Below are 288358 nucleotides of genomic sequence, written 5' to 3'. Positions count from 1 at the left end.
ATCCCCAATGCATCAATGTCCAGAGTGGGGCTTCGGGGTAGCAATGGGATCAAGAGGACTCTGATCTTATCAATGGTTAAATCCATTGATGGGTTCATAATTGGGAGGAGGAAGAAATGGTAGGAGGTGGGGCCTAATTGAAGGAAGTAGGTCAGTGGGTGGGGGACACCCTGGAAGGGTCTATCTTGTCTCTGACTCCTTCCTCTCTCTCTCTCTCTGATTCTGGCTGTCATGACATGAGCCATTTTGCTTTGCTACACCTTCCTTGTCATGATGTTCTGCCTCACCACAGGCCCAGAATCAATGGAGCCAAGTGACTATGGCCTGAAATCTCTGAAACTGTGTGAGCCAAAATAAATCTTTTCTTCTCTCAGTTGATTTTCTCAGGTATTTTGTCACAGCAATGGAAAGCAGACTAAGTATCTTAAAAATAAGTTAACTTAAAACAGAAACCATTTACTTTGAAGTCGTGAAACCAGACAACTGAAAAAAATTGTGGTAATACTGATCCCAGATGCAGTCCCCTTGTGACTTGCCTGTCTCTGTTATTTGTGCTACCATTTTTTGGTATTTCAGAGAAGAAATCTCAGTTATCTTTGGGCCTTTCTCCTTTATTTTCCAAATACAATCTATTTCCTAGGCCTGAAGATTCTTTTTCATATTATTTTTTTATTTGGTCTTTCATAATCCCTTCGAATATCCCTTGTTATTCCTCATCTGTTCTATTGTGATAGTCTCCCAACCTGTCCCCTGCCTCAACTTACCTTCTTCTACCATGATAGTTAACTTTGTGTCACTGTGACCAAAATACCTGACAAGAACAACCGAGAAGAGGAAAAGTTTATTTTGGCTCACAGTGTCAGAAGTTTGGTCCATGTTGGGCTGACTCCATTGCTCTGGGTCCAAGGTAAGGCAAGACATAATGACTGAAGGGTGTTACAGAGGAACACTGCTTACCTCATGGTGGCCAGGAAGAGGAGAGGGGCTGCAGGGAAAATGCACCCTTTCAGGGCATGCCCCATAGTGACCCATACCTCTAGCCATACCCCAATTACCTACAGTTACCACCCACACTTAGTCCATTCAACTAGGATGGACTGATTAGGCCCATTAGGCCTCACAATCCAAAACTTCACCTCTAAATATGTCTGCCTTAACACAGGAGCTTTTGGGGACATCTCATATCCAAACCATAACATCTACCATTCTATCAATTAGATTTCCTCTGGCTCGTAAATAATATCCTCACTCCTTAGCCTCACTCATAAGCCTCTCTTCAATCTGGTGCCAATTCACATTCTCAACATTATTCCATGCCAATCCCTGATGCCAGTCTAACTATTTTGTCAATTCCTGAATGAGTCTTGGACCTTCCTTTTTGTTTTTCTTTTTGTTATGTATGCTCTTTCCATCCTTACTGTGTGTTGGGAATCCCCTCATCCTTTAAGGAAATTCTCCAATGGCCATTCTTCATCCTTTCATCCATCCCTCTGTCCATTAATTCAACAAATATTTAGTGCCAGACACTGCTCAGATGTCCAAGGATAAGCCTTTCCCTACAGATACCCATAGTCCCATTAGAGGGAGAAAACGGTAATACAAGTCATGCCAAAATACATACATGTATATGGTACTAAGGGAAGAAAAGGAGCAGATCATCTAACTCTTCTGAAGGGAACAGAGTGGGGAGGGATAATGAGAGAGGCTCATTTGTGCTCCATAACTGTATCAGTCCAAGGTGACCTCTTAACTCTCCATTTATCTTTGGTGTGACATAAGCATCACAACCACTATGCAATTCATTGTGCCAGGCACATTGTCATCTTTTGTAAAAAACATTTAAGGAATAAATACATTTCTACCAGATTCTACATCCCTGAAAAACAGGGGCAGTAGCTGTCTGAATCCTATGCTGTAAGGTGCCCACTCAGTAATCCTTTAATTAGGTCCATCTGTTAAATTCCATTGATTGTAATCAACCTTTTCAGATGGGCACATCTGAATGCAGTGAAAAGCTTATTTCAGGATTTAAGAAATATTTGCATCACTTTTAAGGAGCTTATTAAATTCTAAAAAGAGCCAATTTAAAAGCTTTTTTATTGAACCAAGAGTGAAAGTAATGAAAACCAATTTTGCAAAGTTAAGAAAAAACAGTAAGACCCTTAATAATAATTGTTTTTGAACTCCCTATTGCTTAACTCAATACATTTTGTTTCTGAGTGCAAACTTTTCTGTCCTCTTGGGAGCTCCCTAACCAATCCCAAAGTTATGCAATAATTGAAATTGCTAACTGCTCTGCCAAATGCAGATCATTTGCCTGGGAGTTTGAATCACTTTTAAATGCTCACTAATATTGCTTGTGGTGAAGAAATGTTCATGAACAGTTCAGAAAATTCTTGCAGATTCTCTTCAGTTCTATTCTCAAGTTAAATTAAAGTATTATTAAATTTCATATGTTCTAATAGATATAGTATGTCTAGTCCAATTCTATTTTTATGAAATTATTTTAGGGTGTCTGGGTTATTATATTCTCTGTAATCCTTCATTGGATCTGTTGACATTGGCTAGTTCCAAGTGGTGGGACTCTCTTTTGGGGATTTGTAGATTGTTTCTTTGTGCTTTGATGTCTCCCTTGCTTTAAAAAAAAAGCATTTCTCATTTTTATAAAATCAATATGTCATTATTTGATTTAAAATTTTACTCTGTGTGTTTCAGATTCATTTCAGATAATAAATGCCTGTTGGTTGATCTTCTGTGATATACTAAGATGCAGTACTAAAAAATATGGGGTCTCTTCCCTTAAACTGTGGTTGCTATTGCTCACCACAAGCTTCATTGGGGTTATTGCTGAAAAATCTGCTGGGCACAGTCAGTATGGAAACATACTTGAGAAATGTCCAAACACCAGCTCAATAAGGTGTTCCCAAAGACTGGGGATGTAGCTCTTAACTAGCATGTTTGAGGTCATGGCTTTGATCCCCAGTGCCATGAAGGAAAAAAAAAAGTCTTCCTTGATACTCCAAGCCAGTAAGGTCACACTAGGGGGCTTAGTAGGAAAGGAGGTACCATGGAAGTGTTGCAAAAGAGAAATGACTATTAGCCACTAGGCAGGTATTTTCAGGATTAAACCCTTAGGAGCTCATGGGAAGGTCAGAGGAGCTGTCACCCCTTTAAATTACTCTTTTTTTAATGTATTGGGCATTGAACCCAGGGTCTTACATGTGCTAGGCAGGTACTTTACCACTAAGCTACATCCCCTAAATGACACATGATGCAGCTTCAAAATTGGTTTTTGTTTTTTTTTCCGTATCAGGGATTGAACTCAGTAGCACTCAACCACTGAGCCCTATCCCCAGCCCTATTTTGTATTTTATTTAGAGACAGGGTCTCACTGAGTTGCTTAGGGCCTCACCATTGCTGAGGCTGGCTTTGAACTCGAGATCCTCCTGCCTCAGCTTCCCCAGATGCTGGGATTACAGGCATACACCACTGCCACCATGCCCAGCAATTTGATTGTTTTTGTTGTTTGTTTTTAGATAAGGGCCTTCAGAGAAAATGACAAGGAATCAGCCCAAATTGACCAATTACTCTGACTCATTCTTTTTAGGTGACCTAAAGTCAACTTTGCTCCTTATCATACTAAATTCTCTGCTCAGAGCCATTTGTGTCCACCATTTTTTTTAAACATGTGATGAAAAGCCCCATGCTTTCTTCATTCAGAGAGAATAATACTTTGAGAATTGTCTATAGTTCTCTCCTTACTTGCTGCTCTACCTACTCTTTTGTCTCCTGGCTAGGCTTGTTGGTTTTGCAGTTACAGAGGAGCAAACTCATTGTGTTCCATTACATGACCAGGTCAGGTTTGCAATTGAGGTATATTACCCAGATGGCCCCCAGAAGCAAGACTAGCCAGATTCTTCTAGTTTCTCTGGCTAGAGTTCTATATATGAGGCTGAAAAAAGACAGCAACAAAGAGAAAAATTAAAGAAGTTCATATAAGTTTTACATGACACAGGAGCCCTGTGTCATGTAAGAAAATGAAGCCCTGAAGAAACACTGAAACCTGAGCGTTTTTAAACTAGGTTTGATGAAGCATGGGGAATCATAAACTTTGATAGGAGAAAGGACTATGGACTAAGCATAGTAAATTGGAGGACAACTGGCAAGGCTATTCATTCAGATTCCTTGTGGTGTCCTTCCATCTTGGAAGATAAGGATGCTCTGGTCCTCTGGATCTAGGGAGGTGCTCTCACATGAGGTTCTTAGGATCTGCTGCAGGGGAAGCTCAGAAAGCCCTTCCTTTACCATCGTTCCTTGAAGTTTAAACTATTTACTATATTTTGGGACAGCATGTCAATTCTAAAATTCAATTCTAAAGCTCAGGAGACAATTCTGGGCTAGGGCATTGATTCAGAAGTACCTATAGTTAAATCCATGTGGTCAGGTAAAATTGATCAAAAAATCATGTGAAGAGTTACAAAGATGAGAACCAGATGGATTGAGAGAGAAACAGGACATGAAGACGAGAAAAATATCCAAGGACATGAGAAGAGGACCCACAGAGTACAGGCCATTGAAGCTGGATCACTAGACACTTTCAAGGAGGAGCTAGTGGACCACAGTGTCAGATGCCTCAGGACAATGCAAAAAAAAAATGAATGAAGGTGGGAAAGTATCCATTGGGTTTGGCAATATAGGGATTATTTTTAAACTTTGTCAGAACAGTTGATGTGCAAGGGGTGACTTGATATTTGAACCCTGACCTGTGTGAGGGGAAGTCAATCATATTTCTTTGTATCTCCATTCCTGGCAAGAGATTGGCTTCTAGTCTGCCATTTTACTGACAGTGTAGCCCCTGGAGGAACCCAGTCTTTCTTTGCCTGAGGTTTCTCTCTCCTGACCCTGTAAGCCTACAGACTTAAGTAATCTCCTAGTTAGTGAGGTTAAGAAACAATCTAACCTGGGATAGTGCAGTCATCATTGGGGTAGGTAATCATTATTGCCTGATTACCACTGTGGTTTGATGCATCCTCTACAGTTTCGGACCTTGGCAATTTCCTTACTTCCTTTTAATACAGCTATATACTTAAAGGGAGGGCTCCGATGCTAGGGATTGAACCTAGGACTTTAAATATACTAGGCAAATACTTTGTTACCAAGCTACATCCTCAACCCTTTTTGAAAATTTTATTTTGAGATGGGGGTCTTACTAAGTTATGCAGACTAGCCCCTTGTATTTTTTTATTGATTATATGACAGTGGAATGCATTACAATTCTTATTACACATACAGAGAACAATTTTTCATATCTCTGTTTGTATATAAAGTATGTTCACACCAATTCATGTCTTCATACATGTACTTTGGATGATGATGTCTATCACATTCCACCATCATTGCTAACCCCCTGCCCCCCCTCCCTTCCACTCCCACCCCTCTGCCCTATCTAGAATTCTTCTATTCTTCCCATGCTCCCCCTCCCTACCCCATTATGGGTCATGGCTCCTTGTATTTTTATCAGGGAGGTGTGCATGTGTGTGTGTGTGTGGTGCGGGGCAAGAGAGGATTTAGAAGATATCTTCTGTGTTGCCAGAAGTGGAAAAACAGGTCTTGTTTAAATACATCACATGTACATAGCATTTTTCCTTAGCCTACATCTGTCTTATTATGTTGCTTTATCACCTTGCCTTGAGCCCATCTTTTATTAACTTCTTCTAAAGCCTGAAAATACTCTTTGGAGAGTTTCCCCTTATTTCTTGTCATGATGTATCATTCAGTATGTTGCTAGATTCTAATTTTCTAACATTTTATTTAAGATTTTTGGATCTATGCTCATAAGTGAGATCAATCCATGGTTTTGGGGTTTGTTGGCTGCCCCCCCCCAACCTTTCTCTTACTCTCTCCCTTCCTTTCCTCATTCCATTTTTTTCTCCAGCCAATTCCCCCTCCTCATGCTGGGGAAGGAACCCAGAGCCTGGTTCATGCTAGGCAAAGCCTCTGCCACTGAGCTATATCCCAACCCCCTTCTGTCTTTCTTAACACTCTTTTTGTCTGGTATCTTTATTAGGGTTATGCTAGTTAGCATCATAGAGAGTTGGAAACCATATATTTGTGAGTACTTTAGCATATAACAACAGAAAACATCTGTTCTTTAAAGAGCTAGGAAACATTTCCCATTAAACTTTTTGGGCCTGATGGCTTTTTAACTGTAGATCTTGAATTACTTTTTACATATCTTCAATAGTAGTAATTTATTTAGGTTTTCCACTTTTCTTTTATTGGTACTGGGGATAGAACCCAGGGGAGCTTTACCACTAAACTACATCCCTTAGTCCTTTTTATTTTAAGACAGGATCTTGCTAAGTTGCTGAGAGTGGCCTCCAACTAGTGATCATCCTGCCTCAGCCTCCTGAGTCTTGGGGATTACAGGCAGGCACCACCATATCTGACCTGGGTTTTCCACTTTTACTTTTTTTTTTTAAATAACATGTTGTTATATTTTAAATTTATTTTAGTTTTTGGTGGTGCTGTAAATCAAACCCAGGGCCTCACACAGTCTAGGCAAGTTATAACCACTGAGTTGCAGCCTGAGCCCTCCATTTTTATTTTAAAAATTATAGTCAAAGAAACCAAAATTTCAGTTAGACAGCAGGAATAAATTTAAGAGATGTATTGTATAATATAGTGACTGTAGTTAATAACAATGTATTATGTACTTGAAAATTGATAAAAGACTAGATTTTAAGTACTCTCATCCCAAATAAATAGGTGAGGTAGTGCATATGTTAATTAGCTCAATTTAGCCATTCTATAATGCATATATGTTTCAAAACACCATGATATATACCATAAATATATACAATTTTCATCAATTAAAAAGAGGGAAAAATGAAAGCCCTTTGAGTTGTACACTTTATTTTTTAAAAATTTTTTATTTGTTTTAATTAGTTACACATGACAGTACAATGACCTCGACATATCATACATTTGAATCAGATGGGATGAGTTGTACACTTTAAATGAGTGAGTTGTTAATCATGTATTTTAATAAATCTATTAACCAAAAACGTTATCATTTAGTAAAATAGGGGTTTTTTTGTGTGTGATGTACAGTTTTATTTTTTAAAAAAATTCAAGATTATGTTGCCTAGGTTTTCTTGAACTCCTGGCCTCAAGTGATCCTCCTACCTCAGCCTCCTGAGTAGTTGGGACTACACACATGTGGCACTGTGCCTGGATGGTTCTGTGTTACCTCCTCCACAATCAGCATATAGAACCATTGCCCCCACTTCTAGCCCCTGGCAACACAAATCTTTCCTCCATTATTATAGTTTTGTATTTTAAAGAATATCATAGGAGCTGGGGATATAGCTCAGTGGTAGAGCACTTGCCTTGCATGAATAAGGCCCTGAATTCCATTCCCAGTGCCGTGAAAAAATAAACAAATAAATAAATGAAATGGTTCAGTATGGAATCTTAAGCTGGGCTTCCTTCACTTAGAAAAATGCATTTGAGATTTATCCATGGTGTTGTATTCACTGTATGTTTCTTATAGCTGAATGGTATTCAATTTTATGTATATACTAGTGGGTTTATGCTTTTTTTCATTGAAAGATATTTATGTTGTTTCAGGTTTTGTTGATTATAGATCATGTTGTTATGAATGTATGCTCACAGGTTTTCATGCATTTAAGTTTTTATATCTGTAGGATAAATACCCAGGAGTGAAATATCTTGGTCATATGATAAGTATATGCTTAGCTTTATAAGAAATCGCAAAACAATTTTCCAAAGCAACTATAGCATTTTGCATTCCCACCAGCAATACATGACAATCACAGCCTCAATGTTTTTTTTTTTTTTGTGGTCATGAGGATTGAACCCAGGGCCTCATGCATGCTAGGCAACTGCTCTACCGCTGTACCACATCCTAAGCCCAGTCTCATTTATTTTTATCCATTTGACTTGTCTTTGTTTCTCTGCAATGTTTATGGTGATTTGTTGCTGCACATATTTACGTTTTCTTTGCGAGCTTTTATGGCTGAAATTTATTTTCAGTTTTGGGATTATGATCTATTGTTTTTCTTGTAATTGAGGATACATGTCTTTCAACCATTCTGGAAAATCTTTGTTCATTTAAGTATTGAAGTTTGCTTTTTCTATGTTCTAATTTCTCTTTTTGGAACTCTGTTAAGTATATGTTGGATTATTTCATGTTTTTCTATATGCCTTTTTATTTTTCATTAACATTTTCCAGCTCTTAATATCTTTTTGCCATATTCTGACAAATTTCCTGACATATGTCTTCCAAGTCACAAATTTTCTTTTCAAATGTAATTTTTAAAATTTTAGTGATTGCATTTGTCATTTCTAGAAGTCCTAGTTCAATTATTCCTCATCTTTTTAGGTGATATATCATCCTCTCAAATTTTTATTTTTTAAAACTATTTTTAGCATTTATTTTGCAATCTTTTTTTTCTAATTTAAATCTTAGATTTTCTCTGAATCCTTGCTTTGTTACTATTATGGTTCTTTCACTAAAAAGAAAAAAAGAAAGAGCACTTCTACTTAGAAGGCAAATAGATCAAAGTAATAAGTAAAGTGATGTTTAATTTGGTAACTGGAAGGCAAAGAAGAGGATTAACTTGCTAGTCTGTTCCCTATCATAATCTCTAATGAAGTCTGCCAGTAAATACAGATGGAATAGTTTTTAAAATTACATATCCTAAACCTTGTTATTTTTGTTTTGTTTTTGTTTTTCAGATTATGCCAAAATTAGCAGAGCACAGGAAATTGAAAACTTATAAATATTATATTCCATATAATCATATGCTTTGAATAGTTCCTCTAATGGAGAGCTTTTATTTTAAAAAATCTTAAGAAAAACCTTTTTTTAGTGTTTTCTATTTATTTATTTTGCAGTGCTGAGGATTGAACCCAGAGCGCTATATATCCAAGCAAACACTCTACCACTGAGCTGCATCTCTAGCCCCATTTCTTTAGTTTTAACACATACAATTATGTGTGTAAATACAACCTTCTCAGTCTCTGATCTTCTTGTTTCTAATCCAACATTTAAAAACAAAGTGACGTTTATTGAGTGTGTATTATGCGCTTGCCATAATGCTAAGTGCTTTACATTTATTTTTCATGTAATCCTCACCACCATCTATTTTATAGATTTAAAAACTGTGGCTGGGGCTATGGCTCAACAGTTGTGCACTGGCCTGGTATGTGTGAGGCCCTGGGTTCAATTCTCACCACCACATATAAATAAATAAAATAAAGGCCTATCAAAACTAATATATATATATATATATAAACAAAACAAAACCAAAAAAACCTAGAGCACAGAGAGGTTAGATGGTTTTCCGAAGATCACCCAGCTAGTAAGCAGGGAATTGAACACATGTCTTTCTAATTTTGTCTGTTCTATATAGTCATTTGACTTTGGTAAGGAATAGTGGTAGTAAAAGGAGCTGTTTTCCAAGGTTTATTCTCTGGTACTTCTATGGTTTGCATCTTTTATAATTTTCTCCAAGAGAACTCATTTTCAGTTTTGACAGTCATCTATGTGTAGTTTATTGCCAAGTATTCTGTCTTCTGTTCTAACATTTCCTTTTCTCAGAAAATAGGAGAAAACAAACTCTGTTTCTCCTATACTCTCATTCAACAATCAACACAGAAAAATTTTTGTGACCAAATGTATGGGGAATCTTCCCACCTGCTAAGCAAGCAAACAATCCTCTAGCAGACACCAAACGGGCAAGCTCTAATTCAATCCAATTCTGATGCTATCTTCCTGAAGATAACCTCCAATCCACAAGTTAAGAAAGAACTGAGTCCCTAAGACTGCCCAGCTTCAGATGCCAATCACAAGCCCTGGGTGTGCTTCTGAGCCATGGACTGCAAATTAAGGTGCCCACAACCTTCTCTGTGGATTAGATTATTTTGCTAAAAGTGGCTCACAGAACACAGGAAACATTTATGCTTTACAATGGGTGCTGAGGAACACAAGAGATACAAGACAAGAGATACATAGGGCAAGGAGTCAGGGAAAGGGCGTAGAAGTTCCATGCCATCTTTGGGGAGACCAACCTCCAGGATCCTCTGTATATTCAGCTACCCGGAAGCCCTCTTAACTATATATTCCTTGTGGTTTTATGGAGGCTTCACTACATAGTTATGATTGATTATATCATTGATCATTGGTGATCCATTTAAACCTTCAGCAATTCTCCCCCCTGCAAAGGTTGGGGGTGGGGCAAAAGTTCCAGTCCTCTAATCCTGCCTTGGTTTTTAGGGTGATAAGCTTCATCCTGAAGCTACCTAGGGGCTGCCAGCCATCAGTAGATCATTAATGTACAACAGACATTATCACTTCACAGATTCCAAGGATTTCAGGAAATGGGAAAGAAGATCAAGTACATATTTTCTAATATTACACCTTTAAACTCCCTTGAACACTAATATCAAACTTGTGGAACTAGATGTTGCCTAAACTGATATAGAATAGAGAAAATGAAAGACTGCCAAACTTTTCAGGATGTGGTAGCACAGGTTGGTAATCCCAGGTAACTCAGGAGACTGAGGCAGGAGGGTCACAAGTTCCAAGCCAGCCTCAGCAACTTAGCGAGGCCCTTTATCAGAATAAAAAATTAAAAGGCCTGAGGATGTAGCTCAGTGGTAGAGCAGCCTTGAGTTTGTTTGATCTCCAGTACTGCAAAATAAATAAATAAGTAAGAAGAAAAAGAACATTATTGTTATTTTTGAGTTTCTGTCCCCTCTTCCTCAATTGTAACCTTTATCAGTTATTTCCATTTATGGTTTTATTAGTTTGCATATGCTTATGTAACGAAGAATCTTTTGCTGGCTTTTGTGTGTTTTTGAAATTTATATAAATATGCCATTTATATAAATATGCATTATACATTATATGTCATTATATGCACATTATATACATTATATATTATATATATACATTTGTTTAAATGAATGTATTTATTTTATTCCTTATGTTTATATAAATATTATAAATATGTTTACATTTATATGTATTTATGTAAATGTATCTTTCTATGTGCTTTTTTCCCCCTCTCTAGATGATTTCCCTTTTGGGGTATCACTGGAATGACATTGAGAAGAAATGATATCTTCACAATTTTAAATCTTCCAATCCATGAACATAATGACTATCTCCATTTATTTATTTATATTTATTTATGGTCCTGGGGATTGAACTCAGGGCCTTGTGCATGCTCAGGTAAGTGCTCTACCACTGAGCCACAACCCCAGCCCCCTAGCCTGTCCTTTCTTGAGTTTATTCCTAGATACAAATTATTTCTTGATGTTATTCTAAATGATCTTTTAGAAGTTATTTTCTAAATGTTTGTTTTTGCTAAATAGAAATGTAATTGAATTTGTGTGACTGCATAAAACCATTCATTTCAAGACGAGAAAAAGGAAAACAACACATTTGTTGTTCTTTGGATAAATAACAGCTGTAGTGAAATTTTACAAAGTTGGCTAGGAAAGATGGACACAAACTTCAGGACAGTGTTATTTGGAGAGAGAGAGAGGGAATGGGATCAAGGAGAGGCACAAAAAGTGCATTAATAATATGCATAGCATTTTCTTTTCTTTTTTTTTGAAGCACATATGGCAACATGTTAAGATTTCTTAAGGCTACATAGTAAGTACATGAGCGATATTCTTTGAACTTTTTTGAAATTGGTTGTGATTTTAAAAATAAAAAGCACAGTCGGGTGCCATGGTGCATGCCTATAATCCCAGCCACTTGGGAGGCTGAGGTAGGAGGATCACTAGTTCAAAGCCAGCCTCTGCAATTTAGCAAGGCACTAAGCATCTCAGTGAGACCCTGTCTCTAAATAAAATACAAAATAAGGGCTGGGGATTAGTTAAGTGCCCCCTGGGTTCAATCCTCAGTACCCTCCCCCCAAAAATGCATAATGATAACTATATGCTCAAGATAAGTCTTGTGATAGATGGTCTCAGAATCCATTAATTCTAAATTGGATATTACAAAGTAGGGGCTGTGTGTGGAATCCAAACTCCATGTGTAATTACTTTTTTGTGCCTTGTGATTTAAAACTGGATCATCAAACACCAAACAGTATACATTAGTATAATTCTGAATTCTTTTTAAAAAAATTAGGAAATCTGACAACATTATTTCCATGTGGTAATGGTTTATTAGATATGAGTAATTAGTGGTTTGGTTTTTGACTGTTTATTTTGACAACTTTCTAACATTTTCTAAAACAGAAGAGGATGCTAAGCCCTCAGATACCCATCAGTGAAATTCAGCAATTATTGATTCATAGGCAATTTTTAAATTGTTTTAAAATTTTATTTATTCACTTGTTTTGTTGCTGGGCATTGAACCAGGGCCTTACTCATACTAAGCATTTGAATCACCACTGAGCTATATCCCCAGCCCTTTTATTTTTTATTTTCAGACAGGGTCTCATTTTGTTGCCCAGGCTGGCCTTGAATTTGTGATCTTCTTCCCTCAGCCTCCAGAATAGGTGGGATTATAGGCCTGAAGCCAACGTATTTTGTAATTTGTATACACCATCAAATTGCCAAATTGAGCTAATTAACATATTTGTTATCTCATATACTAACCATTTTTTTCTCAGCAATTTTCAAGAATACATCATTATTAATTATTATTATCATGTTGTATGATAGCGTCTTGAACTTATTCCTCCTAAGTGAAATTTTGTATTCTTTGACCAACTCTCCCACCCTTTTCCCTCTCTCCCAAGCCCTTGTTAATTACCATTTTACTCTTTTTTTCTATGGGTTCAACATTTTTGGATTTCACATAAGATCACGTGGTATGTGTCTTTCATATCATGTGGTATGTGGCTTATTTCACTTAACATAATATCCCCTAGGTTCACCCACCTAGTTTCAAATGACAGAATTTCATTGTTTTTTTTTTTTTTAAGGCCAAGAGTATTCAATGGTGCACCTATACCACATTTTCTTTATCCATTCATCCATGATAACACGGCTAAGTTTTGAATATAAGGTGTCCCCCCAAAGCTCCTGTGTTAATGTAGAACTATTCAGAGGTGAAGTAATTGGACTGTGAGAGCTGTAACCTAATCATTGGATTAATTCATTTGCTTGGTTAAGATTTGAATGGACTGACTGGGTGGTAACTGTAGGCAGGTGGGTGTGTCTAGAGGAGGTGGGTCACTGGGGATGTGCCCTGGAAGGGTACATCTTTCTTGTGGGTTCTTCCCCTGGCTGTCCTGAGCAGAGCAGTTTTTCTCTGCTGTACCCTTTGGCCATGATGTTCTACCTCACCTTCAACCCAGAGCAATGGAGTCAACTGACCATGGTACCTTTGAAACAGGGATCCAAAATAAACTTTTCTTCCTCTAAGTGATTCTTGTTAGGTATTTTGGTCACAGCAATGATAAGCTGAGTTATGCAGACACATAGTTTATTCCATATTTTAGCCATTGTGAATTATTCTGCATTGATCAGGCAAATATAGTTATCTCTTTGACATACTGATTTCATTTCCTTTGGGTATATACTCAGAAGTTGGATTGCTGGATCATATGGTAGTTTTATTTCTGAAGAAATTTTGTACTGTTTTCCATAATGGCTGTTCTTTAATTTTTTTTTTAGTTGTAGATGAACACAATACTTTTATTTTATTTGTTTATTTTTGTGTGGTGCTGATGATTGAACCCAGTCCTCACACATGCCAGGAAAGCTCTCTACCAATGAGCTACAACCCCAGCCCCCCATAATGGCTATTCTAACTTACACTACAACCAACAACATACGAGAGTTCCCTTTTCTACACATCCTAGATGTTACTTTTTATCATTTTGATGATAAACTATATTTTTGATAATAGCCATTCTAACAGGTGAAAAGTGATATCTCGTTGTGGTTTTAATTTGCTTTTCCTTAATAATGCTGAGCATGTTTTCATATACTTATTGGCCATTTGTATATCTTCTTTATTACGTTTTTATTAGTGCATTGTAGATATACATAATAGTGGGGTTCATTTTAACATAATCATACATGCATGGAATATAATTTCTTCCATTTCAGTGCTTAATACTTCCTCTTTCCCTCCCCCTATTCCACTTCCTCTATTCTACAAGTGTTCCTTCTGTTAATTTATTATTATTTTTTTTAAACTGAGCTTTGTAAGATATACATAAAGGTGAAATTCACTGTGGTACATTCATATATGCACGTAGCATAATTTGGTCAATTTCATTCTGCAGTTACCCCCTTTTCTTGTCCCTACTCTCTCCCCCTCTATCCCGTTCCTCTACTCCATTGATCTCCCTTCTATTTTTATAGGATCCCTCCACTTTTCCACTTATTTTGCTCTAGCTTCTGCATATGAAGGAAAACATTCATCCCTTGACTTTCTGAGTCTGGCTTACTTCACTTAGCATAATGTTCTCCAGTTCCACCCATTAACCAGCAAATGCCATAATTTCATCCATTGATGAGCACCTGGGCTATTTTTATCCATTCATCCACTGAGGGACACCTGGACTGGTCCTATAACTTGGCTCTTGTGAATTGTGCTGCTATAAACATTGATGTGCCTGTATCACTGTAGTATACTGATTTTAGTTCTTTTGGATAAATACCAAGGAGTGATATAGCTGGGTCATATGGTGGTTCCATTCCTAGTCTTTTGAGGAATCTCCATATTGTTTTCCAGAGTGGTTGTACTAATTTGCAGTCCTAACAACAATGTATGAATGTGTATTTTCCCCTACATTCTCAGCATTAATTATTATTTGTATTATTGATTATTGCCATGTAATTTCAATGTGGCTCTGATTTGCATTTCCCTGATTGCTAGAGACATTGAATATATTTTCATATATTTATTGGCCATTTATACTTATTCTTTTGAAAAGTGTCTGCTTAGTTCTTTTGCCCATTTACTGATTGGCTTATTTGGTTTTAAATTTTTTGAGTTCTTTAAATGTTCAGGATGTTAATTCCCTGTCAGAGAAGTAGCTGACAAGGATTTTCTCCCAATCTGTAGGCTCTCTCTTCATATCTTGTTTCCTTTTATTGTAGAGGCTTTTTAATTTGATGCCATCCTACTTATTTTTTCTTGATTTTATTTTTTGTGTTTTAGGAGTCTTGTTAAGGAAGTTGGTTCCTGTGCTGACATGCTGGAGTATTGGACCTACATTTTCTTCTAGCACTTGCAGAGTTTCAGCCTAATTCCTAGGTCTTTGATCCAATTTGAGTCAAATTTTGTGCAGAGTGAAGGATGGGGTTCAGGTTTCTTTTTTTTAATATTATTTTTTAGTTGTAGTTAGACACAATACCTTTATTTATTTATTTTTATGTGGTGCTGAGGATCGAACCCAGGGCCTCACATGTGCTAGGCAAGCACTCTACCACTGAGCCACAACCCCAGCCCCTAAGTTTTATTTTTCTACATATGGATATCCAGTTGTCCCAGCACTCTTTATTAAAAAGGCTGTCTTATCAACAATGTTTATTTGGCACCTTTGTCTCTTATCGGATAACTATATTTATATGAATTTGTCTCTGTGTCTTCTATTTTATTCCATTGGTCTTTATTTCTGTTTTGGTGCCAGTACCATGCTGTTTTTGTTACTATAGCTCTGTAGTATAATTTGAGGTCTGGTATTATGATGCCTCCAGCTTCACTCTTCTCACTAAGGATTGCTTTGGCTATTCTGAGTCTCTTGTTTTTCCAAATGAATTTCAGCATTGCTTTTTCTAGTTTTATGAAAAATGTCATTGGTATTTTGATGGGAATTGCATTGAAACTGTGTATCATTTTTGGTAGTATGACCATTTTAATAATATCAATTCTGACTATCCAAGAACATGTTCCATCTTCTAAGGTCTTCTTCAATTGCCCTCTGTAGGGTTCAATAGCTTTGTAATGGTCCTTCACCTCTTTGTTAGATTGATTCCCAAGGGTTTTTTGTTTGTTTGTTTGTTTAGGTTATTGTGAATGGGAATTTTTCTTATTTTCTTTTTCAACAGATTTATTATTTGAGTATAGGAAAGTTATTGATTTATGAGTGTTGATCTTATATCCTGCTACTTTACCAAGTTTGTTTATTAGCTCTAGAAGCCTTCTGGTGGAATTTTTTGGTTCTTCTAAATATAGGATCATGTCATCAGCAAACAGAGATAATTTGATTTCTTCATTTCCTATTTGTATCCTGTTAGTTTGCTTTTCTTTTTTGATTACTCTCACTAGAGTTGAAGACTATGTTGAATAGGAGTGATGAGAGTGGACATCCTTGTCTTGTTCCTCTTTTTAGAGGAAATGCTTTCAGTTTTTCTCTGTTCAGTATGATGTTGTCATATATAGCTTTTACAATGTTGAGGTATGTTCCTACTATCTGTACTTTCTCTAGTGTTTTAAACACGAATGGATGCTGTACTTCATCAAATGACCTATTGATATAATCATGTGATTCTCATCTTTAACTCTGTTTATATGGTGAATTACATTTATTGATTTGTCATGTTGAACAAAACTTGCATTCCTGGGATGAAACCCACTTGACCATGGTTCACTGTCTTTTTAATGTTTTTGTATATAATTTGCCAGTATTTTATTAAGAATATTTGCATCTATGTTCATCAAGGGTATTGGTTTGAAGTTTTCTTTCCTTGATGTGTTTTTGGTTTTGGTATCAGGATATACTGGATTCATAGAATGTACTTGCAAGTGTTCCCACTATTTCTTTTTCTTGGAATAACTTGAGGAGGATAAGTGTTAGTTATTCTTTAAAGTTCTGGTGGAACTCAGCAGTGAATCCTTATGGTCCTAGGCTTTTCTTTGTTGGAAGCCTTTTGATAGCTGCTTTGATTTCATTACTTGATATTGATCTGTTTAAGTTGTCTAAATCCTCATGGTTAATATGGGTAGGTCATATGTCTCTAGAAGTTTGTCAGAATCTTCAATATTTTCTAGCTAATTGGAGGATAGATTTTCAAAATAGTTTCTAATGATCCTCTGGATTTAAGTAGTGTCTATGGTGATAGTTCCTTTTTATCTCTAATTTTGTTAATTTGGGATGGTGTGGTGTTACATACCTGTAATCCCAGCAACTGAGGAGGCTGAGTTAAGAGGATCACAAGTTCAAAGCTAGACTCAGCAACAAAGTGAGGTCCTAAGCAAGTTAGTGAGACCCTGACTCAAAATAAAACATAAAAAAACATAAAAAGGTCTGGGGATGTGGCTTAGTGGTAAAGGGCCTCTGGGTTCAATTCCCAGTACCCCCCCCCCAAAAAAAAATTGTTTTAAATTAATTTGGTTAGTTTGGCTAAGGGTTTATCTATTTTGTTTATCCTTTCAAAAATCAAACTCCTTGTTTCACTAAGCCTTTGTATTGTTTATTTTATTCTCAATTTCATTTATTTAGGCTCTTATTTTAATAATTTCCTGTCCTCTGCAGATATGTTGGTGGGGGGGCGTACCAGGGATTGAACTCAGGAGCACTCAACCACTGAGCCACATCCCCAGGTCTTTTTTGTATTTTATTTAGAGACAGGGTCTCACTGAGTTGCTTAGGGCCTCAGTAAATTGCTGAGGCTGGCTTTGAACTTGTGATCCTCTTGTTCAGTCTCTCAAGCCACTGGGATTATAGGTGTGTGCCACAGCACCTGGCTCTTCTGCAGATTTTGGTTCTTCTTTTTCTTGGGCCTTGAAGTGTAATGTTAGATTATTTATTTGGTTATCTTTGGTATTTTTTTAAAGGTACAAACTCTGGGCTGTAAACTTTAGTCTTAGAACTGCCTTCATACTATCTCAGAGATTTTGATATGTCATATCACTATTCTCATTTGTTTCTAAGCATTTTTTAATTTCTCCCCTGATTTCTTCTGCTATCCATTTATCATTCAAAAGTGTTTTATTTAATCTCCAAGTGTTAAAGTGGTTTTGGGTTTTTATCTTGCCATTGATTTCCAATATTTCACTATTCACTGTGATATTAGTTATGTTTTTTCATAATTTCCATAATTGGGTTGAGGAAGTCCCTTTTTGGAGGGGGAGGGGTGGAGGGTGGATCAAACCCAGGGCCTTATACATGCTAAGCATATACTCTACCATTAAGCTGTACCCCTGGCCTCAGAAATTTCCTTTTATTCCTGCTTTGTTGACTGCTTTTATAGAAAAAAAAAATGTTGCATTTAGTTAAATGTTTTTCTGTGTGTATTGAGGTGAACAGGTATTTTTTTCCTTTATTCTATTATTATGGTATATTACATCGATTGCTTCTCAGATGCTAAACCAAGTTTGCATTCTTAGAATAAATACCATATGGTCTGTGTCTATAATCCTTTTTATATATTGCTGGATCTGGCTTGCTAGTATTTTTTTTTTTGAGGATTTCTGTTTCTTTATTGATAAGAGATATTGGTCTGTAGTTTTGTTTTCTAATGAGGACTCTGTCTGGTCTTGGTGTCTCTTCTATTTTTTTAAGAGTTTTATGAAGAAGTAGAGCTAATTTCTCTTTAAATGCACAAGATCAGGACTTAAGATGTGGCTATAACCCAAGTAAGCACAAAATAATGAAGAAGAATGTCAGCTTTCAGGAGCTGAGAAGAATGGGGCAGTGATATTTCTGAGTATATCAAAACATGGGAGAACTGATAGGCTAGATTTCACTGGAGGAGAAAAGGAAGTTTGAACAAAAATACCGTCAAAGGTACTCCCTCCTGCTGCATCTTGTGGAAAGGCTCCAGATTGCAGGATGACCTCATTCCTCAAAAGAAATCCTCCAACTGGGCAAATATTTCCTTGCTCCTAGGCCAGTATGAGCTTGCTTAGAAGCGGTAGCTCTTTTGGCCTCCCCTGTGCTTTCTTGATCTATGGGTGTGTAACACAGACTCTGAACATCAATAACAGTGCTTCCCAGCACTGGTCTTGACATGCCCCAAGGTGTCTTCAGTTATTTCAGGGGTGTCTTGCAATTCTCAGAACTAATTGACTTTAAATTTATTTTCAAAAGGAGTTATATGCCATTTCAGATGTTCCTTTTGTGCTAGATGTGACAGGGGAGGCAGAATGGGAAGATATGTGTCATGGAAGGAAAAGAAAGCAAGAAGTTACAGGTTTCAATTTACAAAAGACTGATTATCTGGAATCTGGGGTGTTTAGAAGTGTCACTGTAATCTGGTAGAGCACTTACAGAGCCTGCACAAGGCCCTGGGTTTGATCCCCCAACTGGGTGGGGTGGGGAGTCTCTCTCTATTCTAATCACTGATTTATTCCAGTGTTTGAAAAAGGTCCTGGCACATCAGAATAGGTACTCAATAAATGTTGGTTAAATGAAAAACAATTAGATCAATGAATCTAAGATTCTATGAGGCTTGAAGCCCTCATTTAGATTTGTTGTCAGTTAAATTTGTTTGTGGTGTCTTACCCCTTCTTGTGTGTTTAATTGTTGGTCTTAGTCTCTTTATAGGTCAGAATCAGCCACTGGACATTTGTCTTATACACTCCTTGAGTGTTTTCTGTCTAACTTCCAGGAGTTCTCCAAGAAAGCAGCTGATTATGGAGCCCCATGCTCCCTCAGTAGATTCTGTGAGCTAGACTCACTCACGTTTGAGGTCAGATGGCCCCCAGAAGGCACCACCAACCTCCTGACTGCCTACATAGTTCAAAGAGCCATTTTTGAGTGGCCTGGCCAACCAAATCAAATCCCATGCATACAGGTTTGGATCAAGATCCTCCTAGAGGAACCAAAGTGGTTGAGATCTTGTCTTTCAGGTAAAGCTAAGAAGGATAAAACTATTCTGCTAACAAAACCTTCTCTCCAGAAGAAACAGGTCTTGCTGGAGAGTTTCGAGGATCAGGACCTTGCCCCTCCATATCTATCTGCCCCACAGGTGTCACCTCCTCCTCCTCTACCGGAGGCTGCCTCTCTCTCTCCTGAGGCTGCCTCTTCTCATCCTCAAGGTGCCTCTTCCCCTCCTATGAGGCCCCCTCACACTTGAAGCGGTTCTAACTATCATCCTTCTGCCCCTGCTCCAACTGTGCCTGACTCCTCCACTTTGCTGGTTCCTACACTTCCCCTCAGAATTCAGGCTCCCTCTGCCCTGGGAACAGAAGGTGCTGGACAGAACCCCTTCAGGGTATATGTTCCTTTCTCCACTAGTGACCTCTATAAGTGGAAAATTCAAGATCCATCATTCTCTGAAAAACCCCAAGGTCTTATTTCCCTTTTGGAGTCTATTTTCTATACCCATCAGCTAACCTGGGATGATTACCAGCAACTCCTTCAGACTCTTTTCACTTCAGAAGAACACGATCGAATCCAGAGAGAGGCCTGGAAAACTGTTCTTGGCCTTAATGGCCAACCCAGTGATGATCCAACTCACATGGAACTCATTTTCTCTTCAGTTCATCCCGATTGGACAGGAAAGGAGGCGATTGATCAGTACTGCCAGGCTCCACTAGGAGAGATCAAAGCAGCTGCTGGAAAAACCCATCAATTTGGCAAAGGTAAGTGAGACAATTCAAGGACCAGAGGAGCCCACAGCTGCTTTCCTGGAGCGCCTTCTTGAGACTTATCGGGTGTATGCACTGATGGACCCAAAGGCCCCAGAGAATAAAAGTGCTCTTAATATGGCTTTTGTGACTCAATCGCCCCAGATATTAGGAGAAAGTTACAGAGACAGGAAGGATTTAAGGGAAAAATGCTGTCAAAATTGGTGGAAATAGGGGCTGGGGATGTGGCTCAAGCGGTAGCGCGCTCACCTGGCATACGTGCGGCCCGGGTTCGATCCTCAGCATCACATACAAAGATGTTGTGTCCGCCAAGAATTAAATAAATAAATAAATAAATATTAAAATTTTAAAAAATTGGTGGAAATAGCCCAAAGGGTCTACAATAGTAGAGACCCCCCTGAAGAAAAAAAACAAATTAAAAGGTTGACAAGAGTCATGGTGATAGCTATGTCAGAGTCTCAAGTCACCTGAAGGCCTCAAATTCCTAGACAACAACCCCCAAGGGCTCTACTCCCTAAACAACAATAGCCCCCAGGAACAGAAACTAAAGGGTCAATATCTAATGAGAACTAACTTTAAAAAGGGACAATAACTCACTTGTTATTTGTAATGCCAGAATGCTCCTATCCCTTATTGGGCAGAAACTTGCCGCAAAAATTGCAAGCCTCCATTTCTTTCCAAAAAGGCACAGCCAACCTGTCATTTAAAGGGCCAAAAGCTATTATATATACTTGTCCCATTGGGGAGAAATACCTGCTCTTAGCAGAAGACACCCGGACCCCACCTTCTGATCTCCTCATAAGATTCCAAAAAGAAATCCCAGGGGTCTGGGCAGAAACTAATCCTCCTGGCCTCACTGCACATCGGCCACCTATTATAGTGCAGCTCCCCAGCACTGCACCCCTGTACAAGCCTGACAGTATCTTATCAGACCGGAAGCTAAAAAAAGGCATATTCACATCCACAGGTTACAAGAAGCTGGCATGCTGATTCCTTGCCAATCAACCTGGAACACGCCATTGCTGCCTGTCCAGAAACCTGGGACAAAAGACTACTGACTGGTACAGGACCTAAGAGAAGTCAACAAAAGAGTGGAAACCATTCATCCCATGGTACCAAATCCCTACACACTTCTCAATTCATTGTCTTCCTCTCACCAAGTGTACATCAAAGATGCCTTCTTCAGTTTGCCATTAGCTAAGGTAATCCAACCAATTTTTACTTCTAAATGGTCAGATCCAGAAGGGAGATTTTCAGGACAATTGACTTGGACACAGTTGTCACAGGGATTTAAAAACTCTCCAACTCTATTTGATGAGGCCCTAAGCCGGGCCTCACGGCTTACAGGCAGCAACACCCTGAGACTGTACTTTTACAATATGTAGATGATCTAATAACAACCAAAACTATGACTAAATGTAAACAGGCCACCAGAGACTTGTTAAAAACCTTAGAAACCTTGGGGTACCAGAGGTCAACTAAGAAGGCCCAATTATGCACCTCAACAGTCACCTACTTGGGCTACAATCTAAAAAAGAAAAAAAAAAGGACTGTGTTGTGGGACAGAATTAAGTCAATCATGCAGATTCCTCACCCTAAGACTAAGCATCAGGTGTGAGAGTTCCTCGGGGCCATTGGGTATTGCAGCCTTTGGATCCTTGATTTTGCTGAACTAGCCCAGCCCCTGTATGTTAGTAAGCGGGGAAAGAGGACTCTTTGATTTGGACTGAGAAAGAATAAGAGGCATTTGACAAACTGAAACAAGGCCTAGTCACTGCACCTGCATTGGCCCTCCCAGATATTCTAAAGCCATTCCAACTGTTTGTACATTGTCGCGACCCCTTGCCCGCAAGGAAGACGCAACTCAGGAATCTTCTCTCAGCAGTTTATTCAGGTCCCTTGATATTTATTATTCTTTCTTCTTCTCCTCTTCTCTCTCCCCCGGATGCCCTCCCAGCCTTAATAAAGCATCCCAAGCCCCAATACAAAGCTGCCGCGTGGAGCTTTCTCACAGGGTGGTGAAAATCATGTGCCAACTCTCTCAGATAAGGAGTTGTTTGTCACATACCACAGCGGAGCCAGCGCCATCTCGTAATGGCGACCATAGTCTGCAGAAACGGCAGAAGCGGCTCACCACAGTACATGAAGTCAGGGGAATAGCAAAAGGGGTGCTAACTCAGACTTTGGGGCCATGGAAACGCCCGGTGGCATATCTATCTAAAAGACTGGACTATGTTGTGGCTGGATGGCCAAACTGCCTCCAAGCCATCGCTGCCACAGCAATCCTAGTTAAGGAAGCAGATAAGCTTACTTTGGAGCAAGATTTACAGGTGGTAGCCCCACATGCTATGGAAACCTTACTTTGGAGACCTCCAGGGTGCTGGCTCTCCAATGCTACTACCACCCAATACCAGGCCCTTCTTCTAGACCAGCCCAGAATAAAATTCCTAAAAACCTCAGCTTTAAACCCAGCCACTCTTCTTCCTGACGATGATCCCTCCAAACTGCTGCACAATTGCCAGGAAATCTTGGGGTCACTCCAGAATGACTGGCTGGAGCTGATGGACACACCCTGGCCAGACCCAGGCAAGACACTCTACACTGATGGCAGCAGTTATGTCCAAAATGGAATCAGGTATGTGGGTGTGGCTATAGTTACTTTAAATAAAATTATCTGGGCTCAAGCTCTGCGACATGGAACTTCTGCACAAAAAGCAGAACTAATTGCACTTACCCAGGGTCTCAGGTATGGCAAAGGAAAGACTGTTAATATCTACTGAGAGTAGGTATGCCTTTGCTACTCTTCTTGTACATGGAGCTCTCTATAAGGAGAGAGGACTATTAACTTCAGGAGGAAAAGATATCAAACATGCAGAAGAAATTCTAGTTTTGTTAAAAGCCCTCTGGTTGCCAGAGAAAGTGGCTGTTATACACTGCACAGGCCACCAGAACACAGAGACACCAGAGGCAAGAGGAAACACCTTTGCTGATAAAACAGCCAAAGAGATGGCTTTAAAACCTGTAGAGACTTTACAGATTTTGCCTGTGTTACCTAACGGTGTTCTATCCACTTCCCCCATGTATATGGAACAAGAGAAAATTCTAGGAAAAATCTTAAAAACAACTGAGGATCAAAACGGATGGAAGATTCTACTGGACAAAAGAATTCTGATGCCAAAGACATTGGGGAAATTGTTAATTAAGCAATTACATCAAGGAACCCATATGGGTAGTACAAAAATGGCTGAATTGTTACAAAAAGACTTTTACATTCCAAAGTTAACTCAATTAACAAGACAAGTTTCTTCCAGGTGCCAGACATGTGCTCAAGTAAATCCTAACCCAAAGGTAAGCCAATTTACAGGAACCAGACTACAAAGAGAAACACCAAAAAAAGATGAGAAGTAAACTTTGCCTAAGTAAAATCTGGACAATAAGTATTTGCTGATACTCATGGACACTTATTCTGGACAAATTGAGATATTTCCTACCAAAAACAAAGACAGAAACTATTATAGCTAAGAAACTTATTCAAGAGATACTTCCCAGATTTGGCCTCCCAATAGCCATGGGGTCCCATAACAGCCCAGCTTTTATAGCTCAGATAACTCAAAATTTATCTAAAATTTTTAAAATTAATTCAGACTTATATTATATATAGGCCTTCAAATTATAAAAAAAGATAAATAAAACTCTAAAAAAGACCCTTACATGTGGAGCCTAACAAGGACTGGGTCAACCTCCTTCCTTTTATACACCCTTTGTCTTAAAGGTTTATAATATTTAAAAGACCACCCCAGCTGGTTCCCAGACTGAAAGATAAAAAACTAAAATAAGTAACCACTCACTTCTTAAGTCCTTACAGGCTTTCTAGCAAGCCTCCCAACAGACTCAGGCTTTAACAAAGATAGTCCAACAGCCAGTTGCAGGAGAGACCTTCACTCACCCATTCCAGCCAAGCCATCATCCATCTACTTTAGAGCTTTGCTGGCACGGACCCTTTCCAGTCATCCTGACCACCCCAACTGCTGTAAAAGTCACCAGAAAACAACACTGGATTCATCACTCCCAAATCAAGAAGACAGCTGCAACAGAAGATACACTCAGTACTCTTGATTTTTACTTTCTGTTCTGTTTCACTTTCAGACATGCACCCTGAACACAGCTCTATTCTGAAACTCTTGAGGCCAGAAAAAGATGGGACGCCTGATTCTAAAAGATAGTCACTGACTCAATGACTATCAAGCTGCTGGTCTTTAAAAAATATAATTATGACATGGTAAACATAGATAAAAACTAAACTTAAATAAATTAATGATTTGATTTAGTCACATAAAACCAGTGGGGAATGTTGTGGTGTAAACTAATCAATAAAATCAGTAAGAGTATAAATCATAGGTTATAGATTAATAAAAATATAGATTATCGATATAAGATTTTGATAAGTGAGATAAAACAATTATAAATCAAGAACTGTCATACACAGGCCCAAGACTTCATTTTGCTGCCTTCTATAAAAATAACAGTTGCATGACCCATTTCTGAGAACCAGAAATGAAAGCTGTCTTCTTGTAAGAAATTGTTTTTCTGTACTTCATACCCCACAGGATGTACACAGCTCAGGATATGGTGGTGGTCGTGGTGAGCTACATCCTGGGTTTGAGTACATTTATGGGTCTACATGACTTTGAAATAGATTATCGCCCCCGCTCAGCTGAAACTCAGGATAAGGTTGTCTAAAACTTGCTTGGACCCGAGATACAGTTAACTAAGTTGTAAGCTAACTTCTTTTCTTAGCTTCTGTAACTTGCTTGCTTGCATGACGCTGAGAAAAGCCCCTGAGTTGTGGTTTTTGTCCTTAAATTACCAAGACACAGGTCAGGAAATTGCTGTTTTCCCACAGAGCAGCAGTCTTTATGGGTGGGTGACGGTCCCGACCAGGTAATTAAAGCTCTCTTTTGTTTGAATTTGGACTTAGCGTGTTTTCTGAGGTGGCTCCCCAGGACAATGCCTCATGAACATAAGAGATTAGAATTCATGATTAATGACTAAGAGTTGACACTCCATATCTCTGGATTCAATCAACTATGGATTGAAAATATTTTTTAAAAATTGTGTTTATAGGGCTGGAGTTGTAGCTCAATGGTAGAGAACTTGCCTAGCATGTGTGAGGCACTGGGTTCAATTCTCAGTACCACATATAAATAAGTAAATAAAATAAAGGTTTATCAACAACTAAAAAATATTAGGAAAAAAATTGCATTTATACTGAACATGTACAGACTTTTTTTCCTTCTCATTATTCCCTAAGCAAAACAGTATAACTATTTACCAACTTCATTTTTAAGTGACATATTTAATAATTGACATTTTAATAATTATTATAGATATTTATGGCCTACATTGTGACATTTCAATACATGTATACTATGTACAATGTGTCACAATCCTATCAGTGTAATTGGCATGTCCATTACCTCAGACATGTATCTCTTCTTTGTGTTGGAATAGTTAAGACTCCTCTCTACTAGCTGCCCTTACCCCTGGCACTGGGGGTTAAACTCAGGGGTGCTCTACCTCTGAACAACAGCTCCAGTCATTTTTTTGTTTTTTATTTTAAGCCTCGCCAAATTGCCCAGGCTGGCCTTTAACTTATGATCCTCTGGCCTCTGCCTCCAGGGTCACTGGGATTACAGGCTTGGACCACCATACTGGGCTCTACTAGCTTTTTTGAAATATATAGTTAATTATTGTCAACCATAATTATTCTACTGTACTATTGAATATTAGAAGAGTATAATAATTATTTTTCTATCATTTACTTTTTGTTAAGTATTATAGGTCATCTATAGGTGATTTAAAGGATTCAGAAGAATGCAGGTAGGACACATGAAAACACTATGCATTTTAAATAAGGAAGTTCAGCATCATAGGATGGGGTATTCCTGGGGGGGTCCTGAAACCAATTCCCCATAAATATGGGGGGAAGAATATATGTTTTAAAATGATCAAAGAGATAAAGTAAGGAACAGGGGTATAATTCAGTGGTAGAGTATGTGCTTAGCACACACAAGGCCTTAGGTTTGATACCCAATACCAAAGAAAGAGAGAGAGAATAAGCAAAGGAAATTGCAAGAAAAGATTCAGGTCCTATTTAAGAGAAAAAACATATTGATTTTAAAAGAACAAATGAGACTTATAGAAATAAAAATATACTTATTAAAATTAAATTTCACCAGGCATGGTGGCATGCACCTGTAATCCCAGTGGCTCAGGAGTCTGAGACAGAAGGATTGCAAGTTCAAAGCCAGCCTCAACAATTTAGTGAGACCCTATCTCAAAATCAAAAATAAAAAAGGACTGGGATGTGTCTTAGTGGCTAAGTGCCCCTGGGTTCAATCCCCAGTACCAAAATAAATAAATAGATAAATAAATAAAGTTTAATGTATCACCTATAAACACTTTAAAAAGAATTTGATATTATTTGGTAAAATTGAGAATGTTTATACCTTATCTCAAAAAAAATTGTAAGTAAAAAGCTAAACACTAGGACAGAAATATAAGCCTTCATAAATACTCAGATAAATTTAGGAATTATAATAGCAAAGAAAACATATTTAAAAAAAGAAACAGGGCTGGGATTGTGATTTGGCAGTAGAGTGCTCGCCTAGCACGGGCGGGACCCGGGTTTGATCCTCAGCACCACATAAAAATAAAGGCATTGTGTTGTGTCCATCTACACCTAAAAAAATAAATATTTTAAAAAAGAAAAAACAGTAAATAAATACATGCAAAACATGGTGACTACAACTTAAAATAATATTGAAGTTGAGACAAAATATTAGTCTTGGTAATAAATGAATGGACTTAGCTCATCTACTGAAAGAAAAATATCTTCAGTGTGGCTTGCAAAGCAAGATCCAAGTAGGAGATACATATAGCCAAAGTAATTCAAACAGGCTAAAAATAAAGGTATGTACAAAGATGTACCAGGTAAATGAAAATAATAAATGGGAGGTCTGGGAATATAGCTCAGCTCTAAAGTGCTTGCCTAGCATGTTCAAAGCCCTGAGTTCCATCCCCAGCACCACAAAATAAATAAATAAAATAAAACATGGCAAATAGATATTTTCAAAAAGTATGTAAATGGAGTTGCAATTCTGATTTTGAACAAAGTAGAATTTAGACAAACGAATAACTAAGTGTGCCCCAAAACACAATAATGTTAAAAGCCAATCTCACACTGAAAGTGTAGGCATGAAATAGCCATCTTTATTTATTTTGTGGTTCTAGAGATCAAATCCAGGACCTGGCACATGCTAGGCAAGTGCTCTACCACTGGACTACATCCCTAGCCTCTTAACCATCTTTAAAAAGAAGAGACTATGGATAAAAGGAGATAAAGGTAGAAATACCTCACATAGCTAATAGAAGACTTTTAGTGCAAAGAAGATCAAGTGGCAGAAATATAAGTAAAAAATATAGAAAATATAAGCAACATAATGAATAAAATAGATCTTAATGATCTACACTGAACTTTAGAACCTAATAGAGAATATGCTTTTCTTCTCAACTGCACATGGAATAGTTACAAAAATTGATCAGATATTAGATCACAAAGAAAGTTTAATGTCTGCAACTTACTCTACAATGGAAAAAACTGTATATATGGAGAGAATAATAAAACAAATGTGGTAAGGATTGAGGAATTGATGAATCTGGATGAAAAGTATATGAGAGTTATTTGGACTATTCTTAGAACTTTTCTATTAGTTCAAAATATTCTAATTTAGAAAGTAACAGAAAATGAACTTTTAAAAATGCTTGTAAAAGAACTTTTAGGAGAATAACTTTGTTCTTTGAAAGTAGTAAAAGATTTTGTATTCACATACAAAACAAACTATAATGGCAAGAATGATACATTTGAATAGGATAAAATGACAAATTTATGTACAATAAGGAACATTTGCTGGGCATGGTAGTGCATGCTTTTAATCCCAGCAGCTCTGGAGCCCGAGGCAGGAGGATTGCAGAGTTCAAAGCCAGCCTCAGCAATTTAAGAGGCTCTAAGTAAATCCTGGAGACCCTGTCTCTAAATAAAATACAAAAATGGCTGGGATATGGCTCAGTATTTTAGTGCCCCTGGGTTCAAACCTTGGTACAAAAAGAAAACGAACAAACAGCCCCCCCCCCAACACACTATATCTGGAGTTAAAAGACAAACCACAATGAGAAGACACTTGTTACACCAGCAAATATAAATAAATAAATACTACAAATGATTAAATAGAAAAATTACCAAAAAATATGAATAGATGAGTCACAGAAGAAGGTAACTAAAGCTTGGGGAAAAGGAGATCAACTGCATTAGGAACTAGGTAGAAACAAATATAAATGGCAATGGTATAGCACTTATTTATTCAGGTGTCTGTCCAAAATTATAAAACTTGATGATACCCATTGATACCCAAAATTATAATACTTGATGATGGAGGGGGAAAGAGGACTAATTCTAATTGGTCCTTGAATCTAGGGATCCTTTAGCAAAATCTAGTCAAGTTGAAGTCATGCACTCCTGTATGTGAGTAATTCCACCTTTAAGTAGTCTCCAAAGGAGCATGATGTTCATTGCACCGTTGTTAACTAGTGAACAATTGGAAACAACCTAATTGTCATCAATAGATGACAGCAGATGAATAAGTGATTTAAAATGACTGACTTCTTATCTACGCGTGCCAATATATAGAAACCTCAAAAACAGATCCTAGGGGAAAAAAGGAGGCAGTAGGAGCTGGGAGTATAGTGCAGTAGCAGAGTGCAGTGCTTTGAGTTCAGTTCCTAGCACCAAAACAAAACAAGGTAGCAGAAACTTATACTGTGAATGTGTAAAATTTATAAACACAGAAAAACAATTATGGTATTGTTGATGAATCCAAAGGTCTAGAAGAACTTACAGGCATTTAAAGAAACATGGAATAAACACAGAATTGCAATATAGTGCAATGAAAGTCTGAATTACAATAGACACCTAATACAGATGGAGGAGGGAGCAGGAAGAACGTAAAGGGGCATTTCCTTAAGATAGCAAAAACTTCCATGTCTCTCTCTCACACTGAAAGACAAGAAGGGCTTACTCAGGTGGAATATAGGAGGAAGAGTGTTTCTAGAAGATGGTGTCATTTGCACAATGCAGGAGGGAAGAAACAGAGCCTGCTTTGGAACCAGCCAGAGGTTTCTCAGAGCTGGATCAGAGGAAGGGGCAAGGAAGGGATGGAGCGTGTTGGTAGGCATCCCCTTGACAAAGGGAGTTTACCTCTCTGAAGATGGCTGGAAAGCTAGATTCTTGAAGTAGAAGAGCAATGGTTGCATTATGAATTACAAAAAGGATGGTTCTGAAGGCAAGATCAATGAGATCTTGTTTTTCTATTTTAAAGAAGGGAACTAAGCAAGAATAATGCAATGGGGGGAGGGAGATCAACAGAAATAGAGGAGTGACTGACAGCACTGTGTCCAAGCTGTAGGACTCAGGGAGCAACTAGGGTGGAGGAATTGAGGAGGTCGCTGGCCTGGGCATCTTAGGTATATGATGGAGTGACAGAGGTTGCATTTTGTGCCACCTGACCCCGCTCCTGGCCACCGCTGATTGGACCTTACAAGCGTTCAGTTCAAATATAAAAATGCACAGAGGAGGAACTGAAGGCGGCGGTTACCACTGGAATGGGTTTTCGTGTGGGTGTGTGTAGTTTTACATTATCTGGAATGTTTTAATTACAAAATAAAAGCTGATGTAAATGCAACATAGAAAAGCATTAACTTGTGTGACAGCTCAGTGGGTTCACAGGTGTCATATTATTTTCTGAACTTTTCTGTGCATTTGCACTAAATTTAATAGTCAAATGACAAAAAAAAAAAAAAAAAAGTGGCAATAATGGGAGGAACTGAAATGCATGGAAGGCTTTGAGCTCTATATGGAAAAGATTAAGCCAGAAAGCGGCGAGGGCGGGGAATGGTGAGTTTGTCTTGGTCTACGTTGGAGATGTGACCTGGGAGACCTGCGGTCGGCCATTTGTGGGGGTGGGAGGGGGAGGGGTACGCGGGGCTGGTTTCCGCCCCGCCCGGAGCCCCGGCCCCTCCCGGAGACCCTGGCCAGCCCCAGCCCCTCCTCCTTCCATGACGCCTCCTCCCGTCTCCAGGCAACATGGGGATTAAACAAGGCCGCCACGGCGGCCGCTGCCTGCCGACCCCTGCCTGTCGGACCCTAGAAACTGGGAAGTTGAGAGCTATGGCTCTACCGCTGCTGCCGGGCAACAGCTTCAAACGCGATGTGAGTAGCCAGGGCGTCCCAGGTCAGAGGTCCCGATCAGAGCCCGGGGTTTAGGCTGGGATGGGGCGATGACACCTCCCCGGACCTAAGGGAGGCCTCCTGGCATTGGGTTGGGTGCAACTGAGACCAAACTTTCTGCATCTGGATGCTTTCCTTACTTTAGATACCTTATATAGTAGGGTCCTTCCTTATAGGTGGCAGAACCTCCAAAAGTAGCCGGTGATGGTGATCATGAAAAACAACACTGAGTAGTTAACATGTGCCAGCGCTGTGCATTAATCAATTTACATGGCTCCTAATGGTCCTTTGGATTAGAGAGTTACTATTTTATTCCCATTTTACAGTTTAAAAAACTGAGGCACAGAGCTACAATCTCAGTGGTGAAACTGGTTTTCTTTCAGGCAACCTTTCTTCATAGCCCAGAAGCCTAATTGTTATCCTCAGTACCCTGCTTGGAAGAATTAATTATAGTTTGTTATTAAATTGAAGAAACCTGGCACAATAAAGGGGAGTAGGTGACAGGTGAAAGAGTTCTACCAATCTGTAAAGTTTAGTACCAAAATTTATAGAGACACACACCCAACCTTGGAGGGCAAGATGAAGATATAAAACAAAACAACAGAAAAAAAATAAAAACGCTGAGCATTGAAGAATTCTTGGCAATAAATAGCACCTTATTTAAACAACACTGTGAAAATGCTACAGGCTTTTGTTTGCATGGAGTTACTATTTCTTTACTTGGGTTTGCCAGTTGGGTCTACAGGAGAAGATAAGTAATAAATCATATCCCACTGATGGGAGGGATATTAGATGAAGCCACTCGAGGTATTTGTGTAAACCTCTGGTAAGTTTACAAAGCAGCGGGAAGATTGAAGTTTTCTGACTATGAATTCTGAACAGTGTCTGTATCTAACTTGCTGGCCCTAAAGTCCCAGTTTTATTTGTAGCTTCGGGCCACTGAATTCTGATCTGGATCCCCACATATGGGTTGATCCGTCCAATCTTGAACACTGGATTGTGCATTTCTTGGCTAATGGTTAGAGGTTGGCCTCCCAAGCATTGCATTGCTCTTTGATAAGATGAAGCCAGCCATGCCAATAAGAAAAGCTCCCAAGAAGCAGGATACGAAAGAAGATTCCAGAAATAAAGAAGCATGCTGTGTAAACATGACTTTTAATTAAAAAAATGAAAATAGAGCCTACAGCTTTTAGCCTAGCAACACTTCTGATTATAGGTGCCCACCACCTGCAGAATTATCACAGCTCTCACATGTTGATTAAGGGTGGGAAGGAAACACAGTGGTTGGATGAGATATTTAAAAATCTGCCACATTGTACTAAGTGTACTTTTGCTTGGTTTTTAAACTTTTATTATTGTGAAGAATAGCACATATACATGAAAATGTAGAATGGATGATCACAGAATGAACATCAACAGAATATTACCAGTACTCAAAAAGTACCCCACCTTGACCAGGGTTGCCAGATTTAGCAAATAAAAATACATGAATACTGCTGGGTGTGGTGGCACATACCTGTAATCCTAGCAGCTCCAGAGGCTGAGACAAGAGGATCTTGAGTCAAAAGCCAGCCTCAGCAAAAGCGAGGCGCTAAGCAACTCAGTGAGACCCTGTCTCTAAACAAAATACAAAATAGGGCTGGGGATATGGCTCAGTGGTCAAGTGCCCCTGAGTTAATCCCTGCTACCCCCGCCCCACAAAATACATGATTATTGCATGGGACCTATTTATGTTTATCTGAAATTCAAATTTAATTGAGCATTTTGTGTTTTATATGGTAACTCTACCTATGATCCTGTTTTTTATTCGTTCCCTACTCTCCAAATGTTACCACTGTCCTGGCTTCTATCATTATAATTAGATTTTGCTTGCTTTTGAAGTTTTTATCCATAGAAATGTCTTGTTAGGTTTGTCTACAAATCCGTGGCTGTCTTTAGAGGTAATCTGTACATTTTCATGGCTTTTTTTGTACATTCATCCACTCTCTTTTTCTTTGATGGGGGGTACCAGGAATTGAACCCAGAGGCACTGGATCACGGAGTCACATTCCCCAGCCCTATTTTGTATTTTATTTAGAGACAGAGTCTCACTGAGTTGCTTAGTGCCTTCCTGAATTGCTGAGGCTGGCTTTGAACTTGCAATCTTCCTGCGCCACTGGGATTACAGGTGTGTGGCACCGCACCTGGCTCTTTTCACTCTCTTAATGGTAGATTTCGTTTTTCTTTTTCTTTCCTTTTTTGGGGTGGGGTAATTTCAGTTTGCATTTTATTTTATTTGCAATGCTGGGGGTCAAATCTAGGGTTTCACATATGCTAGGCAATAAACCATACCACTAAGCTACACCCCCAGCCCCATAATGATGTTTCTGATGATGTTATTTCCTTTATTATACTTCCTTTTGTTTTCTATTTGAGAAATAATTACACCAAGATCATGAATATATTTGTCATGTTATTGGCTAGAAACCTTTCATATTTAGATCTACAATCTAACTAGAATACATTTGTGTGTGTGTGTGTGTGTGTGTGCGAGCGCACATGTGTGAAAAGAGGTAGGGGTCAGGTTGTATTTTTTTCCCATATGGATATTCAGTTGATCCAGGACTATTTTTGGAAAAGGTTCCTGTTTCTCCACTCCTCTGCTGAGCCAGCTCTGCCACAAATCAAGTATGTGTATATGGGTAAATGTGTTTCTAGACTCATAAGTATATTTAAAACAATATTTATTAAACTCATTTTATTATTATTTGTGTATTTACTTACTTTGTGCCTGAGACCAATGGAGATGTGTGTGAACTAGAGAATAACAGTACACTTATTAGATACCTTGGGCTGTCATTCAACAAATCATTATTTTTTGTGTTACCTAGTATGTTCCCAAATCAGGTGGCTGCATTTTAGAAATCATTGTATTACATGTGCTATGTGTTGCCAAAGATTAATATAATTTTATAGACTTGTAAATAGTCATAAGATTGGATACTTTCTGGTATAGAATGGTCAGAAATCAGTAAAGCCATATTTGGCCTTTAATCTCCTCACCCCCAAGCTTGCTGAATTAAATTATGAAATGAAAAAACTTGGCTTCCTATAGATAGCATAATTACTTGACGGTTTGGGGTTTAAAATTCCAACATGAGCTAGCTGGTACTGCTTTTTCATAGAAATCAAAAAGGAACTTGTTTTTCTCCTTACTTAGCTACATCAGTCATGAGTAATAGATCGATTTTTCTCTGCAGCTGGGGGATGCACAACCTCTGTTTCAGTCTTTGAAATATAAAAAGTATTGTGCTTTCTAAAATACAAGCATTTGTACCATGTGTGACATTAAAATTATTATTATTTTTTGTTGTTTTTGTGGTGCTGGGGATTGAACCCAGGACCTTGTGCATGCAAGACAAGTACTCTACCAACTGAACTACATCCCCAGCCCTAAAATCATTTTGATATGAATTAATTAAAAACCTTAGGGAAAAATTGCAACTACACTGTAGAGTCTTCCTAACTTTGTTTTTTTTTTTTTTTTTTTGCCTTTTCTAACAGTCTACGTGTTGGATTTGTATTCCACTAAGAGAATCTCAGGTATATTGTCAAAATGATAGGATATTAAAGTTAAAAAGGGATCTTTCTAGCCAAACCTGAAAAAAATCTTTTCTATAGCACTTTGGGCAGATGGTTATATAGCCGGTCCTGATATGCCTCTAATGAGTAAGGAGCTGCTCACTCTTCCCTCTGCTTATTTATTTATTTATTTACTGTGTGTGTGTGTGTGGTACTGGGAAAGGAACACAGGGCCTCCAGTATGGTGGGCAAATACTCCATAGTGAGCCACATCCCCAGCCCTCATTATCTAATTTATAGTGAAGTAAATGCTCCTTTAAGAAGAAAGAACATTATTGAAATTCACAATAGTAAAATAAAATAGAAATTTAATGATTCATGACCTTCATTTTTTTTTAAAAGGAGAAACAGGTAGAAAGGAAGAAAAAAAAGAGTAAATAGAACACAATCAGAGTGTATTGTACTTGGGAAGAGTAAGTATTGTTTCATGAATTGTTTCTTTCTTTCATGTGCATGTGCACCTCTGCATGTGGGTGTATGTGAACTGGGCTGCACTAAAACATAGCTGTTATTGTGTTGCAGTGTTTGGAAAAAAATCCTGTTAGAGCCACCTCTACTAGTTCTTGCCTCAGTGTTGTTTTTTTTTTTTTTTTCTTGGTACTGGGGACTAAACTCAGAGGCACTCAACCACTGAGCCACATCCCCAGGTCTATTTTGTATTTTATTTAGAGATAGTTGCTTAGTACCTCGCCATTGCTGAGGCTGGCTTTGAACTCGTGATCCCCCTGCCTCAGCCTCCTGAGCCGCTGGGATTAGAGCCGCTGGGATTAGAGCCGCTGGGATTACTGGTGTGCACCACCACACAGGCTTGCCTTGGTGTTTAAATTCAGGTCTTCAACTTTTTTAAAAAATGTTTTTCTCCTTGTTATACTGGGGATTGAACCCAGGGGTACACTACCACTGAGGTAGTCCCAGCCCTGTTTATTTTTTATTTTATTTTGAGACAGGGTCTCACTAAATTGCCAGGGCTGGCCATAAATTTGTAATTCTCCTGTCTCAACCTCCTGAATAGTTGGGATTAAAGGTATGCACCATCGTACCACTTGGATCTCCACCTTCTTTCAAGGCCATGTCTAGTCTCTGTCCTTCTAGAACCCTTGACAGAGCTCAACCAGACTTTCTTCATGTTTTAAAAATTTTGAGATTTCTAAAATTTTTTGAGGTACAGTTTGCATAACAAAATTAACCATTACCACTTAAAAATATACAGTTCAATGGTGCTTAGTACATTCACAGTCTTGGACAACTATCACCTTTGTTTATGGTACTGGGGATTGAACCCAGGGGTACTATACCACTGAGCCACATCCCCAGCCCTTTTTATTTTTAATTTTGAGGCAGGGTCTCAATAAAATGTCCAGGCTGGTCTTCAACTTGGGAGCTTCCTGCCACAGTCTCTCGAGTAGTTGGGATTATAGGCAACATGTGCCACTGTGCCTCCAAGAAGTTGTCATCACTCCAAATCTCAACTGTTATTTTCTTAATTCTGCAGGAGTTGGGTTTTTTTTTTAAATCCTGAAATGATTTTTAAGCTTCAGGGAATTTCTTCATAGAAATTATATCTATAGGGATGGGAGATGTAGCTTAGTGGTAGAGCTCTTGCCGAGCATTTGCAAGTCCCTGGGTTCCATCCTCAGCACCACACACTTCCACGGGGTGTGTGTGTGTGTGTATACACACACACTTAATTATATAATATAAAACTATATAAAATGATATATACATATATAATTATATAAAGTATAAATATAATTTATTTTCTATAACTCATGGTACATTAGCATGATCAGTGCTAATTACTATTATTAACAGTAATTGTAATAATAGTAATTGTCTCTGAGTCAAGAATGAGAGTTTTCTGTGGATCTGTTCACTTCACTGTGACTTATTCAACTACACTTACCCTTTCCCACAAAAGGCATCAACTCTAAAGCAAGTGTGAGTATACTAGAGGAAATGTCAGGTTGTTTCTTCTTATCCTAAAATTTCCTACTTAATTTTTTACCTTAACCACGTAGACCTAAATGTCCTCTCTAGTTTATAGTTTAGGATTGCTAATGAGGAATGATAAATGGCATATGGTATGAGCAAGAGCAATTTTCTCTCCTGCTTAAAATGAAAAATGACTTTTACCCAGTATTTGAGAAGCAGCAAAACAGGTAGTAAGGCTTAGTTTATACTTTTTTCCTTTTCATACATTTTTTTTAAAAACCTCATAAATCAGCATAATTCATTCCTGGTAAATAAACTAAGATTATTATTTCTGTTTTAATCCATGGTAGGATCTATTTTTTCAAGAAGTGGGTTCACTTGAAGTAATTTAAATAAAGGTTGTAAATTCATTTTAGTCAAGCTACTTACAGTATGAAAACATGTTGGCAGGCTGGAAACAAGGAGTATGCTATATTGCCAGATGTGGTGGCACACATCTATAATCACAGCAGCTAGGGAGGCTAAGGCAGGAGGATCGTGAGTTCAAAGCCAGCCTCAGCAACCGTGAGGCCCTAAGCAACTCAGTGAAACCCTGTCTCTAAATAAAATACAAAATAGGGTTGGGAATGTGGCTCAGTAGTCGAGTGCCCCTGAGTTCAATCCCTGATACCCATGGGGAAAAAAAAAAAGAAATATGCTGTATTGGGAACCTGGGCTTTACACATAGGGATTCAAATCCTACCTCAGCCATGTATGGTGGCCCACACCTATAATTCCAGTTACTCCGCATACTGAGGCAGGAGGATGGCAAGTTCAAGGCCAGCCTGGGCAATTTAGTAAGACCCTGTCTCAAAATAAGAAATAAGGGGCGCTGGGGCTGTAGCTCTGTGGTAGAGCACTTGTCTCACAGGTGTGAGGCCCTGGGTTCGATCCTCAGCACCACATAAAGCAAATAAATAAATAAAGGTATTGTGTCCATCTACAACTAAAAAAAAAAGAAGAAGAAATAAAAAAGGGCTCAATGATAGAACACCCCTGGTTTCAATCCTTAGTACTAGAAAAAGAAAGAAAAAAGTTGGCAATGATAAATAACAAAGCTACTAAAATCATTTGAGAAAGTAATATGAATAAAAATATAATCTAAGACAGTTTTATACAGGACATAAAAATTAAAAGTTTTTAAAATCTGACTGATGTGATTCGGCTCAATACAGGCAGTTACAAAATTATAATCTTGATTTCTTTATAGGCATACATACCTAAGAGTGCTATTTTTCAAGAAACTGAAAGAATAATATTTACCTTTCCAATGTGAAATTTATGCATATATTTTGCCACATAAATAGTCAATTCCGGATCAGACTTGTGATAAGTGCATATGAATTTTATTTTCAATTGAAATGAAATTTCTGGCTTTTTTCTCCATACCTGTTAAACAAGGAAAGCTTTGCTTACACATATAAGAAGTTGAAAACTTCAGCAAAATGATCATTGCTTTCTTAGGAATGTCAGGCTACTTGACTTTCATATAAAGTCAGAACTGGCCATATGGTGGATGTTTGTTTAACTTTATAAGAAATCCTCTAGCTATCTTCCAGTTTGCATTCCCATCAGCAATGAATGAGTTCCTGTTGTTCTGAATCCTTGTAAGCAATTGATATTGTCAATATTTTAGATTTTAGCTGTTGTAATAGACGTGTAGTGTATCTCGATTTTAATTTTTATTTCTCTAATAGTTATCATGTTGCACTGCTTTTTATGGACTTCTTTGCCTTTGATATATTTCCTTTGGTAAAATATCTAATGTCTTCTACATATTTTTAATTGGGTTATTTCCTTACTATTGAGTTTTGATGGTTTTAAAAAATATATTCTGGGGGCCTGGGGATGTAACTCAGTGCTAGGGCACTTGCCTAGCAGGTGTGAGTGCAAGACCCTGAGTTCAATCTCCCTTATCTCAAAAAAAAAAAAAAAAAATCAAAAAACTGTGGGCTAGGGGTATAGCTCAGTTGGTAGAGCACTTGCCTAGCATGCACAAGGCCCTGGGTTCAATCCCCAGCACCTCCAAAATAAAATTTGCACAAAAGTCCATTGTTGAATATGTGGGCTGCAAATATTTTCTCCTAGTCTGTGGCTTGCATTTTCATTCATTTAAATAGAGACTAGAAAAAAATATAAATATATATTTTGGGGGGGTGGTGGTGGCAGGGATTGAACTCAGGGATACTCAACCACTGAGCCACATCCCCAGCCCTATTTTGAATTTTATTTAGAGACAGGGTCTCACTGAGTGGCTTAGTGCCTCACTTTTGCTGAGGCTGGCTTTGAACTTGTGTTCCTCCTGCCTCAGACTCCCTAGCTGCTGGGATTACAGGTATGTGCTGCTGTTCCCAGCCTGAAAATATATATATATATATATTTTCAATGATAAAATATAACATGAGTTCAAACATATTTCCAATGCAAATTAAGGATTATAGGATTTTTATTTAACTTCTTTGATTTAATATTTATCTTTTATTTGCATTGAAAATGTTGATTCACAAGGATGAGAACATAATTATTCATTGTTCCATCTTACCATAAATAAAAAAATATATGCATATGATAGTTTCTGACTAATAATAATGACATTAGGGGCTGGAGTTTGGCTCAGCCGCAGAGCGCTCACCTGGCTCAGGTGAGGCCCTGGGTTCGATCCTTAGCACCACATAAAAATAAAGTAAAGGTATTGTGTCCAACTACAACTAAAACAAAATATTTAAAAAATAATAATAATGACATTATTAGCAATTTGAGTTTTAAAAATAGTTTAAGATTTCTTTGTAGTTCTTTCTGTTTTTACAGTATATCCCACTACTAATGTACTGTCAAATTGCTGGGTTTTAATTTCATTTAACTGATTGCTGGGAGTGTAGTTTCATTTCATTGTGCTTTTGATTCTTAATTAAATTATTTTTTTGGTTCAAAGTCAAATTTAGAAAGTAAGATGCTTTCAGAGAGATCTAGCTTTTATCCATGTCCTGGACACCTTACCACTTTGTTTCCCTCCCTCTATAAGTTACTTAAAAAAATTATTTAGCTTTGGGCTACTGCTCTCCTGTCTCCTTTCTCACTTGGTTTTTACATCAGCAAATTCTTAAATATGTTTACATGCTTCCCCTTTATTATAGAAATGGTGGCATACTCTGCACATTCTCTGGCATATTCCTTTTTCATTTTAAGAGTATATCTTAGAGATCACTTCATAGAAGTAGAGAGAGCTATTTTTCTTATTTCTTTTCACAGCTATAGGGCTACTCCATTGTATGAACTTACAATAGTTTATTCAACTCATCCCCTTTTGATGTATAGTTATATTATTTCCACTCTTGTGCTATTACAAATAATGCTGCAATAAATTGTCAAAGTTAATGCTTCAAAAGACACCATCTAAAAAATGAAAAGGCAGCCAGTCCATAGTATGGGAGAAAATATTTGCAAAGTGTATATGTAATGAGGGACTTATTTTGGGAATATATAAAGAACTCCCTAAACTCAACAATAAAAAGATAATAATCCAAACAAAAAAGGAGGCTGGGTGCAGTTGTGCATGCCTATAATCCCAGCTACTTGGGAGTCCAAGGTAGAATGATCACAAGTTCAAGGCCAGTCTGGGCAATTTAGTGAGATCTTGTTTCAAAATTTAAAGAAGAAATAAATAAAAGGGCTGGGGTGTAGCTCAGTGGTAGAATGACTCTGAGTTCAACCCCATGTACCAAAAAAAGGGAAAAGGGGTGGGGGGGCCAAAGGATTTGAACAGACATTTGTCCAGAGAAAATGTATAAAGAGCCAATATGCACAATAAAAGATGTTTAACATCTGTATTCATTACAGGCATGCAAACTAAAATTAAAATAAGATATTATTTCATACCTATTAGGATGACTATAACAAAACAGATAATCCAAGTTGGGAGGATGTAGAGAAATTAGAACCTTCACGAATTGATGGTAAGAATGTAGTATTGCTGTTATGAAAAATAGTCTGGTCATTCCTCAAATGGTTGAACACAGAGTTAATACTTTATGGCACAAAACTCCTAGGTATATATGTAAGAGAAAAGAAGACATATGCTCACACACAAAAATGTGCACATTAATGTTTATAACAACATTGTGCATAATTTTTATCATATCTTTTTAAAAAATTGGGTAGTGGAGATTGGCCCCAGGGCCTTGTGCATACTGTACCACTGAGCTATCTTTCTAGCTCAGCATTCTTCATAATTTCCCCCAAATGGAATCAACCCAAATGTCTTTCAGCTGATAGGTAGATAAATAAGATGTGGCTTATACATACAATGGATTGTTCATCCATAAAAAGTAATGAAGTGGGGCTGGGGATGTGGCTCAAGCAGTAGCGTACTCGCCTAGCATGCGCGGGGCGCTGGGTTCCATCCTCAGACCACATAAAATAAAATAAAGATGTTGTGTCCACCGAAAACTGAAAAATAAATATTAAAAAAATTTTTTTTTTCTCTCTCTCTCTCTTAAAAAAAGAAAAAGTAATGAAGTGCTGGGCATGGTGGCACACACCTGTAATCCCATGTTCAAAGCCAGCCTCAGCAACTTAGTGAGGCCCTAAGGAACTTAGCGAGAACTTGTCTCAAAAATAATAATAATAATAATAATAATAATAATAGTAGTAGTAGTAGTAGTAGTAGTAGTAGTAGTAAAAGGGAAAAAGAAGGGCTGGTAATGTGGCTCAGTGGTTGAGCACCCCTGGATTCAATTCCCAGTACCAATAAATAAATAAATAAGTAGAAAAAAAATGAAGTACCAATACATCAATACATGGTTGAACCTCCAAACCATTATGTTAAAAACAATATGCAAAAGGTCAAATATTATATGATCCCTTTTTTGTGAAATGTACAGAATAGACTATAGGGAAAGAAAGTACATTAGTGGTTGGTTGTCCAGGACTGTGTAAGGGAGGAGAGAAAATGAGGAATGGCTACCAAAGAGTATGGGATATCTTTGGGGGGATGAAGAAAATATTCTAATGTTAGATTATTGTGATGATCACACAACTCCAATACTAAACTCCATTGAATTTTGAAGTTTACATTTTGAATGGGTAAATTTTATGATACATAAGTTACATTTCAAAAAAGTTTCTGCTATGGTTTGGATTTGTGTCCTCCAAAAGATTGTAAGTTCAAGGCTTGGTTTCTAGCCCATGGTGCTATTGGGAGGTGTTAGAACCTTTAGAGGTGGAGCCTAGTGGGAGGTGTTCTGGCCATTAGGATTGTGCCGGAAGGGAATATTAGGACCCCAGCCCCTTCTTTGGGCCACCATGAGGTGAGCAGCTTGCTCTAACATAGACTTCCTGCCACGATGTGTAGCCTAACTATAAGCCCCAAAATAACAGGGTCAATCAATCATGGTTGAAACCTCCAAATCTGAGTCAAAGTAAACCTTTTGTCTTATATGCTGACTATCTCAGTGTTTGTTACAGTAACAGGAAGCTGATTAACTCATAGATTTAATGGTGGTGGGGGTTGCTAGGCAGACAAAACCACAGGTGTCCACTATACCATATCACAGGATTGTTTTGATTTATTCCCACTAACTATTGAAATATCCTTGAAATTACATTATTTCAAACTGGGTCACCTCTGGAAGCAGCCATTCATCCTTTGGAAATGGCATAATATTCTGATATTAATTTGGATTCAGAAATTAGAGTGGCCTACACTGTGATTTACATATCAAACACTTATCTGGTCACTTTAAATTGTGTACTGAACTTTATAGCTCTGTCACAAAGAATACATTTGGCTGTAAGTATCAGAATACCTGATAAATAGTTATTTAAGCCAAATAAATTCTCTCATGTCATAAGAATGCTAGAAGTATAGCACTTTCAGGTTTAGGAAGTGGCTGATGAATGTCATTAAAGGACTCAGGCTCTTTTTATCTTTCCATTCTGCCATCTTCAGAGTATTGGCTTTTCTTTCTTAGATTTGTGACCTCATGGTTACAAATAACTTCTCATAATCATGTTTAAGATAAACAGGAAGGAGATGGAGGGGAAAATGATTCTTATGTAGGAAAACAAAATATTTCCCAAATAGGTTCCTTTCTTCCATTTTATATGCTAAAATGTTTCACATGGCTATCCTTTGCTACCAGGGGTGCTGAGAAGTTATTTTGATTTTTTACCATCTATTTTTGGAGGTGGGAAAGGGAAAAGGACTCTCTTTATGGGCTATTGGAACCAACAAGCTTCCATACCAGCCACAGACTTAATACTTGTGAATCTGGATGTTTTCCTTGACCTTAACATTCCTTTCCTTAATTTTTTGTTTGTATTTTAAAATTATACAAGTAACACATGAGTGTAACATTATTGGAAAAATCCCAACAATATTGTTCTTTTTAACTTATCCTTTTTTCCTTTGTGGAAAACAAGCCTAACACTCCAATTAAACCAGCTGGCTCACCGTGTGTCCTTTGAATATATTTTGGACTTCTCCATTCAATTATTAGTTCATCTGTCCCCTCACTTGCCTGGTGCCTCTTCCTCTTCCCATCTAGACCCTTGGTCTTCCCTCCCAACTCGTTTCTAATACCCCCTTGTCATTAAACCATTTCCTGTTCATCTCAGCAAGAAACATGGTCTTAGTCCATTTTCTGTTGTTATAATTGAATATCTGATGCTGTGTAATTTATTAAAAAAAGAAATTGATTTCTTATAGTTCCAGAGTCTAGATAGTCCAAGAGCCTGGTGTGGCATCTGCTTGGCATCTGGTGAGAGCTTTCTTGCTGCATTATAACAAGGCAGAGGCATCACATGGTGAGACAGATCAAACATAATAACATAATAGCTCAGGTCTCTCTTCTTCTTTTTTTAAAATTTTGGTACTGGGGTTTGAACCCAGGGGCTCTTAGCCACTGAGCCACATCCCCAGCCCAATTTTGTATTTTATTTAGAGACAGGGTCTCACTGAATTGCTTACCACCTTGCTTTTGCTAAGGCTGGCTTTGAACTCATGATCCTGTGGCCTCACCTCTGGAGCAGAGCCACTGGGATTATAGGCATGTGCCACCACACCCAGCTCTCTTCCTCTTTTTATGAAGTCACTGATGCTATCTTGGGAACCCCATCCTTTTGACCTCATCTAATCCTAATTACACTCCAAAAGCCCACCTCCAAATACCATTAACATATGACTTTGGGGATTAAGTTTCCACGTGTGAATTTTTGGAGGACACATTCAAATCATAATACCCTCTGTTTACATAATCCTAAAGGCTCATATTGTCCACATCATTCATTGCTTTATTTCCTTTGTTGTGATTTGTGTTCTTTAGGTGTGATTATAGCAATCCTTAGCTGAACTAGAAACTGATTGTTTTGTTGGTTGTGGTTTGGATGTAAGGTATCCCCCAAAAGCTCATGTGTGACACAATGTAAGAAGATTTAGAGGTGAAATTATTGGGTTGTGAGAGTCTTAACACAATCAGTGAATTAATCCCTGATGGAATGAACTGAGTGGTAACTGAAGGGAGGTGGGGTGTGGCTGGAGGAGGTGGGCATTGGGGGCCTGACTTTGGGGTATATACTTCATATCTGGAGCATGGAATCTCTGTCTGCTTTCTGATCGTCTTGTGAGCTGCTTCCCTCTGCCACACTCATGTCCCATGATTTCAGCCTCACTGTAACACTGGTCCCTTCACCTTCTGAATATAGCCCTCATTGCTCTAAGGCTTATTTTTTTTTTTAAATTTTTCCTCTCTTTCCCCTTCTCCCCCTCCCCAACAAGATTAGGGAGACAGTGCTATCTTTTCTTCCCCTAGTTAACTGCCCTTGAACACACACACTACAGAAAGGAGAGGCCTGCTGAGGATCTGGGAAGTGAATATCTCTCAAATTAACAAGGGAATCCTAACACACCATCAGTGGGCCCTGGGGGCCCCCTACCAGAGCACACCTGGAACTTAACTCTTGAAGAATTCCTTTAAAACCCCCCTGTCCCTCCTGATTGGGAGAGTCAGGGGAGTCCCCTGTGTTTTTCCTTTTCTAGTAAAGCAATAAAACTTCTTTTTTCTTTTTCTCAAAACTGTGTCCTCATTATTAGATTGGCATGGGGACAGGGACAGGTGATTACATCACCCCAAGCCCCAAGGAATGGTTGTAGAGTCTGTGTCAAAGGAACCACTGACCTAGAGCCAGTCCAAGCCCCAAGGAATGGAATCCGCTGTCTATGGACTGAGATCTCTGAAACCATGAGCCCTCAAGTAAATTTTTTCTCCTCTATAATTGTTCTGGTTGGGTTTTTTTTAGTCACAGCAGCAAAAACCCTGACTAAAGAGTCACCCTCCAGGTGCTCAGCACCTTCCTTATACAAGACAGGCCCTGAATAGGAGATTGTCAGGTGTCCCTCTCTACCTGTGGCAACCCTGGTTAAAACCTAGATAAGGACAAACACAGCTTGGGAAAAATCATCTCTGGAATTAGGGTCTCCCTGCTGTCTTCCACTGCTGCTATGGAACAAAACAATAATTATTTTAGCAGCAGTGAATATAAAGAAGAAAGAAAATAATTTGCTTTTGTGGCTTCAACAAGGTTTAAGGCTTTTAGGATGCTTGGTTCATACAAGGTATCCAGGGAAGAATGAAGAATTTCCTAGGCAAGTTGTGACTGGAAGCTTCTCTGTAGCTTGTTGTGCCATGCCAAAGGGCATTTCTCTCTTCCTTGTTGGCATCCTATTTGGCTTTTTCGGGAAGTAACAGATTTTTCTATGTATATTCTTCAGTTCAGGAATCCTTAGGAGGCCAAGTCTTCCAACAATAGGACTACAAATATATTAATAGCATGAATGTGAAGGAATTTTTAAAGCCATTTCCTGGGGAGTTTATCCACAGTTGCTGAAATAGCAGAGCCACTTTTTTTTTTTTTTTTTTTAAGGGAAGGAGGATTCCCCAGAGCGAAAAATAAAATAAAAAGTGGACATTTTTCATTTTTATTCCCCCCTCTTTTTAGTACTAGGGATTGAACACAGGGGCATTTAACCACTGAGCCACATCCCTAGCCCCTTTTATTTAGAGACAGGGTCTCACTAAGTTGCTTAGGGCTTCACTAAGTTGCTGAGGCTGGCCTCAAACTTGCAATCCTCCTGCCTCAGCCTCCTGAGCCACCAGGTGTGTGTCACCATGCCCCACTTTATTCCCTCTTTACCCAGGTCTCAATTTCATCTGGCAACTGCACTATGACAAAGTATCCAGCGTGACCAGTCAAAGGCCAGATTCTTTGTTTTCCTCATTATGTTGGGTATGGTTAAAAGAGATTTTTAGGGAGAGGTTAGGCCCATCACATGGTTTAATCTTAGTTTAGACTATCCTTTCTTCTCTATTACTTTTTAGTAATTAAAATGTGTTGCCCTGCCAAATTGAAGCAGAAATATTTGCTTTACCATTTATGGGACTATTTCCATATAATTTTGGTAAGAATTTAATCATTTATTGCTCAGCTGCATTAATGTTCATAACTAATACTTTATAAAAGGTACCTGGGTGGACCCTCAGAACAACACCTGGAGAATTGAAATGTTAATATCCCCAAGGCCTGTCCTGTCCTAAAGAACTATTAATGAAATAGCTCCCAGCAAAACAGGGAGATGCTAATCAAACCACCTTAGGCCATTCCTGCCCAGATCTCTCCTCCCCACACCCTTGGTCCACCCGTTTCTCACCTTTTGGCATTCCCACCTGTATCCCCCATCACTGCAGGATAGAGGGAAATAAAGGACAGGAATGTGGGAGGACAAAAGAAGACCTTAGATATAAAAGGGAGAAGATCTCAGTTTGAACTCCATTTTCTTTATGGGCTCCGTTTTCTTTATTGGACTTGATATTAGACCTGATTTATCTAACTACACTACCTATCTTTAAATCTGGCTTCACCATCACAGTGAACAGTTCTGTCACCACAAGGATTCCTTCTATTGCCTATTATGACCACACCCACTTCCTTCCTATCAATTTCCCCACCCCTGCACAATTCCTGACCCCAGCAACTATTAATTTGTTCTCCATTTCTAAAAATTGTTATTTCAAAAATGTTAAATAGACTGGCCTAGGCGCAGTGATGTTTACAAGTAATGACTAGAACCAGTTGTAGATATTTCTGTTCCACTCCCACAGCTTTACTTGACCTAGTCTTTAAAGAAGATGTTACAGAGCTGGGATTGTGGCTCAGTGTTAGAGCACTTGCCTAGCACTGGGTTCAATTCTCAGCACCACATACAAAAAATAAATAAAATAAAGGCATTCTGCCCATCTACAACTACAAAAATTTTTTTTTAAAAAAGATGTTACATAAATGGAATAAAAATTTTTAGGTAACTATTGGAATATTTTCCCCCAACTTGACATATTCCATGGGGATTAAACAAGTTGTTTTATGTATTAATTGTTCATTCATTTTTATTGTTGAGTAGCATTCCATGTATGTACCCATTTCTCTAAGCATTTTTTTGTTGAAGGGCATCTGAGTTATTTCTAGTTTTTGGCTATCATGAGTAAAGCTGCAATGAATATTATTATTTGTGTGAACATAGGTTTTCATTTCTTTGAGATAAAGACCCAAGAGTATAACAGTGGTGTCTGGGGTTGTGGCTCAGTGGTAGAGCACTTGCCTAGCATGTATGAGGCACTGGGTTCGATTCTCAACACTGTGTATAAATCAATAAAAGTAAAGGTCTATCGACAACTACAAAAAGTATTTTTTTAAAAAAGAGTGTAACAGTGGCCCATTTTATGCTTTGAATATAGCCCTTGCTGCTGTGCCACTGCAACTGATTTTTAAAATGGATGTGTTTCTTTCTGTTCCTTTCTCCCTGCTCCCCCTCCCTAATCCTAGGCAGAGTTATCCATCTAAGAGAAAGAGGGTTTACTGTAACACAGTTATCAGAGTACATAACCATCACAGGAATGAAGTAATCCAGACTTTGGGCATGGTACCAGAAGATCTCAGAAATGACTGTCTCCCAAATTAACAAGTGAATTATATCTCCAACAGAGAACTCCTGGAATGCAGCCTTTGAGTTACCTCTTTAAAAGCCCCCTGTTCCTGCGATGGGCAGAATCACACCCTCTGGGACAGGAGTGCCAGTTTCTCCTTTGCTAGCAAAGCAATAAACCTTAATTTTCGTTTCTCTCAAAACCATGTCCTTATTATTGGAATGGCATCAGGGACAAGGACTGAACTTTGAGCAACAAGAGTATAATTGCTGTGTCATATGATAACTGCATGTTTAATTTTATTAAGACTATCAAATCATTTTTGAGAGCAAATTACCTTGTTATATTCTCAGCAGCAGTGTGTGTGTATGTGTGTGTGTGTGTGTGTGTGTGTATCTATATAGTTCTCCTGCACTCTGGTTAGCATTTAGTGTCATCACTATTTTTATTTTAGCTTTCTGATAGGTGAGTAGTGATATCTCTCTTGTTGTGGGCTTAATTGGATTTTTTTTCTAGGATTAAAAAAAAGGGGGAGGGTGGAATCTCATGAAAATAGAAGGGAGATCAGTAGAGCAGAGGAAGAGGATTGAGGAGGGAGAGAAGAGGAACATAAAAAGTGAGAAACTACAAAATGAAATTGGCCAAATCATGCTTTGTATATATGTGAATATACCATAGTGAATTCCACCTTTATGTATATCTGTAAAGCACTAATTATGAAACCAATAAATAGGGCTGGGGTTGTGGCTCAGGGGTAGAGCACTCACCTAGTACATGAGAGGCCCTGGTTTTGATCCTCAGCACCAATATAAATAAATAAACTAAAGGTGTTGTGTCCATCTACAACTAAAAATAAATATATATAAAAAAACAATAAATAAACAGAAGGAAGACCAGTAAAGCAGAAAAGGGGAAACAGGAGGAGTGAGGAAGGGAGGAAAAGTAGAAGTACTGGAGACTGAAATGGAGCAAATTATATTGAATACATGTGTGATATGTCAGCCTGAACCCCACTACCATGTAAAATTATAATGCACTAATAGAAGCAATTTAAAAATTAGCATTTCTTTGATGGTTAATGAGTTGAACATCTATCTTTTCAACTTATTTTCCATCTGTATATATACCTTGGTGGAAAGTCTGTTTTTTGTCCATTTCAAATTGAATTGCTTTTTTACTGTTGAATTTTCAAAATTATTTTTTAATTTATTTTATTTTTTTAGTTGTTGATGGAGCTTTATTTATTTATATGCAGTGTTGAGAATTGAACCCACAGCCTCACACATGCCAGGCAAGTGTGAGCCACACTGAGCCACAGCCCCAGCCCTTGAAAACTCTTTGAGATGTGGTTTACACATATTTTCTCCCAGTTTGTAGCTTCTCTTTGCATCCTGTTAACAGGATCTTTTGTGGAGTTGTTACTCAAAGCTTGGTTCTTGTCCCTAATGCAATCCAATAATGAGGATAAGGTTTTGAGAAAAAGGAGAAAGAAGTTTTATCACTTTGCTAATAAAGGAGAAACATGGGGGTGGGGTGGGGGTGGGGGCTGGGAGATAGGGGTTGGGGTTAAGGGGTGGGATTAGGGGGTGGGGCTAGGGGGGTGGAGGGTGGGGTGGTGGTGGTGGTGGTGAATCCTGTGCCAAAGGCTGTGATTTTGCCCATCAGGGGGAACAGAGGGTTTTTAATGAGGTGACTCAAGGGCTTCATTCCATGTGTGTCCTGATGGGGGTTATAATTCACTTGATAATTTGGAAAATTTTTTAGATCTCCTGGAGCCATCCTACAAGTAATTTGCTAATAAAGAACAAACATGGGTGGGGGTTGGGGGTGGGGTTAAAATTACTTCTTTGCTATGGTGACTATGTGCTCAAGGACCAATAACTTGGCCTAGGACAGAGAAGAAGGGTAATCCTGTTTCCCCTGAAATTAGGAGGGGAGATTAGGGAGAAAGAGACATGAGGGAGGTGGAGAGGAAGAGAAAGAAGCTCCTCCATTTAAAAATGAAGTTCAAGTGGCAGAGCAGCCAGGGCTATATTCAAAGCATCAAGTGGACTACTATTCCAGAGTAAGTTTCTAATTTTGATGATGTCCAATCTATCAACTTTTCCTTTTATATATTATGCTTATTGTGTTAAATCTGCCTATTCCCAAATCCTAAAAACTTTCATGTTGCTTTATTCTTTCTAAAAATTTTATAGTTATCTTGGTGGCCTGCAATCCCAGTGGCTCAGGAGGCTGAGGCAGGAGGATCTCAAGTTCAAAGCCAGCCTCAGCAATTTAGCCCTAAGCAACTCAGTGAGATCCTGTCTCTAAATAAAATACTAAATAGGGCTTAGGATGTGCCTCAGTGGTCAAGTGTCCTTGAATTCAATCCCTGGTAGAAAAAAAATTATAATACTGGGTTTTGAACCAAGGAAGAGCCTTATGCATGATAGAAAAGCACTCTACCACTGAGCTACACCACCAGCCTTTTTTATTTTTTATTATGAGACAGGGTCTCACTAAGTCGCTAAGGCTGGCCTCCAACTTAGGATCCTCCTACCCCAGCCTCCCTGAGTTGCTGGGGTTACAGGCATATGCCACTGCTTCTGTCTTAGTTTTATAGTTTGTATTTAAATCTGTGAATAATTTTCAATTAATTTTTTTCTAAGGTGTGATTTAGGTCATGAACTTTTTTGGCCTATGGATGCCCATTGTTCCAGCACAGTTTGTTGAAAAGGCTATCCTTCCATTGATTGCTTTTGTATCTTTGTAAAAAAGTATATTTGTGGGATTTCCTTACAGGTTCTCTATTCTTTTCTTTTAATATTTATTTTTTTAGTTTTAGGTGGACACAATATCTTTATTTTATTTTTATGTGGTGCTGAGGATCAAACCCAGTACCTCATGCATAGTAGGGGAGTGCTATACCTCTGTGCCACAACCCCAGCCCAACAGGTTCTCTCTCTCTCTCTTTTTTTTTTTTAAAGGAGAGAGAGAGACAGAAGAGAATTTTTTAATATTTAATTTTTAGTTTTCGGTGGACACGACATCTTTATTTATTTTTATGTGGTGCTGAGGATCGAACCCAGCGCCCCACGCATGCCAGGCGAGCGCGCGACCACTTGAGCCACATCCCCAGCCCCATCCCAATAGGTTCTCTATTCTGTTCTATTGATGCAATGTCTGTCCCTCTGCCAGTGCCACACTATTTTTATTACTGTAGCTATAAACCTTAAGATCAAGGTTAGTAATTTCTCCAACTTTATTTTTCTTTGTCAAGGTTCTTTTTACTTGGCGTGGTGGTACATACCTGTAATCCCATCTATTTGAGGGTTGATGCAGGAGGAATACGTGTGGGCAATTTAGCAAGACCCTGTCTCAAAAAATAAAGAGTCTTTAGAATTCTCTTTATTGATTGTAGCTCAGTGGTAGAGTGCCTCTGGGTCATTCCCTATTACTGCAAAACAAAAAAAAAATTGTTTTTCTTTGTCTTCCTTATGTTTCCCAATGAATAAAGAAAATTATCCTTTATATCACATAGTAATTTTATTCTTTTAACATAATCAAGGGCTTGTTTGCAGCCCAGTGATAGAGCATTTGCCTAGCATATTCAAGGCCCTGGGTTCCTTCCATTCCCTGCACTGCAAATAAATAAATAAAGACACTTTTAGAGACTGCATGCATTGATTTATAATGCTTCCTACTGTGAGTAGTGGAATACCTGATCAACAGTGTTAAACAAGTAGAAATTTTTACTAGTAGGAAATCTAGAGGTAAGTGGTTGCTGGCATATATTCAGAGGCTCAACTTTGTCTCAGCATCTCTGCAATCCTCCCCACATTCTTACTAGTGATCCTAAGGTGGCTGCTGCAGCTCCAGGCATCATGTATACCTCTCAATGCAAGTAGAGGTGAATGAGGGGCTCTGGGTTGTATCTGTCCCTGGGCTCAAGAGAGCAAAAACCTTTTTTAGAATTTGAAAATAGACTTCTGAAAGGAGGCTAAGGAAAGAAGTGTAGCATTTAGCTTTTTTTCTGGAGGTTTTAAGTAGAGACTGACAAGGGAGAAGGAATTGGGGGATGAATGTAGTAATCAACTACATTGAGTTAGTGATTTTAACTGACTCTGAGGGAAGTCTTTAGAATTCTCTTTATTGATTTGTGCCTTGAGTTGGATTATTTAGAGGGGAGAAAAGGAAGGTGCTGTACTTTTATCTAAATGTTAGTGATTTAAATTTTATTTTCCACTCTACTGATTGAAATACGTTATTAAACATATCAAATCAGTCTTATTGTTACATTAACTCAATAGTTAAGAGTCAAAAGCACAACATTTTTCCAAGCTAGGTTTGGAAAATGGAAAATTAATTTGAAGATATTTGAGGTTTTCTTTGACATGCTTTTTTATTTGCCTACTTGGGCTTATTTTTGGAGTGATTTAGCTTTATTAATAAGTAATGATAGCTTTCACGCTCTTATGGTCTTGAGCTCTAAGATCCCACTTTACCTGAGGCAATTTTGTTGTTATTTTCTCTTGGAGGTTCACAGCATCTGCTGAATGACTTCTTTTTTCTCCATAAAAGTACAGAAAAGAAGAAAAGAAAAAATGAATTTCTAAAATAAATAAGATATGAAGGGAGAAAAAAAAACCCACACTATTCATGGAAGAGAAACAAACTAGTTCCAGAACTAGATCAGGCAGGCATATCAAAAAATGATGGTTTTAGATGATTCTGTATTTAATTTTCCATTAACCTAAAAAAGTAGTGAGAAAAATTAGTGTTGTTAATGCTTACTGAAATATTGATTTTCCTTTTTGGTGGTACTGGGGATAGAACCCAGAGCCTCACATATGCCAGGCAAATGCTGTTCCACCAAACTACAGCCCCAGCCCCTAACTACATATTAACTGCTTGTCTTCAAGCCCCAATTTCCATCAACTGCTGGTTGCTGTAGAGGGGTTTCTACAGCACTATCTGCTCATACCTGCCCTGCTTTTAAGGGATTGAATGTAGAGCCAATTACCTGATCAGTTTCTTCCCATCTAGGTCAGGGTAGTTATTTTTGCTATTAACGCTTGTCAAATGCAAAAAATAACAATTCAACCCTGATGACTTAAATAAGGGGAGATCTATTTTCTCCTAGAGAGCACAAAGAATGTGAGGCCTAATGCTAAGGGCTCAGGTATTGGGTGTGCATCCTGAGTTCAATACATACTACTTGAGTAATCTTGGGCAATTACTTAAAACTCTCTGTGCCTCAAAATCCCCATCTATAAAATGGGTATAATGATAGAAGGGACACAGAGATTTTCTCTGAGAATTCAGAGTTTCATGCTTCTAAAGTACTTCGAGCAGTGCTACAGTGATTAGCTATTAAGGCAACAGAAATGATATTTGCAACTGCAAAGATAGGCTTCTAGCTTCTGGTGGTCCTAGTGAGCTGTCAAGTTCATATAATGCTCCTTGCTCTTCCTGCGTTTGCCAGGAGCCTGTCATGTTAAACATCTGGGCTTTGGAGTACAGACTAGAAAGAAACAAGGCTGTTGTGCTGGAGCTCTTGCAAGAGAGATTGCAAATGGATCAAATGGATCCCCAACTCCTTGTTGTTGTTTTTTTCTTTTTGGGAGGTGGTACCTGGCATTGAACTCAGGGGTACTGAACTACTGAGCCATATTCTCAGTGGTTTAGCACCTTGCCATTGTTGAGGCTGGCTTTGAACTTGCGATCCTCCTGTGTCAGGTTCCCCAGCTGCTGGGATTATAGGTGTGCCCCACCTACCATGCCTGGCTGGATCCCCAACTCCTAATGTTGATGACAGTAGCCTACTCTTAGGTTTGGGTTTATGGTTTCTGTAGGGGCCCTGACAACTTACTGATGATTCCTTTATCAATCCAAGCATGTGATAAAATTGCTCTTCTAATCTTTAGCAACAAGAAAGGGGTGGTGGTATCAGTTATGAATTCGATGTGAAGCAGGGTCTCATTTGGCTTCTGCCTTTCCAAAAGTAGTGTCATAAGTGGGATGGGGACCAGAGAGTTGAGATACTGAGGAGCACTGATCTGGAGATAGCATGTTCCTGACTTTATCATTTGTTAAGACATTTGCCTAATTACCTTGAAATGAGAGAGAGCATGAGTTCACTTAAAAGGCAGGTTGCTATGTAATGCTAAGAAGTTATGATGTACAATGGAAATCTCAAGTATGTGTGGAAGAGGGTGTTAAACATTTGAAATAGGTGCATTATGGTGTGTTACTGCATACTAAACAAGTCCCCACGGAGTTAATTTCTAAGGTACAGGATTCTGAATTAAAATTTCAAGTTGATATTCTAATAGTGCAAGAGTGGAATTTTTCATGCTGTGCTGATTAGAATAAAATAGAAATTGGTATTATCTAACTTTTAAAAAGCGACTTTTTTTTTTTGTTGTTGTTGTTTTGAGTCTGAATGTGTGAATTGACAAGCCAAGAATTTTGGAAAGGTTTCAATAATGGTTCCTTTCATGCTAAAAGTATTCTTTGAAAGGATCGGGCCTGGCTTATTTCATTTAGAAAGAGAATTGTAAATATCTAATAAGTATCTGGATAATACTCTTCGGGTTGAGAATTTGTTCCTAAGTTTAGCAAGGACTTGATTGAACAATATTCTGAATTTCATAGATTTTGGGTATTCCTGAATTTTCTGAGCATTGGTGAATTTTAGTGTTTAAAATAAAAAGACCCTGTCATGTGGTGTTCTTAGCCATTGTAACACGCTGGACAAAAATGTACTGACAAGGTGTGTTTGTGTGTGTGTGTGTGTGTGTGTGTGTGTAAGTGTGTATGGAGTTGCAGTAGGTTGCTGCTCTTTAAAGCAGCAGATATACTTTTTACCCTTGTTCCTTCCATCCCCCTTTTTACCTCTGGCTGCTATGGTGGTGACCAGGACAGGAAGGGCTAGCCTTATTGAAGGCTCCTCATGTATAATCCACTGCTTCGGCCTTCTTTAGAAATTGCAGAAATGAGCCTCATCTCCCATAAGATGTAATTGAAGCATCTGATTTTGCCATTTAAGGCTCTCTGTGGATTGATTTCCATATTAACTTTTCAAATTTTATTTCCTGCTACTGTAGGAAATGACCCTGAATCTAGCTGAATCTGGTCCCTGTCCTTCAACATGCCCCAGCACCTTTTCTCTTATTCTGTTAGACAAATGCACTAAACGTTTCAAAGTTCATTTTAAGACTCAAATTCTCCACGAATTTGTCTCTAGCTTCTACTACTCGATACTGTAATCCCTTGAATTCCTGTAGCCTCAATCTATATGCATGGGGTCCACTGTTTGCTACAGTTGGTTGCCAAAGAAAATAAATCTTAAAAATGGAAAGTATATTAAGTTCACCAATTATTGACTGTATCTCTGTTGGGCCTTTTTTAGATGCTGAATGAGAAATAAGATAGACTGTGGCTCTGCTTTCATGGAACTAAGAAGGATAGTGTTAAAACTGTGACTCTCATTGAGCAGGGACTGAAAATTGGATGATTCATACTTGTTCATGAAACAAATTTAATATGACCAATAATGTCATGAAAGTAGAGATAAATCTATAAAATTGTTGAATCAAATGTAGAAAATTAAGTTCTAAGTCATGTAAAAGGTCATTATGTATTATTCATAAAAATGTTTTTTTTATAGGGCTGGAGGTGTGGCTCAGTGGCAGAGCACTTGCCTTGTTCTTGTGAGGCACTGGGTTCCATCCTCAGCACCACATAAAAAAATAAAGTTCAAAAATGTTTTATAAAATCTATTTGTAAAAAAGAAAATATGAGCACTCAGGTTGGTTACTTAGGGAATAATACTTGGTCTGTTTTCCACTGGAGCTCTAACTCAGTTTTTGCTAAAAGTCAGTACCAAATCTTTACCCTTGAGAAAATGAAAAATATTAACAGGCAGGCACAATCACAGATATCTTCTCACTTAGTCCTAACTGCTGTTCCATCAAACAGGTTTTATTATTTTCACTTTAGAGAATGGCAAAGCCAGAGGTCTCTAGAGAAATAAAGTGACAGTTCCAGAATCCCAGGGCCATATGTGGTAAAGCTGAAATGTGAATATTAGGGCCTCCAAAGCCAGATCTCCTGCTCTAGCCCTTATGTCGATGTGATGTGTTTACACTTTTCCTCCCTGGCTTTGTTCTTGATTTCCCAGAATTCCAAATGTTTACATAAGATTTAAGGAGGTCTAAGCCAGGCAATGGAGTCAAGGAAATATTAGGTGAGATTATTTGAAACTAAATGGCAGTTTATGTTCTCTTCACTCAACAGATATTTATTGAGTTCCTACTATATGCCAGGCCCTATAGTCCTCATTCTCAGAAAGTGCAAAGTCTAGTGTCAAACATAAGCACATGAATAGAGAACTAGAATATAATATTCTAAGTACAGTGATAGCTGCATGGGAATTATGGATAGGCAGATGGGGACTCATTTGTTCAATGGGTGAATCAAGATCAAACCTTGTGAGATTCTTTGTTTCTGTCTGCACCACTGCTTCTCTTTCAAGGGCCTTACCTGTTATTTGTTTGTTTGTTTTAAAAAAAAAAAAAACATTGTCCCGTGTTCTATGTACTATATCTTGTGCTGGTATACAACTAGGGGACAATGGGCAACCTTCTGGGTGATTTTCAAGATTTTATTAGAAGATCTGTACAGGGACATAATGTTCTGCCTTTAGCAGCCAGGGAAAACTTCAAGAGGAGATGACGTTTAGATCTTTTATTTATTTCTTACATTTTTCTGAGCTTGGGTTATTTTAAGGGAATTATAAATACTAGAAACTCAAGTTCTGATTTGCAATACCTTACTAGAGCTATGCAAAAAGCCATATGGTTCAGAAGATATTTCTGTCCCTGTGACTCTACCAAACACCATTCTCATCAAGGTCATGACCATCTCCTTGTTGCCCAATCACCGTCAAGTCTCAAGCCGCATCTTAATTTGACTTATCAGTAGCATTTGATGCAGTTAATCATGCCCTCCTCTTCAAATGCTTTCTTTACAGTTTCCATGACACTAAACTCTCCTAGTTTTCTTCCTGTCTCACCAGCTACTCCTTGTTCATCTTCTTTGCTATAGTTATACCCCATCTCCCTGATTTATTTCTCTCTCTCTCTCTCTCTCTTTGTGGTGCTGGGGATTGAACCCAGGGCCTTGTGCATGCGAGGCAAGTACTCTACTGAGCTATATCCCTAGCCCTGATTTCTTAACACTGGGATGTTTTAAGGTTCAGTCTTGGCCACCTTTTCTGCACTGTCATCATTCAATCCAGGACTTAAATACTAGCCATCAACTGGTGTATGTCAAGTTTTTATACCCAGCCTTCACCTGTTTGCTGAACTTCAGACTCACATATCCACCTGCTAATCAACACTTCTACTTGCTTGTCTGAGTGGTATCTCAAACTCAACATGTACAAGGTAGAATCCTGCACTTCTCTGTCTCCTACCTCCAGATCTCTCACCTGAATTTTCTCCCACTGTTTCATATGCCAGGATAAAACTCCATCCTTCTAGTTGCTCAGTATCTAATCTATCAGTAAACCTTTTTGTTCTACCTTCAAAATATATGCAGCATTTGATCACTTTCACTATTTCTACTTCTATCACTCTGATCTGGGACACCATCGTTTTCTTGCCTGGACTATTGCAATATAACCAATTCTTTGTATTGTAACCATAGTGATCTTTTCTATCCCCTGCTCAAAACAAAATCCCAGCATCCTTTAAGCCTCTATGGCCAGCCCCTGTTTAATCTCTTTACCTTGTGTCTCAAGTTAGGGGTCCTCTAGACCTGTCTCAAGCTAGAATAGTGTGGTGTTCTTCTTCAAGAACACCTAGATAGCATGGCAGTCTAAAGTGCAGGAGGGAATGAAAGGAGAAAGGACTGTCAGTGACAGCAGACTACTATTTTGTGGAATATGAAGGTGGAGGATGGGAAGAAGTGAAGACATTAATAGAAGCAGGACTCATGGATGAAGGAGGCCTTCTTCCTCTACAAAGTAAAGGATTTGAGTGTCTCAATGTGTCTATGGAGAGTAGCCCAGGGGAGGGAGGGGTTAAAGCTATTGGTTATGGGACCAGAGACACAGCAAACCAGTACTGGGAAGAGAGGCACTTAGGACTCTGGTGTGGTTTTCCTCCACTTCACCCCCTCTTTTGGTCAGAGCCTTCTCAGTATCTTCAGTCCACTGTCTCTAGCCCTTTCTCCTTGATTTCCAGTGCCTGCACCTTCTTTCTTGTCTGCTCCTGGTCTCCTGAACGTTGTGGAGGGATCTGACACAGGTTCTGAGAGCCACATTGCTTCCTGGATGTCCCCCCCCAACCTCAATCCCCAGTTCCTGTCCTCCTGGATGCTTAAACTTCCCTACTGTGGAAGCTGATCCAGGAGGTCAGGAGGTGCTACCTTTTTAAAAAATATTTATTTATTTATTTTTTTAGCTCTCGGTGGACACAACATCTTTGTTTGTATGTGGTGCTGAGGATCGAACCCGGGCCGCACGCATGCCAGGCGAGCGCGCTACCGCTTGAGCCACATCCCCAGCCCTAGGAGGTGCTACCTTAAGATTTTTAAAACCTGTTTTCAGTTCCAAAGATCCATTATGTATTTGATATCTCTCTGCAGATTGAATCACCTAAACACTAAAATGTATCTCCAGGCACAATAATAATAATCAAATAATCAAAAGTGAGAGGATACTGAAGCATAAACTTTGCAATCCCCTCTGTTATCACCTAGGGTACCATACTTGGCTATTGTGGCCCAAATGTTTATGTACAGGGATTTATGTTTTCTTGTTCCATGCTGGGGATGGAACCCAGGGTCTTCTGTATGCTCAGCAAGTGATCTACCACTGGGTCACACCTAGCTTCAGTAGGCATGCTATGATTTAATCAGCTTCTTTAAGCTCTTTGGGTTAACATGTGGCAGTTGCCTTAGCTGACTTCAGTGCCGCATGCCTGTAATCCCAGTGGCTCCGGAGGCTGAGGCAGGAGAATCTCAAGTTCAAAGCCAGCCTCTGCAATTTAGTGAGGCACTTAGCGACTCAGTGAGACCATGTCTCTAAATAAATTATTAAAAATAGCTGGGGTTGTGGCTCAGTGGTTAAGCACTCCTAGGTTCAATCCTCAGTAACTCCCCCCACCCAAAAAAAGAATAAACAAACAAAAAACAATTCTTTTGCCTTTAGATCACCCTCCTCTGAATCCTCCCTATGCACATCTGTCTTCAAATGTGCTGCCTCACTCTTCTTCTGTATCCCTTGGAAAACTTTAATGGCTCCTTGTTGACTGTTTGATGCAGACCACAATTTTCAACTTGGCAACCATTTAATGTGTCATTCAAGTTTTATGGACTTCCTGTATTTGCAACAATGTGTTAGATGGTGAGGGGACATGTAAAAAGGAAGAATACACATGATCATCCCAGAGTTTAAACAATGTGATATGCAGTGGTGCATGCCTGTGGTCTTAGCTGTTTGGGAGGCTGGGGTAGGAAGAATGCTTGAGTCCAGGAGTTTAAGGCCACCCTGGGAAAAATGAATATGAGTGCACATACAGATTGTGGTATATATACATGACAAAGGGCTTGTGGTCAGTAAGGGCCTCACCATTCTGCCTGTCCCTAAAAGGTCATCATGTGGCATATGAATCTTATACTGGCTGTTTTTCTTTAATTATGGTAAAACACATAAAAATGTTCATTTTAACCATTCTAAATGTTTCAATAAAAATTTTATTACTCCAAAGGAAAACCTATACCCAGTAAGCAGTTGCTTCTCAGTCCCTGGAAGCCACTTAATTTACTTCTTGTGTCTATGGATTTGTCTATTTTAGATAGTTCTTGTAAGTACAATCATATATTATATGACTTTTTGCATCTGGCTTCATTCATTTAGTAGCATCATGCTTTTAAAGTTCATCTATATTATAGCATGTGACAGGAATTCATTCCCTTTGATGACTGAGTAATATTCCATTGTATGGATAGACCACATTTTATTTATCAGCTTATGAACTTGGGGTTGTTTTACCTTTTGGCTATTGTTAATAATGTTGCCATGTACATTTTTGTTTTGTTTTTGCTGTGAACATTTGTGTATAAGTCTTCTGTGGACACGTGTTTTCATTTCTCTTGAGTGTATACCCAGGAGTGAAATTGCTGGATTATATGCTAATTCTGTGTTTATCTGAATGAGGAACTGCCAAACTATTTCCCCTAGTGGCCAGACTATTTTACATCCCTGCCAGCAATGTATGAAGGTTCCAACATCTTCATATCCTCACCAACACCTGTCATTCTCCTTTTGTTTGATTATGGCCACCCTAGTGGCTACGAAGTGACATCTCATTGTAGTTTTTTCTTTCTTTTTTTTGTACTAGAGATTGAACTCAGGGGAATTCTACCACTGAGCCCCATCCCCAGCCTTATTTTGTATTTTATTTAGAGACAGGGTCTCACTGAGTTGCTTAGCGCTCTATGTTGCTGAACTTGGCTTTGAACTTGTGATTCTCCTGTCTCAGCCTCTGGAGCTTCTGGGATTATAGGTGTGTGCCACCACACCCTGCTCTCATTGTAATTTTAACTTGCATTTCCCTAAAGACTAATAGTACTGAGAATCTTTTCATGTTGGTTGGCCCTCCGAATATCTTCTTGGGAAAAAATGCCTATTCAAGGTCTTCGCCCATTTATAATTGGTTGTTTGTTTTTGCTGAGTTATGAAATTTCTTTAGATATTTTAGATTCTAGACACGTGATTTTCAAATATTTTCTTCCATTGTGTGCGTTGTATTTTTATTTTACTCTCTTGATAGTAGTATACTTTGATGCATATTTTAAGATTTAACGAAGTCCAACTTTTTATTTTTCTTTTCTTGCTTGTGCTTATCTAAGAAACCATTGCCAAATCCAGGGCCATAGTGCTGGCTTCTATTCCATGATTGGGAGCTGTGGTTTGCCTGAGGCAGTGTCCCCAGAGTCCACATAACTCAGCACCCTATGGATGCTCACCATGTATTTGGCAGGGACTACTGTGTAGTGGGACAGGAGCTGACCCTTGGGGACAGGAAGTCTTGTGTGTGGGTCCAGCTTGACCAGGGACATGATTGAATAAACATCAAGTTGTCTTTTAAGCTGTGAGATATGGTCTGACCATAGAGGAGGATACAATTAGACACATTTTGGAGCTTTGTCAGGTTCAGGTAGCTGAGTGAGGCCTTCAGCAATGGTAAGGGCTTTTTGGTTGTGATGATGGAAACTGGGATCCACGGAACAGACTTATAAGTAGTAGAGACTGGCTGGTAACTTAATAATCTTTATATTGTTCCCTGGAAATAGGGACTAGCTTAGTAAATATTTCTGGCAGCTTGATGAAGAGACTGTTTAAGGTATTCCATTACATAGACCTCCTGATGTATTGTACTCTATCTCACCTTTCTTCCAAACTTGCACTTGTCCTTTTTAGTAGACTTGCCTCCCTATTACCCTCACACTAGTCAGTTCCTCTGCTTTGCATCCTCATAACCCTGCCCAGAACATCCTTGCCTCTCATCTCCTATTTAATTCATCCCATTCCTCCAGGCCCAAGGTAGTATCCAGTTATCCACACAACCTCAGTACTACCACTCCAGGCAGAGGTGTTCAGATAAATTTACCAAAGTTTAGTATCACATGAACTTAGATTCAGATGTAGGTGCCACTAGCTACTATGTAGCCTTGGGTGTGCTTGCCTGCCTTCCTTTGCCTTGTTTCCTCATTACTACTATTTTTACCAATGAGGAAACAAGGCAAAGAAAGGCATAAATAGTAGTAATAATGAGATCAAATGGTTTTTGTGGCAGTGAAATGAAATAAAATATGTAAAATTCTTAGTAAGAAATCCCGCTCATAGTAAGTGGTCAAAAATGGTAGCTGTACTGTTTTCTGTATCTAAATCTTACTTCATTGGCAAGATTGTATGTTTCTTCTTCAAGGCAGGACTGAGTCTTGTGCTTATTTTAACTAGTATATGTGGTTCAAAGCCAGTACTATAATAAGTGCTTAAGAAACATTTGTTGCTTTGAGGTGAGTTTGTGATTACCCAAAATTACTTGCCTTATTTTTATAAAATTTTATACTATTCCACCATTCATTTTGACAAACCAAACTTTTGCTTTGCTCTCTGGTGATTTAGGACTGACAGTGATAACCTGATTGAATGTGTGAGTGTGTATATGTTTGGGGATAGGATGGGTAGGGATGGTGGAGGTATTAGCAATTGATTCTCCAAGGAGCAGAGCCAGGCAATAGCTTACCATCCTGAACATTGCTTCTAGCTTTCCTCCCCCAGCCTTAGAGTTGGGCTGTTACCTGCCCAGGGCAGCTGTTATAAGTCTGGCTGCCCTGGACAGGGCTGCCCAGACCCTCCTCCATTTATTCCAGTCATCTTCACTGCAAAAGGAAATGAAATATTTTTGATTCTCCTGTCAGACTGTCCTGCCAAAGCATCATGCTTTGCAAGAGGTTCTTGCCCTGGTTATACACAATCCTGGCAGCAAATTCTGGATAAACATTACCTCCTGGAGAGAGAGGCAGGGTCATGAACTCAGAGGGGGCTTCAGTTGTATCTGAAATGCTTATTTCTTATGCATGGCTATGTGGCACATTCATTCTATGATATCATATGTGATTATATTGTATCTCATATATTATCAAGTATATTATATAATCTTGAATTTGCTGTTTACCATTTCCATGCATGTGTAGGCCATAAGTATAATACTTTGTATATGTGGAATTATCAATTATATGTTCCCTTGTACCACTTAATTTTTCCTGGACATATTTTGGGATTTGTCTATATTGATATATGTAATTTTAGACCTCTGTGTAAATATTCTGTTTTATAAGGAGAACACAATTGGGATATCTCTTCTTCCATCTGCAGAAATTTGGGTTTTTTTTTTTTTGTTTGTTTGTTTGTTTGTTTATCCCCCTTGCAAACACTGCTGCAACAAATTCATCTGATATCCAGTTCCTTATGCTCAGGGGCAAGCGACTTTTAGGAGTAGACTTGCCAGGCCATGGGACATATACACAATTCTCCTTGCTAGAAGGTGCCATCCCTGTCTTTTGAGTTCCCAAGCAGCAGTACATGAGAGGTGATATTGGTTCGTATACCCTTGCCAACCGTTGGTGATATTGTCTGTGCTGTTTTTCTATCCACATCACCAAAAGAGCTGGGAGGCAAAGCTTTACAATTAGAAGAATGTCAGCTTTGAGGATTTTCTTGTTACATTTCTTCTAACGAGGACAAGATTTTGTTTTCTGTTTTGGTGAAAATAATGTTTAGACTTCTGTGGAAAATAGTTACATTTCTACTCTGAAGTAGAGGGTATTTTTTCTCTTTCTTTTCTTCTGTTTGCATTCTTGGCAAATAAGTAGGAAAAACCAATTAGCAATGTTCTAAATGCTTGCTTGTGGTAATTGTTATTTTGAAATGTTTTAAATAGCATGGCGCATTAGGTTTATTCTTATTGCTTTTCAAAGTTTTGAATTCGTTAAAATGAATTGAATTTAAAATGTGACACAACTTTAGGGATAAAGATTGATCATAATTATTTACCACTCTGTGCATTTTGGGATGGGAAAAATAAATGAGATAGCAGTAAGAGTAACTCTGACCATTTTATGTTTTCTCTTGTCCTCTCAGGTGGGAAAGGAGAAGTTCCATAAATCCCAACATTGGGGCTTTTGCAACAATGTAAGGATGCTAGTAAGTGATGAGAAACCTGGAATAGGTGGAGTACCACTTATTGGGCAAAAGATAAAGCCTAAATATGGTGCATATCCTAAAGGAGAAGGAATTGATGTGCCATCCTGGGTAGCTTTTGATAAACAGGTAAGTCCCATGGCATTGGGAAAAATGTAATCTTAAAGTTTTACATGTTGATTTGAGAAAATAAGAGTCTTCAATATAAATGTTAAGCCTAATTCTTTGTTTTATTTTTGGCTTTTATACATATGATTTCCTTTACTTTGGGTGTTTCTCTTTTAATTTTTTAATTGACATGTAAAAATTGTACACAGTGAGGCCGGGGTTGTGGCTCAGTGGTAGAGCACTTGCCTAACATGCATGAGGCACTGGGTTCGATCCCCAGAACCACATAAAAAAACTAAATAAACAAAGTAAAGGTATTTTGTCCATCTACAACTAAAAAAAATTGTATACAGTTAGCCCTCTGTGTGCACAGTTTCCATATCTGTGGATGCCAACCTATGATTGAAGATATTCAGAAAAATATTACTTCTATACTGAACATGCATAGACATTTTTCTTGTAATTATTCTCTAAACAATACCATATAACAACTATTTACATAGCATTTACATTTTATTAGGTATTATAAGCTATCTAGAGATGATTTAAAGTATATGAGAGGATGTGTGAAGGTTATATGCAAATACACCCCATTTCATATAAGGGACTTGAACATCCTTGGATTTTGGTATCCATGGGGGTCCTGGAACAAATTCTCCACCAACACTGACGGATGACTATGTATGGAGTACAATATGTTGTTTTGAAATATGTATATATTGTGGAATGGCAAAATCAAGCTAATTAGCATATGCATTACCTTACATACTTATCTTTTTTTTTGTGGTGAGAACACTTATAATCTACTCTCTTAGCAATTTTCAACTTGCTACTAATGGCTGTCACCATGCTTTAGAATGGATCTTTTGAACTTATTCCTCGTGTCTAGCTGAAATTTTGAATCCTTTATGACCACAGCTATTTCTTGGCTATCTCTAGGCAAAAAGACAAATTCAAGAGAAAAATACCCTAAACAAAGATTAATTATCCTTGCTCTGCTGTTTCTGATCAGGCACATGGGTTGCAGAATGCCTGGCTAGTGCTTCTCGACCATATTCTCCTCTTTTTCTCTGTACAGGATAATCTGTCTTTCTGTAGACTAAGTCTGGTCACCCTGTTATTATTTTTGCTTAGTGAGTTGCCATTAGCTAAGTAAATCTGCTTCATTCTGAATGTGGAATTAAATAGGAAGATAAATTTACCTTATCTTCTTTCCTCTGTACTAATTATGATTCCCTAAGGACTAAAGGGTGACTTGGCAAGGGTGACATGGCAAGAATTGTAGAAGTGAAGGGAAGAACTGCCATTATTAGATGAGAGTCTGAAAATACACACACACACACACAGAACACACACACAAACACAGAGTTAAAAAAGGAAATGCATTTGATGCATTTGAGTGTCTACTTTTTTGTGGTACTAGGGATTGAACCCAGGGCCTTGAGCATTCTAGGCAATGCTCTACCACTGAGCTACACCCCCAGCTCTTGAGTCTCTTGAAGAGGGTCTAAGATCAAAGGAAAAGAAACCCAAGCTAACCAGTTTTTTCCCAGAAGGCAGCTATATGGATATGCTGTGTTTAGCAGAAAACCTTGTATCAGAACCCCATGTTCTATTCTCCAAAAAAGAACCTGTTATTAGATTATTTTAGACCCTATAATTAAAAATAATTCAGGACTAGATGAAGCATTCAAATCATAGTATGCCTAGTTTACCAGGTGGTTTTTTAGCAGTCTTTAACGTGGATTGGTTGGCAATCCTTTGATTCTAATTACAATGTCCTCAAATATGGTTGAAGTGACACATTCAATTTCATCTGATAGGGTACATCAATTAGAGCACACACATAATTTTTTTCAAAGCCCAGTTCTGATGCTTAATAGAGATCTAACAGGGCACAGGGAGCCTTTTTTCCTAGGAAATCATCTACTTCCAACATGGGCCAATACTTCTTCTTCTTCTTCTTCTTCTTCTTCTTCTTCTTATTATTATTATTATTATTATTTTCAGTTCCTGGTTCAGGGCAGGACCTAGAGCTAAAAAACAGATTTTGGACTGATTGACTTGGGGTGATTAGGCCTGGGTTTCTGTTAGTCTCAATCTTATAGGATATTGAATTTGCAAGGGTCAAAGAAAAAAAATCTATTTTTATCTTACATTGAAAAGAGGATATTGACATTATTTTTAACTAATCCACTACTGAATAAGTAATGTAGACCACAATGTATTAAACCATTCTCCTGCATTTAAAGTTGAAATTTCATGTTTTTCTCAATATTTAATATGTGCCTTTCAAGCCTATTTTGCAGCTCTTTAATTACTTATAAAATTATGTAGAATATTTCATGAAGTTGAAATGATTTTAGCTTCAGACTACTTGATAAAATGAAGAGCTTGTTCATTTCAGATCTGACTAAATGCAACATAATTCTTTTGGTTATTTTGTTGGTCAACTTCAATTAAATATTCATCGAGCTTTAAACGAGACCCTAAGACTATGAAATATTTACATGCCCTGATGGGATTGTGAGCTACAGACTAGATCCTAGTTAATACCCGGAGCAAATTATAAAGTGCTTTCTCCATTAGTGGGTTCAACAAAACAAGTCAACACCTGTTAATCATTTTTTTCTTAAAAATGAGACACTTTCAACTTGTTGCCAGTTTTTCCAATAGCTCTTAATCCTAGCAATATTTCTAGGCTGTGCTCTCAAACAATACAAAATGAAAATAAAGGCAATTCTTTGGAGAGTGTATTAAAATTAATATTTGTAGTTTGTGCTCTTGGTGCTACCCAGATCTGCATGGGGGCTGGGCACTACTCCCATCCCCCAGCTGCAGCAGATGCTTTGATAAGCAGCTTGCACCTGTAATCCTCTCTAGAGACTTGCTCTTGACAGATGGGAGTTTCAGCTCCTAGAGACACCTGGGAAGTTACACTGGCTTTTTTTTACCCCAAAGTGGGCAACCAATGACTGACTGATTCCTTGCCTGAAAATGTGACTGTGCTGTGATTCAGGTCCATGCCCCCTCGTGCATTAGCCAAGACTTAACTTGATCTACGAATGCATCCTTGCTTGGTTCGTTTCCCTCTCCTTTCCTGTTTACCTCACTCCCTAACAGGTTTCTCTCCAAAGTGTGCCCTTAGGAAATTGCATGTGCCTAATCGGTTTTAGGTTCAGCTTTTATGGAACCCAATCTAGGATAACATTCCATTTTTTAATCCATAATTCTGAAAGTGACCATAAGAATGCCTTGCTCAGAGAAAGAACACCCAAAAGAGAAAATGCTGTTTGCAATCACCAGAAAGAGCCAGTATTTGTTACTTTGCATGATTGATCCTCATGGTGGATGCTTCTTGCTCTTTATCCTTCATTAATTCACCCTTCATTCTTACAGACAGTTTTATGCAGGCTGGAAATGTGCCCGCTTAAAAGTGTTCACCTTTCCAGAATCCTTGTGGCTAGGGCTAGCCATGTGAGTCACTTCTGGCCAAAGATATATTTGTTAAGGTTTATTGAGTAAGGCTTTGGGGACAGTTACTGTTTTACTAATGAAAAGAGTTAGGCTCTGCTGGTATGATTTTTTCTGCCTTTACCCTTCATTTATTTTCTCCTCTGAAATTAGGGCATAACTCTTTGGATCTGGCAGCCATCTTGTAAGGACAGCAGAGATAAATAGAACATAGACCCCTGTTGGCATCATGGAGCCACCATTTCAGACTCAGGCTGCCTATCTCTGGGCTTGTTATATGAGAAAAATCAACCCCTATTTCAGAGGTTCTCAACCTGGGGAGGCATTTTGAAATGTATGGAAGTGTTCTGGGTTGTCACAATGACTAGGAGCAGGGCTCAGTTAGGGTAAAGCATGTGAGTTTGCTTTGGGTGCACCATTTCAGGGATGTCCTGGAACTTAACAATCAAGTTAGGTATTTGAGTGTAGCACATGAAAAATTAATGCAGAAAATTCATGGTGAACAAAATACCTATATTTTATGTAAAGACAGGATCAGCAACTGTGCCAGGTAAGCCATATTGGAGCCTGAGGCTAAAGGAAAAATCAGTCACACTGATCCCATCTTTATTTAACATTTTTGGTATTTTGAGATTTTGTTCATTATAATTTTTTTGCATTAATTTTGATATTTTAAACCACATCATCCTGGGGATAGCCCTTATTAGAAGGTGCTGCTGGGGGCCAAGTGTGTATTGCACATCCTGCAATGTGAGAACAGTGACCCAACACTTGGAAGAACTGTTCTACCTGTAATGCCAATATGGTTCCCATTGAGAAACATGGGAACCTGCTTAAAACCCCTAGCACTGGAGTGGAGGGGGACAGTGTACAAACAACTAAAATAATTTTGCTTGATATTGTGCCCACCTGGAAAGGGTGAGTGATGTCATTGAATTCACTCGAATTAAAGAAGGCCATGATATATCATGGTATGAACAAAACCACTCCATATCAGGTTAGAACACAGTCAGAACACAGACATTGTCCAAGCACAAAATGCATCATTCACACCAACTGTTCCTGGTTATCATTCCAGTACTCCCACAAGGAAGAAGCAAGTCTAGACACTTGTCCTCACTGTATAAATGAGGAATCGTTTGCAAGGATAAGTGGAGCAGAGGTCAGAGTCTGCGTTTAGATGTTGGAGCCACTGGTTCTGATCATGACCTGCCATTAAATAGCTATGTGATTGTGGCTTAGTCCCTTTATCTTTCTGAGCCACAGTTTCCTTCACTTTTTATAACACAAGGTTTGGCTAGTTAATCTCTAAGGACTTTTTACCTCTAGTAGTCTATGACTAAAACTTGTCTAAAGTCAAGTTTATCTAATTCATTCTAGAACTGAGCCCAGACCCTGGATCTCTTGGCTTGGGGCTCTTTAGAATTACATCAGGCACCAGCTACTTCATCATTAATTGAAATTTGGCATTCAGCAGTTTATAACATGCTGTGGTTTCTATCACAAATGATCCTGTGGTTATCTACTTTTATAAAAACTCAAAATATTTAGAAATACACAAATGCCTAAATGTTTTTATGACTTTTATCTGGATGTTAAGCACCATTTACATAGACTGCAATTATATTCTCATTTCTTTTCATTTGTCAATGGCAGCTAGTTAGGCTAATTTGTTTGCTATTTCACAAATGATCCTATTATAGTGAGTGCCAGGATAAAGGTTGATCTTATGGGAATACGCATGTGTTTAAAAATATTTCATTTTCTCCCTGTCTTGTAAACATGATAATTATACTCAAAACTACTGACCATAGAATTAGAATTTTAATAACTTTGTACTAATTGACATTGAGTTTGTAGTGAGCTGATTATTTATGTAGTACTATATGAATCTCTGCTTTGAACAATATAAAAATAATTTGGTCTTTTCAGTCACCTTGATTTTTTTTTAATTGAACAAGTGGGTTTATCACTCTTTGCAGTGTGGGAAAACACACACCCTGAGCAACTGTGTGATGTGTAAGGAAGCAGGTGCTAGAGAAGACTTGTGATAGGATGTGGACTTGTGTTGGGTAATTTTAAGGTGGGTTTAAGGAAGTGGGGTTTTGTTCTGGATTGGGTGCTACCAGGAAGCAAGAAAATTTCTGATTGGGTATCTTAACAAATCTCTTTTACAGAAAGAGTAGACTAGAGTGAGCCTACCACTGGAATTGGGGAAAAAAAAGTAGTTGTCATGCTTATTTACCAGGAGAGGGGGACATTTGGTATTTTGTGGCTTGGGCAGCATTCATTTTCTGTTTGTTTTCAGACAGGTGGTCTTGATTTTGTCTTTATATATCAAGTCACAGAGTGGTCTTGTCTGATGTTGGTGATCTCTTGACTGTTCTTGTACAACAGAACAGCAAGGTCAGCTGTGGGTGCCAAGCTGGCTCCCAGGTATCAGGGGTTGTTTTTCTCTTTCTTATCCAGTATCAGCCAGAATTTGAAATTTGTCTGCAGAGGGATTAAGAAATAATCAGATATTGGGCTGGGAATGTAGCTCAGTAATAGAGTGCTTGCCTACCTAGCATGCATGAGGCCCTGAGTTTAATCCCTAGTGCGCTCATGCACACACACACACACACACACACACACACACAGGTATAGTATATTGGAATTTTAGAATTTCACATGGCTAACAAAGAACAATACATAACTACAGATTTTTGAAGTTTTGCCTAAAGCTAATTAGGAGTGTTATAAAATATAATCAGTTTTAAATATAATTGAACTTCTAAGAACAAGTGGAAAATGTGTCAGATATTATGCCTTTAAACCATATCTCAAGTTTCAAATGGAAACTTTTCCCTAGGATTATGTGATTTTCAGATTATCTGACTACTGTTCAAATCATTTAATAAAAGACACCAATATGGCTGGGAGTGGTGGTGAATGCCAGTAATCCCAGTGGCTTAGGAGGCTGAGGCAGGAGGATCATGAGTTCAAAGCCAGCCTCAGCAAAGGCAAGGCACTAAGCCACTCAGTGATACCCTGTCTCTAAATAAAGTACCAAATAGGGCTGGGGCTGGGGCTCAGTGGTCAAGTGCCCCTGAGTTCAATCCCCAGTACCAATAAATAAGTAAGTAAGTAAATAAATAAATAAATAAATAGAAGTCATTTAAAAATTTTAAAAAAGACACCAATGTGCATAATCATAATACAGTGTGACTGAAGTACACTACTATTTCAATCCCATGTTAACATCACAAAAATTATATAAATTGTTAGCTGTTTAGTTTTAGAGAGGAAATCAGAACGTTTGCCTAAAATCAAACATGTCAAGCTTCAAATTCTCAACTATATATTCTGCCTTTATCACAAGAGTAAAACACCAAATTGCAGTCTTCAAATTTATGTTAAAGTGATAAAGTTTCTAATTTCATTACACAATGTGGGTTTCTTTAATCTTCTTTTGAAATTCAAAAGGCGTTTAAACTAAAAAATCCCCAAATCTGGAATAAATGTTTTTAGAATAAAAGAATGAGATTCAGAATGAATCTTTTACTAAAGAAGAGAGAGAGTCCATCCTCTCCCCTTTTCTGAAACCTAGAATTTAACAACTAGACAAAATTTTAAGGCCCTCACTGTAGGCCTAAACATTTTTTTTTTAAGTCAGTGAGCCTATGGCTTATTCTCATTAGCCACAGTTAATCTTTTTGAGCTGTACTGATAAAAAGTAGTACACCCCTGTTAGAATGGCTATAATTGATGAGGACTAACTACACCAAGTTCTGGCAAGGATGTGAAACAACTAGAACCTTCATATGTTCCTGCTAGGAATATGAAATGGTACCACCATTTTGAAAGATAGTTTGGCAGTTTCTTAAATAATTAAACATATACTTACAACATGACCCAGTAATTCCACTCTTACATATTTATCTAATAGAAATTAAAAGATATGTTCACACGAAAACATGCATGTGAATTTTTTTTGAGTGGGGGGTACTTGGGGATTGAACTGAAGGGTACTTGACCACTGGGGCACATCCCCAGCCCTACTTTGTATTTTATTTAGAGACAGGGTCTCACTGAATTGCTTACTGCCTCGCTGTTGCTGAAGCTGGCTTTGAATTCATGATCCTCCTGCCTCAGCTTCTGGAGCTGCTGGGATTACAGGCCTATGCCACCCCACCTCCCCCGCATGTGAATTTTTATAGCAGAATTTGTCATAATATCTCAACTAGAGTATAACCCAAATGTCCATTCATTGATAATGGATAAATAAAATATTATGTATCCAATACAGTGAAAACTATTCAGCAATAAAAATAAACTACTAATGTATGTTAAAACATAGATGAACCTTAAAAACATCATACTAGATGAAAGAAATCAGGCACAGAAGACTTTTATATTGTATGATTCAATCTACATGAAATCCTAGAAAGGCAAAGTATAAGAAAAAGTAGTAGTTGTTGGGGGCCAGCAATGGGAAAAGAGAACCAGTCTTCCTTCCTCCTTCCCTCCAGATAGAACTCAGGAGCACCTTGCCTCTGAGCTACATCCCCAGCCCTTTTTCATTTTTTGAGACAGTTTCACTAAGTTGCCCAAGTTGGCCTTGAACTTGTGACCTTCCTCCTCAGCCTCATGAGTAGCTGAGATTCTAGGTATGCACCACTGCACTAGCTAAGAGAAGGAACTTTTGAAGGACAATAGAAATGTTCTAAACTAGATTGTGGTGATCATTACACAGCTCTATACATTTACAAAAAGCTACCAAATTCTGTATACACTCAGAACTAGTAAATTTTATGACATTTAAATTGCAGCTTAACAAATTTTATGACATTTAAATCATAGCTTAACATATTAATTTGTAATATTTTACCCTAACAGTATGCTACAGACTGGGTGGCCTAAACAACAAAAATTTATTTTCTTACATTTCTAGAGGTTGGAAGTCCAAGGTTAAAGTGCCTGCAGGGTTGGTTTCTCCTGAGGCCTATCTCCTTGGCTGGCAGATGACTACCTTCTTGCTGCTTCTTTATATTGTCATTATCTATGCACACTTATTTTTCTTTTTATGAACATAAATCCTTGTCATTTGTAACATTTTAGTTCACAAGTTAGGGTCTAATAGTCATTGAAAGGACAAATCACAAAGTCCACGCCAAGTCCAAGGACCACACCACATAACGGAATCCCACTCAAGAGATTTATTGTTAGAGCATGGAGCAAACTGACAAGGCTGTCCCTCTGAGGAGAGCAGCAGCCTGTGGGCACTCAGAGGGCAGCTTTATAGCCCACGAGGTAAGCTTAGGGGTTACACCATGGGCTGGGGAGGGGTCCACCCTTTAGCAGGAACATGTTCTTAGGGGAGGCCAAGCAGCAGTGCCTCAGAATGTCTAGATAAAATGGCTCTTAATAAAAACTTAGGAGTCCCTAGATAAAATGGCTCCCAACCTAAAATGGCGGATCTTATGCCAATATTGATCTGATGCTAATAGTCATTATTTCATTTGTTGATTTAAATTTTAAGCTGATTCATTTATTTTTATAAATGTTTGATCTATAATGAGCATTGTTATGTATGTACTTTCCCCCTCTGAATTTAGGCCAGCTGCAGGTTTTTTTAAAAACATTTTTAAAAGTTACTTACCTTTTTAAATTTTATATTTATTTGCAGGATTCTGCCCTGTGGTAAGTTTACCCCTTTGTAATACTTTGATAATACAAATACTGACCATAAAATCTAACTGCATTTTTTCTATATATATATATATTTAGTTGTAGATGGACACAATACCTTTATTTTATTTATCTTTTTTACATGGTGCTGAGGATTGAACCCAGGGCGCCTTACACAAGCTAGGGAAGAGCTCCATCACTAAGCCACAACTCCAGACCTGTATTTTTTCTTTAAAAAAATATTTTAACCAGGTGTGGTGGCTCACACCTGTAATCCCAACAGCTCAGGAAGCTGAGGCAGGAGGATAGTGAGTTCAAAGCCAGCCTCAGCAAGGGAGAGGTGCTAAGCAACTCAGTGAGACCCTGTCTCTAAATAAAATACAAAATAGGACTAGGGATGTGGCTCAGTGGTCAAGTGTCCCTGACTTCAATCCCTGGTACAAAAAAAAAAGAAAAAAGAAAAAAGAAAAAAAGAAAAAGAAAAAAAATTTGAAGTAATTGTGGACTCATCAGAAGTCATGAACATAGTACAGAATTCTTGTGTACCCTTTCTTCAGCTTTCCCTAATAATAAAATCTTATATAACCATAGTATATTATCAAAACCAGGAAATCAACACTGGTATAGTACTATTAATTAAGCTGCAAGGCTTGTATGGATTTCATCAATTTTTACATGCATTCAGTTTTTCATGTTATAGTTTTATGAAATTTTATCACATGTATAGATCCATGTAATAACCACAGTAATCGGGACACAGAGTAAGTATTTCTTTATGATTTTCTTGTTTGACTCTTTTCATCAACATTATTGTGGTAAATCTTATTTTAATTTTAAAAATCAACTTTATTATAAGGTATAAATAAAATATAAAGTATAAACGATATATAATAAAATATACCAATTTTAAACATACAGAACATACAGTTAAGCATGTTGTGACAAATGTATGCATCTCTGTGTTGACCACCATTCCCAGATCATACAGAACATCTCTATCACCTCAGAAAATTCCCTCATGCCCCCTTCACTTGTCCATCCCCTATTGTTCTGATGTTTCTCACTATGTTTAGTTTTGCCTTTTCTTGCATTTCATATGAATGGAACCTTACACTATGTCCTTCCTGGTGTCTGGCTTACTGTTTGGGATTCAAGATTTGAGGTACAGCTTTGAGAATATGTACAGAAACCAAGTGCAGCAAATTCACATAATAGTGCACCATGGAAGATTTCTGGGTATTTATGTAGTTGCCTTTCATTCTCTGGATTGAAAATCCTGCTGGGTGTAGTGGCGCACGCCTGTAATCCCAGCAGTTTGGGAGGCTGAGGCAGGGGGATTGCGAATTCAAAGCCAGTCTCAGCAATTTAGTGAGACCCTGTCTCTAAATAAAATATAAAAGGGTTGGGGACATGACTCAGTGGTTAAGCACCCATGGGTTCAATCCCTGGTACAAAAAAAAAAAAAATCCTGCTTTATTTTTAAACATGTTACATTTTTTTTCAAATAAATTAATCTTCCAACCTTCAGAGGTTTTAAAACACAGTAAGATATTAAAATTGACCGTATACTTTGATCTATTTTAATTACACTCCTTTATTTGAATTCCTGTTCTGACTAGCATATTCATTGTGCTATTTAGTATACTCATAGTTCTTTTCATAAAGAGGATTCTCCAGGGACACATGCTACTTTTATCAGAGGTATTAATAATTGAGGGGGCAAGGTTATTCATTGTAAGACAACAGGAATCGGGTGATGGTGGGCAGGGGGGATAGCTGCCATATTACTCAGAGGTAAACAGAAGTGCTTATCTTCATTCCAATCCCTTGTGTTTCATCCCATTTCTCTCAACCTTGTCCTTTCCATCTTTCAACCTTTTTTCCATTTCTTTTTTTCTTTTATTGTACTTTTCTCTCTATCCTCATTCTGTTTACTTTCATCCCATTTCTTTTCATCCCCACTGTGAGTACCCTATTTAATGTTTTTCCCTTTCCCTACTTCATCTTCCTGCTTCAGGCCTTGCAATTGTTGACTTTGCTTCTTAGGAGAATATCATCATCATCATCATCATCATCACTGATATTATTACCATCAATGATATTATTACCATGGATAGTGTTTTCCTGTTCCTTTACCCCTAGGGTTGGACCTAGAGTGCATATACCTCCCTAAATGGTCTTACATTAACTCCGTGCACAGTGGCTAGGGTATCATAGGAACATGGTTTCCTGTTAAGTAACAATAAGTATTGGCCTTCCCCTTAATGGGAAGGTCTTTGGTGTAGTGGAAAGAACAAGGCTTTTCAGTCAGTCAGATTCTGGGGTTTAGAACCTAAGTTTACCATTTATTACCTATTTCATCTTGGCCATATGCTTAACTTCTGTTAGTCTCAGTTCCCTCATCTGTCAAGTGGAAGTAACAAAACCTACCTTAGAGTTGCCATGAGCGTTGTATGGGCAACACATGTTAAATGCCCAGCCCTGAGTAGATAGTCATGAAGAATTAATTCTCATCCCTTGACTTAGGCTTTTCTTAATTCCTTACCCGAACCCTATGTTGTCTTTTATTTAGAGACAGGGTCTCACTGAGTTGCTTAGTGCCTCGCTGTCGTTGAGGCTGGCTTTGAACTCCGGATCCTCCTGCCTCAGCCTCCTGAGCTACTGGATTTACAGACATGTGCCACCACGCCCAGCTCCTCTGTGTACTATTTTTCATTCTTTTGAACTAACAGTAATCAGTAATAGACTATGACAGTTTTGTTCACATTCCTTTTATTGAGAACTGTACTCACAGATTTTACAGCATAATCATCTCAAGAAACTTTGTTCAGGTACTTTTTATGTTTAATCAAAATTCTACTTACTTTGCAATCTATCCTAGTCTTTCCTTCCTGTGTGGCTGGATTAAAAACTGAAACCTGTTTTGAGGGTATTTTATTCTATTTTTGTTTCTGCTTGTTGGTTTTTTTCCCACTTGGTATTCTAGGGCATTTATTTTGGCATTTATGGACCAACAGTAAATCACAACCATATTTTCAATTCTGGTCTAGTTGGCTTTTGCAGTCAGTTTTATTAATTAAAGCTTCACTTCTCACGGATATGCAATGAAGATATTACTAATGTGCATTTCCAGCTTTCTCCTTTGGCCATGCCCTGTCTGAACAAAAATTTGTCTGCTCATTTCACTTTCTCCCCTTCTCTATCCTCAAAGGATTCTTCTGAATTTTCCAGCTGGATTCTTAGACTTTAGGGGATGTAGGAAATGAAGAAGGGGGGAGGGGAGAGGGAGAGATCAAACAGCTCTTGGTGATGAAATGAGACATTTTTGTGGAAGAAGTGTAGATGTGGAGCATAAATTGGATAACCTTTAGATTGTTTTTCAGAAGCCCAAGAAAAGGTGAGACAGCCTTTTCATTGAATATACTACCATACTGAGACTGGAGCATACTGGCTTATTATTTGAGTTATATCTAAGTGTTAACTCATTAAATTAGATGTCTGTTGTTTATACAAATAGGAGAACCACTATTACCCCTTCCTTGTCACTGATCAGTGAGCAAGTCCTCTCTCTTCTCTGAAGTTTCCTTTCGTTAGTATTCTTCTTTCCAAGGCCAATACTTCTATCCTAGTTATCATCTTTCACTTGGGAGTGGCCTCTTCAGTGGCATCCTTACCTTCAATCTGATTCCCTTTCTCAGCTACCCACTCTGCTATAATCAACTTTCTAAAATGTTTAGAATCCTTTCAAATCCTTCATAGATAGGCCTAGGGACCGCCTATCTTTTAGCTCTTGCACTTTTCTATTGTCCTGTTTTCTGCTACTCAGCTGTTAGCCACATAGAATGGCTTGCAATACCCCAAGTGCTGAACACTCCCATATTCCTGTAACTTTGCACATGCTGTTCCCTCTACAGAGAATGCCCTTCCCTACTTGTACTTCCTTGCCCTTTCCATCTATAGAAGGTCCATTTTGTCTCTCTTTTTTTTTTTTTTTTTTTTTGATATTGGGGATTGAACTCAGGGGCACTGGACCACTGAGCCACATCCACAGGACTATGTTGCATTTTATTTAGACACAGGATCTCACTGAGTTGGTTAGTGCTTCACTGTTGCTGAGGCTGGCTTTGAACTCCTCATGTCTCAGCCTCCTGAGCCACTGGGATTACAGGATTGCACCACCGCACATGGCTGAAGGCTCATTTTAGATGTCACCTGTGATGCCTTCTTCTTGATGGTTTCTGATAGTTTGGCAATCCTCCTTCCTTTTGGAGCATTTTCATAAATCGCTATTATTTGTCTCAGTGTTCTCCACAGAGCAAAAGTGAGTGAAGATTTTCTGGCAGTTCAGGGGATGTGGCTAAGCATCTGGGGCTTGGCAGCTTGAGTTCTAATCCCAGCTTCACCATTCTGTTACCCTGAGACATTGGATAAATTACTTAGCCTCTTTTTTTTTTTTTTTTTGGTACCAGGGATGAGACCCAGGTGGCACTTAACCACTGAGCCACATCCCCAGCCCTTTTTAATGTTTTGTTTAGAGACAGGGTCTTGCTGAGTTGCCTAGGATCTCACGAAGTTGCTGAGGCTGGCTTTGAACTCCTGATTCTCCTGCCTCAGCCTCCCAAGCAGCTGGGATTACAGGAGTGTAATCCCAGTTCAAACCTTAACTAATATAAACCAAAGTTCACAATATTACCTACTTTATAGGAGGAATAAATGAGATGGCATAAAAGCACTTAACACACTGTCTGATCCATTCTAAGTACTTAGTATTGGTTATTTTTACTTAGCTTTGAATTCTTGGAGCCTAAAACAGTGCCTGACACATGGCAGGCATTCAACAGTAAGTATTCAGTGGATTTTTTTTCTTAAAAAAAAGAGCTTTTCCTAATGTCTTTTAGCTTATGTCCACTGCACTGTAATTATTTGAAGGCATCATACCCCATCTTGCAGTTATTTGCCCCTCATGTGACTGTACAGTCCTTACAGCTGGAGAGACTGTGTTATTGAGTGTTGTGTCCACCACAAAGAGCTTTGAATTTAGCAGATATTCTGTAACTGGGTTGGTTTGCACTATTTTGTAAAGGAGCTTTTCAGCACCAAATAGTCATTGTGTAACCTCGGCTGTTGATGCATTTGTGGGCAGTGAATAATGTAGTTTGGAACCTATAGAATAATGTACTGGGGAAGGGGAGGCAGTCCAGTTTTTAATTTCTAGAATTAAGGAATAAATTATTTGGAGAATATAAAGGATATTATATCTAAGCATTATTCTTCTTGCTCTTTTGCGTGGAACCCAGCCTTTTAAAAATCATATCTCAAAATGATGGCATCAAGCAGCATTTTTGCCTTGGTTCTCAAATCTTTCCCTGTGAGGAAAAAATACATATATACACACATATATACACAAAACTACAACAAATAAAGGAAAATTATGTCTATAACACATAAATAAAATCTATCTTTTATATGGTCGATGCTATTTCTTTTGTATATTCCATGTTGAACATACAGTTTTCTTTATTCAATTTTTCAAACACCATAATTAGCAATGTGATTTCTGTTGGATAGGGTGGACCCTTCTTCTCGTCCTAGTATCATTTTTTCCAGGAAGTCTGATTTTAAACAGTGGGTTTGAACCTCTTCTCTTAGTAATATCAAGTGTTTTTTAATTGCCTTGCTGAATAGACTCCATAAGGATGTGAAAAGACTATTTTAGATATGGTTTTGACAGTATTTTTAAGCTTCCAGCTTTGCATCCTACACTGATTTTATATATTATTCAGTATTTTTATACATTCATCTTCTCTCCAAAACTGTTATATATACATAATTTTCTTAATCCTTTAAATAGTGCTGCAGTATCCTGTGGTTAGCAAGTGTTGATTTTCTAATTTTTGCTGAAAGGTTAACCAGTGAACAAAGAGTTTAAGTGGTCTGTACCAGTTTATAGTTAATTTGTGATAAAGCTACAAGAATAATATTCTAGCATTTTAGCCACTTCCCTTTCCCCTTTTAAGCATTACAAAATCATATCTTAAGAAGCAGCACACAAATAAAAATAATTTAATGAATGCTTATGCCACCCATACAGGTACATTTCATCTTAAACTGTAGATTTAATCATGATATGTTGAGCATAAATTATAAATAGATTTATGATATTTTTATAACAAAAAAATCCTGTGGAAATCATCCTTCTATAATTTGTCCTTTTTGTCATTCATTTATTCAGCTTACCTTTATTGACCATCTCTTAGTTAAACAAGCTAAATGAGATTCAGGTTTGTATGAGTTGAATTTTCTTAAAATAAGATATGCCTATTTAAACACAGTATCCATAGGAACATAAATTTATCAAAAATGAAGTGAGAGGAAAAAAAGAGAATTTGGAGTGAGATTATAACTTGAGCATTGGTATTTAGATGTACTCCCACCTCACAATTCCAATGGAAATGACTGCAAAATTTTAGAACATGGAGAAACTATATTAATATTGAAGGCTAGGGAAGGGGTTTCATCTTCATGCTGCAAACTTTGAAGAATTTCTACCTGACACAGTGCAGATGGGGTTATCCTGAAGGAATATGCCAAAACCAACTTGAAATTTTTACTTCCTGAGAGAGCAAAAAGAATTGAACGGGGGTCAGGATAACCTGCAAGGGCTTTTAGCTTGTTTACTCCCACAACCTGTTGATATCTTATGAGTGCCAGTAGGAGACCCAGGAATAGTCACACTGAGGTTAATGCAGGCCCTGCATTGGGGTTTTTCTCTTGACACAGCAGGCAATGGCACACAAAGAACTGGACAGTCTGTTCTTGGAATGGAGGTCAGGTCAATTTATGAAGTGTTTCTATGGAAAAATTTAAAGTTTTTCCTACGGGAGACTATCCATGGCTTCAGTTCCTCCTACTTTCTCTTCATATGCTGTATATGAATTTATATCAACCAGTCAGTCTCCCACTGAGATGAGGAATCTAAAAACATTAGGATGAACAGTAAAAGGAGTAAAAGAGACCTCATGCACCCTAATTGGAGAAGATCAGCCTGGATAGACTGCTCTTTGTTCAAGAATGAACAAAGAATGAACAAAGAACCCCAACATAAGGTTTTTGAAAAGACTTTGCCACATAAATGGAGAACACGGTATTCAAGAGGCAAAGGAAGAAAAACACTTATTTCAAAATTATGTTTTCTCTAGGAAATGAATATTTTTTATAACAATGTGCTTTGTGTTTTCTGTTGAATAAAAAGAAGTATGTAATACAAAGTAAGCAGTGAAAGTAAACCTTGTGAAGTGAGAGCTGGAAGGAGAAAACAGAACAAGAGAATAAATTTAAAATATTGCTGAGTGAGCCTGTAGTCAAAAAGGCAGAGAGGGAGTTTGCTGAAGAAGGAAGAAATGTGAGGAAACCAAAAAATGGAGAAAAAAATTATATGGAGAAAAAAATTACAACAGGGGAGATGATTACAAATGGGGTGAATGATAAGAAAGTCAAACTTTAGAAAATCTCCCCAAATGCATAATAAAAAGTAAGATGTAAGAGGAACAAGACAATGAAAGTCTGAGCACAGCATGGAATGCTAACATGAAGATAATTTTTTCTAAAATATTACAGGCTAGATTACAAACAGCCAAACTGATTAAATATACCATAAGAAAACATTAAAAACAAAATTCTCTGTATTAGAAAAGATGTAGATGTGGCACATGTGTGGTGGTTCATGCTTATAATCCTAGTGACTCCAGAGGATGAGGCAGGAGGATCACAGTTGGAGGCCAGTCTCAGAAGTTTAGTGAGACCCTCATCTCAAAATTAAAAAATAAGTAAAAAGGGCTGTGGATGTAGCTCAGTGGTAGAGTATTTCTGGGTTCAATCCCCAGTACCATCATAAATAAATAAATTAAGATATAAATCTGTAAAGTGTGTACTTTCCTCTTGGCAAACTTTAATTTCAAGGGTAAAGCCAATAAATTATTAAACATTCTTGTTCAAAAAAGTAAAACCCCAAAGAAGATGCTTCAATATTAAATACCAGAAGAGAGTGAAGCAATGTATATAACTTTTAGGCATAAGTTTGTGACCCAGAAATCCTAGAGAAATGTCATACATTTTTTTCTGTTCATCTTTTCTTTCCAGTGTGTTATTCATTAGTGAAAGCAGCAGAATGATGACCTCAGTTATGTAATCTATCATACACATGCCATCCATGTACTTTTCCTGAGAAAGTTGTTTGATGGTATATGCCAGCCAATTTAAGATATAGCAAATTAAACAATTCGATCACGAGGAAGTCATGAAATAAAATGATTAGTAGTGAGCAGTGGAATGAAAAATAATTGATAATCATGAAATATAAATAAAGTTCAAAACAATCTAAACATTCAAAGCATTTATTGAAAGATAGAATAATAATGAAATGGGCACCAAATTCAAGATAGGGACACAGAAAAAACAAGTTACTTTTCTTATTTCATCGAGTTTTAGTAGATATTAATTTTTGGAATTAATACTTGAACTGACATTTTAAAAGTTACAATGAATAGAGTTAAACTCTTTATCAGGAGGAGGAAAAAAACCCTCAAACTTATCTGTATATCATCATTCTTGATTTAACTCTGTTTAATGAACATACATATTTTGTATTTTTAACTATGTCTTTTAAAAAGACCATAAGTAAAAATCCATCAGAACATTACCATTTTATATTGCTTTGCGATGAGACTTTTGTGGCATATAAATTCTTAGTTATGTATAGGCACAAGTTACTTTTATAATCAATTTAAAAGAATATTCAATTTAACATAGCTATATGATCAAAAGTATGTAAAGGAAAAGAGCAACTGGGTTCTAGGTAAGAGAAATGTTACACTTTTTTTTTTCTGTTCATCTTTCCTTTCATATTGTAGTGTACATATATATTAATTTTTATAGGAATAAAAGTGAACTATCAAAATGAAAAAAACCCTATGTATACAACAGTTATAATTACAAACATATTTATGCTATTGAATGCTTTGTTCTTTCCCAAATCAAAAATAAATTAAGATTTAGCTAAAGACCTTAGGAAAAGCATAAATCAGACATTAGAAAGCAGAAAGAAAAAAAAAGTTAATGAACTTAAAAGCTCAATTTTATAAAGTGGTAAACAGATTTGAATAAACATAAGCATCAAAAAGTTGACTGGTTAAAACAACAGAATTAACAAACCTCTTGATTGTTTGCTTATGAAAACAAAAGTACAGAGAATAGTGTATTTTTAATCATAAATTCAGGGGAAGTAAAACATATAGCTTATGCTAATTATGAATACTATAATAAATATTAACTAGCAAAATTGACCCAAGGAATACAATACTAGAATTGGCCAAAAAGTATAGAAATATTCAGGAAAATTGCCAAAGAGTTACTCCAAATGTTGATGTGATTGTTTCTAAGTGGTAGGGTTATTGGCTATTTTTCCCCTCTTAGTCCTATTTAGGAGTCTCAAAAATTCTACAGTAAGCAGGCATGAATTTGAAAGTTAGATATGAATAAAACAAACTGTGAAAACAAAATCACTCTGTCTTTTAAGATAAAGTTTGCTCCTTTTGAGCTTTAAAGGTAGAACTAGCTGCCTTTACCAAAAAAAAAAAAAAAAAAAATGTTTTTAGTGCTGAAACCCAGGGCCTTTTTCATGCTAAGCCTGCAGTCTATCACTGAGCCATACCACCAGCCCTGCCGTGCCAAAACTTAGGTGAAGCGGAATATTGCGATGTACCCTAAAAAGACTGCCAAGGTTCAAAGAGCCTGTTAATGGGCCTGAGAGGCCCTGTGACTCTGGCACAAACAATGGCCTAGGGACCATAAATTGAATTTCTAGATTACTGGCTGCCTTCTTGTGCTCTGATATATCTGGAACAGAAGAATAAACACACCAAGTACCATACACACAGATAAATACTAAATAATAATTCTTTGAGGTGCAATAGAACACCATTTACAAAGTGTAAATCTCTCTCACATTTGGATCATAAACTTTTTTTTTTTTGCTAGTAACATGAATAGATTCTTTTGCCCATTCATGTAGAATAGATAAATGAAATGAAGATTGGGCCTCTTGTTTTTTGGGGGGCCAGGGATTGAACTCAGGGGCACTTAACCACCGAGCCACATCCCCAGCCCTATTTATTTATTTTTTATTTAGAGACAGGGTCTCAGTGAGTTGCTTAGTGCCTCACTTTTGCTGAGGTTCGTTTTGAATTTGCGATCCTCCTGCCTCAGCCTCCCAAGCAGCTGGGATTACAGGTGTGCGCTACCACGCCCGGCTACAGATTGTGACTTTTGATTTAGGCCAGTTAGACAGGACTGCACTGCTTACTCCCATTCCTGAAGATATAAGTTGAATAGTGGTGAGGCACTCTTCTCTGTGTTAGGAACACTGCAAAGTACAGTATATGCATCTGCCACAAAATGTAGAGAGAGCTGGACATGGTGGCACATGCCTCTAATCTCAGTGACTTGGGACATTGAGGCAGAAAAATCATGTTTGAGGCCAGTGTCTATAATTTAATGAGACCCTGTCCAAAAAAAAATGGTGCTGGGGGTTTAGCTCAGTGATAGAATGTCCCTGAGTTCATCTCCAGTACTGGTTAGAGAAAAAGCCCATAAACAAATGTAGAGAGAAAAGCAGGTTCAAAAAGTACTTTTACCATGTAAAAAAATCTTTTTTTTTTTTTTTGGAAAGGAAAATTACTTTCTTTATAACCTGTACATCCTGTTTATTTTGTTGAATATATACTTATAAATGCAAGTGGTTTGTTTTGTTGTTTCATTTTTTGTGGTGCTGGGGATTGAACCCAGGGCCTTATGCATGCTAAGCAAGTGCTGTACCACTAAGTCACATCCCCAGCCCTAAGTGTAATTTACACTCATCTTTGAAATGTCCACTTGGTAGACTCAGTTAAATGACATTTTGCTCTCTCATAGAACTTGCATAACATAAAGGTAAACGATAAAGGATATTGGAGCTGGGCATGGTGGCACATGCCTGTAATCCCAGTAACTTGGGAGGCTGAGGCTGGAGAATCTTAAATTCATGGCCATCCTCTGCAAATTAGCGAGATCCTAAGCAATTCAGTGAGACCCTGTCTCAAAAATAAAATAAAACATAATAAAAGGCTGGTGATATAGCTCAGTAAGCTCAGTAGTAAAGTGACTCTGGGTTTAATCCCCATTGCCAAAAAAAAAAAAAAAAAAAAAGATACTGTAATGTGAGAATGTGGTGACTAGATATGCACAAAATGTGATAAGGGCATGTAACCAGGAGTATGTGACTGAAGTGGCATTTCTCAAGCAGGTGTTCCTAGAGAACTTGAGCTTGCTGAGTTATACCTCATACTAATATATCAATAATTGAGAAATGCCATCTTGAGTACTTATGTTGCCTACTAGTATATCAAAGGACACGTGAAATCCTAAAATTAAAAAAAAAAAAGCAAAACCAGACTCTGAAACTTTGTACAACTCAGTATTTTACCAAAACATGTGACCATAGAACCCTGTTTTCTGCTAGTCTTTAAAAACAAGCTTAAGCCCTCTGTGGGACAGACTTTGAGCAATGTCTATTTAAAGTACACATTAAATAGAAGAAAAGCTTCTTAGCTCAAAATACTGGTGGCTTAGATTTTTAAGGCTCTGTCTTGAAAGTATAATCAAGTCATACATTTCACATTGCATTAACTTCTTTTGTTTTAGTAAAAGAAAATGAAATGCTACAACTTATTTTTTACACTTAAACTTTCTTTTTCTCTGAAGACTGGATTCTCAACAAAGGAGAAATCCAAGATACATTCTGTTTTTTTTTTATAGGAAATATGAACTGTCATATTTCCTGGTAAGGCTGGATTTTCTTTTTGTAACATGAATCTCATCTATCAGTGGGCTATAGATTCCCTTTAATCTTTGACTTGGCTTTTAAATTAGAGAGGAGTATTGGAAATATGATGGTTTATTTCTCTATTCTCTTCATAATATCACCCTTCTCCCAAATATTTTCACTAATCTTCCCCAGTGTTAATGAAGTCAGTTACTTATTTATCCATGAATTCAAAAATCTTTGCTTAGTGTCTGCTCTGTTCCAGGTGCTAACATCAAGAATTCAGTACTGAACAAGACTTATAAACTTATAACCTACTGAGGGAAGATAACCCATGAACATACAGATAAATTAACAGGCTCTCAGATATAAGTGCTATGATTAAATTAAAACAGGATGAACTATTTTTTTCTCTCTCCTGAACTGGTGGTCAGGGAGGACTTCTTTGTAGAAGTGACTTTTCAGCTGAGAACTAAATGATGAGCCAGCTGATTTTTCTGGATCTGATAAATGAATATAAAACAAACTAGGAAAGTCTGAAATACTCTTGAGTCTGTTTTCACTGCTTCAATTTTCAAGGAAAAAAAAAAAAGACTTTCCATCTTTAAAATGGCATGCACGCCTATCCAGTAATGGGATTCCTGGATTTAGGTGTGTGATTTGGCTCACAAAGTTAAGTTTCATAACTCAAATATTTTCCCTAGAATGTGAGTTCATTTTAATTTCTCAGGGAGGACTGCTATTTGCCAAGTGGGCAGCTGAAGCTCTTCTGTTGGTGCTTTTGAAGTCTTTCTGAAGAACAGTATTTCTAAATCATATACATTTGTACTTTGTTAAAAATCAGGGCAATTTAAATGAACAGCTATTATTATTATATATTGGTCATCAGAAGAGCTTTAAAGTTATACAACTGTTAGGAATTTAGTTTAGATTCAAGACTCATCTCTTCAGTGGCTAAGACTCAATTGTATTTGGCTTTCGTCACTCTTAAGCACCTCCATAGCCCCCTTGACATGTCATGACTATTGTTTCCTTTAAGACAAAAATGCTAGTTTGGTTTATCTTTAGAAATAAGAAGTCTCAAGTTAACAGCCATTGAATTTATGAATGTAACAACAATCTATAGATTATAGAATTTCTGTAATAATGTACATTTTAACAATTCAACGTTACTTTTTTTTAGACAAGTAGAAATGTGACTGTTCACCAACTGCTTAAAAACAGGTTGTAGAGAACTCTTTTCTTTACCGACCAGCATTTTGCCTGGGAAGAAAATCCAAAATAACATTAAGGGCAGTTTCTTTAGCCCTTCTCTCATCCAAATGTACCCCACCCTACCAGTCAGAAGGTTTTGAGGAAGACAACTTCTCTTTTCTTGGTTTCAATAGACTTGATCTAGGAGATAGGCAGAGTTCAAATCCAGTTCATGTTTTGTCAGGCTGCTGGTTTTCCTTTTCTGGAAGAATCTTGACTGTATCCTTTCTACTTAAAGACTGTAGAGGCGACTGGTATTCTCATGCAAGGTGGCCAAGACATGGAAAAGAGGCTCATTTTTGATTCTGGCAATCTCTCGCACTGTGTGAAAGGCCAGGCCCGGGTGGGCATATGGGCAGAAACTTTTGGGAACCCGGCGAGGGAGAAAGTAGGGAGCATCAGTTTCGACAAGAATTCTTTCCAGTGGGATCTTTTTCAGAGCTTCTCGGGCCTCCCAGGCAGAAGAGTAAGTCAGGACTGCTGTGAAGCCTACAAACATATTGGGAAAGTGCTTCAGCAAGGGCTCAATGACTGGGTAGCTGCTGGTGAAGCAATGCCTATGGATCTTGTAGTCAGAGGGCACAAATTTTTTCATGATGCCTAGCAGATCTTCATCAGCCTCTCGGCAGTGGATCACCAAGGGCATTCTAAGGGACACAGCCAGCTGCAGCTGTCTCTCAAATATCTTGAACTGCTCTGGGACAGGTGTGGTGCACTTATAGGAGTAATACAAGCCCATTTCTCCAAATGCTACAGCCTTGGGATGCCGCAAGGCATGCAAGAGATTTCTTTCTTGATGCTTATTGTAGTAACGTGCAAAATGAGGGTGACAGCCAAAGGCGCCCCAAATCAGGTCTTCTTTCAATAGTTCCTCCCACAGGCTGTAAGGGTAAAAGAAATTGAAGTTAAAGTGTAAAAGTTAAAGTATAAAAGACCGGGCATTGTAAAGTTTCTAAGCTGCAAGGCCTGAGTTAAAATGTAAAGGACTAGGTATTGTTAAGTTCCTATGCTACATGCAAAACCTGAAATTCCTGTAGCTATTAAGACAATGCTTGGAACCACCCAGTAAATATTTCCCCTGACCGCCTGGTTGTTTAATAACTTAAGGGCTCTGTGTGGTCTTGCACGTAGGCATCGCAGGGCCTAAACCAATCAGTTTGAATGTGTACCCCGCTTTAGAACTGACCTATCACCCCCGCCCGACCTGTTCCCGCCAATGTATGTACTAATCAAGTCTAAGAATTGTTGTTTGATTTTCCCGCGGTGTATGATGATTTGTTAAAGGAGACTGTGATGTATGTAAAGTCCCCGCCCTCCCCAAGAAGTGTACTTAAGCAGTGCTCAGCCCCTGCTCTGGGCTCTGGGCTGTTCTCCCTTCTTGAGTGAGCACGGAGCCCCAGCATGCTGGAATCTCAATAAACCCCACTTGCTGTTGCGGTCCCTTGGTGGTCTCTTCCTCCGACGCTTCGCCGGACCCTTACAAGGCCATCCCTTAGAGTATGAGGATCGCAGAAGTCAGAGATACAGCCCTGAAATTCCTTAGGGAAGGAGTTGCTATAAATTTTTCTGAACTTGGTAAAGGTCCCTTTGAAAGACAGCTTGGAATAGAGCATGTCCAAGTGACAGTGGGTATCAATGAAACCATCTACTAGGCATGGTTGCCAGGGGCTCCTTGGCTGCAAGTTAAATACATGTGCTCCATAAGGACTTAGCAGCTCTTCATCTTGATAGGTTTTCCCCTTTATGTCTGCTGTTGAATTTCTGGAGAAATGGAATGAACAAAGATTCTGGGATCTGCCTTCTGTCATTTGCAGACTCTTGTAAGTATCTTGGGAGCTCATTGGATGGTAGGAATAATCACAACCCAGGAAGTTCTGTCTGCCTCTACCAGCCTGGAATGTGGTAGTGGTACTACTGCTGTCTGTGGAAGGATAACGTGAAATCTTTGTATTGCTGATCCAACAGCTGGTGTAATCATTCCAAGGACTGTAATACAAATTGGGCTGGTGTATGCCACAACCCCTCTTGAAGGATGGAGGGTCTGAAACTACTGGTAAACTAAATGAGAATAGCTCCTTCTGAGAGAATCTGATAGTGGAGTTCTCATCCACATCAGACCATTCACTTTCTGAAGAGGGGTAGTTGATTACCACCTTCTTTTCCTTAGGCTTTTGAATTACTGAGAAGGAATTATTGGCACCCTGAATTTCTAAGGGGAGAGAATTTTTTTCAAAAATGACTGTCCTTTGGTCACCAAGAGGCTTCTCACTTAATTTCTTACAAGGAGTTATAATCACTCTCCTATCACTGATGCTGTTAATTTTGGGGACTGACTCTTTTTTTTTCTGAGAAGCAAAGAAGGTAACACTCCTGCCTGGTTTTCCTCCAGAGTTGGGACGCTGTAGTACCCTTGGTTTTGTACTAGGGGAAGCTTCTCCCTTTTCTTTTGGTGTTGCTTTTATTGTGATACCATAGATAGCCTTTCGGTAAATCACTGAAGAGCCTCGTTCTTGAGCTGTACCCATCCCTTTCTGGAAATTATTTGGTTCCTGCATCTTATTTTGCTGCTGAACTCTACTTGTCCCTTTCTGGAACTTATTTGGTTGCTCTATCTTATTTTGCTCTATAACTCTATCCATCCCTTTCTGAATCTTATTTGGTTCCTCTATCTTATTTTGCTCCTGAACTCTATCCATCTCTTTCTGGAAATTATTTGGTTCCTCCATCTTATTTTGCTCCTGAACTCTATCCATCCCTTCCTGGAATTTATTCGGTTCCTCCATCTTATTTTGCTCTTGAATTCTGCCTGTCTCTTTCTGGAACTTGCTTGGCTCCTCCATCTTATTTTGGTCCTGAATGCTATCTATCCCTTTCTGGAAATTATTTGGTTCCTCCATCTTATTTTGCCCCTCAACTCTATCTATCCCTTTCTGGAAATTATTTGGCTCCTCGATCTTATTTTGCTCCTGAACTCTGCCTGTCTCTTTCTCAAACTTGTTTGGCTCCTCCATCTTATTTTGCTCCTGAACTTTGCCTGTCTCTTTCTGAAACTTGTTTGGATCCTCTATCTTATTTTGCTCTTGAACTCTGCCTGTCCCTTTCTGGAACTTATTTGGTTCCTCCATCTTATTTTGGTCCTGAATTCTATCCATCCCTTTCTGGAACTCATTTGATTCCTCTATCTTATTTTGTTCCTGAATTCTATCCATCCCTTTCTGAATCTTATTTGGTTCCTCCATCTTATTTTGCTCCTCAACTATACCCATCCCTTTCTGAATCTTATTTGGTTCCTCCATCTTATTTTGCCTCTCAACTCTATCCATCCCTTTCTGGAAATTATTTGGCTTCTCCATCTTATTTTGCTCCTGAACTCTGCCTGCCTCTTTCTGAAACTTGTTTGGATCCTCTATCTTATTTTGCTCCTGAATTCTGCTTGTCCCTTTCTGGAAATTATTCAGTTCCTGCATCTTATTTTGCTCTTGAACTCTGCCTGTCCCTTTCTGGAACTTATTTGGTTCCTGCATCTTATTTTGCTCCTCAACTCTATCCATCCATTTCTGGAAATTATTTGTTTCCTCTATCTTATTTTGCTCCTGAACTCTACTTATCTCTTTCTGGAGCTTATTTGGTTCCTCTATCTTATTTTGCTCCTGAACTCTGACTGTCCCTTTCTGGAAATTGTTTGTTCCCTCCATCTCATTTTGCTCTTGAGCTCTATCCATCCCTTTTTGGAATTTATTCATTTCCTCCATCTTATTTTGCTCCTCAACTCTATCCATCCCTTTCTGAATCTTATTTGGTTCCTCCATCTTATTTTGCTCCTGAACTCTATCCATCCCTTTCTGGAAATTATTTGGTTCTTCTATCTTATTTTGCTCCTGAACTCTATCCATCCCTTTCTGGAACTCATTTGATTCCTCTATCTTATTTTGTTCCTGAACTCTGCCCATCCCTTTCTGAATCTTATTTGATCCCTCTGTCTTATTTTTCTCCTGAACTCTATCCATCCCTTTCTGAAACTTATTTGGTTCTCCCATCTTATTTTGCTCCTGAACTCTGCTTGCTCCTTTCTGGAACTTACTTGGCTCCTGCATCTTATTTTGCTCCTGAACTCTGCCTGTCCATTTCTGAATCTTATTTGGTTCCTGCAATGAATTTTGCTCCTGAACTCTGCCTGTCCCTTTCCAGAACTTATTTGGTTCCTGCATCTTATTTTGCTCCTGAACTCTGCCCATCCCTTTCTGGAACTTGTTTGGTTCCTCCATCTTATTTCGTTTTTGAACTTTATATGTCCCCTTATGGAACTTGTTTGGTTCCTGCATCTTATTTTGCGCCTGAATTCTGCCCGCCCCTTCCTGGAAATTGTTTTGTTCTTCCATCTTATTTTGCTCCTGAACTCTGCCGGTCCCTTTCTGGAACTTGTTTGGTTCCTGAACCTTATTTTGCTCCTGAAATCTGCCTGTCCCTTTCTGGAACTTATTTGGTTCCTGTATCTTATTTTGCTCTTGAACTCTGCCCATCCCTTCCTGGAAATTGTTTGGTTCTTCCAGCTTATTTTGCTCCTGAACTCTCCCCATCCCTTTCTGGAACTTGTTTGGTTCCTCTATCTTATTTTGCTCCTGAACTCTGCCCATCCCTTCCTGGAAATTGTTTGGTTCTTCCATCTTATTTTGCTCCTGAACTCTGCCCGTCCCTTTCTGGAACTTATTTGGTTCCTCTATCTTATTTTGCTCTTGAACTCTGCCCATCCCTTCCTGGAAATTGTTTGGTTCTTCCAGCTTATTTTGCTCCTGAACTCTCCCCATCCTTTTCTGGAACTTGTTTGGTTCCTCTGTCTTATTTTGCTCCTGAACTCTACCCATCCCATTCTGGAACTTGTTGGGTTTCTCAATCTTCTTTTGTTCCTCAGCTTCAGCAGCAAGGTCAGAGTTCATGGAGTTACGGGATCTTGGGTTAGAATGAAGGATATAGGCTTCCTCTAGAGAAGCCATTTCTTTTAGAAATGGGCCCACGGACAGAGTGCACAGGGGATCCCACACACTAAAAGCCTTTCAGGCCCTGAATCAAGCAGTTTTGGGGAGGCGTTTCCACCCACACCTGCACCTGAGAAGGGATAGGAAGAATTTCTGCAGCGTGATCAGCCCCAGGAAAACCTCTAAGTACAATTCACACAGTTCTTCTCCTGGGCTTTTCAGGCCCTTGGGGACCCTGGCCACCCTCCTGGGGGCCCTCCGAACCACCTCACTGAGTTCCCCGAGGTAGCTGTTTGCTAGGGTCTCCTACCTAAGGACCACTCCTGTGGTACTGTAATTTTTGTGGTTCTGACACCTTAGTACACGTTTCTCCTTTTTTCAACAGTTTTCAGTGTACCAAGATGCCAAAGTCCTTTCACCGTGATTCCAAAGCGCTGTGGAGAAACCACAGCGATCTAGGATTCACGAAAAACCCAGCTTGGCGTTGGAGCCCACAACGTGCTTCCCAGATTGCCATGCGCTTTTGATGACGATTTGGATGACACAATTTCCTGTCAAAGCACTTCCGGTACATCAAAAGTGTAACATTGAGTTCCTATTACAAGAAACTTCTGAGATGCCCAAGTCCTTAAATGACCACAAGGAATTTTTAGGAACAACACATAGGGGGTTCCTGTGTTGGACTACTGGCCCAGAGGCTCTGTTCGCCAAGAGCAATCAGGAAGACAAGGCTGAACCAGTTTGGAAGCAGAACCAGACAGCCGGCCCCAATCATCCCTCCATCTGACCTGCTAGGTCGGAAACTCCCCTCAGGCAGTACCCTCTCCACCTGCCCCTTCCCTACTTCCATTACTTTCCACTTCCTGTCTTTTCTGTCTGCGGCTCTTGGAATCCCACCTTCCCGGCAGAACTCCACCTGAACTGGTATCACTGCCACCGTTTCTGGCATTTCCACACCTACAGTCTTTTTAAAAACCTTAGTTATAGTTTTTAAAGCATAGCATACATACTTTAAAAAACATAAATGTGATATATAACTATATTTTAGCTCTGTTATTTTCATTTAGCATTAGTGCATATCTTCAGTATTATTGCCGCGTGGCTCTCAAAAACATCAAACTAGTGCTTTTATGTTTTAGGGGTCCTTGCAGGTGCCATAAATTAACCAAACCCTTCCTTTTTTGTTAATGCTTCAGGTCCTCTCATTCTAAGTCTTTTCTATAAAAGTGTGAAAAAAATGTCGCAAAGAACATCTTTGCGCATTTAAGTTTTACCAGTTTGGCTTATTTCTTTGGGCTACATGCCCAGAAATGGAGTTCCTGAGAGGAAGTGTAGGAATTTTTAAATGGTTCCTCATAGCACCACAGTGCCCCAGAAGGATTGCAGTAATTTAAAATTCCATCTGAAGCTGAGCATGGTGTGGTGCTGAAGCAGGAAAATTGCTTGAACCCAAGGAGTACAAGGCCAGCCAAGGTAACAGTGAGATGCCTGTCTCAAAAAAGAAACACCAAAGAAAGGGGTGGGGAGAGAGCTTCTCCATGACAAATAGTCCATTTAATGGGAGAAATCCAAACTTGATGCTTCATTGTACTTTTAATTTGTACTTACCTGATAACTTCTTAGAGTGAACATTTTGTTGACCCTCTCTTGAGTTTTGTTTATGCTCATTTCTTTTCTTTTTTTTTTTTTAAATTATAAACCAGGTAACCAGGTGCTGTGAGGCATACCTATAATTCCAGTGACTCAGGAGTCTGTGACAGGAGGGCCACCAATTCCAGGCCAGCCTGGGTAACTTAGTGAGATCCTGCCTCAAAATAAAAAGGGCTGTAGCTGTAGCTTAGTGGTAAAGTACCCATGGGTTCAGTTCCCAGTACAAAACAAATAAAACCCCAAACAACAACAAAACCCACTTTATAAAATAACTGGGCACTGTGGTACAGGCCTTCAATCCCAGCCACTCTGGAAGTTGATGCAGGAAGATGGCAAGTTCAAGGCCAGCCTGTGCAATTCAGCAAGATCTAGTCTCAAAATAAAAAGGGCTGGAGATGTAGCTCAGTGATAGAGTGCCCTGGGTTCAGTCAGTACCACATGTACAAATTATAAAAGAAACTTTTGTCATATTTTCCAATTTTTTGTTCTTATGTTTTTTTTTATATTTTAATATGGTGAAGTTCCAACTTTTTTTTTTTAACTTGAATTTTAGTTTTTCTTTCTTGTTTTTCTCTTTCTCCTAAACCTAGAATATTCTTTTGGGAAGTGAAAGTAGATGATTTGTTACATTGAAGCTGATAACCCACCTGCTACTTTGTTTTGGGTTGTAATTTAGTTGGGGATCTCTATATATGTTTTTCCAAGTTAATACTTTTTTGCTTACTGATATGTGATTTATTTTTGAATGTGTGTTAAATTCTTGTACTTTTCTATTCCAGACTAGTGTGTCTCTTGTTACAATGGCATTGAATTATTTTAATAATTCAAGTATTATGCTAAGGTAAAAAATCTTAAGTAGCTAGGTCTACTTCATTTCCCTTAATTTAAATAATATTAGTAATTATTATTATTTTGTGGTGCTGGGGATTGAACCCAGGGCTTTGTGCATGCAAGGCAAGCATTCTACCAGCTGAGCTATATCCCTAGCCCTAATGGTTATTTTTAATAGGCTGACTTGTTGATGTTTATTGGGTGGACTTAGTTTTAAGTCCCTTGAAAACACATGTTGAGAGCCACAGCCTAAGGGGCCCCAGCAAACTTCCAGCTGCCAGCAATCCAGCTGCCGGCTGATGATTGGCTCACAGCGGCCCCAGCAACATCTAGCTGATTGGCTCCTCGGCCCCAGCAACATCTAGCTGATTGGCTCCTCTGCGGTGATGCTCATTGGACTGTTTCCCTGCCCTTTCAGACCACGGAGCTGCTCATTGGGGGACTTTTTGGCTCTGCCCACGTGACCCAGCCAATCGGCCTCAAGAGCAGGAGGATTGTGGGAGGTGGAAAGAAGCTTGTGGGGGGAGAGACAGGCTTGTGAAAAGCCAGTGGTGGCAGTTGAGGCTCTGAGGATTTTTCCTGAGAGGCTGTTTTGTTTGGCGTGTTTGGTTCTAAAAATAAAGTTAGTTTCTTTTGACAAGTGGCTTCTGATTGTGCCCAGCCAGACTGCGGCAAACACCAGTGATATATCAATTTGAATTTTTTTTAGTCTGCTTATCCAGAATATACTTCACTTATATTTTTAGTCAAGTTCTTTTATGTCTTCTAAATATATATATATATATGTGTGTGTGTATATATATATATATATATATATATATATATATATATATTTATCTGGGTCACAAAATTTTAATTAAAACTACTTTTAAGTGGTTTCATATTTTTTTTATTCTATTATAAAAATACAATGGGGAAAGTATCCCTCCACCCATTGCATTTTCTAACTGTCTAGTACATAAGAATATTTTTGACTTAGTTGTGGTTACACTGACATCTTTTCATTTATTAATTTTTTAGTGTTTGCATGTGCCATTATTTTATCTGCCTATAATGATAATTTTTGTCTATTTCTTGCCAATATTTTTATTTTGTATCTTTTTACATTGTCCAGAACTTCTAAAAAGAGTATTAAGTATTGATGATTGTAGGGGCTTTATTGTTCTGTCCCTGATTATGGTAGAGGCATAATTTGATTAAATATAATGTTGGTTTTTAAAGATGTTGTTTTAAAGCAGATGCTTTGTAATCTTGTTCAAGAGTTACCCTTGCATTTTAAAATGTGATAGGAAATGGTATGAGATCATTACGTATTTGCTCTTATTTCCTAACTTGGAAACATCATTACATATATGAGGAAAATGCTACTTTTTGTGTAGGTGGTTTATAACTCTTGTGGTCTATTAAATTCTGCTTGCTTGTATTTTTGTTAGGTTCTTCTATAAAATCACAAGTAGTGAAATTGCTCTGTAGCAGTAGTTCTGAACCTTGGCTTGCACTTGGTGATCACCTGGGGAGCTATAAAAAATCACTGATACCGACCGAAGCCACCCAGAGAGATTCTGACTTGATTGTGTGTGTGTGTGTGTGTGTGTGTGTGTGTGTGTGTGTACCTGGGTGTGGCCCAAGCATTAGGATTAAAAAAAAATTCTACAGGTGGTTTTAATGTACAGCCAATGTGAGAACTGCTGCTATAGAGTTTATTTTTTTTACGGCACATCTATTAGGCATTAGAATTCACCTTTGTGGCTTTCTTTTTTGGTATCCAGGGGGAATTATATAATGTGGTGATTTTTTTTCCTTAAAAGTTTGAAAGAATCCATTAGCAAATTATCCCAGCTGGAGCATTTGTTAGAGTAGTTCTTTGATAATTTTTTCAATCTTCCTTCATTATTAGCTTATTCATTGTTTTTGATGAGTCATAATTATTATAGAAAATTACTTATTTGTGAATTTAAAATTTACTTTCAGGTTTAATTTAAGATAATTTCTCTAATTTATTATATGTGTCACAAACTGTTTCATTTATGATTTTATTTATCTTCTTTCTTGAATAGCTTTGCTGGAATCTTAGCTAATTTATTTTAAAATATCCTGGATTTGTTTATTGTAGTTGTTTTTCTCCTTTCAAATTCATCTGTGCTTTTTTGCTTTCCACTTGTTTTCTTTTCCTTTTTTTTTTTTTTTTTTTTTTTTTGTTATGGGGGATAGAACTCAGGGGCACTTGGTCACTGAGCCACATCCCCATCCCTATTTTGTATTTTATTTAGAGACAGAGTCTTACTGAGTTGTTTAGCGCCTTGCAGTTGTTGAGGCTGGCTTTGAACTAGCGATCCTCTTGCCTTAACCTCCAGAGCTGCTGGGTCCACTTGTTATCTTTATGACAAATTTTTGCATATTCAAAAGTTTTTCTTTGAACTATTGGTTCTGAACTCTGGCTTCTCTTCAGAATTACCTGGGGAGCATGGTTGAGAAAAAAATTGTATCTTTTCCTTATCCGTGCATGGTTCATGGCTGAGAAATCTCTAACAAAAGACAGATTAAAAAGAGAAACCATGCAATCTAGTTAATAAAATTTCATCTGACATGGGAGCCTTCAGATGAAGACCCAAAGAAATGAGAGAATTATTTTTTTATGGACAGTCATGCAGAAGTATGATTGGGAGCAAAAGGTATAAACTAATGGTAATAAATTGAGGGGGACCTAGCAGGACCTGTTTGTTCAGAATCTTTTCTGTATCCCTGTGTGGCATTCTTTTCTGGGTATAGGGAGGACTCCTGTGGCATGAGGGTCTTCAGGAAAAGAGGGAGGGAAAAGGTCAGAAAGGGACCTTCCTAGATTTTATGACCTGCTTCTTGGGAGAACAGCAGGGAAGGTCAGGAAACAATCCTGTTTCTTCTGACTTCTCAAATGTCAAGGTGTCATATTTTGGGGCAGCATGTCCTGAGCCCCATCAGTAGCTTTTAAAAATATACTAATTCCTTCCTCTCCTCAATGATTCTGATTTAATTTAATTAGGCTTAGGTCTGGTCTTTTTATTTTAATTGCTAATGTGCAGCCAAAGCTAAGAAACAAGGTTAGCAATTTTTCCTCTCTCAAGCTGTAAATTCTCTTGTATAATAATATAAATTCATTAATTTATCCCCAGATTACAGGCTTGCCTATATCCTATAAGTTTATATAATTTTAAATTTTATTAGATTTTGTACTTTTTGAGGTTTTAAATTTATCTTCACTTGCAGTTATTAGAAGTGACAAGTTTTGTTAACAGTTACATTATACATTTCTAATTGTATTACTTTGTGACCAGTGACAATTTATATAATTTCTGTTTTTTAAAATTTCTTGTTTTTGTGAATTGATGTAGTAAATTTCTATAAATCAACCATTGCCGTGTATAAAGGAGCCATCTTCTATATGTAACAACATTTATTATCATTTATTTCCTTGATTCTAAGATGTTTATAGTTGTGAGAGAAACCATTGATTTAATGATAGCTTTTTTCAGGAAGAATAAATAACACTGAATTAAATGTACACAAAATTTTTTATCTACTAACCTAGAAGAGCATGCATTTATTCTCACTGTTACATATCTTTTCTAAGAGTGCTTCATAATTTAAGTCTGAGCCCCTTTTTTTTTTTTTACAGAGAGCCTAAACTGTTTGTTTGTTTGTTTATTGTGGTACTGAGATCAAATCCAGGGTTTCTTGCATGCTAGGCAAGCACTCTGACAAGTAGTCTACCACTGAGCTACTTCCCCAACCCTTGTTTCTTTTCCCTTCTTCTTCTTCCCTCCCCCTCCCCCTCCCCCTCCCCCTCCCCCTCCTTCTCCCCCTCCTTCTCCTTCTCCTTCTCCTTCTCCTTCTCCTTCTCCTTCTTCTTCTTCTTCAGTCTCAACTCCTGGGCTCAAGAGATCCTCCTGCTTCAGCCTCATGAACAGCTGGGACTATAGCCACAGGAACAGGCCTACGTCACTGAACTTGGCTTCGAAAACATTTTAAACAAGATTTGTGATGTTGAACTCTTTGTAAATTGTCAATACTCATTTAACGTTACTGATGTTTCATCCTCTTTCCTAACAACTTTGCTGAAAATACAGCTGTGAGTTTTTGACACTTACATGTTTGGTTTCTGAGTAATAGTCTTTATCATTCATGCATTGGTCACACCAACCTCCCCATCTTTAAAAATTGTGTGATGTATTCTGAGACATTAGGCTTTTGCTTTAGCCTTATGATTGCGTGGACTAGCCTGTAACAGAAAACTTTCTACACACAGTTATTATTTTTTGCTATTGTTGTTAGTGCCACACTGGACAAGAATCTTTTTACAACATTTTAAATAAAAACCAGGAATCTAAATTAATGTTAAAATCCAGCTATTTGGGATATGCAGTGCAAAGCAAATGATTGACATGAAAATATGATTAATTCTTTCTCTGCAAAGCTAAATTTGTACCATACATTAAGTTGTAACTACTTGCCCATCAAAATGCACTCCTGACTGCTTTGAGTTTCTTTTTGGTTTAATTGTAAAAATACTCTGAATTCAGAAATATGTATGTGAAAATGTTTTCCCCTTTATAATGAGGAAACCATGTACCTATTATTGAAAGCTAACTAATTTCATATTTTATGTCCTCTAGGCTAAGATCAAAATTCCAAATGCGTTGGGGATCAGGCAGGTAACCTTTTCTAATAAATACTGTAAGGCCTGTGGAGGCCTGTGGAGAACTGAAGATCACACACCCTGCCAAAGAGCATTGACATTCTGTTTTTACGAAAATTGCAGCCAATTATATCTTCTAGAACCTTTCTTATCTAGTCTCTGCTTGACTTATAAATTATGATAAAACCTTGTATTGTAATTATGTTTCTATAAATTTTCATTTCTAACAGTTTTTATTTTAGGTTCTTTTTCTGGATTCTTTGCAGGTTTCATTGCAATTAGGTCATTTATCTTTGTGAGATCACTTTAAATCTATTTGGTGTCTTCTCTCACCTTCTACTTTGCCACATTTTACAATTTCCTTTCCCTCTTCCTTTTTTATCTCCATCATTCTCAGATTTGTTCTCTCTCTTTCATGTTGGAGTTTGGCAGCCCTGTATTCTCATGGTACCAGGAAATGAAATACCAGTGTGTTCATCTTCTGGGCATATTGAAGCCCAGTCTTTCTCTCTTTATTTCCCCCTTAAATATCTTCTCTTTTTATGCATCATTTCATCGGTAAATATTTTAATGATTATGTACTTGATAATTGTTGTCAACTGGCCTATGCCTATTTAGTCATTCACAAATTTATACCAGTAGCATTCAATATGTAGGGGTGGATGAGAGCTAAGAATATTCTCTTCACACTTTCCTACCTGATTACAAAGAAAAAAAAAAGGTTTCAAATTGAATACTTACTGTGCTGAAATTTCAATGAAGCTCCAGATCTCTTTTTAGGTGTTCCAAATATAATTCAGATAATATAAAATGTCCAACACAATTCAATGTCTAACATTGTTTTTGTAATTAAGGTAAAATTTACATAACATAAAATTAACCATTAGCCAAATTAAAGTGTGCAATTAGTGACATTTAGTCCATTTACAGTGTTGAACAGCCATCAACTCTAATTCCAAAATGTTCATTACCCCAGAACAAAAAAATCCTATACCCATCAAATAGCATCTTACCTGAACTTCTCTCTCAATACAAATGTGATACCCTGATAGCACTGGGTTTTTGCTAAACTAATTATAATCAGGCCAGATGAATTCCCCAAGAAAGCCACTGAATATAGGACCATTTGAATGAAGTTGTAGGACCCCTGGGTTCTCCAGATCCTTAGATTCTTAGAACCTGTTCCTATAAGGACAGGCTTGGTCAACACTGGTAACTGATCTGTGTGTTGTGAATATGATCAGTTTACTAACTAAACTCATTTCTAACATGGTGACTAACAAAGCTTCTTGTGGTGATCAGGCATTTTGTTAGCTACTTCTGAAGTATGGGCTTCTGATAGAAATTTGCTAACTACTCCTGGAATGTTTATTCTTATTTAGGATAGCTGAGTGCCCCTAGAAAGTAAATTAATATACATATTGTCTATGTTGAATAACCTTAGAGTTATATGCATAATTAACTTTTACAACTTCAATGATAAAATTTGAACAAAAGTGAGAGGCAAAGGGAATATTTTTAAAAATATTTTTAGTTGTAGACGGACACAATACCTTTAATTTAATTATTTATTTTTATGTGGCACTGAGAATTAAACCCAGTGCCTCACACAAGCTAGGTAAGCACTCTATTACTGAGCCATGACCCCAGCCCCACAATGGGAATATTTAAATGGAGCACAGACTCCTTGAGAGTTCCAGGTTAAACTTGAAATGATAGTGTAAATAATACTGTTCCCACAAGTGTCCTTGATTTCCATGTCCTCCTCAATGTGTGAGCAGGTCGCCCTGTTGGGGGTGATTCCAAAGGTTAAAGATACATATTTATACCACATGGCATCTAAGCATAAAGACTTTTTCACCTGATCTTGAAGAAAAGGCAGACAGATATCTGCTTCAACAGGAGAGAAAAGGACTGTTTCACTTGCAGAAAGGCACAGTTTTCCAGGGTATTCCAGATATTTTTTACTATCTTTTGATTTTTGCCATAAGAGCATTAGAATCCACCTGCCCCCAGTCATACAATGTAAGATGAGATGAGTCTGGATCCAGCATTGAACTAGGCTCTTTGAGGCTCCTGGAAAAGTGTGAGGTGAAGTCTCCTTGCTTTGGAAGAATTTAGGATCTGCCTGTTTGAATTACCTCAGGATAAACAGTCAGTAGGAGCAAGAGTCAGGATAATTTTAGCCCAGAACCAAAGTAGCTTTGTGTTATTTTTGATGGGAAAAATCACAAAACTTATATTCATCATGTGAGAAAGAATATTTTGTCTAACACATAGATTTAGAATCCCACTGTGAAATTCCAAAGACAAACTCTAGTTAAGTTTATGGTAGGGCTGATTGGTGGATTTATTACTTGAATATCATTCCTTTGTTCTAACCAGATAGTGATGAAATTATAAAATAATCTATATGTACTGTAACCTTGATTGTATATCCATTCTCATTGCTGATGTGTGGAATATCTTGAAAAAAATCTCCTCATCCCTTTTCTTAATACTGACGGTTATGGGCTTTATTGATTTTTAAGTTTGCTGATTTCTTTCATGGTTTTTAATTATGATTCCAAAAGGTATTATCTTTTGATGCCTATGTGGAAGATGAAGTGCCTGATAAAAACCAAGAAAACTATAGAATAAGATACTATAAAATCTACTTCTACCTTGAAGATGACACAATTCAAGTGAATGAACCAGAGGTGAAAAATAGCGGACTGCCTCAAGGTATTTATTTTAAGCAGCATTATGATTCTTTCACTTCTAACTCTTGCCTTTATATACAGTCTTTCTTTTAGCTTTTTAAAAAGCTCATGCTAATCCTTAGGTATCTAACTTGTTGGCAATGGTGATAGAAGGATGCTGTTAGTGTTTAATTAGTCATAGTGACTTAATCAGCCTTCTACCCCACATACTTCAATCATTTTTCTCACTGCTCTGTGGCATATTGTATCCTTTCAGGTGCTGCTCCAGTATGAGCAAATTCTCATGTGTCTTTGACTTTGTCCTCAAATCCTTTGGTCTCTTTGTCACGGCCACAATTGCTTTTTGCACAACATTATCAATGGAGAAGAGAAAGCTATTCTCTGTTGCCACTTTTAGATTGATATTCTTTCCTGAATTTACTGTCATTTGTTTAAACTACCCTCTCTTCTTCCTGTTAACTAACATCATTTATGGTAATTAACAAAACATTGATGGTACCCTAACAGAAAGTCCTTGTTCCTTCACCCTGTGTATAGCATCCATTTTTTCTGTACTCATCTTCAGCTACAGATACGTGTGTGTGTGTGTGTGTGTGTGTGTGTGTGTGTGTGTGTTTGTGTTTTAATTCTGTGACATGGCCACCACCAGAGGAACTAATCCAAGGCTGCATTATTAGAGTATGGAAGAAGATATCAAGGGAAGTGACTGATTAGTTCTGGTTGTGCTATGGGTCCATCCCTCGGGATGATGTTGAATTCTGGATACCTTCAGGGGACAGTAATTAACCATGATGGTGTGAGGACTGAAAGTTTGTCATGTGTAAGACAGAATACTGAAAAACAATATTTTTCTGTAACAGGAGGACTCAAGTGTGTCTGATAAATGTCTCTAGATATCTAAGGGAGTATCATATGGAGGAAGGATGATCACATTTTCTGTATCCTCAAGGATGGAAGCTAGAGGTCAGAAAGAGAAAGAACTTACAAGCAGAGAGCTGCCAGAAGTTGTAGTGGATGGCCCTGGTTGGCCTTGGATGGAATTAAGGGTGGGGGTTTGGTGTAGAGTGGAGGAGTAAAGAGTCACATTCATTGCTATAAATGGATGCCCCTGGGCAAGGGTCAGGTGTTGTTTTTCACTGATGGTTTAGTCCAGGCATTGCAGGGGAGTTGAGTGTTGGTTTGATCATTGATGTAAATGTTCTTTGTTGGTTGGATCATTAATGTAAATATTCTTCCAGGGTCTTTGTTCCTTGAACAACTACAGTCCTTGGGTGCAGTGTCATTTCTTTGTCTTTTGGAATAGTCCCATCTCCATTATCTCAGACTCTGAATTATTTTCTCTTACTACAATCTCTACTTCTTTTACTTTCTCCATTTGTTCATACTTACCTACCATTCCTGTTCTTCATTCTCCTAGCAAAATGTATTCTGAACTTATCCATGTCTTTTGGGCCTATTTACTACCATTCTAATCCGAGCTACTCTCATCTCTTGATTGGAGGATGGAATAACTGCCAACCGTGGTCTCCCTGCCTCCATTTCTGCATCTTCTACCATGTCCTCTATGTGGTATCCAGCCATGGTGTTGCCTAGGATATTATCTTGATGCAACGGTGGCCTCTAAAAAGCATGCATACATGCTCCCCCAGAGGCCACAGATCAGAAATTAAAATTGTGGGTGAAATTAAAATGCATGAATCATACAATAGATTACATAATTTAAAATGCACAACAAGGGCTGGGGATGTAGCTCAGTGGTTGAACACTTGCCTAATATAGGCAAGGCCCTGGATTCCATTCCCAGCAGCAGAACCCCACCCCCCACCCCACAATAAAACTGCACGGAGAGAAGACAGGGGAAAGGGTAGATTTACATACTGTGGGCTAAGTTCAAGTGGGTAGAATGACCACACTGCCTTAATCCTGAGATAGGCAATAGTTTGTTCCCCACCCCTTCTCCTTCACAACCTCAGCTGTGGATAATGTGGTTTGGAGACCAGAATTGAGGGTCAAGCAAGGAGAACCACAGACAGAAAATGCCCTGGTCCATGGGCACATCATTGCTCTATTGGAGAGACGAGTGTTTGGTCACAGCTGTAGCTCACCAGTAAGAGTGATGAATAATCATGGGTTTTGTTTGTGTTTCTTGGACAGAGGGTCCATGGGGCCAGAATTGTTGTTGCTAATGAATGAGTGGCCGAATTAAGGCCTCATGAATATTGAGTATTCATGAATATTTAGTGTCTCTTGTATATTTAGTGTCTCATGAATATTTAGAGCCCAGGTGCCTCATGTATATTTAATACCTACTGAAAATTAGTTATCTCTTGGTCCTTCCATCCCTTCCTTTCTGTTTTTAACACATACATATCCTACTTACTTCCTTCTTGTCATTACTTAACACATCTTGTGATTTGTGCCTGTGTTGAATGAAGTTTTTGCTTACTAACTACTTATTTAAGCCTGATGCTTCCACAGTGGTGTACTATAATGAGTTCAAGGGAGCAGAAACAGGAATTTGGAGGCCAGGGGCCTCTGAGAAAAGGTTGTCATGTAGCCTTATTTCAGTGTGCAAAGGACTTTTCTCAATGCTCATAAGACTGAGGCTTTTCTTACAGCATGGCTTTATTGTGTCTGGTGCTTGGGGTGATGAATTTGAAGCCACTTGGCATTGCCAATAAGTGTTTGTTGAATACCTGTTCTGTGCTAGGCATTATTCTGGGTTTTGGGAGAAAGGACAAGATGATTAAGACCTATCATGCTCTGATCTCATGGAGTTTACAGACCAGCAGATTGAAGAGGAAAGGGAGCATAATGACTAGTCCAGGAGTTTTATGGTTGTTCTGGCTAGAAATGCTAAGTGTCCAAACCAAGACAATGGAAGTAGGACTAGAAAGCTGGGGAAAGATTTGAGAGACCTTTGGTTGGCAGAGTTGATAGGCCTTTGGTGACTAAATATAGAGATTGAGGAAGGGAAATATCTATGATAAAGTAAGTACTTTACCATTATTATCTCATACAATCCTCCAATGACTATCTAAAGTTGGTATTGCCATTGTGACTTTTACTTAAAAGAAAACAGGCTTAGGGGGTAATTTGCTTGTGTGTGTGTGTGTGTGTGTGTGTGTGTGTGTGTGTGTTGCTGGGGATTAAGCCCAAGGCCTTGTGACTACTAGGCAAGAACTCTTACCACTGAGCTATACCAGAGTCCTAGCTGATTGCTTCAGAGATCTCTAGTAAAAGGGATGGTGATACCTTTGTAAAAAGTCCAGGAGTATGGAGCACAGAGTATGGGGCAGGATTGGGGTTTGTTGTTCTGGTATGTTTGTTTGGGGGCATGAGGCCTTTGAAGGAATTAGGACATCTATGTGTGATATCCACTAGGCAGGTGGAACTTCAGGATGAATTTTCTATAAAAATAAAGACTAAAAATGTGAATTGGGAATCATGAGTACTCAGATCATGACCAGAATCAGTCTGTTCCACTGTATTGAAGGAGTGCTGCTGCCGACGTGGTGCAAAGAGGAAGAGGATTTGATTTAGTATCTCTGCTGGTTTTTCTAGTAGAGGGAGAAGAAGGCCATATAAGTTGTCCTCATTGTTCTTTGGTTCCAAACTTGACTGAATGGTCTAGGAAATATGGAAATGCCTTAATATTTTTTTAAATATTTTTTTAGTTGTTGAGGGACCTTTATTTATTTATTTATATGCGGTGCTGAGAATTGAACCCAGTGCCTCATACCTGTTAGGCAAGTGCTCTACCACTGAGCTACAACCTCAGCCCAACTTATTAAAAAAGGTTCTGACATAATTTAAGGTTAAAAATGTGACATTTTATTTTTAAGGGACTATAGTTTTAGACTTTGGGGTCATTTTTAACATATATAAGGCAGTTTTTAAAGTTTGTAAAGAATGTATTAAAAATGTTTATAAAATTATTTTTAAGTACAGAAAGAGATAATTTACAACTTTTCATTTCTGTGAGCATCTGTTTTACTCAAGTATATTTGATTAGGTGGATGACAATATTGCTTTTCTGACCAAACTGCTTATTTTCTGATTACTTTCCCAGTCAAAACACCAAATTTGCCCAAATGATACAATGAAGGCCACACACTATCTCAAACCTGCATTATATATATCCCAAACCTGGATTATATTTTTATTATTATTCCTTTTTAAGTGAAAACTCATATTCCTATAGCTCACTGGCCCCTGTCCAGTGCATTTTTGTTTTATTAAACCAGCCAAGAAGAAATATGAAATACAACCTCTAGGATGATCTTGGAAAGGCTCTTAATAAGATTTTCAATTCTCTCAGCCTCAATTTCAAATCTCACAAAGGTAGATTCCAAAGACAAGTTGAAGATAGTCATAATGATGCACTTGAAAATAATTTTTATGTAAGAAAGAAAGATTGTTATTCATAAAGACAAAGAAGAACCCTGAGTAGAAAGACTACTTTAAAATCTTTGCAGAAAATTGTAGAATTTCTCATCGGTTTACTGTGTGTGATCAGGAAATTTCTCTGTGTGAAGTTGCAGCTCGAGGATGGTGGACAGAATACACAGTAATCACACTGTGTAACGACATTGAGTTTGTCAGCAGAGTGGAGAAACCTGGAGGGCTGTAGCAAATCCTGTCGAAAGCAAACATGAATAACCACTCTGTCATCAAACTTTGTTTAGAAAGAAACCAGTATCTCTTGAAATATTTAATACCATGATTCTTGCTAAAAAAAGTTCTGTCTGGACAGTGAATAGTTTGAAAAAGCCTTTAAATGCTTTCCTAAATTAAATAATAGGGAAAAAGAAAACAAATTGAATGAGCCTGGGGTTCAGACCTTGGTGGGATGTGCTAGGTAGTTTGTGTGTGTGTGTGTGTGTGTGTGTGGTTTGAGTGGTCTTGACCTGCCTTCCTTCCATATACCTGTGGGCTCTGGGAAGAGGCTAGGGGTCAAATTTAGGTGCTGTGCACTGATGGTGTTCCTGTCACTTCACAGGGTTTTGCTATTTTCCCAGTGAACTGGGAGGCTGGTTGCACCTGTTTCTCATAGACCTGACCATTCTGAAATCAGTGCAAATAGATGAATTATAGCGCCCCTCCCCACATGGGGTGCTAAGAATAGGAAAGACAGTGGAATGAATCTGATATAATTCTCCTATATACATATATGAATACACCACCGTGAATCTCACAATTCAGTAGGAGATACACTCCATGTTTGTATAAATATGTAAAAAAACCCCTAATTGTCTCTATTACCATGTAATTTTTTTAAAGGGTGGCCAGAGTTTGGAATAAGCCAGAAACAAAAGATGCATCCATTAGCATGGTGCCAAAATAGGCATTTAGTTACAAGCAGCTTCTAATCAGAAAAACATATTTTTAATATTCACAAGTTCTTGTTGGCAAAGAGATTTGTGTGTTATGAGTCAAGTAAGTCACTGTTTCAATTCAAGGCTTGCTTTCATTTCTTGCCAGGACATCACTTTCTTTTGGGTAGATATGTTATATTTATAGAATTTGTTGCTCTTCTGCTGGAATGTAGTTAAAATAATTTTATGTCAGGCCAGGAATGTCAGAGGTAAACCCAGTAGTTTAACTTCTACCTGTCTAACAGAATAAATGTCAGTCTAATGCTACTAAATCCAAACTAATTTATGCTAAAGAAAAGATAATGAATAGAAACATGCCATGACTTCCAGCATGGTCCATACCAGTTGATTTCAGTTGGGAGCAATCATCAGAATTTCCTAGCCCACCCCAGAATTTTTTGTTCTGGAGTCTTGGGGTCAAGAACTGGCTTTTATATGGTTCCTAGTACATCTTTGGATAAATTCACTTATGATTTGTTTGGGCTCCTCAATTATGTAGTATTTCTTTTTTTTTAATCCTCTGAGATAATCTACTTGAATGAAGCAAATGTAATCACAAAATAGAAATCAGCCCTTTGTATACCATTCATTCATATTAGGTATACACCATATATAAGTGCTATATCTCATAAAGCAGAAGGGGGTAGCAGTAGGACTGCCAGATAAAATACAAGATGCCCAGTTATATTTTAATTTCAGAGAAGCAATGAAGAATCTTTTAGTGTAACTATGTCTCAAATATTTCATGGGATATACTTATACTAAAAATGTATTCATTATTTTTCTGGATTTCAAATTTAACTTGAGTATCCTGTATTTCAGTCAACTAAATCTGGCAATGTGGAGGGTGAACATTGGAGCAGTAATGGAATGGAATTATGTAGAATTTAAGAGTGGAGTTGAGTTGCTAGTCTGAGAAGATAGGTATTTGGTACATGGTGGCTGCTCAATGGATATTTGTGGAAGGAAGGAAAGGAAGAAGGGGGGAAGGGAGAAGGCTATAAAACAATGCAGGCATCATAAATGGTACCAGGTACTTGAGGGAACAGAGGAGGATAAACCAATATCCACTAGAGAAGATGGCATTGGAGTGGTAGCTCAAATGTTTCTCCAGAGTCAAGCATGGTGGTACATGTCTATAATAATAGCAATTTGGGAGGCTGAGGGAGGTGGATCACAAGTTCAAGGCCCTTTCTCAAAAATAAAAAATGGGCTGGGGATGTAGCTTAGTGGTAGAATGTACCTGGGTTCAATCCCCAGGAACACACACACACACACACACACACACACACACACACACACACACACACAGTTTCCCCAGATAAAGATGCAAGAAAAAGGTAGAACACAAGATAAAAATGTGGTAAGGGGTGGGGTAAGGAGTTGGGAGATATTTGGGAGCAGATTATAGAGCCTGTATTAAGAAAACTAGGCAAGAAGGTGGTAATGCAAGAGGACACTAGAGCAACTGCCCAGCTATCATTTTGGTGCTTATTCAGTGGCTAAGGGGGAAATGCATAGGGTTATTAGTTTTCATTATGATCAGAGATATGGAATTCTAAAATGTTTATTCATTTGCTTAAAGGCAGGGGCTTGATTATCTATATTTAAAAAGTTATTCTTGTGAAAACAAAACTCTAAAGATAACATTTTTGAAAAATAATAGAAAAACTGGAATAGTGATTTTAGTGGAGTAATATAGTGAGGGCAAAGGGAGGTAAGGTACCCTATCGTGTTGATCACTATTAAGGCTCTTAGTTTTTTGTTTTTTTTTTGATACAAATTTAGTAGACATGGTGATAAGAGAACATTCGAGTTGTATATTTATTCATCTAAGAAATGCCTCCCTCTAGTCTTGGATGTACCCAAGGTCTGCAGTGATACAAAAATGAAATAAACATACTTACAATTAAGATAGATGTAAGAGGTTGGAAACTTACTTCTGGAAGGTGAGTTCCTAAAAACTAAATTTAGTGCTATGAGCCAAATCTAAGGCAGGTCCCTATTGAATGACATGAAAACACACTAAACAGAAATGGTTATATGGCCACTTTGATCTAAATCATAGGGGAATGTTAGAAAGTTAAAGCTTGCAGAATATAGTCAAATAACAGGGCTTTTAAAAAGGAAGATAGATGTAAAATACGAAGATGAGGACAAGCTGGAAAGGGGGTACTTGATGCCTGGACATGTGTCCCAGTTGTCATTAGGGGCACTTAAGAAGATAAACATCATCGGAAAACTTAAAGGGCAGACATGGTGCTTTAGTTGTTTTTTCCATTTTGTAACATTATTTTGGCTTATCTACCTTGATGATCCAGCTGCTTTTTGTTGTGTGCCAAAGACATGGCATCCTGCCCATTTCTTTGACATTCCAGAACAAACTCCTGCCATTTATCATGGAAGACTAAAAACACACAAATTACAATAAATAGAATTTTTAATCCTCAAAGGACACAGTTGAGAGATCCCAGGAATATATTATTGAAAGCTCTCATGTGCAACTATACATTTCAAATGGCCCACATCAGTTTTCTGATTAACATGCGATTGTGATGTTGGAATCCTGGTTAACAAAAAATTTCTTGTGTAGTGTTAGCTCTGCCTTTCCTCTCCAACCCATGAATGGTCAGGATTCTTTTATTACAAAGAACTTCCCTGGCCTCTCCTAAGAAACATCTGGTAAGAGGAGTATGGGAGCCTGAGATATGCAGCCTCCTAGGAAGGACAGGTAAGGCTGTGGTGCTGTCCTTACAGTGGGGATTGCTGTTGGACAAGTGGCCCTCTCTGGAAATTTGCCCTTAGAACAGAGATAGGCTGTTCTTTTGAAAGAGCTCCATAATCAGTCTCTCTCCTTTTCATGGTGGCTAGCTCTTCTGCCCATTTTTATTCTGTTTTGCCTATGGTTCCTTTCCTTCCCTTAAGTAATTTATGGCTACAGTACAGTGATATACATTTCAGTGAAAATTATGGAAAGTAATGGTTTTTAGTTCATGTCTGAAATCTCAAATTCAAGATCTTTTTCTGCCATTTGTTAGTACATGACCTTGGCCTTGGCAACTTAAGCACTCAAAGTGCTCTGAGCTTTGGTTTTCTCATTCATAAACTGAATATTCATATTTCATGTATTAAGTGTCTCATGGGATTATTGAAGATTAAATGAGAAAATGTAACTGAAATTCTATCCTAGGGCTATGATGATGATTGTGATTATTATTATTTAAAAGCCCAGTGGGTGGGCCAGTTCTTCATATCTAGAAAAATATAGGATTCCTCTTCAGAGTCTTACAGAACAAAAACCAGCACTGACTTGCTTATTTGAATTTTTATAATGAACTACAAATGCAAGATAGATGGAATTTTTGAAGAAGCTCCTCACTATTGAGTTAATCTTATATAGTTTAAAAACTGTCACAATGTAAGTATTTTTAAAAAGGTATATAATGGATCCTGAAAATACCTGAAATGCCCATCCTTTTATAGATGTTTAAGTATGCAATTTGTTCTAAATGTCTAATCTTGAATGATTAAATAATTTGCATACTGTTTTCAGTGGCATGAATTAAAGGCTAATTGAAGAATAATTTTTGCAGTAAAATTATATCATCTTTTATGTAGTATATTTAAAAATATTCTAGGCCAGTTCTAATTTTATAGTTTTATTATCTTAATTTAATGTACCAAGTAATTAAAAATTGCTACAAAGAAAAGAAGATGAAAATGATTTTAGTTAATTTCCCCTCAACAGAGTGAAAAGATGATAAGTGGAGTAATGGAACAGAGCCCAGCACAGTTCCTGGCACATAAAGATATTAATTAAATGTTCCTTAATGAATAAGGAACGAATAATTTCTAAGTATTTCTAGATTTTGGAAAAGGCACCATTCTCAGTACCACATAAAATACAAAGAAGATAGGTTGACATCTTTATATTAAAATACCTCCATACAGAGGTTACACAAGCCAACTATTATTGAACCATGAGATCCTCAGGTTGCTCTGCTCGCTCTTGGAGATGGTTCTTAGGCCCAAGTCAGTTATACATGTTAAGAGACAATTCTCCATGGGTATCTTGCATTTTTGTACCTCTCACTGAGGCACTGACTGCTCCTTGTTCTGGACTCTCTTCAGGGGCATTTATATATACAAACAGCTTTGGAAGATAAAGACAGTCTCTCCCTCTAGAGCAGAGTGAAGATTTTGCTAGTTTGCATTCAGCCTCAGAAGATAGAGGTAGTGTCACCCTCCAGAACAAAGGGCAAATGGGCTTACTGCCTGTTCAGTTTAATAAGGCTGTTTATCGCTCACTGTAGCAGATTCGGGTTCCCTAAGCTCTAGCATCCTCTCCTGTCCTGTAACCTACTGGGTGTACAGCTGTTGTCTGGTTCATATTGTGTCCTCCAGTGGGAATTGGGGCTTAGGAAGCTGGTGCAAAAAATGCAGATGTTCTATTGCTACTGTTACTGCTACTAAGTAATAAACTGCCCTTTTTCTCTACTCAGAAGCAAGTGGGCATCCGAAAGAAGGGGATGATGGGATGAGATTAAAAACCTTTCTAAGCAACTCAGTGAGACCCTGTCTCTAAATAAAATACAAAGTAGGGCTGGGGATGTGGCTCAGTGGTTGAGTGCCCCTGAGTTCAGTCCCTGGTTAAACAAAAACAAGATTTAACCCAGAGTGCTGGATAAAACTATGAAGCCTCCTGTGACCTCCACCTGATGGCAGTGGTTGGATGGAGGTGGACAGAGGCTGTAGAGGAAGAAGAAAGATTAAATTGATAGAGGGAAAAGAAATCATGAAGCTTCACATTAGCCTAAAGTCATTCATACTTATCGAAGCTGTAAATCACCATGTTGGCACCTAACATACTGCAGCTTATTGACTTTTTTTTTGAGCCAGGAATATGTATTTTTATGAGCACTCTGCTTTGGGGCCTTAATGCCTTGGTTAGTTGTGTACATTGAGTGTTAGTGGCTGAAATTGAACCTGTTTGTTCTATGAAGACATGATGGCAATGTGGCATTTTTGGTCACTCTTCTTATAGTCTTCTTTTTTCATACCCTACCCCACCCCAGTATTTATGGTTTATTAAAATATCTTCTCTAATACCACTCAGATCCCTCTACTCATGTGCCAGGCTGGTCAAAGAACTCTGGACCTGCACTGGGGTTGTGACTCAGTGACTGAGCACTTGCCTCGTATGCATGAAGCACTGGGTTCGATCCTCAGCACCACATAAAAAAATAAATAAATAAAATAAAGATATTGTGTCCATCTACAACTTAAAAAATAAAAAAAAGAACTTTGGACCTCTGAGGTCTCAGCTCCCTCTGACTCCCTTAGAGTTTGAATGTACTAAATGCCTCCTAGGACAAGTCCTTTGCCCTGTTGTTGGAAGGCATATAGAATTTTTACTAAGATGTACTGTAACTTCTTGTTAGCTGCTGCATGATACAACAGTTGTCTTTTACTTCATGCCACAGGGACTTTTATCCGCCGTCATCGGATTTCTCTCCCACCCCCTGATGATGATCAGTTTTATACTGTATATCATTTCAATATCAACACAGATGTTGTCTTCTATGGCCGGACATTCAAGATTTATGAATGTGATGCATTCACAAAAAACTTTTTGAAGAAAATAGGAGTGAAATTAAACCCCCCTGGACATTGTCCAGAAGATCCTTATATGAAGGTGCGGAGAGAGGTAAGAAATTGATGCGTCTGTGAGTTCTTGTCTTGGAGGGTTAGTAAAGGGTGTTCCTGATGCAACTGTGAAAGAGCTTTTGGGGCCATCATTACTCGAGTTGTCCTGTTCTCCTTTGGGTTGAAGGGAAGGCTAAGAGTTGGCCTCAGAACAGGAATGATTGCTTAACTAACCACACATCCCAGTTTTTTCTGTGGAGTTTCTTTTCCAGGCAGGAGCATTCTGTGAGCTGCTTAGGTGGAACAGTTTCTAGGAGCCCACGATTCCCTTTGTGATCACTTATAGCATTTAAGTTGGGCCCACAGTTCCATGGCTTGTCTCTCCTGGGTTTAGTTACTTAACACTGGCTGGAAAAATCTTTGCTTCTCTGCTACTTACTTACTATACCAATCCTTGTGGGTCTACCTTTTTCTTCCTCCTTAGAATTCCCGTCTCTTCTTATGGTGACATTGAATGCTGAAATGTCCTGAAATAGTGAAGAGTGCCATGATTCTATTGTCTCCCTATTATGAAAAGATGCTTTTCTTCAAAGTCTGATTCCAGTTACTATAGGGAGTGAAGATTCAGTATTATTGTTATCTTTCTGGAGATTTTAAATGATTCTTTGACCCAAATTTTATGTTTTCTAAAAGCATCTAAATACCCAAAAGGGGAAGTCTCATTGGAAGTCACATACCAAGCTAGTCTTCTTGCTGGGTCTGAATGCAAATCTCTTAAGTCTTACCTTGATTTTTGTTATTGTCATTTGTTTCCCTTTTCTTTTTTATTGACATATGATTATACACAGTGAAATACAGACATTAAATATACTAATGGATGAATCTTAACAAATGCATATACCCATACAACTTACACCCAAATTGAGATGTTGAATATTTCCTTCCCTCCAGAAAGTTCTCTTACACATTTTTCTAATTAGTTCCTCTCCCTACCCAGGGACAACCACTAGTCTCATTTTTATTCCTATAGATTCCTTTCATCTGATTTTTATTGTTTTAAAACTTATAATTCATTTCCTTATAGAAAGATAACAAAATTTAAAATCAAATTCTCCTATGATTTCTTGTTAAAAGCTGCATGTAGGATTATTCATCTATACCTGTCTCCTAGTACCAGCCAAATTATCCTTTAATGTTATAGGCATTCAAACCTCCTGAGAATTATACATACGTATACATATATATGTATAAATAAAATTTATATAAAACTGATTCTGCAATATCTAAGATAAAATGAAGGTGTATCAGCGTATAAAGAGATTTTTTTTTTGGTTTAGGTTCATTTTTATTTTTTCCAAATGTCCTAGACAAAAGAGTCTAGATAAATATAAAGTCATTAGAAGCACCAGAGAGATCCTGAAGGAAATGGACTCATTTGAATTACCACCCCTTGCAAATGGCTCAACTCATTCACTATCAGTTGGTATTATATGATAGCAATTGTGAATGGTGATCTCTTATATGAAACTGCAAAAAGCACTGTAGGATTTTATAAGGTTATAAAGAAAAAAGAAGTATTGTGCCAAGAATTGAGAATAAATACCAAGAACAGCCAAGAAATGGTTTTAAATAATTTTCTTTCTGATTAGGAGGATCATTTTAGCATTTATTCCCTCAGGGAGAAAACTCTTCAGTGAATATAGAAACCTTGGACAATTAGTCAATATAACCTTTTATATTGACTTTTATGCATTTAGTTCTTTAGTGTTGCTGCCTTGAAATGTAAAATTAGACAATTTAATTTGAACTGAAAAGGATCCCAATGGTATATAATCAATACTGCATTTCTAAGAGATCATCTAGTCCCCCCGCAATATTTTTTTTAATCTATGAAAGTCGTGGTTCCCTAATTTTGTTTAAATATCAAGGATAAGACTGAAGAGTCTCTGGAAAGCCATTGTATCTCCCCCTGTCTTGGGGGGTAAGATTGTATTTAGACTGCCCTGGACAGATAGAACATTTCAAGAATTTCCAAAATGATTACATAACCCAATTTGGGACAATACTTCCCTTGCCAATGAGTACTTCCTTATATAACAATCCTATTTAGCTTCATCAGTTAGAATGGAGGCAGTTTTTCTCCAAGATGGGGCTGAGAACATGCAAATGGAGGGGAGAGCTATACCAAAGAATACTGCAGAGCTCTCTGTTTCTGGGGCTGAGGTTAGGTGACATGGGCTTCTGTGTGGAACAGAAGTTCTCCATTTGCTCCTCTTCCATTTCCAAAATAAAATCATGAATATATTTCTTCTTTTTTACCTTCATAAAAATCTGAATGAGTCAGAAGCATTCACAGATATGAAGTTCCAGTGAAAAGACACATGATTTTATTTAGTTGAGTTATAATTAGCATAGGATCAAATTCATAGTATTAAAGCATACAGGTCAATGAGTGCTGGAAAATGCATACAATTGGGTAATCCATTGGACTGGGACCGGAGATGTAGTAGAGTGGTAGAACATTTGTCTAGCATATGTGAGTCATGTGTTCAGTCTCCAGCACTGCAATGAAAAAAAAAAAAAGATGTAGAGTATTTCTATCACTCCACAAAGTTCCTTTGTCCCCCTTTCTGATCAAATCCCCTATCTAGAAGTAATTCTATTTTGATTTCTGTCACCATAGATTAATTTTGTCCATTCTCAAACGAAAGCTTTAAGTCTTTGAGAAAAGTCAGTTTTAAAAAACATTACAGAAGGATAATTTGGTGTATTAAAATAATGTTTAATAAAATAGGAAAAACTTCCTGATGCTTGTCAGTATACTTAAGGGTAAAACTGGTTATTGATGCATACATATGTAAGTCAGAGCCAGTTGAAATCTTTAAAAATATCATAGAATAGTCAATAGAAAATGTATCTTTATGTCAATTTATTACTTCCATCCCAGAAGTGACCATGCAAAACCTGCAACTATATCTGACATTTTCTCCATTTGCAGAAACTAGACTGTGTAGATCCCTTTCGTCCTTATGAGTCCTTTGACACTCTGAAACAGTTCCTCCAATATGATGGGAAGGTTTTGCGATTCTTCTGCCTATGGGATGACTCAGACTCGTTGTTTGGGGACCGGAGAGAACTCGTCCTGCATTACTTCTTGTCTGACGATACTGTGGAAATCAAAGAAGTGATACCACACAACTCAGGCCGAGATGCTATGTCATGGTTCCTCCGGAGGAGTAAGCTACCCAAGGTCAGCAGTAGATACACAACCATTTTCTAAGTTTGCTTGTGGGTCAAGAGATCTGAGTCACTATTGGGAATGTTGTGTGTTATGCCTGTGTATTGACAGTTACCCTTTTATAATAGTGCAATTTAGAAATTTTTCATCTTGTGTCCTCTGTTAATATACATCTATGAAAGTAATCTACAGAATCTGACCAATTAGAATTGAAACATTCTGGATTTAAGGTAAGTAAAGGGAAAAAGTAAAATCTAAGAGAAAGCACATATTTGCCATTGAGTTCACAATCAGTCAAATGAAAGTAAAGGACTCCCTAGTAAAAGATTTGCTCATGGCCTTGGATGGGGCATTGTGTGTGTGGCCCCTGAAGCTCTCCTGAGGTGAGCCCATGGTGTTGGTCTGGGTTGTGAATACTCATACAAATGTACCCATGTTTGTGTGTACACGTGCACACACACACGTACACAAGTATATGCACAGAAGTGAGTGATTCTTCCAAGTGTAGTGACTAGTTACCAACTAGCCACTAGTTAGTGTCAGTAACAGCTTTTGCATTTTATTTACTATTAAAAAGCATTGTCAGTGCTGGAGTTGTGGCTCAGGCAGAGTGCTTGCCTCACACATGTGAGGCACTGAGTTTGATCCTCAGCACCACATAAAAATAAATAAACAAAATAAAGATATTGTATCCATTTATAACTAAAAAATTTTAAAAAGATTATTTTTTTAGAAAAGCTTTGTCAGACTGATTTCTACAAATACTTTTGGTCATTTGAGAGCTATTGTAACTTGGGTGCAGCAGGAGCAGCACAAAGGCAGGTTTGTATTAGAATTAGGGATCTGCCTCTTAATAGCTATGTGACCTTGGGCAAGTCACTTAACCTCTCTGAGCTTATTTTCCCATCTCTAAAATGCAGTTAACAGTGGTTCCCTCCTGAGGTAAATGTAAGGATTGAATAAGAAAAGATAGTAAACAACACTCTCTAAGGACTTAAGGTGTTAACACTTCTCCATGTTATATTTTATTTCTAATTTAGATAAGGTATTTTTAACTTAGTTCTTAGTGTTCCTGAAAAGGTTACTGTAACACTCATTTCCTATGCACACAACCGCTGGCCATTTGGTCCTCACAGAAGGTTCTCCCAGATTCTGTGAGCCCACTGCCAGAAAGTCCTGCTGCGTTGCTTGGAGGCAGCGGGAGGCAGAATTCATTCCTGAGGGGGGCCTCTGGGGTATGCACAGTAGGTGGCCAGGAGGAGCCAGGGAAGCCCATTTTTAGAATGACTTTGCAGATAGGCTAAATATAAAATAATAATGATATACCTGACATTTGCAGTATGCCTTGACATCAGTTACTTCATTTCTTTTATTTATTTATTTATTTTTAAAATTGATTTTATTTTTTAAATACATGGCAGCAGAATGCATTACAATTCTTATTACACATATACAGCACAATTTTTCATATCTCTGGTTGTATATAAAGTATGTTCACACCAATTCATGTCTTCATACATGTACTTTGGATAATGATGACCATCACATTCCACCATCATTGCTAACCCCCTGCCCCCTCCCTTCCCCTCCCACCCCTCTGCCCTATGTAGAGTTCATCTATTCCTCCCATGCTGCTTCTCCCTATCCCATTATGGGTCAGTCACCTTATATCAGAGAAAACATTCGGCATTTGTTTTTGGGGGATTGGCTAACTTTACTTAGCATTATCTTCTCTAACTCCATCCATTTACCTGCAAATGCCATGATTTTATTCTCTTTTATTGCTGAGTAATATTCCATTGTGTATATATGCCACATTTCTTAATCCATTCATCTACTGAGGGGCATGTAGGTTGGTTCCACAGTTTAGCTATTGCGACTTGCGCTGCTATAAACATTGATGTGGCAGTGTCCCTGTAGTGTGCTGTTTTTAAGTCCTTTGGGTATAGACTGAGGAGAGGGATAGCTGGGTCAGTTACTTCATTTCATTTATTCTTTCAACACATATTTATTGAGGACCAACTATGTGCTACCTTGGGGGTTACAGTGAGAAAGAAAATGGATTAAGTCCTGCTTCATGGAGTTTCGGTTCCTATGGGGGAGAGATACAAAACACATGGATATTCCCTTGAAACTCACAGCTTCTTTTCAGAAGGGAAGCAGTTAAGTAATGTTGTAGTGAAAAAGATGAAGGAATTCAAGTTCTGAAAAGATAAATACATTGTCCCAAGTCCTGTAGCTAGTAAGTGGTAAAAAGAGAGTTTGCATCCAAGTGTACTATTCTACATTATGTGACCTACTTGTGCCACATGCATCATAAATTTCACACATTTAGACTTCCATTTTATGTCACATGTATCAGGAAAGATTCAGATTTCTTGTCCATAAGTGATGCTTTTGATCACGATCAATTCACATAGTTAATTAAGGTGTTTCCTGCAGCTCACACAACTGCTTGGGACCACCTGGAGCCTAGAATGCAGGACTGGGCAGTTCCCTGTCTTGCCACAGGCCGGGTTTTCTGTTAGAGGCTGATCCAAGTCTATTGCTCCTTCCACTTCACTACGCTAACTCTGTGGGCCAGCAGGTACTCTATTCACTGAGCTCAGGATGAGGCACGGTGCTAATCAGAATAAAGAAGCCAAGGAGGCAGGGGTTCTTCCTTGGGGAGGGTTGTAATTTAATGAAGAGAAAAGATGGCTGCTGATTAAAACATTAGAGAACCAGAGAAAGTGGTAGAACCCTGTGGTAGGTGCTGGTGAGGTTTGGGTTGAGGACAAGTAATGGATTGAACAGTTCTCAGTGTGTAGATGGCTACCTGTAGAATGGGAAGGGTTGAGGGCAAAACAGGGCTTTATCAGGGCCTTAAAGAATGTATGGAGTGTAGGGAGGCAGTTAAAAAATGGGGCTATGGCATAAGGGCTATAGCAGTGTAGGGAGGCGTGGTGGACTGTGTGTCTTCCTCTGGATGGTAGAGAAGGACCATATACCGCATATTTCCTACATGTGTCCCTGGAGTACACTGTCTCTGTGTTCAGAAGCCATCCGCATTGCTTTGATTTTGTATTCCAGCACGGCCCACCTGGGATCTATCAACCAGGCCAGATAACAGACCGAGCAGTTCTCAAAGTGTATGGTGGCTTGGCAGAGAAGCGAGTGGATGGCTACCTGTTAGATAAATACAAGGTAAGGATCCTCATGTTTTATTACTGTTTTCAGTGTGTCTTCCCTGGAACCTGAACAGTGGGGTGAGTTACATATTCATCCCTGGTGAGAGTATTAATGAAATCAATGAATACACAAATATATACATTGTACTGGCATTTATCATATAAATAATGAGCCTGCATGCATACAGAAATACATGTATTGCATTGCTCTTTGCAAGTACTACAGTGCTAAAATAATGCTTTCAAATGTTAACATTGATTGGTTACTTTTGGACTTGATTTTTAAACGTTAGTTATAAATAATATAATTGAAGTGTTTTTTCCCCCTTTGGGAAGGGGTACCTAGTTCTTTAGAAGGTCCATGGTGCCAATGCTATGTTCCTTTGTTTTTCTTAGCTAGGAAAACTAGACCAAGAGTATTACAAAGATAGTGACCTGACTATAGGAACCTACATCAATGTGTGGGGAAGGAAAGTGCTCCTCTGCGACTGTGATGAATTTACAAAGTCTTATTTTAAGGCTAAATATGGAGTTGGTAAGTGATACTTATGCTAACTAGAGAATATTTTCCAATTTTGACTTTTTGTTCCTAGCTATGCTTTTACTTTTGAGTTTCAGATGTTAAGCTCATAATTGCTATTGTTTACTGTGCATTTGCTATCTCTGGGGCATTTGTTATCTTACATAGTCCTAACAACAATCCTTCATGGGTAGGCTCATCATCCTCATTTTTTAAAAAAATATTAGTTTTAGTTGTAGATGGACACAAGACCTTTATTTTATTTTTATGTCGTGCTGAGGATTGAAGCCAGTGCCTTCACATGCAAGGCGAGCACTCCATCACTGAGCTACAACCAGCCCTCATTATCCCCATTTTTTAAAGGCAAAGAAATTGAGACTTAAAGGGACTCATTTGTCCACTCATATAGCAAGCAAAGAATGAACCAAGATCTGAACTTGTCTGCCTGATCCCAGGGGTTTCTATTTTTTTTCCCTTATGGCTGTCTGCCTCACTGCGACATGGGGTAAATGTTTAAGTTGGTCAAATAACATGGAAATATAAGTGCTTTTTATTCAATTCTTGCTTACTGCAATAGAAACATTTCCTTGAATTCTCTACGGAATTCTCTTGTGCCAATTTGTTTCACTTTTCCTGATAAGGCTCAGCCAGGTTTCTAGCTTCTCCCTTCATAGATATCAATTCCATTCCAATCATATTAGTTCAGTTCAGAATAAAAAGTAGTGATTTATTAAGCACCTGTTATATACAGGTCAGTGCAATAGACTTAGGAGATAGAGAAGGGGTTTCTAGGCTAGAAGGGAAGTTGGGACCTACAGTATGATATATGGTGTTATGAGAGTCCTAGAAACAGGTGGAGGATATGATGTAAAATCTGAAACCCAAGCCCTCATTTATGAAACTCCTACTTTTAGGAATTTAATAATAATAGGAAGGAATGCTGACCAGCTCTGCCCCCTTCCTAGGCCCTCTACCCAGACTCCAAGTATGCTGCTAGGAGTTGATGAGAATTGCTGACCTCCCAGGTAGGGGTTTAGAGCTGGGATAGGGATGCTTAGTCCTACAGGTAATCCCTCAGTATCCACAGAGGACTGGTCCCAATTCCCCCCATACCAATATCTCAAGATGCTCAAATTTCTTATATATGAAATGGCATATAGTATTTGCATAGCACCTACACATATCCTCCTATGTATTTTATTTTGTTAATATTTTTGAGACTGGATGTTGTGAAATTTTTAGCTAATTTTGAACTTGCAATTCTCCTGCCTCAGCCTTCTAAAGAGCTGGGACTACAGGTACATGTCACCATGCTGGGCTACTTGAAATCATCTTTAGATTACTGATGATACCTAATATAACATAAATGCCATGTAAGTAGTAGTTATACTATATTGTTTCGGGAACAGTGATAAGAAAAAAAAAATATCTGAACATGTTCAATACAGACACAGTTTTCCCTGAGTATTTTCAATCTGTGCTGGTTTAGTTCAAGCATGCAAAAGCCACAGATTTGAAAGGGTGACCATGCTTCCCTCTGAAGCTTGGAACATTCATATAAACACACTTTCCTGAAGGGTGAGATGGAAGCCAGAAGGAATCACAGCTTCTTAAAAGATCAGGTGCTGCCCGGTGTGGTGGCTCACGCCTGTAATCCCAGTGGCTCGGGAGGCTAAGACAGGAGGATCTCAAATTCAAAGCCAGCCTCAGCAAAAGCAAGGTGCTAAGTAACTCTGTGAGACCCTGTCCTTAAATAAAACACAAAATAGGGCTGGGGATATGGCTCAGTTTTCAAGTGCCCCTGAGATCAATCCCCAGTACCCCCCCTCCAAAAAAAAAAAATCCAAACTGGGTGCTTTGTCTATAGAGAGACAAAAGCCCACCTTATGTGTCTTGGTGTCCCTATTGTGTAGCATTCCTGGCCTCCTGGGAATTTTTATAGTGAAAGAGAAGGAACACAAAATATATAATGGGGTTAGATTAAAAAAGATTTTCAGTTTTACTCTTAGGTTCATTAAGGGAGCTTGTTCCGCTGCATCAGCATGCCACGTTAGTCAAATGTGTGGGTCCTACAGGGACCAAATTAGGGGTCTCTTATTTTCTAAAATTGGTCCTCTTTAGTGGAAATTGTTGAGCATAGTTGTTTTGGTGTCAAAACAACTGGATAAGACAGGAATGTGCAAGTGTAGAAGCTGCTAGTGACCCTTAGTCATTGGGGAAAAGAATTTGGCCTTTGATAAATGTAGATACCTGTTTAGAATCAATAAGTCTTCAATGCAAGTTGAAAATTTGATGATGGGCCACTGAAATCTATAACTTACATCTGAAGATTACCTTTATATAAAGGTCATGGTGAAAGATTGAAAGATTACCCTAATATAAAGGATGTGGTAAAGATTCTAAAACATCATATAATTCCTTAAACTTAGAGCATAGCATTTGGTTGATATTTGTCAGCTTGACTTTGAGAATATAAAATTTGCATCTGGGAAAATGAATATCATGCCGGAGAGACTTGGTATATCATTTGTGTCTTAGCAGCTTCTACAGGAATTTTCAGAGGCCCCGTAAATCCCTTGTATGCTCCAAATCGACTTATCCTGGGTAAATGTATCAGCTTCAAATGTCCGTAGTCTGGTTCAGTTGAGTCTTAGTGCTTAATTTCTTTGTGTCTACAGCTTTTGTTCACTATAGACTTACTCTATTATGTTAAAAAAAGTAGTTTGTTTCTTTAAAGCGAACATGAGCATTTTGTATTTAAACACAAAATTATGCAAACACAAAATTATGATGCATTTCATAGTCACACTGATTTTTTTATATTTCTCATAACATATGTTAAAATATCCCGCTTAACAGACATTATTATTATACAACATTTCTTGAGTTACAACAGTGTACTCAGTGTAACTAATGACTAGAAATTATATCTATGATTGAGTGTAAGGGGAATAGATCAGTATTCTCTGATCATCTTTACATTTGCTTTTCCTGATTTTGGGGGATAAAGTTAAATTAATATACTTAATGTTATTTAGATATAGTTCTTTCTGACATTTAAAAAATTGAATCAATGATCTTTATTTTTCTTCATTAGCGGCTGTGACATGTTGGTAAAAATATTTTTAAGGATTAATAAATGCAGTCAAATGCCATAACAGTTGGCATAAGCATTAAATAATTTCAATGAAGAACAACAGACATTTGACTCTTGAAAAGATGAGATTCTTACATACTTTAAGGATTCTAAGGAGAAGGAGATTTCATTGATTTCTTGCCCATCACTGTCCAGTGTGACTCCTCCATTAGGCAGTGTGGTCATCCCTTTGGTCTTGGCTTGCCTGCTGCGTTATAGCAGGTCACTCCCTCAATGTTTGAAGTGGTTGAACACAGACAAGCTGGTGGAAATATGTCAGTCTTATAGTCTGAAGGTTGGAAAAAAGCTCCAGTGGCTTCAGCAGGTATTTCTTCCACTAAAGGAACAGGGATTTGAAAGTAAATCATTCTTACCTAGAAGTTTCTGCCTTAGGTTATTATTTCTTTTTCTATAAGAGCATTTTCTTGTCATTGATTCTTAGTGGCTGATATCACCCAACTAGTAACAAGATCATTAATCCCTATTGCCTTTGAACACTTAGTAGGCTATACTCAGATTAAGGCTGACCGAAAGTCCTAAAGCGTCTTTAATTTTGTAAGTCATTTCTTGCTCTCTCTGAGATTTTGGCACTAGAAGCAGCAGAACATCTAAAATGAAATGTTTAATGATCACTTGAGCAAATTTGCCATCCCAACTTGCAGCAACAGGGATAGAATTGGCTTGTGATTTCACCAGATGACCTTGATGGACCCTAACAATTTTGCTTCTTTTACCTTCCCTATGAAGAGAAGATGGTTGAGGATTAGAGGGTTTCTAAGGATTTTATAGCTCTAACATTGTGTGATTCACTAATCATTTGACCCCCAAGTAAATGTTTCACTGAAATAATTTGACCTAGGTCTTGAGTAAAAGAGAGATGAATTTACCTTGAAGCTAATGAAGCTAAATCTTCAAGGTTCTTCCTTTACGGGGGTCCCAACCCAAAGACCTGGCCTAATTTTGTCTCAATAATTTGTCATTTTTAATTTTTATTTTTTTCCTGCAGTACTAGAGGATGAAATCCAGAGCCTCACCCATGCTAGGAAAATGCTCTACCACTGAGCTACATCTCTAGCCCTTGTTATTTTTTATTTTGAGACAGTGTCTAAGTTGCTCAGGCTGGCCTTGAACTTTGAATCCTCCTGCCTCAGTCTTTAGAGTGGCTGGGACTGCTGGCTCATGCCACTGTTTGCGGCTGACATTTTTCATTTAAAAAAAAATTTTTTTAGTTGTTGATAGACCTTTATTTTATTTATTTATACATAGTGCTGAGCATTGAACCCAGTGCCTCACACATGCCAGGCAGATGCGCCACCGCTGATCCATAGCCCCAGCCTCGATATTCTTTATCTTAAAGAGCTTCTTCCAAATCAAATAAGCTGTAAGTCTCCCAGAGCCTGGATCCATCTCTGGGTTATAAGAACATAAGGTAAACTTTGAGGTAATTGAAGACTTTTCTCAGAAATGCTTCCAACTGAGAAGGTGAATAAAAAATCACTATGAAGGAACATTAAGACTCCTTTTTATACCTCATCTTTCTGCAGTTTATTGGAATACAATCAGTCATGGATAGGCATTCAGTCTTATGTATTTTTGCAAGTCATTTGGGAACAGAGAAGTCAGAACATTTGAAAGACAGGCAGTGTCTCAGGATCTAGTAAAGTACCAGTTACAGAAGACATTTGGGGATGCTTTGTATAAAAATGTATACTTTACATTTATTCAACAAATATTTTTAAATACCTGAACCATGCAAGAGGTTGGGATGTTGCAAAACCAGAGACATCCAACTCGTCATTCAGGCAGAAGTTCACAGCTTTGTGAATGTATACGTGTTACCCAGAAAAATAAGGTTTAAAGTTGGGTCTTGAGCCACGGTTTCCAAAAATTGATGTATGTGGTGTTACAAAAGTCAGGGGTGATGGAGTGGATCAGTTCTCAGCTTTTATACACTAGATGGCACTGTGGGTGCAGAGGAAAACTCTAAATTGGTTCTTTTGTTACTTAAATCTGTTGCCAAAACTATGTAGTTGAGAAAACAACAGTGTATTATAAAACCTGGGGTGGGGGGGAAGGTAGCTGTTGAATACATTCTTAATTACTTTGCGATTAAGTGTGTGTCTTCCTGGTTTAGACTGCTTAGGTTAGTATGTAAAGTTGTATGTATATGTCCCCTGTTGTATAAAACTGCTTATGTCCCAATTTTCTAATAATCACATAGAGCTCTTTGTTATCTCTATGGTGCTTGCCTTGAAATGAAAATATCAGATGGTGTGTTTGATGTAATGGTGAGCAATGGTAGAGTGTACTATAGTTCTGTCTGATTCTGAGACTTGAAGTTTCCTTTTTATTTCCAAGACTTTGCTTTAGTCATCACAGAAATAACAACAGGAGAGTTTCCCCCATATTGGCCGACTGGCTGCACCTTTTCTCTTTGTCAACATGTCTGCTGTGAACAGCTTCTATTAGGGTGGAATGGAATTTTTTGGGGGGGATTGTGCTTGGTGAAATTTCACACAAAGACTACTAGCAAGTCTGAGGAAAAGAGAAAGCTGAAAATGTTTTCATATCAGAGTTAGGAATGGCTCAAAATCCTTAGTGTTTTGATAATTCAGTAAAACAAAAGCAAAAACACCTCAAATTTTAGAGTTAGGTTGTCTTGGATAGTAAATTGATGCACATTTTCTCTTATGGTGATGTGCATTAAAAATGTAATTTTCCTTCTATTAGAACAATAGAAGGAAATCTTTGCTTATCATACACAACCAAAATACCTATGGCATACTCAAGTTTGGGAAAGAATGGAAAGTAGGTTCTGTGGTTTGGTTTTTAGGAAAGATCCTGGTATCTTCTTTGCCATTAGTGATGGGGCAAACACAGTGACTTGGGGATATCTGGTCAGTATGCTATTTTTCTGGAAGGCACAGTTGCTTCTTGGAGATTGCACAACAGTGTAAATGAATACCTAAGAGCTTCTAGGCTTTTACAGATATGTCCCCAGGTTTCTCTCTACGTCTCTTTCCTCATATGATAAGTGAAGAAAACCAGCAGTATTTACCACTCAGCACTCCCTTTGAGAGAATAGGCAGTTGGGCATTAAAAAGTTTTTGTTGTTTTATTTTGTTGCTTCTTTACACTTTATTCACCATTTGAATAAAATTATAGTCTTTCCTTGGGCAGGAACAAGAGTAACTTGGAGCACTGGTGGGTGAGAAGAAAGAGGTTTTATTTTGTGTTTATTTTTGAATTAGATAGTGAAGTGTCATGTCCTAGAGTTTGTTGGAGGCAAAGGAAGGGGCTGGAAAAGTGGGTCTAGGAGGAAGAACTGGCGGGTGGGAAAGGGGAAAGGTAAAATAGTCAAGAGTCAGACATATTTGGAAAATAATTTTATTAGTGAGTGTTGTTTGAAGATAGGAGAGGGCTAAATTACAGGTTAAAATATGGAATGGGGCCTAAAGTTTCAAGTTTGAATTTTCAGATCATTGGAAAAATCAGGGGAAGAACAAAAATATTCACAAATGGGGATGTGATGACAAAAGATAAATGTTTACTTATTTGACACAGATTCTTATTTTTTCTTTTGAACCAATGGCAATTATTAAGTGACTTCTGTGGTTTTTGTAAACATGATTGGAACCTACTCTCACAGGATTTTGCCGTGTTTTGTTTGAAAGAGTTTAAAATAGTCTACAAAGATCTCCATGTTCATCTTGAAATCATAACAAACCTTTCAAAACAGCCATAATCAGGGCAAAAGAAAATATTTGATGTTTTGTTTTCCTTTGTTTTGTTATAGAGAACTTTACCTCCATTTCGTGCAAGGCTCCTCCTCTTCCAAAAATAGAAAGGAAATTTCCACCTTACACGGGCTTTGGATCTGAAGAGGATTCTCTCCGTTCCTGCATAGGCCTTGTGCCCACACCTCACCAGAGAAACTTCAAGAAATGCATGGAAGAAGACAGGTGCTTGAGGGAACCATGATTTGAGTCCTATCTTTTCCAAATCTGTTTGGGATTTATGACAGTCCTCATGATAAAAAGAGGTGACACAAAGCTCATCTAAGCGCTGGGGTTGTAGCTTAGTGGTAAAGCACATGACTTGCATGCATGAGGCACTGGGTTTGATCCTCAGCATCACATAAAAATAAATAAAAGTATTGTGTCTATCTACAAATAAAAAAAAATTTTAAAAAGGAAAAAAAAAGCTCATCTAATTTCAAGTTCAAGGACATGTTGTTGTAGTCTTTTAGTGAAATTGATTAACTTATAGGTATTGCCAGGTTCCTACATGAATGTTTATTTTACAGTATCTTCTGGGGAATCCTAAAGTCATATCATCCCCAATCTGTGGTGCCTTTTTTTATCTATCTGCCTGTCTGTCTCTCTCCTGAAGATAATCCCTAGGAAAGGATGTAGAGGAAGGGGTCAGCAAACTTAAAAAGAGTCAGTGTAAATATTTTGGGCTTTGTAGGCCATATGGCCTGTCACAACCATCCAGATGTGCCATGAAAGCAGCCATAGACAGAATGTAAACACATGTGTGACTGTGCTCCAAAAAAACTGTTTTTATGAACATTGACATTTGAATTTCATGTAATTTTTAGATATCACAAAATATTCTTCTTTTTATTTTTTCAACCATTTAAAAATGTAAAAACTACTCTTAGCTCAAAGACCATATCAACACAGGTGGCTAGCTGGATCTGGCCCATGGACTGTAGTTTGCCAGCCCTTGTTATAGAGATTTCAATGATATATAAGTGTTTTTCAAAATGTTATTTTGAAAAATAATTAATGTTGTTGTTTTGATTTGAGAGGTTTGGGTAAGTTCAGTAACAACAGATCGCTCACATGGCTGCATATAATTTCAAAAGATGGATGTTCAAAGTATCCCTAATATTCTATGAGGTAAAATCTGCTCCTGAGTCATGCATGTAGAATCTAGGCACTGCCTAGGGCTACTTTTTTTCTTCTGCAGGGAGAGCAGACTGTGGAGAAGAAAACCAGGGGGAAAGTGGTGGGGAAATACCGCAGCTACTTCAATAGGATGCTGGCTAAAAGCTGGAGTTCTGCATGAGGGAAATAATGGGTCAGGAGATCCTGGGGAGAACAATGATAAAGGGAATGTGCAGTAAGACTAGGAGAAGGAAATAAGACAACACCCTGAATTTGGTCAAATTGAATGAGGTCAGATGCTGTTATTGAACATTTGAAGGAGAGAGAACAATAGTTGTGCTATATCTGTAAAAATGGTTGAAATCTTTTTGAGACTTGTACAGAATGGTGGAAAGTATGCCCTTGCCATGATGTGATGTTTTGTCTTTCAAGAAATAATCATTTATTTTTAAGGAGTTAGGGCTTTATTTATTTATTTATTTATATTTATTTATTTATTTTAGTTGTAGGTGGACACAATACCTTTATTTTATTTGTATATGGTGTTGAGGATTGAACCCAGTGCCTCACACATGCCAGGCGAGTGCTGTACCACTGAGCCACAGCCCCAACCCAGGTTTTTATTTTCTAAACTCAGTGCTACTCAAAGTGTGGTCCCTATACTTGTTAGAGATGCTAATTCTGTGCCTCTCCCTCCAGACCAGTTGAGATGGAAAACTCTGGAGGTGGGGCCCAGCACTCTGTTTTCACAAGCCATCCAGGGGATTCTGAGGCACATCAGTGTTTGAGAACCACTGATCATCACGTAAGAGAGACACTAACTTATTCTCCTTCCTCTCTTATTGATAACAGTGTTTACAATGAGGTTCCAGGATAGGACTATTTGATGGACATTTCCCGCTAACTGATGTTTTTAAGGGTTGCCACCCAAAGGAGGTGCGCAGGAAAAATGTCCCTATTGTAAAAAGAGACAGAAGTTTTATTATAAGTAAACATGATGAAATATTATCTAGGGTGTTGCTTCTGGAACCCAGGGGTAGAGCAGTTCTTTGTGGGTAGTTGACTTAGTCTCTCTTTTTGTCTGCACTGGGTAAAGTTGCCTACAGAACCCTGACTGCAGACAGCATTCTGTTTGTGTCACTTTATTGTGGCTAGAGAATTGTGGTATAGGCACAGATATCCCTAATTTCATTTCTTTCTGTCCACTGCTTGTTCTGTGCTAGGAATACACTTCTATCAAACTCCTCCCACACAGTGACCTTGTTTCCATAGTAACTGGCACATTCGGCTGGAGACTTATGCATGAGTTTGAATGACCCAAGGTTTCAAAACTGTGAGAACCTAAGGAAGATGATCTCACAAACCATATAAAGATAGTTTCTTAATGCAAATAAAGAAAATGTGAATTAGAACATGAAATTATTCATAACATATATTGATTTTATATATTGCTATCAAACAAATTTACTGGGTGCTATTGTTATGAGGTTAATGCTGTCTACTATGAGTCATTGGAGGATATCATTTCAAATTAAAGCCTATGAGGTTTTTGATAGACATGGAGATCATCTTTATTGTCCAGGTAAACATCACTGCGATGACCTGCTGGGCACATTGTCTAGTCTGACTTGGGAGAACCAGAATAATTTCTTTGTCACTGTACCAGGCTGATTTAGTAACTTTGTTCTCTGTGTGCCCACAGTATTCTGCTGATTATTTCTCTAATAATATTACTACTACTCTGTTATACCATTAAGCAATTAGTGGTTACTGTCTACTAAATACTTTATAATACTTAGTATCATTTTATCCTCAAAACAGCCTTGGAAAGTAGATAATTACTGCACTCATTCTTCACTTGAGGGAACTGAGGCTCAGAGAGGCTCTGCAACTTGCCCAAACTCAAACAGTTAATTTTTAGTTGAGCTTGGATTTGAATCTCTTTTCTGGAGTACACCTTTCTTATTGCAAAAGCTGTACTTATTACAGGTGTGAAGACTACTCATTTATGCAATTTATGGGCTCTCCCAAATCAAGAATTGTTCCTTGAGGTCAGGGACTGGCTTCATTGTTTCCCTAAGAGTTAGAACAATGCTGACTGCATACTTAGGGGCAGGTCAATATTTTATTCAATACGAAGAGTAATGGAGCCAGGTGTGGTGGCACATGCCTGGAATCCCAGTGGCTTAGGAGGCTGAGGCAGGAGGATCCTAAGTTTGAGGTCAGCCTCAGAAACTTAGGGAAGCTCTAAGTAACTTAGTGAGACCCTGACTCAAAATTAAAAAATAAAAAGGACTTGGAGTATAACTCAGTGGTAGAATGCCTCTGGGTTCAATCCTCAGTTACCCCCTCACCACAAAAAGAGGAGAGGATGAATAAGTGGACAGAATAAGAGAGTAAATATCCACTAATCCATTTCTTAAAGATGGAAGGAAGGGACAGATAGCTTCCTACCAGGAAGGTTAATATCCCATACTTATGCTATTCATAACTATATAGCATCCAGAATTCATGATTTAATCTTTTTAAAAATATTTTAAGGTATAGATGGACAAAATACCTTTATTTTATTTATTTATTTTTATATGGTACTGAGGATCACTCCCAGTGCCTCATTCGTGTGAGGCAAGCATACCACCATTGACCTACAACCCCAACCCTCATGATTTAATATTAGTTTCTCATTTGTTCCAGATATTGTCCATCTGCTATACCCATCAGCCATTTTCCCCCTCTTTAAATTTTTTTCCCCATCAATAAAAATAAGCCTTCATGTGTTTCCCAACCACAAGACTCTATAGCTCTAGCTACTTTTGAGGCTTTTAGTAGATGTGTAGCTCGGGATTATCCATTCATTTTCTTGATCAACAAATATTTCCTGTCACCTGCTACATGCCAAAGACCAATCTAGGTATTTGCCATAGTTGTGATACTTCTATGAACAAAAAGACACAAAGGTCTAGGGTTGTGGCTCAGCAGTAGAGCACTGCCTACTAACATGTGTGAGGTACTGGGTTTGATCCTCAGCACCACATAAAAATAAATAAGATAAAGGTATAAAAAATTAAATAACATAAAAATTATTTTTAAAAAGACAACAAAAACAGACAGAAAGCCCTGCCTGCCTAGAACTTTCATTCTAGCTGCAAGAGGTACGTAAAAGATAAAGATAGTAAATAATACATAAAGGCATTATTTAGTATATATAATGTATTCAATACCATGGAAAAGTAAAGAAAGTATTAAGTTGCTGTGAAGAAAATAAAGGGAATTTGGGAGTATGGGGTTGATGAACACCCCAGGTTGTAGTTTTAAATAGTGTGTTCTGATGCACCCGAGGGAAGAAAATGTGTTCCAGGCAAAAGGAACAGTCAGTGTAAAGGTCCTGAGCAAAAAGCATGCTTGGGATGTTCAAGAACCATCCAGAAGGTCAACTGGATAGAGTAGATGAGTAAAAGGCAGAATACACCGAAATAAGGTAAGAGAAGTAATGGGATGGGATCACAGAGGGCCTTATAAGGAATATTTTGACTTTGAATGAGAAGGAGGGAATCCCTGGGACATTTAAGCAGAGAAGTGACTTGTTCTGACTTGCATATTGAAAGAATCCCTCCAACACAGTGTTGAGAGTAGACTGTAGAAGACAATGGTAGAATTGAGACCAGTTATGAGGCTACTGCTGTAGTCTAAGAGGAAAATTATGGTGGCTCAGATCTGGGTGAATGCAGTGGAAGTGATGAAATTAAATAGTGGATTCTGGAAATATTTTGAGGGTAGAGCCAGTAGGATTTCCTGACAGATGAGATATGAGGTATAACAGGAGTGAGGAGCTAATGTTGTCTCTCAGGGTTTGGTCCTGAGCAACTGGAAGGGTGGAGTTGCCAGCCACTGAGATAGGAAAGACTGTAGATGAGTAAGTTTGAGGGCAAGAGCAGAAGTTCAGTTTTAGAACAAGTTTGAGATGTTTGTTAGCTATCAAGTGGAAATATTGAAAAGCAGTTGGATGTATGAGGATGGGGTACAAGAAAGAGGTCTGAGCTAGATAGAAATTTGGAAGGCATCCGTGTGTACATAGTATTTTAAGTCATGATGCCAAGTTGTACTAGAGTCTTCAGACTGGATGAGATCATCAAGGGAGAAAATAGATACATAGAGACAAGTGCATGAATAAAACTTGGGATACCCCAAATTAAGTAATTGGGAAAAAGAAGAATAACCAGCAAAGGAGTCAGAAAAGGAACAAAGAGGTAGGAGAGAGCAAACCCAAGAGAATGCAAAATTCCAGAAGTCAAGCAAAGCAAGAGTATCATGGAAGAAGGAGTGGTCATTTGTGCCAATTGCTGCTGATTGGTCAAGTTAGATGTGGACAAAGGAAAAATTAAGCATTGGAATTGGCATTATGGAGGTCATCGTTAGCCTCTATAAGGACAGTTTAGGTAGAGCAGCCCTAATGAAAGTGTATTTAAAATAAAATGGGAGACAAATTCAAGGTGGTGATTATAGAAAATTGTGTTATATAGTAAAAGTTAAGACATGACTCTTGGATCTAGGAATTTATATATTTGGAACAATGGGAATAAACACAATTTGAAAACAACCAACTAAAAGTACAAGTCTATATAACACAAAATTGGGTCTGAATAGAAGATTAGCTGAAAGGGCAGAATATTGTGATAAAGAATGTTCAGAGAAGTTTGATAATTAGCTTCTTTGTCAAGGAAATATATGAAGACTCTCGCAGTGGTTCTTACAGTGTACTCTGGGGACCACCTCATCAGAATCTCCTGGGGTGCTTACTAATAATTCAGGTTTCCAGAGTCAGCTGGATACTGAGTCCATATCTCTAGGGATGGGACTCTGGATTCTACATACTTAACAAGCTTCCCAGGTGACTTTTATACACAATAAACTTTGTGAACCGCTAGTCTTAAGATTTTATTGAGATTGTATTCTTGATTGATGAGATCGCCAGAACACTAGATTTAAGTGAAAATTGGGCATGTTGAAAAGTTCACACTTAACATATACACTTGTAAATTTATGTAAGTTCTGTGAAGAACAGTAGTATTAATTTGCCCAGTGACTAGACCTCATTTGAATATTTCAGGTATCTGAAAAGTTATGGGTTTTTCATGAGAGTGGGCTGGTAAATGTATTTGTTAATTATAAGTTCAATTATGTGCCAGAGAAGATAGTTGACAAAGCATAACTGGCCCCAGCACTATGTGAGGTCCTCCTGAGGCCTGAGAACTAGGCACTAAGAAAATATCAATGGCCTCTGGGATGTTTTGCCCAGGCTGCCTTGGAACTAGCTTTACAAATGGCTGCACTCTGTCTCACTTGAGGCCTCAAGCAGAGAATCTTGGCTCCATGCTTTCTCAGCCCAGGTTCTTGGATAATTTTAGAAAGGCACAGAGAAAAGAACTTTCTGCCTCTATGAACCAATATTACTATGCTTTTTATCACTGTGGTTACAAAGAGTGCATTTTGGCATAGGAGACTCTTCAAGTAAGGACCTCTCTGATTAGAGTCATGACAGGGAAACGACAAAGGCCTGATTTGACTTTGTGCTCCTTCAGGCAGTGATTTTGATTTTCAAAGACCTCCCCAAGGCTTACTGTTTGTTACGAGGTCCACCTTTCACTAGCAAAGGTACACAGACATGCTTCTGCTTAGAAACCATAAATTAACTTCTTCAGTGACCAACAAATCACCTCTGAGAACTTTTAATTCTACAGTTTAATCCCATGTTCAGCCTACTATTTTATTCATGCACAGAGTTTTAAGTTCAACCCCTAGTCTGTATGGGTATAACTTTCTTTAACCATTTATTGAGTATAGTACTTACAATGTAAAAAGTGCTATATTAGGTAGTCGTTAATAAGACACATTGCTTTCCCTTGGAAAATAGACCTGCAATGGTTACTTGCAATACAGGTGATAAGCTATAAAAAAAGAAAAGGCTGGGCTGGGTTTGTGGCTCTGTGGTAAAATGCTTGCCTTGCACATATGAGGCCCTGGGTTCAATCCTCAGCACCACCTAAAAATAAATAAATAAAATGAAGGTGTTGTGTCCATCTATAACTAAAAAATATTTTTTAAAAAAGGAAGAGGCATGACTGCTATTTGTTATAGCATTTGAAAGGGAAAAGTTAATTTTGCTCCCAATAGAATCAGGAGTGATGCTGGGGAGATAGGGGGAGAAGTCAGGGAGGGTTGGGGATATAGAGTACAAGGCGGAAGGGCCATGGGTGCCAGATAGTGAGTAGTAAAAAAATGGAGGTTGTCCCAGGCATGGACAGAGCACACCTTCTGGACTAGCTCAGGCAATGGAGCCAGGTGCTTGCCCTTCTATTTGACATGATTACTGTGATTGGTGCCAAGCTTGTCATTACAGAACAACTGATGAATGTGATTGTTTGAGCAGCATGTTTACGACATGTGTGTTGGATCCATTTACCCAGGACATGTAATGAATAAGATGTGTTTTAATATACTGAGGCAATCTCTCTATATTTAGATTGAGAACCTTAATAAGAAGATGGTTGGACTCTTTGCACAGTTTAACCTCCTATTTTTAAAACCATAGCATGCCTCTTGCTGCCCACCCCCCAACCAACATGATATGTACAAGATTACTTGTATAATGCTCTCTTATTTCTCTTCTGTTTAGGTATGGCAATGTAAGCAATATACTCCGGTTTTTTGCAAAACTAATCACAGACAAATGTGCTGATGTGGACAGGATGTTTGTTATTTCATATTTTCTCAGCGATGATACACTTTCAGTGTTTGAACCTATAGAGAGGAATTCAGGTAAGAGACACACTCTCAGAGTATTTTCCTGAGAACATTTAATTGCCTCTTCATTTTGAAGATTAGGGAATATGATTCGAGTCTGTAGCCTATATGATCCCTGGTAGTAGGTTTTTAAAAAATCAATAGGTTTCTTTTGGCAAAAATGTTTTAAATGGGAGCTAAAATATACAAAATGATAAACAAGGAACAGTTATGGTTGTCTCAGAGATGGGGGGCCTGGGATAAATCCCTTTTGCCACTATTCCCTCTTTTTCATGAGGTAGTTCTATGGAACCCAAGTATTTCAAAATCAAGGTCTGGCTGCCACCAGTGCCACTCTCAGCCAGCAAGCCAAGAGAAAGTATATACTCTTGATAGTTCTGCCTAACAGATTTTTGTTGATGCTCTGACAAGAATTCCAGATATATAAATTTAATCTTCAGGATCCATCTTTCTCTGGCCCTTCTGTCTGTTAATGCTATTGCACTCGGGCCTAATGGAATGTTCTCCACACTGTGCTGATTATATGGCCATTGCTGAGGAGAGCTGTTGATTTATCAAACTATGGAACTGTAAGACACTCTCACTCTCTCTCTCTCTCTCTCTCTCTCTCTCTCTCTATATATATATATATATATATATATATATACACACACACACTTATATATACATACACACACACACACATATTATTTATATGGTGCTGAGGATTGAACCCAGTGCCTCACATGTGTGAAACAAACACTCTGCCACTGAGCCCCAGCCCCAGCCCAGGACTCTGTTTTTTGTCTCAACATATTTACATCGTTTATCTGTGCTGAAAACACACATTTGGAAAGAATAATCAGTGATGTGCTGGTTAACTGGCTCTTTGAAAAAAAAATTGAAAGTCCTGATTTGTACTGTTTGTCACTTTCCTTGATGTGAATACCCCAATCACAGCCAGTTTTAAGAAGCCAACAGTTTTTAAAAAACTGGTTTGCAAAATCTTTGAAAATTCAACAATTGGCTCTTGTGAGCTGGTATGAGCCCTTAGCGCACCAATGAGTAATGAATAATTTGTATAACTAAATCAAGACTCCACAGTGATTTGAATAGTAGAAAATCTTACGATATGAAATTGAATAGGGATGAATATAAGTCATACTCTGAATAGTCAAAAAATCACATGTATGCATCTAGAGTGGGGAAGATGTGGCCAAGTAAATTGTAGCATGTGTAAAACAGAAAGGGTGATAGTAGTCAATGAAAAGCTTATAATAGTAGTGGCCATTACTCAGTACCTGCTGTTGTCCTTTCTAAGAACTCTAAGAGGTTAAGTTTAGTAGTAGTTCTCCAAGAAACAAATACTGAGACAGGATTATCTCCAAGATATTCCTTCAGGGGAAATGCTGGTGAGGAAAAATGTGGAGAGAGCCAGAGGAGACTGGGAGAGCCATCAGACTGCAGTACAGTTCTGACTCTGGTAAAGGACAGAGAGAAAGAAGAAGGGAGGTCTTAGACTGTAGTGGAATTCTAAGAAGATTTCTGCAAGGCTGAGCCAAAGCTGCTAGTTGGAAGAGCCCTTGTCTTTATAGGAATGGGCCAATCTTAGCATCTCTGCCTTGTGTAGTCATTTGTTGGCAGAAGCCTGTGGGAAGTATGACCTCGGCATATACTCGAGGATGGATTTCAGAACATGACAGCTGGGGTCTTCTACCAGTCATGTTCCCTACAATAGGTAATTTGAGAGGTACATTTTCCTGGGCCCCCACAAATTTTGTTTCCATATTACCAATGAGAATTTACAGAAGTTCAGAGAGGTTAAATAACTCTTAAAGATCATCCAGCAGGCAAGTGACAGAACCAGGATGTGATGTTGCTTTACTTGGCTTCAAGGCCTGTGTCTTTCCACCACTTGTGTTATCAGAATGTGGTAGGAGGATCTGATAGTGATGTAGTAGTGACCACAAAATCTCATCTGGTCTCAGACTGTATTCACAGGTCTGTAGATTTCAGTTCTGATTCAGAGTTTCAGTTCTGATTCAAGCAAACTCTGCTTGCTACTTTCCAAGAGGTCAAAAACCAATGCCTGGAAGAGAACAGATGAGTTGTTGAGAATTCTGGGAAGTAAAATACATGATGAAAAACTCAAAGAAGCAAAGATACTTTACCTGTTAAAAATAAAGTTAGGGGGTTAGGGATATTGTGGTAGAGTGTTTGCCCAGCACACTTGAGGCCCTAGATTCCATCCCTAGCACTTCAAAATAAATTAAATTAAATTTTAAAAAATATGTAAAAAAAGTTAAAGGGACCCCCACAGTTGTCTTCAAATACTTAAGAAATCTCCTTCACAGAGGTGGGACAATTTACCCTTAATCTGCACGTCAGAATAAGTGCAAGACAAATAAGTAGAAATAAGCACAAGTGAGACATTTTCTAAATGGTACTATTCAAATGTGCTCCAAAGATGAGTAACCTCCTGATGTTACACACTCCCAGTATGCTGCAGGAATATTTATGTAGCAGGTCTTTGCTATGTGTTTATTTGATTAGGAAGGGAGAAAGAAGAAAAAGGCTAGAATACTATACCATGTTTTTTTTTAACACATTCACCTAGGAAGTCTTATTTCTTTGTCCACTGCCTCATTCCTCCCTTTAGTCTGAGAATAATAGACAATATGAGTTCACAGGTAAGTTGTATAGTCTGTGTTTGAGGATGAAGCAACTCTAAAGGCAAGCCACATGGTTCTTTTAAGAATAAAGACTACCCATGAACTTTTCTCTCTTTCTCTAGGGCTCACTGGTGGGATGTTTTTGAAAAGAATTCGTGTTAAGAGGCCTGGACAAGAAATCTTTAAAAGTGAACTATCAGAATATATCAAGTCTGAGGAGCTGTATGTTGGAGCCAAACTGAATGTGAATGGCTACCTATTTCTTTTGCTCAATGCTGATGAGTACACCTTAAACTACATGGAGAATAATACAAACAGGGTGAATTTACTTTGTATAATTCTTCACTTGCCTCTCAGCCCTCTGCAATGTGTGTTTTTCTTTCTCTAGGGGCTTTTCTTCTTCATCTTGCCACTGTTTTACATTGTGCATTCACACATGTGGGCATGAATAATGGATCCGTGCAGCTTGGCCACAGGTCCCATCACAGAGGCCAGGTCCTTGTCTCCTCTGTTTACACGCTTGGCTCTCCACTGCCCAGCATCACGGATTCCAGGAAGAGGCAGGAGGCTGGCCCAGGGTTGAATCAAGTTTCCTGCATTTTCTGCTGACACTAACAATGTTTTCAGAAAGAAATTCAGCAAGTATAGGAAAGGAAGTCAGTCCGGTGCCACACACTGTGCCATCCCAGTTAATTGGCACAGGCCAACAGAGAAGGCCAAGACCGGAACAAACAGAAACCCCAAGGGAACTCAATAGCTTCTGGGGTTGCAACTTCCTATAACTGTGGCCACCTGAGGCCTAAAAAAGAATTTAAGGAGGAATTGGCCCTAGTGAGCTCAAAAAGTTTTTTTTTTTTTATTTGAATTAAGGTGGAAGATGGTTACCATTCTTAAAAGTGCTATTATGGCAGTTCTGTTCAGTAAAAATAACATTTGGGAAAAATCTTAATTTTGAATGTGGACTCATTCAGTGTGCAAACGTGTATTTGGGAATCATTGCCTAATATTGAAAAAATCTGTCTGGAAATTTTTTATTTTAAAAGTTCACCTGTTATATAACAATATGTATGTGCCATTTATATACTACAGTACCAGTTATGTCTTATTTACATATAAAATGCTCAAGGTTAAGTTGTTAGCACCAGTCTCTCCATATAATACATGTGTATCCCATCTTCCATATCGATTTGGGACTTCTGAGAAGCAGAAGACAGAGTTATAAATGCAAGAGGTGTATTGGGGGAAAGACCTCTGAAGGACAAAGTGAGGGAGCAGAAGGAGACAGTGGGTGGATGGAGTCTTCAGACCAGAATTCAGGTCTAATTCCTCTTGAGGCTAGGAAGGAAGGGTGGATGGGAAGAACCTCATCTGGGCCATGCAGCTTTGAAAAAGTCTCAGCCAGGCAGAGGGAGAGCCCAGAGCAAAGACTGCCCATTTGAGACACCCAGAGTCAGGCAGGAGTGCCCAGCTCTGCTCCCCCTGCTGTGTTCTATTACTGAGTGAGACAGCCAAGGGAGACTATGGCATCATTAGGGATACTGCATTTGGACCGTGTGTAGATCTAGAAGTTGTGGCAGCTGGAGGCTGTTGGCTTGTGATGCTCTTCTCCACAGGGTCTCTCTTGATAGGAGGCCTGAGCAGCCTTGGCTGCCACTTCATCTCTCCATTTGTGATATTAGAGATTTGGGTTATCATAAAAGCATGAACCATCAGCTATATAAAATACTGAACTCAGGTAAGAAACTCTATAATTGGGGAGTTAAATTTCTGGAGACCAGCAGGCCTGGATTGGAAATCAGACCCCATACTTTGTAGCTGAGAGACCTAAGCCATGTGTCTTCCCTGACCTTCATTTTCCTCATCTTTGACATAAGAGTAACAAGAATGCCTGTTTCATAAATTTGCTAGAAAGATTAGATGTGATGATAATGTGTGACGTGCTTAACTTTATGTGGCCTATAGAAAGTTCAGTTGTTGTAACTATTATAAATTAGCATTCTATTTCAAAATAGAGGGTGAACCTATGCCTTAATATAAAATATACAGACAGTTCCCAATTTATGATTGTTCAACTTAGGGTTTTTTGACTTTATCATGGCATAAAAGCAATATACATTCAGTAGAGACTGTACTTCAAATTTTGAGTTTTTCTCTTTCCCTGAGCTAATACTGTGCAGTCCTATCCTCTCTTGGCAATGCTGGGCAGTAGCCATAAGCCACAGTTCCCAGTCAACTCTGATCACTAGGGGAAACAATCCATACTCTACAGTGTGCTGTGTTACTAAGCCAGGATATTTGCTGGGCTAGGTATATTCAGTGCACATTTTTATTTTAGGGTACCAGGGATTGAACTCAGGGGCACTCAAGCACTGAGCCACATTCCCACCCCTATTTTGTATCTTATTTAGAGTTAGAGTTTCACTAAATTGCTTAGTGCCTTGCCACTGCTGAGGCTGGCTTTGAACTTGCAATCCTCCTGCCTCAGCCTCCTGAGCCACTGGGATTACAGGTGTGTGCCTGGCTTATTCAGTGTATTTTTGACTTATGATGTTTCCAAATTACATTGGGTTTATTGGAGCATAATCCCATTGAAAGTCAAGGATTACCTGTATGTAAAAAGGTAGGTATAGTTTTTTTTCCCCTCTTTTTCCTTTTTTCCTCATGCTAGAGATTGAACCTGGGGTTTCAGGCATGCTAGGCAAGCATTCTACCACTGAGTTGCACTCTCAGTCAAAACATATATAGTTTTAAGGAATAAAGAGCTTTTCTTCTTTCAGAATGATAAAAGCATGATAGGACATTATCTAGTATCAGCATCTCAAGTGAAAATTACATTATTTTAAAACTACTCTTAACAAGGGCATACTAGGCAGAGGAAGATTAATATACTCTTTAATACCAGTCCGAGGAGTCTTTTCAAAAGAGCTAATAGATCCTATCATGGAAATACATGAAAGGAAATGCAAAAAAGGAGAGGGAGTGGGGGCCTGCAGTAGGTGCCAAACCACCTGGATCATTTTGTGGTGGAAGAGAGGGAGCTTTATTCTAAATTACCACCAATGTTTTTATTCTAAAATTTCATCTTCTCATTTTTGATCTTTTAGCTGTAATTATTTATAACCTTGTGCTTTACTGAATTGAATAAGAAATATTCTTCCTAAGTCAAAAGGCTAATCACAGGGTAGGAGACAGGAATGGTAGACTTTCTGCATGAGTATTACACTGCCTGTATGGATCTTTGACAACTAGCTGTGCTCTGATCAGTGCATTGCCTGGGTAGCCAGAAGTTTCTGGGGTTGTAGGGGGGCATTCTAATAAATGGAGAAAATGAGGGTCTACTTATCCAATTTTGAATCCCCATTCTCTGCTTTAGGGTTTGCCAAAATATTGGGCCCATGTCCAAGGTTATAGGGAGGAGGCTGAGGTGGAAGCAGATTGTTTTCTTATCTCTGTAGCCTGCTGTCTCTTAAGTTCATTTCTCTCAGATTTGGGGCCTAGGCTAATGACACTTGTTGTCTTAAAGGCATAGCTCAAGAGATAACAAAGCTAGTCATCTCTTCTCTGTGTTGGTCTCTATACAAAGGCATTTCTAGCTAACTTTGGGTTTACCATGTACAGTCTCTTTGCTGGCCATCATAAATATTGGGCTCCTGAAGTTTCAGGTATATTTAAATATGTCTTTCCTTTCATTTCTCTCTTCTAGTTTCCGTTTAGCAGCATCGAATTTGCCCTACAAAAGCTGAAAGACTTAGAATCGAAATCAAAAGATATCAAGCAGGTATTTGCAGCTGCTGACCCTAGACACACAAAGGTTTTGGATTATAATACATTCAGGTAAGCAATATTCTGCTAGCAACAATCTGTTTCCAGCTCAAGATTGTCTGAAGAGCACAAAGAACAGTTGCTTTCTTCGTGTCTCCTAGTCAGTTGACTATAGGCTTTTTATTAGAAATTGGCATTTTGCATTTGTATTACTTTGTGGTCAAATTTGGGCTATTAATATTCTAGTAAGCTTTACATTATAAGTTTTTAGGTAGGAACAGAGACTGAAGAAAGCCTAGGAAGTCAGATGCTCACATTGTCTTATAAATCATGGTGTTGAAAGATCCAAGGAATGCTGGGAATAGTGCATCTGAATGATAAAGGTAGAAAAAAGTTCAGCTAAGAGTTCCCTTCAAATCTGGGAGACAGAGAAGGGCTATATCCCTAGGAATGCAATAAAGTTGGAAAAGATAATGAAAACTTTACTGATTAGCAAGAGAAAAGGTGATGTTGTGTATCTGTGTATATGTATTCTCATATATAGATTCTAAAAGACAAAAACATAGGAATTGAAGGGGAAAATCTGACCATAGTTGGACGTTTCATAAAAAAATCATGAACAATAAAGGTTTTCTCTAAGGTAAAGCTGAATCCCGTGACTGTTCAGTGACTGACCTAGGCAAACTTCCAAACAGCAGAAACACAGAGAAATTCAAATTCAGGGTCTAAGTACCATTGTGAGACTTCTTAGCTTGAAAACAAAGTGAACAGAGCCTTCAGGAGAATGTAAATTAAATCATGGATGGAGGACAAAGGGGACATTCTCTTTAGGCTGAGAATTCTGGCTTCTGAAAACAATAGTGGCTGAAAGCTATATAGTAAACTGGGCTTGATGCAGTCAAGATGTGCACTGAGAAATGAGGAAGCGAGCCCAGGCAAGGGTAGCAGGGAGGTCTTTCCAACTTTGTGTCTACAGTTGCCTGTTGCATCACTACCTGGTGGCCTGGAGCCACCAGGAGGCCCACAGTGCCCCAAGAGCTCATTTGTTGTTTTAACAAAGCTCTTTTGTGTCTCTAAAATGTTCTTTGGAGAGAAGCAGTCAGAGGACATATTTTTATTGTTTAGAATTCCCAACCTTCTGGGATCAATAAGAATTTATAGTCCTTTGTTATTGTTCATAGTCACATACACATATTCATGGTGTTTTGGAAAATAAATGGAGGCAGAGTAAAGAGCAAAGATAATTAATTACTCAGGCCATGGACTAATGGAAAGCAGTGGAGGAGAAAACAAGAAATTTCCATCAGAAATGAGGGAGCGGTTTTGTTTTATTATTTTGTGTCCTTTTACAAAAGCATCCATTCTCCCAGTACTCTTGCAAAGTCTATTGGAAACGTTTTAGTGAGTTTATGGGGGCTTTTTGGGAAGCATTTAGGCCAAGCAGGATCTCCAACCAGGAGAGATTGCTCTGCAGATGGAGGCCTGACCTTAATTGTGGGTGGGATAAAGGACTACCACACTGCTATTGGAGGGGTGGCCTGAAGGCACTGCATGCTCAGAAAGAAAAAGCTCCCCATCCGAGAAATTCCTTAAGACTAAAATCACCTTAGGTTATGCCTGGCCTGAAGAAATCCTCCAGTGGCTTGCCATTGTCCTTACAATAAGATCCAAATATTTGACTGCGGCCAATAGGATTCTGTTTATAGTTCCAGCATCGACACTTCTTTTTCTCCAGCCCTGTTCTTTGGCCTCCCTGGTTGCTTTTCAGTTTCTCAAGCACATTCAGCTCTTTTCCTGCATTCATGCCTGTGCATGTGCACTTCCCTCTGCTGGGAAGGTCCCCATCATCATCCTTTCCATGTTAATCCTAGGATTCATCCCCAGAGGGGCTTTTTTTTCTCTATCCTATCTAAAGTAATCAAGAAAAGAGATTTATGTAGCTCACAATTTGGGAGGTTCAAAGGCATGGTACCAGTATCAGTTCAGCTCTGGTGAGGATCTCATGTCAGATACAGCATCATGGTGGAGCACATGTAGGAGAGATCGCATGGCAAAATAGAGTGGGAAGGGACTAGTCTTTCTCTTTCATAATAACCCTCTCATGAGAACTAACCAGGGTCCAATTGATACTGGTCTTGAAAATCAGGATCTCAGGATCAGGCCCTCATTCCCCTGTTGTTAAAGATTAAATACGAGAGAGAGAGAGAGAGAGAGAGAGAGAGAGAGAGAGAGAGAGAGAGAGAGAGACACAACACACACACACACACACACACACACACACACACACACACTCACACACTCCTCCAGAGAGAGGAGGGAGCCCAGAGATGATACCTAAGGGAGTGGGGATATCTTGTCCCTTTATAGATTTCAGGTTCCTAGGTTTCCTTACTTCTCATGCTTACATGACCAAAAGGCAGGAAGAGAGCCATCCAGGGGGTGATTGCTTGTGTTATGTAAGTGTGATCCTCTCCCACCCCCCAGACTATGGCTGTCTACCCATTTCCTTTTCTTTTAAAAATTTGTTCTAATTAGTTATATATACATGACAGTAGAATGCATTTGACACATCATACATAAATGGTGTATAACTTTTCATTCTTCTGGTTGTACATGATGTAGAATCACACCTGTCCTGTAGTCATACATGCACATAGGGTATCCTTCCTATCCCCATACTCCCTCTCCTCCCTTCACTCCCCTCTGTCTAATCCAAAGTACCTCATTTTTCCCTAGCCCCCCCCCCCCGCCGGCCCCATTGTGAATTAGCATCATATATTAGAGAAAACATTTGGCCTTTGGTTTTGAGGGATTGGCTTATTTTACTTAGCATGATATTCTCCACCTCCATCCATTTACCTGCAAATGCCATAATTTCATTCTTCATTAAGGCTGAGTAATATTCCATTGTGTATATATACCACATTTTCTTGATCCATTCATCTGTTGAAGGGCATCTAAATTGGTTTACCTATTGTGAATTGAGCTGCTATAAACATTGATGTGGCTGCGTCACTGGTCACTGTAAGTATGCTGATTTTAAGTCCTTTTACCCATTTCCTTTTCTTTGATAATCAGCTACCAGTTCTTTGCCCCATCTCATGATGAGAGCTACATTAATCGCTTCCTAGGGCAGTGCCCCCAGAGACCAAATCGCCTTCCATTAGGCCTTACCTAGTAAAGGTCCTACCACCTCTCACATTACCATACTGGAAACCAGGGTTCTAAATACATCTGCACTTGAGGGGCAAATCACATATAAACTGTAGTAGTCTTCAAATGGGAGTATAGACCAGGAGTCAAGATGTCCTGGTTCATATAACATGTTTGGGGTTGGATACTCACTGAGTTCTCTGGGCTTGGGTCTGCCACTGTGTTTGGCCCACAAGTGTGGGTCCCTGCACGTTGTCTTCAGACCTCTTTTTTGCTCCTCACACCCTTGCCTATACAAAGACAAAGGAACTACATATCTAGTTACTTTTCATATCATATTCTAATCTATCCTTTGCTCTCTAGCTAATATTTTTCTTTTATTTGTGTGTGTGTGTGGGGGGGCCTCCTCTCATCAGAAGGTAATCTCTTTGAGAGTGAAGACCTTCTCTCTCTTGTTTTCTGCTTTAATCTTATCGCAGTGTTAATAAATGTTAGTTGAGTGGCTACATTTTGTTTATCCTGACTGCTTTGGCTCTCACCAATAGGTTGATGTCTCCATTTTAGTTCCTCATTCTCAGACCCTTATCCAGAATGATAGACTTGAAAATACAGACATCTCTGGGATCTCTCCCCTTTGAATATCCTTAGGCATTCTGAAATAACTTCCCTTAAATTAACCTCATTTTCTTCTTTCAGATAATTGCAGCTCGGGATGGTATCTTGGTAAAGTTTACTATATGTGTTCCCAGAACCCAGGCCTGGGTTCAGCTTGTCTCTCCCCTCCCTCCTATCTCCACCTCTCCCATCCATCATATGGAATTGAACCCTTTGGAAACTTTGCTTACCATCCATTCCCAGCTTCATTTGCATCACAGTTTCCCCTGACTCTCTGGAGAGCTGCTGAACTGATCTTTTTTTAACTCTCATCCTGCAAAGTTTTGTTATAGTGACCTTCCTGAAGTCTGATTAGGTCATTCTTGTGCTCTGAACTCTGCATCAGCTCCCCATTGCTTGCAGGACTAATTCCAGCTTCTCAGCATATCATGTGAGATCTGGCCCTTGTCTACCTCTTCCTCCTTATTTATATCTTGCTAGAAGGATACGTCTGTAGAAGCCACCATTTATTGAGCACTTACTATGGGCCAAGCAATGTGCCAAAATGTTTTATATCTACCATTCACTGGAAGCCACTTATTGAGTTGTTACTTGTTTATTTCCCTGCCTCCATGATCCTGCCAAGTACAATAGATGTTTGTTGAATAATTTAATGAATGATTCTATTTCTCAAGGAACATTCAGTCTACAGCCTGCAGCAAACAAATAAATAATTGATTATCTTGCGTCAGAGAAGGGCCATCTGTCTCTGGCTTACTGGAGTCAGGGAAAGATAGACCTGACCCTCACCAGTCAAGTGAATTGGGTAAGCCACATTCACCATCATGCATCTCATTCTTTGATCTGTATTATTAGTCCCTATGGGCCTTTCTATATTTTGCTATTCTGAAACTCTTAAAATATAGGTTTATAATACACTTATAAAGTGTTCTCTTTTCAAATTTGTGTGTTGAAATCATAGAGAAGAGTAGAGACAGGCAAAGGTGGATTGTTAGGCTTCTGTCCAGTGTAGCTACCTGGCCCTCTCAGTATATTCTTGGTGCCTCAGAGCCCAGACCTGCTGTGTTGTCCAAGCCCTGGCATTCCGCTTTCTTCTCTCAGGAAAACCTCAAAGATAGGAGCCAGTAAACTACCTCTGCACAATGGAGTAACAGGTAGGCCTCTCAGAGACATTGGTCTTAGGATAGACTTGATGGATGCAGGGATAGGTCAAGAAACAGTAGAGAGTGGTTCTGCTTTTTTCACATGGGCAGGGAACATTTTTCTTTGGCTTTGTGAGTGTCGCCCACTCTGCCTCTACCTAGATCTGTTTCTCTGCAACCTTTTCTTTACAGTCTGAGATTTACCTATGAGAACTTCTGATTTATCAAAAGAGAGCAGAGGGTCTTTCTCAGAGCGAGGGCACATTTCATCAGGGAGCAGGGCAGGGTCTAGGTTTGGCAGGGCTAGTATTTCACAAAATTGGGAACATGGGTAGGTGGGGCTTTCCAGAGCAGGCTCTGGACTCTAAATTACATGTAGCTTCAGCGGTGAAGGCCCAGTGCCAGGGAAGACATGGCCTGTCCCTTCCTGTGGCCACCTTTCTGAGCCTTGATCTGCCCATCAGAGTTGACATTTGACCCCATGTAACTTGTGCATATTTTGGCCCTCTGTGTGCTCATCTCTTCTCCCTACTTGGGCAAAGTTCTTAGAGGGCAGTGGCCATAATCAGTTCACCCTTGTGTCTTTCCCAGATCCCTCCAGAACCCACAGTTCTTCCTCAGACCTCTATTATTAATCGTGGGTCAGTAGTTCTTCTATGAACATCCATATAATAAATTCCTTCTAAGATTTAGAGCCTCGGGAAATGTTCTCACTTATAAAACTGAAATTCTTCCTGAGGGAGGTAGTGTACTATAAATAGATCAGATCACACTGGTTTTGTAGTCGGCAAACCCAGATCTAAATCTCAGCTCTCTCATTTACCAGCTTGGTAGCCTTGGGTAAGTTGTTCAACAATTTTTTTCATCTAGAAAATAATGATAATAATGCCTACTACATAGAGCTGTTGTGATGTATAATAAATTTGATACAGTTTATAAAATTCTTATTGTAGTCCACTGACTAGTGCATGGTAGACACTCAAAAAAGAAAGAAAGAAAAACAAAGAAAACACTTTATCCCAATATGGTAACCTGGTGTCATCAAGAATGAATCTACATGCCATTTTCAGTATTTCAGTAAGCTATATTTTTACCTGTGATGGAGTCGTCTAAAACATTAATAAATGAAGTTGGAAAAGAATTTCTTAAAAACTTTGAGGCCATGAACATGGAAAATAATAAACATCATTTGTGGATCCAGGTTGGGAAACATTAATATCATCTAACATGTTACTGTCCTTACTTCAAGGAAGCAGATTGTAAATTTAGTGTTTAGAACATGGTAATGATCTCATTCTGATTTATCTAGGATGGTTATCTCTCCCTTTGAATGGCTCTGCTCTATCTTTATTTGGAGTACTCTGTGTACATTGATGTTGGTGTTTTTATTGTAGGCTAACATCTTTTAAGGAAGCCACTAGTCTATGAATCTGTATGAACAGAAGCAAAAACAAAGATAAACAAACACATAAATTCCAAACACACTCAAACATAGGTTCTTATCGTGAATCAAAGCATCTGCTTTGTCAGTACTCATAGCATATCTTTGAGAACAGCATTTTGAGCCTTCCTAAAAGCATTAAATATAAATAATGTGATGTGGTAGAAAGAAAGCTGGCCTGGGAATCAAAAAAAGATGAAGGTTTTTTATTTGCTTCTATCACTGCCTGGTGGTGTTGTTTGTAGTGGTGAGGGCTTAGTTTTAGAAAAGCAAAATCTTCTCTGGCTAGTTAGGCAGAAAATGAATTTATTAAAAGGATTCTGGGTGGTTCACAGAATCTTTGGAAAGACCAGAGAAATAAGCTTGAGACTGAATTTTAGGAACAAAGCCCAGAACTGGGCTGTAGAAATATCTGATGAAAAAATGACCTCTGTTACCACTGTCCCTACCCATGAGTCCTTGCTACACTTGCATTGTTGCTAAGAACTCCCTTTTTTTTTTTTTCAACCATCACTACCACCACTTTTGGCCACTTTTGCCTCTTGCCACCTCTGAGAGCTGAACCCCTCTGACACCAAACATGGACCCTATTGAGTTGGTTTTCTCCTGTTATTGCCTTCTCAATCAACATTTTCTGAAAACTTCATGATTAGTGGATTCTGGGTCATGTGCATGTTTCTAATTGCATGGAAGGCCAGGAAATTGAACTTGGAACATAGTATGGGAATTTACCTAAATATAGGCAGGGAACATAGTATGGCAGGGAATATAGTATGGGAATTTACCTAAATATAGAAAGGCTACTTTAAAGGTACCGTTTGTACAAAAGTTTCAGTTAGGTTGATTAAGTTCTGGAGATCTATTTGTACAGCATAGTGAATATAGTTAATAATACTGTATTCTTGAAAATTGCTGAGTGAATCTTAAGTGTTCTTTACACATACACACACACACACACACACACACACACAAAGGTAATTAGTGAGATGAGGGATCTGTTAATTAGCTTGATTTAACCACTTCACAATGCATAAATATATCAAAACAATGTACAATGTAAATATATATAATTTTTACTTTTTTTATACCTTTTTTTTTTTTTTTTAGTTTTTTTTACGTGGTGCTGGAATTCGAATCCAGTGCCTCACACATGCTGGGCAATCGCTCTACCACTGAGTTACAGCCCCAGCCCTACAACTTTTACTTTGTAATCATACTTTAATAAAACTGGGAAAAACTAAAATAAATGAGACCATTTTCATTTGCTGTGAATGTTTTAGAGATATCAAACCAACATGAGCTAAACAGGGAACACAAATGTATATTGACATTAAGGACTAAACTCCTTGTTTGCAACCAAACCAAGCAACACACCTACCTAGTTTTAGTAATTGAAAATGCTGTTTTGACTTACCAAGCAGCTAAACAAGATTCAAAGCCCTTCCCTACACTTGGCTACTTTCTGAGTATAAATTGCTTTATTTAATTTATTTATTTTTGTGAGTTGCTGAGGGTCCAACCCAGTGCCTCACACATGCCAGGCAGGCACTCTACCCCTGAGCCCAGCCCCAGCCCTATAAATTGCTTTAAATGAAGGTGTTGGATTAGATACAAGATTAAAGATTGAAAACTGGCAATTGTTTTTGTTGTTGTTGTTTATTTTGTTTAGTGTTTTAAAGTTAGGAGTTCAAACATAAAAATTTATATATCTAGTACCTCTTGGAAAATAGAAATGGAGCTATATTTTCCCATGACAGTAATCAGTTGCAGGTGAGTGGCACCTGTCTTCATTCAATAGAACCACTTCTCTGCATTTCTTCCCAGTCTCTCTAATCTTTATTGTTTTATCCAGGGCTTAGATCATTATAAAGCCCTCTTTTAGCCATAAAATTTTATTATTTTGTTACCCTAGGTATTATGGAAATAAGCATGTAGGAATCACTGCATAAATAACCCCGAATAGAACTAAAGGCTGATTTTTTTAAAATTAGAAACCAAACATGACTGTGTGCCTAGAAAATTCACAATAACCAATTTAAAAATATAACTACTAAGAATATTTGGGGGCTGGGTTTGTAGCTCAGTGGTAGAGCAATTGCCTAGCACAGGGGAGGCACTGGGTTGGATCCTCAGTCCACATTAAAAAAAAAAAAAAAACAAATAAAAAATAAAGGTTATATTCTTAAAAAGTATTTGGAAAAGTAGCTAAATAGAATAAAATTATATACACAGCAGTAACCAATTAGGAAATGTATTGCAAAAGGGGATATTATTCACTGTATTACAAAATTAGGAAAGCCCTGGTAATAAATTGGACAGAAATGTGTAAGATTGAAATGAATACAATTTAAAAACTTTATGATATCTCTGGATGGGAAGACAATATTGTAAAAATTCTAATCTGTCCAAATTAATTTGTAGATTTGAAACAATTGCAATCAATATTACAATGTAGGTTTTTGTTATTGCTGTTGTTAGGTTTGGTTTTGTTTCTCAGGGTTGAGGAGAGAAGTAGGCCCATTGAGTATGAAGGTCCCTTTTTATGGACTTTAAGATACGGAGAACATTTCAAATCACTGGATAAAGAATGGGTTATTAACAGAGATTTTGTTGACAATTAATTTGAAAATGTTTTATATATTTTTATTTTTGATGGAGCAGTTTCCAAAAACCATAAGGGAAAGATTGGCTGCAGAAAAATTTTATATTTCCCTAAAGCAAAAGATGCTATAAACAACCTTTAAAATATAAGGGACAGCCAGGTGCCATGGTGTATGCCTGTAATCAGAGCAGCTCAGAGGCTAAGGCAGGAGGATCGCCAACCTCCACAATGGTGAGTTGCTAAGTAATTCAGACCCTGTCTGTAAATAAAATACAAAATAGGGCTGTGGATGTGGCTCAGTGGTTATGTGCCCCTGAGTTCAATCTCTGGTATCCCCCCCAAAAAATAAGCAAGGGACAGACTGAGAGAAGATATTTGCAACCAACATAAGAACTGGGGGATTAACATAAGGACTTAAAAAATCCTTCTATAAAATCAACATATAAAAATGAGTCAAAGATAAGAATAGATAGTTCACTGAAGAAATACAAATGGTTTTTAAATGAAAACCTGCTCAATAATGATGCAGCTGAAACAACAATAAAACATTATTTATACATATTATATCGGTACAATTTTAAGATAATAATGTAACTGACTCCAGGTGAGTGTGTGAGGTAATACTCTCATTTTCTATTGATAGGAATTTAAATTATTCAGCATTTGGGAGGGCAATTGCCAGCATCTAGTATTGAGACACTTTTACTTAGTACTTGAATTTTAAACATTTTTTATTGGGAAAATTGTGACAAATGGATTGACATGTGTGTTGCAAAGGGGTGCAAAAGCATGGCTGCATGCAGATACATACATGATATTTACTGCAGCAAACTTTGTAATAGCAAATATAGCAAATGGACAAAGCAAATGTCCGACAGTTGGGAAATAGTTGGATATAGTCTACTGCATCATTATTCTTTAGCCATTAGAAAACCTGAAGTGAACAAATATGCATACCTGAAGAAATGTTCATTGTATCAGTCAGGACTGGCTACTTAATGCTGCAGTAACAGGCAATTCCAAAATCCCAGGGAATTAAATCAACAAAAGATTATTTCTTGCTCAATCTATGTAGCCATTGTGTTTGTCAAAGGAATTTTGTTCATAGTATCTACTCAGGGACTGAAGCTCAGAGAATAGTCACTACCTTGAATGTTGCCAGTTACTTTGCCAGAGAAAGGAGAGAACTTCAGAGGGTTAAGTACAGCAAATTCTCACCTGGGAAGAAATACATATCATTTATACCCTCAGTTTACTGGCCAGTACTAGTCACAGGACCCCACATTGTGCTCAGAAGAAAAAGGGAAATCAAATTTTGGTAAACACCACTGACAGTTACCACATTATATTTCATGCTGTTTTCTAGATAAATCAAAATTCAGAACTAAGTATAATATGATCCTATTTATGCCAAAAGTTTAAAGGTTGTATGTGCATGTATATTTGTATAATTATTTCAAGGAATGTACATATATTAAAGAAATTCTCGGGGGCAACACACTTAAGACTGGGCCTCATTTTTGTTTTTGTTTTTGACAATGAGCAATTGTAGAAACAAACAAACAAAAATAAATTAAAATGAAATAAAACCCAAACAAATAAAACCAAAAAGCCTGGGCAAAGAGCTTTCTGAACATTTTTCAAAAATAACATTTTTATTTCTTTCCTCAATTTTCATAAAGAGCTAATGGCAGATGCTGGCAGAATGTTCTGGGCAAAAGTCAAGAGGCTCAGAATCATAATAGAGCACTTTATGGATTGTTGCAGTTGATGTTCTACTCTAATTATTCATGAGAGTCAAGTAATATTTTTAATATATTTTCTTAGAATTTCTACATTGTGGGTCCAAATGTTTTATAATATGTAATTATAAAATTCTGGAACTTTAAAATTAAATGTTGAGATAGAGGAATTTTTGTAATTTTCAGATTCTAATGAGATTAGACCCAAAATCTTGTTCATTCATTTTTACCCAGTAATTCATGAAGATTTTTAAATGTCAAAAAAATTGAAAGAATCAAACAATGAACACCCATATATCTACTTGTACCATGTAAGATTTACATCTTACTTTATTTGCTGTGTGTGTGTGTGTGTGTTACTGAGGACTGAACCTAGGGGTACTCTACCACTGCACTATACCTTCATTCTTGCTAAGTTGCTGAGGCTGGCTTTAAACTTGCAATCCTCTTGCCTCAACCTCCCAAATCACTTGGATTACAAGTGTGCACCACCATGCCCAGCTTTTTTTCCCCTTTACTTTTTCACACATCTCTCCATTTATACATCCCTTCATCCTTCCATTAATTCATCTTAATTTTGGTACATTTCAAAGAAAATCACAGATAGTTACTTCCCTCTAAATATTTCAGTGTGCTTGCCACTTATTTATAGTTTTTTTTCCTTTGATATGTAGCTCAGTGGTAGAGTGCTTGCCTAGCACGTGTGAGACCCTGGGTTCGATCCTCAGCACCACATAAAAATAAATAAAGGTATTGTGTCCATCTACAACTATTTTTTTTTTATTTTCAATAAAACACACAAACATTAAGTATACATTTGCTGAGTTTTACAAATGCATATATCTGTACAACCCAACTTTCTATTAAAACATAGAACATCACCATCACCAAACAAAATTTGAACACTCTCCATCCCAGTCAATCACTGCCCACATTTCCCATTCAAGAAGCAGCAACTGAGCTAGATGTGGTTGTGCACAAATATAATCTCACCAATTTAGGAGGCTGAGGCAGGTGTATTGAAAGTTCTAGGCCAGTCTCAGAAACTTAGTGAGGCACTAAGCAAATTAAAGTGACTTCCATCTCATAAAATGAAAAGGACTGGGGATGTAGATCAGTGGTAGAGCACCACTGGGTTCAATTCCCAATACCAAAAGGAAAAAAAAAAGAACCTAGCATTCTGATTTTTTCTCCATAGATTTTTTTTTCCTGTTCTAGGATTTCATACAAATAAAATTAGTCAGTATGTACATTTTGTGGCATCTTTTATTCATTTTTGTTTCTCCTAATTACATATCTAGGAATGGAATTGTTGGACCATAGAATAAGTATATGTTTTGTTTTTAAAAAATCTTCCAGACCATTTACCAAAGTGGTTGTACTAGTTTATATTTCCAAGTCCAAATTGTCAATCTTTGTTTTCTGTAATCTGTTTAAGAAGCTTTTGGCTACCTCAGAGTCACCAAGATATTTTCTGTGTTTTTTTTCTGTTTTATAATTTTAGTTTTCCTCTTTAAGTATATGATTCATCTCAAATTATTCTGTAGGTGATGTGAAGTAGGATTGAGGTTTATCTTATATTCTTAAAACACATATTTGAAATACTTATATTATGGTCCAGAATATATTAAAGAAAAAAACCTAAAGCTTTAAAATATAATTTTGAAATGGAAGAGTTTTTATAACTTTCAAATTCTTAGTAAATTAGTGACAATGTCTTACCATTCTTTTTCTTCTGTAGTATAGTTTTGACTATTAAAATTATAAATTCTCCTTGCAAAGGAAGCTGAAATTTTTTTATTATATTTATTTTTTAGTTGTAGTTGAACACAGTGCCTTTATTTATTTATTTTTATGTGGTGCTGAGGATTGAACCCAGGGCCTCACATGCTCTAGGTGAGCACTCTACCGCTGAGCCATAGACCAAGCCCCATGAAAGACTGCTTTTTAAAAAATATTTTTCCTAATAATTTTCAGCAATTTCCTTATGCAATACATTCCCATATCTTGAGAACAGAAGAATCCTCACTATTATCCTAGCTAACAGGTGAATGCTAATGATATTGTTAACTAAAGGAAACTGTGTACCATGTGCAAATGGTGGATTGTAGTTTCCAAAGATGGTTGCAACAGTATTTCTCATCCATTATACTCACTTATAATGTTAACTTGATGCTCCTTCTACTGAAAGGTGGGACATTTTCCCCTTGAATCTTGAGTGAGTTTGTCACTCATATGTAACCAATAGAATGGGACAGGTAATGCTGTGTGACTTCTGAGGCCAGGTCAGAAAAGATGTAGATAATTATGTATTGTGTGCTGTGACACTTGCTTTTGGAACCCTGAACTACCATATAGAAAGTCCTACTACTTTGAGGCTATCATGCTATGAAAAATTTCAGTCTATATTAAAAAATAAAACATATATATGTGGTAATTTAATTGGTAGACTCAGCTGAGATCTGTTGATGGCCCTTGCCATGAATGATTCAAGTCCCCAGTTACAGAATTTTCCAAGTTAAAGCCTCAGACATTCTTCTGTGCTCTGTCTGAATTCCTGACCTACAGAATCCATGAACAGAACAAGATGATTGTTTTTAGCCTTTTATTTTTAGGGTAATTTGTTTAACAGCAATATTAACTGGAGCAGTTCATCAATGCATTCCAAGGAATTAAAATAAACTAAGTATTTAATCTTTGATTTTTAGGGGACAATTTGATATCATTTAATACCTCAAAGTCATGGCTTCCTAGTTCTTGGATTATAGATATGGGGAAATCCTGTGCCACACCTTGGAAGTTGCTGTTGTGAAAAGATCTGTTGTCATACATCTAATTATAATGCAGAACATGCAAAAATATTCTTTGTATTTAGACCTTTCATCTGGAAGTATAGTAGGAAACTTTCCTTCTTTCACCTGAATTGAGCCAAATAGAGGCAGAAGGTTTTATGAGTTTAGATGACTTTTCCATCACAATTATAGAACTGTACACCAAGGAGTGAAACTTACTGCATGTACACTTAAAAATAAATTAAAATTAAAAAAATCAACTATGGTCTTGGGAAAGAAGGCCATATCTTGTTGTTAATTTTGTCTGTTTTCTATTGGGCCTATGCTACCTCTTTTGATTTGTTACTATAACATCATGATTAGTTCGTGATCATAGATAGCAGGGTGAATTCTAATTTTTCTTCTTCAAATCTTCCCTGACTTTCCATCATCCATATCAATTTTATTACTACTTTTTCTAGCTCTATAAAAAGTTGAATTATGACTAAAATAATGTTGAATTTATAGGTTAATTTTAGGGCAGAATTTCTGTCTGACATAGAGACTTCTCATCTATGAATATAGTATATCTTGTTTTATAATACTTTGTTGTTTTGTTGCTATTGTAAATAATGTTTTTTTTTACCTAAAAATTACATTTTTAGTTGATTGTTGATGGTGTGTCTGAATACTATTGATTTTTTTAGTGTTTCTTTTATGTTGATCTCATTTTCTCTTTGAGTTCTTAGAGCCCATAAATTCTCTTAGATTTTATTTTGGTCCATATTATAAAAACTATAAAAATAACAGATTTGCATCCTCTTTTCTGATTCTTATGACATTTTCCCCCTGTTATTATATTGGCTAGCACTTGCAATGCAACATATAAGATAAATAACATTTGGAGGTATTCTTATCTTTTTTCTGACTTTCAAAGGAATGTTTATAATATTTCACTATTAAGTACTTCACTTGTCATAGATTTTTGGTAGATGCATATATTCTTTAGGATTTTCACATCTTTGTTCATAAAGGAGATGGGCCTATACTTTTTCTTTCTCCTACCATGTTCATCTACTTTAAATAGGAGTGTTTTATAATAGCTCTTTAAACAATTTTCACAACATTCATTCTGTGTTTCTTATGGCAGTTTGTAATAGGTGGGTATTGTCGATACTTTGAAGGTTTGCATAAATTGCCTGTCAAACCATATGATCCTTCCTGTCTTTAGTGGGTAGATTAATGACTCACTTTATGTAAGGGTATTACATTTTATTCCAACTCGCTATTTATTTTCAAGTTGCTGTTAAAAATTATATAGTTTTTAGAATTTCCATTTAATCTGATTTAAAATTTACTACAGTTTGTGTGTTTTTTAAAAATCAATTTTACTACAGTTGTTTATTCTGCTAATTTTTTAGAGCAACGGATTTCAACATGTTAACCCTTTTTTAAAACTTTGTTTTCTATTTTATTAATTCCTACTCTTGTTTTTACTACCTCCTTCTTCATACTTTATTTGTGTTTATTTTATTTTCTAACTTCTTAAATTGGACATTTGTTTCACTGATTTCAGTCTTTCTTTTCTAAGAAATGCACGTTAAGGCTTGAAGGTGCCTTCCAAGTACTATTTTTACCTTTAGTGTGTTTGTTATCCTCCATATAAAATATTTTCCAGTATTATTATAATTTCTTTTGGGATAAATAATTATATAAAAGTTTGTTTTGAAATTTCTAAATGTGTACAGGTTGGCTTTCTTTTAGTTCTTCACTTTTCATTACATTTAGGTATAAAACATGGTTTGCATGATATTGATTCTTTGATATTTATTGAGACTTGCTTTATAATTCTGGGAATAAAGTTATTTTTTGAAATGAATTTATTTTTCTCTTTTGAAGTTTAAATGGGTAAATAATTCTAGAATTATACTTATTTTCCTTTGAGCTTTTGAAGACATTATTCTATTTTACCCTCCATTATGGACATCATAAGTCTCTTATTAATATAATTATTCCTTTGTAATCTTATGCCATTTTCCCTCTTGGTTGCATTTTCCTGTGTTTGGCTTTCTGCAGTTGTATTATAATATATCTTGGGACTATTTGTAATTCTTGAGTTTGAGAATTATTCTGAGTCATATATCTCTTCAAATAGCTTCTCTCATCCATTTTCTGTTTTCCTTCTTAAACTCTCACTTTTTCTCATTGTCTCTCTCATCTCTCATTTGTTCTTATTTGTTTTCCATTATTTGCTGTGTTCTTGACATTTTCCATAAGTCTTTCATCTAGTTAATTGATTCAATAACTTTACTGTTATATTTACTGGTATGTTTCTGTGCTTTTCCATGGCATCACATACTCTTCTAATGGCTTCTCTGTTTTATCTCTTTAATAATTTTAAACACAATAATGTCATGGTTTATTACTGATTTTTGTTCTGTTGTCCCAAATTCAAGGGGTACCACTAACCCTCTATTACATCTGCTGATTCTCATTCATGGAGGATTATTTCCTTTTATGTTTTATGAGCTCATCTTAAATTGTACTTTCTTTTTTCATTGCAGTGTTCCTTTGTTGCTTGGCTTGGCCCTTTAGAGTAGTTATTTTTATAAACTTTTTTTTACAATTTTGAACTAATTGTAAACTTATAGCAGAGTTTTCAAAGTAGTACATAGAGTTCCATATACCCCTCCCCCAGCATATCCTCATATTAATATCTTACCATAGCATAATTATCAAAAGAAGAAAATTAACTTTGGACAATATTGTAACGTAAAAACCTTTTTTGAAGTTTTCTGAATTTTTTTTAAATTTAAATTTTATTTTTTATTTTAGTACATTATAGTTATACATAATAGTGGGTTTTTTTGGTTTCTTTTGACATATTCATAAAAGCATATACAGGGCTGGGGTTGTGGCTCGGTGGCAGAGCACTTGCCTAGCATGTGTGAGGCAGTGGGTTTGATTATCAGCACTGCATGTAAATAAATAAAATAAAGGTCCATCAACAACTAAAAAAAAAAGCATATACAGTAGTTTTCTCCATTTCAATCTCTGGTACTATCCCCTCTTCGCTCTCCCCAAGCCCCTTCCTTACTCTATTGGTTGTCTTTCTATTTATTTTTTTAATTAATGCATTATAGTTACATAAAAAATTGGAATGCATTGTGATATATTTGTATATGCACATAGCATAATGTGGCCAACTTTATTCCCCAATTCCTCCCCTTTGCCTCCCCTCTTCCTTTACCCTTGGTCCTCTGCTTCTACTCTACTGCTCTCTCTTCTGTTTTCACAAGACCCCATCCCCTTTTGTTCTCTAGCTTCCACATAGAGAGAAAACATTCAACCCTTGACTTTCTGAGTCTGGCTTATTTCACTTAGCATGATGTTCTCCAGTTCTATCCATTTACCAGAAAATGCCATAATTTCATTATTTTTTATGGCTGGGTAGAACTCCATTGTGGACTATACTTTCTTTGTCCACTCATCTGTGGCTAGACATTATAACTCGAATATTGTGGATTGTGCTGTTGTAAATATTGATATGCATGTATCACTATAGTATACTGATTTTGGTTCTTTTGGATAAATACCAAAGAATGGGATAGCTGGGTCATATGGTGTTTCCATTCCTAAGTCTTTCGAGGAATCTCTGTACTGCTTTCCAGAGTAGTTGTACTAATGTACTAATCTATCAGCAATGTACAAGTGTACCTTTTCCCCTACATCCTTGCCAGCAGTTACCATTATACACTAAGGTTCTTTTTCTGTTCCAGAATCCTACCCAGGATCACATAGTGCATTAGTCATTGTTTCTTCTTAGTCTTCTGTAATCTATAACAGTTCCTCAGCCTTTCCTTGTTTTTATAACCTTGATACTTTAAAAAGAGTAGTGATCATTTATTTTGTAGAATGTCCTTCAATTTGGAGTTTTCTGATATTTTCTCATGGTTAGCCTGAGATAATGCGTTTTTGGAAGGAATACCACAGAAATGATGTTTTGTTCTTCTTTGTGGGTCACACTAAAGGGTTCTTAATGTCAGTGTTTTACTGCTGGTGATGTTGACCTTGATCCCTTGATTAATGTGGTAACTATCAGGTTTCTCAATTGTAAAGTCCTTTTGTAATTAATAAATAACTTGAGAGAGGTATTTTGAGACTATGCACATCCTAATTTTCCTCAAACTTTCACCCAATAATTTTAGCATCCAGAAGTAGAACTTTCAGAGTAGTTTTGTTTTTGCCTCTCTAGCCTTGTTTATAAACTGGCCAAATTTCATTTAATTTTGATGTTAATTTGTTGCCTTGGAGCTTTATATAGTGCATGGGTAAAATAAATTTGTACTTCAAATTCATATTATGTAAAATGTTGGCTTAGAGTTCTCTCAGATAATATTTTTCATACCTAGAGACAAAGCTCTAAAAAGCCTCATTGTCATTTCTCTTGGCCAGTGGGTAGAGCTTACTAATCCTTCTTTCACATCAGTTGCAGCCTTTTACAGTTCTAGCTTCTGGCACAGATTTCACATGTAGGAGTTCCAAATTGCTCCTGTCGGTGGCCATAGCCTTGTGCCTGAGAGAGCATTAAAGTTTAAGTTCTTACCTGTTAAAGGGCTGATCCCCATGTCCCCACAGCTGCTCCCTATTAGCTTGCACACCTTCCTGTCTGGCTGTCAGCTCCTCCTTTGCCTGAAAACCTAGGGAAATTTCTTTCCTTTTTTGCAAGCTCAGCCAGGAGTTTGAGTTTTAATTGCCACCTCGTCTGCCATTTTGCCACACACAATCTCTCTACCATGCCATAAGACTCTCTAAAATTACATTGGGGAAAGTATTGACTAGACACATTATTATTAGGGAATGTCACATTATTATTAACACTTATGCTGAAGTGGATTTGGCTGTGATCATGTAGGCCTAGTTAAAATCGGCTCCACTATTTAAAAATCTTAATCACTCTCAGGCTTTTCTCTTTCTATTTTTGAAGCATATCCATTCTTATAACCTTGAGTTTTATGGGATGCTAGAAAAAATTCTTGGCATTTAAGAATAAATAAACCATATAATATTGTGCCAAAACAGATAGAGTATTTCTTATGTTTCTAAAGAGTGGAAAAAGGACCAAGTCTTTTTGGAGGTTTTATATATACATATATATTTATATTGTGTTTATTTTATTTCTTTTTCCATGATTATATTCTTGTGGGAGTGGGTAATCATTAACAGTGAAACTACTATTTCATCCAGAATACAATGTGCTAATGGTCTGTTTTCTAAATGAAGTTTCTATGAATAAAATCAGGCAGCTATGTGGCTACATAGATGCTAACAAATGACCCCATTAGTGCCACCCGTGCCTTCTTCTTTAATTAAATCTGAAAGTTTGTTTAATAAATAGGGAACAGTAAGTAAATGCTAATTTGTAGTTCCTCCAAGGGAGAATTATGATGTATAAAGTAGGATATAAAATAAGAGGACACTTTGGGGCAGGAGGGTAATGACATTTAGGCTCCCATAGGCAGACCTTGCCTTACTGATTTTCATTCAAGTAAATTTTGCAACCCAAGGTTCTATGTGTAGAAGGTGTGCCTCATTATGGTGTTGAACCATGTAAGTTCACTATTCATTCATTCAGTCAACATATATTCAATACCTATTCTGTGACAGGTAGGCAAGAGGTTCAAAGATGAGTCACTTGCTTCCTACACCATTTTGGAGATGGTCTCCTTTGCTATCCAGTTTTCTCCTGCTACTTCTGCAGATATGGTCCAGATTACATTTCTTCTCTTAAGATGTTCTGACCACCCCAGCTCACAGAACTCGTTGACTCTTTGAACTCATTGCATTTTACTTGGTACCACTCAGCGTATCTTTTTATTTCCACATGCATATTAATTAAAGAATAAATGAATGATCAAAGGCAGTGCCCTTTGTTCGGATTCAATTTTCACTCAATAGTTAGGATCCAATTAATAGGGCATTCCTAGACTGACTTTGGCCTTTCTCAAAGGGCAATTCATTCTACCATTTACTAATAATTATAATAATAACTAACACTTATATGTTGCTTACTATGTGGCAAATGCTGCAGAAAATGCCACTGCATGTTAACTTATTTATTCCACATAGCAGTCTTAAAAAGTGAATACTATCATAATTCGTTTTGCAGGTGAGGAAACTGAAGAATAGAGAGGTCAAGGAAACTACCCAGGACCAGGTATTAAGTTGCAGACCTGGGATTTACACTAGGCACTCTAACAATTTCATTATATAAATTCAAGATTTAGATTCTATTCTAGCTTGAACTTGCTTTGTAATTCTCAGGTTCTTCAACTGCAAAATGAGAATAACTGAGGATGTTACTGGGGACATTAAATAAATTAACATATGTGAAACACCAAGCCAAAACATACCAGGTACACTTGTTTTATTCACTTTCCCTTTCCACTGGCCACAGGAAAGTTACACTCTGGGTCTAGAAAGCATGTGTATTCCTTGGATGGCCTAGCAGTTGCCTCCACCAATTGTGATACCTTTTTTCTTCTCAAAATTGTCTTCCTTTAGTCTACCTTTCTGGAAAGATGTCTTCTGGGATGGGGACAGTTGGGGTAGGTTTGAAAAAAAAAAAACTTCCTGGGGTATATACTCCTTCAATTATTTTTTTATTTATTGCTATTTTGCCTTATTTCAGAAATGAATTTGAGATGTGTTACAAAGACATGGACAATTCTATAACATAAAACAGATAAATAACAAAAGTAAAAGAAAACATAAAAGTAGAAAATAATGGTGGGCCTAAAAGTGGGGCTGACAGTGTATTTACAGGCTCTAAAGTCATGGGTATTTACTAGCAGTGAGCCACAGGCCTGTCTCTGAGCTTCCAAGGATTCAGCACAAAATAGGAAACCATGGGCTGGGGTTGTAGCTCAGTGGCAGAATGCTTGCCTAGCATGTGTGAGGCACTGGGTTTGATTCTCAGCACCACATATAAATAAATAAATATTTTAAAAAAGTAAATACTATTTTAAAAAATAGGAAACCAGGATCACTTACAGGATTCATGGTGTTTCAACTGCAACAGTAATCCTTTTGCCAAGAAGGAATCCTAATGCAGAGCCCAAGAAAGACATTCTTCTCTGGCTGCTCACAAAGATGACCCTATGGTAGGTGGTCTCAGCAGCTTGGGCCCCTGATACCTAGGGATGAGCCTCAGATGGCTATTTCTGATAGTATTACTTAGAAGAAAAATGTTAACTTCCCACCAGAATACTGTTCAGTCAAAACAATTGTGCTAGGAACATGAAGCTGGCCCAGGTGCCCAGCTTCCTGAAGTTCAGCTTCATCTGGGGCGTGAATATGCTTCTTGCTGACTTCTGAATGAAGAAGAATGCAAGGGTGGGATTTGGGAGAGTGGATTAATCATTGGTTGGCATAGTTTCAATGTTTAATAAATGGTCTCAGAATCCTAGTATTGTACAAAAGAAGCATTTACTTAGCTCACAGGTCCAGAAGTTGGCTAGGGGTCATTTGATCTGGTCTGGGCCTAGATGGGGCTGTTCTGTTCTACATGTCTATCTATTCCAGAACAACCTGGTTCCAGTGTTGGTGGAACCAGTTGTTGGGTACCATGAGACCAAAGAGGCAGAGAGACTCAGGGTTGCACTGAGTGCAGTTTATTGGAGAGTTACATATAGTCTTGGGTGGCAGCAAAATAGGTGGATCCCTGCAATGTGGATCAGGAGGAGGGAAGTTTATATAATGGTCACAACAAAAGTGACTTCATCCAAGTTGGAATGTACCTGGTTTATCTCAAGCTAATATCAAGGATGTCAGGCATATTCAGCACCACCATCCCATGGTAAAGCTCCCACATAGCACTCTAATGATTTTGTCTATTTATAGTATGCTGGGAAACTATGTACAGAAAACAGACTAAGATTACTCAGGATGATCATGGTGGTTATACCTCAAAATGGCTACAGTCAGGTCAAGCTGAATCCTTGTACTGTCTTTCTCCTCCAAAGAGCAGCAGGCTAAAACCCAGAAATGTTATTCTTACAGTATGGCAAAAGTACAGACAGGGAATGAAAAACATGGAAGACCTTGAAATCTGCATGCTTGGAGTTCTGCATCCTTCTATTGGCCAAAATAAGTCTTGTGGCTGACCCCATTGTCAAGGAACAGGAAAGAAAATGTACCTCTTTAGAGTTTGGAACAACAGAGTCACCTGGGAAAAGGTCCAGATATGGGAAGAGTATGGAAAGGAGTGATGCAGTATTCCACAGAGGGGGTAGAATTCACTATGGACAAAGCTCACTGTGTCCTGAGGTTCCCTGCTGCTGCCAGGCAGGTTTAATTTGCTCCTGTAGCAGGCTTAGACATGACATAGCCATGGCTGTGGCTAGTTACTGTTGCAGCAAATCAGTGTGGTGCAAATTGAACCCTGTGAGTGACAATTCTGTGACCTGGAAGGTACTGTGCACCAGCACCTGCCAGAGCTGCTCACTCCCTCCCTGAGCAGGGAATATGGCTGGGACCTGAAGTGGCAGGGAAGTTAGGGTTGTGACTCACAAGCAGCTTCCTCATTTTGTTTTATCTTAATTGACTCATGCTCATTTTTGTCTTTAATTTTTATAAGTAGAAATGTAAAACACTTAATAGATGGGCATATTTACTTTATTTTTTGATTTAGAGCCATATATGCTTTACAGAGGAAGCTATCGGCATATGGATTTCTTCTATTACTTTTAAAACTGCTATATTTAGGGCTGACGCTCTGTGGTTACACGCTAGGATTCATTACATAGATTTCAGGCACACAGTGTTTAAAACAAGGAGCCAGGAACAAGTTCCCATTATATTATCTGGACTGAAAATGATTTCTTACTGACGTTGCAAAGTTTAAAAAGTTCCAGCCACTGTCAAAATTTGGTCAGTTGGGTGGTTTGCCTAGGTTGTGTCTGTGACTTCTAATTCAGATAAGTGATTTAATCCTCAGCCCAGAGCTGCCTTCCCCCAAGCTCAGAATTCTTCATAGAAGACCCAGAACAAATCCAAAAATAAACCATGATGAAAATGTCAGAAAATTTTCTACTTCATATTCTGGTATGGAAGTAAATCATTTTACTCATTGATGGACTTATACTTTTTCCTTTTTTGAATTGTATCTTCATGTAGAAGACACAGTTGCCTTAATGACAAGTTGTTATTAAGTATAAGCCCAAGAGTCTACTAAGTGGTCTCAGGAAAGGGCCACTGCTTAGGTCGTGCTTATTATGAACTATACAACTCTGGGGACACTGTGCATTAAGAGTCTTTTTTTTTTAATTTGCCTATCACTGGTTAGTGAATTGTGACAAAAATCTCACTTTCACTCTGCCACCTATCCTCTTCTTTCCTTACCAAACTTCCAACCCAAATGTGACTTCTTACTCTTCAAATTAAGTCTCAGTCTCTCTCTCTTTCTCTCTCTCTCTCTTTCTCTCTCTCTCTCCTTCCCAAATAAATGTGCCATCTTTTCATATGGGCACATTTATTTAAGATAGATGTGTTAAATCCTCCCTTTCCTTAACTTTTCTCTGCATATACACAGGCACATGTGTTTTTGTCCCCCATCTGTGACAGAGACTGTGGGATTTGTGATCCACAGCCACACACCAAGCCAGACTGCTCTAGGGACCTCTTTGTAAAGTTGAATGAACAGTGAAAAACTAAACGTGGATTCTCATGCAGATTCCAAGAGTGATTTGTTGGATGAAAATTGGTTTTTGTTTGTTTATTCTTAGAAACTAGTTATGTTATGATTCCAGCAAAATGTATCATAGTTTCAGCAAGAGCAGGCCATTTTGAGAAACAAACAGACCAAAACAGGGAAAATGTGTATTAAAACCTATAAAACACATATTTTCTGAATCAAAACTTGAAAGCAGAAGGCACTAATAGGAGACTGGACACCAGAGAAGACTCAATAGTAAACCAGAGAACTATCTTTAGAAACACTCCCAAATAGAACAAAATAAGAAAGGGATTGCAACAATGAGCTAGAAGAGAACAGAAATGCAGCTAGAGAGGAAACTGAACAAATGAAGCTAAAGTGATATTCAAAGGTCATTTTCTAAATAATTCTTTTTTTCCTTTTCTCTTTTGGGGAGGTGCTAGAACCCAGGGTCTTGTCTGTGCTTGGCATGCCCTGTACTACTGAACTGTGCCCATGGCCAACTAAAAAATTATTTTCTAAATGTGAAAGAAAAGTGTCTGTAAATTGAGAGAGTTCACTATTCAAAGCAAAATATATGAAAAGAGATCACAAAATAGAGCTTGGTAAAATTGTAGAGGAACATAGAAGAGACTCTTACAAAACAAAGCTTAAAAACACCAGCAGCAGCAGAAGAACCAGTGACCTAAAAACCAAAAAGCTATGACCGCAGGTAATGCAAGGAGGCACTGGATTAAATCTTCAGTGCTTTGAGGGTAAACAAACTGGGGACAAGATGTTTTTTTGTACATGGGTCAATAGAAATGTTTTAAAATCTTCAGAAAAACTGAAAATAGTTTCTTTCGTAAATTGCCCAAAGTAATGCATTACTTTAGAACATCAAGAAAAAAAATCAAAATGAAGAACTCAAGGGGGGCAACTAATCTTAAAAAGTTAGAACAACATTGAACATTTAAGCAGATTTGATACACATATACACACACATGTAAATTCCAAGGTAAAACATTTCAAAGTGGTGAATGATATTGTTAAAATTGGAGGGGGAAGCTGTACTAGGGATTGAACTCAGGAGCACTTGACTGCTGAGCCACATCCCCAGCCCTATTTTGTATTTTATTTAGAGACATGTTCTCACTGAGTTGCTTAGTGCTTCACTTTTGCTGAGGCTGGCTTTGAACTCGTGATCCTTCTGTCTCAGCCTCCTGAGCCACTGGAATTATAAGCATGTGCCATCACACCCGGCTTGTTAAAAAAATTTTTAAAGACAAATGACATGGTTTATACCACAGATAAGTAACCAAGACTTAGGAAGAGACAGTAGGGGAATAAAGAGCTGAATTCCTCATATTTCATCTGAGAGTAAAAATCATATTTCATTCTTATCTTTGATAATTAGGTATATAAAGGTTTATAATATTTTAAGACATTTTCAAGTTAATCTTCCTAGAATTCCAGATGGAATTGCAGAATCTAGGAGCAAACCAAGTATATAGTCTTAATTGCAAAAGAAAAGTAGAATAGAAAATAACAACATCAATACGTAAAAAATTGAAACATAAAACAAGATGGCCTGGCTGGGGAGAGGCCTAGGAGAAGTTTTGACCATAAATGTAATTTCCCTGATTGCCCCTGGAACTATTATGACGGAATCTATCTGCTCCATGTTGACATGTGATCCCCTGTTTTGCTTTTTCATTTAATTCCTTGAGTCTCAATTGCCATCTTACAGGTGAAACATACTTTACCCAAAATGCTTTAGACTAGAAGTGTTTCAGATTTCAGAGTTTTTGGGATTTTTGAATATTTGTATAGACTTTACCAGTTGAGAATCCCTAATTAAAAAAAAAATGTGAAATGGATTTCAGAGCATTTTGGATTTGGGGTTTTCCAATTAGGGATGCTCAGCCTGGATCAGGAATTATTCTTGTATAGTTTCTGTTAAATTTTTCTTGAGACCTCTTATCTTCCCCTTCTTCCTTACTTGCTCAGGAACCCTAGGGATTTTACTTTGCCAAGAGAGGGTTAGACAACTGCCAAATACCACCATTTTGACTCTTAATGTCATAAAGCTTTGATGTCATAAAGCTTCTGTGAAAGACAGGGTCTGCCAGGCTAATGGATCACCACTGGGATGACTTTGTAGGTCAGAAGGTGAAAGATTAGGATTTGATGCCCCTTTAAGTTGGGTGACATGAACTTGTCTATATGCTGAAAGGAAAGGATCACCAGGGAACAAGAAATCAAGGACACAGATGGCAGTAAAATGTGGTTTGCTCCTAGGTTCTGTAATTCCATTTGGAATTTTATGTGGATTAACTTGAAATTGCCTTAAAATATTATAAACCTCTATTTACCTAATTATCAAAGATAAAGATGAAATATGATTTTACTCTCAGATGAACAATTGATGAATTAGCATGTAGTTAAGAATGAAGAAATAGGGGCTGGGGATGTGGCTCAAGCGGTAGCGCACTCGCCTGGCATGTGGGGGGCCCTGGATTCGATCCTCAGAACCACATAAAAAATAAAATAAAAATGTTGTGTCCACCGAAAACTAAAAAAAAAAAAAAAAAAAAAAAAAAATACTAAAAAAAATTCTATATATCTCTTAAAAAAAAAGAATGAAGAAATAGTTACGGATGGAGTCAAGACTCAGCAAGGCCTTTCCCATCCCGCACATGGATGTCTCAAACTTTTCTCACTCTTAAGCTCTGAACCTCATCATTTCCCTCCCATTCATAATAGAAAATCTCATCTCCAGATAAGCAGAGAATAGAGAGATCCTGAGATATAAACTTCCCACCTGCCCCTACACCTATAACATTACACTCTTCCTTTTTCATCTCAGTAGAAGGGTGTTTCTTCCACTGTCCAAAGCTAGCTTCCATGATGGCTTTGTCTCCTAGAAACTCAACAAGAGACCTAGTTGATAACTCTCAGCTCTTAGTTCTTGTCCTGTTCTCTCCATTGTCCCAGTAAGCCCTCAATGGCAGACCCACCTTCCCATTTCTTCCTTAGGGCTCTGTCTGATGTCAAACTCTGTTCCTATTGCTCTTTTGCTCAACACCCTTCAAGATATTCCCTTCATCAGTAAAAGAAAACTAGGGGGGGCCATGGCCCACATGTGTGCCTGTCATGATTGGGCCCCACCTGCCAGCTCCCTGTTTATCTCTTGCTTTGTTCTAGTCATCCTAAGAATCCCAGAGATCTCAGTTCAAATCTTGGCTTCATCTTCTCACTATTGATGTGCCCTTGAGCACACAGATAAAAATAATGATATAAAATAATAATATAAATATAATCATGAAAGAATTATCATAAGGATTAAATAAGTTCATACATGTGAAACAGTTCAATGTCTGGCATACACTGAGCACTTAATAACAATAGCTTCTGTTATTAATGCTCTGTGCAGCCCCCACTCCCTACAGTGTACCATCTTCTTGCCTTCTTTAGTATTCAAGGATATGGTTCTTTCTCCTATTCCTCCCATCTTCCTCCTTCCCATCTTGTTTTCCACTTCTCTGATTAACAGATTATCATTCATCTTCAAGGTCTGCTCCACTACCATCTCTGCAGTGAATCCTACATGGCATAGACATGTGCTTGACTGGATGACAGGTCCTCTCTCTGAACTTATAGCCAGATCTTTATTGTAGCCCCTTTTTCTGTTCTGTTGAGTTTGCCTTCCTTCTTGTCTGTCATTAACTCTAGGATACAGGGATTGAGGGCTGAAGGTCAAATCTATTCCATTGCTGTCTTATACTCCATCAACTGACCTGGAGTTTAATATTCAATGTTTGTTGGATGGATGAATAGATACATGGGCAAGGGACCCATGTAGACAGAACACACTAGAAGAAATATAATGTCTTAACAAATAAGGTGAAGAGATGTTTATTAGTTATCAAATCATTAGTGATTAAAACAAACCATCACTTTTGCCTGTCAAATTGGGAAACACTTTGAATATGGGTGATATCCATTGCATATGGGAGGGTAAAGGCAATTAGCACCATGAGAACTGAAGCCAGCATACTACAATAATATATGCATAGTCATATATATATAGCAGTGGAATACATGACAACCAAACTATGGAACCAGCCTAGGTGTCCATCAATGGATGAATGGATTTTAAAAAATGTAGTATATATGCACACTTGAGTTTTACTCAGCCATAAAGTTGAATGAAATGTCATTTGTAGGAAAATGAATGAAACTTGAGAGTGTTATATTAAGGGAAATAAGCCAAACTCAGAAATTCAAAGGTCATATGTTTTCTTTCATATGTAGAAGCTAGAGGGAGAAAAGGGGAAAATAAGGTGGGGAGATTTCACAAAAATGGAAGGGAGACCTATAGAATAGAGCAAGGGGACCAGAGGGAATAAGGAGGGCAGGGAAAGAGAAACTGGGGAATGATACTGACCAAATTATATTGCTATATTATGTGTGTGTGTGTGTATACTTACTATACATTAATTAAAAATTTAAAAATTAATAAATAATTACTGGCCCCAAAAAAGAATTTTTCTTTTGCTCTACTAATTGTACATCTGAAACATGGTCTAAAGGGAATAATTGTAAATACAGACAAATGTTTATGTAAATGGATGCTCATTATGACATTATTTATATAAAAATTTGAAATAAAACCTTGAAATATCCAATAACAGAAGTACGGTTTGGTATTTTGGTTTCAGAAGAATATGTGCAACATGGAAATGTTGAAAGTGAAAAAAGTCGATTATAAAATAAGTTCACAACTATTAAAAAAAAGAATGGCTAAAACCCCTGTATAGAAAATAGACCTCAAAGAAAGGTATCAGGGTATTTATTTAGTTATACTTGGAGTGTCAGAAGTGTGTATGGTTTTTCTTTTCATTTTCTTTCCTTCTTTCTTTCTTTCTTTTTTTATGTGTGGTGCTGATATGGAATTAGAACCTCTGATATGCAAAGCAGGAGCTCAACCACAGAGCAACATCCCCAGCTCCTCTTTCCCTTTTTATCTCACTTTTATGAATTATCCAAATTTTCCATAATTGGAAATGTATTACTTTTATAATACAGTAAAGCCAATAAATTTGATATTTTAAAATGTGTTTCAAAAGTATGAAGAATCTGATTATATTATTCATAATTGTTTGAAATGAGTTAAGTCTTGAATTACTAAGTTGATTATAAGCTCCCAGAGGGCACAAGGCCCATCTGGTATTTAGCCCATTTGTGATCAGTAAGTACTGGTGGGTTTGTATGGAGTCACCCTGCACATAAGGACCCTTTATCGTTGCAGTGCTCCACTTGGTCTTGTCGGCCTCTAAAACATCTGGTAACCAAGCAAGAAACAGTTAAACACAAAAAGCCAAACAAGTGTAATTTGCTTGGAGACAAATGATCCCTGAACACAGCGTAGGTGTTAATGAAAAGGAAGGTGATAGAAAATGAGAAACTTTGCTTGAAAACAAAATGAATATTTACTCTTTCCTGCCCACATTGCAAGTTAGTCGCCATTATCCAGACTTGCATTTGCTTTACCAAGAAGTGTTGACACAATTTAAAATTAAAAAACAATTCATTATTGCTTTAGTTCATTTAAATGCATACTATACCGAATTGCAGAATAATTATAGATGCATGTTTTGAAGGATGTCTAAAATTTTGCCTCAATGAAGAAAAGACTGTTAATGTTTTATAGCAATCACTCTTAATGGCATGAGAATATCTTTTTGTTTGGCTACCTTTAAACAGCCCTGAAGTTGAGTGTACCAAGACATACTGAATTTCAAACTAAATAAATTAAAATTACCATGTACATTCCACTACATGTCAAAACAGGAAAAGTTGTAGTATTTGATGTGAAATGAGGATGAGAGTAGTAATACAGAAAACAAGAACTGTGTACATTTATTTGGAATAAGAGAACAGGGTCAGTGATTTTCAATGTGACTGTACTTCTGTTTTAGAAAATTTATCAAAAAGTCATTTTTCAAAATAGATGAATTTGGCAGTAATTACTTATACTATCATAAGCTTCTTTCATTTCAAAAGGATTTATTTCAAGTTTCTTTGTGTTTGTCATTAAGAACTTGATAAAAATTAGAGGAATTTGCTGCTAAGATGTTGGGCTCCTTTGCCAATTAAATATGACCCAAATGAAGACAGCATCTCTTTATATGTAACAGAGAGTGAAAGAGGGCATTACATTTGATTTCTAAAAATTGAGTATTTTTGGAGCTTTTGAGACTGATCCAGTGTATAAAGTAATGCCCACCTGGAGCTTGATACTTTATTACTTCAGACTTACTCCTGAATATGACTATTTAAAACAAGTGGACCATTTTCCCTTTATATGTTGAAGATAAATTCAAATATTTCAGAGTCATCAAAAACATTTCACATTCCTCTAAGATAAACTTAATTAAGAGAAGCTACGCTTTAAGTAGCTTCAGTTGAAATTAACTTCATTGTGAGATGATGAGAATTATAGAGAAATGCTTGCATTTATTGAGCATTTGTAGTTCCAGGCACTATGCTAAATGCTTTTCATATCTTGATAACTTCATCCTCAATTTTGATCTGTTTAGAAAACTATTTATTATACAGGCCTTACTGTGTGCCAGGAGCCATTTAAGGTATTATGGATTCAGCAGTGAACAAAATAAATCAATAGCCCTGCCCTCTGTGGAATTTACATTCTAGTTGTGGAGAAATGATGAAGATGATATGTAAAATAAGGACATTCTAGACCAGGTTAAAGTATAATGAATGGCATTGAGGAGAAGAAAGCAGGGAAGGGGCTAAAGTTGTAGAGGAAGGAGTTGAACAAAAGGCTTTATGGAGAAACTGATATCCAAGCAGGTGAGAAGACACCCTATAAGAGGTAAAAGACCGGACTGTAACTTTCTGGGGGAAGAATGTTTCATCCAGCTAGAAGGAATGGCAAGTGCAGAGACTCTGAGGTTGGAACATGCCTGGCTTGTTTGAGGAAAAGCAAGGAGAGCAGTGAGGTGCATTCAGAGGGGAAAGATGGGAGGGTCAGAGTGGATGAGTTTGGAGAGACAGAAGAGGAGGGGTCATCATGAGGCTTTTGGGTTTTGCTTTGAGAGAGTTGGCAAGCCCTCAGGGGGTTTGGAACAGGATAATGGCATGATGTTTAGTAGGATCATCCTGGCTCCAATGGCAAAAGAAAATTCTGTGACACATATGATGATTACCAATTTTACCGATAAGGAACTAAGGCACAGAGAAGTTAAGTAATTTACCATAGTTTCCATTTACTAGTGAAATAATGGGACTGGACTTTTAATCCAGGACTGTGTAATTTGAAAGTTCACACTTTCCTCACTAGACCACATCACCTCCCAATTGAAAACAGGTTTTCAGTCTTGGCTGGAATGGATGATTTTCTTATGGTCTGCAGTGACCCCCTTTGCCTCGTTTCCTCTGGAGTTCCTTGGACTCTCTGGCAAGGCCACTATGTTACACAACTCCAGAGAAAACCACTTATACAATAAGTCTATAAATGCACTTTCTAAAGATGGACATTGCACAGTCCAAATGGCTATATGTAATGGCACTGTTTTCTGATGAAGCTGAAGAATTTGTAAATGGCTTTGAACTCCAGTTGGAGTCCAGTTTTGAACCCTTAACAAAGTCTGTTTGGTTAGACATTTGTATTGGCCCCACTTGGATGTATCTTTCCATCTCTCCTTCCTCCAACACAGCTCTCTGGCAGTGCACAAATCAAATAGTATGCCATACTAGGATGTAGTGACAGTAAGGCAGCAGTTTCAGATTAGGCCACAGGTGTAAGAGAAAGCCTGAGGGAGTGTAGGATGTGAGCAGGTGTGTGTGGCTTCTGATTAGAGGAAGGAAAACACATTTTATTCAATGAATATCAAATGGAAAGGAATGAGAAAGAGTGCTACCTAGTTGTGATCAAAACTGCTGCTTGGTTTAATTTAGGCTCAACCAGATTTTCTTGTAAGCCTTTGGGCCTAGGTTTAGGCTCTTGAGGTCTTGTTTGTGCCAAAACTAATTTTTAAAGTTTATTTGAAAGACATTGCTTAGACTTTGAATGATTCAATATGTAAGAAAATACCGTGAGATTCAGAGCTTTAAAAGGAAGTTTTGATTCACTATTACTTGACTGGATGACTTTAATGGAATTATGTCTTGTAAAACTGTTTAACATTTCATGTTTCAAAATTCTGCATAGTTACCTCAATAACCTAGAGCAGTTTGGCATTTTTTCCAGTTTTATGACTTTAATTATAAAAACAGAGAAAATCATGGCAGTATCCCTTATGAAAGTAACTAAATAATAGTGTTATAATACAGTATTATACTGTATAAAATATGTTGGGTAAAGACAAAGGTAAGTTGACCTTTGAATCCTTAATATTAGCTAATATCAACCAGCAAGCACATGATCAATACAATTCATAACCACTTTTTAAATGCATTTTTATTCCCCTTAAATGAGTGAGCAAGAAGTACTGAGATCAGATGATGGCATCAGATCTTATTTCAGTTCACTCTGAAGTTATAAGTGAGGAATGTCTATGCTTGATGGAATTTGGACCTTTGTTTTTGCAATTGCTACAAAGCAAAAGTGAAGTGTGCAGAAAAATGTTTGGTATTTTCCCAACGGGTTAAATGTAGAGTTACTGTATGACCCAGCAATCCTACTCCGGAGTACATATACCCAAAAGAACTGAAGACAGATGTTCAAACAAAATCTTTTACACACGTTCATAGCAGTACTATTGACAATAGGTAGAAATGCTGGGTGCAGTGGTGCACGCCTATAATCCCAGTGGCTTGGGAGGCTGAGGCAGGAGGATCACGAGTTCAAAGCCAGCTTCAGCAAAAGTGAGGTGCTAAGCAACTCAGTGAGACCCTGTCTCTAAATAAAATACAAAATAGGGCTGGGGATGTGGCTCAGTGGTCGAGTGCCCCTGAGTTCAATCCCTAGTACCACCCCCCAAAAAAAGGGTAGAAACAACCCAAATATCCATCAGAGCAAATGGATAAGCCAAATGTAGTACATTCATATAATGGTATATTTTTCAGTCATAAAAAAGTGTGAAATACCTAAGCATGTTACAGCATGAATGAACCCTGAAAACATGTATTAAGGAAGAAAAACAAGTCACTAAAGACCACATATGATTCCATTTATATGAAATATCCAGAATTGTCAAGTCCGGAGGTAGAAAGCAAATTGGTGGTTGCTGGGTAGGAGAGAGGACTGTGGGGAGGAAGGAAAGGAGAGTAACTGCTTAATGGGCATGGGGTTTCTTTGAGATGATGAAAATGTTTTGGAACTAGATAAAAGTGGTAGTTGCACAACATTGCCAATGTCATAAATGTCACAAATGGTGAATTTCATGCCATGTGTACTTTGTCACAATAAAAATGGAGTGTACTACTTTTAAAAAGACCCTAATTCTTTGAGGCCTATTAAAAGTTTTTGTTTGTTTGTTTGTTTTGTTTTGTTTTTTTGGTACCAGGGATTGAACTCAGGGGTGCTTAACTGCTGAGCCACATCCCCAGCCCTTTTAAATATTTTGTCTAGAGACAGGGTCTCCCTTAGGGCCTTGCTAAGTTGCTGAGGCTGGCTTTGAACTCATGATCCTCCTGCCTCAGGATCCCAAGTGGCTGGGATTACAGGTGTGCGCCACCATGCCCAACTAGATAAAATGGAGCAAGTCCTAAAAAAAGGCACACATGGCAAATGCAGGGCAAAGTAGTGGCAGCCTGTTGAGATCTGCAAAGCGAGACTGAGATGCCATGGTTGAGATCCCTGGTTCAGCAATCTGCCTCCTGTGGGTATTGCAGCCACAGGGGTAGCTGCTGCAAGTCCTCTGATGCCCTGCAGGACTGATGACAGTTTTAAGTATGGCATAGCTTGTTAGAAGCTCTCACATAATGCCATGTAATGCTGTGGAATACTGAGCTGTTTAAAATCCAAGCATACAAAATCCCAGCAGATATAAATTTTAACTGCAGTGAAGCCAGGATAATTTCAGTTTATCCAATGAAAAGGAAAATAAACTTTTATGATCTGGTGGTACTATAATAAGTTTAGTTAAAGGTGCGTGCAAAGTTTCTAGTTATTGCTGCACATGTTTTTTTTTTTTTTTTCCTTGTCCTTGGGTGTGTGCCGCTTGCTCTTCTTCACACACTAGTCTACTTGCAAAAGGAAAAAGCTGTTTGAAAGGTTTTATTTCTGATAATGAAAGTAATATTTGATTGTTACAAAAGCTGAGAAAAATGAAAATGCCTTTTAAAAAAAGAAATCTTGGCAATGAAGGATACTGCTATTGATGTTTTGGTCCATCTCTTCTCTGTGTTTTCTTTCTCCTTATGACTCTATATGCACCTATATATTGAGTTTCACTGGGATCGTGTTACATCAACATAGCCCAAACATCTCTTTTTTTTTTCCAGTTGTAGATGGACACAATACCTTTATTTTATTTATTTATTTTTATGTGGTGCTGAGGATTGAACCCAGGGCCTCACATACTAGGCAAGTGCTCTAACACTGAGCCATAACCCCAGTCCCTCTCTAGACATATTTTATACAAACAAATACCAATCAACATAGCATTAATAGTTGTATAGTGTTTCATTTTATGTATGATCATGACTGATTATTCCGTGACCAATGCTGCAAATGAGCCAGGGCTTTCCTTGTAGCATCTCTTCTATGATCAGTTACCCACCCTGTCAGAGATGGCTGGTGACTCAATGTTTCTGAAATTATTTTCTCTTACCTTTTTGTGCTGGCTAAGGATAGTCCTCAAAGGAGAGGTAATGAATTGTCTTATTCCATTTTCTGTTGCTATTACAAGATACCTGAGACACAGTAATTTACAATAAATAGACACATGTTGGGCTCATGATTCTGGAGTGTGTGAAGTCCAAGAGCATGATGTGGGCATCTGCTTGGCATTTGGTGAGGGCCTTGCTGCCTCATGACATGGTGGGAGGTATCACATGGCACAACAGCAAGCTTACTAGCTCAGGTCTCTCTTCCTCTTCTTATAAAGCTGCTAATGCCATCATAGGGGCCCTACCTTACCTTCATGACCTCATCTAATCCTGATTACCTCCTGAAGGTCTATCTTCTAACCATTAACACATGAATTGGAAGATTAGATTTCCAACCCATGAACTTTGGGGACACACATTCAAACCATAGCATGGATAGTAAAAGGAAGAGAGGGACATTAAAAAAATCAGCTCAAAATTCACTGCCTTTAGGAAGTTTCACCTGAGCTCCACACCACTTCTATTCTATCTTCTTTCCCAACGGAGGACGGGGGATAGAGGAATATACAGAAGCATGGGCTTTGAAGCCAGACAGCGTTTTCATTCTGGATTTTGTGATATGGGGTGGATAACTTAACATTTCAGTGTCTCAATGTTCTCATCTGTAAAATGAGGATGATAATAGTACCTTACCTCTTAGGTCAGATGAGACAATCCATGCTAAAAGTACCTGGCAGCAGATGACCAGGCATATAGCAAGACCACAGTAAATGGTAGAGGTTGTTATTGCTATTACTCATTTCATTCAATTGGCTCTACAATCTTGCAGCTTTGAGATCTCATCTGAATGCTTGGAGTATGGACTGAAAAGTTCAGATGCCAGAGTATCTTTTATAGTGTTTTCCATAGAGTGATCCCCTTGTCAGATTTCCTGATTGATTATCTGACCTGACTCTCTGAAATTGTGGGCTCCCCTTGATTGCATTTGGCCCTCATTTCCCATTAAAAATATAAAACCAAACCAAAAAACTCAAAACCTTGAGAAGTAGATGTAGGTAAAATGCATTTCCTTTGGAAAGAACATTATGGGCTTTCTTAGACTCGATCTAAAGAAATTCTAGGGGAACCTAGAATTTTTTTTTTTTTTTTTTTGTATTGGAGATTGAACCCAGGGGTGCTTAACCACTGACCCACAGCCATTGTTACCTTTTTTTGGTATTTAATTTAGAGACAGGGTCTCACTAAGTTGTTTAGGGCCTCACTAAGTTGCTGAGGCTGGATTGAATTTGTAATCAATCCTCTTGCCTCAGCCTCCTGAGCCACTGGGATTACAGGTATGTGCCATTGTACCCAGCTAGAATTCTTAAATGATAGTGATAATGGCCAGAATTATCTAAAAGAACTAAAAGCCATTCTTCTGAAAAACCAATCTATAATAAAATTTTATTTTCTTCCTTTATTTGGGATTTTGGGGAGTTGAATTATTTGGGAGTTTTGAGAGTTGAATTATTTCAAGTAAGAAAGTTTTTCTTATGGAAGCTAATTCATGTAACCACCATAATATTTTTGCATTTTAATCACTTATATAATTCTTCCTAATGTATGCTACATAGTCTATAGCTTCACACAGGACACGCTGAAAATAAAATAGTCTTGTTATGCTTTGGGCCTCCATTGTTAATATGTTGTTGTTATTTATTTTTTATCTCTGCCGAATAATCTTAATGCCATTTGCCTTCTAAAAAGTCAGACAACTGTATCCTTACATAACTCTTTTAACTTTCTTCTTATTTTTAAGTTTTTACTTTTTATTACAGAAATGTGCATAATTGCTTTCCCCATTTCCAAAACACAGTTCTGATTTATTGATTTATAAATTTTGTGTCCTGGGAAACCAGAAACCTAAGTCAGTTACTATTTTGTGTAAGGAAGTTTAATAGACATTTTTAAAGTCATGAACTTAGTGACAGGTATTTTGACCATTCAAGGACTTCAACAATTTACTTCTTGGTTGTAGGCTGTTACCTGATAGAAATTTGACTCTGGAAAAATGCCATTTTGCTTATAAACCATAGTACTGATGATTTCTCATTCTAGCATTTGTACCTTCCTGCTGCTCCTAAAGTATAAGAATTAAGTTAAAAGACGTTAATTTTCTGACCTCTACACTGTTGGTAAAAGTTTCATGAAATGAAATTTGGATCCTTTTAATAGAAGGAGAGGTAAAATATTCTTAGATATCATTTTCCTATTTCCTTTACAGAGATTTATTGATGAATGTAACATCTAGGAGGCTTATAGACCAGGAGGTTATCACCATTGCACGCTACTACCGTGTGCCTGAGGACATGAGTACAGATGTGAATATCTTAATTGCACAGGCCCATGAAAAGCTCAAGAAAAATATATATGAGAATTTTGACAGACTCATTTTTAACTGTGTGTATGAAGATCGAGAAAAGTAAGCTTCATTTTATTGATTCTAATAAATCATTTAAGTTTATGTGAACCTGAGTAATGAAGGAATTTATATTCATCCAAAAGGGCAAAAAGAAAATTGATATGTCTCATCATACTCTACCTTTTAGCAAAGCCACCTTAAATACTTAGGGAACAGGGGAGGCCCTATGTCTTTAAAAGAATAGGCTCTCCCCTTTTATTTTCATTTGCTTCTAGAAGCTTTCAACTGAAGCATAGTAAATCAAGACATTAGCATGTTTAATTCTAAGATATCTTCTTACATTGTTTTAGTACTAATTGGGATTTATAAATGTGACTTTTATAATACACAGGGCAGAGAATTTATAATTAAACTTTCTACAGAATTTCTTTTAAATTATTCTTCTTGGGGCTGAGGTTGTAGCTCAGTGGTAGAGTGCTTGCCTCGAATGTGTGAGGCACTGGGTTCGATTCTCAGCACCACATGTAAATAAAAAATAAAAGTCCATCAACAACTAAAATGAATAAATAAATAAAGTTTAAAATAAATTATTTCTTCTTAAAAGTAATGATGCTTAGTGCAATCTATTTCTAGTACACTGAACATGTGTGTGTACAGTTTTATTAAACCATTGTTATGTACAAATGGATCCAAACATCTCACTATGTTTTGGATTTCATCTTATCCATAGATCTGATATAGTGGGGAGACGTAAAAATTATTGATTTTATCTAGAGTTAGAAAAATCTTAGTTCTCACTCTAGCTTCTAGCCCTTTTACTACATACCACTGCCATTTCTCTTCCCTCTGACCCCCTTGTTCATCCCCAGACTTGAAGTCTACACCCAAATGGCCAGCTACATGCCCTAAGTATCTTTGAAGGTACCATAGTTTCTCTAATCTATAATGCATCCTTATTGAAATATTATTTTTCATTAAAGCTTTAAGCTTCCTTGAACCTCCCAGAGGATCTTTGGACTGGTCTTTGCATAATTCTGGCTCTACCTTGAACCATGGTGGTGCCCCTTCCCCAGGGTGAGGAACCTGACCCTCCTTTGCTAAATGAAAACTTCTTGGGAGTATTGGGGTTGCTTAATCAGACAGCATGGGGTTCTTATAGATCCAACAACCTTTGATTGGAAATATCAACATTCTCATTGCAAAGAAAAGAGCCCACTTTCTTTCTTCTTGTTTCTCATTTTGCATGGTGCCTGGGAAAACATCGGCCAAGTGAGACTACTGAAATGACCATTGGGCCTCCTCTAGAGTCGTTTTGACTTGCATTAGACAAAATCAAAGTGAATGTTAAGGCCCCAGCTGGGTTTGGATCCAAAAAAAAGACCAGAAAAATGCCCTCAAGTCATATCATACTTGTGTTGGAGGCTCTAGATGCCTGTCAAATTAGGAGATGTTTTCAGATATCAAAACTGTTTTTGACTAGTGGTCAAGAATGCAGATCGATTACTAAGAGCAACACTCGTGGTTACAGCCTTAATAGGCAGTACTATCACCAACCAAGAATCTGAATCTTGAAGGAGAGGCCTTCATAATGACAGAATTTGGTGACCTCTAAAATGGAAAAAGTGGGTGAAATGCAATATGACTGTTTTTCCTTACTATGAACTCCAATACAAGTTCTCATACTTACTTTCATGTGCATATTTTTAGGACATATCACATTTGTATTTTTTTTCTTATAACATGTAATTTTACCAGAGAGACACAAAGTATATAAAAGTCAATACATTTTTTTAATGCAGAAAACATGTATTACCCACCAAAGACATCCAAAGGCTGTGCAAGTCCTCCAGGTTACCTTTGAGTGATGATCTTCTAGGAAACTTACTATCCAGGTAAGTAAGATATCCCCATGATGGGATTCTTCTGCATATTTTTGTTTTAGAGACAATTTCTGCTTTTACATCTCCCTTTAATTACCCTTAAATTGACCATAACTATTTTGATTATATCATTGAAGAGCCACTTCCATTTAAATACTATAAAAGGAGAAGTTAGTCATGATTTTAAATGTTAGAGAGCCTATTATGAATTATTATCATTTTGACATTATCATATATATATATATATATATATATATATATATATATATATATTTCTGAGAAAAAAGTAAATGTACAACTTAACTGATTGTGAGAACATTAGATGTAAAATTTGGGGTAGGTTTTTCGAAGCAGTAGTTCCTGATGACTAAAACATGTGGTAAAAGGATCTAGGGTTATTAGCATAGGACTTGCTGGAGCACTATATATAAAATATATACATATTATGATGGCATAAAAGGAAAGCATAATGAATTGCTTTCTAAAACACATTGCTTCTGTTGAACATGACTTCTGACTTTCTGGCAGCACCTGTCCCATTCCTCAGATTCTGGTCATCTTTTATGTTTCCTATGGTATTGCTCCAGCTCCTCCACTGACTTAGATGTCTTGATAATTTTGACATTTTTGACTTCATGCTAGGCATTGTAATCATTGCTTTGGATGCATTATTTTATTTATTTTTTGAGAATAACGTAGTGTGGTCAGAACTATTATCCTTCCTGTCTTATACATGAGGATGTTGAGGTTTAGAGAAATAAGGTATTTTGCCTAGTCTTATAGTCTAGAAGAAGCAGCATTGTGACTTGATCCCTGAACCTTTTAAATGCACATGCCTTGATTCTAACAAATTTTCTTTTGTACTAGAGATCAAACCCAGGACCTTGTACATGCTATGTAAGTGCTCTACCCCTGAGCTAAAACCCTAGCCCACTTATATCAATTTTGAATAATTGTCAATAGCCAATATATTAGGATGTCTTTAAGAGTTCTACCTCCTTCCTGCTGCCTATACCCACTGTCTCCTCTTCATTATCATTATCATTACACTTGTTCTGATCTACATTTCTTCTTGACTATTTCAGGTCCTCCACCTTAGTCTTTCTTCCACCAGTGTCTAAATTTTTAAATCTACCTTTACGGACTACAACTAAATATCTTCTAAGAGCAAAAATATCATTGTGTCACTCTTCTACTCACAAACCTTTTGTAGTATCTCATTGCTTCCTAAGACCAAAGTCTTTAGTTTTAAACTACTTTTCCTCCTTCTCCATCATGGGACTTAGGGTTTCCAGTTGGAGTGTTGTTCTCAAGCAGGGGTTGGGTGGGATGTCCTTTGTCTGAGACTAAAGGAGAAACCAAAGGAAGAGATAAAAACAAATTCCCATTTGGAGAACTAGGGTCCAAGCGTCAGGAGGAAAATCAAGAGAAGGGTAAACCCCTTTGGATATGTGTGTGTATATGCATTAGATTGACCTGGAGTAATTTTCTAGACTATCGGTTCTATTTGTTTTGTTTGTTAGTTTTAGCTCATTTTCTTTTATTTTCTAGTAGTAGTATGAAGGATAAGTAAGTCATCCTGGTGTAAAAGACCTGAGATGAAGTACATGTGCCTAGGAGTCAGAATTCTCTGTAGTTATCACATTCCCAAAGCACTCCTTCATTTTCCCGATATGCCAGTGAAATTGGGCCATCTAGCATTTTATACATATTTCTCATGTTTTCCTACCTTTTTTGCCTTTTCTCTGGCTATTTCTTTCATAGGAAATAGCTCCCAATTTTCTTCACCTACTGAAAGCCAGCTCTTCCTTCAAGACCCATTTCAAATGCCACCATATCCATGAATCCCTCTCACATTTGCTTGGCTGATGATTGAAGTGATTGTATCCTAAGATTTCTCACAACACTATTTATATTTCTCTTTTTATCCCTTACCTTATAATGAAGAGTTGTGACTTGACTTTTGATCCATTTAGATGCAAACACCTGCTTCTAACCCCTTTAATTTACCACCAGTAAACAATCAATGAATTGTCACATCTTGGCAGTTTTACTTCCCTACCTTGTTTTTCATATTCTTTGAATCTACTTACTAGCTATGTGATCTTGAGCAAGAGTTTGGACCTGCTTAAATCTCAGATTCCTTACCTCTAAAAAGAGTGTTATGATTTGGTTCAGAATGTCTTCCAAAAGCTCATGTGTTAAAGACTTGGTCTCCAATGTAGTAATGTCCAGAGGTGGGGCTTTTGAGAAGTGACTGGATCATGAGGGCTCTGACCTCACCAGTGGATTAGTCCACTGAGGGATGAATAATTTGAATGGACTATTGGGAGGAGATGGAAACTGAAGACAAGAGGGGCATTTTTGAAGGAAGTAGGTCACTGAGGGTATGCCCTTGGGGACAAGACATCTTGTCCCTGACTTCTTCCCCACCCTTCCTTCCTGACTACAATGAGTTGAGCAGCTTCCCTTTACCACCTCCTTTTACCACAATGTGCTACCTCACCTCAGATCCAAAGCAATAGACTGGCCAGCCATGGACTGAAACTGGAAGCCAAAATAAACTTTTTCATCCTTTAAGTTGTTTGTCAGGTATTTTGGTCACAGCAAAAAAAGTTGACTAACACAAACAGACAACAGTATTTACTTCCTACTGATTCAAAGGAGTAATTGAGATAATGTATATAAAGTACCCAACACAGCACCTGATGCTAACTATTGACTAGGGTCTAAGAGAGAAGTTGAAGTCAGGGACCATAGACCACACAGTCTGACTTAGAAATGAACTGGGAGAATCCTGTGTCCTTCTTTATGAAGGAAGTCTTGTTTTTCAATAGTTGGATCTGGATGCTTTTCACACATTAAGCTGTCTTCTAGTCAGGAAGCTGGGATGTTTATTAGATTATCTCTTGATGGGCCTGAGGACGAGTTGTCCTAGAAAGTCCAGTAATGTGGGAGCCTGGCCTCTGGAGGACCTAGAGGTTTCTTAGCCAGTGCTGAGGCCACCAAGTCATCATCCTCCCATTCTCTCAGCAGACTGTTTTGTCTTTGCCTTTACAATTTGACATTAAATGCAAAAAAAAAAAAAGATTCCGCAACTTGCTTTCAAAGTTGTTTCTGTCTCTAAACACATCTGCCTCCCTGCCCAGCTTAGCTTTGAGGAGTTCACCCCTCTCCACTGCTAAGCAGACCATGTTCAGTCTAACTTTGCCTCTAATTGTGCGGTGACCCTTCTCCACACTCAGGGGAAACTTCAGACTAATCAGATTAGAAAATGTCTCATTCCCATTCCCTTCTCCTTCCAATATGCCCTGCCATGATTTGGGTCACATGCTTGGTGTTTTGCATCATCTCCGCAGATTCCTTTCAAAGACTGCCCTAATTCCTAATGGGCCCATCAGCCTGCAGCTTACATTTATATTCTGCATTCTTATTGTTCCCCACAGACTCCACAGAGCTTTACAGAGCCTTGACCAGAGTCTCTTTCTGCACAGCCTCCTCATGGCATGCTAAGCCAGAACCCCCTCTGACGTCTGCAGTCTCCCATGGGAGGAAGGCATGGAGTTTGTTGATTTTGTTCAGTGCACACTCTGCCCAAGGGTAGATTTACCTGCTTTGTGATAAGCCCAGGCAGTTTGTCAAGTGGCACTGTTGCATGGATTCAGATCACAAGATGAAAGACTGTATGACTGAAGAATTGGGTACTTTCTTTCACCCACTGGTTGTTACCCAATTGTTTCTCCTGACCCAGTGTTTTGGTACTAAGATTTCTTGTCTGCTCTGTTCCCATTGTTATTGTAATTCAGCTAGGCCTTTTCCTAATTAGCACAATCCAAGCCAAGATCTGGACCTCAAAATCTTTTCACCTTCAGTTGCTCCAGTCCCTATCAGTTTGTATGAAGAGAGCTAGTATGAGGTCACCTTACTCACTACACAAATTCATTTTACTAATGCACAGAACATCAGACTTAAATGTTCTTTGTAGCAGTGCCTATTACCCATTAATAATAGGAGTGACACTTTGCCTTGACTTAGTGCTAAGGACCTAAGAATATTTTGTACATTCTTGAGCATATTAAAAGGTATATTTTAATTGATGGTAGCCATTATTCTTCATTTGATAAATGCAAACATGGAGGTCTAAGGAGAGTCTCTCACTGCAAGAACATGCTTAAGTCCAAAGTGAGTCTCAAATGGAATTAGAACAAAAACTCCCTAAGACGCCCTCAATCTTTGTTTCTATCTCAGCTCCTAGGGGTAGGGACTATGTCTCATTCATCTTTGCAGCCTCACAGACTTATCCTGTGCTGATATATTGTTCATGGAGGAGAAAACCGTGGGCTTGGGATCCACCAGACCTAACTCTGAAGTCTAGTTCTGCTGCTTCTGGTTATGTGGTCTTGGTGTATTTCCTCAACCCCTCTGAGCCTTAATTTGAATGTAAATGCTCCTCACTACTAATAGGCAAGAAATTCTGACTCTCAAACCATAAAAGATGAAGAGAGTTCTGAGGTTATTCCATCCTGAGTTTCTTGTGGGACTGGAGTGTAAATAGGTGGCTTCCTCCCCTAATTGAGGCCTTCTGAATCTAGACTTGGAATAACTAGAAATTCAAGTGCAACTCTTTCCCCATCAGCTCTGCCCCAAGCCAATCTTTTATAGCTAGCTTTGGGTTCCATGGAATGCCTTAGAACTGGCCTCCCAAGAGAGTTGGTGCCTCATCCAGAAAGATCTATTAAAATGGAAAAAGTTAACAGGGCTTTAAAATCATCTCATTATGTTCTCCCCAGCCCTGCCCCCGACCCCTCCCAGAGGCAGGGTTTGGACGCATATGTAATTTCACCCAACAATACCTAGCAATGAGGCTGAAGAACAGCATTGAGCCATGTGGCTGCTGATGTTTCAGACTGATATACTGATAAAGTTTTCAGAGAAGAGTGCTTGCTTTCTCAGTCTCTCTCTCTCTCTCTTCACTATGCCCCCTTTCTTTCTTCTTCTTTGTGTCACACATGCATACCTATCCACCCAGATGAATTTTGTCTTTCCAGATGTAAGGTGTTTGTAGTCAAATTTGTAGTTCTTTTACATAATCCCAAACTCTGTGGACCAACAGAGCATAGTATGCACAGTCCATACTTGGCAGCTGTAACCCACCTTGCCAAAGAGCTCTGTGTTGAATCCACAATTGGAATTTAGAGGCCTATCTATTTAGAGATAACCAGTTACTCATTGGCAGCTTGAGCAATGCTATTTTGCCAGCCCCAACTTTTTGTGACCAGTCAATGCAGTGGCCCAGAACTCTAGTTTTTTTTTTTTTTCAAGTTTTCTGGCCTGGAAGAATTTTATAGGGTGTCTCAGGATGCACCTCCAGGTTTTCTGGTAATGACCTGAAACCAAACATAACTAAGTGAGTCAAATATGGATTTTCTCTGTCTTTTCACCTTTCCAACCCATTCCCCTAAAGTGATGAGATAGCCTTTGCAAAAGAGAGGAAGCAGATTCCTCTTCAGTAAAATATAGCCTCCACTAAACCTTTTTTTCTTAACCTCTGTAGAAGGTAGAAATAAAGCAGCTCAGCGTTATTCCCTGTGGCAAGGAGATGGATGGCTTCTGCAGTTTTCAAGTCATTCATCATTTTTGGAAGGGGGAGCATGAACATCAGTCAAATGTCCCATTAGACTCACTTCTAAGAACTCCCACCTAGCAAAGCATCAGGGAGCATGTTTGGGGGCCATTATTATTTAGAGAGGAACCAGAGAAATTGCCTTCCCTCCCCCTTCTTGCACAAACATGTCTCATGGTTTGTGTAGTGAAGGTAATGGTAGATTGCTGAAGTTTCAAAGGGAAAGAAGAATTTATGGAGGCTTTAGGAAAACACTTTAGCACTGTGAACTGGGACTTGAAAGTAAGGAGGCTGACTTTTTAACAAGCATAGAAACACTTAAAAGCCAGAATTAGCATTGCCCTTTAGGGCAGTCACCCTGGAAGGCTCTGCACTGATTCCAACAATGTTGCCATAGAAAGTTCTTCTTTGGAATTGCCTTCAAAGACTTTTAAAATGAATTTCTTCCAGAGTAGCAAATCTCTGTTATTTGACTGTCGATCAGAGTTTTAGCAAGACCCAAATGTTCTTTGGAGAGGAATAAAGTAGGGAACTCAGGTGGAGAATCTGGATCATATTTTTTAGTGAAAGCCCAACATGACAATGAAATGAGGTAATATATTTTCTATACAATTCACAGGCTTTTCCAAACTATTTTGAAAGGATGGCTGGGATTTGGCAAATGATGTATTTAGTCATGGGCCAAAGGGAGGCCTCCATGATGAGTACAGGGGTAATAACCTTCGAGGCTAACTATAGGCATTGAGTAGCCTACTTGTCCTCATTTACCTGATGTTCAAACCTTTCTCCATCTCTGAATTGTTTCTCCTGACTTCTTTTCCAACCTGCTCTGTTTTTAGAACAGGAGATCTCCCTTGTATCCTAGGGCTCTCTCATAACTTCATGTTACAGGTATAGTTTGTATCAAAGTATAGAATAGCAAATGATGGCAGGAAAAATCTCACCATATCAGTGGTCCATGGAAGAAGCTAAATGCAGAATTTGAGAGCAGGGAGGAAGACTCAGAGACTAATTCCAAGTGAGCAAACTCCCAACTAGTAGCACTCCTTTCTTTCCAAGATGGATGTTTCCATGTTTACTACCTAGAAAAGCATGTTTTAGGATCTGTCACCTGCTTTTAACACCCCTTACATTTTAAATTTAAACATAATAAAATAATCCAATCATTCTGATAAGCTTATTCCATCAATGGCATTCTCTGGCCATATCAATGGCTGCCTTTAACCCTTCTAGCTGCTTTTGCAGGCATTTAGGATGTGCATAATAATTTTTTTTGATTTATCATTTATAGATACTATCTCCTAACTACCTGTTGTGATGATTGAGAATTTAGTGTAATCTTGGTTTTCATTACTACTTGTTCTTTCTGTATGCTCTCAGGATCTGCTCTTTATCTCTGATGTTCTGGAAGTTCATGATAGGGACTTTAATATTTGGAGATAGAGGCTTGCTAAGTTGCCCAGGCTGGCCTTTTATTTGTTATCCTCCTGCCTCAGCCTTCAAGTGTTCATATGTGAATTCAGTGTGGTTACCACTTTGTGGGCTCTTCTACTTTGCAGGCTCTCCCCTTTGTTTCTGAGAATTTTTTTATTAGTTATTTAATAATTTCCTCTGTTCCATTTTCGTTTTTATCTTATGAGAACTCCTATTATTAAGATTTCAGATCTCCCGCATTTGGACATTTTCTGTCTCAAATTTTCTCATTTTCATTAGATGTATTTATCAGAGGATTTCCTCCACTTTGTGTTCCAAACCATCTAATTGCATCATTCTACCACTCTCATATTTTTTAATTCCAAGCACATGTTTTTAGGCCACATATTTCCTTTTTTGTAGTCCTCTGTTCTCTTTTCAGGGGAATAATATATCCTTTTAGCTCACATCTTGCCCTCTGCTCCCTGAACTCTCTGTTTCTCTTGTTCTCCCCCCATCCCACCCCCCATTACTGTTTTGACTTCTGTCCTTAATGTTGGACACTTTGGTTGGGCAGGGGAGTCTTGTTGATTGGTGGGTTTCATTGCACAATCAATCAGTTTCTGAAGCTCCTTCTTCATTGGGGAATCCCCAGAAGCTGAAATCTGGAGATTTCTCTGTAAATATTTACCATATTGAGAGAAGAATCCTATATTTTCCTTTCCCTAGTAGAAAGGAGGATGGGATCAGAGAAGGTAGGAGAGTTTAAACATGGCCACTGATGTTCTGGAAAGAGGAAAGGGGAAGGAAGGGGGCTGAGTGCTCTCAAATTCAGGTTCTTCTCTGTCTCCATTATGCCATCTCTCCATGACTGCAATCTCTGTAGAATTAGTCAAATAGAGCTATCCTTTACTTCCTAAAGGGAGAAACACACTGTGGAAGAAGATACTTGGGGGTCCCTCCATTCTTGCTTTAATTCGAGTTTCCAACAGTCCTTGTTTTCAATGCCACACTTTATCCCTGCCTTTATTGGCACCTGAATGTTGCACTTAGGAGTCTCTTAGGAAATTTGCAGGCCACATGGATTGGTCTCTCAATGATACTTTCCCTTTCATCCCCTGCCAGATAGACACTTTGAGCTCAGTTTCCTTTCCTCTGCTCTACCAAGTCAGTTACCAATCTTCGATTTGCTTTTCACCTTAAAAAATTGTTTTAAGTGGTACTAGGGATTGAACCCAGGGGCACTCTGCTACTGACTTACATTCCCAGCCTTTTTGGCTTTTTAAAAATATTTTGAGACAGAGGCTTGCTAAGTTGCCCAGGTTGGCCTTGAATTTGTTATCCTCCTGCCTCAGCCTTCAAATAGCTGGGATCATAGGCATGTACCACTGCACCCAGCTCATCTTGCAAAAATTTTTGAAATCTCTTTTCCACTTTTATCTGTTCCAGCTATCTTCATCATTGTGTTTCTTCCTTTTTATCCCCACTTTTATTCCTTTACAGGTGAAAAGTAGGATTTGGTGGAAAAGGGAGAAAAATACTTGCGATCAATCCATTATGATTTACTGCAAGTCTGCCCACTTCCCAAAAGCACAGAATTTTTTCAAGAAGCATCCCTTTTATTGAAATATTCTTTGTTCTTTTCTCTCCTTTGCCCCTTGGGGAAATTCCCACATACATCAAGGTCTTCTAAGACAAAACTGAAAAGAAAAACTTGGAGCATTTTACCACATTAGCTAACTCTTTCTTTAAGCCTAGCTCTGGGATTTGGGTAAGATGACATCTTTCATTTCTTGTCAAAAAAAATTTATACATAATTTGTGAGCTACATACAGTTTTTATTTATGGCTTTTGATCCTTCTCAAGTGTAATCTGATTCAGAAATATCCTTTCCAAATGGGCAAATGGTTAGACATATTGAGTCTGACACATTATGAGCTAGACAGGGAAAAGGGCTGGGTAAATATGAGCAAATATCAGTGAGTGGTAAAAAATAATAGAAATAATAGGACTTCCTGTGGTGACTTCCAGAAGTTTTCTGTGAGTTCCAGCACTGTCATCCAGGACAAGTGCAAATTCAGACAGAGACTCAGATAAGAGGGACTCCAGGAAGATCTTCCTAAGGAATTATAATTTTATTTTTGGTACCAGGGATTGAACTCGGGGGTACTTAACCATTGAGCCACATCCCAGCCCTTTTTTGTATTTTAGAGACAGGGTTTTGCTGAGTTGCTCAGGACCTTGCTAAGTTGCTAAGGCTGGCTTTGAACTCATGATTCTACTGTCTCAGCCTCCCAAGCCACTGGGATTACAGGCATGCACTACCACACTTGGCTAGGAATTGTAATTTGAATTGAGAGTTCAGACAAAGGGACCAGAAGACACAACTGCTTTACATTTCTAGGAGCAATCTTGGCATGTTCAGGGAACCAGAAGAAGGCCAGTAGACCTAGAACATTGTAACAAGAAGAGAGTTTTCAGGTGAGAACATGTGATCAGAGAAGTCTGCAGAAGCCAGATTAAGTTGAGTTTGTAAACCCTGATGAGAGTTCAGCTTGTGTTCTAAGTATATTGGGAAGTCATTGGAGGACTTCAAGCAAGAAAGTGATCGAGCAAATCTATGTTACAGAAAGATCACTCTGGTGAAGGATAGTCTATTGCAATATAGATAGAAATAGCAAGACCAAGATGGTAAACTGTTGCTAAAATCCTGGTGAGAGATGATAGTGGCTTGGGATTTGGGAGAAGTGAAAGAGATGGAAAGAAGTAGATAGATCTGTACTATGCTTATGGTAGTAGAACCCACAGAACTGCTTATTGGATTGTATATGAGGAGTAAAGTCTGATGTGATCCTATTTCTAGTTGGTAGTCTTTTGAGTGGTTTCCCAATTACTGAAATTGTACACTTCCAAACTCTAGGATTGTGTAAGTGCCTTGTGTAACTCATGTGGGAATTTACTGACAATTAAATTCTGTACAATACAAACAGATAGAAACAATTATTTCATTGATGATCTCACCCAGTATCCCAGTTTTGTGCCTTTAAATAGCATCTATATAGCTAATGACTTCCACACTTAAATCTTGAAATGGACCTCTTCCTTGAACTTCAGACTCATAGCCCAAATTGCTCACTTCCCATCAAAGTGTAACATAGCCCAAACTGAACTTGGGGTCTTGATTCTCAATGTTTACATCCTGCAGTCTTTCTCATCTCAGTTAAGGTAGTTCTATCTTTTCAGTTGCTCAAGCAAAAGCCTTGAAGTCATCTTGAATTTTTCCTTTCTTACATACTATAGGAATTCCACATTCTAAATACATTCGGAGTTTGTCACTTTTCATTGCCACCACCCTCAGTCTAAGCTACCATTACTCCTTGTGTGGATTACTGCAAGAGACTGCTAGCTGTCCTTCCACTTCCACCTTGACCGCTATATTCTACTCTTAGTATTTCAGTTAATGTCCTCTTTTATAAATGTCTTAGGTCCTATCTTGGTCTGTTCAGGCTGATACAACAGAATACCATAAACTGGGTAGCTTAGAAAAAAAAATATATTTTTTTTTACAGTACAGGAGGCTGGGAAGTCCAAGATCAAGGAGCTCTTACATTAAGTATCTAGAGAAGGACCACTTCCCAGCTTATAGATGGCTCCTTCTTGCTATGTTTTCACATGGCAAAAAGTGCAAAGGAGCTCGCAGTGGTCTCTTCTGTAAGGACACTAACCTCATTCATGAGGTCTCTGTTCTCATGATCTGAACACCTCTCCCCAAATGCCATCTCCTAATATCATCACATTGGTGATTATATTTCAGCATGAGTTTCCAGGGGACATGGTCTTTCAGAACATTGAAGATCCCCTAACTATTCTGTACAATATGGTCCAGTGGCTCTTAGTTTTCCTCAGAATAAAAGTCAAAGGCTCTATATGATCTCCTTCTCTGACTTCAGCTTCTACTCAGAGTGTTAGCAAATGCTTTCTTTAAGGCTCCCTGCTAAAGGAAAGCTTCTCAGAAGATATCTTTAATTGAATGAGTTTTAGTTCTTCCCCCCAAATATACACAAATGAAAGAAATAATGGTCCTACATTTTGGCTACAAATATTTCCATAACCAGAGCATGTCCTTTAAGGAGTTGAAATGATGAGTAAGACAAAATTTAAAGGGTAAAGAGTGGTAGGGGGTGGCAAATTGGAGCTGTATCCCAGAAGCCTTGGCCAAGAAATGTACAGAAAAGAATTACAGAATTCCTGTTCCCCTCCTCAGATCACTCTGTTTATCCCACTTTGTTTAGTTTGATGAGTCTATGTTATATTAAACTATAACATTAATTTGTTGGTGCTGATTTTTATTAGTTTATAAATGTGAGCTATTATTTTCTTACCATGTTTTGAAGATCAAAGAAAAATCTGACTTATTATGAGTATTATTTTAAAGGCAGGTGCCTGGAACAGAGTGCTTAGAAGAATGTCTTAGTGATGTTTGTCATTTACTTCCAAAAATGGTATTACATGATTAATAGATAACTGGCTTTTAAAACTGACATGATTTTTTCAAGTTTAGGATCAGTGGTATTGAGGTATTGTACTAAGAAGTATTTAGACAATGTTTAGGTCATTATAGCAATTGAATTGAAATTATTGTATCTTGATGGCCAAAACAAAGTTAAGGATGAATTTTAGCCAGAGTCCATAATTAAGAAATAGTTGTCACAAAAATATATAAATCATGCAAGTAGTCTAAAAAATATTGGTTATTTTGAACCTAGACATTTATGGTGCATCATAATGATTTGTTAAATTTTTTCAAAATGAAAATGTACTTTTTCTGATTATAAATTTAAAACAATTCACATGATACATAAAAGTGTAAAGAAAAAGCCAAAATCATAATTTCTCTTTCCAGAGATAGCTGTTCTTATGTAAGCCTATTGTTAGAACCAGATTTTTTCTATGCCTTTTAAGATAAATATAAACTTAAAATAGGATCATAACTGTACGTACATTTTATAACTTCCTTTCTGTTCAACAATATACCCAAAACATATTTCTGTGATAGCAAATATGGATCTAAATAAGCCCTTTTAATGGCTATATAACAAATATATTATTTTTTTTTTATTTTTCCCAAAAATGTACTAGTGGTCAAAATTAATCTAGGCTTGTTTTAAAGATTTAAAAGGTATTAAGAAATATAAAGACATTTTATTTTACTAGCATTTGATGCCAACCATTAAACTAAAAAGGCCTTCAAATATTCTTAAGAAAATATAATGAGGATCTTAGTTACTAAGTATGGAAATTTGTTTCTTAGACAACTCTAGCACATGTTTATTGAATACCTACTAAGAACCCGCACTGATCTAGGTGCTAAGAATACTTTGGCAAATTAGATAGGTAAGACCCCTGCTCTCACAGAATTTATATTCTTGAAGATGGTGAGTAGATAATAAACTAATAAAAATAAGAAAAAATATCAGATATTGAAATATACATGAGAATGTAAACTGGCATTTGAATCCTGAATTCTGCAGACTAAGTCAAGTCATTTATTTGCAGGTTTGAAGATAGTGAACATCAAATAAATTATGAGTCATTTTTCTCTGCCCTGAACTGGAGAATGAATCCAATGCCTGAATTGTCAGCCCCATCGTACCTTAAAGAGGTAAATAGCACCTGTTTTTAAAACCAGCTGTGGATACCTCCTTTGCATTTTTTTAATTCATAGCAGTTTTATTCATAATAGCCAAAATTAGAAACAACTCAAATAATATTTATTAATAGGCGCTATCTTGCATTTTTAACATCCTGTATCTTTAAATTATTTTTCAATGTAAAATATCAACATCAGTGCTTTTGGAAAGAGTGTTTATGTGTTTCTTGGTATTTATGTTAAAGGCTAATTCACTTTCCATGCTGAGCAAACATCTGTTCTCTAAGAGCATGACTTTTTTATGCAGCTGAATTTTTTAACCTCAGTTGCATCCAATTATATAGAAAAAGGGATAATAGTTTACAGTTATAAATAGATATAAACACTGTTATCAGAGGATTCTGGTAACATCATTATAAGCCACAAGAGCAAATCTCAAATGGTGCCTGTCTTGAATCCCCAGCATAACTGTGGCTGTACACACAGGTTTGCCATGTGAAACAACAGAAGATGGAGGTACACATTTTATGGCGGGGTCAAATTTAAAATAAAAACTCAGTAGAAAACTGCTTGGTAATGGAAAACAAGTTCATGTGATCAGATGGTGCTCTCAACATTGTGGAATTGTCTGAATTCTCTAAGACCTCTTTGGACCAATTATCTTTAAGGAGTGGGTGAGTGGGTGGTGGTTTGTTTACATTTTAACATGCTCCAGAAATTGATTTTCTTGGGAAAGGCCCTTAATAAAGCAAATGTCATGTGGTTGATACTGTCAGAAAGGAGGCATTTATTCCTGCTGACCAGTTCATTCTGGCCTGAGCTGATCTAGTGCCCCTGGGAGTTCCTTCAGGCATGCAACTACTCTGGAGTTTCAAGGGCAGCCTTGGAACTTCCAGATGGTTGAGGGACAGTGGTGGCCTTTGGAGTTGAACAGAACTGGAGTTGAATTCTGTCACTGTCACTTACTTAGCTGAGTGACTTCGAATCAGGTAAGTTACTTATTTTATTCATTTATAGATTTAATCCTCAGACAAATCAGAATTAAGTGTCCACTCTTAGCAGGTTCTCTGCTTTATGCTGGTGTCCAAAGATAAAGGTCATCATTGCTATCCTTGAGGAACCCACTGCTGATGAGGAATCAGTACACTCATGATTTGGAATATGGATTGATATAGCTGTGTGCGTGCATGTGTGCACATGTGTGTTGCTGGGGGTGGGGAGTTGGAACCCTGGGCCTTGTGCATGCTTGGCAACCGCTCTGCCATTGATCTACATCCCCAGCCCAAGAAGCTGCTTCTAAATCAGGCTAGTGGACAGGAAGTATTCTTGGGGAGGTAATGCTTGACAGTTCAGTGATGAGTAGTAACAGTAGCAAGGTAGGAAAGTGATGTGATATGGAAAAGGCATTCTCAACAGAGCTTTCTGGGACATGGGGCAGACTGATACTTGAAAAGAGCCAGGAGGAATTGGTGTGACTGGAGTGAAGGCACATAGGGAGGAGTGAAGGATGACTGGAGTTGCCTACAAATGGGTGAGGTTTGAATGTTGTCCTGAATATTATCTGGAGACCACTAACAAATATGTATTTTTTCATTTTAATTTTTAAATTAATTATTTTAAAATGATACATATTTATGGGGTACATTGTATTAATTTGATACATGTATATAATATATAATGACAGGGCAGTTAGCATTTCCAAGTCCTTAAACATTTTTTAAAATAAATCACTTATTTATTTTTGCAGTGTTGGGAATCAAACCCAGGGCCTTGTGCATGCAAGGCAAGAGCTCTACCACTGAGCTACATCCCCAGTGCTTAACTAACTAACTAACTAACTAACTAAATAAATAAATAAATAAATTTTATATATATATATATATATATATATATATATATATATATATATATATTATTGGCAAATTTTAAGAAAGAAAGTGACATGATCAGGTGTGCCCTTCACAGGGAGCTTGCTCTGGCAAGGTGGTGGGTAGACTGGAGAAAACAGGTAAAGACAGGCAGATCCATTGTGAGATTTTTTGGCTATTCTGTCATCAGGGAACCCATTAGGAGGCTTTTGATGTCACCATTGTAACAGCAAACACAGCATTTACTGTGTGCCAACCATTGACCTAAGATCTCAAAAACTCTTTGCTTATTTAACCCTCATAGAAACCCTATAAGGTAGGTACTTTTATTATTCCCATTGTAGAGATGAGGAAGTTAGAAAAAGAACAAGTATATGGTAGAGTCAGATTCTTAATTCAGGTCTAGTCTATTGCCAACAATAAAAGAAAAACATTGACTGGGGGTATAGTTCAGTGGTAGAGTGTGTACTCAGAATGCATAAAGCCCTGGGTTCAATCCCCATCACCAAAAAACAAAGTAGTAGAAGAAGAAAAATATCTTTTAAATTATTATTGAAGATACTGGATTCAATGAACCCATATCCAAAATATTACCACAAAAGCAAATTAATACTGTCATTTTCCCTGGTAATCTTTTAAACCTTATCCATGTGAGTATTTAATTTTATATATAAAAATGTTTAGACATAGAATTTGTTTTATTTGTATATATAAAATACTAAAATATGAACAAATTATGTAAAATTATAAAGTAAATTTTTATGTATAAAATTATGAAATAAAAATTTTATATATAAAAATGTTGAATTCAGTTGATGTTCTACCTTTTCATTTAACGTCCTAGTATTCTGTGTTGGTTGTTATCCATTTATTCTATTAGTACCATGTCTAGGTCACTCTACCCTTTTCTGAGCCTGCCCAAATCAGTCCTGGGCCTGACCATTGTGGACCACATTAGTGCATTCCCTAGCTTTCAGGCATCTAGTTGGATTGGCCAATGGGATGCACCAGCAGAAAAGTTGAAGATGGGAAGAGAGAGAAATAATTTCCCTTCCTGCCAGTTATATCCTCCACCTACCAAGATTCATAGATTCTGTGTGGAGATTCTGTCCATATAGCTGTCACTCCAGGTTCCAACATTATGTACCCCTTTAGACCCAGGTAGTTGTAATAGCTCCCTGCTGTTACAACTCTTGGGGACTGGAGAATCCTCTGTTGATTTTCCTAAACACTTCCCACAACTTTGTAAAGTATTGCCAGCCCTCTGTATCCACAAGTTCTGCATTCATGGATTCAACCAACCATGGATAGAAAATATTCAAGAAAAAAAAAAACAAAAAACTGTGCTTGTGCTGAACTCATGCAGGCTTGTTTCCTTGTCATTATTCCCTAAACAATACAGTACAACAACTATTTACACAGCATTTACATTGTGTTAACCACTATAAATCATCCAGAGATGATTTAAAGTGTGTGGGAAGATGTGCAAAGATCTGATACAAATACTGTGTCATTTTATGTAAGAGACTTGAGCTGTCAGTGGATTTTGGTATCTGTGGGAAGTCTGGTAACAAATCCCCCTCAGATACTGAATGATGACTGTAGTCACTTTATTTATTAAGCTTGTCTATTTACGCTGTTTGTGTGTTGTCCTCTATTTCCCTTGGGACCCTCAATGATACATGTACTTATTTTCACTAGTTAGCAAAAACCTTTGTTGTTCCTTGATTTGCTTTCTACTTCTCTCTTCTTTCATTCCACCCAATCCACTATCCAATTCACCTCTGAGATTTCATCTTTTTTTTTTTTTTTGCACAAAAATGTATCATACCACATACATTTATCTGTAGTGTGCTTTTCCTAATCATGGAAAATTCATCTAGCTTAATATGTATAGACCTAAGCCATTGTTTATTAGGTATATATGGATATATAATAATCTGTTAAACACTCTATTAATAGGCATTTTTGTTGTTTTTATGTTTTTGCCTCAAAAATGTGGTATCTTATTACTTTAATTTTTATTTTCCTGATGACTGTTGAATTTGAATGAAATATAATCACTTTTCTATACTACAACCCAGGGTAAGTTACATGTATTTTTCACAACAACCCAGCATGCACATACATAATGAACAAAAGTTTCATGAAAGAATGCTGTTGTAACTACCTATGGCATTATATATGTAGTTAGATTTGTTTTCTTTTTTCCTTTCTCTCTTCCTCCCTTTATCTCTTCCATTGTTTTTTTTCTCTCCTCTCTCCCATCCTCTTTCTTTCTCTTTTGAATGTTGTTTCTGACCCATTAAATTTATTTCCTGACCCACAAAAAGATCACCACCCACACTGGGTTGGAGTCACTTTGCATGGGAGGGTCAAAGATTCACTCTTCCTGCAGTCACTTCTTCCCCATTTTATGACTTACCAACTCTGTCACTGAGACAATTACTGAGCCTCAGGTGCTTTAGAGAGAGAGTGTAGGGCAGAGGTCTGGAACCATAGGGATTTGATTTCAAATGCTTGACTCCATCATCAACTAACTGGGTGACTTGGTACAAGTTAGTCAACCTTTCAGGTTTACCCATCTCAAAAATGGAGATTAGAGTATCTCTCCATTAAGGTTGTTGTAAGGAACTGAGTCAATATACATGAGGCACTTATTGTGATACCTTTCCCATAGTGGGGCTTAAATTAGGTTCTGTCATTGTTTATAAAATGGAAATGCCTTACCTTCCTCATGTCAGGGTAGTTGGCCCTGAGCAGTCCCTTCCAAGGCTAAGATAGTTTTCTGTGCTTAACAGTAAGCGTTAGAACAGTTATAGGCTGAAAATGTCCCATTAGAAAGAGCCTATTCTTTAGCAGCAAGCTCTTCCTAATTGTTACTCATTTATGGTGAGACGAATTTTACTCATATGGTCCCATCAGTTCTGCTTACTGAGCCTAGAAAGATATCAGTCTGCCAGAGACATTTGGAAGGGACCACTGTGTGTGTGTGCATGTGTGTGTGTGTGTGTGTGTGTGTGTGTGTGTGTGTCTATAAAGTTGTTGTTGGACACAATACCTTTATTTTATTTATTTATTTTTATGTGGTGCTAAGGATTGAACCCAGGACCTTGCTAGGTGAGTGCTGTACCACTGAGCCACAACCCTAGCCCAACCACTTTTTTTAGATCAATTAAAAAGAACTGAAAACAAGTATCAAATGCTACCCAATCAATATAACCCATAATGAGAACTTAATCAGATTCCAAAGCACTCTGGTATTGCTAAGCTTGTCATTGTTTCATCAAGAGGATATAAGATAGCTTGGGAATGTTATGAGTGAATCTATAATCTCATGTAAAAATACTTAGTTATGAATGGGTCAAGCACAGTGTCACATAGTTCATACAGTAGAATTGGTAGTGAAGAATATAGTATCTACTGAACCATTTAAGTATGCTTAAATGTTAATATCTAATAATGCCTCCAGATAGTTGTGGATCAGATCTTGTCACAGGTTGGGTTCTCCAGAGAGCAGGTGGAGCCTAACATGCAGATGTTTACTTGAAAGTATCCTTGGAATCAACTCCTATGGAAAGTAGGGGAAAGAATCAGGAGTGAGCAGAGGGAGAAGTTGAGGTATAGTATATACCTAAAGACAGCTTGTCTGACCCACAGAGAGCTCTGGAGCTAGAATCATCTTTCAGAGTTATCCTGAGTTGGGCCAAACTAGCCTGGTCTTTTTTTTTTTTTTTTTTTTGCATGTGTGTGGTACTGGGGGTACTCTACCAACTGAGCTATATCCCCAGCCCCTGGCCTTTAAAAAAAATTCTGTGAGTTGGTTCAAGAAAAGAAATAACCTTAGACAATATGGCTCTTTGCAACCAAGACATCTTTGTAGTTGAGGTAATCCTTTCAGGGGAATCCCTGTCCTTCCTCAGGACTTAGGCCACCAAGTGCTTCCTCAAGGAGATTCTAGATGGCACATCACAGCTTAGTAACCAGCCACTCTTGAAGCCCCTGTTGGTTGTTTTTGGTGTCAGTTGGGAGCCTAGTAGTATGAGCCAGCCTCCTCCATTGTTGTCAGATCTTCCATGCATGGCAGGGAACTAATAGGAGAGTGATTATGCCACAATAGGCCATGGAGGGATTAGACCAGATTTGCCAGTCCCTGGGCCTGGTTGGGCAGAAAAAACCTCTCACTTATACTTTAAGGAATCACCAACATTTGGGGAGTCTGCCCTAGTCAAAAATGACATGTGGAGTTTCAAGGCAAGATTCACCAGGTTGTGGCAGTGTCCTAGCCCTGAGTACAAAGTGATGAGATTAAAGATCTTCTGAGAATAAGGAGTAACAGGCTGAGTTTCTGTGTGGAAGCAGGGCGTAGGTGGAGGCCTGGGATTGGAAAGCCACACATTTTGTCCATTGTATGAGATGGATAGGCTGACAGTGGCTAAAGTTCCAGAAATGACATCAAAAATGACATGGGCAGCTCTCTAGAAGTTTCACTCAGAACTCATAGATTTACTCATGGGCTGAATGTTTTCCTCAGTATGACCTCTTCCCTGTACCAAAGAACACACTGAGAAATGAAAAAGGACTTCTTGAGTGATGAAAGATGAGTGTTAGATTCAACATATTCTGCCTGCATCAGGTGTTAATGGATAGGATTAATGTTTAGGTAAGGATCTAGAGCACCTTCATAGTACATGGAGTGGGCTGGGAGAGGACAGAAACCAGGAACAGGACCAGGGTTTGTCTAACCTGAGGCTGAGTAGAGAGGTGGTTTGGTACACAGATATGGGATCAAAAGGAGTTGGGTATCAGGGAATTCCAGAAGGGCATATCTCCAAAATAGCACTGTGATAGGAATCTAGAAGTTAGCACCATTCAGCAATCAGAGGGAGCCTGTCGATAGACTCTCAAGCTTTCATCCTCACCAAGGATTGAGCATGATGAGTCCCTGTTCCAGTGAGGTAACACCAGGAAATGCACACAGCTCAAAGGGGTCATGGAGATGATTTGATGAAATAGGGTGGAACACTCAGAGAGTAGCAATGGTAGAAAGCTTTTAGCCTGCTTAGGACTGGGAAAGCAGGCAGGGACCAGCATTACTAGAGCCTAGCAAAGGATTTGGAGCAGTAGTTGGAGAACATAATCATTGCACTACTGCTACTGTAGCCACCACCAAATCGAGGGCCAAAAGGGAAGGAGCAGGGCAAGGAGGAGGAAAGTCAGTGTGACATCTCTCTTCTCTTACTCACTCCCTATCCCCCATCTCCTGACACCACCTCCCATTAGTTGAACCCTAGAAGCCAGAAATTAAGGAAGCTGATGTAATTCACATAGGTCATCCTCCCAGGGCAAGGAGCAGGGTGAAGTCTCTTGAGTGATAAATGGAGAATTACCCAGCTCAATCTGTTACCAGAGTAAAGACCTTATCTCAGGAGAACAAGCCCCATAGCCTAGCCAGGGTATAAAGCCAGACCAGACTAATAAATAGCTCCTGGAGCTTGGTCTACTGGATGTCAGGACCAGTGCTCAGATGTAGCTTCCCTACATGTGATAGTCATATGGCCTCAGATAATAGAAGTGGATTCCAGTAGCAAACAAACAAAATGTAAAGAGAACTATGTTATAGCTAATCTATCTTTGATTAGTCCTGCTGCCCTTTGGTAACAGATGTTTTGTTTTTGTTTTTTTCCTGCATAGATGGATATTGGCTGTGGCCTACATCCAGTGGCCTATAGCCTGGATTCTTGGGGGTGGGGGATATTCCTTGGTCATCACTCTGTCTGGCCCCTCAACAGCCCATGGAGCTGTAATTTACCTCTCACTCCATTATGTGACTATCTGTGGTGTCAGCATGTTGCCCTGGTGCTATCACAGCCTGGAGACCCCATTCCCATTCTATTGTGCTTGCTCGCAGATGGTAGCTATAAAGCTGGCAGAATAGGTCCCACTGTTTTGAGCCTGTCTGGTTAATCTCAGAAGTCACGTTTTAAAAAAATAACACTAAATTGGTTCTCATATAAACTTTATAACTTGCACTGTATGACTGGTGTCTTATCTTGTGACATTTCTGAGAAAAATTGGACATGGCTTCATTTTACAAGCACTATAACTGCAAAAGTATTAGCAGTTGGCTCTAAAGCTCCCTCTTTCACACAACAGGATAATATATGGCCTTGACAGTGGGAAGTAGTGGGTGATTGGGTACACCTTGGGATAAATCTTTGGACATCCTACTTGTGGAGGATCTCCTTTTGGCATTTAGAGCACTGAATGCCCTGTGACATTTTATTATCCTAACATCTTGCCCAAATAAATATCATTCCTAATTTATACATTGGAAGCTAAGACTCAAGAGGCATTCCTAAAAGTAAGGCATATATAGTTAGGGGCTAGTGCCAACTTTTAAAATGAGAAGTTATTTGTAGTATTTGTGATTGAATTTAAGAATTGAAATAAAAGGTTATTATCCATTTTCATTAGATTGAAAAAAGTAACTGGTAAACACATACTGACTACCTAACATAGAGCAATAACCTAGTTGGAGATGCTGTTTCTGGAATCTAATATGATCTGAAGCATTGGAACATTAGGCTAAAGCTCAAAAATTCCATGTTTCCTTGAAAACTTACTTTACCTGTAATGTACTTCTAAGGAAGGTTTTCTTATTTATAATTGACAGCTTTCTTAGCTACACTTACATGTAAATGACATCTGTTGAAGCTTTGTCTAGGGCATAGGGAAGTGAAGGTGAAAAATTGCTATTGCCCATGATAAGACAGAAAATTATTAGCAAATTTTTTGTTGTTTTAAATTTTCTTTCTTTTTTTAAAGCTGTAGATTGACACAATACCTTTACTTTATTTATTTCAATGTGGTGCTAAGGATTGAACCCAGTGCGTCACATGTGCTAGGCAAGCACTCTTCCACTGAGCTATACCCCAGCCCAATCTTTTGGTTTTATATATGAGCTTTTCCTTATGTTACCAGAATGCTCTTGATTATCTCAAGAAGTATTTGCAAGATCCCCTTCCCAAAATGAATTTTAATTTGCTTTGTTAAAATTTAATTGCTTTTATATTTTTGTACCTAATTTGATTATTTCTAAGGTCATGTCACCCTTATTAGAAGGAAGGAGTCCAAGAAAACCATAATTTTGATTTCATATATACTACTATTGGACTTTTCTACAATACATAGATATTTTCCATAGAAACATTCTTTTCCAAGCTAGTAGAAGGGAGTAACATGATGAAGTCACTAACATGACTCTATCAGCCTTGCAGTTGGGAAGAATAAAAATAACCTTGTTTCAGTGAAGCGTGGAATTTAATTGGCTCCCGATCTTTTCCCCTCATGCATCTGGTGGCCAGTACTACAGTAGAAAAATTTGAAACTAAAAGAAGACATAATCCAATTAAATTTCCTTTTAAAAATGTCAAAGCAAATAAATCCAGGGCCTATTAGCTCACACACAGCTTTGCTATTCTCACTGGGCAGCTGCTGTTTACTGGGTTTTCATCCAGTGCCATCTTTGCTTCCCATTTCAAGGGTGTATGATTTTTTACAGATCGACAGCTACAGTTTTTTACCATTGATGAACGAGTAATTTATTGCCAACTTCTTTGACATCTTAAGTGGTTCTAGTGACAGCCAGCTTGGAATATGTCATAGGACCCTCTCAGAGATGATGATTCCCAGTCATTTTAGAATCACAATTTTATATCATTGAATGTCATTCTGTATTTCATAGTTTTTCCCTCTTCCAGAAAATGCTATGTGGCACATATTATTCAATACTCCAAATTACATTAAATTTTGTTCTGAGATTTGGGGACTGTCTGGAAGTCACATTGGAGACTCTGGATTCACCGTCAGTTTGCCAGAAAGTTGCTTTGTTCCAAGCTCTGCTGTAACTTTCATAGGCATGCCCTTAAATATTTATTTATTTATTTATTTATTTATTTATGATACTGGGGTTTGAACCCAGAGACACTTAACCACTGAGCCACATTCCCAGCCCTGTTTTATTTTTTATTTTGAGACAGAGTCTTGATAAGTTGCTGAGTCTGGCTTTGAACTCACAGTCCTCCTGCTGCAGCCTCCTGATCCACTGGAATTACAGGCATATGCAACTGTTGCCTGAGGAATAGTTGCACATGTGTGTACTCATGTAAATCACCATCAAGTCACTGGGATTACAAGTGTGCACACCATGCCTGGCAACATGCTCTTAATTTTGATACATGCAAAATTGCTTAGTGTCTTCATCTGATTTCCTCTAGAAGCAATGTTGAAGACAAGGATTTGAGCTTATACAGTTTTGCAGGAAAGAACCATTAGGAAGGGATTAGAAGTACTGAGAAAGTGAAGGGAGGGAGCTACTTAAAGGGCACATTATCAAACCAGTTATAAGTGTGGATGACTGGAGTTTAGGGCTGCTAGGAAATGCTGGGATCCAGCAGCCAACATATTCCTCAGAGTTATCCCATCCAAAGTGCAAAGGAGCTGCAGTATTCATCTGTCAACTCACTTCAGTCATTGGTTGAGGACTGCTCTCAAAGTGGGGGAAAGAAAATAATTCCCTGGCACTTTTGGCTTGTCCCACAGGCAGTCAGAGTGGGCCTCAGAGGCCAAGTAGAATCTCAACGCCAAAGGAACACTGGAGTATGACCAAGTGGAAAGTGTAAGAGGGTAGGAAGGAGCACTGGCAGAGCCTATGACACATAGATTTCAAACCCATATCAACAAGGGCCTGTCTTGCAGAGACGGAAGGAGGCTCATCTTCATCTGGAATGGGAGGGATCAACTTCTATGGATGAATCCCCCTGTTGTAGAATTACCCACTTAAGTGTTATTCCCACTTAACTTACATGCATGGGATATGATGTAGCTCAGTGGTAGAGTGCTTGCCTAGAATGCACAAGGTCCAGATTCAGTCTCAATCAAAAACAAATAAAATCTTACATGCACTTCTGGGAAAACCACGTGATCTGGAGTTTTCTTTGCATTTTATAGTGTAGGATGAATAAAAGGTCAGTATTTTAACTCACTGCCTAGATTTTCATAAGGTTTGTATAATGTTTGGAACACTTACAGATTTATTAGAAAGATCAACACTGATAGCTGGTAGTTTGGGGATATATACATGCATAGATACACACATACACATATGTATGTGTTTTTTTTTGTTTTTTTTTTTTTTTTTTTGTGTGTGTGTATTTGACAGGACTGGGAATTGAACTCAGGTGCTCTACCTCTAAGTTATATCCTTAAACTCTATCTCTGAGCTACATCCCCCTGTTTATTTTATTCTTGAGACAAGGTCTTGCTAAGTTAAGGCTGACCTTGAACCTGGGATCCTTCAGCCTCAGCTTCCCAAGTCTCTGAGATAATAGGTAGCTTGTACCACCACACCACTCCTGGCAGGGTTTTATTATGTTGCCCAAATCCTCTTTATTTTTACAAAGGGACCAGCCATGCAATTCCTTTAGGTAGATCCAATTATAGGCAAAATTATGAAAAAGGTACATTTCCTTCTACTTTATTGATGTCCTACTCCATTGCCTGAGCCTCTGAAAACTCCCTGTTTTACTGTAATTTTGGGTAGCCTGAGGGCATCTCCCTAAAATTGGGGGTTGGCAGTGGATGGATCCTGGGTTCCTGAAGCACTATAAATGTGTCTATGGCATTTATCAAATATTTGAGACAGAAAAAGTCACTCCCATCTAGAAACTGGAGAACAGTGAGAAAGGGAAAAATGATCAAGTGAAGTGATATTGATTCTAAACAAAGAGTATAGTGGAGCTAGAGTAGTCAGGAAGGCTTTCAGGGTGCTATAGGGAGCAGTCAGGATTTAAAGAAATAAACTATTATCTTAAACTACCCTTAATTTCAAACCTCCTAGGTCTTTACTTGAGTTTTATTTTGTCCAAGTCTGACTTATTGCTAATAAATTTGATTCTCATTTCCAACTCCTGAGTTATTATTCCAGTATAAGTTCTTCTATTTCTTCTCTTTTATTATTAGCATGTAAATCATGATTCCATGTTAAAAAAATCCACTTTTACTAACAAGTTCTGAGGAGGATCCTTTAGTACTGACTTATTTCATAAGAGGATACATTCCTTGAATAGCTCCATCATAATTAAATGAGTTATATGTGTTTTATTCATTTTATATTCAAAACTTTATAAAATACCTATCAGGAGATAGCAATTTTGAGTCTGGATGTTTGTACCATTCCCCTATAATAAGATTAAACTAGAAAATACCACTTCAGAGCAAAAATTGCCCTAAATTTTGTAATCAGCTTTTTGAGAATGTGTTCAATAGGAGTTGAATGTCTTGATCTCAGCCTTCATTGATTAAAATTATTGCTTAATATGTTCACAATGGTTCACTACTTTTTGGTGTGAGGAAGCCCATTTCATTAAGTTCCATATGATATGAATTACACAAAACACCCTTTAGAAAGAATTTAGAAGGGTCATTTCCTTCTTTACATTGCCAGTTGTTGGATTGGGCTCAGTCTCTGAGAGGCGGCATTCTTGAGAGAAAAAAAAAAGTTTCAATTCAAGAATATTGTTTTCTACTTAACTTTTTTTTGCTGAAAATGACAGAACCAAATGTAGCTATGTGGGATGGGGGTTAGCTACTTCTGAACAGGCCCACTCCATTGCTGTCTTGGTGGGCAGCCTAGTAGATAAGCATAGCTCTAGAGCCTCACAGCCAGGGATAGGATCTAAGCTTCTCCACTGACTGATGGTTTGGTTTTAGATAAGCTATTTCGTCCTTCTATGACTTGTTTCTCTCTTTTATAAATAGGCATCATAATATCATCTTCCTCTTGGGGACTTTCTGTGATGATTAAACAATGGGATTCATGTAAAACACTTAAAAGAGCTTCTATCATATACTAAATATCCAATAAATGTCTTATTATTAGTACTAGATATTGAGAAGATTCCTATAACCCTGCAAAAATATTCAACTAGTTCATCATCATAAATCATCTCTTAAATTAAGATTTGGGGCTTTAAAGAGGCCAGTACTTGGGGTTCTTATTCCACATCGATATTATCAATTGCCATAATTTTACAGATCACTCATATGCCAGTGACTTCCACATCTTTGTATAGTCTGGATGTGAGCTGTATACTCTAGAGAACTGTATTTCCAGGTGTTTACCAGAATCTTTACTGTGATGTCCTATAGGAACTTGAAATAAAAATGTCCAAAATTGAACATACTGCCTCCCTCTGATCCTTATTTCTCCACTGAAATTTCTTTTAACTCTTTTTCTTCCTGCTTTCCTTATTTTATTCATGCTATTGCTCTGGGTTGCATATTTCCCCTGCCCCAAAATTCATATCTACCCTCAGAATGTGACCTTATTTGGAAATAGGATCATTGTAGATATCATCCATTAAAATGAGGTTATACTGGATTAGGGTAGACTGTCAATCCAATGATTGGAGTCCTCATAAGATAGCCACATAAAGAATAGAGACATATAAAAAACACCATGTGAACACAGAAGCAGAGAACTGTCTCAGCAAGTCAAGGAACTCCAAAGATGATTGACAACCTCTACAAGCTAGGGGAGGTGCACGGGCCTATCCTGCTGACACCTTGGTTTTAGATTACTGGCCTCCTAAACTGGGAAAGAATCAATTTCTGTTTATTTAAGCCACCCAGGTTATTGTAATTTATTACCACAGCCCTAGGAAACTAATATGGACACTGTCAACTATTACTAAATTTAGAATTATTTTTATTGGTTCTTTTTAGTTATACATGATAGTAGAATCTATTTTGACATAATTATAAAAGCATGGAATACATATTCTTCTAATTTAGTCCCTAGTATGTCTAATTCTCCTTCCTTTCCAATAACTCTGTTCCCTTCCATTTATTGATTGTTCTGTCATGTATCCAGTTATTTTTAATTAATTTCTTATGTATGTACATAATAGGTTCATGGTGGTATATATGTACATAGGAAAGTTATGTCAGGTTCATTCTCCTCCATTCCCCTTTGCCTACTCCACTGAACTTTTATTCTTGCCCCTCCCCACTTATTGTTCATTAGCTTCCACATATCAGAGCAATGTTTCAGCCTTTAGTTTTTGGGGATTGGTTTATTTCACTTAGCATGATAATCTCCAGATCCATCCATTTACTGGCAAATGTCATAAAGTCATTCTTCTTTATGGCTGAGTAATACTCTGTTGTGTATATGTATCACATTTTATTTATCCATTCATCTGTTGAAGGGCACCTAAGTCTGTTCCATAGCTTAGCTATTGTGAATTGTGTTGCTATTTTAAATCCTTTTCATATATACCAAGGAGTGGGATAACTGGATCAAATAGTGGTTCCATTCCTAGTTTTTGTAGGAATCTTTATGTTCCTTTCCAGAGTAGTTTTTTAATTAAAAACAGGTGAAAACCTGTGTGGCAATCCTTTCTTGCCTCCTCATAGCTGTGGCATTTCTTGGATTACAGCTACATAATCCCAATCTCTGCCTTTGTCATCATATGTCATTCTCCCCTTGTGTCTTGTGGCCATCTTCTTTTAAGGACTCCAGTCTTATTGCAATAATGCTCTACCCTACTCCAATATGACCTCATCTTCCTCATCTTAATCTACCTAATTACATCTTCAAAAACCTGATTTCCAAATAAAGTCACTCTCTAAGATATGGAGGGTCAGGACCTCAACATATCTTTGTGTGGGGGTACATTATTCAAACCATATTACTACCCCTTTCTTTTATCACCATTTCAAATCTTACCTTCTTATTATTCTGTGTTTTCCTGCAGTAGAATCTTTCACACATAGCCCCTTTTCTCCAGCCCAGCTTCACCTGTTCTGGTTTATGGTGCAGTCATCTTTCCTCAGGACTGTCACAGTCACCATCAAATTGGCTTCTCTATTTCATTTTACTCGCCATACACCCAACAAGTTATCTAATCAGTTTCTAATCAGATTCCTGCTGTTCCTCTGGAAAAGACCAACCAGTAGCTTCCTCTCTTCACAGTCTCAAGTATGAACTATCACAAAAGGCCCTTACAGACCACACTGGGCTACTCATTCTTTCTTGAAAATAGATATTGAGGTCTTTAGGCCTTTGCTTATTTTATTCCCTATGCCTGGAGCACCCTTCAGTGCTTTAACCCCCTGCAGACATGTTCCTCATCCCATAAGGCCCAACTGAAACCTTGCTGACTCAGTGTGCTTCCAGAATTCCATCACATAGACTTATTGAGCTTCTCCCCGTGTTTCTGTGACACCTTGTGACTGTGGACACTAATGTAACACCGGTAGAGATTTAAAACCTTTTTGTAGGCTAGGACTGTGGCTCAGTGGTAGAGCACTTGCCTAGCATGCACCTGGCCCTCAGTTCTATCCCTAGCACTACAAGAAACAAAACGAAAGAAGAAATAGAACATTTTATATAATACAATTAACCTTGATAATAGAAATATAAGCAACTGCAGTTATGGACTTTCCCTCTGTTGATATTAATATTAATTGACCATTGTAGCATATGTAAAAGTTTTCACATATATATACACATACACATACAGTTATATGTCACTTAATGATAGGGATATATTTTGAGAAATGCATCATTAGGTGATTTTACTGTTGAATGAGAATCCTAAGAGTATGCTTTACACAAACTTAGATGTTACTGCTAGTATATTCCTGGGCCATATGCTGTTTGTGTATGTGTGTGTATACATACAGTATAGCCTATTACTCTAGAGCCCTAATGAATAAAGTGATATGAGATTAAATCAAGCACAAAAGAAAATAATGAAATTAAGAGGCATGGTAAACACAAGATATGAGGCCACCATAGCATAACATGGTACATTGTTTTATAGTAAACTTTTAAGTAGAAGGAGTACACTCTAATGATTAAAATTTTAGTAAATGCATAAGCCAGCAACATGGTCATTTATTATCATTATCCAACACTATATACTAACTGTACATACTTATGTACATTAGTGTATGTGCTATACCTTTATCTGACTGGCAGCAAACTAGGTTTGTTTAAACCAGCATCACAAATGTATGAGTAATGTGTTGTGTCACAATATCATGACAGCTATGACTTTACTATGCAGTAGGAGTTTTTCAGCTCCATTATAATCTTATGGGATCACTGTCAGATATGCAGTACATCATTGGCAAAAACACTGTTATGTAGCACATGACTGTATATATAAGGTAGCTTATCCCTAAAAGGATACTGTGAGTGATCCAGTGCTCTTTTAACAGCTTATTGAAGAAATGGGACCCAGGCTGCCAGTATAGCTACCAGTTTGAATTTTAAAAATTGAATTCTTAAGGCTAGGGATGTAGCTCAGTTTTAGAGTGTTCACCTAGCATGCACAAGGCCCTGGGCTCAATTCCCAGCAACATTTAAAAATAAACAGGAAAAAAGTTGAGTTCTTAATAAAGTATAGCAGAGCCATGACTACAGTAGTGCTGCCTAACAAACAACTCCCAAAATTTTAGTGGTTCACAAGACATGTTTATTTTTCTTGCCCATGGGCCTATAAGTCAGGTGAGCTTGGATGGCTGTAACTGGGCTGAGCTCCAGGTTGCAAGTAGGCCTGGTTTTCTATAGAGCCAGCAGTATCCAGGGCCATGCTCTTTTCATGGTGGTAGCAAAAGTATAACAGGCCAGCACTAAAAGTGCGCAAGCCACAGCCATTCATGTAGCCAAGCCCATATCAAAGGGACAGGAAAACATTCCTCCTCTTCTGTGGGAGGGTCTGCAGTCACATGGCAGAGTGTGGACCTTTTTAATTCTAAGAGAGGCAGCAAGTGAAGGATCAAGATACAGAAGTTAGGATTGGGGATGTAGCTGAGTGGTAGAGCATTTGCCTAGTATGCACAAAACCCTGGATTCAACCCCAGCACTGGAAGAAAAAAGAGAGAGAAAGAGGAAATAATCTAATATACTAAAGTCCTCATGATCCTGAAGTGGACAGCAAAGAATTATGTTTTGAAAATAAACTGTTTACCAAATGGCAAGAAACAATTTGATGTTGAATTTTCAAAACTGTGTTTTGAAATGTGGCTCTAATTATATCCATCTTTGTTTTTTCCTAGAAATGTGAAGATGTTTGGCTCGGAATGCCATCACCTATTCCTGTGAAATTCATTAGATACTTAGACCTTTTGAGGGATGTGTTTGGCTTAGAGGAGGAGGAACCATGAGACACTTTGAATCAACTTCCTTTGATGTACCTCTCTAATTTTGCCAAGTTTATTTTAGTAGATATAATTTTATTAAATGCAAAAAGAAACAAGGTTCATATTGAATAGAAATCTATAAAGCACAATTAATCTTTTGTCATTTTAGTTTTTCAGAGCATCATATTATATTACTAATGTACCAGCACTATTAAAAATGCCATTTAAAGAAATGTTGAACATTTTTATCATATGTATGATTTATGAATACCAAAGAATCTTATGATAATTTTTCCATCCAATGTATTTTGATTTATTGCAATATAAAAATAAAATAGTTTTTGACAGCTATATATGACAATTTAAAATCAAATTATATCAGAGCAATAAGTTGTGATTCCATTAAACATTTTTAAATCTTTTTGACATGTGTTTATTACTTATATAATTAAGTTTTATAGCAACTCACCTCATCAAAATAAGTCTTAAACCTCTCTAGAGTGAATGTATTTATTTTCTGAAATTAGTAAAGTTATGTGAAGAAAAGGAACCTCCTCCCTGCCAGCACACACACATTTGGGTGAAAAATTGAAACATATGCAGTGTTTGTATTTTTAATGCCCTTTTTGAATCTAAAGTCAGCTTGTTAGCTTAGGAATATATGCATGTGTATATAATTATAGTATGACCAAAAGTGTATTATGTCTAAAATATTTAAGGATGTGAATGCTGAAGATTTCAAGGATTTGTTTTGGTTTATTTTACATACATACCAACAGCCCCCAGGCCCAGACGTTTAAATATTCTAAAACTACATCTCCCTGGTTCTATGTTTATTTTTCTTCAGCAGAATTCTTGTGATAGAGTCTACATTTGATTAAAACTCATGGCCATAGACTTCTGGGAACTTAGTATTAGAAATCTTCTGCAGTCTACCTGAATCCTCATTGTTGCATGCTGGGTATCATAAATCCATTTGCTCAGTGTTCTCAGAGATGGCACAACCCTGTCAGGAAAGGACTGCACCAGTCACCTTTCAGTAGCTACTCTGAGGAGAGGATGAGATGCTGATGACATTTCAGGGACCCCGCCTGTCTCCTTATTCTTTCATTCCACATTTGTAGCATCTTGCCTAGAAGTGAGCTGGCTTCTTGGCACTCAGGTGGACCAATTTTGCTCAACAACAATGGATTTTTCATCTTTTTAAAAAACTGAGCTAATCAATAGATGGCTTTTCTATACAAGCCATCTAGGATAATTAATTACACATGTACCATTGTTAAAATAGACTCCACAGAACTTCTAATAAACCAGTATATTCAATTAAGATACTAGAAGCATCTACCCATAAACCCTAATTTTGACTGTGAGTTCTGTCCCAGGATTTTTATATTTTTCGAAGACAACTGACAGTGCCAAGCCATTTTGTCACTTTAAGATTTTCTATTCCCCAGAGAGCAAGCTTTTAGAATGATGACACTTTCCTGGAACTTTTCAAGCTGACACATTTGTCACTTACCTATTCAACTCTTAACTTGGTTATCTTTTCCTCAGGAGTTGAGATATATAGATAATTTAGCCTTTATACCAGCTTGTAATTACTTCATTTGAGAAGCAGAAGGAGAAAAGAAAGGGAAGGAAACCAAAGAGAACACTCCTGAGTTTGGGGGGTAACAACTGCTTATTCTCTTGCATAGATGTGTATTATTGCCTTGATCATTCCTAGTTCAAGCCCACAAAACAATGAAATAGCCATTATAGGAATCATGCCGATAAACATGATACATTGCAGCCATACAGACACTTTAAATAATTATTCTTTTTATAACTAAGCCATATACTGAAGGAGATTTATAATTTAGAGATAATATCCCCATTAGTAAAGTTTATGACCCAATAAACAGCTCCCACTAGTTAATAAATGCCAAAGCCATAAAAACAAAGACTATTAATGTAATAGAATTTCTGTACCTCCCTCTCTTGCTGGTGGTCTGAAGATACTGAAGGGACATGCTATCTTAGGAAAAACATTTATTCTCCTTATGTAAATATCAATGAATTGTCTTATAATCCATCTGGAAAGCTCCCAGCTCCACTTGGTTCCAGGTGGTCCCCAAATTCTGCTTAGGTTTCAAGCAGAGATAACTGGTTGTCAGCACAAAGAAACCCTGTGACTCAAATCTTTGGGGGAGGTGGGGAGAAGGGCTGGGATCTCTGCCTCTTCCCTCTGAAAAAGAGAAAACCTTAACTATTGTCATTGTTCCAAGGTAATAATTTGGAAAGAAGTTTCACACCTTTGCATAGACTTATATTTTTAGCTCCTGACATTTTCTCATTTTAATGGAAAAGTTGAGTGCTGCCTATGGCTGTCTGGGTGGGTTGAAGGTTAATATAGGCAAACTTTTGTCCCAAGAACTAATTGTTTGTTAGTATTCTCCGAACTGTGGAAATGATTGATAAAGTCATATGAAAGCACAAATCAAGTCAGGTCTTTTCATTACAAAACAGATTAAAAGCCATTGAAGTTCACATTAAGTAGTTTGCTGAGTCACTGTTGTGAAATATGGATGTTGTCAGAAGATGACTAATTTGCAGTGTGAATTTGCCCTTTTATTCCCTTTTTCACCTGTTACCTAACCATTTGAAAAGTACTGTGGAGAAAAGTCTACTGGCTGACTTAGTACTCACCAAATGGTTAAACTTTTACACAGTAGAGAGGAAATGCAGAGCACTTTAAATTTCATGCTTTCTAGTAGTTTGAACATTTTGCCTACTTTATTCTGTGTATTACCTTTGATTCAATTAATGTCAAATATACCATTCTTGGTATTTTTTTAATGCTATGCTATTTGAAGTTTTGTTATTTGGGGTTGAAGAGCTTCTCGTCTTTCTGGATCCCTCAGTCATGAGTTTAAGATATTTAATTTGCCCTTCCTTCTTTCAAATAGCAGAGAATTATTGATGAATAAAATGAGATTCTCTCAAATTCAAAAAGAAAAGCCATGTAATTCTTGCCTTTCCAACTTGGATTTATCTTAATTTGAGTGGGAGTTATTTCATGGCCTTTTCTGTGTGTTTCTTCTCCCGACTTTCCCTTCCTCCACACATTATGATTTTGCTCATTATAAGTTTAATAGTTGGAGATTTAATGGAACAGTAGGCCTTCCCACAAAATATTTATGACATTGAATAATGCAGAATCCATTAAATAATGAATTGCCCTGTTCCCAATTATATGTATATTCTTTTAGTTATGAGTATAGATCCCTGAATTTTGAACACCCTTCACCATCAGTCTGTAAATGACCTTTCAGAGAAACAGCTTCCAAATGATGGTAGAAACAGATACTCCAGTGATGCTTCTCTGCCCTCCTGTTTGCTTGGGCAAAGTCTGAATTGCTTCAAGCTGAAGGCAGGTTAAGACCTTTGCAAAAATGAGTCTTTTCAAGTTGACTGAGCATCTTCAGAGACACAGTGCTTTTCAGTTCCCAAGAGAATGTAATGTGTAAAAATGGAAAGCCCACTGAGGCAAGATCAATGAAGCTATTGAGCAAAATAATAAACCTGGAGCAAACATCATTATTACAAAGGGCAGTGCTGACTGGGCGATTAGTTTAAGAGAATTTTGCAGCTCACCTCCACCTGCTGCCTTCGACCAGGTTGCATATTGGTTTATATATACATTTTCACTCAAAGTCGGTTACATTTCCCCAAAACTAACAGTTCTGAGACACCTTTGTCAACAGAGTGGCCAGAATGTGCATCTTCTTTGCGTCTGTTCCTGGTGCCCAGTAAAATTCCTTCCAAGGGAACCCATTATGTGTCTGATGTGTGACATATACAGGAATCCAGGGGTCAGCACTACTGCTCAGAAGCAACTGGTAATGGCTAAAAAATGTGACTGATGAAAAACTCCACAGTGGCTCTGCAAGCCGAGAATTAATGGCTGGCTGGAATCAGTAGGAGTCTTTACTTCTAAATACTCATTAGTTAAAGCAGTGAGGCCTGATGTTATGCAAGTTAGAGAAGGAAGGGGGGACCGCCCCTCCCCATTGTCTATTTTGAACAGAATATGCACATTTAACTCAAAGTGGTGAATGGTTCAAATACATCAAACCAACTATTCATCAATCTCCCAGCTTCCTGAGCACCGCTTTGCATCTGTGTAGCCAACAATAGAGGAAATTCTTGTTATGACCCCACTCACTATAATATTAAAATCCAGAGGAGCTTGTAGCTTGGTGAAAACACAAGAATGCATTCTCCTTTAGAAATTCTTCCCCCAAAGTCATCTTTGTGTTTCCTTTTTCCTATTTTGCCTGTACAAGAACATCTGACTCAAAAAGGAGCTTGATAAAAATTACTTTCGCCTGCTTTTTGTCTCCTGTGCTTCCACTGCTCTTCATTATGGCTGTGAGGCCACCCATGGAATACAGAACAGGAGCCCAAAAGCCATTTCAGGCTGCTGCAGATATCCCCAGTTTTAACAATCACCCGAGCCAGCAGAGGGAGAAAGGAAGTGGCGAGAGAGGACAATTGGCTAGGGGAATTGGGAGGAGATTGGGGGCCACCTCGTGTGCATAATTCACCTTAAAGAGTTTGAGCTTGAAGGTGGGGAGTGAGAAGTTACTAAAAGAGTTTGAATATTGGGTATGAAAACATCATGGCTATATTTGAAAATCTCTGGCTGCTTTGTGTGTGTGCGAACCTTAAGTGTCAAGCAAGTTTGGTGATGAGAAGGTTGACTAAAAGATTTTTTTTTGCCAGGGGCTGGGGTCATGGCTCAGCAGTAGAGCGCTTGACTCACATGTGTGAGGCACTGGGTTCAATCCACAGCATCATATAAAAAATAAATAAACAAAAATATTGCATTCATCTACAACTAAAACCAAAATTTTTTGATTAAAAAAGAGATTATTGCCAGAGAAATGATGGATGGTTTGGATTAATGTAATGTTGGTGAGGTTGGTGAGAAGTGGAGAGATTCATGACACATTCAGGATGTTGGAGATGAGAGATAAAAAAAAAAATCAAAATTATGACTGTGTCTTTTTTTTTTCTTTTGGTACTAGGGTTGTACCCAGGGTCCCTGGAACACTGAGCTGCATCTCCAGTCTTTTTTATTTTGAGACCAGCTCTTGTTAAGTTGCTCAGGCTGACCTTGAATTTAATATCCTTCTGCCCCAACTTTCCAAATCTCTGTAATTACAGGTATATGCCACCATCCCCAGTTTGATTGGGTCAGTTTTGACAGACAGCTGGGCAAATAGTGTTGCTATTCACTGTACTGGGAAAGATCAGAGAAAAAATAGGAGAATTCTGCCTAAAGCATGCTAAGTTAAGGTGCCTGTGGAATAGATAAAGTGGCATCATCAGAGTGTGGATGGCAATTGTGAGTCTGGATAAGTTAACCCAGGAGGAGCATGTTGTCTGAGAATCACAGTGCCTGGCATATTACCAACTAGTAATTTTGAAAAGGAAAAAAACCAGCTTCTTTGACATACAATGAATTACACACACACACACACACACACACACCACACACACACACACACACACGTTTTATTGTACTGGGGATTGAACCCAGAGGATACTGAACCACATCCCCAGCTGTTTTTTGTTTTATTTTGAGACAGGTTCTCACTAAGTTGCTTAGGACCTCACTAAATTGCTGAGGCTGGCCTCAAATGAGCTAGCTTCCTGCCTCAGCCTCCCAAATTGCCAGGGTTGCGGTTGTGGCCACCACACCTGGCTTGAACTACACATATTTAAAGATTGTACAAAGTTCAATGTCCTTCACATTTTCACCAATACTTGGTATGGTCAGTCCTTTTAATTTTAGGCATTCTAATAGGTGTGTAGTAGTGTCTTATTGTGTGGTGATTTCTCATTAAGTTTTGAGAGTTCTTTATTATTCTGGATTTAGACCTTCTATCTGATATGTGAATTCCAAAGATTTTCTCCCCAACTCTGATTGGCATTTCATTCTCTTAACAGAGTTTTTTTTTTTTTTTTGGGGGGGGGTGGCAAGCTAAAGTTTTTTTATTTTAATGAAGTTTATTCTTTGAATGTACTCTTTTCTGGATTTGTCAAGGGAGATAGGTGTCTCCAGAGAAGGTTCTAAGGAGTTCCCAGAAAGAAGGGGGAACTTGACTCAGGAGCATCGGGGATTCTTTGAAGATGTGATGGAAAGGAATTTTAGCACTTGCCAGACAGAGGCTTATTTAGGAGCATAGAGATGCGTTCAAGGGAGAATTCAGGCCATCTGGAGAGTGAGAGATGTGGTTTGGAGGTTCCCAGCTCTTCTTTTAAAGGAATCTTGTTGAGAGCCACCTCTCACATATGGGAAGGTATGTAGAAATGATATCAGTCTGGTAATCTCAAGATAGGTGCTAGTGGTCTGGTCAATCTCAGGATCCTCAGGCCAATGTGGTCACCATTATATGATCAATAGAGCTGTAAAGTTGCCTAAATTATAGGTTCCTCAAAATATCATATCTCTTTTTACTTATTCTATTTATGGGGGGGGGTTAACTCACAATGTTCAAAGTGATTATCATAAGTGCATAAATTTACAGTTAACTCTAAGATATACAAGTTTAAAAGGAGGAGATCATGAACAGAAATTGATTTCTATCCATGTATGAGTTTGTCAGAATGAACCCAACTACTATTTATTACTATAAAGCTCTAATAAAAATAATTAGTAAAAGAAAAAAAAATCTACAGATTTTTCTAGGAATTTGAGAGTGACTAGCCTGGGAAAGAGACTGGCTTAGGGAATGACAGGACTGGAAAAGTATGCAGAACTTCTCAATTGAAATGTTATTTCTTTGTCCTTTATGTCTCTTTTCTTTCTATTTTTAAAAATTCTTCTATCCTACCTCAATTTATATGTCAGTTACAACCACACAGCTTGTTTACTGTAGCTTTATAATAAGTCTCAAAACCAGTATTGTTAATTCTCCAACTTTGTCCTTGTTTGCATAGTAGTTTTGGCTATTCTAGACCATTTGCATTCCATATGAGTTTTAGTATTGATACTAAAATTCCAGTAGGATTTTGATTGGGTTTGCACTGAATCTTCAGATCAATTTGAGGAGGATTAATATATTAAATATATTAAAAGTATTGAGTCTGCTGGGTGTGATGGTGCACACACCTTTAATCTCAAGAGCAGCTTGGGAGACTGAGGCAGGGGGATTGCAAGTTCAAAGCCAGCCTTAGATACTTAGTGAGGCACAAAGCAACTCAGCAGGACCCTGCCTCTAAATAGAATATAAAATATCTATATCTATAGATAGATAGATAGATAGATATCTACATATCTATATTGAGCCTTCTGACACATGAACATAGTATATTATTTTATTTACTTAAGGCTTCTTTATCTTAACAATGTTTTGTAGATTTTAGTGTACAGATATTGCATGTATTATGTGTTAATGCTAATTTTTAAAAATTTCAATCTCTGTTGCTAGAAAATAGAAATAAAATCGATTTGTATACACTGACATTGTGACCCTTAATCTTAATAAACTCATTTACTAGTCTTCCAGCTTTTTTGTAGATAGCATTAGATTTTTTTATATGGAGAATTCACATAGTTGATCACAGATGATCAGATTTTCTACATCGCTAATGTTACTCTATAAATAAGTAAATTTTTGCTTCTTCATTTCAAATAGATGTACCTTTTATTTTCTTCTCTTATTTTATTGAACTGGCTAGAACTCTAGTACAATGTGAATGCAAGTTGTAAGGGTGGACATCCCTTTCTTCTTATAGAACTTGAGAGGAAAATATTTTGTTTTTCCTCATTGGGTATAATGTTCATGCTAGGATTTTGGTAGATGTCTTTTATCAGGTTTAGGAAGCTCCTTTCTGTTCCTACTGTACTGAAAGATAAAATCAGTAGTAGATTTTGTCACATGCTTTTGCTGTATCTATTAAAATGATTATATGTTTTTTTCAATTTTGTTAATATAGTAAATGATATGATTTTTAAAATGTTTTATTATGGTGGAATTCATATCACATAAAATTAAATTATAAAATTCAGTGGCATTTAGTACATTTCCAGTTGTAAAACCACTACTTCTGGTTCCAAAACATTTTCACCAACCCAAAGTGAAACTTCATGCCTATTAAACAGTTACTCCTATTATCTTCTATCCTCAGAACCTGCCAACCCCAATCTGATTTCTGTGTTTAGGAATTTACCTATTCTAGATAGTACATGTAAACAGAATTTGTGACCTTTGAATCTTCTTTCACTTAACATTTGTCTGAGTGTAGGGGTGTGTGTGTGTGTGTGTGTGTGTGTGTGTGTGTATTGATAGAATTAAACCCAGGGCCTCATGTGTGATAGGCAAGTGCTCTATCCCTGATCTGTACCCAACCCAGCATAATGTTTTTGATGTTTACCCATATTGTAGCATGTATTGGCACTTCATTCTTTTTCATGACTGAATAATATTCCATATTATGGCTGTATCATAATTTCTTTATCCATTCATCCATTGATATACATTTGGATTGTTTCTATCTTTTGGTTATTGTAAATAGTGCTGCTATGAATATGTGTTACATGTATTTGTTTGAGTACTTGTTTTTAGTTCTTTTGAAAAAAAATATAAAATAATCCTAGGTCATAGGATTATTTTACATTTAACTTTTTGAGGAACTGCCAAACTATTTTTGACATAACAGCCAGCAATGTAGGAGGGTTCCAAGGTTTCCATATCCTTGCCAATACTTGTTATTTCCCTTTTTATTATAGAAATGTGGGTGAGTATAAACTGGTAGCTCATTATGGTTTTGATTTATATTTCTCTAACAACTAATGATGCTGGGCATCTTTTCATGTGTTTCTTGGCCATTTTTGTATCTTCTTTGGAGAAATGTTTACTGCAGCATTTTGCTCACTGTTCTTTGAAAATGACCTTAATTTTAAAATGTTAAACCAGCTGCATTGTTGGAATAAACCCTGCTAGGTCATGATGTTTTATTCTTCTTAAGTATCACTAGGTTCAATTTGTTAAAATTTTGTGTGAAATGTTTCTTCTATATTCATAAAGGATAGTGATCTGAAGTTTTCTTGTTGTTATTTGGTTTGGGTTTCTTGATTACATTGCCCTCAAAGAATGAGTTGAGAAATATTTCTTTCCAAATGTATGGAGGAGTTCATGAATTCGTATTTTTTAAATATTATTTTAGTTGTAAATGGACACAATATTTTTATTTTGTTTTTATTTTTATTTTTATGTGATGCTGAGCATCAAACCCAGTGCTTCACACATGTGAGGCAAGCTCTCTACTGCTGAGCCACAACCCCAGCCCCATGAATTAGTATTATTCCTTCCTTAATCATTTGATAGAATTAAACTAGTGAAACCATCTGAACCTGCAGTTTGCTTTGTGGGAAGATTTGTTTGTTTAAATCCTCAAATTCTTTAATAAGTACAGGGTTTTTTTTTTTTTTTGGTGTGTGTGTGTGTGTGTGTGTGTGTTTGTGTGTGTGTGCTGGGGATTGAATGCAGGGCCTCGCCCATGCTGGGCAAGTGCTCTACCATTGAGCTATACTCTCAGCCCAATGTAAGGCTTTTCAGGTTACATAATTTCTTGTGCTGTTGAGTTTGGTAGTTTGTGTCTTTAAAGAAGTCTGTTTGTTTCATGTTGTCTGTTTAATTTATTAACTTAAAGTTATTCATTAATATTCAAATTTTTTTCCTTTTACTATCTGAAGGCTCTTTAGCGATGTCATCTCTCTCTTCCTGATACTATAATTTCTCTATTCTTTTCTTCTCCATGGTCAGTCTGGCTAGAGATTAATCAGTTTTATTGATCTCAAAGAAGAAGCTTGTCATTTTGTTAAATCTCTCTAGTGTTTTTCTGTTTCATCAGCTTCTGCTCTGATCATTATCATTTCCTTCTTCTATTTAATTTGGGTCTAATTTGCTCTTCTTTTTCGGTTTCTTAGATTGAAAACCAAAGTCATTGATTCAAAGTCTCTTTTTTTTTTTTTTCTAATGTCGATACTATGAAACCCTCCTAAATCCTGCTTTAATGGTATCCCACAAATTTTTGATGTACTGTGTTTTCATTTTCATTTGATTGCTCAGTTACTTCCTTATTTCTCTGATTTATCCTTTGATTTATAGGTTATTCAGAAGTGTGCTATTTAGTTTCAAATATTTGGGGATTGTCCAAGGAGCTTTCTGATAATTTTTAATTTAATTCCTTGTGGTCAGAGAACATATTTCTATGACATATGTTTTAGTTCATTTAAACTAGTTTAAAGGCCCAGAATATGACCTATCTTTTTTTTTTTTTTTTAGTTGTTGATGGACCTTTTATTTAATTAATTTATTTATAGGTGGTGCTGGGAATCAAACCAGTGCCTCACACATGCTAAGTGAGTGCTCTACCACTGAGCTACAACCCGAGCCCTGGCCTATCTTGATTAATGTACTACCATGTGCACTTGAAAAAGGATGTATTATCCTATAATTCTTTTGTGGGATGTTCTATAAGTGTCCATTAGGTCAAGTTGTTCATATCTTCTATATCTTGTTAATTTTTGTCTACTTGTTCCTACACTTATTCAGAGGATGGTGCTGAAATTTCTGACTGTAGTTTTGGTTTCATATATTTTGAAATTCTGTTTTTACCTGCATAAACATTTAGGAGTGATAAGTCCTCTTGATTATCATTATATAATGAATTTCCTTATCCCTGATAATATTCTTTGCCTTAAAGTGTATATTGTCTGTGGGACTGGGGTTGTGGCTCAGTGGTAGAGCACTTGCCTAGCATGTGTGAGGCACTGGGTTCAATTCTCAGCACTGCACATAAATAAATAAAATAAAGGTACATTGATAACTAAAAATATTTTTAAACGTATATTGTATGAATAAATAAAAAGATGGAGTCAGGGTACAATCTTCTGGCCATGACATACCAGGTCAACTTTGACATGTTGACTTTGACCACTTAACAGAAGATGCAAAATGTAGGGAAAAAAATAAAAGAAGAGAGAAATCTAACAAGGGTATTGAACCTCTGAGATTCCTCATGTAAGGCCACTTTTGCTGAATTGATATGTGAGCTTCTAGCAAAGATTAAAATAATATTTTACATGAAAAAATATATTGTGTGATAATAAAGCAACTCTAGATTTCTTTTTATTGATATTACCATGGTGTATTTTTTCTGTCATGCTGGAGATAGAACCCAGGGCCTTACACATCTAGACAAGTGCTGTATCCTCAACCCAGCTCTTTTTTCTTTTAACATATGTGTATTTTTATATTTGAAATTCCTTTAGTATAGATTGCATTTGGTTAGGTCTTGCTTTTTTAAACAATGTTATGACTACTGCCTTTTAATTGGTGTATTTAGATTACCTAGATTTAATTTACTTATTGATACGGTTATATTTAAATCTACCATCTTGCTATTGTGTCCTAGTTGCTCGATTTTTTGTTTCCTTTTATCTTCTTTCCTTTCTTCCTTTGGGTTAATTGTATTTTTGTTACAATTTCATTTTACCTTCTTTGTTGGATTATTAGCTGTTGTTGGGAGGAAAATGTTTTCTCTACCATTTTATATTCAGTGTTTGGGGGCCTGCAAATTGAACTGAAACAGACAGATTACTAATCTAAGGGGAAAACATATTTAATTATGTACATACACATGACTGCTCACAAAAAATTTAACTTAAGGAAGCAGTTATAATTTAAAGCTTACATCCCATCTTCACAGGAGATAGAAAGGGACACAGGGGCACTTCTGGGAGAATAAATGACTTATTAGAAGGGAGGGAGAAAGGGTACTTATGGAGAAACAAATGTCTTTTTGGAAAGATAAATGGGTCTGTGGGAGAATAGATGAGAAAAATAGTTTCCTGATGGCAGTTTCATGCCAGGGTATGAAACCCATATAGAAATGCTTATAGCAGCTTTATTCATAACAGCTCAGACAACCCAGGTGTCCTTCAATGGGTTAATGTTTAACTGGAGCACATCCATATTGGAGAATACCACTCAGCAATAAAAGCCAATGAATTATTGATGCAATGTGACAATCTGGATGTGTCTACAGAGAATTAAACTGTATTTAAAAAGCCAACCTCAAAAGCTTACATATAGTATGTGTTAGTCAGATTTTCATTGCTGTGACAAAATACCTGAGGGAAAACAAAGGAGTAAAGATTGTTTTGGCTCATGGTCTCAGAGGTTTCAGTCCATGGTTACTTGGCTCTGTTGATTCTGTGCCTATGAAGAGGTAGAACATCATGGAAGAAGGGCATGACAGAGACTGTTCACCTCATGGAAACTGGGAAGCAGAGAGAAAGATTAAGAGAGAAGGAAGATATAGTCCTCAAGGGTACATCCCAAGTATCTACTCCTTTCAACTAGGCCCTACTTCCTATAGTGTCTTCTACTTCTCCATAGTCCATTCAACTATGAACTCATCAAAAAACTGATCCATTGATGCGATCTGAGGCTTCATTATCCAATCACTTCCCCAAAGCCCTACCTCTAAATATTGCTGCAATGGGGACCAAGCCTTTGAGAATATTCCAGATCCAAACTGTAACACTGCATTATTCCATTTATAGAACATTCTTAAAATGACAAAATTATAAAAATGAAAAGCAGATCAGTGGTTGCTGGAGGTTACCAGGTGGTATGAAAAATGAGATGAGGGGAAATGGGTGTGGCTATAAAATGGCAGCATGAAGAACCCTTGTGATGATGTAAATCTCTATCTTCACTGTCGATATCAGTACCCCAATCGTGATATAGTATTATAGTTTTTAAATATGTTACCATTGGGGGAACTGTGGAAATGATACATGAGATCTCTTTGTAATATTTCTTAGAACTGCATGTGAATTTATTATATAAAAATAAAAGGTTTAATTTTAAAAAATTTAATAGAAGACAAGGACTTTTCCAGATATAGAAAAAGTGAAAGCATACATCAAGAGCACTTCTCTCCAAATTGATCAAATTCAATGCCAGCCCAATCACAATGTGAGTAAGCATTTTTGTAGAAATTGACAAACTGATTCTAAAATTCACATGAAATCAAAGATAGTCCTTCAGACAGGAGAAAAATGGATTCAGTGGGAAATTGTACCAAATATTTAGTCAAGAAATAACAACCAGTTTTGTATGAACTCTTCCAGAAAATTCTCAATTCATTGTGAGTTGAGCATTACTTTAATACAACAACCAAAACAAACTTTTGGGGAGGGGGTAGAACACTGATGCAGCATCTCTTTTCTTTCTTTCTTTCTTTTTTTTTTTTTTGGTCCTGGGGTGTGCATATGCCAGGCAACTGGTCTACCTCTGAGCTATACCCGTAACCCTTCTTATATTTGAGACAACGTCTTACCAAGTTGTTGAGGCTGATCTCAAACTTGCCATCCTCCTGTCTCAGCCTCCTGAGTAGTTGGGACCCTCCTTAGTCAGGCACAACATTTCTTAATAAAATTTTAGAAAAATAAATCCAGTAATCTTTAAAAGTGATACTACATTATGACCATGTAGAATTTAACTTAGGAAGGCCGTTGGTTCGACATTGAAAAACCAATCTTGTCACTAGCAGATCAAAAAGGGAAAATAATTTTCAATGAATTTTTATAAATGAATTTTGACAAAATCCAGAATTCTTGAATTTGAAAAATTCTTTCAAAAAAGAAGGGAACTTTTTCAATATGATAAGAAGCACCTACACAAATACCTGCAACTAACATCATATGTAAAGATGAAAGACTGCTTTCCTTCTAAGATCAGGAAACATCTAGAAGGTACAAGCTTATTGCTTCTAGTCAGCATTTTATTGCATGGTATACAGATGGCAAATAAACTTAAGAGGATGTTCAACATGAATAGTTGAGGGAAAGGTACTTTAAAACCATAACAAGATTCCTATACATACTTAATAGAAATCTAATATTACATCACAGCCAGTTTGGGCAATGTAGGGAGTCACTGGTACACTGTGTGAGAATGTAGGCTGGTACAACAATGTGGGAAATAGGTTGTTTCTTAAAATGTTCAACATACATTTTCAGAGTGATTCTATGCCTAGGTAGTAACCCAAGACAAATGAAATCTCATTTACATATAAAGACTTTTATATAATAAATGCTATAGCAGATTTATTTGTAATAGCCAAAATCTCGAAGCCAGACATATTGCTATCTACAGGTAAATGAATACATTGTAGTATATCCAAATGATACATGCATCGACATAGATGAATCTCAAAATAAACATGCCAAGTCAAAAAAAAAAAGCCAGAAATTAAAGCACACATTCTGTATGATTCTATTTATATAAATTTCCAAAGAATGCAAACTTTTTTATGCTGACAGAAAGTACATTAGTTCTGTTTATCATGCATCAATTATATTTCAATAAAGTTGTAAAAATAAAAAAGAAAACACCTAGCCCTGTGTAGTGGTGTGTGCCTGTAATTCCAGATACTCAGGAGGCTGAGGCAGGAGGATCACTTGAGCCCAGTAATTGAAGGCCGCTTGGGCAACAGAGTGAGACCCTATCTCAAACAGACCCTACAACATGTATGGAATGTGAATAACATTGTATTTAAAGATAAATAAATCCATGGTGGGGCTGTGGTTGTGCTCAGAGGTAGAGTGCTCACCTAGCACATGCAAGTCGCTGGGTTTGAGCCTCAGCACCACATAAAAATAAATTAATTGATTAATTAAATAAAGGTTTTAAAAACATAAATCCATGGTCTTACATTTATAAAGAAGAGTGTAAATTGTTTGTATCAATTAGGTAAAGATCAAAAGCTCAAGGAAGAAAATCACAAATATAAAATCAGAAAGAAATAACAAACAGCACAGTAATCAGAATTTTGTAATAAGCTCCTGTTGATTATAAAAAACATCACAAAATGTAAACATCTTCCCATATAATGAAATGGAGAATAATACTTGCAATAGAGATTATAGATAGGAGTCTTACTAAATCATAGGAGAAGTAGGGCAATCATGCACGCTTGTAATCCTGGTGACTGAGAATGGGTGCACCGAGACAGGAAGATCACAATTTCAAGGCCATCCTCAGCAACTTAGCGAGACTTTGTCTCAATACAAAAGAGGACTGGGGATGTGAACCCAGGGCCTTACTCAGTGGTAAAGCACCCCTGGGTACAATTCCCTGTACCAAAAATAAAATAAAACCAAGGACAATATACATAAGACTGTATGCTAAGTAAATCTTTTTATATCTTCTTTTGCAGCACTGGGGATAGAACCCAGGGCCTTGCGCGTGCTAAGCATGTGCTCTACTATTGAGCCACACTCTAGCCCCATACTTAAATCCTGTTGTTGCATTGCCCTGGGACCATCTCATCCAGCTTGTCCCATTCAAGATTCCTCTGTCCAATGGTCCTTCATTTGCAGCAACACTTCCAGGGCTGGTGACATTAGGGCAGGGACAGTATACAGATATTTCAAGGTAATATATTTACAGTAGAGAAGATTCTGATTATTTAGAAGTTCTTCTCTAGTGAGCTGTAGTTAAAGTCTTCTAAATGTACTATAGTTCCCCTCTTGGCTCTTAGGCCAGCTAAATGTGGAGGTATTCCTCACCTCCAAATATCCAAAGACAGTCACATAGGTCCCCACCTCAACTGATCTTGTGTCACAGTTTTCAGATCCTTTGAGATCTCCTTCACCTTGGCTGTGCTACTCAAAGTGTCTGTGGACATTGACATCACCTGGGAGTTGTAGCAATTTAAAATCTGAGGCTCAACCCCAATCCTCCTGAATGAAATGTGCAGTTAACAAGATCTTCAGATGGTTTATGTGCTCATTAGAATTTATTTATTTATTTTGATTTTTTAATTAGATGTTTATGGCTATACATAGTAGTTGGGTTTACCCCTAGAAACTCAGACATGCATGGAAATCAGTTTCAGTTCATGATTTCCCCTTTCTCATCTCCCTTTCCCCTGCTGTCCTGTCCTCTTCTCCTTCCTCTACTAGATTTCCTTCTGCTCATCTCTTAATTTATATTTGATTGGTTCTTTATGTAATCTTATCCTTTCTCCTCCTTTCCTTTATTCTACTCTAGCTTCCACATATGAGAAAAAAAAGTTTGACCTTTCAGTTTCTGAGTTTAGCTAATTTCACTTAGCATGATATTCTCCATTTTCATTCATTTATTAGTGAATGCCATAAGTTCATTTTTTAATAGCTGAGTACAACTCTATTGTGTGTGTGTATGTGTGTGTTTTTCTTAATCCATTCATCTATTGGTGGGCATCTGGGTTAATTCCATATTTGACTATTGTAAGTTGTGCTGCTATAAACATGGATGTGGCTGTATTGCTGTAGTATGCCAATTTTATATCTTTTTGGAAAATACCCAGGAGTGGGATAGCTGGATCATGTGGCGGTGGTTCCATCCTTAGTTTTCTGAGAAATCTCCATACTGCTTTCCAGAGTGACTGTGCTATCCTGCAGTCTCACCAACAATGTACAAGTGTAACTTTCCCCCGACAACCTTACCAGCATTTATTGTTGTTTGTATTCTTTTTTTAAAGAGAGAGAGAGAGAGAGAGAGAGAGAGAGAGAGAGAGAGAGAGAGAGAATGAATCTTGTTTGTACATGGACACAACACAATGCCTTTTATGTGGTGCTGAGAATCAAACCTGGGTCGCGCCCAAGCTAGGCGAGCACTCTATCGCTGAGCCACAATCCCAGCCCCTGTTGTTTGTATTCTTGATCATTGCCATTCTGACTAGAGATGGAATCTTAATGTAGTTTTGATTTGCATTTTCCTGATTGCTAGAGATTTTAAATATTTTTTTCATGTATTTATTGGCCTTTTGTCTTTCTTCTATTGAGAAGTTTCTGTTTCATTCTTTTGCCCATTTGTTGATTGGGTTATTTGTGGGGGATATATATATATATATATATATATATATATATATATATATATATATATATATTGATGCTAAGTGTTTTGAGTTCCTTGTATGTTCTGGATATTAATTTCCTACTGGAGGAGTAGATGGACAAGATTTGCTCCCATTATGTAGGAGCTCTCTTTACACCATTAATTGTTTCCTTAGCTGTGCAGAAGCTTTTTGGTTTGATGGCATCCCACTTATTGATTGTTGGTTTTATTTCTTGCACTTTAGGGGTCTTGTTAAGGAAGTCAGTACCAGCACCTATATGATGGAGTGTTGACCTTATGTTTTCTTCTAGCAGTAGTAAGGTTTCTGGTCTAATTCCTAACTCTTTGATCATTTCGATTTGAGTTTTGTACAAGGTGAAAAATAGGGGTCTAATTTCATTTTTCTACATACAGCTATCCAGTTTTCCCATGTGGTCATTAGAATCTAAGAAATATTGGTCTTGAGGAAGAGACATTCTTATTTGTCATTTAATGGGTGTTCTCCAGATTGAAGAATATTCCAGTGTTCTTGCAATATACTAAGTGATCATTAGAATTTCTGATAAAGTTGATGGGTGTGGTGGCTCACGCCTATAATCCCAGCAGCTGGGGAATCTGAGGCAGGAGGATTGCAAGTTCAAAGCCAGCCTCAGCAATGGTGAGGCTAAGCAACTCAGTGAGACTCTGTCTCTAAATAAAATACAAAATAGGGCTGGGGATGTGGTTCAGTAGTCGAGTGCCCTTGGGTTGAATCCCTGGTACCCCCCCAACCCCCAAAAAAAGAACTTCTGATGAAGTCATTCACATGGAAACTAATATTTATGAAGCTTGTTGCTTTCTGCAAACCACTGTTGTCAGGCACTGTTAAGTGGGAGACAAGTGTGAAATATTAAGTCAGTGCAAAGGTCTAAGAGTTTGAGAATCCAGTTGTCATAACACATAAGTGATAAATGGCAAAATGATTCTATAGGCAATGCCAGCTTTTGAGACTCAGAGGAGAAAGAGCTCATTGGAGAAAAGGGTGTTTACAGAGGAGTGGGCTTGTCTCCAGGCTTATAAGGATTAAACACTCATGGTAGGGGCACAGCTGTGGCCAGCTCGTCACTGGAAATGGTCATGGCATGTGAGAAACAATGTGGTCAGGGACAGGGGTTCTCGAACTTTAAGGAGCATCAGCATCATTGGGAATTCTTGTTAAAATGCAACTCTCTGAGTTTTTGAGATTTTTCTGAGCTTTTTACCTAGTTGGTCTGGAAGGAGGCCCAAGAACATGCTTTTCTAGCAAGTGTCTAGGTGATGCTGATGCCAATGGTCTGGGAGAGACACCAGAGAACCATTGCTTTCATTGAAATCATATGGGACATGGAGCCATTTTGGGTTTTATCACTTTAAATTTAGGTGGCAAGGATTTTTTTTTCTTTTTGATGGTTCTCTTGGAGAAATAGAGAATGATAATAGCCATTTTACAAGCTTTTGAGATGAGAAAGGCAATAAAGATTGATGGACGCCCTTTAGTATATAGCCTGGTATATTGCCAGTGCTCCATAGTTGAGCTTCATTCCATTCCCTCCCCCAGAGTGATTCAATTTGACATTAGCTACAACATCTTTGGGAGTGAAAGGATAATGTTTTGAGTGTGAAGGTCACTTGGGAGAGGGCCTGTGGACTTTTTGCAGAATTTGAGTGAATCTTCTATACTATTAACACATATTGGATAGTGTCTTTTAGGTGGCTATGTTGACCCATCTTTTACTCTGTTGAGAATTTATATTGCCTGACAGTGAGTCAAAGCAAATACTTTAAGGTTTAGAGACACCGATGACATTCCAAGTATACTGCCTAAAGGACTGATTTGAGAAATGGAAATCAGCACTTATAGTCCACCATGGAAATATGTAAATGTATTTCTAATTTAATAGAACTGAAATTTCTAAGGTAACCAACCCCCTTAGACTTGTTATTTTTAAATATTCAAGCAAGCCTATATATTTGGTAGAATATGAAGATAGACTTTTCCCCTTTCTGTATCTAATAGAAATCCTTTAATTTAAACATCAGGAACAAAATGATTTGGCAACTGAATGTGTTTCCCTATCACGACTTCCTATGAGATACCCAGATTGAGGCAGGAAATTGTGCCACCATTAGACCTTGACACCTGCATGGGAATCTGTTTATTAGATTATAGCTGATGGCTAGTTTGGCACACAGAAAACTTTTGATGGTTAAGATACCAAACAGGTAGGTTTGGGTTGATGTAGAGGAAAGAAATAAAGGGTTGTTATGGAGCAGGAGTTTGCTCAGTTGAGTTTGGGGCATTTAGGGACCATCCTCAGGATCATGGACATCTGAAGGAAGTAACTCAGGTAGGGAATGAATTAGGAAAGGGGATAAACTTTTCCCACTTGGTAGTTTAATGTAATGTTTCTGAACTAGGCTTAGGGCCTGTTCTTATTGTTTCTTTATCATCTCAATAACTGAACTTTAACAGAGAAAATATGTCACCTCCCAGATTATGTGTCTTTCCTGGCTCTACTGGTTGCCTTCTGGATCAAATTTAAACTGCCTATTTCAAGACCAGCCAGCATCCCTTCACTCCAGTGGTATATTGTATAAATAGCCATCATGGGCAATTAATGTCTCTGATTTTCTTCTTTCTAAATAATGTGGTTGAGGATTGTTTAATATATTTCAGTTTTTCTCCCCAAATCATGTCAAGTAAATTATGTTTTCTTATGCTTTGCAAAGTTCATGTATATATCACTTCAACTGTGATTAAAAAGGATAAGGTATTTTTTTTTAGAAAAGGGATATGAACCAGCTACTCACTAACATTTTATAAGCATAAGACTGTTTTGATCAGAAATTCCTTAGGAAAAATGTCTATACATTTTTTTAAAAAAAGAAAGAAGACATTTTTATATAGTGAATGTTAAGTTACCATGTAACATTAAATGAGAATTTTCAGTGACTTATTTTTCTTGTCTTTCTTGCCCACCCACACAACCAATGTCATACATGTTTGCTTCTCTGAGTCACTTTGAGCAATCCATAAATTTGCACTCTTACAACCTTGATAGTAGAAGAGCAAAAAGTCTGCCTAAAAATTGAGGAACAGAATGCTCCCAATTCATTTATGATCCTGGTGCTCCATGCTATTGGGTTCTCAAGGAATTAATTCTTTGGGCTGGATGCCTGAAGCAAAGATAGATAGAGAAAGGGGGGTTCATTCAGCACTTGGGAGGAGTGGCACTTTCTGCAAGTATCAGAGTATAGTCACAGTGACCACATCCAGGAGTCTTAAAAGACATCTAGGGACCAGCTCGGCATACATTCCGTAAGACTACTCATTTGGGGTACCAGGATGCTCCAATTCCATCATTTTCTCCTATATTCTATTATATTTAAAAATTGTTGCAGGGCAGGTGGCCATTGTTGACCTAAAAATGGCAAAAGGGCTCAAGTTTTATCCAAAATTGATGATCTCAAAAGACTCCACCCACAGAGACCTTGGCCATTTTGTCACTAACTGAGGTCAACACCCACCATGCAGCATCTCCTCCTAGTGTCCATGGTCCTCCCAGGGCTATTTCTACTCACCTTCTGCCTATTCCATGCTTAACTTTCTTAAGTTCATCTGGTGACACAAACTTCTGTTGGTTAAGGATAACCCAGGCTCCTGCCCTTCCAAGCCCCAAAGAATTGGCTCAGCCCAATACAAAGCTCTGTCCTCCAGAGAGCCCAAGTTGGAGAAGGTAGGTTTGGTCCCACCTGTGCAGAAAAGCAGGACATGAAGAGAATGGGTTAGATCAGAGAGCAAGAAGCTATTAATGCCCCATCAAAGAATCCTCAGCTCTCTCCATTCCATGTACCCTGACCAGAAAGCTTACTAATTCTAGTGCCTGGGACCCCATCTGCAGACTTTCTCTGATTCTCAGAGTGAGGCTAGACTGGTACACAGGGCACAGTGGAAGCAATGGGCAGTTAATTGGTCTAGAAGTGGTCTCCAACCAGTCCCAGGAAGAAAGTGATAGCTAATCCCCCCAGTCCCTCATTCAAGTAAGACCACTCTGAGGTACATTCTATGCAGTCTTGAGAGACTCCTGGTAAGACTGAGCCCCAACTTCTGGAGCAGTAATCTTATTAACTCACCCTTTTTTGCTTTGCTTTCTTCCCTGTCTTACTCATTGCCTTCCATACTACAGCTTCCTGGCATTGATCTTCAAATCTTTGTCTTAGGGTTTGCTTCTGAGGGAAACAAATCTAAGAGCTAAAACATAGAATGTGTGAGGTGGTGGCTGCTCACACCAGCTGGGACTAAACTGTGGCAGCTCTAAATGCCATGTTGAGATGAGTCTATTCCATGGTGACCAGGTACAGAGTATTTGATCAGACTCCTATGCTAGAGGAACATTCTGGAAACACAAAGAGGAATGGATTAGAGCAGTAGTTCTCAAAGTAGATCTATGAAGATAAGAATCATCCAAGAACTTTTTAGTAACTCAGATTCTTGCCTCTACCCCAGACCTACTAAATAAGACAAGAAACCCATTTTAATAAGGCTCCAGATGATTCCAACATTCTTAAAGTTTGAGAACCACTGGATTAGAAGATGAAGGAGAAATGGTTGCCAGAACCCTGATGAGAGACTGTAAGGACCTGAGCTTTCAGTTTGGATTCTATTCTCCTTGTTCTTTTTGTCTTGGACTGTAATGTATACAGAGTGTGTCCAGCAAATATTGTGGCCTAACGTCTCCCATGCCATGATCAGGCTATTGGGAGCTATAATGAGAGGGGTGAGGAGAAATCCATATGCTGAGGTGACTTCATTCATGAGGTTCAGCCACTACAGACCCCAGAGCATTTAGAGCTGTGCCCTTTTCTCAGTTCTGGTGGTGGTGGTGGTGGGCGGGGGTGAGGTTCCCCTAAAGAAATCAACATTGGCCAAATTTGAGGTCTTCTTTGGAATAAATAACAGCTACTCTCTCTTCAGAAATCCAGATCCCATGGCTTATGTATATGGAGCCTGAGAAGTATTATAAATCTGAGAATAAAATCTCCATAAAGTGGGCAATAAAAGCTTTTTAACAGAAATTACTTCCTGAGAAAGGGAACACTGTGTGTTATGGGCAGGGGGAGGAATGGAGTTTGGGAAAATGGAAGGAGGTCTCCTGCTAAGTTCCCTGGAATCTCCAATTGGTTTGTGTTAATTTGAGAACTAATCCATATTATTTGTTGTTTCTTGACAACCTTTTCTTTCTTATTTTCAAAGTCAGCTCCACCAGGGTCTAGTTTCTAAGTCAGGAGTTTCAGAACCCCCAAATTATGCCTTGCAACCTTGCTCAGTGTTGTCCCAGACTCTTGGTGCCTGCCTGTGGGTCTGTGGGAACTCAGAGTCCCCCAGCAGTCCCCAGGGCTGGGGTGGGTAAGGGAGCCATGGTTGGCAATGGCCTATTCCCACCGGGGCACCAGCTCCGGGAACAACAAGGCCTTTGACTGAAGCCTTCACAGGAAACTTTCTCCAGGCCAAAAGAGTAATTGGGAAGGTAGTTTTGTGGGTTGGTTTCTGAGCCAGAGTTGAAACCAGGCTGTAGCAAGTCTGAAAGAAACCTGGCAAAGGAGGAAAAGGCTCTCCTTGTGCCAGGAACTGCACAAACCCACGACCAATCACACAGCACTAAAGCAGAGAGGAAATGTTTCTGATTTACTGTAAAGATGGCTCCGCCATGTCGTGATTTACCCAAAGTGGTGGAGGCCAGGGTTCTGCTTGGTGGAATGTGGCCCATTGCAGGAAAGCCTGGCTGGAATGATTTCTAGATAATTTATCTTTGATGGGAGGGAAAAGTAGGTCTTTTTTCAAGAAGAAGTAAAGAGGAGTTACTAATCAGAAAACCTTAAAAGGGTTTTGTATACCCCCTTAACCAGCCAGATTGAGTTATTGCTTTAGCCATGTCATATCAAATTAATGTGAAAATAAAGATGTATATATATATATAAGAATTTACTAGGCATATGGATATTTTTCATAAACAAAGAAATAATTAGCTTAGCTTGAAGAGCAGGCCATGGTTGGCTACACCAAGGGGCTTTTCAAGTCAGCCAGGGTTGCTTTGTAGATTAAATACAAAGCTGTTGTAAAATGAGTAAGCACAAAACCTCATGTCAGATAGAAAGACTAATGGGGCCAGTGTCGGCTCTGGGCTGGAGAGAACAAATCCACGGGGCCAACCAGGTCCCTTTAAAGCTCCCATGGCAGAGGGGCCTCTCGTTGTGTCCACTGCTCTCCACCGAGTCCTTGGCTTTTGCAGCAATGTTTCTGGTTGTCATAACAACCAGCCATGGACCGATCAATCTGGATACTGAGCAGCCTACCCAGTCCAGTCATTAAAAACTAACAGGTTTTAGTGATTTGGGTATGTTTCTTGATTGATGTGAACAAGTCTGGCAGATATCAACCTGAGGGTGGTCAAAGAACCAGGGAAAAGGTCACAGAGACTGGATCTTCCATCTTCTTTTTTTCTCTAGGTCTGAGGCCCAGAAGGGGAAAGTGACACCCAAGTCACCTAGCGAGTATGTGGTAGAACCTGAATGAAACTCCCAAGCCAGAATTCTCTACCTCTCCTTACCATCTAATCAAACCACAGTACCTACTCTTAAATCCACAGAAATTTTTTTACAAAGCCATTTTAAAAATTCTGTTCTTTTCCAACAGAAGTTAATTCCCTAAAGACATATCTTAATTAAGCCAGCATAAGAAAAATAGCTGCAATAACTATAAAAATGATGCAAGATAAAGACAGGCATTCTTTGCAGCTTAATTTATTATGACTTTAAAAGGGTTGCTACAGCTTGCCTTGATTCTGTGAAACATAGTACATTTTTGCAATTCCCTTCAGTTATAAATTAATATAGGCCATTAGGGATGAGGCTAACGGTGGATGAAGACTTTCTCATGGGGAATACACAGCACCTGAAAAAATGAACAACGGTGGTTTACAGACCCCCAACCAGTTCGACAAATGATACAACTTGTCATAAAACTAGTCCCCCAAAGAGACATATTAATTTCTAATACATAAACCCAGCCACTTTTTATTTATTTATTTTTCCCTTTCCTCTATAAGTGTGTTCCTCACAATGCTCTACCCAGAGGAATTCTGGGATAGATAGATGATAGATTGATATTAGGTATATGATAGATAGATAGATAGATAGATAGATAGATAGATAGATAGGGAGCTGAGATAGGCTGATCTTAAGCCAATCCACATGAATACCTTATGATGACACTTGACTCTTCTTTCCTTTTAAAAGTCCAAGTTCACAGCTGAGATCTTTTCAGGCTGGTTAGCTATTATCAGCATAGTTACCCTTTCAGAAATATAAGAAAACAGTATCTTTCTAATTCCCAGTGTAACAAAATTAAATCTAGGGAGCTTAAAAAAGCAGGGATTAAATAAAATAATGTATCAGAAGGGTCTTTTCCTCCCTCACAGGGGCCCACATGATTGCTGAGAAGCTGGAGGGACCTAAGTGTCTCACTGGGGGAGGCTTGAGATAAAAGACCAACCTTATGCCCTATAGATTTCTGGTTAGAACTGTAGCCACTTTGAAACTAAAAAAAAAAAAAAAAAAAAAAAAAAAAAAAAAGAAAGAAAAGAAAATCTAAGTCCAAATCTGAAATTGACAATGGCCTTCTGAATTCAGATAAGCAAGGCCATATCTCTGAGGACTATTTCCCTGCAGAAAATACCTGGGTGAGTTGCTAATTTCAAAGTCCAATCCCCCTCCCCCTGCTGCCACCATCAGTGTGGGCTTCACTGTCCTTAGGACTTTTATTCAAGAGATTTAAATGTCTGAGATGCTGTATTTCTTCACCCAGGAAAATAAATGTAGCCTGTCTTGGTGTAAACAATAATAATCAACCCCTGCAATAAATTAACGCAGAAGGATGAGCGTGCATCTGGCATTAGGGATTCCGATTTATGGCAGCAGCCCTGGGCTCCCAAATACCCTGCCTCGCCTGCCCGCACACCAGCACAGCTGAAGGAAAGCGATAAATGATTGGAAGTGGATGTACCCTTGGGGAACAGCATTGTGACGGATAGACAGCTGTGGGTATCACAACATACACAGTGATCATCTAGGCTGCCCACGGTTTCCGTGTATGCATGAAGGGAGCTGCCATTTAGAATATCATCCATTGAATGGAAGGTTAGTTTGATTTTTCTCAGTTTATTTCAGAAAGGGAACAATGGGCCACGGAGTCTGCTTGTGATAAATCACAGTAATGACCCAGTGTACCCAAGCTTGGTCCAATCCAGAGGTGAAGCTGATGTAGACCAGAAACAAAGCATAAAATTGATTTACCATAACTTAATTTTTCCCTAAAAAAGGTCAATGTCTCCCTGAAGGAATTTCCCTTTTATCTGAACAACTGTGTCAGAAAATGAGATCAGGACAGAAGGAAGCTAGCAAGTCACCCATTTGTGACCCTGAGAAACACAGGTCTGGTGTCTTTTGGGGACAATTCAATATGGCATGTGGTTATCTTAAAGTGAGAGAAAGAACTGTAAAGGGAATCTGTCCTTTTAAATTCTTTTTTTTGTGTGGGGTGGGGCAGGGACTGAACTCAGGGACCCTTGACCTCTGAGCCACATCCTAGCCCTATTTTGTATTTTATTTAGAGACAAGGTCTCACTGAGTTGCTTAGTGCCTTGCTTTTGCTGAGGTTGGCTTTGAACTTGCAACCCTCCTTCTTCAGCCTTCAAAGTCACTGGGATTACAGGGATGCGCCACTGTGCCTGGCTTTCTCTTAGAATTTTTTTTTTTTTTTTTTTTTTTGGTACTAGGCAGTGAACCCAGGGATTCTTAACCACTGAGCCTGGCTCCTTTTAAATTCATTTCTGCTTTTGTATTTGGTCATGCAAGAACTTGGCTATACTAGGAACAATGGTTGAAACACAAAATGACTTTGACTTATTGGTGATTCTTTATATCAACTGAGAAAACATAGTATATGGAATTGAATATACTTGTGGTCTACCCTCAGAACAATGGCCTCTGAATGTCAGTTTTCTTCTGTATTCCCAGCATCCTGTGTACATAGGAGAGCTTGACAAATGTGTGTTGAATGAATGTGTTCTTTTCTTTTCCCCCTGAAACTGAGGATTGAACCCAGTTTAATCAGTACCACTAAACAATATCCCCAGCCCCCTTATTTTTTCCCCAACACTTTAAAAAAATTATTATCTCATTTTGAGATGACCTAAGTTGTTGAGGCTGGACTTGAACTTGTGATCCTCCTGCCCTGGATTCCCAAGTAGCTGGGATGAAAATTATGCCACACCATACCCCTCTGTGAATGGGTTCTTGTGTTAAAAGGGAGCTTAGAGATCACCTGTCCAGGCCTCTGCTTCCCTATTTCAAAGAGAAGACCAAGGTACATGAATGGTGGCGGAAGGGAGGAAGAAGTGATTTATCAACTCAGTCAGAACCACATGTATAAGTCAGCTTCTTTCACTATAATGAAATAACTGACACATTCTACTTATGAAGAAAAGAAGTTTATTGAGCTCACAGTTCTAGAGGTTCAAAGCCCAAATTGCATGCATAGTTTCTGTGGCATGGGCTGACCCTGTCATCTCATGACAACAATGGCAGTAATATGTGTAGGAGAAAGTAGTCAGATCTTGAGCCAAAAAGCAAAGAGAAGCAAGTGGGGCCAAGCTTACTCCTTTTCTAACAATCCTCTACTGAGAATTTTCAAAGGGTTGCATGAGAGCAATCTCATGTCTCCAATGACATCAGGACCTCCCACTTGGCCCCACCTCTTAAAGGATCCACCACTCCATACTACTGCCACCCAGGGCCCAGACTTCTATCTAGCACATGAACTTTGACGGGAGCACAATTAAACCATACCCTAACCATAGACCATCTAAGTGATAAGGAGCAAAAATGAGACCGGAACCAGTTCCTCTAATTGTCTACCCAGTGTTCTTTCTGCCATCATATAATGCCTCAGCCACCAAATTCTGGAACTCCTTTCTTAACCTGTTTGTTTTAGCTTTATTTAAATTAGCTAATATTTTATTGCTTTAACTACTTTATGGCTTTCATTTCCTTGTCATCTCGAATTTTATAGTTTGTAGCTGGGCACAGTAGCACATGCTTATAATCCCAACAACTTCAGAGGCCAAGGCAGGAAGAACAGAATTTTGAGGCCAGCCTGGGCAACTCAGTGAGACCCTGTCTTGAGATGTAACTAAGTAGTAAAGCAGCCCTGGGTTCAATTCCCAGCACCAAAAAAAAAAAAAAAAAAAAAGGAATAAATAAATTAATTAATTATCAGACCTTGCTTGATTATAGGCCATAAGACTCCCATTTCAGAAAGAAGCTCTGTCCTCTTCCTAGAAGGAAGAAATGCTGCACAGCAATGCCAAAAAGAGTCTAATAAACAGGCCTTGCTGCGTTTCCCCTCATTCTATACCATTGGCTTGCTTGGGATGTAGCTCAGTGATATAGTGCTTACCTAGCACATGCAAGGCCCTGGGTTCAACCCCAAGCACCCCTGCCTCAAAGATATTCTATTAGTTCATGCCCCTTTGATCCAATAACCTTTCTACATGGTTGTCCATGCTTTATCTAACCTAAACATATGGACATTGCATCCTAGGTCTTTGGATCTTCAATCTGAAAGCTTTTGTGTCATATAAAACTATGATCAAATAAATTTGTATATCTTTTCTCCTGTGAATCTGCCTATTGCCAATTTATTTCAGAAGATTCAAATATAGAACCTTCAAAGGGAAAGTGTGAACTTCCTACAACCCTTCAGGAAACTTATTGGTGCCACATCTGTAATCCCAGTTCTTGGGAGGCTGGGGCAGGAGGACCAAAAGTTCAAGGCCAGTCTCAGCAACTTAGTGAGACCCTGTCTCAAAATAAAAAGTAAAGGGCTGCAGTTGTGGCTCAGTGGTAGAGTGCTTACCTGGCATGCATCAGGAACAGGGTTTGATCCTCAGGACCATATAAAAATGAATAAATAAAATAAAGGCATTATATCCATCTACAACTAAAAAATTTAAAAAATAAAAGTAAAAAGAGAATATAGAACTAAAGGACTGTGGATGTAGCTCAGTGGTAGAGCACCTCTGGGTTCAATCCCCAGTACTGCCAATAAACAAACAAACAAAAAAACACAAATAAATAAAAGCTTTGCTGAGGCCATACATGCTAAGATGTGCAGCAGAAAAGCAGAGAAAGAACCATCATCTACTGAACCCAAAGGTTTTGCATATATTTTCTCATTTATCCTTGCATCTACATGGATGAAGTAGTCATGTTTATATGATTTGAAAGATGAGAAAATAGAGTGTCAGAGAGGCTTAGTAGCTTACAAAATTCACAAAGCTAGTAAATAGCAGAGCTGGGATTCCAGAACAGGCATTCTCCTGCTGGTGTGTGGCCAACTTCTGCATACTACATTGCCTTCTACAGCCTGGCAATGCAGGTCATGGGAGTCAGGGGACCCCAGAGGTAAGAAAGGTCCCTGAGATTGAGAGTTTCCAGAAAGCATTCCAGACACAGGTGGGCATTATTTCTGTTAATTCCCCCATAACTATAGGGGCCATGCAAAGGTAGATTCTAGGCCTTCATGTGATTTATTGGTAGCAATTGACCCAAGTCCTCACTCCCTCCCCCTTGCAATACTCTTCTTACCAGGCAGGATACTTGGCTTTCTGAGTTTTCATTCTCTCTCTGGTCATAAGAATGAGCTCTTCAGTTCCTTGACCTCTATTGGTAGAGTACCCTGGGCCTCAATTCTTGGGCCTCTTTTCTGTTTTATCTAAATCCATTTGTTTGGTAGTGATCTTGTTCCATATGAATCATTTTGATATCACTAATATATCATTTAAATTGTTAAAATATAATGAATCTCTCTCTCTCTCTCTCTCTCTCTCTCTCTCCCTCTCTCTCTCTCACACACACACACACACACACACACGCATGAACAAAGCTTTCAAGGCCAACCAAGATGAAGTAAACCCACTGAGTCTATCATTCCCACTGATTACATCTGAAAATTCTGGACAGAATACACAAAGTAACTGCCAAAGGACTCTAAAAAGTAGACAATAGTAGGTGGACAGGGGAGGGAATTCAAAACCTAAAGGACCAGTACCAGTGAGATTGCTGTTCTGTTTTTTTTTTTTTTTTTCCTCTGTCTCCTGATTTAACATGAGGGTGGATTGGTGGCCTGAGTCACAAAATTTGGAGGTGATTCTAATAAAAATCCTAGTCTTTCTGGCTAGAGGACTGGGGAAAGAGATCTCTAAGAGCAAGAGAGTTCAGGAGCAGCCTTACATTTTTCCTTATTCTTTTATTCTCTCTTGGTTCTGTCCTGAGGCTATCCCCAGTTAGATCTCCACTGCTGTGAGGACAACTAGTTCTGCCTCCAAAAATTTCTACCATCTCCCTATAGGACTATCAGCTGGGGACCAAGCTTTTGGGGACACTTAAGAGCCAGCCCATAACACAGACATGTGCAAAAATTAGGTTTAGCTAAATATTTGGACACATGATCCAATCAAGCTGACACATAAAATTAACCATCACATCCCCTAATCTGACCTTAAGGGGGAAGTTTCTATGTCTGAGAGATCCCAGAAGGGGCTCCACCTTAGCTCTGGCCTAGACTATACTTAGTTGGTCACTTCCTCCCAAGAAGGTCCTGAGGAAATCACTTTTGAAGGTCCCATTCAACTCTGAACACCACAAACCCTTCCCAAGGTGAAAACAAACTCATTACCCAAAGCCAGGGAAGAGCAGCCAGCAGTGAGAATTGAAAAGAAACTCCAAGTGTGAAGAACAATAAACAGGGGTCATTTGGGAAAGTACCATCTAAAAGACCTGGTGTGATGCAGCCTGAAGGAGAGTTGTAGATGGCTCTTAAGTCAGACTCACCTAGATGCACACATGAGCCCTCCTCATAGGACAGGCTAAGTCAGCCAATCTTTCCAATCCTCCTTTTCCTTGCAGGTAGGAAGAAGATAACAATGTCTCACTAGGCACTCCTGGCCCACACAACAGGGCTGCCTCTCACAGTCCTCATGTTGATTGAAATAAGCCAGGCGAAAGAGGCATCCCACTATGATTCCACTTCTATGCACTTCCAGACCAGGCAAAATGAACCTATGAGGTCTATGGGGGTCAGGCTTCCACAGTGTATACATCATTTTTTTCTGTCTGTTGCTGCTTCACACTGAGGGCAGCTCTTGTTGGGGGAGGGTTAGAACTTGGTGGAAAACCCATTTTTCCAGCCAAACGAATTCGGGGAAAGGGGCCTTGGAAGCCAGAGAGTACAGAGGGAATCTTAGTGAAGAGGGAGTTGGAAAAGGGAATCTTCCTAATTCTGCGAATGCACTGACTCAAATCCTGTGCTCACCGCAAGTCAGCTGCGCATGAGCAGCTCAGGCCCAAAGAAACCTCGTAAAGTCTTTAGAAAGAAGTCATAATAGGAGTGGTTGACCCCTAAGTCCCACACAAACTCCTGAGGGTCACACACAAGAGAAATAATGACATTCAATCTTGAAATGACATTTGAAGCACTGACCAGAGGAAGTGGTACAAAACTTGTGGTCTTAACCCAATCACGTTGATATCCTGCTAAAACAACAACAAAATCTACTGATATCCTCATTTTAATAGGACTCAGTCTCACAGCGTAATAGTCAACGTGCCCAGAATGAAATCTAAAATATTCAACATACATACAAGGAACCAGGAAAATCTGACCAATTCACAAGGGAAAGGACATTTAACAGATGCCAACATGGTGAGGGTCCAGATGTTAGAATGAGCAAAAACTTTAAAGCAGCTACTATAAGCATGTTCCATGAAGTTAGGGCAAAGAGTCCTGAAATGAATGAAAAGACAGAAGCTATCAAGAGAGAAATACAAAGTATAAAAACAGACACAAGTGGAAATTTCAGGACTGAAAAATGTAATATCTCAGATAAAAAAATCAAGAAAAAATCTGGGCTCAGTGGCACATGGCAGTAATCCCAATGGCTCAGGAGGCTGAGGTAGGAGGCTTACAAGTTTGAGGCCAGCCTCGGCCACTTTGTGAGGCCCTGTCTCAAAATAAAGAAATAAAAGGGGCTGGGGAATAAAGTACCACTGGGTTTAATCTCCAGTGTGGCAAAATAAAACAAAAGAAAATACTAACGACTAAAACCACTGGTATGAGTTCAACACAGAAAAGAGATGACAGGAAAAGAAGACAGTGAAGTTGAAAACAGATCAATTTTATTTTATTTTATTGTTTTGGTGCTGGGGATGGAACTTAAGGCCTCCCATATGCTAGGTAAGGAATCTGCCACTGAGCTACACCCCCAACCCTGAGAAAGGAGGATTAAACATACATAGTTGGGTATGGGGGTGCATATCTGTAATCCTAGTAACTCGGAAGGTTGAGGCAGAAGGTTAGCAAGTTTGAGGCTAGCCTCAGAAACTTGGTGAGACCATGTCTCAAAATTTCAAAGAAAGGACTGGGGATGTAGCTCAGTGCAGAAAGTGCCCTGGATTTAATTCCAAGGAGAGAGAGAGAGAGAGAGTGAGCTGCACAGAGATAGAAATAAAGGACAGCTTCAACAAATGTGCTTGAATAATTGGATATCTGTTAAAGTCTAAATGTTTGTGTTCCCTCCACAAATTTATGTGTTGAAACATAGCATCTGAGGTGATAGTACTAGATGGTAGGGGCCTTGGGAGGTGATTCGGTCATAAGAAGCCCTCCAGATTGGAATAATGCTTTTATAAAAGAGGATTCTTGTCACTTCTATGAGAACATAGCAAGAAGGTGCCACCTATGAGAAACAAGAGCTCACCAGATATCAAATCTACCAGTGCCTTATCTGGAACTTCCCAGCCTCCAGTACTGTGAGCAATACATTTTTTTTTCATTTAGAGCCACCTAGTTTATAGCATCTTCTTATAGCTGCCTAAATGGACAAAGTGAATACCCATAAGCCAAAAAAATCTACCTTGACTATACCTCAGCTTATACAAAAAATTAAATGATTCATTGACCTAAATGTCAAACCTAGATCTTTAAGACTTTCAAAAGCCAATAAAGGAGAAGACCTTTATAACCTTGAATTAGGCAATGAGTTCTTGGGTACAACCCCCAAAAAATATCCTAAAAAAGAAAAAAAAGAGAGAATAAACTGGGCCTCATCAAAATTTAAAACTTCTGCTCTGCTAAATGCACTTTTAAAGGAATAAAAAGATGAGCTACAGGCTTAGAGAATATATTTGCAAATCACATATCAGACAAAGGACTTTTAAGTGCTCTATAAAAAATTTTCCATATTCCACCAAAGCAAATAACCCAATTAAAAGTGGTCAAAGACTTGAATGGATGCTTCACCAGCAAGGCTGGTTCAATATACGGAAATCAATAAATGTTATTCACCACATCAATAGACTTAAAAAGAAGAACCATATGATCATCTCGATAGATGCGGAAAAAGCATTCGACAAAGTACAGCATCCCTTTATGTTCAAAACTCTAGAAAAACTAGGGATAACAGGAACATACCTCAATATTGTAAAAGCAATGTAGGCTAAGCCTCAGGCTAGCATCATTCTGAATGGAGAAAAATTGAAGGCATTCACTCTAAAATCTGGAACAAGACAGGGATGCCCTCTCTCACCACTTCTGTTCAACATAGTTCTCGAAACACTGGCCAGAGCAATTAGACAGATGAAAGAAATTAAAGGCATAAAAATAGGAAAAGAAGAACTTAAATTATCACTATTTGCAGATGACATGATTCTATAACTAGCAGACCCAAAAGGGTCTACAAAGAAACTATTAGAGCTAATAAATGAATTCAGCAAAGTGGCAGGATATAAAATCAACATGCATAAATCAAAGGCATTCCTGTATATCAGCGACAAATCCTCTGAAATGGAAATGAGGACAACCACTCCATTCACAATATCTTCAAAAAAAATAAAATACTTGGGAATCAACCTAACAAAAGAGGTGAAAGACTTATACAATGAAAACTACAGAACCCTAAAGAGAGAAATAGAAGAAGATCTTAGAAGATGGAAAAATATACCCTGTTCATGGATAGGCAGAACTAACATCATCAAAATGGCGATATTACCAAAAGTTCTCTATAGGTTTAATGAAATGCCAATCAAAATCCCAAAGGCATTTCTTGTAGAAATAGAGAAAGCAATCATGAAATTCATATGGAAAAATAAACGACCCAGAATAGCAAAAACAATGCTAAGCAGGAAGTGTGAATCAGGCGGTATAGCGATACCAGACTTCAAACTATACTACAGAGCAATAGTAACAAAAACAGCATGGTACTGGTACCAAAACAGGCGGGTGGACCAATGGTACAGAATAGAGGACACAGAAACCAATCCACAAAACTACAACTATCTTATATTTGATAAAGGGGCTAAAAGCATGCAATGGAGGAAGGATAGCATCTTCAACAAATGGTGCTGGGAAAACTGGAAATCCATATGCAACAAAATGAAACTGAATCCCTTTCTCTCACCATGCACAAAAGTGAATTCAAAATGGATCAAGGAGCTTGATATCAAATCAGAGACACGCCGTCTGATAGAAGAAAAAGTTGGCTACGATCTACATACTGTGGGGTCGGGCTCCAAATTCCTCAATAGGACACCCATAGCACAAAAGTTAATAACTAAAATCAACAAATGGGACTTACTCAAACTAAAAAGTTTTTTCTCAGCAAAAGAAACAATAAGAGAGGTAAATAGAGAGCCTACATCCTGGGAACAAATCTTTACTCCTCACACTTCAGATAGAGCCCTAATATCCAGAGTATACAAAGAACTCAAAAAATTAGACAATAAGAGAACAAACAACCCAATCAACAAATGGGCCAAGGACCTGAACAGACACTTCTCAGAGGAGGACATACAATCAATCAACAAGTACATGAAAAAATGCTCACCATCTCTAGCAGTCAGAGAAATGCAAATCAAAACCACCCTAAGATACCATCTCACTCCAGTTAGATTGGCAGCCATTATGAAGTCAAACAACAACAAGTGCTGGCGAGGATGTGGGGAAAAGGGTACACTTGTACATTGCTGGTGGGACTGCAAATTGGTGCAGCCAATTTGGAAAGCAGTATGGAGATTTCTTGGAAAGCTGGGAATGGAGCCACCATTTGACCCAGCTATTCCCCTTCTCGGTCTATTCTCTAAAGACCTAAAAAGAGCATGCTACAGGGACACTGCTACATCGTTGTTCATAGCAGCACAATTCACAATAGCAAGACTGTGGAACCAACCTAGATGCCCTTCAATAGATGAATGGATTAAAAAAATGTGGCATTTATACACAATGGAGTATTACTCTGCATTAAAAAATGACAAAATCATAGAATTTACAGGGAAATGGATGGCATTAGAGCAGATTATGCTAAGTGAAGCTAGCCAATCCCTAAAAAACAAATGCCAAATGTCTTCTTTGATATAAGGAGAGTAACTAAGAACAGAGTAGGGTCGAAGAGCATGAGAAGAAGATTAACATTAAACAGGGATGAGAGGTGGGAGGGAAAGGGAGAGAGAAGGGATATTGCATGGAAATGGAAGGAGACCCTCAGAGTTATACAAAAGTACATACAAGAGGAAGTGAGGGGAAAGGGAAAAATAATACAAGGGGGACAAATGAATGTCAGTAGAGGGGGCAGAAAGAGAAGAGGGGAGGGGAGGGGAGGGGAGGGGCGATAGTAGAGGATAGGAAAGGCAGCAGAACACAACAGACACTAGTATGGCAATATGTAAATCAATGGATGTGTAACTGATGTGATTCTGCAATCTGTATATGGGGTAAAAATGGGAGCTCATAACCCACTTGAATCAAAGTGTGAAATATGATATATCAAGAACTATGTAATGTTTTGAACAGCCAACAATAAAAAATTTAAAAAAAAGAATACAAAAAAAAAGAAGATTTTGGATGGAAAATAAGCACATAAAAAGGCATTCAACAGATGGATGGGGGATATGGCACAAGGTAGAGCTCTGGCCTAACATGCAATAGGCCCTGGGTTCCATCCCCAACAACACATGCGCATGCACTCGCACATACATACACACACACACACACACACACACACGCACACACACACAGACACAGAGGACACTCCATATCATTAGTCACTAGGAAAAGACAAATGAAAACCACAGTGAGATACTCCCACCGCCAATTAGAACATCAAATAAGTAAATAAATGTATATCTGATGTTGCTATTGGAAATGCAAAATGGCACAGTTACTTTGGAAAACAGCTTGACAGTATCTTACAAAGTTAAACACACACTTACCATATGACCTAGTAATCTCACTCCTAGTTATATATGCAAGAAAACTGAAAGTTTTTGTTCCCATAAAACTTGCAGCAGCTTTTTCATAATTGCCAGTAAACAGAGACAACCCAGATGTCCTCCAATGGGCAAATGAGTGAACAAAATAGGGTACCTCTGCATAGTAGATATTGTTCAGCAAAGAAGTAATGAAATATTGATAAGCACAGCGACGTGATTGAATCTCAAAAGCATTGTGCTGAGAGAAGTCAGCTTCAAAATGCTACACACTGTGATTTTCTTTATATGACATTTTGGAAAAGGGAAAATTAAAAGGACAGAGAATACTTCTGTGGTTGCCAAAGTCTAGGGCTAAGGGGGATGGTTTGATAACAGGGGCAATATGAGGGAATCCCAATCCTTTGATAATGGAACAGTTCTGATTCTTGATTGGTGGAGGTTACATGACTCTGTGCCCTTTTTTTTTTTGAGAGAGAGAGACAGAGAGAATTTTTTTAATATCTATTTTTTTAGTTTTCGGTGGATACAACATCTTTATTTTATTTGTATGTTGTTATTGTTTATTTGTATGTGGTGCTGAGGATCGAACCCAGCGCCCCACGCATGCCAGACGAGCGTGCTACCACTTGAGCCACACCCCCAACCTGACTCTGTGCCTTTTTCAAAACTCTTGAAACTTTCAAATGAAAAGACAATTTGGGGAGGGCATAGTGGTGCACACCTGTAATCCCAGCAACTCAGGAGGCTGAGGCAGGAGGATTGCAAGTTGGAGGGCAGCCTCAGCAATTCAGTAAGGCTCTGCCTCAAAATAAAATAAATAAATAAATAAATAAATAAATAGGCTAGAAATGTAGCCATATGGTAGAATGCTTGCCTAGCAAGCATGAGGCCCTGGATTCAATTCTCAGTATGAAAGTGAGAGAGATTTAACAATAAATTTATGATTTTTCCCAATTTATCTCTGCAGATTGGACATATCAACACCCCCTCTTCTCTCTCTTTAGGAGAATTTATTGCCAGGATATAAGCATTATAAGAAATGCTAAAGTAAGTTTTTAAATAATTTTTTTATTTGCTCCTTTTAGATACACACGACAGTAGAGTGCATTTTGACCTATCACACATACATGGAGTATCACTTCCCATTCCTGTGGTTGTACATGGTGTGGAGTTTCACTGGTCGTGTGTTCATATATGAACAGAGGAAAGTTATGCAGACATCTCTCTTATGTCATATATCTGACTATCTGATATCTGCCCTTAGATGTTTAATAAGCATCTTAAACCTAACCTGCCTGAAACCGAACTCCTGAACCTTTTTCCCAAACCTGTCCCATCTCCAGCCTTGCCCATTTCAGTGGATGGCAGTTCCATTTTTCTAGTTGCTCAGACCAAAGTTATCTTTGACCTCTATCTTATCCACATCCAATCCACTAGAAATCCAGTTGTTACTATCCCTCAGAAATGTAGTCAGAATGTCACTACTTTCAGTCTTACCCACCTGACCCATCATCATTTAGTGATAGTTTTCTCACTTGGGCTCAAGGCTTGTGTTAGATATGGACATGCACCCTCTGCTTCCTCAAGGACTTGCTGCTCAGTTGTGGGAAGTGCTTGCTGTCAGAGATAATGCCTCTAGAATCTTCAACTGCAGAAAACCCATCTTTCCTTCCCTCCACCCCAAACACACAGACTTCCTAGCTCCTTTCTAAGCAGGCAGACTGAAGACCTGCCTCAGGACCTTTTCACCTGCCCTTCTCTCTGTTTAATGATTCTTCCCTTAGATTCCTTCTGTATGAGTCTCCTAGGGGTGTCATAATAAATGACTATAATAAGCATGGTAGCTGAAAAGAAGAAAAATTGATTCTGTCATAACTCTGAAAGCCAGAGTCAGAAATCTAGGTGTCACAAGGCCATGTGCCCTCTGAAGTCTCAAGAAGAAAATCTTCTCTTGCCTATTCCAGCTTTTGGTGACTCCAGGCATTCCTGTGGCTTGTGACCACATTGCTCCAACTTCTGCCTCCATTTCCATATGGTCTTCTGCTCTGTCTTCCTCTCTTATTTGTCCTGTAAGAGAATCTTCCATTGGATTTGGGGTCCACCCAGATAACGCAGATATCATCTCAAGTGCCTTAACTTAATCAAATCTACAAAGACCCTTTCTCCAAATAAAGTTGCAGTCACAGATTCTGGGAATTTGAACATGGACATATACTTTGGGGAGCATATTCCATTCACTACAACCTCTTAGCTCACTTTTGCACTTCCAATCTTTCCTCAGAGACTGCCATCTCAGCATGAGACCTGTCCCCAGCACCCTACTTGAAATCGAAGTGTCTTTCTCTCATCCCCCTTCATTGCTTAATTTACCCACTTGGCACTTAGCATCTGACTTGCTGAATATTTCACTTATTTATTTCTTCTTATTAGCAATGGCAAGTTCTGTAGTCTGTGGCAGTGCTTGGGGCAGTGGTGGTGTTGAATGATCATCCTCATTTTTCAGGAGCTTAAATGGGTGCAGAGAGGATAAGCCATTTGCCAAGTGTGATATCCACAGTGAGCTCTCTCCCACCAACACCCACACTTCTAGCATGCCATCCTGCCCTGATGATGGCACTTGACTAAACCAGAACAATCCCCTGGTGCATTGCTGATCTCTAGGGATATCTATTTTCTCAGAGTTGGGGAAACATCAGATGGACTTCTCACCCTTACACTGACTGACGGACATGAGACCCTTCCCTCATTTAAAGATCTTCCTTTGTTCTCAGTTTTTCTGGGTAACGGCTCCTGATAATGAAGTTTCTCTTGTAACTACCCTAAGTCTTTCATGCTGCAATGGGGGTTTGCCTTTTTCTGTCTTTCCTGGTGAGAAAGAATGCTGCTCTCCAAACCCCTTGCATTTGGAGATTATTATCGAGTCGCCCTGTGGGCATGGCTGTCCAGACAAAACACGCCAAACAAGTTCCTTTAGATTTTTCCAGAAGTCTCATTTTATTGTCTCCCTCCCTTTCCCTTCTTTCCTTCCCTGCAATGGGTTTCTGATAAAATGCAGGATGAGATTTTTGGCTCATAGCACGCACTGCCCTTAGGTGATGTTCTATAAATAATGAATGGAACAGAACAACATTTTTTTAAATGCATGTTTTGGCACAAATTCAATTAGTGGTGTTGGCACTCATGAACCTAGCAAATAAATCCATTTTCCCTAGCAACAAATGCCTGGCTCCTGCTCGTAATGCCTGTTTTCTGGGTATCCTCTTCATAAACAGCAGAGAATATTCAAAACTTGAGGGGAGAAAGAGATAGGCCCACCCATTTCACAGACAGGGAGACTGAGGCAAGAATAGCTTGTGCTCCTACAGGATGAACAGGCAGCCTATGGCTTTCCATACTGGGTCACAGTGATTCATAGAGGTCCAGACGCCAAAAGCATTTACTCATTCCATCAGGCTTTGGATGGACGTTATCCTGTATTCTGAGGGCCAGATTCTCACCCCATGAAGCTTTGTGGTGATGTGTGTGTAGTCTCATCTCATGCTAGTCTATGGGAATTTCTATAATAAGAGAAACTGAAGCCAAATTCTCAACCAATATAACTCTGGAAATTCCCATACAATTACGTAAGTTAAGAATCTGGTGTATGTGTATATGCATGTATATAATTTGCAATGTTTTATGAGGTCAATCTAACTGTAGAGATGACCATAAAAGTCCCATCTTTATATTGCTATTCTTTTAGAGAGGGTCATAATTTTAGGGATTCCAAAATGCACTAAGTGGGAAACTGTATGCATATGTATATGTATAAATGGACACATAGGCTACCTGATTCTGTACAAAAATAAGGCAACTCCATGTTATTTAAATCCATTGTATATAGTTGTGATTTTGTCTCATTTTGATTTTGTTTGTCTTTTCAGGAAGTTTTGTTTTTCTTCGTTTCTTTGTTTGATTGAAATATGGTGACCCCATTTTTGGACTAGTTCTAATCAACCCCAGAAGATGAGCTCTAATTTAAATTGTTGGGAAAGCGCTTGAGAATTCCATTCAGGAAGTTCCAAACACCAGGGCAATTTAGAGTTGGCTGTTGGTCCCTCCCCCAGCACAGGTGGCTTTTATCTTTATTACGGGTTGTTCAATGAAATGTTTTGGTCATTTGAGTTATTTTCAATGTAACTTCTAAACCTGTAAAGAATAAATCCCATATGTGCAAGAGGGAATAAGAGCAGAAAAGGAGACATGGAAACTTTCACCTTCTCCCTCCAGCCATTGGTTCAGAGCCAGGCTGGGTCTGCAATTGGCAGAACATATCAGCCTTTCAATGAATGCCGTTTCTTGTGCTGTGCAAAAAAAGGTTGGTGGTCTTGTTCTAGTGGATCTATGGGGGCAACTGCCTACATCACTATCTTGAACAGTCAGCTCTGACACCATGACTTGAAAGCTAAAGATAGGCTGGATCCAGCTGGTCATGGTGACATGCACACCTGTAATCCCAGTGACTTGGGAGGCTAGGGCAGGAGGATTACAAGTTCGAGGCCAGCCTCAGAAACTTAGTGAGATCTTTAGCAACTTAGTGAGATCCTGTCACTAAATAAGAAATAAAAAGGGCTGGGGATGTGGCTCAGTGGTAAAGTGCCCCTGGGTTCAATCCCTAGTACTAAAAAAAGGATACTGCTTGGATTCAAGGGGAGAGTATCTCCATGTTCTCAACTCAGGAGTCATGAGAACCACAGACTATCTTTGATGACTCTTCACCCTCTCCTTTTATCTGGCTGCAGGGATTTGTTTTCTTCCCTGGCATACATGGATGGCATCTTTCTTCCTGGTTCTAACCTTCTCTCACATTTCAAAGGCAACCAGTTTAGCCATTTAGTAAACAGAATCTATATTCCTCTGGTCTTGAGTTGGCCTATAATCTGAAAGACAGAGTCCAAATTTTAAGGAGTAAGGCTGGGAGAGAAAGGAGAGGTGAGATCCCAGCTGACTCATGGCATCGTGGACCTGGGAGCATCAGTGAACCATAGCTTGAGGGGTGGGGATGCAGGGATCCAGCAGAGCAGGCAGTCAGGGATGAAGACTTTAAAAGCAGAGTCAGGAGGTGGGCATGGGAATGGGGTCTAGAATGTTCTAGGCTGAGAAAACCCCTTGAGCAAAAACACAAACTAGTGAAGTATATGTGTGGTTTTAGGAACACTGCTAGAAGCTCCCCTGAGCAGTCATGCAAAAGGGCCAATGTCTCAGCATGCCTAGAATGGCTTTGCCTCCAGGTTCTCCTTTCATAGCTGCCCTTCCTCTTACCCTGCACCACAAACATTCTTAATGATAAGGGCCATGCCTTCCCACATTCCTCAATATTTGCATTGGCTACCTCAATCACCTTCTTTCCCTGCTTTTCTTTTAGGTAACTCATTCTCATTCTTCAAGACTTCACTTAAGCTTTTCTAGGGTTCTTTCCCTGACTCTTTACCCCTCCCTGGAGATGACATTTGATGCCCTGTCATGATATTTTCATGGCTTTTTTTGCAGTATTATCATTGCTCAGCTCTTTTTGAAGGGACAGGGCCTTTGGGTTTGGTTCCCACATACCTAAAAAACTGGCTAATGTTGAGAAGGAGAAACTTTTCCTCGATCCTCTTATGTTCTCTTTGAGGGGACCTGAAAATTAAACTGACCAAATTATTTTTTAAAGAATTAAAAAGATTAGCAAGAGAAGAAAACAGATTTAATTACATACATATACATGGGAGTTGACAAAAATTGTCACAAGGGGTGTTAGAATTTGGGACTTATGTACCATCTTAATAAGAGATGAGGAAGGACAGAGGGGCACTTCTGGGAAAACAAATGACTTTTAGGGGCTCTTAGAAGAATAGATGGGGGATGAGATAGTTTTATGACATTTTCTGTTTAGGCTATTTCTTATCTTCACTACTGCTGATTTCTCCTCTTTGGTGATGAGTCAGCCCTCCCTGGTAGTTGTAAAACTCCAAGGAAAGGGATTTATGGCAATTGAATTATTGGGGAAGGGTATACTTTTAGAAAAGTACCAGGAGTTCAGGGAAAAAAAAAGCTTCTTCCTGTAACTGCTAATTCTCAAATGTCTTTAGCTCAAAATAATCCTTACGTCACGGCAGCATATTCTGGACGCCTGCTCTAGAACAGAGTAGATGCTCCAAAAACATATGATGAACATTTAAAAGTATGTATTAAGTCTTCTCTTATTCCAGAATTCTCTATCTTGGGAAAAAGTACCATCATTGATTGACTAATTTCCCACACCATCAAACTAGGAGTCAGTCTTGATTTCTCTGTTGTGCACATCTCATCCATTAGCTATTCTTGTCATCTGTGCCTCCAAGATACAGGGTCTAGTGTCCCCGTCCTTCTCATCTCAGGCATCATTATCTCTTACCTGGACAACTACAAGAGCCTCTTAATGAGTTTGTCTTGACTTCCATACCTGCCTCCACATAATCAGCCCCGTGTACAGAAGTCAGAATGTTGAAACTGATCATGTCTTCCCGAAGCTCTAGATTTCCCCAGAAATCAGACTCTGGGGTAAAACTCATTATTATTATATTAGAATGTGCAACCTCAGGAAGTTGAGGTGAGGACAAAGGAAGAGAGTCAGGGGAAGATGGAGATCCAACAGTGTATGTTACTGAAGGGCCCCTCTCTAGTATCAAGTGAAGCTGATTGTTCCAGCTGATGAATTGGCTTCAAAAAAGCTACTGAACAAAGACTGCATCTTGCAACTGTTTCAGAGGAGGAAGGGTCAAGAATCTACCATCTCCTATCTCCTGTGGGTCAAAAGTTCACCCCAGGACACATTAGCTTCCTGCTCCTTATGAGTTGTACATGCTCCATGTGAGTACATCAGCAGCAATCCCAAATGCACTGCAGAGTTCTTGCCCCAGGGAATTTGTGCTTCCTGTCAGCTCTGCCTTAAGAAGGTGTAGTTCTGGAAGGCTTGTTCATAATGCCTGCCTGTCTAAAGTGAATCACCTCCTGCAGGAAGCCTTTCCCTCTCCTCTGTGCTCTCACAGTGTCCTGCTGTGTTTCTGGTTACAGCCACTCATCCCACTGTACTGGAATTGTGTTGACTGGTCTCTGCTCTCCTGTAGTATAGTAGATCATATTCAAAATGGCGGCCACATGTGGCCTGTCTATACAATGGGATATTATTCAGCCTTAAAATGGAAGAAAATTCTGACAAATGCAACAGCAAGCATAAACCTTGAGGGCCTTATGCTCAGTGAGATAAGCCAGTCACAAAAAGACAAACACTGCATGATTCCACTTATATGGGAATCTAGAAGACTCACACTCACAGAGACAGTAGAAGGGTGGTTGCTAGAAGCTGGGGGAAGGGAGAATGGGGAATCCATGTTTAATGGGTACAGAGTTTCAGTTTTCCAAGATGAATAGTTCCAGAGATCACCACTATGTGAATGTACTTAATCCTACAGAACTGTATATTAAAAAATGATCAAGATGGCACATTTTATGTTTTATAAATATTTTAACCACAAGCAAAACTTTAAAAAGGAGCTACAGCAGTATTTTGGAGGCCAATGTGTTCTTGCCCATCTTCCAAGTGGTGGAGCCTTTCTGTTCCCCTTGAACCTGGGCAGGCTGCCTCTAAACCTAGAATTCAGGAGAAGGATGCTATGTATCTCATAAAAGGCAACATGATTTCTGTCTGGCTCTTGGGACCTCTCCTTTGGAATCCTGGAACATTTGGGTAAGAAGGCTGACTATTTAGAGGCCACCATGCTAGAGGGCCACATGGAAACATCACAGAGAGCTAGAGAGATATGCCCAAGGAACTCCAGCTGTCCATCTCTCAGCTGTTGGTGTCTCTCCTGCATCAACTGCCAGATGTGTGAGTAAGTGGGCCTTGGCTATCTGTCTATAAGCCCAGAAGAGAGATCTCACCAACAACCAAATCTACTGACACCCTGGTCTTGAACTTCTCAGTCACTGAACTGTGATGTCTGTTGTTTAAACCACCCAGTCTATGGTATTTGTTATAGTAGCTCTAACTGACTAAGAAATTCACCCACCTTGCATTGAGACTCCAAGTTGTGGGGTGGTTGATTGTGCAGCAATCAAAACCAGGCCAATTGGATGTTGGACTCCTTGAGGACAGAGGTCATATCTTTCATTATTGTATTCCCAGCACCTCACACACAAATATGCTCTAAAAAGAATTTTTAAATGTCAGAATGACTGGCTAAACAACTGCATACATTGAAAACGGGGCAGTCCCTGTCTCAAATTGGCAGCACCTTAGGAGAATTATATAACTGGGTTTTAGGATGTCTGAGTACATAAAGATATGTGACAAAACAGATTGCCTTTAGCAGTTTAACCCCATTCCTTTTCTCTGGCAAGCACAGACGGTATGATTGCTTCTACCTCTCTGCAATTGCTCAGTGGCCCAAATGTGGTTACCAATCAGACCTTTTGCTTATTTAATCTCCCACCCGGCAGGGGCTATCGAAACATATAAAAATCATCCTGGCTTACATCTGCTTCCCCAATCATCACTGGCTGAGATTTCAAACCATTATCTGTCTGTAATGATGTCTCTCTTTTCTCAATAGTGTCCAGATTGATTGAATTTGAAAGTCTTGGATCGTTCTTGCTAAGGATGAACCTCTAGGGTTTACAACTCCTCACCCAGGTCTCAATTTATAGTCATCAACAGCTGCTCAGCATACACTATTTGAACTGCAGGTGTACTCTACTAGTAAAATAAACACTCCGATTCATATTTGCGTGCAATCCAGAATATCACCCAGATGTTGGGATGAATACAATGGGGTCATCTGTGGGAAAAACACATTAGCTGCTGTGCAGCCTGGAGTGAGATGTGCTGGGGTGGTGAATGCCAAAAGGCCACACCAGTGGATCCCACCCTCGAGTCACAGCCTGGCTGTGTCATTGCTGCAAGATTGTTGATTTAGGGATAAACAATGGAGATTAAAAGAAAAAGAATCCCACAGTTCTCTGCTCAGTTTGGATTATTCTGTTTGTAGTCTCCAGAGGTCAATAGTCGCTAGAATTGTCCTAGCCCCATCAAATGGGCCAGGAGACACTGAGTCCTCTCACTTCAGTGCTGATTGCTTCCAGTCTATGCCCCTAACCAGGGAGCTATACTGGTGAAACAGGGATGATGACAAGGACAAGAGGAGCTTTCTGGTACTTGCCTCCAGACACAGTAACATCAAGGCCCTCCATCTCCCAACTGGGGAGTAACAATACAGCAGGTGAGACTGAGAAAGTAATTTTTAAGTTTTAAATATTTGATTGATGTATAATATACAAAGGGAAAAGTCCATAAATTATAAATGTGCAGTTCAATCAATATTCTCAAAGTGAATACAGTCGCATAAGCCATACCTGGATCAAAAAGCAAAGGTGGGGGGATGAGAGGGGAGAAGGGGGATGGAGGAGGTACTAGGGACTGCAATGGAGCAAATTATATTCCATACACATATGATTATATAACAATGAAACCCACTATTACATAAAGCTATAATGCATTGACAAAATCAAAAAAAAAGCAAAGCTTGACCTGCTGTATCCCAGAATCCGCCCCCATACTTACTAGTCACTATCCAAATTCCCCAGGGTTACCTCCATCCTGACATCTAACATTATCAATATGTTTTAACTATTTTGGAGATTATATACTATCTATCTATCTATCTATCTACACATACACACACATACTTTTTGGGTTTGGCTTCTATTTTCTTAATGTAATATCTGTAAAATTCACCAATATGTTGTGTGTAGTTCTGAGTAATTCATTGTCATAGCTCTATACTATACCTTTGTGAGAATGTATCTCAACTTACTTATCCATTCTGCTGTTGGTGGGCATTTGGATAGTTTCTAGTTTCACCTATTATGGAAAGTACTGCCACAAACATTCTAGTACTTACTTTTGACAATATAAGGAGACATTTCTGTTGGATGTAGAGCTAGAGTGAATTGAAAGGTTTAGATGGTAGATTGAAGTTGCAATTCATTCAGATGAGGTTAGGTTAATGGAAGTGTTAGTATGGATGCTCATTATCTTGGCATGTTGCCATCCCAGAGGTGGTCCAAGGAAATTTCAAGAGGAGAGGAATAGGTGTACGTTTTCTCTTCACCTTTAGTTCTCAGTGCTTCCTCCTGAACACACTTGCATGCACCCCATGCATGGCCCTTACTTTCACAAGAAGGACTGGAAACAGAAGCCTTCTGTATTAGTCTGTTTTCCATTGCTGTAACAAAATGCCTGAGGCTGGGAACTTTATAAAGAAAAGAGGCATATTAATTCATAATTATGGAGATCTAAGGGCATGGCACCTGCCTTGACTTGGCTCTGGTCAGGACCTCATGGCAATGGCTTCACAACAGTGGGAGTGCATGGGAGAGGGACAGATGATACAGAAAGATAGGAAACCAGAGAGACTGGAGTCCTAATCCCTTCTAAGGGCATACCTCCAATTACCTAACAACCTCCCACTAGGCTCCTCCTCTTTTAAAGGCCCCATCACCTCTTAGCATCACCACACTGAGGATCAAACTTCCAACATATGAGTCTTAGGGAACAACCCTAAGACATCATAACAATAGCACCTTATTCTTAAGATGTTTTGAGGAACTGTCACAAAGATCCCTTGCTTTTAAGTGGCATCCCAATGGCCTGAGGTTGATGTCTGAATTTCTTTGGTAATATATGATAAATGAATGAAAAACAGTTATGGAAAATATAGAGTTCTGATTTGAAAGACTAACATAAGTAGATTGAAGGTCAGGTGCTGGGTACATGGGCTGGAGACTGATTCTAAGCCTATTCAAACAGGTGGATGTAGACTAGGGCCATTACTAAAGCAACATTGCATCAGATATTAAATCTGAGTACTGGTCCCTATCAGAGTCAAAATCTGAGATCAGCCCTTGGGAAGTGTTCAAAAGCCTTGAAGCCCAGGCCACATCCACACTAATTGGATTGGACACTTTGGAGGTGGATCCTAGGCATCAGCACTTTTTAAAGCACCCCAGGGGAAATTTTGAGCACCCAGCAGTCATTTGGCAATGTCTAGAGGCATATTTGTCTGTCATAACTCGGGGCGAGTGCTACTGGCATCTAGTGAGTAGAGGCCAGGGATGTTGGTACACATCCTACAGTGCACAGGACAGTCACCCACAACAAAGAATCAAAAAGACCTAAATGGCAATGGTGGCTGAAGTTGAGAAACTCTGCTTCAGGCAAATTCTCATGGAGAGTGGGAATAGGCATGAGTTCTGTAAAAGCCTGAGGCTTTTTCTAGCAGGTTCTTTTGAATTGGATGATGAATTATAATTTTGAACAAGGCATTTCTCTTTTCTCCTGCTTTGTGGAGGCTAAAGTTGCCATATTTTTTCCCTCTCTTTACCACCCAAAGTGATCTATATGGGAGGAACTAGGACAAATGAGATGGAAAATTTTACTTCTGTACCTGTGGAAATATCCAGCCTGTCAGAAACTGTTTGACATGTCATTCATTGTCCTTATCCCTGAGTTGGGGGCCAAGTCTCATGGTGTGGAGAATTAAATGCAATCACCTTGAATCAAGAATCTGCTCTCATTTGAAAATTTCCAAATTAAACAAATGCTCTCACTGTATCATAAGGCTCATTCATGGCCTGCTATTGAGCTTGTTTGTGATTATGGAGTATATCCTACACAGAGAGACTGTTGAAGCAAGATGTTTTGTTTTGTTTGATATGAGGGATTGACCCCAGGGGTGCTTAAACACTGAGCCACAGACCCAGGCCTTTTTATGTTTTTTTTTTTAAATTTATGTTAGGGTCTCGCTAACTTGCTTAGGGCCTTGCTAAATTGCTGAAACTGGTCTTGAACTTCTGATCCTCCTGCTTCAGCCTCCTGAGTCACTTGGATTACAGGTGTGCACACCATGCCCGGCCTTGAAGCAAGTTTTCACATAGTACAATCAAATGCCTTGAAAATGATCTGTCCCTGTAAAATGTCCTAGATAATTTGACATCTCTGCCCTAGAATTTCACAACATGAATTTTCTGAATCACTCTTCTAACTCAGATGAGCGCTTCTAATAACATTTAGGTGTGTCTGATATTTATATTTTATACCCCAAGGAGAATGGACTCACATGTACACCCATACCCACCCCCACCCCCCCATACACACACAGCACACACAGGTCTAGCAGAGTGCTGTGCATATTGTAGGTGCTCAGAAAATGATTGTGAGAAGGAAAACAAAGAAACGGAGAAAGGGGGGGGGAGGAGGAAGACATGATGTGTGTGGTCCCTGATCTATCTGAATGATGTAATCACAGTGAGCCATGATGTAATGACATTCTACAAGGATCCCAACATCCAGTAACCATTGGATAAATTTATTATCAAGTATGTTAGTTATGGTTTTCAAATAATATCTCAAGGTATTTTCCCCTCAACCTCTAGTAATTATAGTATTTTCTTTGTGTTTTTAGGCTTTCAGATCACTCTGAAGTCTATTTATTTTTTGGTACTGGGGACTGAACTTAGGGGCACTCAACCACTGAGCCACATCCCCAGCCCTATTTTGTATTTTATTTAGAGACAGGGTCTGAGTTCCTTAGTGCCTCACTTTTGCTGAGGCTGGCTTTGAACTCACAATCCTCCTGCCTTAACCTCCAGAGCTGCTGGAATTACAAGTGTGCACCAGCATGCCCAGCTTATTTATATTTTTATTTATAAATTTATAAATGCATTTATAATTGTTTACTTATGAATACATTCTTTTCCTACATTTGCAGATATTGGATACATTCTATAGTATAGTCATTGTCACCTATTTAACATATTATATATGACTTTTTACAGATGAACTATTGAAGCCATTGCTTTAAGTTTCAGAACACTTTGTCTTAGAAGATTTTTGGAGTTTGAAAAAAAAATGTAGTGGGTATATTATTTTAAATAGAACTGAGATATTGTTTAAATATACATTTATCCTGTTTATAGTTCTTGACTCCTTCAATACCCTATGTTAAAGAAGTTGGGGAAAAGTCCATCTATTTGAGTGATTGTTGATGATTCAAGGTTTGGGTGGCTCTTGCTTTAAGGAGATTGTCTGCTGAGACAGAATTTACAAGGACCCCTGTGTTGGAGTGACCGAGGGAGGCTTATTAAATGAACACATTTCTGGGCCTTACTCCAGGCTGGCTAAAGCAGAGCTTTAGAATCTACATTTTAATCAAGCTCCCCTGGTGATTCTTATGTACCCAAGATTCATTGGGTTAAAAGTGACAGTTTTTATAAGTCCCCCACTGCATGATACATGCAGATGTGTGGTGAGTAGCAAATTCAATAAGTCCCCTAGTCTCTAAAGCCAACAAATAAAACAGTCAAGTGGAGGTAACAGCTGGCTTAGAGCTGGGGACTTCCTTTGGGAGCTGGTTTTATAAGGGAGGACTTGTAATTTGGTTCCTGGAGGCATTGCCTTGTAATAATAATAGAATAATAACATCAATGATAAAATAGCTAGCAGTTATTGGATGCTCACTAAATGTTAAATGATGTCCTAAGCCTATGACATATACAGGTATCTAATACTCCCAGTAACTCTAAAAAGTAGGTATAATCATTGTGCCCATTTTACAGATGAGGAAACTGAGGTACAGAAAGACAATTAGCTTACCTAAGATCACAAAACCAAAAAGAAGCATAGCAGAGACTTCACATTCAAGAAGGCTAAACTCTAAGCCAGAAAGTCTGACCACTAAGCCTTGTGTCAGACAATATTTGTTCTGAGAAAGTGAATAATGGACACTGGACACATAGTAAATAAGAGGCTTTGCTGAGAGTGATCCATTTATAAATGAGTAATGGGAAATCAATGAGCTCCTACTATATGCCAGGCACTGTTTTAGACCCTAGATACATGAAAATGAAGGAAGCTGCATGTCTTTGACCTCAAGGAGCTCCTAGTACTTAGGGAGAAGTCATAAGACACATCATCACATAGGTCCCCTTGAATTCACACTTTGGTTAGTGCTGCTCTGAGTGACTGAAGCAGGGAATCTGGCTTACAAAGGGCAAAATGGGCATGATTCCATGATGTCTGGGGTTTTACCTGGGCTCAGAAGAGTTTGTTATACATGTGACTTCTCTGTGCAACTCAGAGCAGCCAACAGGGTGCATCTCAAGAAGATCATTGAAGAAGGACTGTTTGGGGGTAACTAAATAGAAGACATGTCGCCTTTTATGACCTAGAATTGCAAATCATTCTGCCTTCCCACCCACCCTAATGCCACCATGCTGGGTATGGGACCCAGGGCCTGACACATACTAGGCAAGTACTCTCCCACTGAACTACATTCTCAGTTTTGTATTATTTCTTTTGAATTACACATAACACTAGGATCCATTCTGACATAATTATAAAAGCAAAGAATATATTTTGTTCTGTTTCAGTTCCCAGTACTCCCCCTTTTCTTCTCCTCTTGTCTCCCCCTATTCCCTTCCCTCTGCTCTGCTGTACTTTGTGCTATTTACTTATGTTTTTTTTTTTTTTAATCAGTGTCTTGTGGATGTACATGATGGTGAGATTCACTGTGGTGTATTCATATATGCACATAGGAAAGTTATGTCTGGTTCATTCCACTGTCTTTCCCTATCCCATTCCTCCTTCCTTCCCTTCATTTTCCCTTGTCTCTTCTACTGATCTTTCTTGCATTTTTTATCCCCCCTTATTTTGGATTAGTTTGTGCATTTCAGAGAAAACATTCAATCTTTGATTTGGGGGATTGGCTTCTTTCACTTAGCATGATAGTTTCTAGTTATACCCATTTACTGGCAAACACCATAAAACCATTCTTCTTTATGGCTGAATAATACTCCATTATGGTGTGTGTGTGTGTGTGTGTGTGTATATATATATATATTACATTTTCTTTATCCATTCATCTGTTGAAGGGCACCTAGGTTGCATCCATAGCTTAGCTATTGTGAATTGTGCTGTTGTAAATATTGATGTGGCTGCGTCACTGTAGTGTGCTAATTTTAAATATTTTGAATAAATACCGAGGAGTGAGATAGCTGTGTCATAAGGTGATTCTTTACCTAGTTTTTTTGAGGAATCTCCATACTGCTTTCCAGGGTGGTTGCACCAATTTTCAGTCCCACCAATGATGAATGCATGCACCCTTTCCCCCACATCTTCACCAGCATTTATGTTACTTGTATTCTTGATTGGAGTGAGAGGGGAACCTCAGTGTAGTTTTAATTTGCATTTCTATAATTGCTAGAGGTATTGAACATTTTTTCATATACTTATTGACCATTTCTTTTGAGAAGAGTCTATTTAGTTCTTTTGCCCATTTATTGATGGGGTTATTTTTTATTTTTGGTGCTAAGGGTTTTTTTTTTTTTTTTTTTTTTTTTAGTTATTTGTAGATCCTGGATATTAAGGCCATATCTGAGAAGCAGGTGGTAAAGATTTTTTCCCATTCTGTGGGTTCTCTTTTCATGCTCTTGTTTGTGTCCTTTGCTTTGAAGAAGCTTTTTAGTTTGATGCCATCCCATGTATTGTTGCAGACCAGTCTAATCAATATAGAGAGACCCTGTCTTAAGAAAAATCAACCCATTCACACAAAGTCATGTGTGTGTAGCTGATTTTATTGCTGACAGTCCAGAGAGAAGGAGGAAGTCTTCCCTGCAACAATTCACACACTTACAATGAATATTAGCCACCCATACACTTAGGAACTTCCATGGCCATTGGTAACTATAACTCTAACTGTCAAATACGTGATTTAGCTCTCCTTTGGCCTTCTCCTTGTCTCTGTTGATCTGTTGCTCTCTTTCCCTTCTTCTTGGATGCATGGGAGGAGTGGTAATAAAAGAAACTTAAATTCTCTTGTATTGGTTTCTTCAGATCATGTAGCCCTCTCTTGGGTCTGGCCTCTCTTTGAGGAACCCATCTTAAACTCGGCTCTTGATATCCCAGCGTTTCTTCAATGTGCTCTTTGAAAATACAACCCTCAAAGAGACTTTCGTCTGAGTAGCTCAGACATTGCATTAGAGCCTACATCAGTGAAATACACACAGAGAAAGATTTCACATATAGTACATACGGGTACCCAAGGGAGCTCTCACCTTAGTATTTGCTGAATACCAGACCTGCTTTGGGGTAGGGGAAGTGATGAGATAGATAAAATGTACTTTCACCTGATTTTCTTATTGTTTTCTCCTGTGCTTTATTCCTTAGTTTTGTTTGTTTCTTGTTATTCTTCTCTTTTCTTTTTCTTCTTTTTTTGGTACTGGGGATTAAACCCAGGAACACTTAACCACTGAGCCACACCCTCAGCCCTTCTTTATATTTTATTTAGAGACAGGGTCTCACTGAGTTGCTTAGGGCCTCACTAAGTTGCTGAGGCTGACTTTGAACTAGTGATCCTCCTGCCTCAGCCTCCCGAGTTGCTGGGATTACAGGTGTGCATCACCGCACCCAGCTTTTTTCTTGAGTCATTATTTTCAACTTTATCTGGTACCCTTTTACCAAAAAATTTTTGTTTAGTATCGGGAATGGAACCCAGGGCTTTTCATATGCTAAGCATGCACTCTACCACTGAACTACATCCTAAACCTTGTACTAAAAATTTTAAGCACCCTACTTTAATTTCCAATAGCTTGTGCTTCTTCATTTGCTCTATTTTATAATATTGTGTTCTTATTTCATGAACCATCTGCCCAAATGGCATGACATCTGACCAAATTTTGTTTGATACTCAATGGCCGGGTTATTTCAGCTGACATTGTCATTACATAAACACAATGTCTCTTAAACTCATGACCAATCTGCAGATGACTCATTACTGTCCTGATTTTCAAGAGGACAAAACTTAAGAGAGTTTAAAATGGAGGTTGAATAACTTACCCAAGGTGCTCAGGTTCAGGGGCTGAGGAGATATAGAGCAAAGCCTCACTGGTTCCAAAGCTTGAGCATCTTCCATTACATCAGGCCCTACAGTAGGGAATGAAAGGCCAAGTTCAAGCCTTTTAACCTTCCACTGAAGGGCTTACACCTCTGAGCTGCTGGGTTTTGATATGGCTGAATTTGCTCTAACGTGGAGTAGTTTATGGATAGGTGTGTGTCTTCATCTTGAATCTCTCCTGGTTGCTTGAGGGTTTTTCTTCTTCCTTCCTCTTCCTCTAGCTCTTCCTCCTCCTCCTTTACTTCTTCCTTCCCCTCTTCCTCCTCCTTTCTTCTTCTCCATTCAAAATCTATTCTGTTTCCTTCCATAAGCAAGAAAGCATGAGACATAGACAGCCTCATTTATTTCAACTATAAAGGAAGAGCCCTGGGAAGTTAATCAGACTGCCAGGAATGTGGAATTTGCTGATGAATGGACATTTGGCTGAGCATAGTAAATTCTCAGCTAATTGAAAGCAGATAACAAGAGTAATGCATCCACCTTGAAAAACATCACGCTGCTAATAAATAATTGGAAATGGCAATTTTTTTGACATATGAACTGAGGGGGGAAAAGTCTTAAATAAATTCTGGACTAATTCCTGTCACATATATTATACTGTATTTAGCAGTTGTGCTATATGAGAAGATTAAAAGCTATAAATCTCCTTGTAACACCATCTATAGCAGTGTTTTAAATCCAGAATAAATAGGAGCAGGGTTCTTAGAATGCCTCATAGAATATTGACTTCTATGGTCTTAGTGTTTTGTGTGAAGGGGAGAAGGTGTTATTGCCCTCTCTCTGAGCTCAGAGTCAGAGGAAACAGATATTTGAAGAGATCCAGTGGATCATGTCAGTCATCTTATTGCTGCCACAAAGAGCATCTTCTGTAATGTTCTTGCTAACTTCAGTGTGATCTGTGAACCAAAAAAGCATGGGCATCACCTGGGAGCTTGTTAGAGATGCAAAATTTGGGGCATCATCTCAGACCAGCTGAATCAAAATCTGCATTTTAGCCAGGCCCAGTGGTGCATGCCTGTAATCCCAGCGGCTCTGGAGGCTGAGGCAGAAGGATCATGAGTTCAAGGTCAGCCTCAGCAAAAGTGAGGCACTAAGCAATTGGGTGAGACCTGTCTCTAAATAAAATACAACATAGGGCTGGGAATGTGGCTCAGTGGGTGAGTGTCCTTGAGTTCAATCCCCAGTACTCCCCCTTGCCCAATAAATCTGCCTTTTAACAGTATCCCAAGAGGATTCATGTGCATGCTAACCTTTAAGAAGTGTTGCTCTTGTGTTAAATCTGGGACAATTGTAGATAGCTTGAGTGATAGTAGAGCCAACTTGATTCCTCCAGGATTGCTTTCATCCCAGGCTCTGAGATAGGCCTAATGCTCAGGCTATGTACTCAGAAAGACCTTTATTTTCTTCTTGCTTTGTCCTAGAATCTGGCCTCCATCTCCTACATAAGCCCAGTATTGACACTGATTTCCAGAAGGTAGGGCCTTGTTCTGCCCCCTCACTCCTACGCCCCATTTCAATCTCTCTCTGAGTCTCTAAACTGTAGCCTATTTCCTATAGAGTGGGAATCCCTAGCCAGGCCTCTCCTTGGTCTCCTAGGAACTGTGACTCTGCCCCAAGCTATCTCAGGTCTGTGCACCTATGGGTCCATGCCTATTACCAGTTTTCATCTGCAGTACCTGTCTGCATGGCCAGTGAAGCCAGGGGATTACAAAAATAGAAGTCCCATCTCTCCCTGCTCTGAAATTCTCTTGGATTTGTGGATGATGCAGACATTAATTTCTAAAGTCTTTTTATTTATTTATTTTTTTTATTTTTGGTTTTTTTTTATTTTTTTATTGTTGATTGTTCAAAACATTACATAGTTCTTGATATATCATATTTCACACTTTGCTTCAAGTGGGTTATGAACTCCCATTTTTAGCCCATATACAGATTGCAGAATCACATCAACTACACATCCATTGATTTACATATTGCCATACTAGTGTCTGTTGTGTTCTGCTACCTTTCCTATCCTCTACTATCCCCCCTCCCCTCCCCTCCCCTCTTCTCTCTCTACCCCCTCTACTGTCCTTCATTTAAAAATATGGAACGCTTCACGAATTTGCGTGTCATCCTTGCGCAGGGGCCATGCTAATCTTCTCTGTATCGTTCCAATTTTAGTATATGTGCTGCCGAAGCGAGCACTCTAAAGTCTTTTTAGAAAAATGTTTTATCCATCATTTCTTGAATACCTGCTGTGTGTTTGGGTTCTCCACTTGACATTTTGCCTGATACTATTTCATTCATTCCTCACAATAGCCCAACAAGATGGTTTTTTTTTTTTTGAGATTTTTATTAAAATACATTGTCCAGTAATATGCATAGATCTTAAGGATACAGTAAGTTGAATTTTGATACATATATACACTGTGGAAGCCTGACCCCCATAGACCTCATAGGTTCATTTTGCCTGGTCTGGAAGTGCATAGAAGTGGAATCATAGTGGGATGCCTCTTTCGCCTGGCTTATTTCAATCAACATGAGGACTGTGAGAGGCAGCCCTGTTGTGTGGGCCAGGAGTGCCTAGTGAGACGTTGTCATCTCCTTCCTACCTGCAAGGAAAAGGAGGATTGGAAAGATTGGCTGACTTAGCCTGTCCTATGAGGAGGGCTCATGTGTGCATCTAGGTGAGTCTGACTTAAGAGCCATCTGCAACTCTCCTTCAGGCTGCATCACACCAAGTCTTTTAGATGGTACTTTCCCAAATGACCCCTGTTTATTGTTCTTCACACTTGGAGTTTCTTTTCAATTCTCACTGCTGGCTGCTCTTCCCTGGCTTTGGGTAATGAGTTTGTTTTCACCTTGGGAAGGGTTTGTGGTGTCCAGAGTTGAATGGGACCTTCAAAAGTGATTTCCTCAGGACCTTCTTGGGAGGAAGTGACCAACTAAGTATAGTCTAGGCCAGAGCTAAGGTGGAGCCCCTTCTGGGATCTCTCAGACATAGAAACTTCCCCCTTAAGGTCAGATTAGGGGATGTGATGGTTAATTTTATGTGTCAGCTTGATTGGATCATGTGTCCAAATATTTGGCTAAACCTAATTTTTGCACATGTCTGTGTTATGGGCTGGCTCTTAAGTGTCCCCAAAAGCTTGGTCCCCAGCTGATAGTATTACATGGAGGTGGTAGAAATTTTTGGAGGCAGAACTAGTTGGAGGAAGTAGGTCATTGGGGGGGGGGTGTGCCTTTAAAGGGAATATCTTGTCCCAGGCCCCTATTTTCTCTATGTCTCTTTGTCTTTTCATGTCTCTCTGTCTCTGACTGGCTGCCATGAGGTGGAACAGCTCTTCATCACCACACCCTGCCCACTGTGATGTTCTGCCTCACCACAGGCCCAGAAACAATGGAGCCATGTGACCCATAGACAGAGATCTCTGATACTATGAGCCCAAATAAATCTTTCCTACTACAAATTATTTTCTCAGGTATTTTGTCTTGGCAATGGAAAGCTGAGTAATACCGTCTGTATAAACATTGCTAGGTGAGATTATCATGTGATTTGGTAGACTGAGTAAAGCAGATGGTCCTCTTCATTCTGGGTGGGCATGATACAATTTGTTGAGGGCCTGAATAGAACAAAAATGTGGAAAAAGGAAGAATTTGCTAGAAAAAGCAAGAACATTAGTCTTCTGGGACTTACACTGTCTGCTCTCCTGGCCCTGAGGCCTTTGAACTCTGAACCATTGGCTCTCCTGGTTCTCTCTCTCTCTCTCTCTCTCTCTCTCTCTCTCTCTCTCTCTCTCTCTTTCTCTCTGTGTATATCTATATCTCCTACTGGTTCTGTTTCTCTGGAAAGCCCCAACATAGGACACATTTTAATGTCCTATTAATAATAATGTCCTAATCATTTCATCAATATTTCCTGAAAAGAGACAGAGAGCCTTCATCTGTCAGAAGAGAAGAGAATCACAATGCTCATACCATGACCCTCACTGAATTTACAGGCTGACCACATCAGAAAATAATGCAAAATGATTTGTAAACTCTAAAATGTTCTATGAAACTAAAGTGTTGTTGCAGTTCCTTACCTTTAGTTTCTGGGTTGTTTCAAAGTGAAACTTCTGCTCAAAGGATAAATTTCCAATCCTACATCTGGAAAGAACAATTTGACTACAGTGCTGGTGCTATGTGACTTCTTTTTGTCGCCATTGGGACTTCCTTTTATGAATATAAATATATATACTTATTTTATTACTCCTATACAAATTTCCTCCCAAGATAACCTAGCCAACAAGTTTGTTTCAGTTTTTCCATTTAATGTGAAATAGAAATGCAGAATAATTAAAATAATTAGTAAAGAATGAGTTATGTGCTGGGCACAGTGGTGCACACCTGTAATCCCAGCAGCTCAGGAGGCTGAGGCAGGAGGATCATGAGTTCAAAACCAGCTTCAGCAATGGCAAGGTGCTAAGCAACTCAGTGAGACCTTGTCTTTAAATAAAATACAAAATAGGGCTGAGAATGTGGCTCAGTAGTTGAGTGCCCCTGAGTTCAATCCCCGTACCAAAAAAACAACAACAATGAGTTATGCAAAAAAGTTGCTTTCCTGTGCCATTGCAGGATGAGAAAAGAATAAGAAAAATCTGGGATTTTGGTTGAGTATAAGAAAAATTTTCCTGACAGAAATAATTATTTTTTTAGAATGGATTAATATTAGGAACATGCTTGGCAACTTTTTTTTTCAATTCACAATAGTTAATCACCTCCAATAAGATTAAACTCATAATCTCCTTAGAAACCATTATTAAAGTATTCCTATTTTCTTTTTTGCCTATTGTCTAATCCTAGTTTCTTTCTTAGATTTTATAGAGTATTTCATCATCCTTGTAGTTTTTCATGAGGTCTTTCTGAATTTTTAAATGGTAGAATTACCATGTGCAATATTCGTGCATATCATGGTCTCTTATGGTCCTTGATTAGATGACACAGCTACTTAGCTAACATGTTTGGGAGTTAAGTGTGCAGGTGTCTTAGACATGTAAGGGCGTGACTGCCTTGAGTTTTATTGTATTGAATTTACTTTGTTTTGAATCTGAGCAATTATCTTTGCTGATCTCCTTCCTCTTGGTTTCTGGCTGTTTCTCTAATTTTATTAGGAGATTCGGATAGTGTGGTCCCCAGATGGTAACTTCTTCCCTGGTTTCTCCCATGCGCAGAATGTTGTATTGTGCAAACATGTTTAGCAGATTTATTATTCTATTCCCCAGGTCACTGATAGTCTCAAGTATAACAGAGTCAAAACTGACCCAAAGGGGCATCATTCAAGAGTGAGGCCTCACACTCTCTTGTCATTAGTAGTAAAGTATAGCTGTTCAGAGTACTGTGTTTATTTGTTGAGCTTTGGGAAAGCTACCTAGTAGCTTTTGGTGGGCAATTTAGATGAAGGTGCTCTATAAATATCAGAGCCTTGTGCTGTTTCCAAACTGCCATGAGCACATGAAAGTTTGATTGGAAAGACCTACATTTTAAAAGCAAGCTCTACCACTTACTAGCTAAAGCATCTTGGGCAAGTCACTTTGTTTCTGTAAGCCTCAGTTTCTTCATCAATAAAATGGAGACAATAATGGCAACTTCATAAAGTTGTTAGAATTAATGGAGTTTATAAAGTACTTGGCATACACCCAAGAGACCACTGCTTGGTGACCACTGAGCTCCTAATGCATCTCTGGGTATGATGTTTAAATTTGTGCCCTTCCCAAAATCTGTTTGGATTTAAGCACATGGATTTTTCCAGTTTACTACTGAAGGTGTTCTTAAAAAAATCAAGGCCCTTAAAAATCAAAAGCAATTATAGATACATTATTTATGCAATGATTTTAGGTGGGGAATTCTTGTTAATTCTTTTTTGTTTTTTTACAGGGGACGGGGTACCAGGGATTGAACTCAGGGGCACTCAGTCACTGAGCCACATCCCCAGCCCTATTTTGTATTTTATTTAGAGACAGAGTCTCATTGAGTTGCTTAGCACCTCACTGTTGCTGAGACTGGCTTTGAATTTGTAATTCTCCTGTCTTAGCCTCCCAAACCACTGCATTTCCCCTCCCCAAAAAAAGAAAGAAAGAAAAGAAAAATAATTAAATAACATGTGCATATATAGTTCTGTAATTTCCAGGACCATCCCTTTTCAATTTTTGTTATGTAATATTAACACAGGCCCTTTTCTTATTCCCACACCTAAGTTTTTCAGTCCAGACCTTTTTGTAAGTGGTGGGCCAGTCACTTTCCTATATGTCCTGGGATGACATTCTATTTTGGGAATGATCTATTCTTGTTTTTCATTCAGGGAGCACTCATTCATAGGTAGTTTAATATACTGTAGGTCATTAATAAAGATGTTAAATAAGGGCTTATCCAATAGTGAAACCCACTCCCCACAGCAGTGGCTGTGTGACAAAGCCCTGGAATGGGGTAAAAGGACACTCTGTTACCGCAACAAACTATCCCCTTTCTGTGAATTATAGAAATGGTGGGTCCAGTGAATATTGAATATGTCACACATTTAGTCTTTAATTATCAATTTGTTCCAGAGCCCAGGGAAATGTTTGTATGCACCAAACTAAATTTGGTTTGAATTTGAACTTGGAGGTTGTTCCAATGGATTCAAACAGATTAAAAAGTCACGAACAAGAGATGTTGGGATAAGAAAAAGTGTCCTGTTTAAACTCAGCCTTTCATGGCTTTCCAGTTTGTAAAAGAGACATCTTACAGAGCTGCTGAGAGTCACCTTCAGATGAGCATTATTTACCATCTTTATTATAATGGCTCAGAATCTAAGTTTCCAACACAGAAATTAATGGATTTAGGCATTGATCATCAATGGCTGGTGACATCACAAAGAGACAGCTAAGTTATATTTTTCCTATTGAAAGAATGTACCACCATTTATGAACTAGTCTTGTCAAAAAGAACAAACCCAAATCTGATCAAACCTCTAGATCTCATTACCAAGTTATAAGAAATAAGAAGACAGGGAACATGTTAAATGACATCATGGAGGTGTAATCAGCACAATCCAGACCACAGGGAGTCTACAGAACAAATAATCCTGTGTCTTTAAAAGTTTTTAAAATTTGTTCTAATTAGTTATACATGACAGTAGAATGCATTTTGACACATTGTACACAAATGGAGCACAACTTCTTATTCCTTTGGCTGTACATGGTGCAGAGTCACAACAGTAGATAATCCTGTGTTTTTACAAATTGAAAAGAAACAAAGAAAGAAAGAGTGGAAGAAGAAAAGAAAGAAAGAAGACAAGGCACCTACAAAATTTAAAAGATATAAAAGGCAAATTATTGGTATTTTGACTTTATTTAGATACCAGTTGAAACAAAAGAATAGTTAAAAATTATGAGATAAATGGAAAGTTGAGCAATGTCAAAACATCCTGAAGGTACTCTCAGGAAAGTAGAAAGAGAAATATATATAAACAGTAAATAATAATTAGTATGACAATGTCATAATTGACATTTGCACGATGTGTTGCTTTCAAAGGGTTGGGGACTAGCACACTTTCATTTATTCAACAAACTAGGAATCTCCAAAGTTGTGTTTTAACATAGTCCTTATTAGAAATGCTTTTGGTGGGGCTGGGGTTGTGGCTCAGCGGTAGAGCACTCGCCTAGCACGTGCGAGGCCCTGGGTTTGAATCCTCAGCACCACATAAAGGTAAGTAAATAAAATAAAGATATTTTGTACAACTAAAAAAGTAAATATTTAAAAAAAGAAATGCTTTTAGTGTTTCATACCATATCCCTGTGGCAGTTTCCACACAGAGTCCTACGCTAAGGATCAACCACTTTCTACTGCTTTCTGGAACTTAGCCCACACCGGGAAGACCAGAAGTGAGGGTGTGTGTAGGCAGAGTTAACACTTCCATGGATTGGGAATCAATAGATAAATTCCAGAACACATTTGGTTATATATCAGGGTGTCCCTAATAGGACTGAACCTCACTGACCTGCAGAAGTAACCAGTTGAATAATGCATGGGCTTTTCCTCTACATTCCTTCACCCTTGCTTCTAGGATCACCTGTCAGATGAAATCCCTGCATCCAGTTTCTTTCCTCATCTCTCCTTCTGGTGGAACTTGGAATGTATAAAAAAAAAAAAAAATCGTGCCAGGCCCAGTGCTGCACACCTGTAATCCCAATGACTCAGGAGGCTGAGGCAGGAGGATCTCGAGTTCAAAGCTAGCCTCAGCAATTTATTGAGGCTCTAAGCAACTCAGTGAGACCCTGTCTCTAAATAAAATAGAAAAAATGGCTGGGGATGTGGCTCAGTAGTTAAATGCCCCTGGGGTCAATCCCTGGCATCCACCCCCCAAAATAAATCATGAGCCCAATCCAAATATTTGCATATTTATTTATTTATAAATTGTATTCCTGATTACCTCATTTTATATACTCTAAAACATACACTAAGAAATCCCGAGAGGGTGAAATAGACATAAAATAAGCAATAATAACTTTTTTTAGATTTCTATTTTTAGTTCATTTGTTATACTGTACATAAGAGATAATAAAATCATATTCAGTACTTAACAAAACTTACAAAAGATAAATATGCATACTCTAAATGTTTTACTGATGGGCTGCACATTTTAAAAATGAGAATCACTTCCTTAGACTGTGGTCATTCTGTTTTTTAAAAATAGACTTTATACTTAGGGCAGTTTTATGTTCACAGCAAAATTGAGTGGAAAGTATAAATTTCCCACATACCACCTGCTCCCACTCAGTATCCCTACTATGCTTATCCTACACCAGAGAGATATATTTGTAAATGATCCATGAACATTGACACATGATCATCATCCAAAGTCCATGGTTTACAGTAGGGTTCACTGTTAGTATTCTACATTCTATGGGTCTAGACAAATGTACAGTTGCATGTATCTTCAATTATGGTCTCATATGGAATATTTCCAGTTTCCTCAAAATCCTCTATGCTCCACTTATTCATCCCTCTTTCCATCTTATACCCAGTAACCACTGACCATTTTATTGTCTCCATAGTTTTTGCCTTTTCTAGAATGTTCTATAGTTGGAATCATATAGTATGTAGGCTTTTCAGATGGGCTACTTAGTAGTATGTACTTAAGGTTGCCTTTTAATGGCTTGATAGATCATTTCATTTTAGTATTGAAAAAATTCCATCGTGTGAATGAACCACAGTTTATCCATTTACCCACTGAAGGAATCTTGGTCGCTTCCAATTATGAATAAAGCTGCTACAAATATTTGTGTGAAGGTTTTTGTGAGGATATAAGTTTTCAACTTATTTGGATAAATACCAAGGAGCGTGACTGCTATATTTTTGGTAACAGTCTGTTTAGTTTTGTAAGAAACTTCCAGACTATCTTTCAACATGAACCTATCACTTTTCATTCTCACCAGCAATTAATGAGAGTTCCCTGCTCCACATTCTCTCTAGCATTTGGTATTGTGGTCAGTATTTTAGATTTTTGCTGTTCTAATAGTTGTGCAATGGTATCCTATTATTGTTTCAATTTGCAATTTCCAAAATGATATATGATATTGAGCATATTTTTGTATGTTCATTTGCCACCTGCTTATCTTTTTTGGTGAAAAGTCTGTTCAGATCTTGTGTCCATTATTTAATCAGGCTGTTCATTTTCTTATTGTTGAGTTTTAAGAGATCTTTGTATATTTTGGATAATAGTTATTTATCAGATATTTCATTTGAAAATATTTTTCCCCAGCCTGTGGCCTGTCTTCTCATTCTCTCTTTTTAAAAATATTTATTTTTGAGTTATAGATGGATACAATATATTTTTAAAATTTTTATGTGGTGCTGAGGCTTGAACCCAGTGCCTTACACATGCTAGTCGAGCACTCTACCTCTGACCAACAACCCCAGCTTCTCATTCTCTTGACAGTGTCTTTTATAGAGCCAAGTCTTTTATTATTTTAATTGTATTTATTTATTTATTAGTACTACGAATTGAACCTAAAGCCTTATACTTGTGAGGCAACCAATTTATCACTTAGATACATCCCCAGCCTAGAAGATTTAATTTTAACAAAGTCCAGCTTATCAATTATTCCTTTTACGGATACATCTTTAATGTATCTAAAAATTCATTACCAAATCCAAGGTTATTCAGAGTTTCTCCTATGTTATGTTCTTGGAGTTTTATAGTTTTTCATTTACCTCTAAGTATGTGATTCATTTTGAATTAATTTTTGTGAAGAATATATGATTTGTGTTGATCAATTTTTCTTTTTTTAATTTTTTTTAGTTGTAGATGGACACAATATCTTTCTTCCTTCCTTCCTTCCTTCCTTCCTTCCTTCCTTCCTTCCTTCCTTCCTTCCTTCCTTTCTTTCTTTCTCTCTTTCTTTCTTTCTTTCTTTTCTGTGGTGCTGAGGGTTGAACCCAGGGCCTTGCATGTGCAAAGCTAGCACTCTACCACTGAGCCACAACCCCAACCCTAGATCCATTTTTCTTACATGTGAATATCTGGGTTATTCTAGCAACCACTTATTGAAAAGATCATCTTTTCTCCATTATCTGGTCTTTCTTCTTTGTCAACGATCAGTTGCCTGTGTATGTGTGGCTCGATTTCTGAGCTCTCTATTCTGTTCTATTGATCTATTTGTGTATTCTTTTGCTAATACACTGTCTTGCTTACTATGGCTTTATAGAAAGTCTTGAAGTATGTAGTTCAGTCCTCCAATTTTGTTCTTCTCCTTTAACATTGTGTTGGCTATTCTGAGTCTTCCACATCTTCATTATAAAATCTAGAATCATTTTTTCAATATTCACAAAATGTTCTGGGATTTTCAATTATTGGCTGCATTGAGTAATAACATAATATATATTTTTAAAAGCCACATATCAATTTTATTAATCAGGATTCTCCAGAGAAACAGAATCCATAGAAGAAAAATATATAGTTAGATAGATACCAAAGCAAGATGGTAACCATGTATCAAAACTTTGAGCTGAACCATCCATTATGGCCTATATTTGGGTGTGTACATCTTGCAAGGCCATGGATACATTTCCTGGTTTATCTGGGGTATGTAAACAGCATTCTGTTTGGGTATATCCATAGATAGATAGATAGATAGATATCCTATTGGCTCACATGAAGGAATTGGCTCACATGATTATAAAGGATGAGGAGTCCCATGTTCTGCCACTTACATGCTGGAGGCCCAGGGAAGCCCATGGTGTAGTTCTGAGTCTTAAGACCTAAAAGTCAGGGAAGCTGATGGTATAAATTCCAGTCCAAGGGCAAGAGAAAATTGATACCCAACTTAACCAGGCAAGCAGGAAGAGGCCAAATTCTCCCTTCCTCCATGTTTTGTTTTCTATAGGTCTTCAATGGATGGGATGATGCCTACCAGCATTGGAGAAGACAACCTTCTTTACTGAACCCACCAATTTAAGTGCTAATATCATACAGAAATATCCTCATAGACACATCCAGAAATAATATTTAATCTGGGCACCCAGCGGCCCAGTCAACATAATACACAAAATCACATCAGTTAAGCAGATTTTTATGGAAATTTGGCTAGTGAATTTCTATCTTTTAATATCAGACTGTTCTAAAAACAGGGGGAAATGCAGCATTTTGCAGATATCTCCATTTGGAAGATACTTAAACAAGATTGGAAATTTCATGGCTATGTTTTTTATAGGTGTTAAGATACAAAATTTTAAGTGTCACCCACATATATCATTTTTTTGCGACCAGAAGTAACACAATGAAGTAAGCAACACAATAAAGACAATTTCCAAACATTTAGGCTCTCTCCATAGCATAAGCTTCTTTCAAAAGGTAGCTTATTTATTACTTGTTTTCTTTAAAAATATTTTTCTAAAAGATATAGATCATGTGATTTTACAAAAAGTTTCTGCTAGATAATAAAAGTTGGGATCACTTGTCAATCTCAGAAAAGTTCAGCAAACTTAGTGCCCTGATTTAATGTAAAAGAAATGTGCAGTTCCTTACAATATACAGGTAGCAATTCAACAAACAAGGATGTCATGGCCATCCCATTGTATTTTTTTAAAAATGTTTCCTTTAAGGAAGATAAAATTCACGTAACATAAAATTAATGTTTTAACCATTTAAAGTGTACAATGAAGTGGTTTTGAGTGTTTTCACAGTGTTGTACAATCACCACCATTGTCTAATTCCAGAACATTTCCATTAACCCCAAAAGAAACCCTGTGCCTATTAAATAGTCACTGCCACCCTATCCTGCTCCTACTCTCTAGCAACCACCAATCTGCTTTCTGTTCCCATTAAATTTTGAAGACCCATAAGGTACCTATTGTGTGTCACATGTGACCTCTCAAAGCCAACTTAACTTCCTACTTTTTAAAAATTAACAATATTATAGCATTTCTCATGATTTCTTTCTGAAGTCTGCAACAAACCATTACTAAATACAGTTCCTAGAATGCTTTGGGTTTTCAGTAAATCATTGTTGGATGAATTTCCTCCCCCATTTTAAACCTCTGTTTCTCCCCCTTCTCTCTTCCTGACTCTCTGTTTCTGTCTGTCCTCTCTCTCTCTCTCTCTCTCTCTCTCTCTCTCTCTCTCTCACACACACACACACACACACACACACCCTCCTTTAAGGTTTTAGGTTAGCTTTCTTCCTTTTAGCTCACACACTCCCCTACTCCCCACATGCATGCTTAGAGCACAGCATGCTGACCTAGAATGGGAGCCCCTATGGCTAATGGAAACCTCCCTAGGGGCATCTCACAGTCCTTGGTATCTGAGGTTTGTTTGGTCTCCTCCCCAGGATGTAGGCCTCCTTTATTCTCAGAAGGCCAAAAATGTGGCCCCTTCTGGGTTTCCCTGGATCTCTATACTTCAGCTTTAACATACTTTTCTAGTCAGGTTCAACTAAAATTTTGTTGTTACTACAGCAAAATGCCTGAGGAAACTCACTTAGAAAAAAAAAGGTTTATTTAGTTCAGAGTTTGGAGATTCAAACTCAAAGATGACGTCGCTCATTGATTTGGCCTCTGATGAGAGTGGTGTTTGGCAATGGCAGGAGCACATGTTGGAGTGAGTGGTTACATTATAAGCCAGTAAGCAGAGAGACAAAGAATGGGCTAGGGCATTTCACCATCCCCTTCAGTGCATGCCTCCACTAACCTAAGAACCTACCATTAGGTCCCACCTCCTAAAGGTTTCACCACGTTTCAGTAGCACCACTGTGGGGACTAAGTTTTATATATTGACCTTTGGGGGACACTCATTCAAACATATCCCTTCACTTTTCCTATGATCCCAATGGCACACCACATAACAAACTTGAGCTCCCCTAATGCCAGCTTTCTCTGAGGTGAAAAGCTCAGAGTCTGGTTATCAGCCAGAAACAGGAAAATGAAAGGGGAAAAATACATGATGAGAGGAAGGACAAAAATTAATACTTTAAAAGTTATCTCATCACAGTTAGATAGAAATTGAATAGATTGCTTAGGAGACACATTTCCATTCAGGGATGTTGAAATAGGTATACTCTTTTATTTTTCATGTATGAAAATCAGTCCATTGCTCTTAGATTTCTTTGGTTTCACCAACAAGCAATCATAGTATCCCTTATGGAAGAGCCAGTGTTCACTTCTGACAGAAATACCAATATAGAACAATTACAACTTTGAGCGTTAGCTTGGGATTGGAGTTGGGAGGTATAATACAGGAGTTTGATCAGAATATTGGTCAGAAGAGGAAGTGAAGCCTCACATATGATAGCCCAGGTTTAATTCTTCAAACTCACGTAGAGTCATCTTGTTACATAGGGAGAAGAAAGTTCTAGAAATTTCTAACAACTATCCTTTCCTCTTGTACTATGTGGCAATCAGGAACCTCTTTTACAGTGCAAGCCAGTAGAGAAATTCCATTTGCATTGAAGAGGGCTTACACCACCTTTGTGGTCTGGAGTGGACTCATGTGGGCAATTCTGAAATAATCTGGAACCCAGCACTTTTGCACTGTCCCTGCATGGTGTCTACTGAAAGCCCAGTTGAGGGCAGGCCTGAATCTTGGCCAACACTGTATTCCTCCATGCCTTGCATAGCACTTTGTATATAGGAAGTGTGTAAACGATCTTATTTGAATGAATAAATACATCAGGAGAATAATCAATGAGAATGTAAGAGCAAAACAAAGAACAAAAGTGTGTTTAAAAAAACACAATGGTCAAAATCATCTCAATATCCAGGGGGGGTGCTGTTCATCAGCAACAACCCTCCTTCAGCAGAACAGAAGAAAATTCAGTCCAGAACTCATTTCAAATTGGGAATCACTGCAGCTACCCTGACCACAGGAAGGAAAACTGGCAACTTCAAACCAAGAAAAGCCATGCCCAGCCCCGTGGAGTTCCAGCTCTAAATCTATGCCTCTTCCACCTCCTGACAATTGTGGCTGATTTATTCCTCCTTTTTAGGATCTGAGGCTTCCCACATTGCTAATACATTACTCATTTTAGCTATATAGACAGCAAGGTCAAACAAATGACCTATTAGAGCTCAGAAGTGACTGATGGCCATGTAGACCTGGCTTTCACTCAGATGGGTCATCTTGCTCTCTTAAGTAAATTTATAACTTTGCAAATTTTCATTTCCACCTCACTTCCCCCTCCACTACCTCCCAGTGCCCCCACCCTGGGGGCTGGGTAAATTATATTGCCTGCTAATTGAGCACACTGCTGCTACAGCTCAGTAATGAGTCAGAAGGATTTGGCTGTGTCTGCTCTTCTGGCTTACCCCCTCTCATAAACATTCAGAGTGACAAACTTTTTCTTTGGCTTGGGGTCATAAAGAGAAAAAAAAAACTCTTAAGTTTTTTTTTCCAACTTAAGACTTCAGTGAAATATTTTCCACCATCCTCAGCAAGACATAATACTTTATGTCATGAATAACTTAATGAGAAAAATATGGATGCCCCCTGAGACTGGGGGACCTAGTAGGTATTTTGCTCCACTGAGGATCACTTATTCTTTGAGTCTTTTGGGGTGTCTGAGAAGTCTCTAGTTTGGGTATAGTTCCAGGGCACTGGGGATTAGCCTGCCTTTCTCTTTAGCTGTCTGCTGTTGCATTTACCTTGAACTTGGACAGCCCTTTCCACTGAGCCACCCTCAGAACTGTGTGAGGAGTTGTCAAGTGGGTGAATGGCTCAAGCAAGCATTACAAAGTGCCAACTACCATTTACTTTAATACAGCCCTTTTTCATTTCATTTCATCTCTAGATCAAACATGTGCTTACCTAAAGAAGAGCATCCAGATTCTTAGTTGGGCATTTAGTTGGTTCTCTACCATCTGGCCACAACCCACCTTGGCAACCTTATTTTCCACAATCCCTTTCCAGCCTTAAGCAAACAGTACTATGGCCACTGCTTGAACTCTCTTCCTGCTGAAAATGCTCTTCCTTTAAACCATTCTAAATGCTTTCCCTTTAGAGTGAGTTGATAGGGACAATAGCTAATAATTTGCTGTTCCTTCTTACTGATATTCTTAAAATATTTACTCAACATTTTTTGGTATGTGTGATAGAAGGAAAAACTATTTTCCTCATTAATAAAAATAATACAAAGAAACAGATTCATTTTCTAATTCCTTTCCAAAGGCTGAACAGAGTCAATGTTCTGAAAAAAGTCAACAGAATTTTCTATTAAGTAGTCACTGTTCTCTCTTTGATTTTCTTTCATAATTTCCCAAGTCACATAACTTTTTTGGAAGCATATTATGAAACCAAAATGCAGCTTATTAAAACTATCTGTCCTGGTAGACAATCCTCACCAAACCTTATTTGGGTTCAGGAGTTCATTTGATTATAACTAGCCTTGGGTGATTGTACTTTTGCGTTTTTGTCACAAAATATTCAATGGAAATAGATAAACAAGACACACACACACACACACACACACACACACACATTGATCCTACAAATCTGCAGTTCACATCCATGCATCTAACCAACCCTGGATTGTAAACATCGTAAAAACAAATTTTATATTGTTACTGACATGTACCATATAGAGAGACCTAGTAGGATTGCATCTATACTGAACATATACATATTTTTGTCATCATTCCCTAAACAATATAGTATAACAACTATTATGTAGTATTTACATTGTATTAGGTGTTATACATATTCTAGAGATGATTTGAAGTATAGGGCAGGATGTGCATAGCTTATATGCAAATACTGCACCAATATTTCACCTACCTCTAATGGATTTACACATCCATGGTATCCAATGTAGGGGGTGGTCCTGGAACCAATCCTTCACAGATACTGTTAGTGTTTGGATGTGAGATGTCCTCCAAAAGCTCATGTGTGAGACAATGTGAGAAGGTTTAGAGGAGAAATGATTGAGTTGTAAGAGCCTTAACCTAATCAGCAAGTTAATCCCCTGACAGGATTGACTGAGTGGTAACTGAAGGCAGGTAGGGTATGGCTGGAGGAGGTGGGTCATTGGGGGCATATTTTTGAGGTATATATTTTGTATCTGGTGAACAGAGCTCTTTGCTTTCTGATCATCATGTGAGACACTTCCCTCTACTACACTCTTCCACAATGATGTTCTGCCTTATCTTGAGCTCTAAGAAATGAAGCCTGCTATCTATGGACTGAGACCTCTGAAATTGAGAGCCCCCAAATAAACTTTTCCTCCTCTAAAATTGTTCTTGTCAGATCTTTTGGTCACAGCAGTGAAAAAGCTGACTTAAACAAATACTGATGGACAATTACAATATGAAATATTATATCAAATGTGATATATACATATTAGGACTCTATCCTTTTAGGCGAGGGCAAAATCAATTTACATTTCTTCAATTTAGTAAGAATACACATAGGCAAACCTGAGTTTAAACCTGAGTTTTAGTAAGAATACACATAGACAAACCTTTAAATGACAATTTTCCATTGGACTTTGGCTTTGCTAAATGCATTATATACCTGGCCTGTATATTCCTCAACCTCTCACCTTTTTTTTAAATCTCCCTCAGCTTTAAGTTCTCCTACAAGATTCCAGCATGTTCTACAATTAGAGATTTGCTACTCAAACTGTGGGCCATAGACTAAAGGCATCGATATCAACTACAAGCTTTTTAGAAATGCTTTGGACCCTACCCAAGAGCTCCTGAATCAAAGGTGACTTGTTTGTGTATTAAAGTTTAAGAAGCTCTGGACCAGATTACACTGTGTAATCTGGTATTCTTTTTTTTTTAATTTTTTTTTTTTTTTTTAGTTTTCGGCGGACACAACATCTTTGTTTGTATGTGGTGTTGAGGATCGAACCCAGGACGCACGCATGCCAGGCGAGCACCCTACCGCTTGAGCCACATCCCCAGCCCTCTGGTATTCTTTTGGTTGCTTCCCATGTGTGAGTTTGGGATTCTAGAGAGCAGGCACCACGTTTTCTGATTCTTTTGTCTCCTCCACAGCACTTAGCTAGTCACAAACAAAGGTGTTGAAGGCACTTTTTGTCCACTTTTTTATTTGAGTTCAGCTTTTCAATAAGAGAAAGAAGAAAAGAAATATTCCTTTCATAGCTCTAGCACTGTGGCTTAACTTTACAAGTTCAAGTTAGACTTTTTTTCCAGGAAGTAAAAGAGCTATTTTTCCTTCAAGGCCTATCATTTCTATAATTCTGTAATTGAGCTCCAAAGGCTGTTTTTAATTTGACCTCAAGTGCAATTCATGAAGACAACTTTGACAATACAAGTTTTCCTTAGGGCAAAAATACTCCCATTGGAAATCTAGAAAGTATCCTATTGAGTAAAAGACTTCTTAATTTACTGTAAAAAGTGTATTTAGAAAAGCAAATAGTCTATGTCAGAACATAGAACTGTCCACTATTATGAAATCTAATGAAAAATAAAAAGTAAACTGAGCCTTTTAAAAAATTTTTAAAATAATAAAGCCAACAGTTCTGAACTTCCTTGGTGGGTCTGCTTGCAGCATGAACCAAATGTAATCATGCAAGGAACCTAATTCACTATCTACCTTTGGAAACCTGGGCTTTCAGGGCATGACTTCAGTCTTAGTTGTATAAGGGCAGAAGGCATAAATCTCTCTTTGGATTATGTGTGGAGAGTTATTACTTGTACTGGGAACTCATCCTGGGGAAGGATAGAGCTAAAGGTATGTGGCTTTCAGATCTTCATTGGTCATTACAGAAATGGTCTGTGGTCCTGCCCCCAAGAACTTGCATTGAGCTCCTTGATAAAGAGAGTTTGATAGTGTGGATATAAGAATGACTTCAGAAGAACTAAACAATGTTGTGGTTAAACCACCAAGGCTGCCTAAAAGTGATGACTATTTAAAAAGAAAATATTTCCTTTCTTTGTGAATAAAATAAGACAGAGATCTGCTCTTAAGTCTGAACCTAGGTGGGAACATAAGCCAGAGCTTTGGAATAAGAAAGAAGGCACACAAGGGAGAGAGGTCTATGAGCCATTTATGAAAAGGGGTGCTGTCTGGGGCATGATCTGATATTAGGTGGGATTATCACAAGCTGCCAAGGCCCCATTCACCCCAAACTTTGACAGCCCAGAAACTGATGTGAAATGATGAACAGAGAGTAATGAACATACATTCATTCATGAGAACAAACATCCATTCAGTCATGAGAACAAATACACATTCATCAATGAAAACAAGTATTCATTCATGAGATACCTACTACTATGTGCCAGAAATTGTGATAGGTGCTAGGGACAGAGAAAGGAATAAGACACCATTCTTACTTTTGAAAAGCTCCCAGGGACTGGGGAAGCAGGACGATTACAAGTTTGAGGCTAGCCTCAGCAATTTAGCAAGGCCTTAAGCAACTTAGTGAGACTGTCTCAAAATGAAAAGCAAAAAAAAAGTTTGGGGATATAGCTCAGTGGTAAAGTAACCCTGGGTTCAATCACCAGTAGGAAGGAATGGGGAGTGGGGGGAAGGAAGCAAGGGAGAAAGAAAGAAAATTAACAGAAAAAGAAAGTTCTGGAGGCTGGAAAAAAAGATATCTAGAAGCTACTGTAGAAAGTCCTGGTGTAAAGCCATATCTAAGGAATTATAGCACTCCAGAAATAATATTTAATATCTTGGGGCATCATCAGGGAAGGCTTTCTGATTGTTTTGATTATTTGTCTTGATTCTTCACCTCTCCTGATAGCTGTGCCTTTTGGCATGTAACTTTGCTCTTCTTCCCACAGAGTATATTTTTTCTCCACACTTTGACTTTAGACTTGACCATGTGACATGTTTTGCCAATGGCATGTTAGCAAATATAACTCAAGCAGGGCTTCAAAATGTGGCTGCATGGCCAGACATGCACTCACATGTTTCAGATACTGTCATAAGAACATGCTTTAACTAGCTACTATTCCAGGAAGAAGGTGAAACACACTTGGAGTGCCCTTGAGCCAGCTGGACCTGCAGCTTGAAGTGAGACTGAGTTCTTTAGCTTACTGCCAGCTCTCCCTACTACACACTACTCAATAGACATGTAAGCAAACCCAGCAGAATGGGTGAAGAAAGGGAAGAAGAGCTAGGCACATGCAATTATTTTTTTTAAAGAGAGAGAGAGATAGAATTTTTTAAAATTTATTTTTCAGTTTTCGGTGAACACAACATCTTTATTTTATTTTTATGTGGTGCTGAGGATCGAACCCAGTGCCCTGCACATTGCAGGTGAGCACATTACTGCTTGAGCCACATCCCCAGCCTGGAACATGTAATTATTAAGTACTCACTCTGTGTAATGCACTATCTTGGGGGCCTAAGCAAGAGAACAATAATAATAAGATGCTAGATAAGAATTTGACTAATAATATTACTAGCTTGTCTTAATCAGCTTTCCATCACTGAGACAAAACACCTGAGATAAGTAACTTATAAAGAGGAAAGGTTTGTTATGGTTCATAGTTTCAGAGGTTTCAGGCCATGGTTGCTTGGCCCTATTGCTTTGGACCTGTGGTGATATAGTACATCATGGCAGGAGTATGTGATGGGGGAGGCCAGTTCACTTCATGGTGACCAGGAAGCAAAGAGAGGAAGAGATTAGCATCCCACAATCCCTTTCAGGGGCACATCTCCCAATGACCTAATGTCCTCACAATAGGCCCCACCTATTAAGGGTGACTCCTTCTCTCTAATTGCCACAGGCTGGGGACCAGGCCTTCCAGATATGAACCTTTGGGAAACTTTCCAAGAATAGAACTATAGCTTAACTTTAGCTTCCATTATCAAATATTTCTTTTTAAGTTTTTTTTCTAGTTGTAGATGGACACAATACATTTATTTATTTATTTTTATGTGGTGCTGAGGATTGAGCCCAGGGCCTCACACGTGTGAGGCAGGTGTTCTGCCACTGAGCTACAACCCCAGCCCCTCAAATATTTCTTGTAGACCAACCCCTGTGTCAAAAATTGTCATTTTCCCATTAGCCCTCACAATAACTCTTTAGTTAAGACTACTGTCACTCCCATTTTATAGACGAGGCATCTAAGCCCAGAGAATTTTGCATCTTACCTAGGGTCACAGAAAACATTACAGCATTGATTTGAATCCACTTGTCTGCCTCCAAAGCCTCATCTCTGAACTACTTGGCTACTGAGAAGTGACTTGGGCCAGGCTTAAATGTGTCTGCTGCTCCCTGCCAGCCTATTCCCACCTATCTGTGGCCTGGACCCCATTCTGCCCTGGAATCAACGCAGGCTTGACCTGACGTGGGAGTTCCCTCACCAACAGTGTGAAAGACCTCTTACCAGTACACATAGCAGGAGAGATCATTATGTACCTGGAACTATTCTTAGCATTTTACAGCAATCCCTTCTTATCTGCAGAAGATATGTTCCAATACCCCCAGTGGATGCCTAAAACCACAGACAGTACTGAACCTATCTATACTGTGTTCTTTCCTATACATATGTACCTATGATGAAGTTTAACTTGTAAATTAGACACAGTAAAAGATTAACAACCATAGCTACTAATAAAATAGGAAAAATTGTAACAATATACTATAATAACATTTTTAAAAATTAAACAAATTTTCCATTTATTTATTTATTTATCTATTTATTTATTTGGGGTAATGTTGAATTGAACCTAGGGGCACTTCATGACTGAGTTATATCTCCAGCTTTCTTATTTTTTATTCTGAGACAATGTCTTGATAGGTTGTCTAGGCTGGCTTTGAATGTGTGATCCTCCTGCCTCAGCCTCCTGAGTTGCTGGGATTACAGGGGTGGGTCACCACATCTAGCCCATTTAATATTTTTGAACCATGTTTGATTGCAGGTAACTGAAACTATGGAAAGTAAAGCCATGGATAAAGGGACACTACTGTACATGGCTTAACTCATGTTAATAACTACCTTTTGAGATAGGTACAATTATTATTCTGCCCATTAGTGTTCTTGCTTTGCCAGCTGGGGAGACTCATCATCTTGTTTATTCCATACATTGTTATTGAGCCCTTAATGTGCAGTTAGGGAGCATGTAAATCAGACAAATGGGGTCTCTGCTTTCATGAAGCTTACAATTCTAGGGTAGTTTCAGTCAGCCCTCTTCCCCAAGCCTAGCCCCATCATTCAAGCTCACTTGTGTCTGCTCCAATAGACACAATTAACCCTGCTGTTTGGGATCCTCATTGCCTTCCTGCCCCAACCTTGGATAAATTATTTTCTATGCCCATTTTGATTTAGAGATGTGTTCTTACATACCCTCACAGGAGAGAGGCACATATGCTGAGCCCAGAAGGTTTTGCCTCCAATTCCCCCTTCAGCCCTTCTTGTCTTACTCTTTTCTCATGACCAGGAATTCCCAGCATGCCCTAGGGTTGGACTCTTGTGGAAATGGCAGAAGCACAGATCACTTTTACTGTACCTCCTTCAAGAGCAGTGTTCCTGGGTGAGACATTCTGGTAATTGGCCACTTTGAACCTGTGTAGTAGAAGCTTCCCCCACTTCAGGTCAACCCTCACTAGCCATATGAATGGAAGCAAAATACATTTTGTCCCCCAAACCCACAGCAGAAGAAGTCAAGAACCACAAAAATGGAATTTGGAATGTAAGAAGTATGTACACGGAAGGATTCTCAGAAGAATCCTCCCTCCACCAAAGTCCCCTAAAGTAGCTGAATTGTGAGGCTTTATAATGGTGTCCCTTTTGGATATGGCAGCCTGCCCCTGATTCACAAGATTTCCCAGAACACTTACTTCAAGTGTGGGCTTTCTCAGAGTTCCTATGAGATAGGGACCCTGGTCACATTAGCAGAAAAATGTGGCCTGAGCCACAGACTGCTGAATATAGCTGTTTTCATGAAGAATAATTTAATATTCAAATAAGCAGTAATTAAACAGCAACTCTTCCTCCCGCTCCTCACCCTTTCCTCCCTGACCCATCTCGCTGCTAGAAGCAGGCCATGAATCCTGCAATTGTAAGATTGAGTGGGCCAAACACATGACCAGCACAGTTAAACTTGGCAGCAGAGAAAAAAAGTACAGTACAGCTCACTGGGTCATAATACCTCATAAATCATGTTGATTTTTCCCATAGTCAAATGGTCATGCCACGTTCTGGTTTTCAGTCAGATTTATGAGTGTGTTCTCCACATGAGATTCATACCATGATGGACTAATTGGCACAAAACACAAAGAAACACAGAGCACTTAGGAACCAAAATATAAGGATCCTGTTGACCCCAGTCAGGCTCTCTTCCCTGATAAGTTAGTTATTTTGATTCCCATTTGGGGACAACTCCGGTCACTAATGGCTTTTCAGTGTCCTAATGAAATCAAGGGAGGGAGAAGGCACCCAAGTTGATGGAGTTATCTTCCATGGGATTTTTTTTCTTGGAAAGTGATTTTGGCTCATTCCATAAAAGTTGTCCTGGTCTTCACTAGATGACCTGGGCCAATAAGAACAGAATTGGTGAGAAGAGACAATAAGAACAGATAGGCATGGCCTTAAAGGAGGAGCTAAGAATCACTGGTGTGGAAATCTTGAAGGCTAGTTGCTTTCTGGTTCCTGGGGAGTCCAATCCAATTTTTTCCACTTTTTTTTTTCTTTCTTTATTTATTTTTTGGTACTGGGGATTGAACTCAGGGGCACTCAACCACTGAGCCACATCCCCAGCCCTATTTTGTATTGTATTTAGAGATAGGGTCTCACTGAGTTGCTTAGCACCTCGATAAATTACTGAGGCTGGCTTTGAACTCGCGATCCTCCCAGCTCAGCCTCCTGAGGCACTGGGATTTCAGACATGTGCCACTGTGCCTGGTTCTGATTCTTTTTTCCCCACAGTTCTAAAGAAAGCACCAGGAACACAGGGAGCATCAGGGACATAGAGAGCATTTTTATATCTCTTTGGCTTCACAAAATCCCCCAGAACTGTGAGTAGAATGAGGATTATGATTAGGACTATCTCTGCCTAGAGTTGGTGGAGGGAAGCAGAAACAGCCATATCTTATAGGGAGATATTGCGAGGTCAGTCTAGACTACCACAATAATGCAAATATGGCAATAAAGAGACTCATGGGAGATATTTTATTTCCCAGTGCATATTAAAGTTATGTTTGCACTATATGGTAGTCTATTAAGAGTGCAAAAGCATCATGTCTTAAAAATGTAATACTTTAATTTGAAAATACTTCATTGCTGTTGGCCCTAGTGGCCCTCTACAACTTAGCAAGACCCTGTATCTTGGGAATGTAGCTCAGTGGTAAAGCACCCCTGGTTTCACCCCCCAGTACCACCCCCCCACACACACACACACGAGTGCATTGCTGCCATATGTAGTGGTGCATTCCTGTAATCCCAGCTATTCGGAGGCTAAGGCACGAAAATTACAAGTTTGAGGCCCGCAACTTAGTGAGGCCTTAAGCAACTTAGCAAGACCCTATCTCAAAATAAAAATAAAATAAAATAAAAAGACCTGGGGTTGTAGCTCAGTGGGAAAGTGCCCTTGAGTTCAATCTCCAGTACTCCTCCCAAAATGCTATTGATCATTTGAGGTTTTGGAAAACTGGCAGTGATAAACTTGCTGAATGTAGGGCCTCCACAAACCTTCAATTTTTGAAAAATGCAATATTGGTGAAAAGAAATAAATAAAAGCTCAATAAGAGGTATGCCCATGACTTGGAGAAAACAGATGCTTTTCTTTTTGAGCATCAATCACCACGAAGTAGGGAGGCTTCTTTAAACCACAAGGAAAAGAAAGAGGTTGGGTTGCATTTTATTTCCTACTTTTTATTTTTTTTATGGTGCTGGCAATCAAACCGAGGGCCTCATGCATGCTAAGAAAGTGCTCTACCACTAAACTATACACGCAGCTCCTAAATTTAGATGCATTTGGGGTCATATAAGATTTTGCTCAGGTATTTTTAATCCCATGTGTTGCATCCTGTATTCTTCACTTAAATGCCTTTTGTTTTGTTCTTCTAGCTTCAATTAAAAAAAAAAGCAATAAATATAGGAAGCCTGATTTACCCCAAGCTGGGAAACAATTAATAATGCATTGTAGGATCGTGACAAAATTCTGGATTTATGATGAGGCTACCATCATTCACATGGCTGTGTATTTTGCTAAAGGCTTTTGTGGAGAGACAGTCTAATTTAACCAATTTACGACTTCAGATTTACTATTTTATGATCAGTCAGGTAACTGCCTGTGCAAAATTTTCACAGAATAAGATTTGAAGCTCTTTGGATAGTCTTCTAGGATGTGATTTACAATACATGATAGAATATGACCTAAAAAAATAAAGATGACTCAGGGGGAGAGTGTTTTAAACCCTGTTACAAAATATACACTCCTTCCCTCCCTCTTTTCCTACCTTGCAATCACAGCATTTTTATTAATATAAAATGAGGTTAAAATAAGCCCCAGACAGCCTTGAAGTAGATTAAAACCACACACAAAAAAAGACCTTTTGCTTAAAGGGATGTGCCCAAGGGAAAGCACATCCAACCTGGCCTTGGGAATGAGTCATGGGGAGGTGGCACAATTGCTTATGTTTTTAGCTATTTTTAGCCCAAGCTGATAGATCCATTTCTTTCTGCTCCCCTCTCATGCCTCCTGTCACTCTAGTATGAGGAGCCCCAGGCCATTGTCCTCAATGCTCTAGGAATGGCTCTGTTTAGGCTTCTCATGATCAGAGACACATGAGCTGAAGTCTCCTTAAAAATAGGAAGTTCTCCTATTGGAGTCTATTTTTTTATTTGTGACTTGTGTGCCAGAAATAGACTCCCGTGGCCCTTATAGACGTTAACCACTTGAAACATTCTCATTTGTATGTGTATGCAATACAAGAGGAAAAACCTGGAATAATTCATCTGTTTTCCCCATCTCTAACTTCTGCATGGTCACTCAAAGGACAAGGTCTAACTGGTTTGTAACTTTTACTGAGCCCACATGACCCCAACTCGGTTGAAAATTTTCCAGAGACATACAATAGAAAGAACGATATGTTCATTGGAAAGATTAACAGCTCTGTTTATGCAGTGTTTCTGTGAGAAAGGAGCATGTTTGCTTCGCTGCATCACTGTAAATTACCGTCACATCACAGAAAATAAGCAAATGTTAATGTAGTTGGGCGCAGATTTTTTTGTCCTTGTTGTTACATAATCTAGAAAATGCAAAACACTGGACTCTTCGGATGTTGCAGGCAAGTCAAAGGAATTTTCCAGAATCCCTTAAGGAGTTGTGTATACCCCCTCAAACAACAGGATGAAGACTCTTTTATTAGATCCAGGGTCTGTGCTCATGGGCCCTGGAGATGTTTGGCTGCCTGGCTGATCCATATCACCCATGTTTACTTCTGCTAGACTGGAATGTGTCTATAAGCCAAGATGCACTCACAACTTTTCATTGGTTGGGGGTGTTCTGTGAACCCTCACACACTCATTTTAACTAAAGAAGCAGGACTTAAGAAGCATCCTTTTTCTGAGCTGAAATTGGCTTGCTTTCCTGTTTGTTTATAATAGCTTCCAGAGAATTACTTCTTCCTTGTTCTGGTCCCTAGAAAATAGCCTCCCTTGAGCTTTTTTCCACTGTCCACAGTCAGCCCCTACTGTCCTTAGTAGACTAAGCCTTGTATCAAATGTCTCTTGTTCTCTTCAGCTGGATCTGGTTAACCTGTCAGTCCCTTCCAGGGACTTCTAGAACTCATGTCTCTCTTGGGATCCACTGTGCTCCTTAGAGCATGCTCAAGTTGGGGATTAAGACAGAAAACCAAGGGAGCATAGTCTCTTAGTTTGTTTTTCTTGGCCCAGCTGCCACATCCTGGGATCTTCCAGGGCAATTTCTACTCCTCAGTCCCTTCACTGTTATAAAGTGATAACCATCATTGTTACATGAGAGAGAAGTCTTATGATCCTGAGATGAAGTCAATCATTCTAAGTGCAGAACCATAAAAAAGTCATCAAGAATTCAGATTTGTTTCTTTTGTACCAGGGATTGAACCCAAGGGTGCTTTACCGAGCCACATCCCCAGCCCTTTTTTAAAAAAAAAATTATTTTGAGATAGGTTCTCTCTAAGTTGCTTTATAGCCACGCTAAATTGCTGAGGCTGGCCTCAAACTTGTGATCCTTCTGCCTCAGCCTCCGAAACCACTGGAATTACCATCATGTGCCATCACACCCAGCAAGAATTCAGAGATTTTATATTCATTGACTAGACTCTATCAAAGAACTTCAAGAAAAGAAAACATGGAACAATCTATAACATCATTATGGGGATATGGGGATTTGAACATCTTTTTGTTGTTGTTGTTATTACAGGGGATTGAACAACCCAGGGCACTTAACCTCTGAGCCACATCCCCATCCCTTTTTAATATTTTTGTTTTGTTTTGGTTTTGGTGGTGCTGGGGATTCAACCCAGAGCTTTGTGCATGTGAGGCAAGTACTCTACCAATTGAGCTATATCCCCAGCCCCTTTTTAATATTTTATTTAGATACAGGGTCTTGCTGAGTTGCTTAGGGCCTTGCTAAGTTGCTGAGGCTGGCTTTGAACCAATGCTCCTCTTGCCTCAGCCTCCCAAGCCACTTGGATTACAGGCATGCACCATCGCACCTGGCACTGTCATTGAGACTAACCCAAATAGCCTCTTCTGCCAAAGTATCCTGCTTCTGATGGAGGCTGGGGTAAGATGGAAAGGCTGTCATGAACAACTAGGAGGGTCATGTCCATCTTAATGAATGAAAATTAAAAAGATACTGAGGGGATGCACAGATCTAAATAAAAAAGAGGTGTTATAGAGTTGTGATGGAAAACAGTATGTTGGTTCTCCAAAACAAATTAAAAATACAATTACCTTATGATTCAGCAATTCCACTTCTGGGCATATAATCAAAAGAGTTGAAAGAACAGAGTTAAAGAGATATACCTCCACCACATTCGTAGTAGCATTAGACAAAATGGGCAAAATGTGGAGGTATCCCAAATATCCTTCTGATGGATAAATGGATAAAGAAAATGTAGTATACACATATAATGAAGTATTTATTCAGCCTTAAAAAGGGAAGGAAAGCCCAGCATTGTGGCACATGCTTTTAATCCCAGTGGCTGGGGAGGCTGAGGCAGGAGGATCGTGAGTTCAAAACCAGCCTCAGCAAAAGCAAGGCGCTATCCAACTCAGTGAGATCCTGTTTCTAAACAAAATACAAAAAAGGGCTGGGGATGGGGCTCAGTGGTTGAGTGTCCATGAGTTCAATTCGTGACAATATCTCTCCCCCCAAAAAAGGGAAGAAATCTCTGAAACAGACTGTCATATAGGTGAACCTTGAAGACATTATACCAAGTGAAAGAAGTCAGCCACGAAAGGATAAATGCTGTATGATTCCGCCTATAGTCAGAAACAGGAAGTAGAATGGTAGTTGCCAGAGAAGGGAAAGTGGGCAGTCATTTAATGGGGACAGAGTGCCAGTTTTGCAATATAAGAAGAGTTCTGAAGATTGGTTGCTCCACAATGCAAATATACTTAATGTCACTTAACTGTATACTTATACATGGTTGAGATGGTAAATTTTATATATTTTACCATGATGAAATCCTTTTCATTTTAAAAAGTAAAAAAATAACTGGAAAATAATGGTACTTGGTAGGGAGGGGAGCTTTGGGCTTTTCCAGGCCACAGTGCACAAGTGTCCATCCATTACAGTGCAAGGCATTGTTCTTTATCTGGTCTGGGAGCAACGTCCTGAAAGTTAAAGGCAGTTCTGGCTGACTCCAGGGATTTGTACCTTGGCTATAGAAGGTGTTTTTGACAAGGCAGGCAGTTAGGCTTCATCTCTGAAATTCCTGAACATTTTTAGGTGCCATTCCTTGTGGTAATA

The 288358-nt window shown here is 38.3% G+C and overlaps 1 protein-coding gene and 2 non-coding genes across 3 annotated transcripts; 2 read left to right on the top strand and 1 right to left on the bottom strand.

The window, feature by feature from the left end:
- The first annotated feature begins 38434 nt into the window (after positions 1-38434).
- On the top strand, positions 38435-38507 carry Trnaa-agc (transfer RNA alanine (anticodon AGC)). Its single transcript has one exon. It is a non-coding gene; the product is annotated as a tRNA-Ala (tRNA).
- Positions 38508-61702: 23195 nt separating this feature from the next.
- Positions 61703-207814, top strand: Efhc2 (EF-hand domain containing 2). Its single transcript, XM_027927318.2, has 15 exons — positions 61703-61711; positions 63156-63344; positions 100278-100428; positions 111268-111491; positions 114429-114680; positions 117741-117854; positions 118235-118373; positions 125291-125456; positions 133063-133205; positions 135964-136160; positions 139545-139675; positions 175830-176027; positions 177767-177859; positions 190440-190545; positions 207534-207814. The coding sequence occupies exons 1-15, from the start codon at positions 61703-61705 to the stop codon at positions 207639-207641; spliced, it is 2220 nt and encodes a 739-aa protein (XP_027783119.2). The 3' UTR covers positions 207642-207814.
- Positions 207815-262057: 54243 nt separating this feature from the next.
- LOC114086192 (U6 spliceosomal RNA) lies at positions 262058-262164 on the bottom strand. The gene has a single exon (XR_003581602.1). It is a non-coding gene; the product is annotated as a U6 spliceosomal RNA (small nuclear RNA).
- Between the last annotated feature and the right edge of the window lie 26194 nt (positions 262165-288358).

This window comes from Marmota flaviventris, chromosome X, assembly GCF_047511675.1.
Source record: "Marmota flaviventris isolate mMarFla1 chromosome X, mMarFla1.hap1, whole genome shotgun sequence".
Classification (NCBI taxonomy): domain Eukaryota; kingdom Metazoa; phylum Chordata; class Mammalia; order Rodentia; family Sciuridae; genus Marmota; species Marmota flaviventris.
Note: the sequence above shows the minus strand (reverse complement) of the source record. Positions and strands in the feature narration are given on the sequence as shown.

Coding starts and splice junctions, on each gene's coding strand:
- Efhc2 (XM_027927318.2), top strand. Junction 176,028..177,766: donor GTGTATGAAGATCGAGAAAA/GTAAGCTTCATT, acceptor TTTTTAATGCAG/AAAACATGTATTACCCACCA. Junction 177,860..190,439: donor CTAGGAAACTTACTATCCAG/GTAAGTAAGATA, acceptor ATTTATTTGCAG/GTTTGAAGATAGTGAACATC.